The sequence below is a fragment of the Rhinolophus ferrumequinum genome, chromosome 17 (genome assembly GCF_004115265.2).
Source record: "Rhinolophus ferrumequinum isolate MPI-CBG mRhiFer1 chromosome 17, mRhiFer1_v1.p, whole genome shotgun sequence".
Classification (NCBI taxonomy): Eukaryota; Metazoa; Chordata; class Mammalia; order Chiroptera; family Rhinolophidae; genus Rhinolophus; species Rhinolophus ferrumequinum.
In genome coordinates, this window is record NC_046300.1 from 7,791,796 (window position 1) to 8,036,607 (window position 244,812).

At 44.2% G+C, this 244,812-nt stretch overlaps 4 protein-coding genes across 30 annotated transcripts; 2 read left to right on the plus strand and 2 right to left on the minus strand.

Annotated features, from left to right (window-relative positions):
• The first annotated feature begins 1,247 nt into the window (after positions 1-1,247).
• On the plus strand, positions 1,248-26,860 carry CDC25A (cell division cycle 25A). Of its 2 annotated transcripts, XM_033133168.1 has the most exons (15): positions 1,250-2,135; positions 3,149-3,222; positions 3,983-4,025; positions 4,505-4,541; positions 4,989-5,090; positions 7,321-7,440; positions 9,897-10,031; positions 10,541-10,615; positions 15,953-16,126; positions 20,014-20,112; positions 21,510-21,572; positions 21,667-21,765; positions 22,378-22,508; positions 24,690-24,801; positions 25,002-25,693. In XM_033133168.1, exons 1-15 carry the CDS (start codon positions 1,966-1,968, stop codon positions 25,140-25,142), a joined length of 1,575 nt encoding a protein of 524 aa, XP_032989059.1. In that variant the 5' UTR covers positions 1,250-1,965; the 3' UTR covers positions 25,143-25,693. The 2 variants fall into 2 exon arrangements, with proteins under 2 accessions (XP_032989060.1, XP_032989059.1); XM_033133169.1 differs by lacking the exon at positions 7,321-7,440 and having other exon boundaries at positions 1,248-2,135; positions 25,002-26,860.
• A 28,200-nt stretch (positions 26,861-55,060) lies between these two features.
• MAP4 (microtubule associated protein 4) lies at positions 55,061-206,670 on the plus strand. 18 transcript variants are annotated; one of them, XM_033132255.1, is made up of 20 exons: positions 55,061-55,547; positions 105,848-106,089; positions 122,431-122,499; positions 150,358-150,480; positions 153,610-153,723; positions 155,954-156,085; positions 156,644-157,615; positions 158,281-158,403; positions 160,436-163,738; positions 187,651-187,772; positions 188,536-188,751; positions 191,713-191,926; positions 192,509-192,568; positions 192,687-192,979; positions 194,354-194,467; positions 196,270-196,362; positions 200,975-201,056; positions 202,755-202,867; positions 204,111-204,300; positions 204,425-204,667. In XM_033132255.1, exons 2-20 carry the CDS (start codon positions 105,867-105,869, stop codon positions 204,430-204,432), a joined length of 6,564 nt encoding a protein of 2,187 aa, XP_032988146.1. In that variant the 5' UTR covers positions 55,061-55,547; positions 105,848-105,866; the 3' UTR covers positions 204,433-204,667. The 18 variants fall into 18 exon arrangements, with proteins under 18 accessions (XP_032988146.1, XP_032988148.1, XP_032988150.1 ...); XM_033132256.1 differs by lacking the exon at positions 55,061-55,547 and adding an exon at positions 97,278-97,420; XM_033132254.1 differs by lacking the exon at positions 55,061-55,547 and having other exon boundaries at positions 156,644-156,942; positions 156,985-157,615.
• LOC117036869 (protein kish-A-like) lies at positions 87,964-88,347 on the minus strand. Its single transcript, XM_033132270.1, has one exon. It carries the CDS (start codon positions 88,329-88,331, stop codon positions 88,113-88,115), a length of 219 nt encoding a protein of 72 aa, XP_032988161.1. The 5' UTR covers positions 88,332-88,347; the 3' UTR covers positions 87,964-88,112.
• A 553-nt stretch (positions 206,671-207,223) lies between the features above and the next one.
• Positions 207,224-233,543, minus strand: DHX30 (DExH-box helicase 30). 9 transcript variants are annotated; one of them, XM_033131638.1, is made up of 24 exons: positions 233,415-233,543; positions 231,472-231,589; positions 230,676-230,782; positions 229,730-229,784; positions 225,594-225,689; positions 224,567-224,595; positions 218,632-218,762; positions 217,933-218,043; positions 214,789-215,078; positions 214,199-214,319; positions 213,337-213,486; positions 211,476-211,628; positions 210,346-211,182; positions 209,985-210,060; positions 209,796-209,900; positions 209,408-209,583; positions 209,000-209,206; positions 208,830-208,911; positions 208,569-208,762; positions 208,303-208,462; positions 208,060-208,217; positions 207,871-207,974; positions 207,649-207,788; positions 207,224-207,549 (listed from the first exon to the last, which is right to left on the minus strand). In XM_033131638.1, the coding sequence occupies exons 3-24, from the start codon at positions 230,698-230,700 to the stop codon at positions 207,296-207,298; spliced, it is 3,654 nt and encodes a 1,217-aa protein (XP_032987529.1). In that variant the 5' UTR covers positions 230,701-230,782; positions 231,472-231,589; positions 233,415-233,543; the 3' UTR covers positions 207,224-207,295. The 9 variants fall into 9 exon arrangements, with proteins under 9 accessions (XP_032987529.1, XP_032987530.1, XP_032987537.1 ...); XM_033131639.1 differs by having other exon boundaries at positions 231,472-231,777; positions 233,415-233,503; XM_033131646.1 differs by lacking the exon at positions 230,676-230,782.
• Positions 233,544-244,812: the final 11,269 nt, after the last annotated feature.

Here is a 244,812-nt window from a genome sequence, read left to right on the forward strand (position 1 = left end):
AATATTTGGACCTACTGGTGGAAATGCTTTGGTATGTTAATCCCCTTGGGTCATCCCACTCAGGGAATGTCTGCTCAGGCAAGAAGGGAGGACTTTCCATTCCTTTAACCATGACACAAATATTGATTGCATATTTACAATGCATACACATATAAAAAGTTCAAAATGTTGACAGTTTTTTCTTTGAAGATGGTAGAATTACAGATGATTTTTAAAATTATACTTATCTCTAAATGTATATATATACATATGTGTATATATGTATATATATATATGCTTTCTAAGGCTATAATTATTTTGCATTATTTGTATAATACAAACCTTTGAAAGCAAAAGCTTTTGAAAGAAACGTTAAATTTAATGAATTTAATGGTAGCCCCTAAACAGAGGTAGTGGTCATAATCACCAGACACCTAAAGTAAATACACAATCTAGTTTTTTTCTCTAAACATGCTGTCTGAAGACAAGTCCTCTTGCAGCCTGATTGCTGTACCTATACACCTCTTATAAAATCAGTCATTGTAGGAGCCGTCACTGGTACAGGAGATAGAAAAGTAATTATGGTCACTTACAAAATGGGGATAATTCCTCTTTCATAGTAGTTTTAAGGAATAAATGAATAAAGCACTTGGAACAGTGTCTGGCATATAAGCACTATATAAGTCTTCGCTATTATTAAATACATGGTATTGCTATCTAGGAGCTCCTCGGTTAAGAAAAGGGTGGGAGAGAAGGAAATGATTCTCAGAAAATATAGTAAGAGCTAAAATGCAGTTGAGCAAAGAATGCTGAGCCCCACAGCCCAGGCCCGTAGACTTCAAGTCTTGTGCGGTCAGCAGTTCGAGGCCAGCACAGCCCTTAGGGTCTTCAATGGCCGGCTTGACATGAGCGTTAGCGCTTTGGAATTGGGACCTGGCGTTGGGGGCGGGGCAGCGCCCAGTACTCGGGTCATTCAGTTCCCTTCCTCGTTATAAAATTGGGGCGTGGACGCCCAGGGCGGAAGAGAGAGGCCCACAACACTGCAAGGTTATAGGTCGAGCCAAGGCTGGGCTCGGCCTGGCCTCCCTGTGGCCCGACAGCCTTCTCCAGCCTCCACATTCTCTCAGCGTGTGGGGGGGGCCAGGCGGGGTGGGGGTGGGGGTGCGATGCAGCCGTAGCCCAACGAGGGTAGGTGAATGGCTTGCCGCGCGGGGTGGGAACTACGCTTCCCAGCATGCAACCGGTAAGAGCGGCCTTTGGGTCTCGACCCGCGTCTCGCAGGTCCTCCTGGGAGTTTTCATTGACCTCTGAGCCCCATCTCCCTCGGATCAGCTCGGGTCTCCCTTAGTCCCCGCCCCTTTCGGAAAGCGGATGACTTCGCAGAGTCCCACGAGCTGCTTCCTCCTTCCCACTCTTATTGGTCCAGCCTAGCTGCCATTCGGGAGCAAGGAGGAGAAGTTTCTTATTGATTGGTGGATTCCGTTTGGCGCCAACTAGGAAAGGGGGGCGGGGCAGCGGCGGTCTCCAGTGAGCAGCTATTACCGCGAAAGGCCTTCTCCTGGCAGAGACAGCTCAGCCGGGAGGTGAAAGTCGGCTTGGTTCTTTGAGATCCTGGGTTGGGCAAGGGAGTGAGAGAGAAGCGAAGAGAGTGTGAGCCCGGGCCGTTGCCTCTCGGCTCTCCCTTCCCGACCTGCCGCGTTTGTTTGGATTTAATCTTCAGGTTGCGGTCGCCCGCCTGCCCGCTGGCCTCGCGGGGTGAGAGGGAAGCACCCGTGTATGTGGCTGGCGCCTGCCGGGTCCGGACACCCGCCCGTCCGCGCAGCTTGCCCGCGGCAGCCGCGTCCCTGAACCGCGGGGTCGTGTTTGTGTTTGACCCGCGGACGTCGGCGGCGGGGCGCGCGGCCGAGGCCAGTGCCGGCGGGGCGGGGCGGGCGCGGCGGAGGCGGAGAAAGAGAGAGCGGGAGCCCTGGGAGGCCTGGCGCAGCCATGGAACTGGGCCCGGAGCCCCCGCACCGCCGCCGCCTGCTCTTCGCCTGCAGCCCCCCTCCCACGCCACAGCCCGTCGTGAAAGCGCTGTTTGGCGCTACAGCCGCCGGAGGCCTGTCGCCTGTCACCAACCTGACGGTCACCATGGATCAGCTGCAGGGGCTGGGCAGGTGAGGAGGGACAGATGAGCGGTGCCGCAGACCGCTGACCTCCCAGACCGTTCTTGGGGTGATCAGGCCTGGAGAAGGGCCAGACCTCTTCGCCACTTGGGGACGGCCCCGTCTGGCGGGGGCTCACCATGTGCACCCTCCCCCCAGGCGGAATGTTGGGCGGGAGAGGCCGTTCGGACCCTCCAGGGCCATCCTCAGTCCCGAGCCAGGCCTGCTAGGGTATGGGGGCGGCCCCAGCTCCCCACCTTAGCCACCCCTTTCGGATCGCCCTGTACTCTTCTTCTGTCGCTGTCCCAGGAAGCTCTTTGAAATCTACCCCCACGCGGGAAAAGCAGGCCCTCCTAGGCTCTCACTTCCCCCTTTGCTGAATTACTTCGCCCGGATCTTAGTTTCCTGTGAGCTTTGTTCCTTCTCAACAAAGGGACGTGGCATTTTCTATCCTGGGCTTTGTGCAAAATCATCGCAATCCCTCGACCTCCCTGCACCTTCCTGATGTCCACCCCATGCATTCCTAAAGCCAGGCCTTTTTACTCAACTTTCCGTACTCAAAAGCTCTCTGGACTTCTCTTTATAGAAAAAAAAAAAGAAATCCCACAGTGTTTGTGGTGAAGCTGCTTTCTCTTCAATCTTGGACATCTCATATCCTAAGTGAGCACATGTGTGGGTTTTGCAACCTCTTAGAAGCAGGAACTTGTCCTATTTTTCATCCCTTCTCCCAGCACAGTACCTAGAGCACATGCTCTCATTTTAGGAAATACACCAACATTCATCATAGTCATCCTACCCTACAATGTGACCCAGGCCAGGCCTACCCACCCACTCCTTTCTCATCTTTTATGCTTAAGTGCTAGCTACCTGGGTGTTCTGGGTGGCAAAGTGTTGTGTGGTGTGGTCTAGAAGTAATGATAGTTGATGGTAGCCTGGCCACTTGCTAACCTCATGGCCTGTGTCCTGTATGTAACCTTTTAGTTATATCCTAGAAATCCAGAGAGAATTGTTTCTTTTGGTTTTAGTGAGTATGAACAGCCACTGGAGGTGAGAAACAACAGTTTGCAGAGAATGGGCTCCTCTGAGTCAACCGATTCAGGTATTGTTTTAAATCCTCCACATTTATCGTGTGTCTGCTGGGTGGGGAGCAGTCCTTGGCATTGGAGGAAATGTGCTTTCACCTAGGAACTTTATGTGGCATTGTGGCAAGGGAGAACATTAGTCAGGAGTTAACAGCTAACTTCCTCGTCAGGCTATCTAGACATCAGGGAGGAAAGGTGTGCGCTCGTCTGGCTCTGGTGAGTCTGGGTGGCGCTGAGCAGTGTCTCCTCCACCTGCTACCTTTCGGGAGATGGGCACCTCACTTGGTGTTATTTTGTTGAAGGCAACAAATACTTGCCTTGCTTGTCATGACATAATTGTATTTCCTACATCCCCAAGTTATGCATATGATCTGACAAGATAAACTATTTGAAATCAAAACTATTTCAGAAAACTGGCCCTACCAGAATTTTCTTTCCATGGTTGGAACTCAAAGAAAGTTACTGGGTAACCTCTACCTGAATACCCAAACAATCCTGAGAAGGTTCGGATTAATTACTCTCTTCAAATCCTGTTTTCCTTGATGGTATTGGCAAGTAGGAAAGGGGGATTGGTAGCTATACATGAAATATTAAGACTTGTGCAAATATGAAGTTTTTGACGATCAAGTAGAGACTCAGTTTCAATGCTGGCAAACCGTCCAAGCCTTGAGTTTTTGTTGACCGGCTCAGAGAAACAGTGCTAGGAATTTTATTTATTTAAATAGCAAAGTAGTGTTTCATGTAGGACTTCCTGAGAGACATTTTTATTTCCCACAGGTTTCTGTCTGGATTCTCCTGGGCCCTTGGACAGTAAAGAAAAGTATGTACTCACTGCTTTTAAATATGCTTGAAAAAAACTTTTTTAATTTTTTGAATGCAATTTGTTGTGCTCTGGACTGGCGCTCTGGATTTAGCTGTCCCAAGTAAAACTGGATCCTATAAACAGTCTGGTATCTTTCGAGAATCAGTAGTGTGTGTCAGCAGTTTTCAGAACTTCCCTTCCTTTATTACAGCTGTAATTTGAAGTTCTGTTTGAGTCTCACCAAGCCCTGGCCCCACTCTAACAGCCTTAAGAGAATGTGCATATTTTAAGAGAAGACCTGGGTTTGTTTTTTTTCACCTTGAAGCCCAGTGTTAGGTGCGCTTGTGAGAACAGGAGAGCATCAGAAATCTGTTCTTCCATCTTGCCTAAAATGGGAATGTTTGACTACCCTCCAGACTGTAGGTTAGACACTGCATCTTCTGATATGACTACCTCTTTGCTTTATTGTCATCATTTACCTTTTGATTTCATTGCAGCCTTGAAAATCCTATGAGGAGAATAAATTCCCTACCTGTAAGTTATTTCCCTTGTTTAATTTGAAGTAATACCTATTGTTTGCCGATTAGATACCAGCATGACTTTGATGGTAAACCTTAATGTAGACAATGCTTTTCCTTACTCATAAGCACTCAAATACTCCTAAAGCTTCAATAATTGTCTCTTGTGGGCTTTCCCCATCATCTCTAATTATCAGAGTTTTATCAAAGTAGGAGGGGTTCTTTTATGCAAATGATGTTATGTGGGGGTTGGCAACCTTGCAGGGTTAAATTCCCATCTAGTGGGAACTTATATCCTGTGTTCTGACAAGGTAGAGGCCTGGCCACATGTACTGTGGTATGTGAGGAGCTAGGCCTTCCTATAACCGCCATTTTTTTTCTTTTTTTTTTTTTTTTGCTTTTGAGAACTGAGTTGCCATTGGATTTTTATTTATGTACCCTAATTCCTTTTTCACTTTGATAGCAAAAGCTCTTGGGGTGTAGCCCAGCTCTGAAGAGGAGCCATTCTGATTCTCTTGACCATGATGTCTTTCAGTTGATGGACCAGGATGAGAACAAGGAAAACGTGAGTGTAACATGTTTGTACTAACCTAGGGCAGAGGTAAAACCCACAAGTGCCATTGGCTTACAGAGAAGTGTCTGAGCTGCTTTCTGGGAGACTAAACTTTCATCAACGTTGGAGTCAGAGAAACTTGGATTTGAATCCTGCTGCTTTCTAGATGTGTGATCTTGGCGAGTTCTTTTTTCAGGTTTCTTTGTTTCTTTATGAAATAGGAGTAACCCTACTTTGTAGAACTGTTGTGGGAATTAAATGAGATAACGCAGATAAAGCATTTCAAATGGTTCCTGACAGGTAGGAGTTGCACAGGTGGTAGCTCTTAGGAGTAATTATATCCATGAACAGTTTATCTGGAAGGTTCTGCCCAGGTCTTCCTTTCCTTTTTTTCTCCCCGCTTCTTCTCCCCCCCGCCCCCCACACACACACACTCCGGTTCAAGCCGTTGTTTCTCAGTCTAGTTGTGTAGGACACAACTTCCTGGCCCATGCTGGTGTTAGGAGCCTTGTGCTCCCCCCCACCCCCGTCGTCGGTCCGCTCCTCACAGCAGCTCTCGCTGGCTGCTGGCCGCTCTTGGCAGCACACAGCAGCCCACGGCTGCTCATGCTGTCTGCCACTCCTGGCGGCCCACCGCAGCCCATGCCAACCTCCAGCAGCTCACGGCAGCCCAGCTCCAGGGAGAGCTGTTGTTCACAATCTTAGCTGTAGAGGGCGCAGCTCCCTGGCTCAGGTGGGAATCGAACCCGCAACTTCAAAGTTAGGAGCACGGCCACCTGGCGTTAGGAGCATGGTGCTCCAACCACCTGAGCCACCGGGCCGGCCCTCCTTGCCTTGTTACATTGACCCGGGGTGAGTTGTAAGTTAGGAAAGGCTGCTTGACAGTATTTGAAAGAACAGAGCTAACAAGTCTTAGGGAATTTCAAAGTAACTGAAATGGTAGCTTAGAGCGGGAGCTTGTGGTTGTCCACCCAAAAGTCCAAGAATGCCTTGGCCTGGCTTTTCTCTCACACCTGGCAGGGTGCCTTGCACAGAGTAGGCATCAAGATAGTTAAATGAATTAGCTCAACTTTTCCAGTCTTCTTTCTCACTATATTTCCATATCTGTTCTCTCCCCTTTTCCATTCCCTGATAAAATGCTATAGTTCACAATCCTTACAATCTTCCAGACTTAGTATAAAACCTGCTGCCTCCACGAACTCTCCCAAGGATTCCTCTAGCAACTTGTGCAGTGTCCTGAGGAAGGATATAGAAATGAGTGCCTGCCTTGAGTGCTTGGAAGGCTGCATCAGCCTCTGTGTAGCGCTTTCTACCAAATAGTCCAAACCTGTACCCATGCCTGATCCAGCCCCACTCCCACCCCCCCACCCCTCCAAACTTGGCTTGTCTGCTTGGAGCTTTGTTCTGGAGGGGAAACGGCAGAGGTTAACGAGCTTTCACTCTGGAGTCGTCCTGTCTGGCCGTGAAGCCAGATCTTAGGGAAATTACTTAACCTGTAAGGACTAATTTTGTCTTCTGTAAAGTGGGGTTGATCAGGCTGTAGTTGATGGTTAATGAGCCAATACACAGAAAGTGCTGTCCTGTGTTGACATATACAAGCTTTCTGAGCATTTAGTAACGAGTTCTTAAGTGGATATTTTAGGGTAGGGGGATTATGAGTGCTTTTAAACTTTAAGTAAATGGGATCATACGGTGTGTATTCTATCACTCCTCACTTCTTTCACTCAGCGTTATGTGAGATTCGTACATGTTGTAAACCAGTAGTTTTTTGTTCCCTATTGCTTTTAGTATGGAATACAATAATTTTAAGTGGAAAAAAATTATCTATTGGAAGGAAGAAGGTAGAAAATATAAAGTCCTCAAACAAATCTAGAGTGAAAAGTTCTAGCTCCCATTCACAGTCATTGAAAGGACTTTGCTTTAGGTTTTAGAAAGTTGTTGATTCAGCTTATAACTCAGTGTTTTGTGTACTTGGCAGATACTCACGTGTTTGTTAGGAAATAAAGCGTGGTGAGAGAAAAAGTGCCGTATTAGACGTTAGCTGTTGACAGAGTCATTGACATTCTTCGTTACACAGATCCAGTGTTGGAGTTAGATCAGAAGTTGGTAAACCCTTAGTTTGGAGGCAGTGACGAAGGTGCTCAGTGCCCGCTCCCTTGTCTGTCTCGTCTAAGCTATAGCTGAGGCCCCAGCGCTGGTTTCCATGGACAGCGGAAGATGTTTCGACTCTACTGTCTTGCAGGAAGCCTTTGAGTTTAAGAAGCCAATCAGACCTGCGTCTCGTGGCTGCCTGCACTCTCATGGAGTTGAGGAGAGTAAAGATCTCTTCACACAGAGGCAGAACTCTGCCCCAGCGCGGATGGTATGTGCTCCGGCTTTCATAGGGAAGTTCCTGGTGGGAAGAGACTTAAAGCACCCTCTTTAACCTGGAGTTGAAGACACTCTAGTAGCTCTCGCTGTCGTTACCTTGACTTTGTCTTTCGAAACTAGATGGTCACATTTTTGGTGTTTTGCTGCATCTGGAGAACAGAGAGGTAGAAGCAGAGTGAGAGGTGGTATGTTTGAAATAATATTGGACTTGAGCAAGGCTTATTTGACCCGGTTGATTCTGGGGAAATAATCTGCAGGCATTCTGGGTCATTCTTCTGTGTGTATGGTGCGATTATATGTCTTACTTAAAACTTGCTCTTTCACAATGCATCCTAAGTGCTAAGAGGTACTTCCCAGAATGGGAAGAGAGCAGAGAGCGCTTGGCTTTTTCCAAAGGTGATTTATTAAGAACCGTTGTGGATTTCAGTGAACCTAGTGCCGGTAGGCTGCTTGAAAGCATTTGGGTCCACTTGCCCCAGGGTTATTTATTTGCCAGACAAAGACTGTCACTACTTTCAGAGTTTCCTACTGGTGATCTGACAGCTATAGACTAGAGAGGCCCAACTTGAGCAAAATGACCACCTGGTGTCCAGGTTTTCCTGGGAACTTGCATCTGAAAATACAACTTTCCAGACTGACTGGTAGTCTGAGGTGTGGGTTCCTCCAGTATTGCTGTCTAGCGCTTGCACAGAGCACTTTTCTGTTTTCTTGTCTTTAATCTTCATAAGCCTGTGAAGTAGCTGGCACTCCCCCATTTTACAGATTGGGAAAGTGTTGCCAAAGGACACAGATACACAGAAGACCAGTATTTAACAACCTCCTGATTCCCAAGTACACAGTAACCCATTGACAGCTGGGTCGCCAAACTAAGTATGTTTAGTGTACGTGTGCTTGAAGCCAGTGTTTCCTGTGATCTCTTGGCCATCCCTAACTGTAGCTACTGAGGGTACAAACTGAAAGAAAGCGAGTGTTAATCTTACCAGTTTGGCTTTTGATCATGTCAGAGGGTGTTTTGTATCTTTGCTTTTAGTCTCCAAGTGCCATCTATCTTTCCTCATAATGGCTTCTTGGTGTAGGAATCTTGGAGAAAGAATTAGGTCCCGCCCAGAGATTTGTCCGTCATTTTCTATAGCACATCTGCACCTGGGGATCTGAGGCCCTAGGTCACAAAAACTGATGTTCTCACATGGCGTGAGTATTCAGAGGGTGTCGCCCCGCAATAGAGTCACCTACCCCTGGGTTCTGCTGGCTGCAAAGCTGCCAGTGTGCCCAGGGCGTGCCCAGGTGCACTTGGGGAGGATCAGGAACAGCCCGGAACTTGTACCTTGTGATGAGAGTTAGTCTCTGAACCAGAGTAGGCCAGCTGCAGACAGGATTCCTAGGTGAGCGACCCGCCCGCAAAACCAAAGGGCCACTTGAGGAGTAATGCACTCATGCCCCAAGGGGATTTGGATCTGAAGGATGTTTGTACGACTCACGTGGGGACCCCTTGTTACTGTGGGAGAAAAGAAAAATCTACCTCGGAACTTTTTACCTGGCTTTGAAAAAGCATGTGGAAAAGAAATACAGTATCAGCAATGCACATATTAGTAGTGTTTATCTCTAGAGGGTAGATTTATGAGTGGTTTAAATTTTCTATATTAAATACATACTAGTCCTATAATGGGGTTTTTCCCCAGAATCAAGATAGGGTTGCCTAATGTGATACCCCATTTTTACTCCAGGAATGTTCTCTTGTAGAGAGTGTAGTGGGGAGAAAAGCTTGGGCTTTGGAGTCAAACAACTGAGCTGTGTGATCTTGGTAACCTTGATTAAGCATTAGTTTTCTGATTTGTTAAGTAAGAAAAGGATTACCCTTAGTGTACTGTGAAGCTTAAATGAGAATGTACGTGTAAAGATTATATCATAATGTCTGGCACAAGTAATTCCTCAGTTAAAAACTGAGCAGCTGTCATTTAGATTCTAAGTCTAAAGAACTAAGATAGATTTTAGATTTTTGTAGAGCCAGGCCACCCTTTATTTCCCTCTGTCAGAATTGGAGTAACATAAGCATTCTCTAGGCCATTTTGTCATCTCCATGGAGACCGTGTCTTCTCACCCTTCCTCATTTCAGCAGGTTATGTTATCATGGCTTCATATTGTTCTGTGTTCACTGATTACAATCCTCTGATAAAACAAAGCTTGTCTTTCATCAGAGGCTATTCCCAGATCCCACTGTGACACGAATTGCTTCTGGGAAGAGTTCCTTGTAAAGGCTACTTGGCCTGACTCAGGACTTTGTGTGGACTTCACATCATTTATAGCCTTCGGATTCATAGTCCTTTGATGAGTTGCTGCTAAAATTTTACTTATAACAAATGTAGTATGTTTTCCTCATAAAAACTAGTGACCCATCCAAGGAAATCAAAATTGATCATTTATTAACAAGCCATGAATTTTGTCTCGTAGCTTTCCTCAAATGAAAGAGATAATAGCGAACCAGGAAATTTCATTCCTCTTTTTATGCCCCAATCACCTGTGACTGCCACTTTGTCTGATGAGGATGATGGCTTCATGGACCTTCTCGATGGAGAGAATCTGAAGGTACCATGTGTGTTTTCCTATCCATTCCACTAACTACTCCTGGAGAAGTCATGTGAAAAAGTACAGCGATTCCCCAGGGCTTGAGTTGGCTCATATTTTTGTTCATTTGGTGAGAATTTATTGAGCCTGTGCTTCTAGCCCGACTAAATCCTGTGGGGACTTCAAAAGAAGACACTGATACGTCCCTTCTTACCCCGAAGGAGCTCATAGTCTATTTTTGTGCAAGAGACGTGAAACAAGAACAGTAGGCTAACAGCCACACAGCCTAAAGCTGAAGAGCTGAGGATCCCTCCCTCCACACAGGGCCGGGGTACTTTTAGCGATGTTCAGATAACAACTGTAAAGTGTGATTCTCTTCTCACCTTATAATGTTGGGGAGTGGGGGAGAGCGGCAAACAGATGCTTCCTCTCCTCCTGTCTGGTATTCTTCGGGCCAAATCACACCTAAAGCATTGAAACTCATGCTCATCTCTAGTGGATCTTCATAACACGTTTTTCTCTTTCTTTAGAATGATGAAGAGACCCCGTCCTGCATGGCAAGCCTCTGGACAGCTCCCCTTGTCATGAGAAGAACTACAAACCTCGTAAGTAGTTCCAGTGTATGTAGAGGGAGCCTTGAGTGATTGGGCCTCTGGGACAGAGGGGACCAGACTAAACGGAAACTAACCCTTCTGCTCACATCACCCCACGAATCAAACATTGTTTCATTTGAGATTCTGTCTTTCGGTCTCTGGGCCTTGACTGGTCACTAGTGTTTTCTGGTGTTAATGCACACTGTTTTTTCAAGTTTTTTTGTCCTTATTGGTGTGTGAAGAAATCTGGGCCATGTATATGCATGCAGTTTTTGTTTTCACAATTTCTAGTTCATCCCAACCATTCTAGGTCAGTCAATGTCCTTTCTGTACAACCCTGACCTCCGTTAACTTCTGGTTTAAGATCACTGGAGCATATCTGCTAAACTGAATTTAAGAGATTCGGTTATTCTTAAATTATATACGATGTGGTATTGGCTTAGATTTTAAGTGACAGCTTCATGAGTGAACAATCTGTAGCTGACAGGAATGATCTTAGGCAGCTTAAAGAGAAAGACTTCTGCTTCAGGACCATCCACACCCCTCAGCCCAGCTGGTGGCCCCGCCGCAGACACAGCCGCTCTTCCTCAGGGGTGTTCACTGGAGATTCCTGGCCCGGAGCAGAAAAGGAAGATGCTAGTCCTGCCCTGTTCTGAATGGGATGGAGAGAACATGCTGGATCACCACGTTTAATTTTCCACTGTTGAGAGAATGTGGAAAGACTACAGCATGTTCAGAGACCAATTACTAGAATAAGGAGACGCAAAGCCGTGATAGATATTATGGACTGGTTGCCAGGTTGGGACAGTAAAGCTTCATTTGAAGAGGAATTAATTAGTCTTGTTCTTAAATGCAGACAAAGAACACCCTGTTTTGCATTACAGGACTTCAACAGGGCTATGAGATGGCCACTGCAGGAGCTAGCAGGGTTCCTTATAGCTGGTTTTGAGCCAGAAAGATGAGTGAAGGTGCAGAAAGTTGGAGAGTAATACCGGTGTATGGGAAGGGAAGGCCGGGTGGTCACCCAGGAAGGGACGCTGCACAAGGGGAACCAAGAAGCAGCTTGAGGTTCCTCACAAGTGACAGTGATTGATGGCACCTTAGCATTCCAAGCTGTGGCTGCAGGTGCGGATAGCGTGGGCACTGGGTGAGGCAGAGTTCACAAGCTGGGGCCTTGGTTCACCTCAAAACACAGCATCTCCCTCAGAAGCCACTGAGGGGCACACACCCACGTGGGTACCCTGAGAAATTAGGGCTGCGTTTGCAAGTTTGGAGCTGCCTGGCTTCTCTCCCTGGGTCTCTGGCTTTCATCTTTTTCTTTTTTTTTTTTAATTTATAGGGGTGACAGCTCTCATCTTTCTAACTCTTACTTTGTCATTTTGCCCATGTTTTCAGTATTTGAACACAAAGTCTGCCAAACATCTGGAACACCGCTTTATCTGTTTTCCACTCAAAGATCATATTTTCCTTGTAGGTATTCCCCACATGGAGTTTAGGATTATTTTGGAGTTTAAGGGTGCTAAGAGGATTACCTGTCGATAATTGAGGTTTTATAGATTTGTGGGGTTTTTTTTGTTTGTTTTTTAAATAAAGTGGTGAAAGAGTAGTTTATTAGAAGACATAGGACACTCCTATAGACATAGGACAAAGGGATTGGAGTGGGTGCCGAGCAAAGGCCAAGCTCTAGAGGCCTATGTATTTGTTATGTGTTTTTCCGTTTCTCCTGTATAGACTTACCCACGCAGTTCTTACATAGTCCCTTTAAGTTTAGGACAGACATTAGTATTTCTCTTGCTTTATTTAAATTAGAATTGCCCTTGACTCAGCTGTTTGGTTGTAACTGTTAACAGCATAAGCAAAGGCTTGGATGACTCACTTCCGGTTGGTTCCAGGTCCTAACATGGCCAAGGGAAGCTCTGCTTCAACAACACCTTTGCCAAGCAGAGCCCTACTCTGGATTTCAGTTTCACCTGAATGAGAGGTTGTCTCATTTTGAAAAGGGGCAGCCAGCTTGCTGTGGCCACCAACATTCGCTTCCGCCAGGAATTCGTGGGGTTGCTAGATGAACCAACCCTTAGCCTGTGCTTCCACATTGAGACTTTGCTTCTAGTCAGTGGCCTTAATTGGTCATTTTTATAGCCTGTGTGTTGTCTTGCCCTAAATAGGGTTTGTGTCCATTGTCATCCTCCGGTACAGCTTGGTTTAGTTCAGCCCCAGTATTAAAACTTCACACTTAGAGCAGTAAGACAACAGGAAGTGGGTTATTTTTCCATTAAGAAGCTGCCAATGGTGAAGCAGACAGCAGCTTCTTTTGTGAGAGTGGCCTTGTTACACTCAGCATGTAGTCGTGTGTGTCCCATTTTAATAGGTGGGCATTGTAGACATGGCAACGGCAGGAGTGTCCACCTGAGTGCTGTGAGCAAGGTGGGGTGGATCCCCCAAAGAGCGTATGTTCCAGCTGGGACTCAGAGTATGTGGGAGCTTGTTAGGGGGCAGGATGTTCTTTCTCATGAAAGAACAATTCGTTTGAAGACACAGCAGGTAGCCCAGTGAAGCTGGAGGTTGGGGCCTGTGTGGTGGGCGGGAGAGGGGGGCAAGATTATGATGGGTGTGGCTTGTCTGCCAATTGGACTTGATGTCCCGAGAATGTTAGGATTCCTGGAGAATGGTTGTGTTAACTGGAAGGGTGGAGGCATCATAGTCCACTTAGGAGCCTGCTGTGGCCATTCAGAAAAGTGCTGAAGACTCTGAATCATGGGGAGGAGGGAACAGATTGAAGGGTTCTTCATAAATTAGAATTACTGATATCTGGGTGGGATAGAGGTAAAGGAGAAGCCATGAGAATGACACCAAGGTTGTCAGTTTGAGAGATACTCTTAAGGTTGCTTCTTGATTTTGTTGGGTGTTGTATGTGTGTGTGTGTGTGTGTGTCTGTGTTAAGTGCCTGCAGGGTGGAGAGCCTTTCTCCTATCTTCTCCATCACATCTGGTACCATATGGTGTAGGTGTGCCGGCAAAACTGCCACGTTAGCTGGTACAGCCAGCCATAAGTTGAATGGAATGACAGGACCTGGGTTTTAGGGTTTTAGACCCTACCTCAGCTACCTACAAACTGACCTTGTGGGATGCACTTCTTCTGTCTGCAAATTTCCTAATCTATGAAATAAGGAGTGTCGATTAGGAGGGACCAGAGTTGTTTCTAGCTGTAGTGTTCAGCTAGTTTGAAACAAGTCTTTTTAATCTGAAACCTTTAGTCTAAAAACTTTTTTTTTTTAAATCATCCACGTTTATTTATATTCCAGAGCACCTAGCACAACACTTGACAAACAACGGTAACTCACAGAATGTTTATATTTTTTCCGGGAAAATACCCATCCTATCAATATAATATAGACTCATGTTTCCATGAGAGATACTTGCAAATGGAAGGTTAGAAGCAAGTCTGCCTACACAGTTATATCTCATTTATTATGCAAACGCCTAGGGAAAATTCTGTATTGTCACAGTACAAGTTCAGAGTTACACAGCCTTAGCTGTACATTGTAACTATCAGCTATCAGTGCCCCTGAACTACAAATATGGGACAAATGAACTGTAGTCTTAAGGCCGCTTACCAATTATCATAGGTTAATGGGCATAGATTTGAAGAAATAGGCTACCCCAATACGAATGTTATGACTAAATTTACTAGGTCCTTTTGAAAGACAAAATTATACACAGTATGAGAATGCTTGGAAAATGGCTATCAGTTTGATACAGTGGATTTCAAGTCACCTGTAGGGTACTGTGGGCCCTTCCCAGTGGGCATTTTCCTTCCACAAGCAGTTACTCAGGTTCACAGTCGCCGGAGCCTGTGTGGGGGTTGTGGTTTCTGCCCATGAGCAGCTCACAATTCCCTCTGAGACCCTGCTGTTGAAAGCAATGGGCCCTCTTCCAAAAAACGCTTCCAGTTCTTCTAGGTAAAAAGAAAAATCTCTGGTCTTGCTTTTCTGAACAACATTCCATTGAAATAGGGCCGGCCCGGTGGCTCAGGAGGTTGGAGCACTGTGCTGCTAACTCCGAAGGCTGCTGGTTCGATCCCCACATGGGCCAGTGGGCTCTCAACCACAAGGTTGCCATTTCGATTCCTCGAGTCCCGCAAGGGATGGTGGGCAGCGCCCCCTGCAACTAAGATTGAACACGGCACCTTGAGCTGAGCTGCCACTGAGCTCCCAGATGGCTCAGTTGGTTGGAGCGCGTCCTCTCAACCACAAGGTTGCCGGTTCGACTCCCTCAGGGGATGGTGGGCTGTGCCCTCTGCAACTAGCAACGACAACTGGACCTGGAGCTGAGCTGCACCCTCCACAACTAAGACGGAAAGGACAACAACATGAAGCTGAACGGCACCCTCCACAACTAAGATTGAAAGGACAACAACTTGACTTGGAAAAAAGTCCTGGAAGTACACACTGTTCCCCAATAAAGTCCTGTTCCCCTTCCCCAATAAAACCTTAAAAAAAAAAAAACATTCCATTGAAATAAACTTCAGAAAAAGAAGAAAAGCCTTGGTCCCTGGGAGATGCCATGTGGGAGTGACACACTCCACTGGGGACTTTCAGGAACATTTCAGAGAAGAGGCAGCATTGAAGTTGGCCTTGGAAAGGACTGGCTCCCTGGGGTATGAAAGGACATTGTGCATAGGAATGCCTGGCCGAGCGAGGCTCACCAAGTCACGGACAGGCTGAGATGAGTTTAGAGAGCTGAAGTCACATGGTCTCCACCGATCAGATAGGCTGCCCTCAAGGCTCTGGGAAATGAGTCTTAAAAAGACCCAAATAGGGAGGACTTCTGAACACAATTTCGAAAGACTTGCTCCTCTGCGGATCCCCACACTCTCCAAACTTACACTCTTAACTGTTTTAACTACCTCACTAGCTCTGTTGTATAGTATAATCTACCTCACGTCTTTTCTGGGTTATTAAAATGGGGTGGGGTATTAAAATCTGTTTGAGATGCTCAAGCAAGGTGCAAGTAACCACACAGGGGCAGAGGAAGCCAGAGATGTGTTCTGCCTGAGAGGTGACAGTTATTTGATTCTTAAGATCTGTGTGGACAGAAAGCTTTTTCAGGGTGTGGATTGTCTTCCTCACCTCCACAGAATGTCAGCCTAGTACCTGGTCGTGGGGTCCCAGGTACTTAGTCTGCTCGGTGCCAGGCCCTACAAGAGTTGGCGGAACAAGGTGAATGGATAGCATCTGTTTCCTAATTTAGGGTGAATTTAAACCATCCCATGAAGCCCTAGGTCCATTCTCTTTACCATGCAAGTGAGCAGGTCTTAATGAAAGATGGCTCTCTCTTTTTTTCCCCAAAGGGCAATCGATGCAAGCTGTTTGACTCCCCTTCCCCATGTAGCTCCACCCAACGGTCAATGTTGAAAAGACCTGACCGATCTCAAGAGGAGTCCCTGCCTGGAAACACGAAGCGGAGGAAGAGCATGGCTCGGGCCAGTCCCGAAGAGGCAGCCAGTCCAGAGAAGCCTCAGGAGGTGGGTTCTGTGGCTTCCTTTTTGCCCGAGGGGAGTGCTACTGTATGTTTCAGTTCTAAAATTTCCATTGGGTTCTTTGTCTTTGCTGAGACTTGCTTTTTGTTTCTCATTTGTTTCAAGCATGTTTGTGATTGCCTGTTGAAGCGGTTTTGTGAAAACTGCTTTAAAATCCTCTGGTAATTCCGACATCTGTGTGGTGTTGTTGGCTTCTGTTGATTGTCTTTTCCTGTTCAAGTTGAGATGTTGCTAGTTTTTGGTATGACAAGTGATTTTTCAATTCTGTCTGTATATCTTGAGTATCACGAGACTGTGGTCCAGGTAAATCGGTATTATTAGGCCTCAGGGACTGCGGGGCAGGTGGGGATGGAAGTTCTGGTTCCCCAACACAGCCTCCCTTGGCACGATACCTAGAGGAGAGGCAAGCTTCATTGTTGCTGGGCAGGAGGCGAGTTTAAGGCTTCCACTCACACCATCCCCGTGGAGCAGGGATTGGGCCCTTGATTACAGCTGGGCAGGGGCAGACAGCTAAGCTCCCCCCCCTTGCTGATGGGGCCATTATTTTTCTCGTGGTGTTGGCTGGAGTAGAGTGTTGTATTGTCTACAAGTTTTGTCTTGATAGGCTGCCCTTTTCCGAGTCCTCTGGCTCAGGAAAACAGGCTTTTCTTAGGGCTTTTTGTTTCTTTGGGTTTGCTGTGTTGCTATCTCCAGCTTCATGAATCTTAGGCTAAACTCGTTTATTTTTAATCTTCTTTCCCTGATCTATTTAGATCTATAAGTGTCCCATTACTTTAGGTTTGTCTTGCAACTTTGCAGTGTTTTTCATTGTCACTTAGTTTTAGGTATTTTGGTTCCTTTATTTTCATTTATTTAATTCAGACGTCTTGTGTGTAGCCTAATACAATTTTTATAAAGGCTTCACCTGTACTTAAAAAAAATATGTATGCTCTTTGGTGTTAGGTTCAGTATTTCTTTCTAGTCGCCCAAGTTAATGAATGGCATTTCTCATAGTTGTATGTGATTTCCTGTTATTTTGAAACTTTCTCTACTAATAGATCATGAACATCTCTGTAGGTCAGTAGACAATTGTAAATTATTTTTAAAAAGCTGCATGAGAATCTTTATGGCTGTGCTATTTTTCTGTTGATTAACATTTAGATTGTTTCCGATTTTTTAACACTATAAACAGCTACGATAATTACCATCCTTGCAGGTTCATTTTGGGGGGAATAAGTGGGGTTGCTCGGGTAAATGCTATGTACACGCACTATATCTACCTTCTAGAAAGAGTCAGCAATGCATATGTCTACGCGAAACATGAATTGACACATTTCTCCAAAATCTCCCCAGTGTCAAATGTTATCCTTCCTAGAAGGTCTTGGCTATTTTGATGTGTGAAAAGTGGTACCTCGTGTCTGTTTCTTGATTCCAGGGGAAGACCGAGCATCTCTTCATTTCTTATTGACCATTAGCCGTTTCTTTGGATGAGGGATCTATCGTTAAAGAGTCTTGGTTCCCTGGGCTTAAGTCCTCTGCTCTTTTGCATTACTTAATTCTGTTTATTCTATGGACTAAAGCCTTGAAAACATTGTATCCCAGCTGTGATCACTCCATTTTATTAACTAGTTTATATATTGTGGTCTGTTTCCTGATTTTAAAACTAATCTTGCTTCTTGAAATGTCATGTTTGGCTTACTTAGAATTGCTTTTATTTATACCTGTTTTTCCTTCACTGTACAGTTTGGTATTGAGCATTATAAAAGAAACTAGAAAACTGCCCGTGTTTTCTGTGGCATGAAAAGGTTTGAGTAAATACCAGTTGTCTTAAAAGGTTAGCTAGACCCCAGCCAAGAAAACATCTAGGCCTGGTGCCTGACATTGTATAATCTGCTCTAGGTGCCTAATACTTTATAACCATTTTATTTCTTCTAATTACAAGTGGAATTCTAGGTTAAAGAGCAGGAACATTTATGAAACTTTGTGTTGTATACATGTCAATCAATTGCCTTTCAGAAAGCTTCTAGTTTATGTATCTATCTATATTTAAGAATATTCATTTCATTTTCCTCTTGCCATATTTGAGATTTGCCTTTTTATTTTCTTAATATCATCCCCAGTTGTCTCCTAAATACCTATCTGTTTCTTCAAATCTAGATCCAATAAGATCTGTACATTGCAGTGGGTTGATAGGTCTCTTATTATTTGGGTTCCTGTACCCCATCTTTTTGTTTCCCTCTTGCAATTTATTTGTAGAAGAACTCAGGTGATTTGTCCTACACTGGTTTCCACAGTCCTATAGCATCTTCTAACCTTGTCTTCTCTCCCCTATGTTACCCATAAACCTAGACTCTTGAAAGGCTTGATCAAATTCAGGTTCCATTTCTTTGGCCAGAATATTTCATGGGTGATTTCGTTCACTTTGATCAAGAGGTGCAGTGTGCCAGGCAGCCACTGATTGCCTAGATTCATTACTTCATTTAATCAGGGTTTCCAAAGGGGATCTTTGACGTCTGACTCCTCTCAGTTTGGCTCCTGAGGTTTTGTTGTCAAAATAGAACTTTCTGAAGTGTTTTACCATACATACTGAGAAGCATGCGAGTAAATGTATATCTCAGTGAATTTTCACAACGTGAACACACTTCCATCAATACCAGCTGTGATCAAGAAAGAGCGTTAGCGGCCCGGAGCCCCTCCTGTGCCTCCTCCCTCGGTAACGCTGACCTGGCCTCAGACACTGTCACTGAGTTTTGCTTTTTATGTCTGGATATTCCTTCTCAGCATTGTCTTTGTGAGAATCACCTGTCGTGTCCATCCATGGGGTATTTCTTTTTCGTTGCTGTGTCGTATTTCATTGCGTGAACAGACTGTCAATTTTCTGTTTTACTATTGATTGACATTTGGGTCGTTTGTTCATAGGTTTTGGTTACTATGAATAAAGGTGCTTTAAACTGTTTTTTCTTTTTTGTAAACATACACTTTCATTTCTCATGGAAATGCTGGTCCTAGGCTAGTCGTGTGTTTAGCTTTAGAACACGCAGCCCAATAGTTTCCCAAAGTGTTTGTGCTTACAACAGTGTATGCAAGTTCCATTTCTCCCACATCCTTACCAGTCTTTGGTGACTGTCCATCCCATTAAACATTCTGGTGAGTGTATGATGTCTGGTTTTAATTTGCATTCCCCTAATCGTCATTTTTCTTGTGCCGACATTTTCCTTCCTGGGTTACTTGTTCAAGTTTTTTTGCCCATTTTTCTACTGGGTTGTCTCTTTTGTGGGGGTACTGTATATATATTTAGAAATGAATTTTTATTGGATGAATCTTCCCATTTGGCCTTGCCTTTTCTCCTAATATTCTTTTGATGAACAGAATTTCTTGATTTTTAAATGTATTTCAACTTATCAATCTTTTTGTTTATATTTAATGCTGAAGAAATTCTTACCTCCCCACGATTAGCCCTTTTGATATACCGTTAGAGCTCTGATAGCTGTCTTGTTCTAACCTGGAGTCAATCAATTCTTTTAAAAATCCTGGTTTCTCTTAGTGGAAAATAGTATTTAAAGCCCACACTGTCCTCTACGGGTGCTCGTGGCAGTCCTAGAGCTTCTCAGTGAATTGAACTCAGAAATACTTTTTTAGACTTAGCCGTACTTTTAATCCCTCTTTTTTAAAAAAGAAAACAGTTTCAGAGCAATTCAGTTAGACACTGAAATAATAGACCTAGTCAGCAACCCGTTTTTTTCAGTGAAGATTCCATCAAATACAAAAAATCTATATTTGCTAAATAGCGACATTAACATTTTAGTCTCCTCCGTGCGACATGTTCCAGGTGAGTGTTTTCAAAAGTCCGGTTCAGGACCCTGGCCTCATTTTCTCCCTTTGATTTGTTACAGATTCTACATCAGTCTTTATCCCTGGTGTCTTCCCCAAAAGGGACCATTGAGAGCATTTTGGATAATGACCCAAGGGACCTTATAGGAGACTTCTCCAAGGTAATTGCAAACAGATGCAAGCCTCTGGCTGTGATGCACGGTTGGTGGGGTTACCTAGAACCCCTCAGCCTGCCTCCTTTCCTGAGGTGGCTTCTGGGGTTTGAAATTTTTAAAGATAAGGAATCAAACTCATGATCAGATGTAATTTGGTCTCTGGGACTGTAGACCTTACTGGTGCTGATCAGAGGTTTTCAGTAGGAAGCTGCTCGTGGCCACCTTGACTTCAACCCAAAGACCAGGCTTTCTGGGCTGTGTTTCTGATTACAAAAATCATATAGAAAAGTATAAATAAGCAGAATAAGGTGGCTCAGGTGGTTGGAGCGCCGTGCTCCTAACACCGAGTTTGCGGGTTCGATCCCCACATGGGCCAATGAGCTGTGCCCTCTAAGCTAAGATTGTGAACAACAGCTCTCCCTGGAGCTGGGCTGCTGTGAGCAGCCGGAGGTCGGCGTGAGCTGCCGTGAGCTGCCGTGGGCTACCGTGGGCTACCGTGAGCGGCCGGCCAACTGCCTCAGCCTCGGGGAGCGCAAGGCTCATAACACCAGCATGGGCCAGGGAGCTGTGTCCTACACAACTAGACTGAGAAACAACGGCTTGAACCGGAGTGGGGGTGGGGGGAGGCAGAAGAAGGGGGACAATAAAAAAGGTTTTCTGAGACTGAATTCCTCCATTGTCCAGAGGAGCTAGGCCATTAAGGGAAAAGCCCCCGGGGCAGTGCAGAGGGAGATCTACTGATGGCCAGCCAGTGGTTTTGCTGTGGGGCGGAGTGGGCCACCTTTGAGCTATGGTGATTATGAGGGTGGGACAGCAGCTGCTTGTGTAGCCACATATGACTTGATGGTTACCAGACCAATCTTTTATTCATTACTTAGCTAACTTTTTGACCCTGCACGTGGCCATGGGGATGGGTGCGCTCTTGATTCGGGCACTTGCCACAATGAGTAATTGCTGGTGTGCCCATCTTCCCCCTCAACACCTGGCCGGGTCTCATTTTTCCCATCTCCAATCCTAGCACCATTCTGGGCATAGTAGGTGCTCGGTACATGAGTGAAGTGCATTTCTCACTGTGTTTTTAAGTGTTCGTCACAGTTTCGCGACTGAGATAAGGATTTGTAACAAAAAAGCAAGAGGAAAGGAAATGACCGGAGTTCTCTGTATTCAGACCTGGCAGACTAGTGGGCTTTAACATCTGGAAGTGGGAGTAATATGCCTTAGAGGTTTGTGCAAAAATCAAATGCCGGGACATTAATGAAGGGCCTAGACGAGTAACTAGCATGATGTCTTAGATTAAAGCTTATTGTTTTTAATGCTGCCTCTTGCCAAGCAGGTAAGCAGTATAAATGTATTGATATTTATAGGCTTTCAGATTTGCTAAGTGTCTGTCTCTCTTTTTTAAGGGTTATCTCTTCCATACAGTTGCCGGGAAGCATCAGGATTTAAAGTACATCTCTCCAGAAATTGTAAGTCATCCTTTTGGAAGCTTCCTCTCATGGAATATTTGAATCTAGCTGTTCTGGCCACCAAAACTGAATCTCCTGGGCTTTCTCTCCACAGATGGCATCTGTTTTGAATGGCAAGTTTGCCAACCTCATTAAAGAGTTTGTTATCATCGACTGCCGGTACCCATATGAATACGAGGGAGGCCACATCAAGGTATGGGTTCCTGAGGCGTGCTGGTGAGCCCTGCTGTGGTAGGAGGCTTAGGAGGAGCCCCAGACGGCCTCTGTGACTTTTAGAAAGGGGGGTGGTGACACCCGGCTGCTGCTTAGCTCATATGCTGGTTACGAGAAGTGAGCGAGCACTGTGTGAGAGGCTTTTGACTCCCAGTGCCCTGAGGGAATGCCCTGGCCTCCACTACTCTCTTCCACCTCGCACAGCAGACATTCCTGTTCTGGCCCTCACACCATTACAGCAAGGGCACGTGGAGGGGCTTCCATTGATTTCAGCCAGGCCTGAACACCCCAGGGCTCTCTGGCAACGTGGTGGAGTTAAGCTACCTGGTGGAGAAGGGTGTTGGGATACACTTTCCCAGGAAGAAAGTAACTGTGCTTTTTCGTCTTTTCACCAATGAAATAGTGTTCAAATATGGTACGGGAGTACTTTAAATACAATGTTAGTGTTTGCCACTGTCTTATGGCTTTTGAAAGTCCCCAAGTTCACCAAAAGTATTCAGAAAGTCTGCGTCGTGCCCGTTTAAAGATCCCTCTCTGTCATTACTGCGACCGTGAGGCCTGCAGGTGCCAAGTGTCTGTGGTTCCTTCACAGGGTGCGGTGAACTTGCACATGGAAGAGGAGGTTGAAGACTTCTTACTCAAGAAGCCCATCGTGCCCGCGGATGGCAAGCGTGTCATTGTGGTGTTCCACTGCGAGTTTTCTTCTGAGCGAGGCCCTCGCATGTGAGTGCTGCCCAGAACTGGTGCTTCTGTGGGACGTGGTAGCGTGTGGCATGTCCTCGGAGCATCCTGCGGCGTGTCACACGTCATTTCCCTGCCATAGTCTGTACACGTGGCCTGGAAACACACGGTTTTGTTACAGTGAATCGACATGGAATAGATGTCTTCTCAAATTCTTCTCTATTTAGCAGTCGCTTGATGTCACGAACAGCTTCCTAGAGCAGTTTCTCGGCCTGACCTGACAGTTTCCGCTGGGAGGGGCTTGTGGGCTTGTTCCGTCCAGCCTGTCTGTGGAGCTAGAGTTGCCTGTGCACAGTACCCCCCGGGGAGCTGGCCTCTGCGCCATCGCCCCCACTCCTGAGTTAGTCCTTGCCACTGTGGAGCGTGGCTCACTGTTTAACCTTCTTTATATTGAGTTAAACTCTGACTCTTACAGTTTCCCCCACTGTCCTTAGTTCTACCCGTGGGGATGCTGTTCTCAAGTGACAGCCTTCAATACGATGTGGTTGCTGTATGTGCAAATGCCACAAAAGTGTGAACTCGCTGTGAAACTTGATGTTTCAAACACTTGTCAAGCCCATGTTTGCAAAGGGAGTGGGTTGTATACATTCACGTTATTGCCACATTGGGGGTGAGAAGAACTGCCCCCCACACATACCCCTTATTAGCACGAATCTCTGTTCGGGTTTTGGTATCTCACGCCCTGTTATAATTTACTACCTGAAGATCTATTTTATACCAAAATAGGCGGAAGTATAATTACAATAAAACAACACTGACTTAAGATTTAAAGTGATATTCTGAGGCTCCACACTCTCACTAATGGTGACAGGACTGGGGCTGAAAAACGTGCTCAGAAGTGAATGATGATACTGAAAAGCTAGGGGAGAGGCCAGACAGCTGCCCAGCTGTCATCTGTGTCCCTTGAGAAAGGACTGCAAGCCTGGAGTATGTCGGGTACTACTGAGGCAGTGAAGGTACAGCAGTGAGCAGGGCTGGGGCGCCTGCTGCAGGGGTGGGGGGAGGGTCACAGTAGGGGGACAGGTGAGCGTGACAAGTGCTGGCCGATGGTTAGCCAGGTGGGCTGGGAGGAATGCAGCTGCCACTGGCACGGTCCGAGAGAGACTCCCCAGGGCCCTGGTCTTGGGCCACCTTTTTATTTGAACCATTTCAAAGCTCAGAAAGAGGCACGTGCTTGACTTGATTTCATCAGTTGTTAACATTTGCCACATTGCACACACACGACTCCAGCAGGAACGTGGCGTGTGTGGCCGTCTCCCCAGGTCCTTCCTTCGGCAGCTGTCTCCTAAGGATTAGGACTTGCCAGCACTAGTACAAAGCCATGAGCATACAGGAGGTGGGGTTTGAGCAAGACCGGAGGTCCATTCTCGAGTGGAACTATTCACTCTACAGACACTTACCTCTCCTGTGCCAGATACCGTCCCAGGTACTGGGGAGAATAGTGGACAAAACAGATAAATCCCTACCTTCAAGGGGCTTACGTTTCAGAGTAGGCAGGAGGCAGTCCACATCATAAATACGTAAAGCATGCAATATGTTAGAAGGTGCTTCTGAGAAAAAGAAGACAGGGGTGGGAGCTCCCAGGCAGCATGGAGGAACAGCAAGGGGGCCGCAGTGGCTGGAGCGGAGAGTGAGGGAGAATGGGGGTCACAAGGTGTCGGCCACTGTTAAAGACTTTGGCTTTCGTATCAAGCGTTGGGCAGTAAGGAGCCACCAGCCAGGGGAGAATATTCAGTCCAGGCATAGGACGGAGCAGCTGCCCTGAGGCAGGAGCAGGCTCAGCCTGTGGAGAAGCCACAGGAAGAAAGGGGGACACGGCAGAGGAGGTTGGGGACGTGGCCGGGCGGAGATGAGTGGGAAGCTGGCTTAGGCTGTCACTGCAGATGGCATGCGCGTGGTGGCAGGGAGGGTGCCGGGCAGGGCTGTTTAACTTGGAAAAGGGAATTTGGGGAAGAAACCGTTTACCTACTAATACGAGCAGTGACACCGGCTCTGCCACTGTTCTAAAGATCACACTTGGCCGGGAACACACAAGTCAGCCCTGATTGTTTCCATGAATGAATGCAGAGTTGGGAAAGTGTGGAAGGAGTTCTTCCGCCACAGGCACTGCTTTGGCCGCGTCGTCGTCCAGAGGAGCTCACTTTGCTGTGGCCCCCTTTCCAGGTGCCGCTACGTGAGAGAGAGAGACCGGCTTGGTAATGAGTATCCCCGACTCCACTACCCCGAGCTGTATGTCCTGAAGGGCGGATACAAGGAGTTCTTTCTGAAGTGCCAGGTAAGATGGGCTCTCTGGAGAGCCCAGGGTGGACAGGTGTATCTGTCTGGTGGTCGTGATTTTCTGCCAGGGGCCCCGGGGATTTCCCTGCACGAGGCCCTAGAACCCACCGACCAGGTCTGCACCACTGCTCCCAGCCTCGCAGCCCCAGCGGGGAGGGAGGCAGAGGTGCCCTGACCTCACCCGCTCTTGTCCCCCAGTCCCACTGTGAGCCCCCCAGCTACCGGCCCATGCATCACGAGGACTTCAAAGAAGACCTGAAGAAGTTCCGCACCAAGAGCCGGACCTGGGCCGGGGAGAAGAGCAAGAGGGAGATGTACAGCCGCCTGAAGAAGCTCTGAGGACAGCAGTAGCCGGCCCTCCCCCACCCTCCTCTGCTGCAGAGAAAAGAGCGAAGGGGCCAGCTGTGTGACATTTGGAGAGAGGGGCTGGGGCTTCCTGCCTTAAACCCACCTGCCACACTCCCAGGGTTGGAGCCCAGAGCCTCCTGCTGGCTACGCCTCTTCCGTCCCTGCATCAGGACAGTCTGCCAAGGTTGTCACGTGCCACAGCACAGGTCTGAGCACCAAGTCAGGATATTCTGGCAGCTCATCCCACAGCTGGAGGAATCACCCGGGCGCCTTGGGCGCGGCCCCTCAGGAGGGGAGGGGTAGGAGAGTGGGAGTGGAGAAATAACAGACGGAAATGCTGTTGGCCAAATACCAAAGACAGCCTGGGAAGAAGATGGTCTTCGTGGGATAACCCATGTCTTTAATTTATTCAACCTCATCAATCACTTTATTTTATTTTTTTTTTTAACTCCTGGAGACTTAATTTAACTGCTTCATTGATTCACAATACTGCCATTCTAGGTAGGGCTTCATCATCCCAAGGACTACCTCTGCTTTTAATTAAAAATGGGGAGAGGGAGAAGAGGCAAATTTGTCTTCGGACAGAACTAGGAGCTCTGTCACCCCCAGGAGGTGCTGTGGTACTGGGGCTGCTGCTATTTAAAGGACTGAGGTACTGGTGGGAGCAGGCACTGGACTCGGCCTTGGCTCCAGGACATAAGCTACACCTCCCAGACCTACCTCGAAGGCCGTTGAGATTTGTTTGGGGGGTCAGGGGAGTGACCCTGCTCATTTTTGCCCCAGTTCTCTGTGATGTTGGCTGGTAGAGGAGTCACAGGAAAGCACTTCTGGCAGCTTCCATTGGGCCCCCCCAGGTCAGTGTTGGGACATGGTAGGGTAGGTATCCCAGACTAGAGGTGTCGGGTGGGTGGGCTCTGGGATGGGGGAGGGCAGTACACATTGAGTATCTTCCTATTACTCTGATACTCTGATAGCTTTGAATTTTCTAAAAATAGTCATTTTATGAGTCAAGGAGGATCAAATCAGTGTTGGCTGGCCCATCCAAGGATGGGGAGAGAGGCTGGGAGCCCTGAGCATTAAGAGAAGGGAGTGGGTCCTGGCATAGAGATAACTGTGGAATGTGTTTCTCAGGAGGCAGCGTCAGGGAGTTTGAAGGTAAAACTGAGTTTATCATGGTTTAATTTGAGGGACGGAGTGGTGCATCATCACCAATTGGCTGCCTCCTCATCTAACCCCACGGAAGTAGGGGTCTCCCAGGAACACCTGCCGTCCGGGGAGCCGGGGCTGACTTGATTGATTGCGGACAGGCCTGTTTGCTTCCTGCTCGTCCCCACCCTCAGGCGCCGGCCTCCTCACCATCTTTGCTCCATTGAGGGGTCTCCAAGTTTGTCTTCTCCCCTCTTGCCTGGGCTTCCTGTTCTGCGATGGGGAGGGAACCAGTGATACTGGAGATGACTGGTTGTCATGTTAATGGGTTTGAGTTGCATTTGGCTATAAAACAATCTTGTTAGAAAAAGTATGTGGGGAATAGGGGAGAGGGAGGAGACCTTTCTCCACACACATGGAGACACATTTCAATTGGTCTCTAATGTTGTTTGTAGGGATTTTGTTGAATCCCTGAAAAGGGAGGTGGGATGGCCTCAGGTTGTACCAGCTTAGCTAGTATTGCTAACCAACTATTGCAGGCTCTGAAAATAAAAACAATCTTAAACCCATGCTCTCTGCCTAATTCTTGATAGATTCAGAGAATTGCGTTTCCCTTTAAGGTCCTGGGACCGCACTTTCTAAAACCAGTGCCTGTGGCCGCCACGTTTCCTCAAGAGGCCAAAGGGCTGTCACGTGGTCTGGCTTCAGGGATGCCGGAGTGACCTCCAGTTATTACCCTGAGTCCAAAGACAAACTCGTGATTCAGGTTGGTTTGCATGATGAAGTACGTACAGCAGAAGCTTACCTGAACCACTGACATTCCCTTATAAAATCTCTTACTTCGTATGGATTAAGTATCAGCCCTAAAGGACATAGGAGGGTAGGTAGATTGTGTTTTGAAGGAGCCAGACAGGCTGTTACAGAATGAAACAGGACAGTCGGTGGTTAAGTCATGGGCCCACACAGCCAAAGAAACTGGGAAGTGTGGTGCTGGGGTGTTACTGCCCAAATATCCAAACACTGGAGCAAAAGCATTACAAGATACAGCGGCCTCTGGGATCAAAAAGAACTTGTCTTCCTTTCTGTATACATTAAATCCTCCATACACGTAGCAAATGCTAAAATCTAAAACAGTTCACCCGTTGTCCCATCTGAAATCAAGCTGCATTTAGGCATTGTGTTCCCTTCTGATTTGCAACTGTACTCGAGGTATTCCAGCCTTTAAAAAATATGTAAGGAAAGGAAGTCCCCGTAATACCAATCTCCAGTGAGTAGTACTGTTAACGTGTTTCAGTGTTATGAAGACAGACTGCGTCCGCAGTACCAAAGGCCCTCGAGCTCTCCCTGACCCAGCAGCCTGTTTCCGCGGCCAGATGGTTTTTTTTGAGAGTGCATAGAGTATGTTCACAGAGATGACCATATGGCTATACTCTAAGTTTTTAAAAATAATGTCTTTTTCAATTACAATTGACATACATGGCTGTACTCTTATCCCACATTAGAGTACCTTCCCAAAGACATTCCTCATTCCTAATGAGATTAAATGCTTTTGATTAATTTGACTGCATAAACTAGGCTTTACGGTGAAAATAGCTATCTACTTGTAATTGATATCTGTACGTATTGAAGTACATATGTAATATCTATACATATTTAATTTATGCACATATGTAATATCTGTACATAAATTAAAATGTTTAGATACGCTTTTTCTCAACCTTTCAAGATGAGGTTTTACTTAAATTCTTCAACATTATTTCTGCACTGGGAACTCATCTTTTGTCCAAATTATTTAATATGACACCCTTCTAGTTCATGTATGAAAAACTAAGCCAAGACCCAAGTATTCGTTCTTGTAATTAGGATTTTTTTGTCATTTGTCGCGTACATGTATATTTATGATTTCTATTAGGTTGGTGCAAAAGTAACCGGTTTAAAAGGTTAAAAGTAATTGCAATTTTTGCAATTACTTTTGCACCAACGTGATACAAGATAACTAGTATTTTTTAATCATGGAGAACTTCAAACATATTGGGGATGAAAAGGGATACTGTAGTATATCATAAGCTTCTAACGGGACAAGTCATGGTGCATAGTCACGCCCCACACAGGTAGCTTCTTTAGAGGACGGTATTAAGAGCACGCCCTGTCCATTGTTTCTGTGCATCTAGGTTAACACACCTTTGAGATGCCAGAAGTAATCCCCCTGGAAGGGCCAACCACCCTCAAGAGAGCACATAATCTAAACTATTTTGTAATCCAATCCCTGCCTTGCTTACTCCCACTTTTATGTAATTTTCCTTACGTGTCCTCCTTAATTTAAAATGCATAAAAGAAAACTGCAAACTATCATTCTTCGTAGCATTTGAGATCTTCGCAGCAATGTCATCAGTTTTGAGTCATACTCAAATATTCTCTACAAGTTTGGACGTTTCTTATGTCGACATCATATTGGACAAAGAAGGTGAGGGACTGTTCCAGATTAAAGGAGACTCGAGACATGACATCTCAATGAAATATGGGATCCTGGACCAAACAAATAAAAAAGTGCTGTGAAGGACATTTTTGGGGACAATTGGCAAAACTGAAATATGGACTTGATTAGGCTAAAATATTGTTTCAATGTTAAATTTTCTGAATTTGATAATGATATAAGGAAAATATCCTTAGTCTCAGGAAACAATACATTGAAGTTAAGGTTAAGGACTATTTTGTAATGTATTTCCAAATGGTTTAATTACAAAAAAAACCCCACGCTGTAAGTGTGTGTATGTGTAAGAGAGACAAGAACAGAGACAGGTGAAAGCAAATGGGACAAATGTTAAAAATTAATGACTTGATAAAGGGTATAAGGGAGTTCTTTGTACTATCCTTGGGACTCTGTAAGTATGCAATTTGAAAAGAAAATGTTTGAAGAGGACACGGGTTCTGAGCTCCTGCGGTTTTGGGGTGGGTGGACTGGACAGTGATGAACGTGAGGGGTGCTTCAGAGAAATATCCAGGATGGTGGCAGCAACTTATCCCAAGCATCCAAAAGGCAGTTAAAGGGACACCTATAGAAGAGAGGCCCTGGTGGGGGCGGGGACTCGAGGGAAGCAGAGCAAGCGGCGGGAGGACAGCGTGTCAGCACGCAGGACAAGCCCAGGGAGCGGAGCCCCCGGTAGGATTAGTGAGAAGGCAAAGCTCCACCGCCGGCGGCCAGAAAGTCACTGCTGACCTTGGTGAACAAAGGCTGCCCACAGGGGTGGGGTAGGAGGAGCGACAGGGAGCGAGGCTGTAAGAGCCTCTGTGACTGACCTGGCGGTAGGCTCGGGAGTGGGGGTTCCCTAGAGAATTCGAAGCTCCTAAGACTTCAGCCGTTCTGATTCCCAAGTGATGACGCCTAGAAGTCGTGTAAAGCCCAGTCTCGGGCTCCCTGCGTGCCCACTCCCAGCAGAGGGAGCTCACCCCTTTCCAGGAGGCAGCCCCTTCCAGGGATGGGCACAGCGGGTCAGCTCTTCTGCGGGAAAATCGCCCTGCCTGGAGCCTCCAGCCTCAGGCCTCCTTTGTTCTCTCATTCCACGGGGCGGGGCTTGCTGCCGCGACCGCTGCCGTAGTCCGGGCATCCCACCAGATGGCGACGGTGCCTCGGGCTGGCCTTCTCAATCATTTGCCTTCCAGCTTTCCTTTCTCAGAAACATTAACTGGAAGGAGCTGGGGCCTCCGCAAGAGCCCCCCTCCGCCCTGGCTTCCAGCTGCATTGAAGGGCATCCTGCCTGCACTCAGCTGTAGCTGTTCCTTGTTCAGGATGCAGCTCCCAATGGCCTAGACCAAGCATGTGCTTCATTGTCCACAAAGCAGAGGCACCAAAAGGGGAAACAAAAAGGGGGGCCTGGAGGGTGGATTATCAGCGTATATTTTTAATAAATACATGAAAGTAGTCATCGTGGAAAAACATCAGATCTTTTTTTGGGTGTCTTTACATTTCATGCGTGGTTTATTTTGGGTGACACAGGGTGGGATCCATCTCAATCTTTTCAGTGCCTAGCCCCTTCCCCCTTGGGTGGTCCTGACCAATTGCTAGATTCTAATCAAGAAATAAGAAGACGTACATCCCATTTCTGGCTCTGCCACTAACTAGCTGTGTGACCCTAAGCAAAATGTGTAACTTTTCTGGACTCTAGAGGTCTGATCTAGAAAGGATGGGCTTGGACAACACACTTTCCTCACTTTCTCCTCTTGCCTCCAAGCCACCTTCCTGACGCACACTCCTAAGTCTTTCTGGAGGGTGGCTGACTGGTGGAAAGTCAGAAAGGGATGTTACAAGAAGACCTTGGTGAGCTTTGGAGTGAGTGACTGGGACAAAACTTTGTGTCGGCCTTTCCAGGCTTCTCCGGGAACCCCTAAGGCCACCCACACAGGAAAATGAGGGCCTAGCCTCCAACAGTGTCACTTCTGCCCTAGTCCCCACCATCCCATTGCCAAGGCCTGGTCTCTGGCTGCAAGCTGGTGAATGGGACTGACAGGTTACAGGGTAGGTGGAGTTTCCATGGATACCAGCGTGAGAATGCAGGGGAGGAGGGGGGAAGGCCGCACCCCTGAGTGTGCAGAAGGCCAGGAGTAAAGAGGCCCATAGGAAAGGGGCTACAAGAGACAAAGTACCCTGCAGCCTGACCCCTTGTCTCTTTTCTGCAGGATGCTGGGCCTGCCCTACCAAAGAGCACAGGGATCCCTGGAAGGGGGGGAGATAATTTTCAGGGTCCTTTATGCATTCTTTACCTATTTTTTGCCTTCTTTTTGTGTTAGAAGTACTTTCACGTAGGACATTTCCTTCCTCCCACACAAAGTAGCACAGGGCAGTGGGAAAAGCAGCGGCCTCGCGTCTCTGACTTGCTGAGGTCTGGGATAGGCCGCCCCTCTTGGGCCTTCAGTTCCGGATTTGGGCTTCAGCTTCTTGAGCCCAGAAGCCACCTCTGGGTGACTGCAACATTGCTGAATTCCCATGAGACTTCATGTTCTAATTTATGCTGGGAATTTATGTCCTGATTTCCCTCTCTTTCTTGGGCTCATGGTAGGTCCTGAATGAATAGGTCAGAATAAGAGAAGGTGGAACCCCTTGATTTAACTTTGAAGAGTGAGATAAATTGTCCCTGTACCTGGGCAGAGGACAGCTCCAGGTTCCAAGGATGCTATGTCTCTCTCTGGGTCCAGCTGGACAAGCACTGGCATTTTGTTGTCCTGAGCCCCAGTTCTAGATGTGTTAATGCCACGATTCAGCCATAGTCCAGTCTCAGCAATTCTGAGCCGGATGACACCCTTCTGTCCCCTGCTCCCTGCCCACACCTGTACTGCACCTGGAGGGCAAGGGCAATTGGGCCAGTGGAAGCTGCATCGCCTCACTGGCCTGTCATTTACCGGCACCCAAATAGCTGGGCGTGCAGGGAAAGAATGACAAGCCTCAGCAGCTGCTGAGCTACGCAGCCAGGTAGGGAAGGTGGCCAGGCCGGGCTAAACAGGGTGCGGCGACAGGTCTGGAGGCTCTGAGACCTGCCCAGACATCTGGCTGGCTCAGATGTCTAAGCAGGATGATGAGTGTGGGCTGACCCAAGGCCCAGGCTACTGAGCCCCTGGTGAACACAGTATTTGGCAAGCTACTGAGCGGATGAGGGGATGGGTGGACGGAAACCTCAGAGTCATTATCTGCAAAATGCGGATAATAGCAGGGTGGTTTGAGAATGAAATGACTTACCCGTGTAAGGTATTTAGAACAGTTCCGGTAAGTACTCACAAAGCCCAGGTGTGATTATCATGAATCCAGTACATAGGGTACAGCAGGTTCTTTGTCTGGTTCTTCTCTTCTCCTCCACATGAGTACAAAAACAACAGACAAAATCAAATCATGACAAAAGTCATCTCACACCAAGTCCTCAAGAAGCCCTATGAGGTAAATGCCATTCCTGAGCCCATTTCGTAGATGGGTAAACAGGCACAGGCAACCCGCTGAGGCTGATGCATAGCGAGAAGGCACAGAGTGACCGCCCAGCAGAGGACCTGGGCCATCCCCTGGCTCAGGCAGAGCTGCTTCCTTTCCTCTCCCTCCCCTCTCCAGACAGCATCACCTCAGAGAAGACTGCTGAGGCAGCTGTGAGAACCTGCCTGTCATGGATGGGAAAACATGGCGTGAGAGGTGAGGAGGTGACATTCTTTCCTCTGAGTAGCCTCCCCAGGTGGCCTCCCTCCTGCCACCCAGCTCACCTCCCACTCCCACTCCCTAGTTGGGTCACCTAGGCCTCTCTCACTCCAGGAAGTCTTCCCTCCCTGACTCACCTGCTGGGGAAGTCTCTGGTATGTGGATGGAGCCCCTTCCTTTTCTACTTGACTTTGGTGACCCAGAGCGGCTGAAAGTTACGTCCTAAAGGTGTTGGCTGAAGCCAGGAGACAACCAAAAGAATTATTTACAGAAAACTTCATCCAACAGTTACGAGTATCTGCCAAGCACGTGGGCCCTACCTCCAACAAGCTTCAGCCTGGGGATTCCTTAACAGGTGGCGGTGCTGGGTATTGTGACGTTAGGTGGTGCTACGTGACCCAGAGAAGAGAACCAGGTTTTTTTTGTTGTTTTTTTTTTTTTTAAGATTTTATTGGGGTAGGGGAACAGGACTTTATTGGGGAACAGTGTGTACTTCCAGGCCTGTTTTCCAAGTCAAGTTGTTGTCCTTTCAATCTTAGTTATGGAGGGTGCCGTTCAGCTTCAAGTTGTTGTCCTTTCAGTCTTAGTTGTGGAGGGCGCAGCTCAGCTCCAGGTCCAGTTGCCGTTGCTAGTTGCAGGGGGCGCAGCCCACCATCCCTTGCGGGAGTTGAACCGGCAACCTTGTGGTTGAGAGGACGCGCTCCAACCAACTGAGCCATCTGGGAGGCAGCTCAGCTCAAGGTGCTGTGTTCAATCTTAGTTGCAGGGGCGGAGCCCACCATCCCTTGAGGGAGTCGAGGAATTGAACTGGCAACCTTGTGGTTGAGAGCCCACTGTCCCATGTGGGAATCGAACCGGCAGCCTTCGGAGTTAGGAGCATGGAGCTCTAACCGCCTGAGCCACCGGGCCGGCCCGGAACCAGGTTTTAAATCTTAAGATCTTAAGATCAGAAGACAGAACTCTTTCATAAGCTGCAACTTGCTTCCTTTCACATGACGGGGGTCCTCACCCTTAAGGGGCTGGTGTGGCTCTGCCAAGGTCTCTTCTGTCCTGCTCCCTGCTCACCCGGAGTTAGTACCATGGAAAAACCGTGGCTCTGTGACACGTCCCCATCTGCAAAATGTGCACATTGTGTGATGCAGAGAAAATGCCACTGGGCACAGAGCTGACACTCCGTACACAGCTATAATTCTCCGCACATATGCTAATTTCTCTCTCAAATGCAAACCCGCTTACTTCCCAAGCAATTTGGTTTCTGTCTGAAGGTCATAGCAAGGTCTCATGTTCCGTTTAGCTCTGCTGGCCTTTTCTGCCTGCTTCCTGCCCCCGTCCATCATCCAGTCCAGCCAATCTCAGCGTTCCCCAGTGATTTGCCTGTTCACAGCTCTGTGTCCCTGAACTCACTGTTCCCTCATGTGAAACACCTTTCCCCCCTGCTTTGCAAGCAAACTCCTGCCAGTCCTTTTCCATCCTCCTCCTGCAAAGCTTTCTCACACACCCCAGCAGCACCTCCTCCCCACAGGCTTGTCCATGCGGTTATTTTATGTTCATCCTAGCTGCCATTTCTCTCATTCTTTTCATGTTTCTCTGGCTCTCCCTATTCTCTATAGAGTTTGTCTTAGAGAAGCTGAGGTGGGTAGAGGAGTTGTGTACTTTTTAGGGTATCTGAGTATGGGGCGGGGGATTACTCCATGAACCCACAGCTTGGCTGGGCCCTGTTTGTTGGAATGCTCAATGTAGGGCTCAGTGACTCCTCCCCAAGCTGGTGTCCCAGCAGGAGCCACACCCTGCCCCTCAGTATTGAGGCTCCCACTGTACGTGGGGGTGGCCAGACCCCGTGAATCCTGCCCATGCAGCCGGGCAGGGCAAGGCCAGGAGGCTTTTTGTCTCTGCCTGTGCAGGTGAGGCCTTCTGGGCAGGACCAGCTGGATGGCCTCCTTCGCCATAAGAAGTCTTGGATCCTGGCTCTGAGTCCCATCAGGGCACTGAGGGTGTGCCGGAAGGATTCCTTCCTCTGTCATTAGGGCTAAAGGTATATAGGTCTCCTATCCACCCAGATTCAGATTCAGGCCAGGACACAGCACACGTGGCATTCTCTTTGGATTCCCCAAAACTATGAGCACTCTCCTGTGCTTGGGACTCCCCCACTCTGAGTCCCTCTCCTCCAGATAGAAGCCAGACCTTTGCTTTCTCAGTCTCTTTGCAGCTGGCTCACCAGCCGTGACCTTGGCCCTGCTCCACAGTTGGCAACTAAGAACTCAGATGGACATAGGCACCGTCCAGATGCAGTACCTATTCTGGGCAGGCTTCTAGAAAACGGAAGTGAGTTTGAACAATAGGGCACTGAGGAAAGGCGACAATGAGGGGAGGTGTCCCGTGTTCTGGGAGCGTGAGTTATGGAGACTTGCAGAGAGGGTCCCCATCTTACTCACTGATTAATTACCCCGTCCTGGCAGTGAGGTGTCCTGTAAAGTCAACTGGATTTAACACCTGAAGACCTGAGTTTCAGTCTGTGGTGGCACTTTTTAGTTGGTATCTTGGGCAAATAACCACATCTTCAGAGCCTCTGTTTCCTTCGCCTAGCCTTGAAGGATGAGGGAAGGTAAAACAAGGCAATGCATTTAAAAGGGCATTGAAAATAGTCAAGCATTTTATAAATCTTCTTTTTTTTTCTAGCGCATTTCATAGATTCTGGTGCTTGAAAGTTTCTGTTGAATGAACAAAATGAATGCACAAACCAATGCATGATTGAATGGCTAGCAGGCAGTCAGGAAATGCTTTATTCAAAATAAAACATGAACAAGAAAATTGCCAGTTTGGGCACAGTTATTGTCAGCTAATGAGCTAAGAACTTTACATATATTCACTCACTAAATTTTCACAGTAACCTTGTGAGGTGATTCCTCCCATTTTATAGATAAGAAAACTGAGGCCCAGAGATGTTCAGTAATTTGCCTAAGGTCGCACAGCTAGTAGGTGGCAGGGCTGGGAGTCACACGCCAGGCCTTTGTTCTTATTCACTTATTATAATCCTTTCCATGCTATATGCACAAGCATTTCCCAACAGTTTCAACCTAAGTCATTCAACCTCTCAATACTACATTAAAAACACAACTTTAATCCACCGCTTTGATGCACCTCTTTAATTCTTGGCACAGGGCCACTGTTTGACTTGGCAAATCTGAGGAGCAAGTCAAGGATGGCAGTTCCTGAGAGCCTATTTCCCTGAAAGCACCCCTGTTTCCACCCTCAATTGGGCCCAGAGCAAAGTCTTCCCACTCTCTGAATCTTTCTGACCTGGGGCCAACTTAGCCCCTCGGAGCTTCCGCAGAAGGTCCACCCCATCAATTTCTTCCTGTTCCCTCAACTGTCCCTGGAGGCAGGCAGGATGGAAAGCATCACCCTCATTAAAGATAAAGACCCCAAGGTCACTGCTGCCACAAGTCCACACAGAAACACAAACCCAGATCTTTGGGGTCTGAGGCCAGAACCTCCTCTACCAAGTGGCGTGCCCTAAGATTTGAGCCCAGAAACTGCCCAAACCCGGGAGAGGTTTCCTGGAACTGGAGATGGGCACTGGCTCAGGGCACAGGGTCTTAGACAGTCAGCCTTTGCTTTATTGATTCCTTTGGGGCCCTAGCAAGAGACAGTCTATGTTTATAGAATAACAGCGCTGGTGCCTCCCTCGTGTGACAGATGGAAGAGCTCCAAAGTGGAGCAGGAAAAATACTTTCCCGCACAGCAGCTGGGATGTCCCTGACATATAAGGAACAGAGTCTAGGTGTTTTCGACATGAAGCCTACCACGCCAGGGGAGCAGAATAGCAGCAAAGAGTCAGGGGGCTTTGGGGTAGGAGGCCAGTGTCTGGGTCCTCGTTTGGTTCTGACCACTGTGCACATAGAGAGGATGTTCCTTTTGGACCAGACAGTGCCTCATCCATGTGGGGGGACAACCCAGGCCTAGTGATGCTTAGGAAGGATGAGAAGCCCTAGGACTTTCAAGAGATTTGGGTCAATCCTGTTTTCATTCTCTTCCCTGCTGGCTGCTGTGAGCAGTTTAATTTAATTGAAAGGCAAAGTCCTTTAATCACCAGCTCTAAATTAAAGTATAACATTTGGGGTAATGAGAGGAAGGGTGATGACAAGTTGGCAGGGCCTGGGGAGGGGTCTGAGTTTGATCTCAACGGGTTGGCTGCTGGCAGCAGAAGCAGAGGCTGGGGCCCCCCCTTAGCCCTGTGGAGTGGATCTCTTGCTCACACCTCTAACACTGGCCACAGACCCCCTGAAGGGTGGGGGGTACCTGATAAGTTATGGTTTACCTTTAAAAACAGAATTTGAAAACAAAGCATGTCCCCAGAACAGCTTGTACATGAAAGTTCATAGAAGCATTGTTCATGATACCAACACTAGAAACAACTCAAATGTCCACCACTGATGAGTGGATAAACCACCTGTGATACGCCCCACACAATGGCGTAGTAAGCAGTGAAAAGGCCCGAACTCCTAACACATGAACCTCAAAAATGTCACGCTGATTGAAGGAACCAGACACAAATGACTACATATTGTATGAATCCACATATGTGAAATTTCTAGAAAAGACAATCTTAGAGACAGAAAGCAGACCAGTGGTTGCCTGGAGCGGGGAGTGGACATGGGGACTGCCCGCAGATGGGCCCAGGGGAAATTTTGGGGGTGGTGGGAATGTTCTAAAACTGGTTTGTGGCGATGATTACACAATTCTGTAAATATCTTAAAAGTCATCAAACTGTACACTTATAATAGGTGAATTTTACGGTATGTCAATTACATGCCAATAAACACTTGAAGTCCTTCATGTTTGACAAGTCCATCCCAGAGCTGCCCTGTGTGCCAGGCTGAGAGTAGAGGGCACAGTTCCTCATCTTCTCGAAAGGGAGATGAGGGCCGAACACACTTTGTCTAACACAGTGGTGCTCAAAATGTGGCCTCTGGGCCGCCCCTGGGGGGTTGTGAGAACTGCACATCTCAGGATCTGGCTCAGGACTGCTGAATCAGATGCTCCGGTGGTGAGGCTGGGCAATCAGAGCTGGAGCAAGCCCCCAGGGCCTGAGGACTGAGGTTCGACGGAAGGGGAGGGCGAGCAGGAAGGTCATCTATGTTGAGCGTCCCTCCGTGCAGCCATCTGCCAGGCCCTGACTGCCTGACAAGCCCTGAGTCATATCACCCTCACCGCAACTGAGTGGTGTCAATATCATCCACCCTATTTTGTGGACAAAGAAACTAAGGTTCAGAGAGACTGAGAGACTTGCCGGTTAATAAGGGGCCCGAGCTTATACCTGAAACTAACATGTTGTACATATGTCAACTGTAATTGAAAAATTAAAAAAAAAATTTTTTTTAAATAAATTTTATTGGGGAACAGTGTGTTTCTCCAGGGCCCATCAGCTCCAAGTCGTTGTCCTTCAATCTAGTTGTGGAGGGTGCAGCTCAGCTCCAAGTCCAATTGCTATTTTCAATCTTTAGTTGAAGGGGCGCAGCCCACCATCCCATGTGGGAATCAAACCAGCAACCTTGTTGTTCAGAGCTTGCGCTCTAACCAACTGAACCATCCGGCGGCCCCTCCAAAATTTTTTTTTTTTAATAAGAGGGCAGAGCTGGGATCAAAGACACAAGGGGCAGAGCTGGGATCTTAACGCGCACCTGCTCCACTACCCTACTGACCTGGTGAATGTGAGCAACATTCATAGTGCCTGGAAGCCCAGAGAAGGGACAGGAGAATTACAATAAACACAGCCCCCGCAGGTTCTGTCGCGGAGCAAACTGTGGGTATAAAGAAATGAATGGCAAACATAGCACTCAACATGGCCCAGTATTTTCCTCAAGGCTGAGGCCGTGGTCTTTGTTTGAGGTTATATTGTTTACTCCCAAGGGACAAAGGGGTGAGGGAATTTAGAACTAGCTGTTTGGATGGAAGCCCAGGAGGTCCCGACTCAGTTCTTTGGGAGCCTGAAATGTGAAGGGTTGGGGATACAGAGAGAACGGAACTCAGGGATCCTGGCCAGAGAGCAGGAGAGCCTCTGGGGACCCGGGAAGGCGGGTCTGTGGTTTCCAGATGCATGAATGACATAACGTCTGCCTGGCCTGCAGACACCGGTCCTGCTCAGAGTGGCCCTTCCAAGCAGCAGGGACATAGGCCTTGCCCTGGGTTTGGCCTTCTGCTCAGCGGGTACGCTTTGTTCTGGAGCTGCTCAGGAAAGTGAGACTGACTAGTTGGGGCCTCCCCTCTTAAATCCAGCACTGCCAGAAGCTTGGCTCCATGCCATACCTGCATGGGGGTCACTTCCTTTGGTCATTCAACTCTGGTTGCTGCTGTCCGTTTGCCTCTCGTGGCTCTCCCACGCAAGGTTCACATCCCCTGCTTTTCCCCCACAATCACCATTGACCATCAGACTTGATCAAACAGGGAACCTCTTCTAGCCCAACTATTTAAATGGGCAGAGAGGGGAAGGGACTTACCTTGAGTAGGGACAGGGCCAATTGCAGAATGCAGAACACCTGGCTCTAGAGCTACTTAGTAATAGTAACTCCTATCATATGTGTAGAATTCCGTCATCTACAAGGTGCTTTCACGTGTTATCTCCCACGACCCTCTCACTAATCCTGTGAGATGGAGGGTTTATGACTGCTTGATTTATAGATGAGCAACTTGGGCTTTACAGTTTAGCTGACTTGCTGAAGGTCACCCACTAGTATCAGAGCCAGAGCTCATGGCTGGATGCTTTGACCCCAAACTCCTTGCTCAGTGCTTTATTCTTGAGGATATAAACAACATCCCCAGAGCCCAAGGAGAAGTCAGAGGAATCACAGTGAGTGCACCCTCCTGAGATTCTGTCTTGTAACAAAATGTGGGTATTTTTCTTGCCCACTGGCTGAACAGGGTCCTCTCAGTGACTTTCCAGTCTAAATTAGGGAGATGCGTCCCCAGCTTGAGCAAGTGACCTGGGCGAGAGCTGCTTCTGACTGCTGAGAATGGCCCTGGTGACTGTGTTCCTTTCCATGAGTCTTTTCTGTTCTTTTGCATGTTGTAGGTGACAAAAACCACAAGCTTCCGTGGTCGACCTACTGTCGCTGCCGATAGAGCTGAAACGATAACGATAGGATCCTTGATCCCACTTACCACGGGCATACTGGTTTCTGGTACCTTTCATACACCATCTGAAGGCCTCACAGATCATAAGAAGGAGCCAGGACTGGAGCTCAAATGCAGGGTGACTTTGGGGTGTATAATGCCTGGCTTCTCTCCCATGCTTTTCAGGAAGGATTCTGAGCACTCCTGTGGGTCTCAGGCCTGGGACAGGTAGGTACAGAACATGGCTGCCGCATGGCACCTTGTGGGATCTCAGCCAAGTTCTCTGGGACAGGGGCTTCCTTCCATACAGAAATCCTTAACCATGCCCCTGGTCAGTGTTTTTGTCATCTGAGTGCCCCGGAGAGCCAAACCAGGCTGCTTTGTCCCTCTCTGTAGGCTGGGTCCTGCACGTGAGTGCCGATTACCTGGGATTTCCCCACTGACATCAGTGCTGGGTGACATGTACCAAGCGGAATGCCTGGAGGTGGCTTTTACCCAACCGGCTTGAGCAGGCAGGGGAGCGGCCTGTCATGACTCAGGAGTCAGATGTGTCTTCTTGGCGATGACCTCAGACTCCCTGAGTTCATCTCCTTCGATTTACCTGCCCCCACACTTTCTTCTTAATTTTTACGATTTATTTTTCGTTAATAGAACACATTTGATGTGTAACATTGTGTCAGTTTAAGCTGTACAATCTGTTCCTGTGATACATTTATATATTGTTATATGATTGCTGATATAATGATATTTATCACGTTATACAGTTATAGTACAATACTATTGTCTATATTCATCGTGCTGTGCTTATCTGCACCTTATGATGGACTTTCCAGGCCAAGAAAGGGTGTTGTCCAAAGTTTATATCCCTTTTCTGTGTAAAGAAGACATAGTCTATCCACTCTTACCCAAGGAAGAGATGGAGTCAGGTCCCAAGCCTTCAAGGAACGTGTCGTGCGGGGCGGCCTGCGGGGTCTCTAGTCCCGCTCCCCACATAAGAATGCAGGATGTGGCGAGGCCAAAAAGGAACACCCACGGAGCCATAGGTAGGGGAGTTATACCACTATAGTCTCACTGGAGGCTGGAGCCACATGACCTGCAAACTGCCATCCGCTTTTCTGCCTGCCAACCTACCAACTCTTCAACCAACGCAGCCACGGCAGTTATATCAATGGCTAATTGACTAACTGGCTACAACTGACGGCCATTTACTACTCGAGACAGCACCTTTCATGTGAGGCCGAGAGCCTGGAAACTGCTCCCTGGGACTCTGTCCCCACAGAAGGCAAAACCCACAGTCATAGCCATAAAGAAGACTTGAGTGAGCCCTTTCATTGTAGAGAGAAGCTGAGACACTAAGGGAGGGAGAAGGATTCAGAAGGTCAATGCTGAAGTATTAAGAAAAGCTCAAGTTGTGCTCAAGGCAAGGATGCTCACAAAACATTCATTTTTATCAAAAAGTGTTCAATGCAATGGAATAGCATTCAGCCTTAAAAAGAAATGCAATTCTGACACACACTACAACATGGGTAAACCTTGAAGACATCAGGCTAAGAGAAATAAGCTCATCACAAAAAGACAAATACTGTATGATTTGACTTATGTTAGAGACCTAGAGCAGTCAAATTCATAGAGACAGAAAGTAGAACAATGGTTACCAGAGGCTGGAGGAGGGCCGGCAGCAAGAATGGGGAGTTAGTGTCCAGTGGGTACAGTTTTAATATGGATAATGAAAAGTTCTTAAGATGGATAGCTGTGCTGGTTGCACAAAAAATGTGATTGTACTTAATGTCACTGGCCTGTACACTTAAAAATGATTAAAATGGTAATTTTATATTATATGTATTTTATTACAACTTAAAAGAAACTGTTAAGAGTTTAATGCTTGAATCCCCACTCTATCATTGAGGAACGTGCTAAAGAACAAAATTCAGCCAAGTAAATTTGAAGATCTAGTTGGCTTTATTAAGTGGTTCATGAGCCAAGCTGCATCACATTAAGCAACTAGAAGCGCACTCTGATTAGTTGTGGGGACAGAGACCCAGGGAGCAGTTTCCAGGCTCTTGGCCTCACGTGGAAAGGTGCTGGCTCGGTTATTAGATGGCCATCAGCTGTAATCAGATGGTCATCCACTGCGGCTGGGTGGCCATCAGCTGTAATCAGTTAGCCATTAGCCACTAATATAACTGCCATGGCTACGCTAGGGGTTGGTTGGTTGTCAGAGAAGTGGAGTGTGGATTGCAGCTAGCAAGTGCAGTTAGCAAGCAGATTACATTGTGGATCATGTTGATCCTACTTCCTGGGCCTCGATCAGCCGCTATCGAGAATATAACGGTATGACTCCCCTATCTGGGGCTCCGTTGTTTCTTTTGGCCTCACCATATCCTGTGTTCTTATGTGGGGAGCGGGAGCTGAGACCCTGCATGACAGTTGTACAAGGTGGAAAGTTTTTATAGGCAGAAAGAGGGTGAGCCGAAGAAGTTAAGAGTGAATTAGTTCAGCCAAGGACACCTTCCCTTAGGGGAAGGCAGGGGTCTTATCAGGCAGATGACCTCACTTGTGTTGATCAGGAAATTCCAGAGGAATTGGTATAAAATTCCACTCCTGGGAGAGGCTGAAACTGCAATTAGGTTTGTTATTAAGTTTCAGTTTGGTGACATGACTTAGCAAAAGTGACTCCATTTTGGCCTTGTCTTGCTTTCTTCCTTTCTTTCTTAAACAAACCTCAGGAAGATAAGTTTTACTTCGTCCGGTAAGTTTGGCAAGTAAAATGCTGCTCAGTACTTTTTGAAATCCCGTCTCCCACTGAGACTTTCCACTGTGATATTGTGATTTATAATACATATATATTTGGTCTTCTTCCCTGTTCCTGGCACAAAGCTCCTAAAAGCCTTGGAATTTACTATTTACTAAGTGATAAGAGTGATAAAGGCGTCTTGATAGTCTTAACAAATCCCCTTCAACTACACCTGAATTTAGATAATGCAGGAACTTTTGGAAAGCACCTAAGGATGGAAGTTGGTTACCTGGGAAACCAAACTGTTGGATCTTTCAGTCCCACCCCCTGACCTTCAAGGGGAGGGGACAGGGGTGGGAGGTAGAATCAATCACTAGTGGCAAATGATTTAATCAATCATGCCTATAAGGCTGGTTGCATAAAAACCCCAAACCCAGAGAGCTTTGTGGAAATGCCAGGAAAGTAGTGCTCTCATAGAGGCATGGAAGCCCTGAGACCCTTCCCACATACTTTGCCCTGTGCATCTCTTCCATCTGGCAGTTTTGAATTATGCTTGTATATCCTTTTTATTATAAACCAGTGATCTAGTAAGTAAAATGTTTTCCTGAGTTCTGTCAGTTGCTCTAGCAAATTAATTGAACCCAAGGAGGGGACTGTTGGAACCTCTGATCTATAGCTGGTCGGTCAGAAGCACAGATGACAACCTAGACTTGTGACTGGCATCTGAAGAGGGTGGGGGTCAGTCAGTCTTGTAGGATTGAGTCCTTAACCTGTGGGGTCTGATGCTATCTCCAGGTGGATAGTGTCAGAATTGAATTGACTTGTAGGACACTTGCATGGTGGTGTGGGGAAAAAACATGTCGGAATTGGTGTCTGAATAAGAAGGCTAAAACAGGATGAGGTCTATTGGTTGACATGATTTGATTAATTTACTCAGCATGTATGTGTTATGGGTCTCTCCTATGACGGACACCAGGCTGAGCACAAAGTTACTAATGTTTTATTTGTTTTGTTTGATTAAGATATAATTTATATACAGTAAAACACAATATGTGTGCAGCTCAATTAATTTTACCCGTGGATACACCCACTTAACCACAACCCAGATCAAGAAAGTTCAGCATCCCAGGAAATTCCCTCCTGCTCCTTCACCCTAGGCAATACCTTCACCCCAGAGATAATCTTGTTCTAAATTCTATCACCATAGATTCATTCTGCCTGTTTGAATGCTGTATCAATAAAATCGCTTATTTTTATATTTATGAACTCTTTTGCGTCCAGTTTCTTTCCTTTGTGGAGTTTTAAGTTAGTTCTAGTTTTTGCCTGTTATGAGGCTCTGAATATTTTAAGATGCCCTAAACATTTTAGAAGTTTTTTTTTTTTGACACATGCATCTATTTCTGCTAAGTACACGCCTAGGAGAAGAATTGCTGGATCCCAGAGGTGTTGCATGATTAATATTATTAGAATCTATAACAGAGTTTAGTTCATGTATCTTTCTTGCTCTTTCTCCCAGTCGCATGGACTCTCCTCCCTCCCTCTAGCCTTCATAGCTTTGCATTTGTTGTTCTCTGTTGGCATTTAGCTTGTCTTTGTTTCATGAGGATCAAGTCATTCACATGTCCATTTGCATAAGGTACATTTCTGGAATGCAAATTATGCACGGGGCACTTTGTCCACTAGTTCTGTACAAATATGACATCCACTCCAAAGAGCCTACAGCAGCTATTAGGGAGGTTATAAACATAAATAATCATAATACTACAAGGCAGAAGATGTTAAGTGGCCATACTAAGTTGAGATAAAGCATCATAGAGGTTCAGAGATAGAAAGATCATTTCCAGAGGGACAATCAGAAAAGGCCTCACGATGGAGGAGACAACAGTTGGGTTCAGCCCTGAAGAAGAAAGGTCCGTTCAAAAATATTTAGAATGTAGTTATAAGGGGTGGGCGGGGGTGAGCTTTCTGCATGGGGGGCACACTGTGAGCCAAAGCAGGATCTATAAACCTTTGGAGTGCGTGACCCATGAAGACAGAGGCCACACTGGTCTGGCCCGCTCTCTGCCACATCCCCAGTGTGTGGCCTGGGTAGGCACACAGCAGATACTCAGAAAAAATGTGCTGTTTTGAACAGTGCGTGGTTCAGTTTGGCTGGAGCATAGGGAGCCTAGAGAGAGACAGTGGGGAGAAGGATAATGCCTCATTTATCTACTGCTGTGCAACAAATTACCTCAAAACTTAGTAGCTTAGTTCAACAAAAAATGTTTATGATCTCTCATAGTTTCTGTGGATCAGGAATTCGAGACTGGCTTGGCTGGTCTGTGCTGGCGTGGTCTCAAGTGTTGCAGTCATGCGTTGGCCACGGCTCAGTCATCTGAGGGATCCCCCTTCCACAATGGCTCACGCACACGCCTGGCAAGCTGGCCTGGCTTGGGTGGGAGACCTCATTTCCTTCCCAGGGGTTTCTCCACAGCACTATCCTAAGGACGTGATGACTGACTACCCCCAGAGTGAGCAATCTGAGAGAAAGGAGCCACGAGGAAGCTGTAACCTTTTATGGCTTGGCCTTCAAACTCATAGCATTGCTTCTGCCACATTGTATATCTGGCGCACATCCAAGAAGAGAGGAATTCGACCCTACCTTTGAAAGGGAAAAGTGTCAAAGAATTTTCTAACACATTTTAAATCACCACAGACACCGAGGGTGGGAAGGTTGGCCTGATCAGAATTCAAGGGCTCTCAAAGGCCGATTGGGACCCAAGGGACCCAGCCTCCCGTGGGGATCCAGCATCCTGCTCCTGTGTTGCCTGTCCAAGGGACCCAGTGAAGACAGCGCCACATGCTGCAGAGAACTCAGAAGTGGCCCAGACCAGGGCAAGAGGCGCTCACCATCTGGCGAACACATAACCCCAGAACATGAACCCTTTCCCCCAGGAGAGTCAGGGAAGGCCTCCTGGGAGTGGCATCTGTGCTGCATTCTTCCAAAGCTTTTATTGAACCCACAAAGTGTGCTGCTGGGTGTATCCACAGAAGGCTAAAGGTGCAAGGGCTGCCTGCTCAGAGAGCGTTGGAAGCCACGCTTGGGAGCCGAGGCCTGGAGAGATGACCACCGATCATAGCAGCAGACGTTGTCTCTCCCCTACACCTGGTGAGACCTTTTTTATTTTTTTTTAGAAAAAAATTCTCTTTTTTTTTTTTTTTTTTTTTTTTAAGATTTTTATTGGGGAAAGGGAACAGGACTTTATTGGGGAACAGTGTGTACTTCCAGGACTTTTTCCAAGTCAAGTTGTTGTCCTTTCAATCTTAGTTGTGGAGGGCGCAGCTCAGCTCCAGGTCCAGTTGCCATTTCTAGTTGCAGGGGGCGTAGCCCACCATCCCTTGCGGGAGCCCAACTGGTAACCTTGTGGTTGAGAGGATGAGCTCCAACCAACTGAGCCATCCGGGAGCTCAGCAGCAGCTCAGCTCAAGGTGCTGTGTTCAACTGGTGAGACCTTTTGATGCCACTCATTGGTGACACACAGCTTTTCAGATGGCTATGGATTTTCCCATTTTCTTGATATTCCCCACAACCCAGGGAGGTGGGACTTGTTACTCCTTTTACATCTTTAGCCCGAGGCTAGGAGACTCCTGACCTGCCAGCAGGCTCTTTTAAGCCCCAGTCCCGATCAGCCAGGAGCTGGAGCTGGACACTGCAGTGATACCCATGTGGAGGAAAGAGGGAAGACAGGGAAGATCGTGGAGGCTGTGACCAGAAAGACGTCTGCAAGTGAAGGGAAAACCGAGCATTTGAGAGAGAGCCTGGGAGGCTGCTTGCAAGAAGACCAAGTAGAGCAGCCTTGAAACTGGAGAAGCATGGAGGGCAATCAGCCAACACAACCAACTTACAGATGAGGAGTCTGGGGTGCAGAGAGGGAAAGTGGCTAAAGCAGGACTGGAAACTGGGTTTCCCATCTTTCTGGAGGGCCCTGAGGGTGAGTTGCATCTGGCCTGTGGCTGAGGGCCAGAAGGAAGGTCAATGGATGGCCTAGAGCTTCAAAGGCAACAGGAAGTCTTTAGGGAGATCAAAGTTCCCAGAGAGCTGGGAATTAGGACCAAATGAATTAGCTTCCTGACTCATTTAAAGACTTCTCACCTCCGAAAAGGTCATGTCTTGACTATTTTTCTGTCACAAAAATTGCCCGCATTGTCAGCTTGGTAATAAAAACAGTAGAAAATTTTACCACAAGCCTTGTTTTCCCCACAGCTGGTCGCCACATCCTCACCCTCCTCTACTGGATGACAAAGCCTTACACAAACTCACACACACACACACACACGCACATGCACGCACACACACACACGTGCTCAGTGGCTTCCCATTGTTTATTGAGTCAACACCAGATACCCTTGTCTGCCTGTTAAGGGCATCCCATCGTGGGCCCAATTCAGCTCACCGGCTTCCTCTCTTGCCACTTTGCCCCCAAATTCTCTCTGGTCATTTGCAGCTTCCCAAAAGTGCCTTGCATTTTCCCGCTGCCCTGTTTTTTCTACTGGGATGTCCTTTCCCCGCCTCTCCTTTAAAATCTCATGTTTCAGGCCCATTTCCTGGAACTCCTCTCTGAGACTCACCTTGACCCCTGCCCCATTTCTCCCCTTCTGTGCTCACAGAAGAGAAAGCTGATTATTTCTCTGAAGCACCGTTTTATCAAAGTCCAACTTGAACTGTAACATTGTCTTTCTCCCAAGGTTTTATTATGAAACATGTCAAATGTACAGCCAAGTTGGAAGAATTTTACAATTAATAGCCATTTATCTAGCATCTTGGTTCTACCATTCACACTAGATACTTCTTTTATAACATATCTACCCATCTTCCCATAATTCTACTAATCCAAATTATTTCTGATACATTTCAAAGTAAATTATAGGCATTAGTAAGCTTCACCCTAAATACTTTGAGAATGTATGCCATTAATCAGAGTTCAGTCTTTAAAAACTTTTTTCTGTGTTGATGTGAAATTTATATACAATGAAATACACAAATCTGAAGTGTACGTGTGTTGAATTCGGGCAAGCACATACACCTGTGTGATCCAACCCCTAAGAACATATACAACATTGTCTCGTCATTCAGAAAGTTCCCTCCTGTCCTTCCCAGCAACCCCCTCTCCTGTTTCCATCACAGGCAGCCACTCTTCTGATGGTTTTTCCTGTTTTGTCCGCTTCTGAAGTTCTTATAAATGAAGTCATATAGTATGTACTCTTGCGTAAGACTTCTTCCACTCAGCACGTTTTCGAGGTTCAGACGTGTTACATAAAATCAGCAGTTTGTTCCTCTGTAGTGCTCACTAGTATTCTACTGTCTGAATGTACAACTGTTTATCCACTCATCTGTTGATGGATGCCATGCCTATTTCCAGTTTGGGGCTCTTAAGAAGGAAGGTGCCATGAACATTCTTGAACAAATCTTTGTGTGGAATGTACGTTTTCATTTTGTTGCGTAAATATCTGGGAATGGAATTAAATTTGTCTTTTTCTTCCTCTGGATTGTGAGCTTCGTGAGGGCTGATTTATTTAGTCTCTGACTCCAAGCACAGTGCCTTGGTACATGGCAGGTTTTCAGTAGACATTTATTGAGATGAAACAATTCAAACACAACATAATTTCCCCATAGTCTATGTAATACGCACCTCTCAAGATATGAGCATATTGTTTCCTTTAATCTTCCCAATGAGCCTCTAAGGTAAGAATTATTCCACATTACAAGTTAGGAAACAGAGGCCCACGAGAAGTGAGGCAAGCAGCTGGAGGTCACTAGGCAGGTGAGGGGAAGAGACAGAATTGGAAACTGACCCTGTGCAAAGCCCCTGCACGTTCCTCTGTGCACTTTGCTTCTCTGAAGGTCTCTGCTCCTTTATCTGGAACCCTCGGAGTGACTGTCCCAGTTCACCCTTCGTCAGCTCGCAACAACCAGGCAAGGCAGGCTATCTCCTTTCCCTTTACTGCCATGAGCCATAAATGACTGTTTTCGAGTGGAACTCCAGATCTCCTTATCTTGATAGAGATCAAAACTGCACCCTTTGAGAAGTGGGGTACACATGGTTTACAGCAAAATGCTTAGTGTCAACAGGTAAATGTGGAAGGAGAAGTGGAGTGGAAAATCATCACTGTGCAACCATCACAGTAAAGACTGGTTTGGGCAAAAATCATCATGGATGCTAAATCTAGGGAATAATTTGCATGAGGAGCAGAATATAAGCATGTCTAAAGTGTCTCTCCACAGATTGTTTATTAGTTGCAATGGAAAAGATGGTAAGAATACACTGGAGAAATCAGACGATAATCAAAATTAACTGCATGCTTCCTGATACGATGTTCTGAGGACATGCCCTCACTTATGTGGTATTCCAGATTGGGACGCATAACCTGAGTCTAACCATGAGAAAACATCAGACACCTGAAATGAGACGCATTCTAATGAAAAAAAGAGGAGCTGTATTTGTCAGAAATGTTAATGTCCTAAAACACACGTATCACATATACCCCTACACAAAGGCTGTGAAAATGTTTCATTAATGGAAACTACAGAGATGTAACAACCAAATATGGTTTCTGATCCTGGACTGGATCCTGTTTTGGAGGAGAAAAGAAAATGCTCCAAGGGACATTATTGGGTCAATTGACAAAACTGGCATATGGATGGTAGGTAAGATAGAACTCTTGAGTCAGTGCTAAGTTTACTGAGGTAGATAACTGTGTTGTGGTTATAAGAAATGTCCTTATTATTGGAAATACACACGGAGGGGTTAAAAAGCCATAATGTATGAGATCGACACTCAAATGGCTCCAAAAATATTTGTGGGTGGTATGTATATGTAGCATATAAGAAAATGGGCAAAATGTTTAAAAGAGGTGAATCTTGGTAAAGGTTATATGAGAGTTTCTATGTACTATTTTTTATTGTAACTTTTTAATAAGTTTGAAATTATTTCCAAATAAAAAGTTTAGAAAATACTCCCCTGCAAAGTCCCCTGAACCCTCACTCAGTCGGTGTGGATTGTGCCTACAGGAATTCCAAGAACACATGCAGCTCCCTCCTAAATATAAGTTAGTGTGTCCCAACCTGCCAAATGTTTGATTCCAAGCGACGTGAGGGAATGACAAGGAGCTAAGGTGGGCATCTTTTAAAAGAATCCCTTCATCTTTGTCTCCTCTTACATCTTTCCTAGAGCAGGCACTCACTAGAGGCTTGTGGAACAGGTCAAAGTTCCAGCTTCTGAGTGACTGAAGGGGAGCTGTGAATGGAAGTTCTGAGGTTCTTTGGGTCCTCCTCCCTCTCTTCTGCTGATCTGCTGCAGGATGCTGGCCTCTTTATCTGTGGGGTGAAGTGTTTGGACCTTGGCATGCCAAGAGCCACTGGTGTATTCGGCCCTTGCGGTATTTTAAAAAATGTTTAATTAGTGGCTGACACTCAACAACCAGGCTACTGCACATAAAAACGTGGCTCCATCTTCTCTGACCACCCTGGGCCCACATTTCCAGCAACTGGCAACAATTGGCTGGAGTTGTGCCCCCCTGCTCCTCACAGTGCCCACCCCACTCTTTTATATTAGTATGACTCATCAGCTTCCTCATTTACAATTTCTGCTTGGCCTTTGGACTGGAAAATCTCAAAGGCCTTGCAGTTCTCATCTTCTCTGACCGTGTCTCATCACTTTAGGGACTTCAGATGCCGTACGAGAGATTGGATGCAGCACCAAGATGAGAGTTGTCTCAAGCACATGGGCCGGGTTCTGGTTCACAATGTTGAGATCTCCAGTGGAGCTCTAGATGGCATATGATGCTTGGAGTTAGAGTTGAGAAGAAACTAGGAGACTTTATTGGAACGGAGGATGGAAGAAGAACTGGGGCAAAGCCAGGTATCTGCAGAGCCTGCTAAGTGCCTGGAACTAAGGGCATTACGGTGGGCAGTCTTGACGTCACAGCTGAGAGCAGTTATGACTTGTAGCCAGGAAGTGGATTCTGGAGAGAAGAGAGAGAGAGAGAGAGAGAGAGAGAGAGAGAGAGAGAAAGAGCGAGACAGGGAGAGAGAGACAGAGAGAGAGAGAAATATCAAGGTGTAGTGCAAAGAGCACTGAACAAGGAATCAAAAAGATGTGGTTTCCAGTCCCAGATCTACCAATTACTACCGTGTTTCTCTGAAAATAAGACCAGGTCTTATATTAATTTTTGCTCCAAAAGATGCGTTAGGGCTTATGTTCAGGGGATGTCATCCTGAAAAATCATGCTAGGGCTTATTTTCCAGTTAGGTCTTATTTTTGGGGAAACACGGTAGTTGTGTGATTTGGGGCATATTGCTCCACATGCTTGGATCTGTGTCCTTAACTTCAAAACAGGGATGATAATATTAGCCCTGCCTATGTCAGAGTTACAGAAAGCCTAACCTGCAATGCCAGAGAGGAAAGCACTTAAAACCAGGACGCACTATCCCAAAGTAACATGAAATTCAAATGGTGTAACTGAGTCTAGAATGCCCAGGGCGTAAAGGGCCCTTTGAAAGTCTGCAAACCTCTCATTTCACAATAATGGATTTGAGGCCCCTAGAGGAGAAATTACACCGCGGGTTAGGCAGAGGTGGGCACAGAGTTCCATCAATTTTAGAGTAGAACCACTTTGTGCTCTCTCTAAGGGTATGTAAGTGAAACTCACCAAAGGAAGAGAGGACGGGGACTTAGAGAGGGAGACCTCACATTCAGGGAAAGCCCCAAAGGTATGTGTTTTATCATATCCACTCAAAAGGGACAGGCCCTTGTAATTAGTCCTGAGGTCATAGGAACAAGGAAACACTTAGTGAGCTTTGAAAGAAGTAGTCTTGTTTCGAGGGCAAGGAAGTCCCATACTGCATGCTACACAGCGTGCACAGTGAGTGAGAGCACAGAAAGCAAGAGGTGAAGAGACCATCTTGTTCCCTGGGTAGAGATGAGGAACCTGAGGCCCAGGGATGGGAAATGGCTTGCCCAAGGCCACACAACTTGTTCCTGGCAGAGCTGGGATTGTAATGGGTCTCCTCAATTTGTAGTCCAGGGCTTTTACTCCATGTACAAGGTGGGACTGCATTTCGCTGCAAATAACAAAGACTAATGGTGGCTTACACCAATGGAGATTTATTGACTAATGATGGCTTTAAGATACAACGGTTACTTTTCTCACTTTATAGGAAGTCCAAATGTGGGCAGTCAAAGATTAATGCAGCTGCTGGAGGATGTTAAGGACCTAGTCTCAATCTATCTTTCTACTCCTCACCCTCAGCTCATGGCTTTTGTCCTTATTGTCTTAAGATGGCTGCTTCACCTCTAGGCATTGTGTCCATATTCCAGGCAGGTGGAAGAAATGCAGCTGAGGTTTTTTGTTTTCTTTTATAAAAGCTTACCTGCAAGCTTCATCTGGCGAGGCACATAGGCATCCCAACTGCAAAGGAGTCTGGGCAAGTGGGTGTTTTAAATGTCCAGTCAAAGTAGGAGGTAGCAGGGGCTTTTGACTTGTTAGTCTATAGCATTCGCCGCATCACTGTGCTACGCCATTTTAAAGATGAAAGGAGTGGGTGTGACAAACACCCTCCTGAGAGTCAGAATATGGGTTCAAGTATGGCTTCTGCCACTTTTTTGTGGGTCTTCAATGTGTCTCACTTACCTCACTTGAAAAGGTTTGGGCCAAGTGACCCCAAAAAACCCTTCTGACTCAAATTCTATGACCCTACACTATTCAAGTTCTAATCCATGTAATTATATTGTCCTCTCCCCATGGAATTCTAACATAAACATCATATATTATGACAAAAATTGGTATGTAAAAATTGTGTATTTATTTGACAAGCAATTTGTACCAGGTAATTTCAACCAGAGATTCCTACCTTGAAAGCATCAAGATATCTCCCTATATTTTCTTCTCAAAGTTGTAGTTTCATAATTTAAAAAAAAAATTCTATTTTTTTTATAGGAGTCTTACAACCCTATTGTTAGGTTTATTCCTAGGTACCATATTGATTTTACTGTTTCATTGTAGTGAATGAGATTTTTTTTTCTATCACCTTTTGTAATTGATCAGTGGTATACAGGAATGCTTTTCCTTTCTGTATGTTAATTTTGTATCCAGTAATCTAGCTGAACTGTATTATTAATTCCAATAATTTGTAGATCTTCCCAAATTTTGTATGCAGAAAATCGTATTACCTACAAATTAGGATAGGCCGAGGAAATAGCGTGCGGAAGGTCCTGAGAGTGGAAAATTCAAGATACAAAGAAGGCAGACGATGCTGGGCATAGTGAGAAATAAGGCAGATGATGAGGGAAGAGAGAGAGACAGAGAGAGTGGGTCTTGAAAGCCATTCTCAGGATTTTAATGCAATGGAAAGCCACTGAAGAAGTTTATGTTAAAACCAGAGGGAAGTCTCTTATGGTAAGCCACTGGGCTCTGCTCATGTCTGTGTGCTGCCCAACATTTTGGTCAAAATTTGGATGAATAAATAGAAAGCATGCTTTTCATGGATCATAAATATATTGGATAACCTTTTTTTTTTGATAACTCTTAAGATGTCTTATTGTGAGCTTATAGAGCCTCAAGAATATATCCTTACACATGAGACTGGATGTGTGCTAAGATCCTTTCCAACCCTGCGATGCTGGGATTTATGTTTTCCACCCTGGTTACTCTGGAGCTGGAAGGAATGTTCTTTCCTACTGGAGGTAGGGAAACAGAATGAACCTGCATATCAAGAAACAATCTATTAAGGCAGATCCACATTCACACAAATAATTACCATGTAATAGAGGGGTGTATAAGGGGTACAGGAGGATGTGTATGAATTGGAGGGGGTGGTGCTGAAGTTGTGACACTTGGACTGAAGTAGGGGTGGAGGGAGGGCTTGGAGGTAGCTGTGGCAGGATACAGGGAAAAGAGACTGACCCAGAAGAGCATCAGTGCTGGTGGGAACATTTCTGAGGTAGAAGCAGCATCTGGTAGGCCTGAGAGGGGAGAAGGAACGGAATAATAGAGACTGACTCCTGGGTGTCTAGCTTGGGATACATGTAACATGGTGACTCTATTAGCGGGAATGGAGGATTCCAACACTTTTGAATTTCCCTAGTCATATGACTTGTAAGGAGCTCAAAGCCAATTCCATTTATGAAGCCTGGGACAGGCTTTGGGGCAGGCTACTCCAGGCAGCAGGAAGGACCAATGTAACTTTTTGTTTAGCTCCCACCTATGTGTTTTCCTACAATAGTTAAGTTCATGCCTAGACAGAATCTGTGGGTTTTGGTGTGAAGAAATGCTAATTGCACCAGGACAGGAAATCTATTTTATTCATCTTTGTCCAAGTGTTCCCGTGTGGCCCTTTCTGATATGCAGATACTCAGTCAACATCTGTTGGATGAATGAATTCAAGCTTGCAATGGTAGACTCTACTTTGGAGTCTGGGTATTAGTTAATTACTATTATTATTAATATTATTAATAGGCACCAACCTAAGCACTTTACAAATATATTGTTTTAAATTGGGGAGTATGTTTTTCCAGGACCCATCAGCTCCAAGTCAAGTCGTTTTTTTCAGTCTAGTTGTGGAGGGCGCAGCTCACTGCCCCATGTGGGAATCAGACTGGTGACCTGGGTGTTATGAGTACTGCGCTCTAACCAACTGAGCTAACCGGTCGCCCAGCACTTTACATATTTTAACACATTTGATTCACATAACAACCCTAATGAGGTAGGTACCATTATTATCCATTTTACAGTTGAGGAAACTGAGGTACAGAGAGATTAAATATCTCTCATAAGCTCACATAACTTTTAAGTATCAGTGTGCAGATTTGTACAATGGGAGTCTAGGTCCAGAGTCCAAGTTTAACTATCAGTATACTATCTCTAGGTCACCCTAACAGTGACTATGACAGAGGCTTGTGACTGTATTATCTCATTTTTATAAATAAGGGAACTGAAGCTTAACTTCCTAAGGTTACACAGCTAGAAAGCAGCAGAGCCAGACCTCAAACCAGGGCTTTCAACCAAGTCCAGTGTTCTTTCAGGCAATCAGCCTGCTCTAGAGGTTGAATATGTGGCCCTAACACCTGGCTGCCTGATTTAAAGCCACACTCTGCAGATTACTGGCTTTCTGACATTAGGTAAGTTACTAAACTGCTGTGTTTGTTTCCTCGGCTGTAAAATGCGAATGAGGACATCAATACTAACCATATAGGATTGTTGTGACGATTAAATGAGTTATTAGGTGTCACATACTTATAAGAGAGCCTGGAACATAGTAAGCACTCAAGAGGTGTAAGCTATCATTTTTCATTCTGTATCAGTGCCATACAGCAGAAATACAATGTGAACCAAATAGTCATTTTCAGTTTTCTAGTGGCCACATTTTAAAAAGCAAAACGAAATATGAAATTATCTTAAGTATATTTTATTTAACCAAATATATCCAAAACTGTACTCAATTTTGTAATTATCCAACTTATGATCAATATAAAATTATGAATGATATTTTATATATTTTTGGTATTAAGTCTCGGAAATTTGGTATGTATTCTACATTAAGCACATCTCATCTTGCACCAGCCACGTCACTGGTGACTGGTACCAAAGCAGCTCTGGAAAGGCTCCCCCCAGCCACACCCTAGTCCCCCTACGGTTCCTTCCAGCGACCAGCTGGCGGGCGCTGTAGGCCCCGCCCCGCGCCCCGCCCAGGTTACATCACAGAGCTCACAGGCCCGGCTAGCGGGGAGACCCGGCCCTGGCTTCGTGTTCCTGGCCGCTCGCATCCTCCTCGTTGCAGGCACCCAAGTTCTAAGAGGAAGCGACGACTGTCACAGAGCAGCTGGGTGGTGGGTCCGCCCGCCCGCCGCTTCTACATTAGCGGCCGGGGAACAGTACTCAGCCCCCCATGCGTACCTCGCCCCCAACGGCCCTCAGCTCGCGCTGCTACCTCGGCAAGGTCGAGGCGGCGGGGCCGGCGCCCATTGGTCCGCCGCGGCCCTCTGCCCACCCCTCGCCGCGTTTATTGGTCGGAGCAGCGGCGCCCGCGGGATAGGCGGCGGCGGCGCCCCTCCCACGCTCCGGCCCTCAAGAGGGCGACGAGGAAGCGGCCACCTCCCTGCGTCCCGCCCCTCGGGTTCGCTTGCTGGCTCCCGGCTCCTCCCGGCTCCTCCCGGCCCTCTCCAGGCTCCCTCTGGCTCTGGCTCCGGCGCGGCGGCGGCGGGTAAGTGCGGCGGCAGGCGGGGCCCGATCCGAGTGGCGGCCTCCTCACTGTCCCGGGGGCTGCCCGAACCTGGCACCGCGGTCTCCCGGCACCCCTCAGGGGGCCGTCTGAGGCGGGGAAGGGCGGTGGCCACCGGCCTGCGGGGCGCGGGGATGGCCAGGCAGGGGGCCTGCGGACGTGATGTTTCGAGTCTTCAAGGCACAATCTGGGGCCCGCCCGGCCGGGCGGCATGAGGGGTTCATTTTCGGGGGCCTGGAGCGGTGGGGCCGAAAGGCGTGCTTCGGGCTCGTGATGGGGCTGCGCCTGACGAGCGAGGGGTCGGCTGCAGTCTGGGTGGGGCTCGGGGACGTCGGAGAACGCAAAGGTCGTTCTGTGAGGCTTTTGGGGGTCAGTTGAGGTGGGGCTGAGGTGAGCCTTGGAGAGGGTGTCTAGTCAAGGGTTATGGGAGGGGCTGCGGAGTGGTCTGGAGAACCCCGGCCTGACCTGGGCTCTCCTTCTGCCTGCGTCGGCCCCTCGTACTGTTTGGGGACTAAGCATGTGTCTGGCTGCTGGTGTGCGAAGGTGTCGCAGTAAGGGTGGGGATGGGGCCAGGGGCCAGGAGGGGCAGTTGGAAACGTTACTCAGAAGCGAGATTGTGATTTAGCACATGGACCAGCTCGTCCGCTCGTGTGTTGTGTGAACTCTTCTTTCGTGAGATTACCCCGTGGGGGAATGTTGGGGTTTTGCTTCCATCCAGGAACCTGTAAATTACGTGCATTTGCTGCTTTTGGGAGGAAGCAGTGGTTACGCTAAGGTTTGTGTTTTAGGACCCAGACTGAGGGTGAAACGTGCTTCTCGGGAAGATTACTATTACCCAGTTTTCTCCTGGAAACCCCCTTTTCTCCTTCCCCTCCTCTGGTCCAGTTACAGTATTGCTCCCCAGGGCCTCTCGATTCCCTCTGGTTGCATAGCATTGCAGTCTTTCTTGCTCTGTGTGTGTCTCCCGCCCATTTTCCTGCTGCTGCGCTTTTGGCAACTGCTTCTGCTCTTTCCCAGGGATGGTTGTGGCATTGCATCAGGGGATATTTGTGCTTGTGATTTGCTCACTCAGCCCAGGAAGAGGGAGAATAGTACGCTGCAGAGATGGGGGTGGGGGGTGCTGTCTGCTGGGCTGGGTAGGCAGAGAAATGGGTGTGGTGAGGGAATACAGCTGCTGTAGGCCTATAGGGTAACACTGCCCAGTCATCAGCTGAAAGAGATTGAAAGAGCGGCCGCGGCAGCAGCTATTTTTGTAAATCAGCCCTGAATCCAAGCTGAGCACATGGATTTAGAGTGAACAGTTGTCATGCTCTCACTATTACAGGCCGGGTGTTTGGTAGACAACATTCGAGTTGCTAAGCAAGAGACTCCATTCGTACAGTGCAGCAGGTACTTGACTTGGAACTTTTCAACTTTGCTCTTAGCTCTGTAGAGCGGGGCATCTCTCTTCAGGGGTTGTTTTTACTTTGATGTTGTTTGATGGTTCCTACTCCTTCCTTTCAAATAAAATGTTTTAACCTCCATTATACTCTTCTTTTCAAATTTAGCTTAAAAATAATAAAGCTATCCCTTTTTGAGCACTCGCCATCTTCCAAGTACTAGTTGTCTGTATTTATTTACAGATGTGGAAATTGAGACTGACAGGACTTAGAGGTCACTCAGATAGTTAAGTAGCAGAAGTGGCATCCACACCAAGGTGTCTCTGACCCTATGCAGTAATTCAGACACTGGAAAGTTTTGGTTCACCCAGGAGTGATCAAGCTCTTGAGAATTTGTTCATGTAAAGTAACACCCCTCCCTCAGAGACTGATAAACCTGATACCAATTTTATTGACATTGAAAGTATTAAATGCCATGTACACAACTGGAATTAATTATCCACTGGCGAGGCTACCTCCTTTGTTTCTGGGCACCTTTGAAGAGTAGTGATCAGTAATTTGTAGAATGTTCCTGAATTTGGGTTTTCTGATGTTTTCTCATGATTAGCCTGAGGTTCTACATTTTAGGGAAGAACACTGTAGAGATGTTATGTCCTTGACACATCATATCTCATATCAGGGGATACATGATATGAACATATCTTATTACTGGTGTTAACTTGATTTAAGGTAGTGTCTGCCTGGTTTCACTAAAGTGACTATTTTTCTGTTTCCTTATTTTGTTAGAAGCTAGAAATGAGTCACCAAGTCAAGCCCACACTCCAGAGGAAGAGAATTAAGCTTCACTTCTTGAAGGGACAAATATCAAAGAATTTGTGAACATTGTTAAAATCAACCATAGTAATTAATTTATATATATATATATATATACACACACATATATGTGTGTGTGTGTACAAAGATCTGATTTTTCCTTCAAGTCTGCCATTCACTAACTTTAGCATTCATTAGTGAAACCTGTCTGTAGCAACAATTACTAGTGTGTTATTCTAGTGGTGATGTTCTAATTCCCTCATTCCTCCTCCATTTGTTATTTGGAATCCTTCTTCAAGGAAGATTTGTACCTTTCCTCCATTATTTATTCAGTCATTTATATTAGTATGGATTCCTGAATATTTTTTTCTTTGGGTTGTAATTCAATACTATATAATTTGTTGCTCAAATTTTTCCAGCTTTGGTCAATTGCCACCGATGTTCTTTTGACATGTCCTTTTTTTGGGGTGAGAGGGAGCTCTTTTATTTTCTGGTGCTACAAGATGCTTGTCTCATCTTGTATTGTCCCTACCCCAGCCCTAGAATCATCCGTTTCTGCAAGGAGCCCTGGTTTCTTTTATTGGGGAAAAATATTTAGAAACCAAGATCTGGTTTCTGAATGAACTGGGTGTACCCATTGCCGTTGGGGTTTGCTTCTAGGTCCTCTTAGGGAATAGAGCTAGGAGATACACGTATGTATACTGACCCAGGTATACACACACGTCTATGTTTATTTCAGTATCTATCTGTATATAAAAATAAACATGAGTTCATACTGGTCTCTGTGACTCTAATCCAGCACCACAATTCATTCTAGCATTCTTCTCCTTGCTTATTAGTAACTTCTTTCTCTGACAGTGAGAAATGTGACTCTTGTTATTTATAATAGATTTACTTAGCTGTTCAACCCTAGTATATGTGTAAAAAATGGGAGAATGTAGTTTCAATTGCCACATAAATTTCCAAAGCATTTTGGAGATTAGTTGTTAACTAATTTAAATTATACATCTATAACGTTGGTATTTTCAATTTCTATTTTTCACCTCAAGTGGAGAGGTGAAATCATTTGCTCCTGGCCAAACAGGAAGTGACTGTAGCTGGAATTGACCTATTCTCACTCCCAGTGCTATGCTTGATCTCAAGCAAAGCAGCCTCTTCATATCAAATATCATGACTAAAAAGTCAAACTGTCTGTCTCTTCTCAGTGGGATTCCTTGTTTTAATAAAGAAGTTTCTGGTTTTTAGATTTTTTTTTTTAAAACTTTGGCAGTGTTGTGAGCAAGAATAATTCCTTTTCTGGACTTCTTTCTTGTAGAATCATAGAATTGGGAGAGATCTTAGATATAATTTAGTGTATTTTTTCACACAATACAGTGATTACTCCAGCCCTCTGTGCAAGTTTCCCCAAGACAGGGACTTCACAGCTGGTGGCTGTTAATTCCAGGTTTGCGAATTTGTCATTTTAGGAACACTTCCCTGATAATGATCTTGTACCTGCCTCCCTGCAGCTTCTGTTCACTGGTTCTAATTTTGCTGTCTACAATTAATCTCCACTCCACAGCTATTCAATGGCAGTTTTCTCTCCCAACTAAGGTTTTTCTTTTCCAGACTAAACAGTTCTTTTCTCCCAGCTACCTCTTGTGAAATGTGCTTTCCAAACCTTTTACCATGTTTCCCCGAAAAGAAGACCTAGCTGGACAATCAGCTCTAATGCGTCCTTTGGAGCAAAAATTAATATAAGACCTGGTCTTATTTTATATTATGTTAGATAAGACCCGGTCTTATATTATAATGAAATAAGACCGGGTCTTATATTACTTTTTGCTCCAAAAGATGAATTAAAGCTGATTGTCTGGCTATGTCTTATTTTCGGGGAAACAGTACTATGTGGGGCATCATCCTGGAGACATGGTACAGTTTGTCAGATATGGTCTGATTCAGATACTGTGTTAGGCCCTGGAAGTGAAGTGATTAGGAATTTAAATGACGCCTGCCCTTAGGGAGCTTACCACTTAGTCAGTTTTTATCAGTGCTGCTTTAGAATATTTTAGGTTCTTTTTTTTTCAATATCCACTTTTCAGTGTTAGTTTATATTTGTCCTGCATAAGCTCACCTCTAGGTGTTTTCTCTAGAAATGCCATTAACCCAAGTTTTTTTTTTTTTTCTTGAAATCTGATTTATTTACTCTTTTTTTTTGACATTTTAAACCTTTCATTATAAAAAATTTCAATACAAAAGTAGAGAGAATAGAATAAAGAATCTCCACTCAGGTTCAGTGATCAACTCCTGGATAATCTTGTTCAATCTATAGCCTCCTGTTGCCCTTATTTCTTAGGAGCAAATGCCAGACTTCATATGGTTTCACCTATAAATATTTCAATGTATATTTCTAAACCATAGGGACTTTTATTTCTTTTGTTAAAAGTACTTAATGATTATTTTGAAATCAATTCAGGCGTACTGAAGAACATGGTTATCAGACATTTACATAACTCACAAAGGGATCACCCCAACAAGTCTACTACCCACCCAATACTGTACATAGTTATTAGAACATTGTTGACTATATTCCTCATGCTGCACTACACATCCCTATGACTATTTTTTAAAATTATAGTTGACATTCAATATTATTTTATGTTCGTTTCAGGTGTATAGCGTAGTGGTTAGACATTTACATAACTTATGAAGTGATTTCCCCCAATAAGTCTTTACCCACCTGACACCATATACAGTTTTTACAATGCTATTGACTGTATTCCCCATACTGTAATTTGTATCCCTGTGACTCTCCAGTAACTATTAATTTGTACTTTTTAATTTCTTCACCTTATCCAGCCTCCCCCACCAACCTTCCTCCCATCTAGTAACCATCAGTTTGTTTTCTGTGTCTGTGGGTCTGTTTCTGTTTTGTTTGTTCGTTTATTTTGTTCTTTAGATTCCACATATAAGAGAGATCATGTGGTATTTGTCTTTCTTGGTCTGAGTCTTATTTCACTAAGCATAGTAACCTCTAGGTCCATCCGTGTTGTCGCAAGGTCTTTGTCTTTGATTGGTTGGCTTTCTGATCCTGTGTGGTGGACTTTTTTACACTCCTATTTTCTTTCTGTCCATTAGTCCAAAGGGGACTTTTGGAATCCTGATTCTATTACCTTGGCTATCCTTACCACGTCTATAACTTTGATACATATTTTTTTGGTATGTTTTTTCTTTGTTTTTACTTGAATGGTTAAGAAAATATTCACCTAGAAAGTGCCAAGATCAGATCTTAGTAGTATGCAGTTAGAAACAAAACTTTATGCTTTATTTTCTCCTTGTTTCTGACTTTTCTGACTTTAGTATTTCCAAGAGATTTTGGATCTGATTTTCTGCTATAGTTTGTGTGCAAAATTGTAATTAAAATATTTTACCTCTTAAAACTCTGAAGGCACAGCTAGTTTTTTTTCTAGTGGTACTTATTGATTATTGATTGAAGTTAGGTTATATGATTCTTTATTATGACTAAGTATAGGTTCTGACTTAGAAATGATTCACACATAAAATAGTATGGCATCTATCCCATTATTCCACCTCACCCCCATCCCCACCACACACACATTGAGACTGCTGTGGAAAAACTTAAAGCTTTTAGAGAAGATTCATGTTCTAAAGAAGAAAAAAAAAAATTTAGGGGACATTGTGGATAGATGGTGAGTGGGAGTGGAGGAAAAAGACTCTTAAGAAAAAGGTTGCTTCCTGTAGTGACTCCTCTGTGAGCTCTATTTTTGTTAAACTGTCTGAAATTCTCAATCATATTTATTTGGGTTAATCCATTATCTCTTAGGAATAGAAATACACTGGGAGGATTTAAGAGAGCGCTGTCGTTTGCTTATAGGTAGAACATATTTTTATTGAAGTAAATTTTATTGGGGAGTGAGCGTTCCTTTGGTACAGGTAAAGTGATAGATTCTGAGTTTAGGGTGGACTGGGGAGGGGAGGGAGCAGGGAATAAGGCAGACTTGCAGACTAACTTCCCCTCGGATCAGCGCAGATGTCACATGTAGAAAGGCTTGCTGACCACTTTCTACCCTAGTCTTGGTTAAGTAGTACTCTTTGGTGTTTTCACCAATATATATCTTAGGGCATATGTCATTCCATCTTTAAAAAAAAATTAAGATATAATTCACATACAATAAAATCCACCATTTTCAAGCATACAGGTCATTGTGGGTTTTGGTATATTCACAGTGTTTTGCAACCATTGTCACTAATTCCAGAACGTTTTCATCATCCACAAAAGAAATCAAGAAATCCCAAACTCAGTAGCAATCACTTCCCATCCCCACTCCCCGCTCCTTCCCCAGCAGCTGGCAGCCATGAATCTATGGATTTGCCTATTCTGGACTTACATAAATGGAATCATGCAATATATGGCCTTTTGTATCTGGCTTTCTTCACTTAGATAATGTTTTCAAAGTTCATCCATGTTGTTTTCAAAGTTCATCCAATGTGTATCAGTACTTCATTCCTTTTTATGGCTGAATAATACTGTATGGGTATACTACATTTAAAAAATTCTTTCATCACATTTCCACTTTTTAGCTAGTAGGAATAATGTTGCTATGAACATTTGTATACAAATTTTTGTGTGGACATATGTTTTTATTTATCTTGTATATACCTATGACTGGAATTACTGGGTCATATGGTAACTCTATGCTTAACCTTTCGAGGAACTTCCAGACTGTTTTCCAGAGTGGCCACACCATTTTATGTTCCCATTAGCAGTATATGGGAGTTCCAGTTTTTCCACATTCTCGCATATTCCTGCTATTCTGTATTTTTTTGATTCCATCCTGGTGGATGTGAAGTGATACTTACTGTGATTTTGATTTCCCTGATGACTAATGTGCTTATTGGCCATTTGTATGTCTTTGGAGAAATGTATTCAGATCCTTTGCCCATTTTTAATTAGGTTCTTATTGTTGAATTATAAGAGTTCTTTATGTAGTCTATATACACATTCCTTATCAGATATATGATTTGTTAAATGTTTTCTCTATTCTGTGGGTTGTTTTGTATTTTCACTTTCTTGGTAATATCCTTTGAAGCACAAATGTTTCAAATTTTGATAAAATCCTATTTGTTTTTTTCCTTGGTTGCTTGTGCTTTGGGTGTCACATCTAAGAAATTGTTGCCTTTTCCAAGATCACTAAAGATTTCTACCTATGTTTCTTTCAAGAGTTTTATAGTTTTAGTGGATATTTAGGTTTTTGATCCATTTTGAGTTAATTTTTATATACGTATGAGGTAGGAATTCATATTGTTTTCATTTTTTTTGGCATGTGGACGTTTACTTGTTCTTGTGCAATTTGTTGGAAAGACTTTTCTTTTCCCATTGAATTGTCTTGGCATTCATGTTGAAAATCTATTGGCCTTAGATGTATGGGTTTATTTTTGGACTTTCAATTCATTCCATTGACCTAGATGTCTGTCCTTATGCCAGCATCACACTGTCTTGATTACTGTGGCTTTGTAGTATATGTTGACATCGGGACGTGAGATTCCTCTAACTTTGTTCTTTTCAACATTGTTTTGGCTAGTCTGGATCCCATGCATGCCCATATGAATTTTAGGATCAGCTTGTCCATTTCTACAGAAAGATCAGTTGGAATTTTGATAGGGACTGTATTGAATGAGAGTATTGCCATCTTAACAATGTTAAGTCTCCCAATCCATGAACATGGAATGTCTTTCCATTTATTTACGTCTTCCAATTTCTTTCAACAATATTTAATAGTTTTCAATGCACAAGTCTTGCACTTCTTTGGTCACATTTATTTCTAAGCATTGTATTTTCGGTGCTATTTTAAATGGAATTGTTTTCTTAATTTCATTTTCAGATTGTTGATTGCTAGTGCATAGAAATACAACTGATTTTTGTATGTTGATCTGGCGTTCTGCAAACTTGCTGAACTTGTTTATTATTAGCTCTGATAGTTTTATGTGGATTCCTTTGGATTTTCCCATTGTTTTCTTACTTATATACGAGTATGCCTTTACACTGGACTGAGATCCTTTTGAATTCAGACTATGTCTTGTATTTCATTTCTCTTTCCCTATTGCCAAATGTATATTCAGTTAATACTGGAGTAGTGTCCACTACAATGTCATTGCAGTGCAGTTTGATGTAGCTTAATGCCACAGAAAATGGCCCAGAAGGGAAGCACAGACTATTGTAAGACTATTTCTACCTATTATAAAATGTTTCCGGAGGTTTAGGAAAGTTAATTCTTCTCACTTCTATGTCTCCTCTGTATACTTCTTGCCCCTAATTATCCATTGTTTCTGGAATTCAGAATACTTTGGATCATAAATTTCTCTGTGTTAGAATAGGAACCTTAATTTGATCTTATGTATTATTTCTCTGGGGGAAATGTATTTTGTCCTTATTCACAAAACAGTTCTTTTTTTCATGAACCTAGGAGTACTTACGGTAATGTGTTTGGTTATGCTGTTTGTTAAGTCTTCATTCACATTTTTTCTTGAGTAAACTCAAGCTCTCTCATTTTCTTTTCCTCTTGTTTACTAAATCACAGAGAGACAAGGGAAACAAAACATTTGCTGTCAAAGGGCAGTATCTGGCCGGTTCTTTTTTTTTTTTTTTTTTTAATTTTCTGTGCACCTTACGTTATGCGACATGAAGAAATGCTTTTAAAAAGCGTCCTGGGCTGGCCCGGTGGCTCAGGTGGTTTGGAGCACCATGCTCCTAACGCCAAGGTTGCTGGTTCGATTCCCACATGGGCCAGTGAGCTGTGTCCTCTACAGCTAAGATTGTGAACAACAGTTCTCCCTGCAGCTGGGCTGCCGTGAGCAGCCGGAGGTTGGCGTGAGCTGCCATGGGCTGCTGTGTGCTGCCGTGGGCTACCGTGAGAGACCGACCGATTGCTTCAGCCGGGGGGGTAGGGGGGATGCAAGGCTCACAATACCAGCATTGGCAAGGGAGCTGTGTCCTACACAACTAGACTGAGAAACCGGCTTGAACCGGAGTGGGGGGTGGGGAGGCGGAAGAAGAGGGGACAAAAAAGAGCATCCTATTCCTCAAGAAGTGGGAGTAGAGAATTCACATTTCCTTTTTAATTAGTTAAGATGATTTCTTGAAGAATGGATTCTCAATGTAATAGGCTGGCCATTCCATAGGTGGTGGTGAATAATATGTGTAAATCTGGGGTCTCTGAAAATTTTTTTGTTGTAAAAAATTCAGCGTCATCAGCAATCAAGGTAAACTGCTGGCTAGGCCAACTTAGGAACTTCTGAAAGTAGCCATGGGCTGCATGGTTAGGTGGTTGAGGAACTCCAGAGTAATTAATTGTACCCTCTCGAATCCGTTTTTCAGCTCTAGTAGAGAAATATAGGGGCAGGAAGTATACCTGTATTAGTCTGTCCTGTTAAGCTCTAAATGTGATCTGGTAGTGTCCATATATAACTTTGTCTCATCATAGGGCAACTTTTTAGCATGACTTGAAGTTTGTATTTCCCAAAGTTCCACAGTTGCATTGATTTCATAAGTCATTTTTGTGTCCCTCATTCTTTTTTTCTTTTTTTTTAAATTTTATTGGGGGAATATTGGGGCACAGTGTGTTTCTCCAGGGCCCATCAGCTCCAAGTCATTGTCCTTCAATCTAGTTGTGGAGGGTGCAGCTCAGCTTCAATCCAGTCACCGTTTTTAATCTTTAGTTGTAGGGGGTGCAGCCCACCATCCCATGAGGGAATTGAACCGGCAACCTTGTTGTTGAGAGCTCGTGCTCTGACTGAGCCATCCGGCTGCCCTTCGGGAATCTGTGACAGCTCGTTGTCTTCAATATAGTTGTGGAGGGCACAGCCCACTGGCCCATGTGGGAATCGAACCTCAACCCTGTTGTTCAGAGCTCGCGCTCTAACCAACTGAGCCATCCAACTGCCCAGTACTTATGTTTTAAATATAACCACAATATAGAGAACCTCAAAATTTGACAAAATACCCAATTAATATTCAGTTTCCTTGCTATTTCATAAATTTTTTTTTTTTTTTTTTTTTTTTGCAGATGGTCAGTTTGAACAGGATTAAAATACGGTCTTCATTCTGTTGATAATGTCTCTTAAGTTCCCTTTAACAAGATCTCCTTTTTTTTTCCTTGCAATTTGTATATTGAAAAAAACTGGGTTATTTGTCTTGTAGAATTTTTCATATGCTGGATTTTGCTGCTTGCATCTTGCTGATGGTTTGTAACATGTTTCTTGTTCTACCATGTATTTCTTGTAAACTTTTAGTTAGATCTAGAGATTTGATTGATTTTATTTTTTGGCAGGATGCCTGCCTCATTCTTAATTTCCCTTCTAAGAAAATCATTTAATGTTCTGGAGTTCATAGGAGAATGTTTGTGTAAGCTTGTGAGAAAAGATATGCACAACTGTTTTGTAGTATTGATATCAATCTGTTAGAGCATTTTGGGTCTGAAGGAGACTGGGCTCTACTAGTTTTGGACTTTGTTGGCAATGGAAACATGAAGGACATTGCTGAACCATCTTATTTAGCGATTTGTGGTACTCAGGTTGGGGGGTAAGGGAAACTGACAAACCAGCTCGTCAGGAATGCTGATCTGTACAGTAGCAATCTCCAGACATACTGAAGTTCCGTGAGAAGTGGTAGTGAACGTGAGATTAGAAATCCTTCATTTGTTTTCCTTTAAGACTACACGTGGATGTTTTTCTAAATAATCTTTTATTATTAAAAAATACTTGTTCATTGAATATAATGAAAATTGGGAAAATACAGAAAAGTATCAAGGCAAAAATAATCATCTGAACACTTATCTCCCAGAGATGACCACTTTAACAATTGGGCGTATTCCCTTACAGTCTTTCTTCTGTGTGTGTATGTTTTTTTACTTACATGTGTCTGCTAATAATCTTCTCTATTGCTTTTTAAAAACTTAAGATAGCATAATTTCCCATATTATTAAAAGCTATTTGTAAAGATAATCTTTAATGGCTGCATGATGTTGCATGATATGTGGACAGATTTTGATGTTAGCTTTCCCTTGTTACTGCATATAGACAGTTTTTTCCGTTTTGGCTGTTATTTTTATACATAAGGCTCTGTTTATAGTTCAGATTTTTATTATGATAGATTCTCTTTTTATAACAGATTTATTGGGATATAATTTACATACCATAAAATTGACTTTTTCAGTGGTTTTTAATATATTTTCAAAGTTGTTCCATCATCACTGCTATTTAATTTTTGAATATTTCATTACTCCAAAAGACCCTTCGCACCCATTAGCAGTCATTTTCCTACCTCCTTTCTCCCATCCCCTAACACCCACTAATTTCCTTTCTGTCTCTGTGGATTTCCCTATTCTGGGTATTTAATATAAATAGAATTATACAATAGCTGGCCTTTTGTGTCTGATATCTCTCACCGAGCATATTTTCAAGGTTCGTGTTGTAGCATCATCCTTTTTATGAGCGCGTAACATTCCTTTGTATGGAAATACTACATTTTGTTTATAAGTTGATGGACATTGAGTTGTTTCTAGTTTTTAGCTATTACGAATAATGCTACTATGGACATTTGTGTTTAAGTTTTTGTGTGGACATGTGTTTTCATATCTCTTGCTCATATACTTCGGAGTGAAATTGCTGGGTCATATGGTAATTCTGTTTAACTTCTTGAGTAACTACCATACTAAAAGTGTTTCCAAAAGTGGCTGCACCATTTGACTGCTCACCAATAATGCATGAAGGCTCCAATTTTTCTACATTGTGATAGATTCTTAAATATATGTTTAATTACTAGGTTATAAGATGTGTAAATTTAAGGCTTTTGATTCATTTTGCAAAATTGCTTTCTGGGAGATTGTGCGTTCTTACTGAAGCCCATCATCATACCCTTGTTAGTGAGAATTGTCATTAAAAATTGCTAATTTAAATAGGTTAAAAGTGGGAAAATCTCAGTTTTTTTAATTTTTATTTTTTATTGGTGAATATTGGGGAACAGTGTGTTTTTCCAGGACCCATCAGCTCCAAGTCAAGTCGAGTCAGTCGTTGTTTTCAAACTAGTTGTGGAAGGCGCAGCTCACTGGCCCATGTGGGAATCAAACCGGGGACCTTGGTGTTATGCGCACTGCGCTCTAACCATTGAGCAAACTGGCTTCCCGGAAAAATCTCAGTTTTAATCACAACGGATTTTCTTAGACAGTGACATCGGTATAGTCATATTCCAAAAAATCAAAGGTAAGATAGGATCAGTGAGAATGAGGTTTCCTGACAGCCCATTGCCTAGTACTCAATCACTGTCCGTTAAGCATGATTCTCTTGGGCGGGGTATAACTTAAGAGTGAATGTCAGCAGGCTACCCAGGCAGCTGTACCTTAGCAGCCAAAATGGGGTACCGTTAATAATAGGGGCACAATAAATGTTTGAAGGGTATTCTGGCCAGTTTTATATGCTTAGTGTAGCTGAGGCTTACTGAGATGCGTCGGGGCCAAACCAGCCTGTGTAGGGGCAGAGGTGCCTTCCAAACGCAAGTTGGTCTGAGAGTCTGAGGGAGACTAGCCGCAATAAATAAACTGCAATTACCTGTGGTAGAAAACTGTACTATGCCAGTAACAGCACTGGCCCAGGTGTCAAAAAAAGCAGGGTTCAAGTTCCAATTCTACCACTTAACAGCTGAGATCTGGAGCAGATCAGTGAATCTGTTTCTTTATTTACAAAATCAGAGGGCTGATAATACCCACCTCACAGGCTTGTGAGAATTAAGAGATATGTGACTCTTTAAATTGCTGATAAGGTATTGCCTAGTGATCCAAATCAAAGAATAATTTTGCTGTGTATGAAATTAATTGGTGGTGTATTGGTGTTTTCCATAGAAACCGCATTGCCCCTAAGTTTCATTGGACTGTATATGTAGTAAATTGGCTATGAAACATGAAATTCATGGACTCATGAAACCATTTGAGGCCCAGAACAGTTGTCTTCTTTGAGGTCACATACCTAATTTGTAGGTGAGTCAGGAGTCGTTTAACCTCTAGCATTCTTTTTACTATGTCAATTTAATACCACAGATATTTATATATCTTCTAGGTACATAGCACTGTAATAAGTGCTGCAGGTTATTTTTAAAAAGTAAGTTGTAAAATAAAAGAAATGGTGGACTATTGTAATAATAGTGTCGTGATAATACACTATGAATGCTATACAAATTGTGTAGAGATCTGAATGACTAACTGGATTCAAATAAAGGCCCTAAGTCAGGGGTGTCCAAACTTTTTTCAACGTTTTTTACCAAGAGCCATATGCGATAAAATACACAAACAGCTGGGCCACTCAATCGAGGTGAAGTATGTATTGCCTCACCTGGTTTATTTAAGTTAAATATATTTTTGCAATTTGCTGCGGGCCAATTAGCAATGGATTGCGGACCACAGTTGGCCCGTGGGCCGCAGTTTTGACACCCCTGCCCTAAGTAGTTCAAGGATGCTTTGTTGAATTGACTCAGAACCAACAATTCAGATTCTTTTCATTAATTTTTAATTAGTGGAGGTGGATAGTTATTTAAACATTCTTTAAAAAATAATTTAAAAAATACTCTTTAAAAGGTTTTCAAATGCTTTTTGTTGACTTTGATACAGTAATGGGGAGATGGTATTATTCAGGCATTCAGAAGCATAAAGGTAATAGATTCTTAGGATTACAAATTTAAGGATCCTTAGAAGGGAGCATGACATTTCATACCTTAAGTATTGTGTTCAGTTTTAAGGGGCACAATTTCAGAGACATGAGTAATGTAGAGCCTATCCAGAAGAAAGCAGCCTAGCTTGTGATGAAAGTAGAAATGCTGATTATATTATTCAATCTAATTCAAGAAATATTTTTTGAGTACCTAATATGTTATAGGTTTTGGCTTAGATGCTAAGAATATAAGAATATGTAACTCAGCCCTGTCTTAAGAATTCCAAATATTTAGTATATATGTCAGTTTTCAATATAAGATTTCTTTTTTTAAAAATTCTTTTTTTAAAAATTAAGCTTTTAACTTGGATATAATTATACGTTCACATGCAGTTGTAAGAAAATAATAGAGACCCCCTGGGCCCTTCACCCAGTTACCCTGCCATGGTAATATTTTGCAAAACAGTATTACAACTAGGGTCTTGTTGACATGAAACAGTTAACGGTAAATGGTAGAGCCATTCTGGAAAACAGTTTGGCAGCATGCCTCGGAGTGCGATTGCTGGGTCACATGGTAGCTGCATGTTTAGTTTTCAAAGAAATGCCATTTATATTGATATAATACGTTGGAAGTCTAGGCTCCGTAGTGGTCTTCAGTGACACACGGTTGCCCATTTTCACTGGTCTGCTGGCAGGAGAGTCCTGGTTCCCCTCTTGTCCTTCTGACTTCCTCCTGGAGGGGATGTGGGTGCTCCTCCAGAGAGGGGAAGAGGTTGGTTCCCCACTCGGCCTTTGCTGTCTGGGTGGTGTTGGGCCACAGTGTTTTCTGTGGTGTGTTTGGCTGGAGTACAGTGGTTAGTGTCTAAAAGACTTCTGTCTTGCTAAGCTGCCCCACTCCTGGTCCTTTGGCTAAATAAAGAGAACAGGCTTTTATTGGGGTTTTTCTTGTCTGCACTCTTAGCCGTTTCTGGGTTGCCAGCCTCTTCCCTTCTAATTCTGAGATACGTAAGGCAAAAAGAAAACCCAGATAACTTGTCACTGTATTATTTCTCGGTTCCCAAGGTCCCTAGCCTTTTTGCCTTCTTCCACCTTTCAGAGTCTTATATTTGTTTTATGTGTAATGTCCAGGCTTTTTAGTTGTACCTAGTTGGAGGAATAGGGAAAAGTAGGTCTTCTCCGTCTTCCCAGAAGCAAAAGAGTATTTTATGTAGTTGTTTTTAAAATGACATTTACTTTTCTAAGAATATATATTTAATGTAGAAAATTTAGAAAATACAAAAAGTATTAAAAATGACATTTTGCTATATATTCTTCATGAATATGTATTTTTCTTGCTAAAATTAAGAACTGTTGATTCTATTTAAGAACGCTCCACCTAATTATAAGCATCATTCTGTGTTAATAAGTACTTAACGTGTAATAGCAGTTTTGGTGTATCAATTAAGTTGTAATATGTACGTTCAATATGTACGATCATTGGTATGTGTTACTCCCTTAGGTCAAGGGCCTGAAAGATATTTCCTGTTCATATAAAGGATGTACTGTTTCACATGAATCTCAGTGTTTAGACATTGCTTTCCCAGTAAAGGGAATCTGAAGTAAACCAGATTTAGCCATTTGTTTCAGAAACTCTGGATGTTTGGGTAGGTATGTAGACTTTAAAGATTAAAAATAAAATTATCCACATATCTTTACAAGTGCTATTTTGATTAAAATTTTTGTTCAGATTTTCCAGAATATCGTGAGGGCTCATTATATTTTTCAGAAGAAAATCAGAGATAATAATGGCTTTCTTGTTTGTTCTTGGAGGAAATGGGAGATAGTAGCAGTGTTTGTTTCAGTGAACCCTAGCATTAGTTTTCTGCTGGAATTTGCAAAACATAAGCCAGAATGACTTAAATCTTTTTCCATAGTACAACTTTTTCTAATTGGTATGCAGTAATATACTTCCAGATGTTTTGATTTATTGGGAAGTTTAGATTTCATAGACTGGGATTTTTAGCATTAACTATCCAGATTCAGGTAACAGGTCTAATTAAAAATTATTACTCAGTTTCATTTCTCCCCCACTTTGTGTAGTCTTTTCCTTAGTATGATGTGAATAGCAGCAGTGTAAGTCAAATCAAAACCAATACAGAAGTTCCCCCCATGTGCAGTTTTGCTTTCCGTGGTTTCAGATACCTGCTGTCAGCCATGGCCCGGAAATGCTAAATGGGAAATTTCACCTCATCCCATCTCATCATGTAGGCATTGTATCATTTCACATCGTCACCAGAAGGATGAGTACAGTACAGTAAGATATTTTGAGAGGGAGGGAGAGAAAGAGAGAGAGAGAGACAGAGAGACAGAGAAAGAGAGAGAGAGAGAGAAAGACCACATTTATGTAACTTGTTATAGTATATTGCTATAATTGTTACATTTTATTATTATTGTTGTTAATCTCTTACTGTGCCCAATTTATAAATTAAACGTTATCATAGGTATGTATGTGTAGGAACAAACAGTCTATATAGGGTTTGGTACTATCCACGGCGTCAGGCATCCACTGGGGCTCTTGGAATATATCCCCTGTGTATAAGGGAGACAACTGGAATAATAAAATCACTTTACAAAGGAACATAGATGTAGAAGTATTTGGAGTTGTTGTAGTTTCGATGTTTCTATTTCTTTTTTTTTTAATTAAAGTTTATTAGGGTGACAATTGTTAGTAAAGTTACATAGATTTCAGGTATACAATTCTGTAATACATCATCTCTATATATCACATTGTGTGTTCACGTTGTCATTTCTCACCATATATTTATTTGATTCCCTTTACCCTCATCTACCACCCCCCTCCCAGTTTTGATTTCTTGAAACATGAAAGTGGCATATGTCATAATTTGTTTAGGAAGCTATCTTTCAATTTCACATGGAGCCATTAATTAGATATGAAATTGAAATATATTATTGATTATATTTTAAACAATAATTATATATTTTTTCCTTTGCAAAAGTGATAAGTAATGCTGTGAAAAAATTAAATTTAGAAAAATGGAAAACATTACCAACTTACTCAGTTTTCATATACTTTTACAAGCAGTTAACCATTGAGAAGTGCTTCGCAAGCTCTGTTTCCTCTTTGCCAGTTTCTGCAGCTTGTGGTTTGGATGTTTGTCTCTATCTGGCAGTGTAGCACAAATGTCTCAGACAAGCTTCATTTTGGATCATGTGGATGGTCTTTTAAAATAGTTTTGGCTTTCTGCCTTTGATTCTGATTCATTAGATATGAGTGGAGTCCAGAATCTGAATTTTTCAACAGCTTTATTGAGGTATAATTCACATACTGTACAATTCACCCATTGAAAGCATGCATTTTAGTGGTTTTTAGTATTTTCAGAGTTGTGCATCAATCACCACAATCAATTTTAGATAATTTTTATTAGACCCCCCCAAAAAAACCCCTCCCTTCCTTAGCCCCTTTATCTTCCCTCCAAACACCCCCAGCCCTAGACAACAACTAATTTACTTTATCTCTCTATAGATTTGCCTATTCTGGAATCATATACTAGGTGGTCTTTTGTGACTGACTTCTTTGACTTAGCGTAATGTTTTCAAGGTTCATCTGTGTTATAGCATGTTCCTTAATATGGGCATGTAATGGTCTATTGTATGGATAGACCACATTTGGTTTATCTGGTCATAAGTTGATGGACATTTGGGTTTCTCGTTTTTGGCTATTACGAATAATGCTACTATGAACATTCGAGTACATGTTTCTGCGTGGACATTTGTTTTCATTTTTCTTGGATATATGCTTGGGGTGGAATTGCTGAGTCATATGGTAACTGTATATGTAACCTTCTGAGGAATTGCCGTATTGTTTTCCAAAGTGGCCGTACCATTTTCCATTCCCTGTAGGAGCATGTGAGTGTTGTAGTTTCTATACATTATTACTAACACTTGTTATCTGTCTTTTGATTATATCCATCCTATGCGGTGTGAAGTGGCAGAATCTGAATTTTAAAAAAAGTTTCTCACTGGGCAGCGGATGGCTCAGTTGGTTGGAGCGCGAGCTCTGAACAGCAGGGTTGCCGGTTCGATTCCCACATGGGCCAGTGACTGCACCCTCCACAACTAGATTGAAGGACAACGACTTGGAGCTGATGGGCCCTGGAGAAACACACTGTTCCCCAATATTCCCCAATAAAATTTAATAAAAAAAATTTCTCAAATGATTTTGATGATCTATAATAGTGGTTCTCAGTGGAAGTGGGGATGGAGATGTGATTTTACCCCCAACGGGACATTTCACAATGTCTGGAGATGTTGTTCATTGTCACAACTGGGAGGGTGCTATTGGCATCTCGTGGGTGGAGGCCAGGGATGCTGCTAAACATCTTACAATGCACAGGATGTAACCCACCACAAAGAATTATCTGGTCCAAAATGACAGTTGCATAGGGCAAGTTGAGAAACTGTTCTGGCAGAGAATAAGACTAAACAGTTGCAAGATCAAAAGTTTAGCCCTCACATTGGCAGTAGGATATTATTTTGTATGCTAGATTTATAATTTATATCAAATCTTTGAATTCATTGAGGATACACAGATGAATAGAAAAGGGAATCTTAGGGACCTAAGAGACGCAGTTTAGTTTAGTATAAGATGTACTAACTGAAAGCAGTGAGTGAATCGTAGCCCAAAGCTTGATTTGTTGAATGAGCAAGATATATGGTGGTAGTTTGAATTAAAGTGATTCTTTGTTATTGCACAATTGATGAATAAATTGGTGACCCACGTTGCTGTATTGACTGTGGTTCCTCCCTTAACCCTTCTATCCCGCCAAAATCAATGATCACATAAAAGAATGTGCACTGGGGTTTGATTTTATAGTTTGTTTCAAAGGTATTATTTTAGTGGAAATCATTTTAAAAGTCTCAACCAGCTGTAGAAATGAAATTGGAGGCTGGCTGTGGTGTGGCCTTTTGACTTTACTTATGGTATTTTTTTTTAATGAAATTAAAAAAATTTTTTACGTAGTTAAATTTTTCAGTATTTTATTTTGATTTCTGGGGTTGGAACTTAATTATTTAGTATCCTGAGAGTCTTCTTGATAGGAGAATTTGCAATTGAGGACTTTAGTAAGACTTTAATAATTATCCTCTTACAGATAAGGAAACAGCTAGAGATCACCCCACAATAAATGGTAGTCACCTCATGCTTTTCTAGCCACTGTATAATGCTTCTCGGTGGAACTTGAAAGTGAATCCATTAAAAAAAGAATCCATAAAGTCCTTATTTTATTTTTTAACTTTTTATTTGGAAATATTACAGACTGACAGGAAGTTGGAAAGAGTACAGAGTCTGTTGTACCTTCCTCCAGCTACCCCCAAGAGTGACATCTTATATAGTTATAGTATAATATCAAAATCAGGAAATTGACATTATTGTTCACTACAGACCTTACGCAGTTTTCACTGTTTTTTAAACATTCATCTGTGTTTGTGTGTGTGTGTGTGTGTGTGTGTGTGTGTGTGTGTGAATGTAGTTCTTGAAAACCCCTCCCCCCACTTCTCCTTGTCTTGGCAACCACTAATTTGTTCTCTATCTTTATAGTTTTGTCATTTTGACAAAAACGTAAGATTGGAATCATACAGTATGTGACCTTTTGAGATTAGCTTTTTCCACTAAGGATAGTGCCCTTGTGGCCCATCCAAGTTGTTTGTATCAATAGTTTGTTCCTTTTTGTAGCTAAGTAATATTACATATTACATAGTATGGGTGTTGTGTGTTTTGCTTTATACTGTCGAAAGTCATTTGGGTTGGTTCATATTTTGTTGTTAGGAATAAATCTGCTATGAGCATTTATGTAGGGGTTTTTGAGTGAACATAAGTCTTCTTTTCTTTGGGATAAATACCCAAGAGTGTGATTGCTGGGTTGTATGATAAGTGTATGTTTACTTTTTTAAAGAAATTGTCACAATCTTTTCTAGATTGGTTGTGCTCATTTACATTCCCAGCAGTGTATGAGAGATCCAATTTCTCTACATCCTCACCGGCATTTAGTATTGTCACTGTTTTTTATTTTAGTTGACAGAAGTGCCTTTATATTTTTTATAGTTCTTTAAAAAAAACAGAGCAGACAGCTCATTAAATAGTAAAAAACTTCACATACCTTAAATTCATAATTTTCAGTTATTTTGTAGTTTCGGTATTTGCATTTAAATTTTCAATGTTTTATTGAATGTGTAAACACTAAGACTTTCCTGTATGGTCTTACACTTAATTATGTCAAATTGCTTTTAAAATGTGTGTTTTTTTACCCACTGTGTTTTATCCTGGATCAAATCGATAGGGAGATGCAGAGTAACTTGGATTCTTGAGATGGACAAAGCACAAGTTAAACCTATTACTGAGCGAATCCACATGTATTCAGGGATATTTTCTCCACTTTCCCCACCTCATACAATACGGGTTATGACCCTTGCTGTGTTCCTGTTTACAAGAAGGTGCTAATACTGATCTGCCATCGTCAACCCTATTGATTCACCTTTTGTTCCTGTGTAAGTGCAGTTCCACAGCCAGCTGTCTCCATCTCTTCTTAGACTGTGTTCCAGATACGACTTCTGTGCGCTTAGGTCCCCTTTCTTTCCCCAGTTACCCAGTTCTCTATTTTTAAGTATTCCAGTATCCCATGAGAATTTCTTATACTTAAGTTGAATCTATTTTATTAAAATAAATGTAATCTGTGTATACTTGAACTTTGCATAAAAGGAATTCATATTTAGGAAGTGATTATTACATCCCAAATATAATTTTTTCCTGTGACTTGTCATCATTTTGTACAGCAAATATGAGAGACTGTAGTATAGAATCATATCCTTCACATTTGTTGTAGGTTTTATCCCTAAGCTCCTCACATGGCCATGATTTTGTGCTTGCTTTGTACTACTGCTGCCTCTGTACTTTATTCTGTGGGGGGAAAAAATCTTTATTTCTGTTTGCTAATTTTTTTCTTCTAAACTGCTGTGACTTAAGAAACCAGAGATATTAAAATTGAACATAAGCATGTTTAGAAAGTTTTTTTATGACATACTTTTGACCAATCTGAGGCAGGTTTGTACTGGGTGTTTCACAGTCCTTATAATAACCTTTCTGTGTGGACATTTTCCTTATTTGTAAAGTTGAGGATGATAGAGGTCAGAAAAGATAAGGGCCCAAGTTGCACAGCCAATAAAAAGATTCAAATCTGGGTCTGGCCATAGAGTGTGTGTTCTCTGCACAGTGACATGCAGCCTGGCCCCGCGATTCCTTCCAGGCTTTTATTTACTTGGTTCTTAAATACTAGTTGTTGCCATATATGTAATGATACCTGAACTAGGTGTGATTAGGCACAGCATCCAAAGCCAGCGTATGAGATTGTAATACAAAGAAGGTGATGGCTTGGGTCATTATCTCGTGGCTGTCGTATGTTGGTGGAATGGGAGAGTATCTGCGTCCTGATCACGTTGCAGCTTCAGAAGCAGCTCTATTGCCTGTTTTCGTTCTAGAATTAATATTGTCTGCCATGTTCTTTGTTCTTGTCTCTTTCTCTTCGCTCTCATACTATTCTTTTAGCTTTTGTACTTTCCTTTTTCTTTTTCTTTTTCAGGGATGGGGAAACCAGGGATGTGTTGTTGAAGAACCAGCATTTTTTCCAAATACGTAGTATTTGTGTAGTTGATGATTAGGCTTCACCAGAAGTTTCCTTTTGTTAACAAGTTCAGGAGAGACCAACATTCCAGGTACAGTTTTATTTTGTAAGTGCAGTGAAAATTGGCACTGAGAAAATAACAACATGAACAAACATTGAAACACCAGCTTACTTCCAAGGATTCAGGGTTATGTGTGGTGTACTGTCGTTGTGTCTGCTTGCCCCAAAAGTTCAGTTTCCTTTTTAAAGATATGCCTAATTCATCCTTCTTGGACTATTATTTGTGTTTTCTCACTTTGTGAAATTCATTTCATTTTTTAAAATGGTAGCTGTCTTCTGATTCCTTGTAAGTTAAATACACTGGGCCAGGCCATCTTACCACATGAATTCCTTCCTCACCCTGCTTGGTCTTTGACACCCTGCCCTGGGCCACCATGACTCCGTTCTCGCCCTTAAACAAGGACTTGGACTCTTCTCTGTCCTACCTAATGGGTTTAGACTGAATCATTTGGCAAGCGGAAGGGTGTCAGGTTTGATTTTTTTTTTTTTAATTTTGTTGATGGTCTAAAGAGAAGGAAATTATATCTTTTTTTTCCAATTATTTTTCTTTTAATTGGGGAATATTGGGAAACAGTGTGTTTTTCCAGGACCCATCAGCTCCAAGTCGTTGTCCTTCAATCTAGTAGTTGTGGAGGTCGCAGCTCAGCTCCAAGTACAGTTGCTGTTTGCGATCTTTAGTTGCAGGAGTCACAGCCCACCATCCCATGTGGGAATTGAACCAGCAACCTTGTTGTTGAGAGCTTGTGCTCTAACCAACTGAGCCATTCGGCTGCCCCCAGGTTTGAGTTTTAGGGTGATAATTCTGGTGACCATATGGAGGGCTGGGTGAGAAGCTGTCAGAGAGCTCTGTTAGAGTCTAGGCGGGAAAGGGTTTGAACCAAGACACATGCGGAACAATAGGAAGACCAAGCACTCTACAGTCATAATATGGATCTGGTTAATTACAGAGGTTATCATTACTGGACACTTGCTGTGTGCTAGAAATAATAAGTACTCTCTATGGATTTAACCTGTAACACTCTATGAATACAGGTCTTAACATATTTTTTTTTTTTACAGATGAGGAAACTGAGTCATGGAGAGGTTCCATAATTTGCCCAAGTTTACCTAGCTGGACAGAGGGAAAGCAGGATAGGAAGTCCGGCAGTCTTATTCTAGAACCTGTACTCTTGACCATTATGCTAGCTTGGGGTTATATTTTTCTAATTATCAGAGCTGTTCAGCAGTGAAAGCGCCACCCTGAGAAGCAGTGTGCATCACTTGATGGTCACCAGTCACCTACATCAAGGGTCCACTCTGTGGTGAGATTACCCGAAGGAGCTTTCTAAAGTGCCGAGATTCTGTGATTTGATGTACAGGGAGCCCTTGCTTTGCATGGTTCTGATATGCATAAATTTCCCTTACTGTGATTTAGTTAAATGACACTGTCTCCTAATAACACAGTTCAAAATTTACACAGTGTATTAGCTGTAATTGCATCAACTACAAAATTCACTGCTAGCTCTTCTATCTGCGGATTACTATGTAAATAACAGGTGTGCATGAGATCAGTGATCTAGCATCTCACTTCTTTCAAAGCCTATTGGTGACCGGTCACTGCACACCTGTTACTCAGGTCTTGCACAGATAGCGAAGCATGCAGTTGTGTAGCCTCCTTGTCTCCTAGTGATAAACTCATGTGATGTTTTACAAAAATGGGTAATTGAGAAGGAACTGGCCAATAAAGATGAAAGTGCAGCGAAGAACCCAAAAGTGGAGTGAAATTCAAATCGAACATAAATGGAATTAGATCAGTGATGGCTCACTGTGGGAATGGTGACACTGCCGCCATTCTGAAGATTCTCAGCCAGAGGAACTCCATGAAGGTGAGCTCCTCCATGTAAATTAAAGGTGGATCATGATTTGGTGAAAAAGGTGAGCTGACCCAGAGCAAGTGACACTGCAGAGATTTCAGAGTCAAAGAACTCTTGAAGCTACTTTGTGACATTGAAACCACAAAAGATAAAATGCTGGAAGCAAATTGCCAAAGCATTGAAAACTTGCTATTTCATATCATAAGTTGCATGATGAGAAGGCTGGCACTGTTCAAACTACTCTTGATAAGATTTTTCAAAGAAATTATACATTATAATTTCCAATGTTTCTAATATTTTAAAGTGTACTAAATGCATACTAGTTTTCTTGTTTTTTTCATTTTTTTACAAAATTACAACTGACAGAATTTTTAATGTTTCAACAAGAATATTTAAAGATCATAGACCAATCGTAATTTTTGCCATTGATATTACAGTCTTTGTGCATGGTTTCAGCCTGCTTCTTCACTTTTATGGCCTTGTGCTACTCTGCAAAATGAAGACTGCCTATATTTAATTGTTGAAAGTTTTAATTTTTCTCTTCAGCTTCTAGTGGCACTCTCTAGACTTTTCTTGTAGAAATTTGTGTATGCATCTAACAACAAAGCATGTTTTTTTCCCCAGCAGGCTTTGCTTTAAAAAAAAAGGTAGTTTTTGAAAAGAAATATCTGTTTTAGTAACAAGAAAAGAAACATCCTTGAAGAAAAATGTTAGTTTCACGTGTCTGGTGTTCTCTCTCTCTCTCTCTCTCTCTCTCTCTCTCCCCCCTCTCTCTTTGGTAGTAGTTCTATTGAGATATTCACATACCATACTATTCACCCATTTAAAGCGTAGAATTCAGTGGTTTTTAGTGTATCCACTATGTGTGTAACCATTATTACCATGGTCAGTTTTAGAATATTTTCATTACTCCCAGAAGAAACACCCTACTCTTTAGCCATTACTTCCTAATCCTTCATCCTTTTTACCCCGCAACCCCAGCCCTTGGCAACCACTAATCTTTCTATCTCTATAGATTTGCCTGTTCTGAACATTTCATATAAATGGGACAATACAATATATAGTCTTTTGTGATGGGTTTCTTTGATTTAGCATAATGTTTTCAGCGTTCATCCATCTTGTATCTCATATTAGTACTTCATTCCTTTTTATGGACACATAATATTCTGTTGTATGTGTTTACCACATTTTGTTTTTTCATTCATCTGTTGATGGACATTTGGGTTGTTTCTACTTTTTGGTGGTTGTGAATAATGCTGCTATGAACACTTGCTTGGAAGTTTTTGTGTGGACATGTTTTCCTTGGCTACTTGTGTATATATCTAAGAGTGGAATTGCTGAATTATATGGTAACTCTGTTTAACCTATTGAGGAATTGTCATACAGTTTCCAAAATGGCCGCACCTTTTTATATTCCATTAGCTGTATAGGAGGGTTCCAATTTCTCCACATCCTCTCAAGTACTTGTTATTATCTATCCTTTTGATTGTAGTCAGCTAGTGGGTATGAAGTAGTAGCTCATTGTGGTTTTGACTTTCATTTTCCTGATGACTAATATGCGTTTTAGATACTTGTGTATCATCTTTGGAGAAATGTCTGTTCAGATCATTTACCCATCCTTAAATTAGGTTGTCTTGTCTTTTTATTACTGAGTTGTACGAATTTTTTTGTATGTCCTAGATACAAGTCCCTTATCAGAAATGATTTGTAAATACTTTCTCCCATTCTTTGTGGTGTATTTTCACTTACTTGATGGTGTCTTCTGAAGCAGAAAAGATTTTAATTTTGATCAAGTCTAATTATCTACTTTTTAAGTTTGTTTCTTGTACTTTTGGTGCCATGTTTAAGAAACCATTGCTAAATCTCAGGTCATAAAAATTTATTCCTGTATTTATTCCTTATTCCTCTAAGAGTTTTATAGTTTTAGCAGTTACATTTAGGCCTTTGTTCCATTTTAAGTTAATTTTTGTTTATAATGTGAATGGGGGTCCAATTTCACTTTTCTTTGTGTGGATATCCAATTGTCCCAGCACCATTTGTCGAAAAGACTGTTCTTTTCCTATTGAATTCTGTTGGCACCTTTGTTGAAAATTAATTGACTGTAAATGTGAAGATTTATTTTGAACTTTATTTTTTAAGATTTTTTATTTTTATTGTGGTGAAGTATACATAACAAAATTTACTATTTTAACCATTTTTCAGTGTACAATTCAGTGGTATTAAATACATCACATTGTTGTGCAATATTTCTGAACTTTCTATTCTGTTGCATTGATCTTTATGTCATGCTTGTATTAGTACCACATTGTTTTGATTATTGTAGCTTGTAGTATGTTTTGAAATCGGGAAGTGTGAGTCCTCCAACTGTGTGTTCTTCTAATTCAGCGTTTTTTTTGGTTATTCTGGGTACTTTGGATTTCCATGTGAATTTTATTTTATTTTTTTAAAATCCCCTTCCCCCCCATCCCCATCTCCCTCCTCCTCTCCTTGTGAATTTTAGAATTAGCATGTCAGTTTCTACAAAGGAGCCACCTGGGATTCTGATAGGATTGCATTGAATCTGTAGATGAGTTTGGGGAGTATTACCATCTTAACAAGGTTAAGTCTTCCCTCCCATGAACTTGGGATGTCTTTCCATTTGTTGAGATCTTTTTCACCAATGTTTTATATTTTTCAGAGTGTAGGTTTTGTACTTCTTTTGTTAAATTTGTTTCTAAGTATTCTTTTTGATGTTTTTGTAAGTGGAATTGTTCTCTTAATTTCATTTTTGGATTGTTCATTTCAAGTGTTTGGTGCTCTTTTAACACTGACCTTGTTGATTTAAAAATTTTTCAGGAACCAAGGGTCTTCTTACTGGCTTGTAATTACAAGAAGTGGAGGCTTGTATTGTAAGGTGCTCTTACGAAAACTTTATTTCAGCATTGGCTTTCAAGAAGCTTGTGGTCAGACTTTGAGCTATTAGTGATCGCTTTTTAGGTCACTTGTGCTTAGAAGTTCCAAACTGATGACTACATGTGCCACTTGTATGGTCAGTGTGACTGATTTTCAAAAGCCCTTTCAGTTATAAAGCAGATGACTTGGCAACAAAAATGCCTTTCATTCATATCATTCTTTTGTTTTCTTGGTGGGAAGAGTCCCAGTTAAGAGGAACAGTTAGATTTCCGTGGTTTACCAGCTTACATTAGAGGAAGTCTATAAAGGATTGTTGAGCCAAACAGCTTTCAGATTAAAAACCAATCTATTAGGAAGGCAGGAACCTCTTGCAGATATTTTGGTTAACCTGTAGTTTAGTGTAAGAAGAGTTGAGGCTCTCACTTTTGAGATAAAATCTTAAATTATGTAGGCATGCTTCTGATAAGTATAGTTTTATCATCTACATCAGAGCCCTTTGGGCTACTTTGAAATGCAGATTCCTGGGCCTCTACCCAAACTTATCAAATCAGATCCTAGGAATCGGATGCTGTAATCTATTGTAAACCATCTTCCCAGCGGATGTCCACGTTAAAGTTTTAAAACTGCTACTAATTGTGTACCTCCTTCTCTTAAGAGAAGGTTTTTACCAGAATTGAAAATTCCAAATTGTAGGTCACAGACAGCCCTTAAAACAAGAAGGAACAGAAGATTTCAATGTATTTTACATAATAGGGATTATTAGTATTGATTCGTCAAACTTCTAATTCATTTATATGTGTGTGAGTGTGTGTAAGTGTATGTGTGTGAATATGGGTCATTATATAAAATGAATTATTTCCCCATTGGTTGTGATCAAAAGAGAAAAATTAAAGACCTCAGAAGTAGAAAAATCTGCAACATATTTTACTTAACATTAGTTTGTGTCTGCCATGTTCGAATTGGGCTAGGTGCTGGTGAATACCCAAAGATCACTGAAAATCCTTGCTCTTGAGCCCACAGTTTATAAAGGGTAATAGGCACATAAATAGTTTTGTCAGGGATGTGCTAGAAGCACGTCCTATAGAGTGAGTGCTCTGCAAGTCATGGAGACTTTCGTAGAGATGGAGATAGTTGAAGTGGGTCTTGAAAAGGTGGAACAGAAAAATGGCATTTTAGTCTTAAGCGAGAGAATTATTATAGGATTGAAGGGGAAGGGTTGACCTAAATGATTTCTGATTTGGGGTATGGGGCACTTACCACTCGTATTCACGTACCCTCACTCATTCTCATGACGCTCCTGAGTGCATGGGGATCACAGCACGAGATGAGGGGAGGTCCTCTAACCGGTAGCTCTTGTAACAAACAGCTTTTCCTCTTCCTGGAGGCACTCTCTTTCCTTTCCTGGGAACTTTGTTAACTGGAGTTTACTCCTTTTCAGATTTTGTTTCATGTTGGTGATGAATTCCTGTCCTCACTGGATGTATCTGGAGGCACTAGAGTCCTAGACAGGGTGGGGAGGGCATGTGAGATCTGGGGAAAGCCTGATGCATTTCAGGGGGGCACATTCCCTGCCTACTTTTGTCTTCTTCAGAATACTTTTCCGACTCTGCGTCAGTATTCTAACTCTAGTCTTCCTCTCTCACCATTTTTGTGTTTTCTCTTGCTGTAGGACAGCACTCACCTTTAGAATGTCAGACAGCGGGTCCATAACCCAGAAGAGATCGTTCGCTTTTGCTCCTTATCTTTGTCTGGGGTAGAGCCCTTCATCAGTGGATTCTGCACGCACACTGATGCGTGCAAATTTAGGGAGATTCACTCTAAACAGTGTGGATCTCTTTTGTGTTTCCTGAGTGTTTTAAAGCACAGACTGATTTCTAACCACCTAAGACGAAGGAACTGCCTGGACAGGGTGTGGAGGTGCGCTCTCTGCTATGTCAGAGCACTTGGCCGTGGCTCCGTACCTCGCAGTGTGCCCGCTTGGAGCCAGGCAGAGAGGGGGCACATCCCTGTGCTTGACCACCCAGATACATAGTAAATGATGCATAACAACTTTGCTTCTTTTTTCTTCACGAATTAGAAAACATAGGAGTAGTAAGGTTAATAGGCGATGAATGCTAATGCGTGACAGTTTCGTTTTTTCACTAGATGTTGAAAGAGATTCCATGGGGCTGAGGTCCGGAGTGGTTTGGTGGGGAAGCTGACTGGGAACAGGTTCCCACCCTTCAGGAGCTGGGGTTCAGCCTTTACCTTTAGATTCTGACTTTTCAAATGAGACTGCCTTCCACTGATGACAGTGCCACTGTTTCTTGTGGCTGCCCCCACTCCTCACCCGATCTTGACTTGTTCTTAATGGGAACGATGATGGGTGAGCATGGATTCAGAGCAAGAGAATATAGTTTGGGCTATTTCACTTAAGCTTTAGGAGAGCTAGGCAAACTACCTCTTTGCCCAGCAGGGAAGACTTTTCCTTTTTTTTTTTTTTTTTAAAGATTTTATCGGGGAAGGGGAACAGGACTTTATTGGGGAACAGTGTGTGCTTCCAGGCCTGTTTTTCCAAGTCAAGTTGTTGTCCTTTCAGTCTTAGTTGTGGAGGGCGCAGCTCAGCTCCAGGTACAGTTGCCAATGTTAGTTGCAGGGGGCGCAGCCCACCATCCCTTGCGGGAGTTGAACCGGCAACCTTGTGGTTGAGAGGACGCGCTCCAACCAACTGAGCCATCCGGAAGCTCAGCGGTAGCTCAGCTCAAGGTGCCGTGTTCAATCTTAGTTGCAGGGGGCGGAACCGGCAGCCTTCGGAGTTAGGAGCCTGGAGCTCCAACCGCCTGAGCCACCGGGCCGGCCCCAAGGAAGACTTTTTAAGTGACTGGATTGCTTCTGCTGCCCAGATCTTTGGAAAATAGTGCAGCAACACCAAGATTTTGCTTTTCTGAGCACTCCCTTCCCCCACATCTTTTTTTTTTTTTTTTTTTTTTTTGCTGCTAACCCTTCCCCATCTGGAACATGGGATGGCATCGGGCAAGAGAAGTCCTCATATTTACCTGAGTACTCACTAGCCGCTCACTTCCCCGTTCCTGATACCCTCTACCTCTCAGTGTTGGAGATGTAGAGTTATCTGTTTAATGGGCGTTGTAGGTGAAGGTAGGGGGAGAGAGTGTTCATATCGAGTCTGACTTTGCAGTGTATTTAGTGACCTTTTTAGCTCTGCCTTGAGCTTGCTGTAAAAGTTTCTGTGTGAGGCAGTAGGAGGTAGTCATTAAGAGTTGTGGTCCAGCACTTTTCTAGTTGTATAACCTCAGGCCAGTTAATTTCACTTCTTAAGTACCTTGGTGTCCTCATTTAAGTACCTTGGGATAGTAGTGTACTAGAATTGTTCAACATGTTAATTGAATTAATATGTGTAAAGTGATTAATATCTGGAAGACAGTGTTGAGGTGATGCTGGAGAGGAAGCCTTGTTTTTCATACAAATCAGACCCAAAGTATGTTCAATATTGGTCCAAAAATACGACATTTGCTTTTTAATGGTCACAACGATTTTTTAACTGGCATTAAATCATTCTGAAAGTCTTTCTTTCTGTTCATCTGTAGCCAGATACCAAAGAAAGGGGAAAATTCTGTAGAATAAGTGATTTTTAGAAATGGTCAATATGTGAGCTGTTTTTTTCCCCTATGATTTCTTTTATTCCTTTTTATTGCCCGAACAGTAAAAATAGATCTGGTTTCCTAGGTTATCACAGCTTGTAACAAAAAGCTTTTTGATAAAGTTGGCTGTTGGGTCAGTAGGATGAGATCATTCCTTCCTAAGTAGTTTGTAGTGTCCAAAGTATTTGTTGAAACAAAAGCCTGCCGAGTAAGCTAACCACACAATAAGCCTGCCTTTGTGGTTATGGTCAGGGCAGGACTGTGGGTATTCTGTGTGATAGAATGCTGCTGATAGCTAGAAGAGGGTGAAAGGTACTTGGCACAGTACTGGTGCCCTCTGGCTGGCCACGTGTAGGAAGAGATTAGAACGATAAAGGGGCTCAGGATACACTTAAGGTTGGAATCTGGGTTTAGGCCTAACTTCTTTGAGGTGTGATGAATTAATTGAAAACGGAGTAGCTCTTCTACGTTTGGATCAGTGCATTTCTAATTCAAAACATGAAAGATGTTTTTAAAGTAGAGAGAGGTGGATGCCATGGAATTGTATGCTCTAAAATGGTTAATGGTATGTTACATAAATTTCACCTGAATAAAAAAAATACTACCGTGTTTCCCCAAAAGTAAGACCTAGCCGGACAATCAGCTCTAATGTGTCTTTTGGAGCAAAAATTAATATAAGATCCAGTCTTATTTTACTATAATATAACACCGGGTCTTATATAACATAATATAATATAATATAATATAATATAATATAATATAATATAATATAATATAATATAATAATAATAAATATAATATACCAGGTCTTATATTAATTTTTGCTCCAAAAAACGCATTAGAGCTGATTGTCCAGGTAGGTCTTATTTTTGGGGAAACTCGATAAGGACAACTGGGAGGAAAACTTATACTCACTTTTCTGTTTGTACCAAATTAATTTTTTTTTTTAATTGGGGAAGGGGAACAGGACTTTATTGGGGAACAGTGTGTACTTCCAGGACTTTTTTCCAAGTCAAGTTGTTGTCCTCTCAGTCTTAGTTGTGGAGGGCGCAGCTCTGCTCCAGGTCCATTGCCGTTGCTAGTTGCAGGGGGCGGAGCCCACCATCCCTTGCGGGACTCGAGGAATCGAACTGGCAACCTTGTGGTTGAGAGCCCACTGGCCCATGTGGGAATCGAACCGGCATCCCTCGGAGTTAGGAGCATGGAGCTCTAACCGCCTGAGTCAACGGGGCCGGCCCAGCAATTATTTTTAACCTTTTAAACCACAGTTACTTTTGCACCAACCTAATATTTATGCTCTCTTACTAGTTTATTTATTCAGTCATTTACTTATAACAATATGGATTCATGAATATTTATTGTACATTTTGGGTTACACTCCAATACTATATTTTGCTCAAATTGGTTCCAGCTTTAGTCATTGGAAGCTCTTAGTTGACACCTGAGTTCTTTTGACATGCCCCTTTAAAATTAAAAAGGTCATTTCCTAACTTTCTGGCATTACAAGAGGTTCCAGGCTTCGCTTGTGTATTTGTTGCCCCCATCCTAGAATTAGTTATTTCTCCAAGAGGCCCTCGTTCCTTTTTCGGAGAATGGTATTAGGAACCAAGACCTGGTACTAGGGTGCTCATTGCTTATGAGGGTGTCCCCTAAAGATTTTAATTACACTTTATCTGTGTTTGAAAGGAATGGAAACTCTGTATTTAAGGGGAAAAAATTAGGTTTGCTTCTTCTTCTTTTTTTTGGATTATTATTCTGTAATTGTTCTATTTTGCTCTTTTCATTCTAAGAATGCAGTTTTATTTAGAGAATGACAGTTAGTTGGTCAAATTTATGCTTAAGGCATTTATATACCTTAACCAGAGAGGTTGCAGAGGCTGCATCAGTCAGCTATTCTAAACTTTTATGCTAAATATGAACATTTTCCCAATATCACTCTTAAGTCACATCTCATTTATCTTCTCCCTTAAGAACTGCATAGGCTTATTTTAAATAGTTTAAAGACCTGTAATAAACTACAGAGTTTGCTAAGAGTAGAGGTACTCTGGTTAATGCTCAAAATGGTGTGGCCAGAGGAAAAGCATGCATTATTAAATATGAATGCAATCCTTACCAACACAAATTGAACATTTTTTTCAATAAAAAGCTAGTCCAATATAAGGTCTCATTCTATAAAGATATATCATTTCCAAATCACAGTGAAAAGAACCTGAATAATTTACCAATTTTGTTTTCTACTACGTGCCTTACAGACACCTCACTAAAAACAGGCAGCTGACACAACAGAATGACATTTACAGAATGTAATATTGTAGTAACAGTAGTGAGATTGATTGTTACAAACTCTTTGAGTATTAAATGGTTACATCCTAATTATTTATGTAGAATGTTGGTCCAATAACAAAAACAGAGAACAGCAGCTGGAAATTTATCTCATCCAATGTTCAGAGATAAAAGGGTTAACCATTCTTTCCATCATTTTCTGAAGATATTCCCCTTTTCATATTGAAATCTGACAGCAATTAAATTCGGGCATTTTTCCAAGCTACTGCATGAAGAGGATTCTGAAGGCCATCACTATACAGCACCCCGCCACATGAGGACTCTGCCGTTCAGCAATTCTGGCACGCTTTGAAAATATACCCAATAATCCAGTGTTATTTCTGTCCAGGATGCTGGGTGCCAAGGATCGGATATAAGCACAGGTACATATAAGCAGCAAGATTGCAGTCAACAGACTCTGAAAATTGAAAATGGCAGACATAGTGCGGCTGGCGAAGCCTCAGCCACGTCACCCTTCCCGGTTTGCTTCTAATTTAGACTTCTCCCGTGCTTTTCTCTTTTTTGCCTACCTCTTGTTAACTGCACTTTTATTGCAATATACTTGTAGTATTAAATCTTAAAATATGTAAAATGCCATTACATTAGTGGTCTGTAGCTATAAAATAGAGGATTTTAATCGTTGAGATTACTGCTTTAGGAAATATGAATGTGCATTCTTGCTCTTTCCGTAAAGCATTGGTGTCAAGACAGAGAGCTTTTCATCTCATTGACTAACAAATCCTTGAAAGAGGAGGCAGTGGTTATTGCTTCCTAGGAAAGTAAGACCTTTTGGACGAGTGAATCAAGTTCTGACTAAGCTCTAAAGGTATTACCACTGGTTTCATAGTATGTGGGATTTTTTGTTTTTTGTTTTTTTTTCCTCTCTCTCCTATCTTTCCTGTCTGGTGACTTTGTGGTTTAGTTAAACCCAGCCACTAAAACACAGCCCCGATTCTACTACTATTAGGAATTGCTTAGAATTGGTGATGATTTAAATAGCTCTAATGCTGGAATCTCTTACTTCACTCCTACAGCATCCTGGCAGATAAAGTGAATGAGTGAAGCCGGCTGGAGTGAGAGAATGCTGCATACACTGTCTGAGTGGGTGTCACAGAAGGCAGTTCCTTCTCAGCTCCAGTGTGTTATTGCTGAGTGGGAATGCATGCTAGCTGGCTGATCTTGTTTTGAAAGAAACTGTCAGTCTGTATTTTCATGCAAAAATTTCTGATTTTTGCGATGTTGACACAGTTTTTCCAACACCCTCTGTAGTCCACTGAGGGCCCTGCTTGGCCTGGGATTGCTACTTTATGATCTCTACACAAGTGCTTCTCTGGTAGGTTCAGGGAGTACTCAGTTTGGGGAGGGAACTTTGGGCTGGGTGGGAGTTGGGAGACTCGTTCTGATTTTAGCTTTACCACTCGTTAGTTAGTTAGCTGGCTGCCTTTGGGCAAGAGGAAACCTCTTTGGATCTCACTTTATTACTTGTAAAATATGAGAGTAAACTAGATAATTTAAGGTGACCCCTTTCTCTTTATTATTTTATAGTTTTATGCGTGTGGTTTTTAAATATATTGGGGTAACATTGGTTAATAAGACTATATAAGTTTCAAGTGTACAATTCTATATTATATCATCTGTGCATTGCATTGTGTGTTCACTACCAAAGTTAAGTTTCCTCTCTCCATATTTTGAGCCCTTTTACCCTCTTCAACCTCCTTCTACTGCCATTCCCTTCTGATAACCACCTTACTGTTGTCTGTGTCTATGAATTTTTGTTTTGTTTGTTTGTTACTTTCTGTTTTATATCCCACATATGAGTGAAATCATACGATTCTTGTCCTTTTTCATCTGACTTACTTTGCTTAGATATTTTTATGCATGTATTTCACTTGAGCTGTGAAACAATGTCCATTCATGACTCAAGGACATCAGGAAGTTAGCTTTACCAGTCTAAGAGCTTTTGTCACGAAGGAGACCGTTTTGTTTTCTCCAAGTGTAGCTTCATGCGGTCTACAGAGGATTCTTGCCCACTTTCTTGACCTCTCAGCATGCTTGCTGCCTCCAGTCAGTGTCTGGCAGATGTGCACATATTAATTGGTGGTGCATTTTTATATTTCTGTTTCCTCAAGTAAAGGTAAATTGATTTGAATGCGACGAAAGCTGTGTCGTTTAGTGCGTTGATTGGTGGGATTTTGGGGCATAGTTGTGATGAGTAGAAATAGTAAAGCTGACAATGGACAGTATTAGTAATGGAGAATATATTATCATTTTTATAATTTGATTGGTTTCATTGTTTTTAGTTTAAGCTAATCAATCAATGGCAGTTGTGTATGGGTGTAATGATATATTTAGTGTTTTTTGCTTAAAATCAACTAAGATTGTAGGATGACTTGTATGAATCACTCACAGCAAAACTGAAATCTGAAAAACTTACGTTTTGGAATTTCCTCTACAGAGAGATAAGGAAAGATTGTTGTTACCTTCTTTGACTTCAGATTGCTTTTTATCAAGAAGGTGGTTTTATAGGAAGTTTAAGATATTTTTAGAAAAATATTAAAGACAAATTTTTAATGTACTTCAAGAATGCATGTTAGTGGTGCTTTACATGCTTAGATCAGCTGTAGCATTTTTGTAAAAATATGTCCATTTTGTTATTGTCTTTGGAATAAAGTGTCTTGGTATAAGGTGATTTGGTCAGAAACTTATGAGGACCAGTTTAAATTTCTGCTTTGTGTGGATTGACAGAGTTTTCACAGAAATCTTAGTATTTGATTGGGATGTAATATGAGCATTCATGATTTAGTCTTGCATGGGAATGGCTAACTATTTACAAGTAATTGAATCCTCTGTGAGTCTTACAAAGCAAACTTAATCCTAAATCTTTAAGTAGAAATCTAATCTGATAGAATACTAGACAGGTAGGTTTTATGTTTACACAGTAACTGCAGCAATTTTGGCCAAAACACTTGAACTTAGTATTATGATCCAATATATTAACTAACTGTCATTGTGTAGTTTTTTTGTAAATAGCATATAAGTACTCAGAAGATCTGTAAAAGGCTTTTCTCTTCAGTAATACAGACTTTGCTGTTTAGTGCTAATGACAGTAATTTAGGAGCCCCTAGATCAGCATACTAGTTTTTTTTAAAAAGTGTGTGAGTGAGTATATACATGCCTAAAAATTTAGTACTTTTTTAAATGTAGTGTGTGGCACTTAGTCAAGACATACCTAAACAGTTTTTATAGGTCAAAAACAGTCAGATATCAATAATTTTGTATGGTACCACCTAATAAACATTTAATACATTTTATTGATTCGAACAGTCAAATCATAGTCAGAATGGTAGGCTTAAAAAAGGCTTCGTGGATAATTCTTCTCGTTTTACAAATCAAGTGAGGAGACTTGCCCAAGCTCTTATATCCAGGTATGACGGGGTAAAGAAAGGCCAGATGATCAGCCAATGATGAACTGTTTTAAATCTGACTTGAGTTACTGTTAAAAGCTTGGGTGTTTTTTTTTTCCTCTTCTTTTGTAGAAATAAGGGCATAATCAGAAGCTATGTATTTGACCTCTGGCTTATGCCCATAGTACCCTTTATAGAAATAATCACAAATACCATTTTCACATGAGATACTTACATAGTTTATAATACTTTAAATGTACTCCTTAGACAATTAGGAGGGTAATAGAGTAACAAATGAAGTCTCATGTAATTTATTAGTTTATACAAAGTTTCTAATAATTTTAGCTATATGTGATGGAAACAAGTCAGAGTGTCAGATGGATGTGTTTTAGGATGGATGCCTGTGAAATTTTCACAGGCATTTTTATAGAAATGGAAGGTCCTTCAGGTTCATATGAAAACTATCTTGCTGCGTTTTTGTGGTCTTAAAACCAAAGAAACCTGGTTCTTCTACCAACTGGTGTAATTTTTAGAAAGTCTCTTTGTTCATCAGTCTCTTTATTTGTAAAAGGAGGATGTTAGGTACGTGAGATCGCTGTATTAGATGAGCAGTTAATGTTCTCTGCTGTCACGTGCCCAGCAGTTCCGTGGCTTCACACCATTAAGGTTTATTTCTTGGCTTCATGTGATGATTGAAGACTCCCAGCTCCTCACATCTGGTGTCTTGGAGTCTTCCACGGGATCCTTTTTATTTATTTTATCGAGAGCCAAGAGCACGAGCAAGGAGGAGCTTAGTAAATGTTCTGTGGTAAAGCGTATTACTTCATCTTGCATTCCTTTGACAAAACCCACTTACATGGTCTCCACTTTGAACTGCCAGAGGGAGGACATGTTGTCTTCCAGACTTCCCAGGAAGCAGCAGCGGGATCGGTGAGCAGTGAGCACATCTCTCCACACTCTCATTCACCACCAAAATCTTTCTGCTGTTGCATGTTACCTTTTGTACCTTTGCGTACTCAGAATTTACTTCAGAATTTCCTGGAAGAAATTTAGTTTGGAGGTCTTTGTAACTTTAGTTTGTAAACCTTTAGGCTACTTGCTGTATTTAGGAGTTTTCCCCCTCAAGATGGTTGTATCATGTTATTATTGTTATTTTTTGTAATTTCATTTGTGGTTTACACTTCTTTGATCTCATTATGCCTTGCTTATTTTTGAAGGATTAAAAAGGCATTTATGGCAGAACTCTCCCAGTGCTTGTACAAGAAAGACAGTAGCGCACAGCCAGCGTCAGAGCCACCACGTTGGTGTCCGCCCCTGTCGTCTGTCGGCCCACTCGCGGGAGGGAGAGCAGACAGACCGTACACTGTCGTTTAAAGGTCAGCACATGCAGACTTGCAGACCAATGGAGAAGCGCATTCCAGGGAGGAGGCAAAGTTCTTTTCGCCTTCTGCCCACTTAGGAGTAAACTTGGAGAGTCAGCAAAAGCCTTTCAGCTTTGATTTCAGCTGCTGTTTTAGAGTTAGCTCCCCCACCTTCTTTCTGTGATACATTATATATATACCTTTTTGTACCTAAGTACAAAGCAGAATTCTTCATTCCTCACGGACGCATCCTATGTTAGTACATCTGGTGAGAGTGTGCTAAGCCTAAATATGAAATGCCTTCTTTTCGTAAAATATACAAATAGCTCAAAAAGAATGCCACAGTTCAGTTGGCATTGTATTTGAATCACACTTTCCTTGTGTAGTTCCCCTCCAGTAACACCCCCCCGGCCCCCAATTTTTAATTTCCTTTTTTCTCTTATTGGCAGAAAAATACATGCCATCTGTACCACATATCTTAGGAAATTCAGCTTTTAAAAATCATACTGTTTGTAGAAAGGTTAATTTTGGACAGAGTTGTTTCTAGAGCTAAGGCGTTACCATCATCTTGGGATGTTTCATTCCTCTTATAGGTTAATTTTACTATTACTTGGGTACTGTGGCTTTCCTAGGATGCTGTGTTCATTTTGTCATTTTCCTGGAATCTGTGCTGAAATTCAGTTCATTTTCAGAAAGGGTGTCTGGAAAATAAACTTTTTGGACTTATTACATGTTTGAATGGGATCCCACTTTGGTCCTCACTTGATAAATGGGTTGTGTATAGACAGTTAGGTTCAAAATGTCTGTTTTAAAAGGCACCAACCACTCCATGGCTTTCTAGCATTCATTGTCGCTATTAGAAATCAGAAGACAGTCTATTTCTCATAGCTTGGTATAAGCCTTGCTTGGGGACTTTTCTGTTTGTTGTTCTCTTCCCCCTCCCATCCGTCTCTCTGCTCCCGCCATCGTCCTTGTGTCCCCCATCCGCCCTTTTTGCTGTGATATGTCACATGTACCTTTTTGTATATAAAATATATATGCAACATTTAAAAAATAGTAGAGATAAATATCCATGAGTCTACCACTCAGCTTACAAATTTGGATTTTTTGAAGCCCTTTGTTTGTCCCGTCCCTATGACTTTTTGACTTTCAGAGTGTATCACTATCCTGAAGCTTTGCCTTTCCTTGTGTTTAATAGTTTGAATACAAATGTATGATTCCTTTAACACTATGTTACTGAAATTCATCCATGTTGATATGTATATCTGTAGTTAATTTATTTTCAGTGCTGTATTGATTTCATTACATTAATATAAAATTTATTCTTTGTTGATGTACATTTCATTTGGTTTTAGATTCTTGTTATTATGAATAATACTGCTCTGACATTCTTGTACATGGATGCAAGCGTTTATCTAAGGTATCTAGAAATGGAAAGCCGGGGTCTAAGGATATGTAAGATTGGGTCTTATATTAATTTTTGCTCCAAAAGACGCATTAGAGCTGATGGTCCGGCTAAGTCTTATTTTCGGGGAAACATGGAAACATGGTAGCTCTCAATTGTGGGTGTTGTTCAGAATCAACCCTGAATCATTCTGCTCCAGTGGCTTTGCACTTTTAATGTAGATCTTTACTTCTATTTCAGGTACAATGTTAAAAGCTATGTTAATAATTACTTGAAAGATTCCTTTGACTTTTCGCTTTGCTTGTTCAGTTTTCACTTAATAGTATTTTTACTTCTAGGCTTTTTTTCCTTCTCTATTTGAAAGCCTCTGTAAGGTACTTTTTAAAGGTAAAGCATTTATCACCACTAAGACCAGGCCATTCTGCAAAATGCCTCCTAAATACTTGTGTAGAGTTTATGCCTTCCTATTACCTTCTCAGAGGGGCTGAGCTACTCATACCCCAGTGCTGATTCTGTCCTGGGACCAGCAGGGCAGACGTCAACCCCAGCAGGAGAAGGCTGGTGTCATGCTATAGAACAGAGCACAGCTAGCAGTGCGCATGAGCGCTGAATGAGAACCTACAAGGCATCCCTTTATTATACTAGACACCAGGATAAAAGGTGAGAACGACGCTGTCCTTGCCATCTGGGAACTCAGACGCCAAGGGGGGCTCTGGAAGAGACACACGTTGTAAGTAAATCATTCTAGAATTATCAGCACAAATCTCTGCCTCCTCTTAGTTCTGTCTTCCAGTTTCCTTCACTTTCACTGATATCTTATACAATAAAATATGGTGTATACTATATGGCTCTGGACTTCAGAGAGAAACTCACTTTGCTTACAGGAGAGGTTGTCCTTAAATAAAATAGTTCTCAAAAGCTAAGAGTTGATCAAATGTGAATATTCCTCCATTCATCCAATTTCTCCAGCAGTAAGTGATGTTAAAATGACATAATTTATTTCTCCTGGACAGAGATGTGAGCTGATATTATACTTAACATTTGAATAATTATAAAAGTTTTAATATTTATACAGTGATGTTAACATTGATGATCAGTGATCTCTTGAATAAAAACCTGTTTGTTGCTGCCCCATTGCATCATGTTGTTGTGCTTTTCTGAAAGCAGAGAGCTATTTTTATTGCTCTGCCTAATAATGATAAGATGACCAACATGGGTAGCTGGCTTATATGGTTGCTCTGTTGGCTTTCTTTCCATGATGGCTTTGGCACACGCTATGTTTGGAAAGTAGAAGAAATGAGGTGAATATTCTTAATTAGTAATGACCCTTCAGACTTGAATCTGTTTATTCTTTTTCCAGTTCTGAAGAAGTTTTGTAGTTTTGGCATCTCGGATTCATTTCAAATTAGACACTTTTTTTTAAATTAACTTCTGTTTTACCATTTTAGAACTGTTCAGCTCTAGCCCCTTTGTTTTGTTGGCTTTTGTTGTTTTTGCCCATTGTCTGTGTAAAGTAATTCACTAAGAGAAGATAATATGCGTCATTTAGACATGGCCCTTGACCTTTGAGAGCTAGTAGTTTACAGGAGCTGCTGGATATACAACTGATTACAGCATAGATCAGACTGTACTATTACAATAAAAGTATAGATGATGTGTTCTGAATGTCGCTGGGAGAACAGATTCTGAAAAGGAATCACAGAAAAAGAGATAGGATGTGGGCCTTGATTTCAAGACTGACAAACAAGGAGGGAGTGAAGAGAATTTGAGGTGTGGAGAGCAGTATCAGCAAGGTGGCGGGGGAGGAAGAAACTTTCCTCTACCCTCAAGGTTCTTTGGGCTGGTCCAGTCCTCAACTAGACACGAGATAGATTAACAAGAGAAAGTGAGCAAATGTAATTACATACACATGTATGGCAATCCCGCATACGTGAGAGCATGAGAAAGTCAGAGACCCCACATGCAGGAGAGGTTCAGAGACAGAAAGGGAGAATGGGTGTATAAGGCATTCTGAGCTAGGGGTGAGTAATGCGCCTTGAGGCTTCAGAAGGTCATTGCAGGGAGAGCACACGTTCAGTGATTAGTGCTTTACCTGCCATACAGGTAGGTCAAAAGTCATTTCTGATTTTAACTCTTGTCATGGGCCGGCCTCCTAATTTAAATTCTTCTAGATAGTTAAAGGAGGGGGAGCAGAGTTCTTGAGCCTGCAGGGTTTCAGGTGCCTTTAGCTCAGAGTAATTTGCATACCACTGAGGCACATCTTGGGGTGGCTTGTTCTGAACCCCTACAAAGGGTATATATACAGTGATAATGTCAGTGGAATGCTTGTAAAATGGCAGCTGGTCCCATGGGACTAAAATATCGGGTAACCCTACAAGGAAACCTGCTGATGGTTGTGGTAGGTGGTAGGACTGTGTCTTCTGGGATTGTGTGGCCTTGATATCACACTATGGAGGTTTTTGTTTTTGATTTTTCAAATAGGCATTGGGGTCCTTTTAAACCAACTGGGGTGTTTTCTTGGTGTTAGGACTCTTCCCAACTGCCTTCATCCTTTAAGGAGAAAAGGTAGGGCAAAAGAAAAAAAATCAGTTTTGAAGTATAGTGATGTCGTGTCAGATAAAAGCAGAAACTAAAATTCTAAGATTCTGCCAATTTTGCCACACCCTGCTTCTGTTTCTGGTGTTGTCTGGCTCTCCTCTTAGCCTGGTCCTCAGTCCTAGCTTCTTTTATGAGTGACTGTTTATTCTGTTTCCCTTTTTGTCATCTGTTAAAGTGAGCGAATTGGATCCTAGATTATTGGAACTGGTGTTTTTAAACAAGCCTTTGGAGATCTGAAGAGGTTAGAAATAATTTTTGGATTGTTGTAAGCAGACTCTGAAATTTTTTTTGTTTTAATTAGACTGAGGAAGAATACCTGGGATGAATAGTAAAGTTTTTAAAAAATATTTTCTCTTTAATAATTAAAAAAAAAATTGTACACCTGAAACTAATAATACAAAAAAAGAAAAAAGACTTTCTCTTTTTCAAAATTTGGGGGCATCAGGCATTGTTAAGTATCATCTTAAAATTCACTCCCTCTTTTTAAATTGAGATAACATTGAAAATTCACTCTTCAGGATGGTTGTAGCAGAAATGTAAGTGCTGTGTCATTGTCGTCTCTTGTTTTGGCCCAGATAACCAGACTTCGGCAGACATGCTGTCTGTATCACATGGCTAACAGTGGGAGGTATCTAGTGTAGATTCTTCTTCTTTGAGAAACAGATTTAAATTCTCTTCAACAGAAATGGGGCAGGCAGGTGCCTGTTTAGACATCCAAAATGCATTCGGTCAGGACTGAACAAAAGCTGCCGGGATAGTTCCTGTAAGTAAGCAAGCTAGACTTTCAGCCTCGTGCTGCCAGGTTTTATGTATGTGAGTATGTCCGTGTCTGTGTATGCAGTGGTTTTGATACGTAGAGGACAGGTCTCTCAAAAATAGCAGTGGGCAAAGGAACTCTGTTTTGGGGACCACATGGAAGTAGAATGTATCAGCTGGGTGATGGCCTCAGCTATTCTAGTAATTAAGGGCTCTCTCCTGTTGCTAATCCTGACGAACAGGACAAATGGTTGGGAAAGAGCCCGCCGAGCCTGGAAATTCCATCAGTTCCTAATAGTACAGCTGTTGTCCTTGAAGTGTGTAGGGAGGCACCTGGGGGTAGAAAATTAAATCATTCTCCAGGAAGTTTGGAGTTTATTGCTCAGGATAGTCAAGATGTTGCTGAATTGTCTGTTGCCATTTGCCAGTCTGGTTCTGGGAGGTACAGGAGAAATCCCGATCAGCCTAGGGGACCATATGTGCCTGCGAGCTGTATGAGATGGTAGCTCATTCCCCTAGAGGGTCTTCATAAAGATTTAGTTTTTACTTTGAATGAAATACCGTTTTGATATAAATCAAGGTTTTCTAGTTAAATAAATTAAAAACAGAATACAGCCACCAAATAAGGTTCAGCTTGGTGTGCAATAGACCTCTGAAAGAAATTCATTAAAACAAATTTGAGGAATAAAGTCCCTATTTAGTAGCTGAAAGCTTGCTAGGCAAACTGAAAAAGTCTCATATTGAATATGAAATCTTTATGATGCAGGCTATACCTCTAACCTTGTCAGATTATAAATGGTCTATAAATGGACTGGCTGGGACGCTGGGTTTTTTCCAAGCCTCAGAAACAAGCGCTGCATTTTGGCCCCAGCACTTGCACTAATGTCCTGGGATAGCAGCTTGGTGTTGGCTTCAGAATGCTGTCCTTGAAATCAGTCATGCAGAAAGAAGTGAAGAAAGTGTTAACCAGCATATCTTTACAGTTCTGTGTCTTATCCATAACTCACTCCCCCCTGGCCCCCCCAAAAAAGCCCCACACACAACAACAAAACAACAGGATGGAATATCAATCACAGAAGATATAAGTGAGCATTATGAGCTGTTTCCTACCTTTAAAGAGTTATTATTAACCATTTATTTATTAAATTGGTTATTTGGAACTCAGAATGCATTTCCCTTAGATACCATGTTATAAAATGATCATTTTGTTTCTAAACTAGTTGAGGTTATTGAGAAGAAAGTTTCTGCCTTTCTTCTAAAATTGTTGGGAGGCAGTATTTTGAAAGATGTCAAGCTTGTCCTTGGAGTTGTGACTTCCCTTTCTTTGCCCTGCTAGGGCTGCTGGGCCCACAAATGGGACCTTATTCAGATCCGCTTTGTTCTTTGAAATATTCCATGCTGCTAAATTCTTTTTCTCCTTTTTCACACTAAAAACAAAAACTCAGACTCTTTCAATGGACTTTATCTGTCAGATTAGGAGGAAAGCTACTTGATAAGAAATAAAATCACACTAAGGTGGTCTTTCTGTGGGGTTTATGTAACCCTTACCCCCTTTTAAACTGTGAAATAGGATTCTATACTTTTCTTTTTTTTTTAAAGATTTTATTGGGGAAGGGGAACAGGACTTTATTGGGGAACAGTGTGTACTTCCAGGACTTTTTCCAAGTCAATTTGTTGTCCTTTCAGTCTTAGTTGTGGAGGGCACAGCTCAGCTCCAGGTCCAGTTGCCGTTGCTAGTTGCAGGGGGCATAGCCCACCATCCCTTGCGTGAGTCTAACCGGCAACCTTGTGGTTGAAAGGACGTACTCCAACCAATTGAGCCATCCGGGAGCTCAGTGGCAGCTCAGCTCAAGGTGCCGTGTTCAATCTTAGTTGCAGGGGGCACAGCCCACCATCCCTTGCGGGACTGGAGGAATTGAACTGGCAACGTTGTGATTGAGAGCCCACTGGCCCCTGTGGGAATCGAACTGGCAGCCCTCGGAGTTAGGAGCACAGAGCCACCTGGGCCAGTCTGGATTTTATACTTTTTAAAAGAGAATGCTATCGCAAGTGAATCTTGGTAGAAGTGGCTAATGTGACAGAGTAAAATAAAAATATTACAGTGGTTATGAACAGTGACTGAGTATGTTGGTGGGAATTAGGCTTCTATTCTTCCTTTTCATGAGTGTTTTCTTCCACTTTAGCTCCAAAGCAGCAGCTGGGCGGTGGGACTAGGTAGATAGGGGCCACAGTGGCAGCAACCAGGCCATTTGCAAACCAGATTGCTCATTTCTCATCAGACAGAATGAGCACAGATCCCAAGTGAGTGACTATAGATAAGACTGACCTAAAAATTTCAAGAGGACTTTTGGGAGCTTAAAAAGTTGCCCATATGTCTGTGTATTTAAATTAGTTATGAACACTACTTAATCTCTATAGAAGTAGAAAATATTTTTAGTTCAGTAATTAGTTCCAGCGTTTGTGATCCAAAGTAAACCACACAACAGAGGAACTGCTTGTGACCTCATCATATATTCTTACTTACTCTTTATGAGTACATAGCTATTAATAGTGAGAGGGAAGTCAAGAGACCAAAATTCTGTTCTGTGCTTCATCATCATGTCGTATCGTTTCCACTTGCTCTGGTTTACCTGTTTTCAAACCCTTCTTACCAGACAGTTTCACTTCAGGCATGTTGTCAGAATGAATGATCAGCTGTCAAGTGCTGTGCTTGAAAACCGTGTGTTCTCTTGGTGCCTGGTTGAATAATTGGGGCCCATTTTCTGGTAGTGCTGTCAAGTCTCCTTTGATGTTAGCCAGAACTGGGCGGAGTTTCTTAAACTCTAGTCAGATTTGCTCAAATGGGGCACAGTGTACTGATGAGTTTGTTTTCAGTCTCTCCCTGTGCCAAAAAACTTTTAATAAACCTGAACCCAGTTATAATTGAGCGTACTTGATATATAAAATAATTCACTAATGGGAACTCACATTCACATTGAGGATCTGTATGACGTTTGTCTATTTCTAACTTAAGTGATGAAACTGATTTGTAAGTAGCTTACAGAATATTCAAGCTCAAGAATCATTTAACATACCATTCTCCTTTTACAGATTAGGGAACTCAGCCCCGGAAGGTGACTCACTCAAAGCCACAGGGAGGGTTAAACTAGTGCCTCCCCGAAGCATGGGAACTTCTATACCCAGCTTTCTTTTCTTGCCTCTTAGTAACAAATCCATTGAAAATCAACTTCCTTATCTACGTGAATAAAAGACAAATAGTATAAATAGCGAGAGTTAATTTTTGAAAGTAGATACTTTTCATTCACAGGGATTCATTTGGGGATCTTCCTGAATATCCAGATTTGAGCGTAACACTGTGTCATGTCCTTTTCTCCATAAACTACATAACTAAACGTTTTAAGACATAAATGAAGTGACTTTAAATGAGTCTGTAAGTGTAGGAAGAAATTTATTCATGAATTTATTAAAATCAATTCTGGAATACTTGCAGAACCCGTTCGACAAATCTGTAGAGCACTTAAGGAATTTATTGAAGATATGTTAGAATAGACTATATAATTGGGTAATCTCTTTAATTTATTGAAAACTGGGGCCTTCTGGCTAAAAGCCCGTGCTTTCACTTCCAGTCAACACTAGCATTGCCTTACAGTGTCATTTTCCATAAGGAGATTGTGTGTGTGTGTGTGTGTGTGTGTGTATGTGTGTGTGTTCGCGCGCGAGCGAGAGTGTGTGTTTAAATCATACTTCTATTTATATGTGGTGACAAGACAAGAATAGCTAAATTGTGTTGAGATGCAGATGCTGGCTGGTTGGCTGGATGCACACAGAGCCAAGTGACCTTCCCATATTCCGATTCATTTTCTATCAATTTTACCTTCTTAGGCTGAATTGAAGCTGCTGTTCATATTCTATGAACCACACGTCAGCTCAGGAAGTGGTTTGGGAGGCGGGAGGGGGGGAAATTACAGTGGATAAAAAGCTGCCCTTTCAGAATCTGCACTCAGATAAATGAAGTTTAAATGTATTGCTGGTTTTTCTGTGTTTTTACCTGTGTCCTAAATTAGAAAAAGTTTGAGTAGATTGCATGAAATATTGTAAGTGCCATAATTATATATTGCCGGGAAAAATAAATCTATTGGGTTTTTATTGTATATTGTTAAGGATGGTACAGATATCCTTTCAAATGCTTTTTGATTATAAAACTGTTTAATTATAAACAGCCTTTATTGCTTTTGGTTCATAACAGCTTTCAAAGGCTAACTGGTAATAATAGTTATCGTAAGTAGGAAAGGGAAAACAATTACTTTTTGTGGAACCATTTGACGTTAGAATTTGTCAGGCTTTAAAAATGTTCTTTAGTGAGTCCTTTTTTTAGCATTTTCCCTGGCAGGATCTGGAGTGACAATAATACTATATATGTAAAGTAGCCTGGACGGTGCATAGAACAGGACTTCCCACCCATATTCCTGTGTTGTCAATGGGTTATAAGCGTGCCACTCAGTACTGATGACTGCGATGGGAGTTTTTAACTAACCATTCAGATTTTTGTAACAGTTGAAATGATGCTTGGACTCCTATTTGTATGGTTCCCTCAGGAGAGCCCCTGCGCTCACTCAGAATTCAGTCATGGTTATTTAGGTTTGCAAGATGGCATTTGCTGCTGGATAACAGCTCTGTCATGCTACAGGATTTCTACTCCCCCCCGCCCCCTCAAATCAGGTTTACCCCCTTTGGCAGCAAAGTCACCAGTTTTTGTCACCAGCCTGACATTGGTAAAACTGTAATTCTTGGTGATCAAGCTGGGTGCAGGGTGTGATGGAGATGGAGCAGTTCTGGACAGGGCCGTGTTTAAAGTGATAAACGAATAATTCAAAACAAGATATTACAGACATTTAAGTTTGTGTTTTGATGGTCATGTGATAGCTGCTATGACAAGAAGGTATAAAGACTCGAGCATCAAAGAGTTCATGCTCAAAAACGTGAGATTTAAGTCATCCTTTGTTTTATTTACAGAGAAGCTCTCTTATGAAAGTTGTATTGTGGATCTGTACTGCACATTAAATAAAGAATGTTATCAAAATGGTCAGTTCAATTAAAATCAAAGCCGCTCTAGTCCTTTTGGTTTCAACTTTACATGTGACACAGTGGGATTAGAATACTGTCATGCTCTTTGAAACTGAAGTGCATTCGCTGTCCAGAGCAAAACTTTAATAGTTTATGAACTTAAAAAGAGAATTCGAAATTCATGTAGGAATTTCTTCATACACCATTGAAAGATAATTATTGACTTTTAAAAATGGCTTTACTTAATTGACATTTTAAAGACAGAAGTGAACTTAATCAAATTACTGGGACTACAATGACCAAGTTTATAGCTTCAAAGCAGAAATTCAGCTTTGAAAAAGTCAAGTTGGGGCTGGTCCTGTGGCTCATCCAGGTGGTTGGAGCCCCGTGCTCCTAATGCTGAGGTCGTAGGTTCGATTCCCACATGGGCCATGAGCTGCGCCCTCTACAGCTAAGATTGTGAACAATCGCTCTCCCTTGAGCTGGGCTGCTGTGGGCTGCCGGAAGTGGCCGGCAGTGGCTGGCAGCCATCGTGAGCGGCCCACTGACGACCAGTGACCCACTGCCTCAGCCCCGGGGGAGCGCAAGGCTCATAACACCAGCATGGGCCAGGGAGCTGTGTCCTCCACAACTAGACTGAGAAACAACGGCTTGAACCGAGTGGGGGAGTGGGGGGGTGGGGGGTGGGGGGGTGGGGGGGTGGGGGGGTGCGGGGGTGGGGGGGGGAGAGAGGGAAAAAAAAGAAAAAAGTCAAGTGAGAAATGAATCACAAGGGATACTTAGCCCTTCTTTCTTCTTTAGAAATCAAATTTTATTAAAATTAGTAGTGTAACATCTGTGTGTGCTTGAAGCAAGCTTCATTGTTTTGAAATACTAGATAAGAAAAATATGATTTAGGAACTCGTTAGCATAATCATGCAAAATTTAAACATCACATTTGTTTTAGGAATAGGAATCAGAGTAAAAGCTCTTTCTACTGCCCTTTCAGAATTTGAAAAGATCATTTAAAAATCTTGATCAGGAATTACGGTAGGCATTTAAAATAGGAAACCTGATTGATGTAAAAAGTTAGGCACATGGAAAGTTATTAAAATTTTTGAGAAGTTTTTATTTAGAAGCCTATGCAAATTCAATATTTAATATCTTTCCAAATCTTGGCATTTTATTTTAACTTTTGATTATATATACAAAGAATCTGTAGTGAATGTTTTCACCAAGCTTTATATAGATACGGAACACCCCCCAGCATTACCTGCGCTGGACAAATGTTATTATTTTTTTTCTGGACACTTGCCTAGAAGTAGGTCTTGCTCTTGGGCTTATCTCCTCTGTACTTTGTTTTGTGTAGTAGAACTGAGTTTACACTGTGTTCATCTGGTTTACTATCGTCTCGCTCTAAGGCTCTATGTTGCTGGTCTTATATACTTTCCATCACATTGACATATACAGCAGAGCCTTTTAGGTGTGGGATTTGGGAACTGGGAGTGGGATGGCTTCTGGTTTCTCAAGGTTCTACATGTATTCGCTTTGTGTATATTTTGTAACTGGTAGCTTCACAGCTTGGTCTTATGGGGGAAATTAAAAAGAAATAATGATTGAAAAAGGTCTGTGACTGTCATGTTTGTAGCACAGGATAGAAAAAGGGAGAGAAAGAGAGTGTGTGGGTCAAAGATGAAGAGAGAAATGCTCTATTCCTTGTGTATTTTGTTTCTTAGTAAATGTGGTGGAGAGGTGAACAGTGGAGGAGAGTTTGAATGGAGAGCCTGACCATTAAGTGGCTTTCATCGTCGTAAATTTTGTGGGTTTTTTTTTTAAAATTTGGGTAGGGGAAGCCTGTGTGTATTAGTTAAGATTCTTTGGTTGCAAGCAACAGAAACAGATTGACAAAATTAGGCAAGAGAAAGATTGGAAGGTCGCTCACTTATACTTGAGAAAGAAGACAACCAGGGCAACCCAACAATTTCCACTCGTGGGCCTTCCTTCCAGGATTTAGTCATGAAATGGTCCTTTCCCAAACATTCTCTTCCTGTCTTCTGATTGGCCAAAATCCAGTCACGTCTAAGCCTATGGTGGTAGGCATTGGTGTGAATGACGGAGGATAAGGAAGAACAGACTTTTGGGCAGACAGAAGCAGTAGCCATTACACCATGCGACTGAAGGTTGCTTTTGATTTACATTTACCTCTTCGTGCCCATATCTGTGCTTATCCTTATGAGTCCCTTGAAGACTCTATTAAAATAGACTGTTTGAAAGCAGAAACAGAAAAGTATACCCTGCATACTTTTTTATTTTCTACTGTGCTGCGTGTTACTCGTAACTCAATTTATTGCAGGTCCTTTGTCTTTTTCTAGTACGTTATTTCTGTATTTTCTTGGGCTATTCATTTACAGTTTCGCCTATTATAGATTATACTTGTTAATTTCAGGTTACGTTTGAAAATTGAGAACCTGGTGTCCTCTAGAGGTGCACATGACCACAGAGAGGAACTGCCTCCCCTGGCTAATTCAGGAAACGTCTGTATTTTTCATGCCAGCAGGGCTAGGTAGTTTGGTTGGCATAGCTATCCACAGGTGACCCATAAAGAAGCAGCATTTACCCCAAGATGAAGCCCACACTCACAGTCTTTGGTCAAGAAAGGTGCTTCATTTCCCTGGTAGTAATGTAATTTTTTTTATGGGAATCTAATCTGACCTCTTCTCGTTTAGTCTTGTAAGAATTATTCTGGTACGTGATTTGGAAATGAAGGTATATGGATGGAATAGTTGAAAGGGTTATAAGACTTGAAATCTGAAAACCTGATTTGAGTCTTACTGACTGTAACCTTGGATAAATTGATTTTTTAAAAAATACTTCAGGGCCAGCCCAGTGGCTCAGGCGGTTGGAACTCCGTGGTCCTAACTTCGAAGGTTGCCGGTTCGATTCCCACATGGGCCAGTGGGCTCTCAACCACAAGGTTGCCAGTTCTATTCCTTGACTCCCGCAAGGGATGGTGGGCTCCGCCCCCTGCAACTAAGATTGAACACGGCACCTTGAGCTGAGCTGCTGCTGAGCTCCCAGATGGCTCAGTTGGTTGGAGCGCATCCTCTCAAAAAAAACCCCAAAAAAACCACTTCATTTTTCTTACTAATGGAAAAGACAAAACGGCACTTGCTCTGTTACCTCCCAGAGATGTGAGGAAAAAAGTGTTTACCTTGGGTAAGACCGTTACTGAGCTTTAATTTTCTAATCTGTAAACTGAGGGAGGAGCCTTTTACCTCTAAATTTTTAGATTTTAATTTTCATTGTTTTTGCTTAGAACCACTGATGAGAGTTTGTAGGAATGTTTTCCCCTTTGCAGTGCTCATGATATGACACATTTCCCCCTAACCAGGCAGTTGCAGTGGTGCGGAATGGCTGACCTCAGTCTTGCAGACGCGTTAACAGAACCGCCTCCAGAAATTGAGGGAGAGATTAAACGCGACTTCATTGCCACACTGGAGGCAGAGGCCTATGATGACGTTGTGGGAGAAACTGTTGGAAAAACAGACTACATTCCTCTCCTGGATGTTGATGAGAAGACTGGGAATTCGGAGTCAAAGAAGAAACCATGCCCAGATACTAGCCAGGGTGAAGGTAAGTGACTAAACCAAACTGGATATATAGATTCAGAAAGTAGGTTAGGAATTGTGCTCAGAAACCTTGAGGAAACCCTACTGGGTGTTTTAATATAAGCTAGTAACGTTCTCTTTGTCTAGATTTCTTTATTCAAAACCAAGGAGGTAGGTTAACATTACTCTTTAGTTGAGTGTGTACATGAAAGCTGTAGATTCCTTTTAACCCCAAGGTTCATTTTGTAATGTCTCAACTTTAATCTATCTATGAATTTCCTAAATTAAACTGTCTGCTGTGCTTTTTCTTTGAAAGTAGGTTTGGAAAGTTAAATACATAAAATTCTGTGTTGACATCAAGACTTAATTTAGATTGGAATCAGATGCCACTTGTTGTCTTTGAGAGTAATCCCAGGTCAGGGTTAAAAACATGATTAAACCCATTAAAAGAGATTTGCTGCTTTTATATATTGTTGGATCAGATTTGCTACTATTTGAGGATTTTTGCATTTATGTTCATGTGGGATATTGGTCTCTTGTTTTCTTGTGATGCTTTAGTCAGATTTTAGAATTGAGGTCATGCTGACGTCATAAAATGAGTTGGAAAGTTTTCTAGAATAGTTTGTGTAGAATTAATATTTTTTATGTAATGTTTCTTTGACAGACTTCATCAGTGAAGCCATCTGGGCCTGGAGATTTTTTTGTCAGCTTTTTAACTAGGAATTAAATTTAAGAGATACAGAACTAGTTAGGTTATCTCTTTCTTCTCAAGTGAGCTTTGGTAGTTTGTATTTTTTAAGGAATTGGTCTATTTCCTCTAAATTTGTCAAATTAATGGAGATAAAAATGTAATATTACCTTATTCTTTTAATGTTTATAGGATCTGTTGTCAGGTCCCCTCTTCCATTCATTATATTGGTAGTTTGTGTCCTCTCTTTTTCTTGATGACTCTGGATAGAGGTTTATCAAATATTGATCTAAAAGATCCAGCTTTTGGTTTCATAGATTATTTTTCTGTTTTCAATTTTTGCTCATATCTTTAACATTCCCTTTCTTTTGCTTACTTTGAATTGATTTGCTCTTCTAGTTTTTTAAACTGGGTGCTTAGATGATTGATTTGAAACTTTTTTTCTAAAATAAGCACTTAAAAAAATAGAGATATAATTGACACAAAACATTATATTAATTTCAGATGTACAGCATAATGATTCAGTATTTGTATATATTGCAAAACAATCAGCACCCATCGCTAGTTAGCACCCATCACTACAGTTACAATTTTTTTGCCTTGTGATGAGAACTTTTAAGATTTACCCTCTTAGCTTTCAAATATACAATACAGTGTTATTAACTATAGTCACCATGCTGTATGTTACATCCTCATAACTCATTTATTTTATAGCTGGAAGTTGTACCTTTTGGCCACCTTCACCCATTTTGCCCATTCCCCACCTCTGGCAACCACCTAAAATAAGCTTTTACTGTTAAAAATTTTCGTCTAATCATGGTTTTCGATGTGTTCCATAGATTTTGATATGCTGTGTTTTTTATTTTCATTCAGTTTAGAATATTTTTCCAATGAAATCTTTAAAAAAATTTTTTTTCAGTTACAATTTACATTCTGTATTATTTTGTATTAGTTTCAAGTGTATAGCATAGTGGCTAGACATTTGTATAATTCATGCAGTGATTCCCCGATTAGTCTAGTACCCACCTGGCACTATACATAGTTGTTACAATATTATTGACAATGTTCTCTATGCTGTACTTTACATCCCCAGTGACTGTTGTGTAACTGCCAATTTGTATTTCTGAATCCCTTCACCTTTTTCATCCAGCTCCCCAATCCCCCTCCCCTCTGGCAACCATAAGTTTGTTCTTCGTATCTATGAGTCTGTTTCTGTTTTGTTTATTTTGTTATTATTATTTTTTAATTGGGGCATGTTGGGGAACTGTGTTTTTCCAGGACCCATCAGCTCCAAGTCAAGTTTTTTTGTTGTTGTTTTTTTCTTTCAATCTAGTTGTGGGGGCCACTGCTCAGCTCCAAGTCAAGTCGTTGTTTTCAGTCTAGTTGTGGAGGGCGCAGCTCACTGCCCACGTGGGAATCGAACCTGCGACCTGGGTGTTAGGAGCACTGTGCTCTAACCAACTGAGTCAACTGGCTGCCCTATTTTGTTCTTTAGGTTCCACATATAAGTGTGATCATCTGGTATTTGTCTTTCTTAGTCTGACTTATTTCACTTAGCATAATACCCTCTTGGTCCATCTATGTTGTCACATAATTCAAAATATTTTCTGATTTTCCTTGAGAATTCCTCTTTGACCCATGGGGCTAGTTAGAAGTATGTTAATTTCTCATATTTAAGGATTTTTCAGATATCTTTCTGTAGTTGATTTTAGTTTAGTTCTGTTGTAGTCAGAAGACATCCTTTGAAATTTCAATTAATTTTAATTTGTCAGGGTTTGTTTTATGGTCCAGAATTTGGCTCGTCATGGTCAGTGTTCTGTGAGCATTTGAACTACTGTGTCTGATGCTGTTGGTGTGTGGAATACTCAGGAATGTCAGGCGAGTCTGCTTCGTGGGCAGTGCTGTTTAGGTTTGCAGTATTCTTGTACTTTGTACCTACTTGTTCTGACCATTTCTGAGAGATGTTGAAGTCTCCATGTAATTTTGTGAATTTGTTTCTTTTTCCATTTAGTTCTATCAGTTTTTATTTAATGTATTTTGAAGCTCTGTTGTTATACGCATATACATTTAGATTGTGTGTCTCTTGATGAATCGACCCTCTTATGATCCCTCTTTCTTCCTGGTAACATTGTCTGTTCGGAAGTCTCATTCTTGTCTTATATTAGTATAAGCTACCCTCGTTTCCTTTTGTTAGTGTTTACATGGTATATCTCCATCCTTTTAAAACACATTTCTTGTTAAATATTTAATAAAAGTGGGTTTCTTATAGACAAAATATAGGTGGGTCTTGCTTTTTTATCCAATCTAAAGACTTCTGTCTTTTAATTGATGTGTTTAGACTATTTATATTTAATGTGTTTATTGATATGGTTGGATTTAAATCTGTCATTTTACTAGTTGCTCTCTATTTCTTCCATCTGTTCTTAATTCTGTTTACTTTTGAATTAATTGAATATTTTTTATATTTCTGTTTTTTACTCCAATATTGGCTTATATATATATTTCTCTTTAAAATTGTTTTATATTTGACCTAGAGTTTACAGTACACCTTTAAGTTGTTCCAATTTGCTTTCCAGTAATATACCACTTCATGTTTAGTGTAAAATTCCATGCAAAACAGTAATGTCGTTTTTCTTTCATCTTTTGCATTATTGTCACACACTTAGTGTTAGTAACCTACATTGTTACTATTTTTGCTTTAGATTGTCATTATCTTTTAGAATGCATAAAAATATGGAAAAAGACCTTTTACATTTATTCTAATTTTTACCATTTTGGGCACACTTCATTTCTTTGTATAGACCCAAGTTATTACCTAGCATGTGCTCTTTGTACCTGAAAACCTCCTTTAACATTTCTTACAGCACAGGACTGCTTAACAGTGAATTATCAGCTTTGGTTTATTTGAAAAACAAACCTTCACTTTTGGAAGATACTTGTGCAGGGTGTCATAGTCTGTGTTACTTTTTTCTTTCAGTAATTTAAAGAAAAATTAGTCTTCCTACTTGCATAGTTTCTGGTAAGAAGTCTGTTACACTCTTGATCTTTGTTTCTTTTTTTCCCTTATGGTTCATTAAGTTTGGAAATTTTTTGGCTGTTATCTTTAAAAATATTTCTTTGCATCCTACTTTTTCTCTTCTCCTTCTGGGGTTCCAGTTACATTTTTATTAGATTGTTGGGTAGTGTCCCACAGGTCTTGGGTGCTGTTTCTTTCTCCCTCTTTTTCTTCTCTTTGTGTTTCATTTTGTTTACTTTCTTTTGACCTATCTTAGGATCCCTGATTTTTCCCTGGTGCGTTGAGTCTACTTGAGTCAGCGACATTCTTTATCTTTAATATCTTTTGTTTTTAATTTCTATCCTTTCTACTTGACTCTTATAGTTTCCATATTTCTGCTGGAATTCCTTACCTGGCCATGCATATTTCTGTCTTTTCCACTATTGATGTTAATGTATTAATCATAATTATTTTTAATCTCTGGTAATTAGCATCTGGGTCATTTTTCAGTCTGATTGTTTTGTCTCTTGATGGTGGTTTTTTCTGGCATTTTTCTGAGTGAATTCACTTAATTTTTGAGTGAATGCTGGAACTCACATGTAAAACAGTAGAGACAGATGAAAAGAATTTTTGCCTGGAAATGGGCATGTTTCTTCTTTTACTAGGTAATCAGTATAAAGGGTTGAGTTAGTTGAGGCAGGAGCTGAGCTAGGTTTGGGTTTTGTTGTCACTATGATTGTCGTCAGTGCACTGCTGGCTTCAGGATCCTGTGTTCCTTGTGCTTAGCGTGGAGCCTGAGGTGCTGGAAGGTTGTTCTCAGTGTTTGTGATCCACTCGTAGCTTTTGGCCTTCCTGTGTGCCGGTGCCTGAGATGCTGTGTCTCCACGCTCTTGCCCCTCCCTTCTCAGAAGAGTGCTCGCCTGGTAGAGGGCAGGAGTTCTTTAATTCTTATGTCTTGGTCCTAGTTTAAGCTTAGTTCTTTGTGCATGCCTCTCATGGTGTACCTTTCTCAGTAACATTATCGTCTTAGAGTGACAGGGTCTTCTCATGGTATTGGTGGAGAATCCTGCTCCTCCCCTAGCCTGAGAGGGCGTTTCCTTACTACTCCTTCTCCAGCTGCAGTGGGTCTTCATCTGGGCCCTGGGGCTGACAGACCTTGATACTCTTCCCCTAGCAGCTGAAAGCTTTTGTTTGCTTATGGGAGAAGGACCCTAGGGGACAGAGCTTCATGGCTTTCCTTTAGTTGCAGCTTTTTCTGGGTCTGTACCACCGAGAGGCTCTCTCTGGTTCCCCCCCACCACCTCCAGTCTTTCTTGGGAGCACCCCTCTGGTGGATATCTGTGGAGACAGACCTGCAAGTGGGTGTGAGCTCCCTTTGTGTCTGTTGATCCCATGCCCTTGACTGTCGTGCTAGCCTTGACTTAGCCTTTAGCAAATCATTAAACTTTTTAGTTGAATTCCTACCTGCTTCTGTGGCACCCAGCATCCCTTTGTCACATGCCTGACACAGGAGAGCCAGTGCTTACTTTCTGTATCTCCTTGAGGGCATGATCTTCCTTTGGATTTCATACTAAATGGCTCTAAAACCTCACCTCTCTGGTGAGTTCTCTGGTGATGTCGTAGTCGGTCTGGCTTTTGTTGTTGTTGTTGACAGGATGGGACTGACATTTCTTCTGGCTTCCTATAGCCCACGTGCCAGAGGAACTCCTGCTGCCTTTGTATGTGCTTTATTTGGGGGTTGGGAGGGTAACCACAAATTATCAGAACAACTATTGAGAGTATACAACCAAATTATATCCACAGAAGTATTTGCTGCAAGAAAATATCAGATTCCTTAATGGAAAATGGGAATGTCTCTTCTCTTTTAATACATAATGGTCAGTGGAGTTATTTGTCTTTCGACTAACCGAAAAATAAGAAAAACTCAGTGGAAAGAAAGGAAATGATAAGCAGTGAATGCTGTAACATCTTCAGTTATGGCGAAGATGCTCATCCCACCCCATGAACCCACCCTCAGCAGTCACGGGTGGAAGAAGCTCGCTGCTGTTCATTTTCTACTTGCCTTTGGCCGTGCGCTGCTCCCACTACCTGGGACTCCGCTGGGGTGGGGGACTGAGGATAGCAAGGTGGTAGCAGCCGATTTTCTTGTGCTTCGTCTCGGGGGACTTGATCTGTGTACCATTAACTTGACCCAAGAGAAGGAAAGTTTTTTAGAAATGATTTTGCTGATAAAAAAATTATTAAATTTTCTCTCGTAATAGTGAATCACCTGAAGTTAAGAGTTCATGCACTCAGGAAGGCTGCTTTAGAAATGAATACCTGTGGTTACTCCAAGAACTGGCTGCCTAGGGTGTGGGGGTGGCAGGGAGACTCGTTTTTATTTTACATCTCTTTGGAGCAATTGGATTTTGTACACATGCATTTATTAACTTGTTCTAAAAGAACAGTAACATGAAGTTGATAATTACAACATAGCTAAACTATAAGTTGCTAATTTTTTTCATACCACCTTATTTGTAGAAGGCTTGGCTTAGGATAATGGGAGAAGGAGAGGTAGCTGTTTGGAGACATGGGAGGAGAAAGGAAAAGCGCTTCCTTATTTGGTCTTACAGAAATCTGGTACACTGACTGAGTTTTCTGTGAATGGGGACTGCTCTGCTGTGGGTCTGCTTTTTATAGGTTTTTGTCAAAATGATAGGTTTTATATTTTGCCAGGAGAACGTTATTTTTAAGTTTTATTAGACATCCATGTTTAATTTTGATTTTGTTCTTGGATGAGACTCACTAAGTTATCACTGTTGCTCTTTGATAAGATTTTGCAGCAGGCTCACTGAGGCTAACTCGTGGAAATTTACCACCCAGTTTCCGGCATGTCGATATAGAAAGGGCAGTTAAATGGGTTACGCACATAATAGAACTCTTTGGACAATGGTGTTTTATTTCTTTTAATTCTCATACGCCCACCCTAATTGCCAGCAACTTAAAAATGAGGGGTAAGAAAGCAGGGTGGGCTGCCTTTACGGCTCTTAACACAAAGAAGGAAAGGTTACTCCCTCTGCCCCCCAAGAAGACTTCCTGGAGAAACAGTGATTTGTCCAGGAAGCCCTATTTTTCTTTTTTGTTTTGTTTTGTTCTACTGTGAAATGGTGTTTCAAATTCACAGTGTGGATGCGAGGGATGCTCGTTGCTACTGGGTTTATTATTGTTTTTCGGCCTTTTCTGTGGATATACTGAACTGTTTCCCATTTCACCCCCATTTAGTTTTGCTTCTACAAGTATGTTGTCTTAGCATTGCTTCCATAAAACATCTACATAGCCAAACACATGGAAGTAAAACTGGTGTCAAACTACTTCTAAAATGTCTATCACCTTGGGAAACAATTTTCAAAATACTTTTTCAGAACATATGTGCTAGTACTGGATTTATTTTCTTCATAAATTTATCTTTGTAATTGTTCATTATCGGCTTTATATCCCTCTATTTTCTAGGCTAGGGACAAAAGACAGAAGCTATAGGTGTGAATAACAAAGCAATAATGCTTCTGTGACTCCCATTCATTCACGACATTGTGATAGATGTTTGAACATCTAACATTGTTGACCCTTAGACACAAATAGTTGGCAAATTTGTGGACACATCACTTAATTTTCCTGTACTCTGTCTGTGTGCTTAGATATTTCTACTTGTGAGATTGAGAGAATATGTTCTCCCCAACATTCCAGGAAGTTTTTGAGGCTAAGAACTTGTTTCTGTAGAACGTTTTAAGCTGAGACAGTGGCTCTCAAAGTGTGGGTCTTGGACCCGCAGTGTCAGTTATCTCGGGGGAGCTGGTTCAAAACGCAGTTCTTAGGCCAGGAACTCAGCATGGGGCTCAGCAATCTGTGTTTAACAAGCCATTGCGGGTGACTTGGATGCATGTCCAAGATGGAGAAACGCTGATCCAGGAGAAGGCCTGCGTCGATTCTAGAAAGGATGTTGACGAGATCCTGCGGAATTTCTCCTTGTTCAGCCGACTTGCTCAGCAGCCCGACCAACATGTTGGCCACCGGAGGGCGGTGTTGGCGCAGCCTGCCTGGCACAGGAAGGTGCCGCCCTGCACCGAGACCATGCGGAAACCTCCCCGTTTCGGCCAAAGCCATCCTCACGGCCCAGGCCCTCTCAGTGTCTCGCTACTTCTCTGCCAGACTGATTTGCCAGCTGTGGGACTCTGAAATCTTTTGTGAAAGAAGAGATCAAAAAAACCGAAGTAAATTTGAATGTCCTTAGAGCTCAGAGCATGTGATGAGGTTTTTTGTTTGTTTGTTTTTTAAGATTTGTGTTTGTTTTCAGTGCTAAATGTGTTTAGCTGAGAAAATTCTCATTTCATGAACGGGAGTCTCTCGGGAAATCAGTCAGTGAAGAAGGCAATATAACATCATTTGAAGGAGGGCTTCTCTTCTCCTGTAATGTGCAGCGCTCTGGGGATTAGAGTCCATCAAGCTTTATCTGCAGAGCAGTGTGCACGCCTTTTCCCTAGACTAAAACCTGATGCTTTTATGGTGTAGGGTTGTTTTTATTCTTCTCTCCTGAGCTTAGATTTTTAGATTCTTAGGTATTGTGTGTATAGTAGAATCCATCTCATTTTTTTCTTCTAACCTCCTTGTTTTACTTTTATTTTATTCTGGTTAGTTGCTTATATCTTAGTCTCACAATTACTGCATAGTCTAGTAATGTCATTTAAGCTAGATTTTTAAATAAGGCAAAAGAAAAATTAATTTCAGTGTTCTCGTAGTTTAGTTATCAATCTAAAGTTAATCTATAGGTGGTCAATAGATTAACCAATCTAGAGTTGATCAGTCTACAGTTAACAACAATGAGAATAATAATAGTTGTTAACATGACTTAACACTGTACAATTGACACAGTACTGCCTCCAATATCATTGCATTTAGCCCTCATGATAATCATAGAGGTAGATATTGTCCCATTTTCCAGGTGAGGCTTAAAAAGCATGAGGGAATTGCATTTGATCATTTAGTTAATAGTGACAGAACCATAACTTGTACCCAGATCTTCTGATTTTAAACCCATGTTCTTTCTGTGAAACCATACCATTTTCACGAATACATACTTTGCTTAATTTAATGTCTCACAGATACTATTTTTCAAAACTAAAGATTTACATATTTCACTCAAAAGGCAGGATTATTAGACACATAAATATTATGTTCAGGAAATATAAATGAGAATCTTATTTGCATAAAGAGCATGAACTTTAGGACTCTGATATTAATTCATGTGAATTTGTAAAGTCCTCCACTTTCCTAGACAACTATTTCACAACTTCTCCTCTCTGTTCAAATGTCTAGCACTTGCTCTCCTGTTCATATTCTCAGTCGATGACTTTTAGAACAGAGAATCGATAGACCCAGTCAGAAGAGAACTGCGCAGGCGCCCCCCCCCCCCCCCCCGCGCTCCCCAGGGGTCTTAGCTCTGCTCTTACACTTGTTATGGGTGAACTCACTCTCTCACTCAGGAGCACTACTTACAGCATTGACCCGTCTGTCCTCTGCAACGTCAGCTCCTCTCTTTCCCTGGGTCATTCGTCAGCACCAAACACACCATCGTTTCCTCTTTCATTAAAAAAAACATCCTACCTCAACCCCCTGTCCGTCTCATCTACTTTTTATTCTGTTCCTTCTTTGAAAAAGATGTACGTACTTCTGTCTCTACTTCCTTTCCTCTCCTTCTCTCCTGAACCCTCTCATTTGACTTTAACTGATCCCACGCCACCCAAACTGCCCCTTTCCAGGTACAAGACCTCTGCAAGGGTGAAGCCAGGATGAAGCCAAGGGTCTTGGCCTGAGCAACTGAAAGGAAGGACTTACTATTATCCGAGATGGGGAAGCCTGTAGAAGGAGTGGATTTTGAGGGGGAGATAAATTCAGCTTGGGGTCTATTGAGTGTGGTTACCTGAGAGTGGAGAAGAGCAGTGGGCAGCTACATGCGAGTCTGGAGTTCAGAGCAGAGTTGTGGGCTGGAGAATCAATCAGTCTGGAGGTTGGTGATCTGTAAAGCTTTGGCTAAAGGCGGTGTTCTGCAAACCTTTAAGACTGGCTTTAGATATCATGTTCCAAGAACATTTCCTGACTTCTGTCCCCGCTCCCTCCCCACCCGACCCCCCCTTCCTAGGCCTCTATCTTTTCATTTTCCTCTTGGTTAAGTGCCTTTCTTCCCTGAACCTTTTCTCGAGGCACTTTCATGGTCATAATGAAGCTATTTGTTCACACTCTAACGTAGGGATACTGTTTTGTTTATTTTTATATTCCATGCAAAATGACACAACTAGCAAAAGCAGAGAGGCACAGACTAGTTCAAAGTGTACCAGCAGCCTCAAGTCCTCCTGTGGTAAACCAGAGGTTAAAGTGACATGTGAGACAAGTGACAGGAGAGAACCATGGAGAAGCATGTCAAGTGAGATCCTGCGGAATCTCACAGTCTATGGGGAACTAAGGGGGGACTGGGAAACGTGGTCAGATGTGCCTCACAGAGAGATGGTGCTCTTGGCACGTGGTTGATGTACAATCATTGCTCGTTAAACTGAATAGAAACCGTTTTGTTATTAAACTAAACTGAACTCGTTTTGTTCAGGTTTGGGTTACGTTAATGTGCAGACTAAACAAGTAATTATGCCTACAAAACTAAAGTGGTAGGTTTTTATTTAGGTAGACCTAAGTGTCTAATCCTAAACTCTTTTAAAACTCTCATTGATCATATTTGGGGAAGTTTGTATCTTTGCAAAAAAATGTTTTCTGACTTTGATTTGAAAATATACCGTGTAACTAAGTTTCTTTTTGGAAAAGAAAAGAAAAATAGTACTAACCATTGTAGGTCATAATAATGGTACCCTAGTATAAAAGAAAAGCAGAGATCTCCTAAGAAGAGGGTAAATTTTCAGGTTCTTTCTGTAGCTGAGAAATTCTGAGAGCTGCACAGGGCAACGATACCGAAGAAATAACCATCCTAACTGTAAACTACCATCCTAACCCAACTATCTTCTATGTCCCTCCCTCCCGAGCCTTCTTCCCTCTACATAAAAACTTCCATTGTACTTAGGCACAGACTCCAAGTGGGTTGGGAGAACATTTGTTTCTGACAGTCAGATTTCTTACTCTGGAAATGGTGCAGACATCTTTATGTCAAGATGGCTCCGTGAAACCACAGCAATAGTCCTACCTCCCCCTGTGTAGGTTACATGTCTGGTGCTGAAAACAAATAGTGTGTGACACGTGGTCTTTTGGTGTTGATCTGGTGTCTTCTGTTAATAGCTTTGTTCCCCTGATTATAAAAACAAAATGTCACTGTTTGTGAAGAAAATTAGAAAGTTAAAGTATTTTAAAAATACAGTCTCTGACACTTCATTTTTAGAAATTTCAGGTTAACTTAGGAGTTCCTTGACTTGCTCTTTCCCTCCTTATGTCCCATTCTGCCCCCTCATACACACACTGGAATCACATTTATTCCAACCACTTATTCATTCTTTAAGCAAATATTTTTTGAGAACACTACGTCACTCAGGAGGGAATAGAGGAACCCAAAACTCAAGACTTCAAGGAGTTTACAGATCATCAGGGAAGATAGTCAAGTGCCAAAAGAAAGGAGCAAATAAAGAATGGTGAGATTTGAGAGGCGTGAGATAATGTCTGATTTCAGGACTAGAGGGAGAACAGAATCTTGTCTTTGGAAGAAAGGAAGGCATGGGATCCAACACACAGGTGTAGAGTCCAGGAGTCTCAATGCAGGTGTTTTCGGTCTATGTATGTGGGGGGAGAAAAGGGGGGAAGTCTTTTCCGACAGCAGTTCATATTTTCTTTGAAAGAAGTGAGGTCATATGCCAAGAAATGGAGATGGAAGGGGTTGGAGGTGTGAAGAGAACAGATGGTTTAGAATAGACATTATAGAACGTGGAAGAATGAGTCGATAGGAAATGTTTGGGCCAAGTAAAGGTTAGGAATGATGAGTTTATGGTGGTGGATCAATCTGCCTTTGTTTTGGAAACAACCCAGCCTTTTTTTTCTAAAAGGCGGAAATGGGTATGGATCTGTGGGAATCTCTGTATCAGCATTGCAGTTTTTTTGTTAAATTTAAAAATATTCTAAAATAAAAATTTTGTTTAAAATTTTAGTTTGTTCAAATAAGTGAAAATCTCTCTTAATTCCCTCTTAATCCTTATTTATTTCTCAACAGGAGTAGATCTTCTTAATTCCCTCTTAATTTTTATTTATTTCTCAACAGGAGTAGATCTTTTAAGATTATGTTTTTACATAATCTTATAGACAGGCAGAAAATTATTGCCCTTTTATACAAATGGGATCAAACCATATGCTTTGGTTTTGATAATTTGCTCTTTTTACTTTACATCTTGGAGATTTTTTTGTCAGTACATATAAATCATTCTTTGTAACTTCTTTGTGCTTTTGTAACTTCTTTATCCATCTAAAGTAGCAATCTTGAAACTTTTAAATCACATACCCATGTGAGAATTCTGAAAAGTTTTGTACCTTTTGTACATTTTTAAATTGACATCTAAATGTTTTAGCAAAAGTTTAAATAGTTGTAAAGCATGTAATTTTCAGAGTGTTTTACTTTTGTCACATAAAAATAACAATTACATCACTCTTTAAAACGTATCTAAGAGCTTCTAAATATACAGAATTTTGATTCTGTATATTAGATTCATGTATTTTAAAAATACATGAGCAAGCTGTTCTTTTGGAAATATAAATCCTTCTTTTAATTTCTTGAATTCTTATTTCCATTCCTGTCATAGACTTTTATCCTAATGTAATATATTTTTATATTTGAAACTTTTGGTTTGAAAGTTTTTTTATGTTTCTGTAAATATGTATGTACACTTCAATTTTAATTTGATGTTTCTGTAACGGTAAGGCTCCGAGTATTAACTTGCTCCAGAAGAAATTTATCATCACAGTTACTAGTAGTACACAGTTGACCTATAATGATTTTTGATAAATTATTACTAACCATAAAAGTTGAATTTAATTGGAAACGTTTTTCTTAATGAGATGATGAGGTCTATTATTTTTCCCAATTAGATCATGAATCTGTGGATAACTATTCTTTTGCTAGGATGAAACAGGATTTAGCAAGTTTTGTTTCTATTTTTATAGACAGTAGCTGAGAAATCTTATTCACATAGTTAAGAATGTGGGAATGGAAGCTTTATTATGGCAGTGTTCTCAATTCTTTGAGTCATATGCTAAGAATTCCATAATTCAGTATTATTAAAAATTATTTTCCATGTCCTATCGGATGACAACTCCATTATGACTCCTTTTAATTTTGATGAAAGCAAAGAATTGGAAACTCTCCAACCTGGAAAACGATTTATTACTCAGCCATTAGATAAGTCGCTTTGTTTAAGTGCTTGCTCTGGTTTCACTGATTTGTGATATTTTCTTCTTTCCTTCTGAGAGAACATGATATCTTTCTTTTTTTCAAGTTTCCTATTTACTGCTTCAACATTGTTTTCCTGAGTGATGCATATTCTCTTTGAATGTGGTGCCTTTCTTCTGTGGTAGTAGCTTTCCCCAGTTAGTTGGCGATACTGTCTTATTTGAGGTCCCCTGTGATGTATGACTACCACCTGTGTCTGGCAGGGATGTGACAGTGCTGCCAGGTGGGTGGGGTGTGGGGCCTCCCACTCCTGGGTATCACCAGTCACCCAGTGATTTGGCTTCCTGCTGTGCCAAAGCATTCAATCTCTGCTCCCATCTGGAGGCTGGCACAGCTGACTTGTGGAGTGAGGGAAGGACAGCGTGGGGAGGTGGGGCCTGGCCTGGCAGCTTGGAAGAGTCCCATCATCGCTGCTGTCCCTAAGCTTAGAGTACCCTGGAGTCCTGCTTTCCTGCCGCCTTTGGGCTGTGGTTTCTTCTTCAGTGTGGTCCTACTTGTTTTCATTTTCTTGGATATGTCTCATAATTTCTGGTCTACTGGAGGTTACCCTCGTTGCTTTCTACATCTTTTCTGACTTCATGCTTTTAGGCGATCTCTGCTGTTTCGAAGTGCTTGTGGTAGCACGTTGAGGCTGGCCATGCGCTTCAGTTAGCCACTGTGATCCACTCTTCAGTTCTTTAATGTGCTTAATTAAAACAGGACATTATGGTGGTGAAAGTTTCCCTTTTAATTCCCGTCTCTGGTTCCCCATTCTCCGTTCCTTGGCAGCTACTAATGGCGTGTATTATGTATTCTTTTGTCTTTTTTCTGATTATTTGTATGTTGTTTTTATAATGCTATTATGCCATATTTTCTTTCATTTTTTTTCTTAATATGTCCTGGCATATTCCCACATCAGTACATGAAGCGCTACCTCATTTCTTTTAATAGTTGCATATCATTTCACAGTTTAGTGAATATATTTGTGAGCATTTGTTACTTTTTAAACAAGGCCGTAATAAGCATCCTGTTTCATTCATTTTTGTGTACTTTTACGTCTTTTTGTGAACTAAATCCTTAACATGGATTGTTGAGTTAAACAGGTATTTCAAAATTTGATGGACTGCCAAGTTGTCTTATAAAAAGGTTGTTCTAATTTTTATTCCCCCAGTGGTGTTACTTGTTTTCCTACCTTTTGCCAACACTGGCTACTATCAAATTTTAAAAAGATTTTATTACCCTCATGGCCAAAAGATGGCATCATTTTTTGTAATTTGCATTTCCCTGTAATCTGCATTTTATTTCAATTTTTTAAAATCGGTCTTTTAAAGTGAGGCAGACTTTTAAAAATACGTATTTTTTTCTTGAGCTAGAAAGAATAAATTTTATGAGCTTTACTGTGTGAGGGTAAAGGAGAATTTATTTATTTTGGCCTAAATATGGGATAGAGCATATTGGCATGTCTTTGGATAAGAAAAACGTAATACGTGAAGCTGTAGCATGGTGTGTGGTGCATATTAAGTCTTCTATTCCTGTATTTCCCATTTCATTTTCCAGTTAATTTATATTCTCTTTTTGGTCTGCCTTGTTATTTTAGGTGGTTCTCTTTAGTTATTCCTCTATTATTTGAGATAACAGAATGAATGATCTTTTCATTGAGTTTATTTGAAAGATTTCTGCCTTGGATTTGTGGAAGCCAGAAAGTTGGACAGGATAGTTTCTTGTCTTCCTGAGTAAAATCTTGTGTTTTATATTTTCATAGCATACATTCTAGATTTTCACTTGTCTTATGAGAAATATCTCTGTGAGGTTCTTGAGAGTGATTCATAGGAAACTCTTGGGCTGGCAGATTGACTCCAGAGCTACACAGGTTGCTGAAATATTAGATGTAGCCAGAGCCTTTCAGAAAAGGTATATCCTCAAATGGATCTATATAGTCAATGCAATTGCAATCAAGATTCCATCAGGATTTTTAGTATACATCAACATCTGATTCTAAAATTTATATGGAAAAGCAAAGTAATTAGAATACTCAAAACAATTTTGGAAAAGACCCATTTTGGAGGACTCACATTAACCTCATTTCAAATCTCTGTACAAATATAGTAATCAAGACAGTGTGTAGTATTGGCAAAACGGGTAGACTTTTGTCCGTGGTCAGTGGAACAGGAGAGTCCAGAAATATATCCACACGTCATATTATGATCATTGCTTCTCAGCAGAGGTGCAGTCATTTCAGTGGGATAAGGATAGCCTTGTCAACAAATGCTATCGGAGTAATTAGATGCCCATATGCAAAAATATGAACCTAGACCCACATCTTACACCACATACAAAATTTAACTCCAAAGGTATCATAAGCCTTAACTCGAAAACTATAAAACTTCTAGAAGAAAACAGGGGAGAAAAATCCTGTGACCTTGAGTTAGGTGAAGATTTCTTAGATACCTCACTGAAAGCATGACAGCTGAAAGAAAAGATAAATTAGAGTTCATCAAAATTTAAAACTTTTGCTCTTCAAAAGACAGTTAAAATGAAATACAAGTTATTATAGACTGGGAGAAAATACTTGCAAAACTCATCTGATAAAGGGTTGGTGTTCAGAATATATACAGAATCCTCAAAGCTCAATGATAAGAAACAACAGTTAAAAAATAGTAAACAAATTTGACCATTCAAAGAAAATAAAGGGATGGCACATAAACATGAAAAGATGCTTGCCATCCTTACTTATTAGTGAATGAGACGCCACTAGATTAGAATAGCTCACGTTAAAAACAAAAGTCCTCTGCTTCCAGAAGTGCTGCTGCTGACCTCTACGCCGTCCTCAGGTCCAGGAGCAGTGAAGGTGCCCTCACTTTGTGTTACTCTGGGGGGCTTGTGTGAAGTGGTCTGTGTCCTTGGAGCGTCTAATTTGAATCAAGTACTAAACCTGCGATGCTTCATGATGGTTTGATTGACATCAGGTTGACAATTGACAGAACGGAAAAGACTTGGGCTTGCTGTTAGGAAGGGCTCTCCTGGGGCGCTGGGGCTTCACAGAGTTTGGGTGCCGTAGAAATGAATGACCCAGTTCTCTCCTGTTTCTGAGTTTCCTTTTATTGGGTCTTTAAAGTTTGGACCAATTTTTATCTGCTGTAAGCTAATGCTATGAAGAGTGACAGAAATCCTACTCGTGAGACAGTAGTTGGACCTGTGTATCATTTTTCTGTCTGTCACAATGGACAATTCTTTTTGGTTGTTGCAGGTACCCCATCTTCTAAACCAGCAGCGCTAGCCAATGGTGATCATGGAATAAAAGGGAATGACACGCCAGGTAAGAGGTTCCCTGCATCCCCCAAATGTGTGGGTGAAACGCTCCCAGTAAACACCTGGATACGCTCCTTTGAGGAGGCTGTTAGTGGAGCCAATGGATTATTTCTAAGGATATTGTTGATCTTGTTGGATGTACTTAAACCCAGGGCATCTGCCACATCACATCTCCAACAACGGAAAGAAAAGAGTGAATTTCCTTTGATATTCTTTGAATATTTGTTGTAGTTGTACCACACCAGAGCTGGATCAATCTTAACAATCTACTTACAGAGGCAGAATAATCGTCATGAAAATACGTTATATTGGAGGCCTTTGGCCCCCGCAGCGCTTCGGGCAGCGCTTGTCCCTGAGTCCACACTGCTTAGTTTTGCTTTCCACTGCTCAGTGGTAGGAAACCTGTCAGCCATAGATGGAATGTTCTTTCTTTTCTTGTTTGCCCTCAGTCTGTTTTTCCTTGAGTTTTCCCTTAGTTGTTACTTTTGAAATCTGTCTCTAACTTGAACTCCCAGCCTATTATTAGGGCTTTGATATTCTGTCAGCTTGTACTGAGTCCCCTGGGGGTTCCCATCTCATAATTAGCACCAACCCCTACCCCCCCAGTGTATTTGTAGTGAGCAGAGTTCTCGAAGCAGTAGCACGGCCCACAGCGATGTCCTGTGTTTCTTAGGTAGCCGATAGCAGAGTCATGTGGAATTTTTATAAATAACAGCACATATGTGCCATTGTGATCAGACTGATGCTGTTGAACCAAATGAATGGACTTCTGATGATCAAGCACACTGTTCTCTGCGGCCCCGTGTGCTCTTCTTCACTGGGGCCTAACAGCTGATTTACGTGACTGTAGTGGAGGCGAGCACTGGACATGGGCCGTGTCTGTGTTTTCCCTCTTGTACACATACCTCAGCTTTGAGAAGCCTTTCCTTGAGCCACCACAGGATTTTTCAGTTTCTAAGGCTTCCAGAGGGCTTTGTTAGCAATAGCAGTTATGCCTGGATTTATTCTGTATTCTGTGACCTTTAGAAATGTTGTCTATATCTTTGTACCTCAGATTTATTGATGACTAGGTTCTATTTGTTGTGACTGTTAGTTTTACCCAGTGACATTAACATCCCTATTTGCAACTCATGAATTAGGAACTCTGTATGTTAAAAGCTAGAAACAACCAGAAGTACCACCGTATCCCCCAGTATTGTGAAATGAAGGTTTTGTGCTTTTTTGATAATCGGAATTGTGTGTGGTATTGGCTGTTTCTGTGCCTGCTTGGAAAGCAAAGTCCTCTATGTAATTTGGTTTTAAGAAAACATTTATGGAACTATCCCTGTGATTAAAGGAAACTTGAACATGAACTTTAAAAATGAGTAAATGCAGGTTTCTTTAACCAGGAGGCAAGGCGAGGGGAAGCAAAGGCTGGGAGGGGGTGATTTGATTAGTTTTAAAAGAGTAGATGCCATTTTCATCCATGAAGGAAACAGCTATCAAAACTAGAGTAGGTTTGGGGTGGCTGGTTAGCTCAGTTGCTTAGAGCATGGTGCCGGTAGCACCAAGGTTGCCGGTTCGATTCCCACATGGGCCACTGTGAGCTGCACCCTCCTTAAAAACAAAACAAAACAAAACAAAAAAAACTAGAGTAGGTTTCTTACCCAGCAAGATGTGTCAAGTATGACCACAAGAGACTCAAACTTTATGTAGCAGTTGCTTCCCACTGCCAAATCTTAATACTTCAGGAAAAACTAACAGGAAAAACATGCAGTCTAGCCCTTACTGTTGCAAGACTTTCAGTTCCCTGGAGGCAAAAAAGGACCCAGCTGGTTATGAACTTCTCAGTGACTTTATGAGAGCAGGTCTTCTGCTCTTGGACACCTTTCCACCCTTGGGGAGGAAGACCTGGGAACATGTTTATGTTCTGAATTTGCCATCTTGATTGTATTTAAGCAGATGCTTTACTGAAAATATGTATGTTTCATTGGGAGTGGGAAGGAGTAGGGAGGGGACGAAGAGTGCATGTTTTGGGAGCATGTTGTGACTTCGCTCTAATTTGGCCATCATTAACTGGAGCATTCAGCTCCGTGCCGTTGGAAAATTCCCGTTTCTGTTTCCTTCAGAATGATGTCTAGCCCCAAGAGCAGATCGGCCCCACTGATAGCGTATAAAGGGTTTAGGAGCGAGCACCTTGCTATGTTGAACTTGCTGTTTACTAATGACCTGTGCTTTTCCGCCCCTTCCTTCCCCTTCCTATTTCTTCCTCCCTTTCTATTTTTCTCCTCCTAGAAGCCTAGAGTGTCTCTCACCACTGGGGCTGCTGCAACACCAGACCAGTGATCTTTCCTAAGCACCGTTACACTTCTAAAACCTTCAGCATTTTGCAGAGCTTTGCTTTTCTTCCCTGGACACGAGATAGAAGAAGCTGAGGGTAGTTCTTCGGGGCCTCTTTCTGCTGATGCCTGAGCAAACCACCTGCTTCTTCTTGTACTCTGCAGGGCTTGATGGAACCTCCTTTCCCTTTGTGAGCACAAAGTACAAGGAAAAGTCTTGAATTTTAGTATCTTTATAAAGGTCGTCTAATGGTTTTTATTTCTTGTTCTCTTTTAAAACTCATTTTATCATTTAATTCGATCTCACACTTTTCTTTTCTTTAAACATTTTTGGTTGGTGTTTTTCATTTGGTTTTCAGTCTTCCACACGAATTAGAATATGGTGACACCAGATGAGAACATGTGCTTTCATAAAGGGATTGAGTCCACCAGTACTGCAGTGAACCCCCTTTCCTCTCCCTCCTCTCTCCCTCTGTGAGCTTGCTTTTAGGGAAGGGTAATCTTTTAGGCTACCTATGTTTCTCTCCACCTTACTAAAATCTGAGTAATGATCAATATTTGAATTTAAAAATTTCTAAATTTAAGGTAGCTCTGACAAAACTTTGAAAAGTATTTCCTCAAATTAAATCATCCTTTGTTAATTGCAAGTTGGGCTGAAATGGTTTCTATTATGAAATTATTATTTATTTTGTCTAGGCTTAGATTCTCCTGAAAATTTAACTACCTTATTATTGTGTGTGGAATTTTATAACCAAAATTACTTTCTTAACATGATCAGGAACTAGCAAAATAAGAATCGAGAAGTTAAATGGAATCCAGTATTGTTAGAATACTGGGATGTTGATATAGATGGAAAATAACTTTTTGTATAATAACATGAGAATGAAACTAAATGGCAACACATTGAAGAATCAGAATTTATTAAGTTTCTAATGAAATGATCACCTGATTGGATTCCATCTCTGTTCAGGGTTAGTATCCCTTTGAACCCTGGAGGTGTCTTTATACAGCATGCTAGGGGGGTAGTGGGTCACCCATGACGACCTTTGTGTCTAGTCTTTCACCACGAACATTAGCATCGATAGTCACACGTTCTGACGATTGTTTCAGTGCGACTTTCTGATTTTCGTTCCTTAGTTTTCCAAACTAATAGCTAAAAAAACTGGAGCCATTTGGGATAAGTACTGCGGAACTATTCAAATGATAAGCTGTGATTGGATTTTTAGAAATAGAATTTAAAACATGGGCCATGTTTTGAAATCTTAGAGGAGTTCTGGTTTAAGGTCTGGAATGTGAAATATTCTCTTAAATGTTCTATCTTCTGACTGACTGTACAGGTTTTTATAATCGCCAAGCTACTGATTGTTTCAGATTAAAATAAATGGCACCATGTTCTAAGGAGGAGTTCGAGATGAGATGTACATGGTTTTAGATCCTCTCATACACAACTGCTTTTGGGATGGTAAAATCAGAATATTACGCAAGTTTAAACTGAGTGCCTTCAGTGACTTCTGGAATGTAGGAAGCATTCCCGCTTCTGGTCACGAGGATCTGGTCACATGGGTTGGTTTCTCTGCCAAGAAGTCCTTCTGTGGGTTCTGGAGAGAAGACACTTAAGGAAGGCACATTTTAGAGGGAGGAGCTTTATGCTTACGTTCTAAGCAGTTGATCAAATATGGAAACAGTTACTGTAGGAGACCACACTACCAAGTATGTGTAAAACACAGCTCTTCCCCTTAGGTGTGTGGCTGTTTAATACATTTTCTTGTGCCCCTTTTTTTGATCAGGGTACTTTTCACCACTGTAGTGCTAGCTTTTTAAAATCACGTTTGACATCTATCACTTCTAACCAATCTCTCTGCAGCTTGTCCAGGTGACAGGTAGGGGGAGGAACCTGGGTAGGACCCTGCTGTGTTTGTGGTCAAAGGCACATACTTGCACTGCATTATTGACATTGATTTATTCCACTTTCATTTCCATTGTGTTACGTTTTTGTTTGAAGTTTGTTTTTTTCCAAATATATATATTTTTTCATTTATGAAATTGAAGTTTTCTACTAACAGCCAGCTAAAATTTGGTATGTATTGTTAGCTCACTCTGTTTCACTTGGATGTTTCATTTTGAAAGAAATTTAATGTTTCACATGTAGCTTCATGTGAAGGAGCGAGTCCTGTAATGAAATGCTGTGTTGCCGTGATGGTCACACGTGAATGGCCCAGTATCTCACCGGTGAGATGTCCAGACTTGTCAGGGTTGCCCTCTTGAAATGTGATGTTTCTTTTATGTGATCTCTCTCAATCTCTCTCTCTCTCTCTCTCTCTCTCTCTCTCTCTCTCTCTCTCTCTCTCTTTCTCTCTCCCCCCAATGTTGAAGATGTAGAACTTTGTTTTTAAATATTTTTATAACTTTGTTCATGCACCTAAGTTTATATTTTTTGTGATTTTAGACTTTAGCAGTTTGTATATTTGGGACATTTTAATGTGATCATTGTGCTTACTAAAATTACACTAATAAACATCTTACATTAACATCTTATGGACTGGATTTTGGTTGGGGTGTTTAATTATTGAAGTATAATCTGACTAAGATGTGAGTTTGGTAAATAAAGACACGCTTGAGGCATGAGTTCTCCATCTAACAAAGCTTCTAATCCTATCCCATAATTCATAATTGTGTGGGCCTTTTACTTTTTTGCCAGGCAGTTTCACTTATGTTGTTGTTTTTGATTCTCAGAGTAACTGTCTTTTATCTAGAATCTTTAAGAGTTCAGAAGCCCAAATGACTATTTGATATTTTATAACATCTGGTGAGAAAGACAGTTGGCAGAGTGGCAATGTGCAGTTACTCCAAAAGACAGTTTCATAGCATATCAATTATTGTCAGATACCTTCTAATATACATGCATGTTCAGTGTAGTCCAATTTAAATTCACGTTTACAGTCTTCCCGAAACGCCTTCTGAATTAGTAAATAAAACTGTTACATTCAATAGCATTTTCATTTTGATGCACGTGAGATGAAGCCTGGTTACAGTTGGATTCTTCCCCTTTGTTGACCTGATAACATGTTGGATGGAGCTGGGAGGCAAGAGAGGGTTCTGGATAGAGACAGACAGGGCTGGGGGGACAGGCCCAGGGTGTTATTTTCATTTCTAAGTCATGTGTCAAACTGGATTATCCTCCATTTTATATTGGTGCTGTTTCCATTACAGTGAAGGCTTACCAAGACTTAACCACAAATTATTTGTGGAATAAACCTCTGTGCTACCATGGAGGCAAATGACTGTTATTTACACTGTTTGGGGCTAGCTATGCAGCACACTAAGCACTCCGCAAATGGCAGTGTTACTGGTAGTTTCCATTGTAATCAGAGTAGGTGGCTTATTATTGTGATAACTGTTCTGGATATGACGTGGTATTGGGCCCTCAGGTCACAACAGCAGTGAAACGGTAAAACTGCTTCGTTAGAGTATCCTGACACAGGAGATACCCTAGGGATTTCAGACTGTCTCTTGTGTCATCAGATAAAATGCATTACATTTAGTGTTAGAAAATTTAAGGCACCAAAAGTGTGAAATCTTAACAGAAAATAAATCTGTAATGTTAGTGTCTGAGCAGCTATTACAACCAACCCACAAGTTGGCATTATAACCATCAGTGAAGTCCAATCATCAAGCTGCAGGCTGTCTGTGTTCCTGCATGTGGACCTGGCAAGACGTCCTTTTCCTTGCCTCCTCCTCAAATCCTAGTAACAAAGCTTTTGTTTTTTTCTTTCACTTTCCAGCTATGAGTTGGATGTTGGAAACACATCAGTAAAATACCAACCTGTTATATATGTTTCGTAAAGTTTTTTTGGTTCGTGGTTGTCTGGTAAAAATGTGGAACGTCTCAGCCAAACACACATGTACCAATTAATACAGCATGTTACATTTTTAGGACTCCCTTGAAACCAGCACATGAACTGGGGCTTAAGAATCTTTTATCTAAGCAAAACATTTGATGATACTGTGAGCCATTTGATTTCAATTTCTGTTGGGGTTTTGTATTGAGTAAGACAAAATATCCTCTTCCTTTGAGTGAGTCCATAATTCTGATACAATTTTTAAATCATAACTTTGTTTATGTGATTTGCTTCTCTTTGTGGAATAAAACTCCACACTATGCCAAAGGCATGTGTAGATAGACATAAAATATTTTATTTGTAATTCTATAATAATGTATGAATACATTCTCTTTTCTAAGAAAAACCAAAGCATTATATATACAGACACACTCTATCAGAGATAAGAGGAGTTTTACTCATAAAACTACTAACATTCACAAACGGCTGCTGTTAATTGATCCTGTTTTTTTTTACCTGAATCTAGACTTGAACAGATTGTTCTATCTGATATGTGTCATTAATAATGATAAGTGTCATTTTATAAAACAGTTTTATAAAGCTCTTTTGAATGTGTAACAGCATATCCATTTTTCATTGGAAGAAGTTGAAGTTAGGTTAATGATAGAGCTCAAAACCTCATCTGATAAGAAGCCCTATGCTCTTTCTACCACAATATGTCGTATCACAGTGGATCTTCTTAAGTGCAAACTAAGCATCAGAAAGACCTTTCAGTGGGAAGGAACGGACTTTGAAAGGCCTGTTTTAAGGCTTTTCTTAGGTACTACTTTCTGGAAGAAAATTCAGGCTGAGGCAAGGGCTTTGCATGTAGGGGGTTTATTTTGAGCAGAATGGGAGACGGGGAAAAATGAAATTGGGAAGAGAAAAAGCCAATACAGTGAGGTATTACTAACTTAGTCACTGCTGTGGACACAGGGGGCTTAACCCTGCTGGGATTTTTTGAGGAACTGTGTCTCAGGATTTTCCACCTGAGTTCTAGTCATCACTGGCCATCTCTCAGTGGTTAACACCTGTACGTCTGGGTCTGCACTTGTGCAGTTCCAGACTACACATGTCTTGTCTCTGGCGTCAGAGGTGCTGTAGGGCAGAAAACTCTGGTTTGATTGAAATAAAGTACCGTATTTTGCCGTGTATAATGTGCACTTCTTTGCCCAAATTTATGAGGGAAAAATAAGGATGCATATTATATATAGGTAGTACTAATTCCATATCTATATGAAATGTTTTTATTTTATTTATGCTTATGAGTTAAAAGTATAACTCTAGAAATCAATAACGATATCTGTATGCAAAATAATACCCTGGAATACGATTGTCGGTTTTGTTGAACTTAGGACGAACTTGCAACAACGAAGGCTTCTTGGCCTTCTGTGATGTGTAGATATTGTAAATTTTTTACCGGTACATAACATTTCTTGTATCTGTTCTTGTGTTTTTAATTATTTATTACATAAAATTTCTTGTACCATAACATGTTAAAAAAAAATTTCTTTATAATACAAAAAGCAAGTACCTAAACGTAAAAAAATAAAAATTTGAATTAAAAAATTAAAATAAAAGATTTTTTCCCTTAAAGTTTGGGCCAAAAACATGGTGCGCATTATACACAGCAGCACCTTATACACGGCAAAATACGGAGCTTCAAATCACACCTACACGCTGCTGCATGCTGCAGCTATAGCAGGGGTACAAGACAGGCTTTAAAGGAGGATTGGGCACAAGGGTGACCAGTAAACCAGGAGGTTAACTCAATAAGAGTTGCCTGCTTCTATGTTATAAAGAGTAAAAATCCTTGAATTCATGGAACTAATACCCAACCCTAATTGTTAGAAACAGTAGAACTACCCAGAAAAATTAGTTTTGGAATTTCCCATCCTAATATTTTCTTCTTGAATAAATTTCAGTAGTTCTTTCTTTTTAGGAATTTGTCCATTTCATGTAGGTTATGTAATTTGTTGACATACCATTGTTCTTAGTATTCCCTTAAAAACCGTTTTATTTCTGCAAGATTGGTATTGATGTTTCCTCTTTCATTCCTGAATTTAGTAATTTGAGTCATCTCTTTTTGTTAATCAGTCTCATAAAATTTGTCAATATTGTTGATCTTTGCAAAGAATGAACTTTGTTTGAGTTTTCTCTATTTCACTCTAATCTGCATTATTTCCTTCCTTCTGCTTCTTTTGGGTTTAGTTTGTTCTTTTTCTAGTTTCTTAAGGTTATGTTATTGATTTGTGATCCCTTTTACTGGTTTTTTCAGCTGTAAATTTCCCTTTAAGCACTATTTGCTGTGTCTCATAAGTTTTGGTGTGTTGTGTTTTCGTTTTCGTTCATCTCAAAGTATTTTCTAATTTCCTCTGTGATTTCTTTGACTTACTGGTAGTTTAGGAGTATGTTGTTAATTTCCATATACTTGTGAATTTCCCAAACTACTTTCTGTTGTCATTCTCTGTTTTAATTAGATTGTGGTTGGAGAACATATTTTGTATGATTTCAATCCTTTTAAATATATTCAGGCTTGTTTTAGGTCTTAACATATGGCCTGTCTTGGAGAATGTTTCATGTGTACTTTAGAAAAATGTGTCTTCTGCTGTCGTTGGGTGGAGTGTTCTTTAAAATGTCTGTTAGGTCTATTTGGTTTATAGTGTGTTGTTTAGGTGTTCTATTCCTTGTTGGTATTCTGTCTAGTTCTATTTATTATTGAAAATGAGGTATTGCAGTCTCCAACAATCATTGTTGAATTGCCTGTTTTTGCTTCATATATTTTAGGGCTCTCATCCTAATGTTTTAAAGGAGAGATTTGAGTAATTAACTTTTATATGCTTTTTACATTGTTCAAGGATTAATTCCTTGTGAAAAATTCTGGGGTGTGTATAAGACGATGTATACAAATGATTACTACAACTGTGAGCTTCCAGGAGCTTTCAAAATAGCAGTGAAATACTGTTCTGGTAGGAAGATTTAAAGTGCTTTATCAAGAGATGATTTTCTTTTCCTCAAAATCTCAACCACTGTTTTTTTGTAGAAATAAAAAAATCTATCCTAAAATTCATATGGAATCTTAAGGATCCCAAATAACTAAAACAATCTTGAAAAAGAGTAAAGTTGGAGGTCTCACACTTCCTGATTTCAAAACTTACTGTGGTGCTACAGTAATCAAAACAGTGTGGCCCTGACATAAAGACAGACATGTAGACCCAGGAATAGAATAGAGAGCCTAGAAATGAACCCTTGCAAATATGGTGAAATGATTTTACACAAGGGTGCCAAGACCATTTAATAGGAAAAAGATAGTCTTTTCAACAAATGGTGTTAGGAAAACTGGATATTCACATGCAAAAGAATGAACCCTTACTTTACACCTTACACAAGAATTAACTCAAATGGATCAAAGACCTAAATGTAAGAGCTGAAACTATAAAACTCTTAGGAGAAAATATGGAGCATAAGCTTCATGACACTGGATCTGGCAATGATTTCTTGGGTATGACATCAAAAAGCACAGGAAACAAAAGTAAAAATAGAAAAATTGGACTACATGAAAATTAAAACTTTTGTGCATCAAAGGACACTTATCAATACAGCAAAAGGGCAGTCCACGAAATCGGAGAAAATATTTGCAAAACATATCTGATAAGGAATTAGTATCCAAAATATATAAAGCATTCCTACAACTCAACAACATAAAAACAACTTGATTAAAAATGAGCAAGAGACTTGAATAGACATTTCTTCAAAGAAGAATATACAAATAACCAATAAGCACATGAAAAGAAGCTTAACAGCACTAATCATTAGGAAAATGCAAATGAAAACCACAGTGAGATACCACTTCACACCTGTAAAGATGGCTATTATTAAAGAACAAGCAAACAGACAGTAAGTGTTGGTGAGGATGTGGTGAAATTGGAACCTTGGTGCAATTGGTGCAATTGGTGGGATTGTAAAATAATGCAGCTACTGTGAGAAACAGTATGGCAACTCCAGAGAAAGTTAAAACAAGAATTACTTGTATGATCTAGCATTCCCACTTTTGGGTATAGACCCAAAAGAATTAAAAACAGGGACTCGAATATATTTCTACATACATGTTCATCGCAGCATTATTCACAATAGCCAAAAGGTGGGAGCAACCCAGGTGCCCATTGACGGATGGGTGGATAAAACAAAATGTGGTCTACACACATCATGGAGTGATATTCAGCCTAAGAAAGGAAGGAAATTCAAACACACACTCCAACATGGGTGAGCCTTAAAGACATTATACTAAGTGAAATAAAAGGACGATCCTGATTCGACTTCTATGAGGTACAGTATGTAAGTAGTCAGATTCATAGAGAGAGAACGTAGAGTGGTGGCTGCCGAGAGTTGGGAGGAATGGGGTTGAGGAGTTCCTTTTTCAGAGTTTCAGTTTTGCAAGATGAAAAATGTTCTGGAGATGTTTGGCAGTGATATTTGTATAACAGTGTGAATGTACTTAATGCCACGAAACTGTACACTTAAAAATGATAAAAATAAATAAAGCCAGCTTATTTGAAAAAAGGTGATTTTCAGATTAACCACTTTGTACACTACAGACCTCTTCAGGATTAAAGTAATGCTTTATATGTTGGCAGTTTTGTGGATTTGTTCTAGTTTGTTGTCCATTTGTAGAGAGAAATCTACAAATATGTAAAAATTACGTAAATGCTAAATAGTTACAAGGAACATTTTGTAAGAACAGATGTAATATTGGTTAAATTCCATGAGGAGGTTGGATGAGAACTAAGGAAATTTGAAGTTCCTTGGATGTAGAGCTGACATCTTAAATTTGTAATGTCCTAAACTGTCTCCCCGATATATCTCCTCATCTCCCCCTTACCGACCAAAACAGAACAAAAAACAAAATCTGCTTCTCTCATTAAATGGAGGTAGAATGTCCTTTTAGTTGCTCAGGCTAACCGTTCGGCTTCCCCATCCTCTCTTTGTCTCACACACCACGTTTAATTTGTCAGAAAAACAGACCTGGCACCTGACCACTTCTCGCCACTCCCACTGTTCTCTCCCCAACTGGAGCCTCGGCCTCTCCACTGGGACTCCTGTGATAACCTTCCAAATTCGTCTCTCCCCTTTCATGTGTTTGCTCCCTCCAGAATATTCTCAAAAGCATCTGGAGTGGTCCTGGATGTGGATCAGATTACTCTTTTGCTCCAAGCCCCACCGTGGTTTCCCATCTCAAAGTAAAAGCCAAAATCCTTCCCAGACACCACGAGGCCATGTGATACCCTTGTCGTCTCTGACCGTATCTTCTCCTAATTCTCCCCTTGGCTAACTTCGCTTCTCTGGTGTTCTTGCTACTGTCCCTGAACCAGCCTGGTGGGCTGCTGCCTTGGGCTCCACGCACTAGCTGTTTTCTCTGGAATGCTCTTCCCTCGGATGTACTCGTAGTTTACTCTCTCCCTTTTCTGCGAGGACTTCCCTACCTTATCTAAAATTGCACCCCTTCCATTTTTCTCTCCTACTTCTTCGCTTTAATTTTCTCCATGGTACTTGTCACTTTATAATCCGTACAGTTTATTTATCTTGTTTATTGTCTGACTTTCCCCACTAGAAGATAAATACTATGAGACGGACAGGGTGTTCATTTTGGTCCGTGCTGTGGCCTGGCACTTAGAACAATGTCTGGCATGTGGTACGTGCTCAGTAAAACCCAAACACTCTGAAGGGAAGAAATGTGGTTCTGAGCAAGGAGTCGGCAGTGAGGTCTGTGCTACGACGGGAGGGTGGAGAGGAAGGTAAGTCAGCGCAGGGGTGGAGGCTGGAGGATGTGCTCGGAGGCGCTGACTGAAGCAGAGCTCTGCAGAAGCTGCACCTTCCCTGGGGCACGGGAGGGGACTCCTGCCATTGCATTTTCTGCTCCTTCTAAAGCCCATCAGGACTGGTGCCCACAGGTCCCGGGCTGGGCTTCTGCAGCGTGTAAGAGATGTGGCAGCAGCTTTTAATGGACCCACGGTGCATACATACTACCCCCCCTTCCGTGGCAAAGCCTGAGATGTGCCATTTAGCCCATTTGCTCTGGTGTTGGTCCCCTGTCCCCAACAGTGTTAGCTTTACAGTGACTTTCCATGTCCCTCCTTACCCATGTTTTCATGGCTAAAGCATGTCACTGAGGTTGAAAAAAAAAATTTTTTTAAACAACCAAGCATTGTGCTATGATCTTTCTGTGCTGTTGAAAAAATTACAAACTCTTATCAAGACCATATGGCTGTGGTGTTTAATGCTGAAAAAAAGCAACGTGCCCTGGCTGTTTTGTATATGGACAGAAAGATTACCTGACTGAAATTTTTGTACATTGGGAAGTTACATAAGCAGTTTGAGTATGCTTCTTTCCTTTCTCTTCCTTTCCTTTCTCTGAGTAGGTGTTTCTTTCTGTTTGATTCAGGCCTCGTGTGGGAAAAGCAAGTTAGCAAGGTCAGCTATAATTGCAAGGATTTTTGCCAGGTATTGGCATGTGTCTTTCTAGAAATAAGTTGCCCTTAGTGATTTTTTTAAATTCGAGAAAACTGTGTGAAGAGCAGGCCTGGATCTTCACCTGCCAGCTTTGGCCTCTTAGGCAAGTTATTTGCCCTCTTTGAACTGAAGGTTCCTCCTCTATTAAAGGTGAACTAGTAATAAAAGAATTGTTTGGGTTAAGGGGCAGAAAATACTTGCAGTGCTTTGTAACTTGGATGAAGGGGTTAATATATGTAAAATGATATTAGGATGATGATTAACGTCCACATAGAAAGACCTCACAGTAAATACTTTTGCCAATAAATCATTCTTTGTTTGGCCATCAGCCCCTTTTCCTGTTTCAATGATTATATAACAGTGTTTGAATTGGATGTAACTAGGACATGTCTGCAGTCCATTGTGTCTTCGGAGATGCTCTGTTTCTAGAAGACAAAACTGAAGGTGAAGCTTTAAAAGAACTCCAGGCAAACTGAAGGAAGAGCTTTTATTTTGTTAATTGTGAGGAAATTAATTTAGGACTTTGTCACTGCAAAAACCTGGCACGGCTGGTTCTCCAGTAGATTTTCAGTCATTGAAAATGTGATGAGAAGATGCAAAGCAGTGTAAATTTAAGTATTACCTTTAGACTCCTTGGAGGTCTTCATTGTAGAGTTCTGCTTCCTGATTAATAAAAGCCAGTATTTTGGGTCTTCAGTTTCTCGGTGTAAAACAGAGGTATTCTGCTGTTGGGGCTGCTGCCTCTGCTCCTGGAGCTGAGCAGCAAAAATGCAGTCTGTTCTCTCATGCACATGACAGCTTTCGAATTAGAGATTAACAGGCACCTTCTGATTTATTTTCTTTGGTTTAAACATCTCTTGTTCTCCCCCCCCCCCTTTTTTATTATGTGGATTTAAGCCATTGCACTGTTTTTAATTCTCAGTGTCTGTATTGGTCAAAGTCTAATCAGGAGACAGAAACGACATGGTAATTTGAACAGGAAATTAATTTTGAGGGGGGAAGAGAACTCTGAAGTATCCAGGAGGGCAGATACAGGGAGCAGTTACCACCTGTAGGACTCACGAAGAGTACACAAGGAGAGAACAATTTGGAAGACTGCCCTTCTCCCCCAAAGCTAGTTTCTTAGCTTGGGTGTCTTCCTCGGGTGCCGAAGATTTTTGCTGAGGTGCTGCTGTAGGCAAGGTTGGCAGACGGGAAGCTTCCCGTATCCCGGGAAGCCAGCCTGGGGTACGGGCAGAACTTGCCTGGGAAGACGCTGCCGGAATGCCCACTAAAACATGTTGGAGTTCTGCACGTGATCAGAGCACCATGGGAGCAAGAAGAGGGAGAAGTGCACAGGAAGCAGGAAGAGAAGCCGCTTCCTCCAGCACGCCTGCCAACTGGCAAAGTGCCATCATCGCGAGCAAAGCGGTGAAGGGGAACGTGGGGCTGAGAGGCAGTCACCCTTTGGCTACTGTTCCCAAGAGACTGACTATGAAGTTAACCCTTGACAACTTGTAGTAATGGGAAGAAGGAAGAGAAGAAGAAGATGATTCAAATATGCAAATAAACAAACAAACAAATATAACGAAGAGAAAATAGAGCCATCACAGTTCTCATTTCTGTAATTAGTCACGAGACCATAGTTGATACCTAGGCCTTCTTTCTTCAACTACCCGGTTGAGATTTCCTTTGCCCTCAGCCAGAACCTCAGCTGGTTGAAGTTCTTTACCTGGTAAAATGACCCAGACTTTCAAACTTTCATTTTCTCAGTAGTCTGGTCCTTTTTGGGTAGTTCCAGTTTTCCATTAACCTTCCTTATTCGTGTGGAAGTAGAGGCATCGCAGCGAATCCCCTGGCTCCAGACATAGCCCTCCTTGCTTGCATTGTGTGGCCGCGGCCCATTTCCCCTTGACAGTCAGGCCCCATCATTCCAGCCAGTAGAGTGACCCCCTTTGCCGCCTGTTGGTTCAGTTGAACCATTGTCGTGTATGCTGGTAGATATAGTCCCCCCTTGGGGACTAAGCCCTTCACACTAGCAGAACTCAAAGTAGTCAGGAGTGGAAGCAAAAATTTTATGAGTGGGTTATTGGATATAGAAGTGATTCCCAGATGCACACACTCTGGCTGTGGGGGCAGCAGCGCCTTATAAGGATCTCTCATTCAAAGTGTTACCCCATTCTTCGACGACGCTTCTTCCAACTGAAAACGTAACTGAGTCTTCAGTAAGTGATTCTACTGTTCACTCAGGCCAGCCACTTTGGGAGATGGGGTGCGATATAATACCGGTTAATTCCATGAGCATGAGCCCATTTGTTCGCGCTGCTGTGAAATGACTTTCTTGATCAGAAGCAATGCAGTGAGGAGTGTCAAGATGGTGGATCAGGCGTTTTGTGAGAACTTGGGTGCCGGTGCTGACAGAAGTGTTATAGGCAGAGAAGGCAAATCTGTATCTAGAATACATGTCTATTCCATCAAGGACAAATCTCTGCCCCTGTCCTACACCCCCACCCCCATGATGAAATCAGTTTAGTGTAATAACTTGCCACTGGGTGGGTAATTAGTCTCCCCGGGAATGTGCCATGTTGGGGGGCTCAGTGCTGGCCCGTGCTATTGGCACATTAGACACTTGGCAGTAGCTTTAGCCAGGTCAGCCTTGTTTAGGGGGAGTCCATGTCGTTGTGCTCGTGCAGAGCCTCCGTCCCTGCCACCATGGCCACTTATCATGGGTTCATGGAGGAAGCACTCCTGGGGAAGGAGGCTGATGGCCACAGATAGGTCATTTTTTTTGGACCTAGTTATTAACAGCTTCATCTACAGTGACTGCCCTTTAATAATTATTCACGTGGGACACAAATATCTTAGTCTGTGCCCATTGTGAGACTTTTATCCACGTATATTTTCCCCAAATTTCCTTGTCACCATTTCTTTCCAAGTCCCTAACCAACCAGCAAAATCCTTAATAATTGTTCATAATCAGATCCAATCTGTGCTCTGTCTCACTCTAGGCAGAGGGGACAGCCAAATGTGCAACCCGAAGTTGCACCCACTGAGAGGGTTTTCCTTCACTGTTGTCCTTCAGGGTGACTTTTAGTTGCTGCATCTGTAGCAGCGTATTTGCAGACTGTGTAAACCAGATTAGGCTTGTGTCTTCCCCGTTCAGCTGGTCATATGGAACTCGCGTGGCCATTGGCGTGGGCTCAGAGAGAAGGTGGTGCGGCAGGAGGCGGTGCGGGAGGAACCTGAGCCACCTGCTCACGTAACTTGCTCATGTCTTTGCACCTGCTTGAATCGGGCCTCTTATACCTCATTTCTGCTTGATAACAGATTGGTGCTGTGTATGCCCAACTAGCTGGGTTAGTTAGACAATGTGCAGTTCATGATGAGACGCGCAGGCTACGTGGTTACGTTATGCCCATGTTTAGGCATTTAACCTCTACCAACACCCGATAACAAGCCTGAAGGTAGTCCTCAAAAGGTGAATAGTTGTCTGCAGGAGACTATAGGTTTTCTCTAAAATTCTAGAAGTTTGGGCTGTCATTTTCTTACTCTTGCTTGCTCGAGGCCCCACTCAGCATCCCTATTTGCCATAGACACTTCAGATATCACTGCATCTGTTGGATCATAAGGCCCAAATGGCAAAGCAGCTTGAATGGTGGTGTAAACTTGCTGCAGAACCTTGTCTGGCTCTGGTCCCCACTCTGTCAGCCTTACAGGTGACTTGGTCATGGGTTAAAGAAGTCCACGCAGATGTGGTATGTGTTACCTACCAAATCCAAAAGGGTCTACTAAGCATTGCACCTCTTTTACATTGTTGATTATGTGACTTGTAATAACTTACTCACCTTGGAAGGGAAATCTTGACGTCCTTTGGGCCATTGGTTCCAAACACTTAGTTGATGTGAAGGGCCCTTGAATTTTTGTGGTTTAACTCCTATGCTCTTACTAAAGTATCTATGCTTGCTACTTTCTACTCATCAAACCCGGTTAGCCTAATGTCAGCATAGTGGGCGAATGGGATATTTTTTGGAATGTCATGATGTTCAATGTTTCTGAACTTTATCCTGGTAGAATTGGTGGAGCCCTGAGGCAAGACTCACAGGCATGTAACAAAAGGCGGGTAAAAACAAAGTGCTTCTGGTTGGTCCTTGCAAATTGGTGTGGAAAAAAGACATTCGACAGGACGATATCAGTATACGGAGTGCAATACAGATGCCACATCTGGGGCATCAGCTGCCAGATGGAATAATCTCCTGATTAAGTTAGGATAGTTCACAGCCATTCGCCAACACCCATCGGACTTCTGCACAACCCCAAAGGGATGAGATAGGATAGGTATCACCACCTTTGTTTATTTCACGTCTTTGATAATGGCATCAGTCTCTTTAATTCTAGGGATGTCGTATTGCCTCTGATTTAATATCTTGGTAAGGAGGGGAAGTTCTAAGGGATTCCCATTAGCCCTTCCTGTTATAATGGCCCTTGTCAATTGGGCCAGCTAGCTGGTAGTGGAGAGCCAAGGTGGGACTTCGGCTAATTGCCAAGTATGTCTGTTCCCAATTCATCCAGGAACTAAGGAAATAGCCACAATGTAGGTCCATGGAACAACTGGTCCACTGTGAGTTGGACTTGAGCTAAGCACGCTATCTGTTACCTGACTCCCATGAGCCGTCACTTTGACTGGTAAGCCACAGTGGCACTTTGGGTCCCCAGGAATTAGGTCTGGGTATTTCCTTTAATCCATAGTCACTCTAGGAAATGGCCTTAGGGAAGCTTGGAGTTGGATTCATAGTACGTACTTGTGGAAGCGATGTAGGATCTTTCCTGAACAGGTTCTGGGTTTGTGAATTGACGTCGGTCTGGAAACTGGATGATAGGCTGTGACTTTTTAAGGACGGTTTTTACTACCAGGGGGAGTGTTTTTTCCTGTTATGTAGATCAATCCATGTTTTAGTTGGTTGGCTACCTGTGGAACACTGAGATCAGTGAATTACCGTGAAAGATCCTGGTGGGCCAAGGCCTTCTGATTACCCAGACAGCCCTGCTGCCTTTTATGGTAGATGCACCCACCTTGTCTTTGATGAGTAAGTGCTTCCGCTTGGCCTCTGCTATCCCCGGGTCCCGTCATCCCAACTGAAATCAGGGAACTCACTTCAGGGATGATATCCCCCGTGCTCATACCTGGGCGTTGTGACAGAGTCTGTGTGGCCTGCAAAGCATGAAGTATTTACGTCTGACCCTTTATAGATAAAGTTTGCTGACCCACTTCTAGGGGGACAGGTATGTGCTACAAAGGAGAACAACCACAGAGCTTTTCACGGGTGCAGGTGCTTCCCCACTAATGTGTTTCTCGATGCCTTAGTTAAAGGAGTGTCTTCTGGGTTTTCTTGTGCAATGTAGGCCACACGTAAAAAATCAATTCCAACGTTTGTCTCCTTTGAGTCCTTCCTTTACGCCTTGCCAGCAAAGCTTTGGCATCTCTACCTCATTAAACGTAGGTAGGTCACTCACTGGTAAGTCCAAATTTCAGTCAACCAACTGAGTAAATTGTTAGAGCCACTTCTAGCCACAGAGGCCAACACATTAAATTGGGAAGCTCTAGTAAGTGAACCTGTATCAATAAATTACACCCAATATAGAACTATATTCTACGCTCCTTGGTCAAACATAATCTAATTCTGCATGTGCTACCCAGCTTCTGCCAATTTCTTATTACCACAGTGTTGCAGTTTTTTGAGTGTGCAAGTTTTCTTCAGGATCATAGCATGCACCTGTCCCCCTAGACATGTCCCCCTAGACCTAAGCTGGCAAACATGTATCTGTAAAGGACCATATTGTAGGCGTGGCATGCCATTGGTCTCTGTCACAAATAACCCTTGAATAACATGATTTTCTACTGTGCAGGTCCACTTATGCACAGATTATTTTCAATAAACACTGTAAAAGTATTTTCTCTTCCATATGATTTTTCTTAATATTTTCCTTTTTCTAGCTTACTTTATTGTAAGAATACAGTATATAATGCATAACATACAAAATATGTGTTAATTGATTGTTTATGTTATTGGTAAGACATCTGGTCAACAGCAGGCTATTAGTAGTTAAGTTTTTGGGGGGTCACTTATATGTGGATTGTTGACTGAGCGGGGGGGTTGGTGCCCCTAACCCCCCGTGTTATTCAAGGGGGGTTACTCAACTCTGCCATTGTAGCACAAAAGCAGCCATAGACAATACATGGACAAATGAGCCTGGCTGTGTTCCAATAAAACTTTATATATAGACACATGTAAATTTCACATATTTTTCAAATGTCACAAAATAATCTTTTCATTTTTAAAAACCATTTAAAAATGTAAAAGCCCTATGAACTTTGGGTGATAATGATATGTCAAATGAGGTTCACTGATTGTAACAAATGTGCCCTGCTGGTGAGGGACGTTAATGGGAGAGGCTGTGGGCGCACCGGGGGCTTTGGGGAAGTTCCTGTACCTTCTCTTCAGTTTTGCTGTGAACCTGAAACTACTCTAAAAATCAAATTCTGGTTTTTAAAAATGTACAAATCACTGTTAGGTTGGGGCCTCTGTAGAAACGGGAGCCAGGGCAGATCTGGCCCGTGGACTGTAGCTTATGTGCTTTGCCCTAGAGTGTTCTAAGGTTTGACCCTAGTTGTAGGTCTGGGGGGCAACAAAGGGTGGTTGGGAGACGCCATGAGGAAATGAGCATGCGCTTTCAGGGTATCTGCCCGGGTGACACTTTCCTCAGGGTTTTGCGTCAGGATGGCTAGTATCCTCAGACACCAGAGGGGGCTCAGGATTGTCAGTTTCAGCTGCATGTAACCAGATGTCTCCATTCCAAGTGTCATTATTCCATTCTTTCCCAGTCAGTGTTCTGACTTCACCTGAAGAACGTGGTGAGATTGTGAGTTCAACAGTCTTTGTAATGAAAGTTTTTGTTTGATTTTTTCCAACACTCTTAGCCCTGGGGCTGCAGGATATGAGCCCCTTTGGGACTGTGATGTAAACTCTGGTTCTCAGACTAACTCTCAGAGCTCGAGAGACCTGAGTTTGTGGTTCTCTTTCTGTGAGCCCTCCGTGTATCCCGCCGAATCACTCCATCCTACCGTTACTGTGGTCACTGGTACTGCCGTGACCAGTGCTGCAGCTGCTTGTGCTCCCACGGTGCTTGCTGCAGTTTGCATTCAACACCGTCACAGATGACAGCTCAATTAATTGTGTCGCCTGCATGCCACGGATTCGCAGCATTGGCAAGGTGCTGCTTAGCAGCGCACTGAGACCCAAAGGCCTGACCAAACGATCCCCACATCCCGCGTTTGTAAGTCTATGTTCTGGGGTCACCGTCCTTTGGGTAGCAATACTGTGTTGGGTTCCAGTCAGGAAACAGACACATAGTGATTTCAACAAGGGGAAGTTAACATAAAGAAGTACTGACAAATGAGATTAACCACTGAGGGGGAAAGAGAACTCTGAAGAATATAGGAAGGACAGATACAGGGACGAATTACTCCTTCTGTGCCTGAGGTGGCATACACCAGAAACGGACAGGACAGTCTTGCAGGAGAGCCCGCCCAAGGCTGAGATTCAGCCCTCTGGAGGGTAAAGCTGTGGCCCGCTGGTGTGGGTGTGGAGAAGTTCCTGAGATGGCACAGGCTGAGGCTGGCATAGGGGCACCACTTGCAGGGATACCAAGACAGCTCGGGAAAGCCGCCCTGGGCCATGCAAACTCACTAGGAAACTGGCGGGGGTGACAGCAGAACCCACATAAAGCCACTGAAGGGTCTGCTGAAACTTATGGGGGTGAGCACCATGGGGTGTCCCACACACCTGCATGGCACCCCACGAACAGGAAGAGAAGAAAACGCACTGGAACCAGGCACATTTTATTCACTGCTTTATCCCTGGAACCGGGCCCATAGTTTAGGTACTTACATGATTGTTGAATGAGTGAGTGCAGCTCAAGATAGCATTAAATGGTTGGTATTTTGTTATATTTGATTCATTCAATTTAAAGAAAAACTGTGAATGACCTGGTCAACCAGCTGAAGTATATAAATGCGAAATTTTGAATGGTTGAGTTAAAGGATACCTTACTTAATTTGGTTTAAATAAAACTGGTCACCTGCTAGGGCACCAGTGGACCCCCTTCCGAAGACTTGGTATGTGTTTGTGTGCACTGTTAACACACTTTCTAAAGAACTGGCCATGGTTATGACCAGTGGATGTGAAAGATACAACATTGTGGTTTTAAAGGTTTTTATTAAAATATAGCTAACAAACATTGTGTTTTTATTGCATTTTTTTCAGAGCAGAGAGAAAGCTACTGCACCAAGAATGTTTTGTTTTTCATTAGGCATTAGTAAACCAAAGAAGCAGAGGTTTGTCAGATCGAGGATTCTGGCAGAATTTTGGTCTTGCCTCCCTGGTAATAGGATGTGAGGCAGAGGTGGGAGGCAAGGTGTGTGTTGAGTGAGAGGACCAGGGATTGAAACCTGACCCTCTCCCGACTCAGTGCCTCTCTGTGCTGCCTCAGGGTGGAGGACCTTGCTCCATGTCCAGCTCTGTGCCAGGAGGAGGAAGGTCCGAAAGTAACGGGAAACCAAACCCTGCCAGGGGCCGACAGACTTCTTATCAGAGTGTGAAAAAATCCTTCAGAATCTGAGGGAACCAGAAACAGGAAAAGAATAAAATGTTTGGACATTAATTTCCTTCTTGATTCATATGTGTTTCAGTGTTCCAGATTATATTCCATAATGAGAATATTAAATATCCACAAATAGTTTGCCCAGCTTGGGAAAGTGGTTTTTCATCTTCACTTTAGAGTGGGAATGTCAATTATCCATAGTTGTCTGGAATAAATTGGCAGAATGAGTAGAAGTCATTGAAATATGGGCAGTGGACATGAATACAGCTTAATATCCACATGTGATTACTTTCATATATATATAAGCTGTTTAACAGAATATGAAAATAGAAATGGGGTTCGTTATGCATTATTGACATTTTTAGGGAATATTTTAATTTCTTTTTTGTCTGAAGAAAGAGCCTGGTTTTTATATCCCTCTAATTAGGGTAGCTAGATACCATGTCATAGGTGCATACCGTCTTGGTTTGTCATGGATGCTGTCCTGACCTAATTATTAATAATTGTTCCTTTTACTCTCGAGTATCATGGCCTATTCTGACCAGGCAGACTTAAGTATTTGAATGAGCTGATTTAGTTTAACATAAATTTCTATTTAATAACTCTGAACATTTACAAAAAGTAAATTATACACTGATTATAATATTTTAATAGGCAGCAAAAATATAATGTGAATAAAATTAAATGGAACAAAGCTGTTGTAAAAAGTAGAATCTTAATTTGTAAATTGTATCATTAAGAAGAAAACACCAGAGCACAGGTGAATGCACTGGTTGCCATGAGAACACTGAGGGAAGAAGTCCCTGTGTTTAAGAGGAGTGGTCCATGCAAATACTCGTATTTCCTAGGAGGGTGACCCCGAAAGGAAGAGTAAGCCTTGGGTTGGCAAACAGTGTGGGGAGAGCTAAGTCAGGTATCCTACGTGGATAGAGCAGCTTCGGTAAAAGAATAGAGGATGTGGGTACCGGATAGTGGGGTGAGCTGGGGTTTGGGGGGGTGGAATGGATGACTGGTTATGCTGAAACATTATGTAAGACGGGCTTGTACAGAATCTCGAGTGATGTAAATTTGTCCTGTAACCTGTAGGTTACAGGGAAGCATTGAAGGGTTTTAAACCAGGGAGTAATCTGAACGTGTTTTATGTTAAGAAGAGGAGAGTCGGATGGAGGCAGAGACTCTTTAGTATTAGAGCTTTCTGATTTCATATATCCCTATTCCCTCCCTCCACACAACCGTAGGTGGTTTTTTGAAGCAAATCCTAGACATCATGTAATTCTTTTGTTATATCAGTCTGTATCTCTAGAAAGCAATTCCTTTTTAAAACACAATTAGGGTACTATTAACACACATCTCAATTTATAATACTAATATCCAGCCAGTATTCGGTTTACCAGCATCTCATCCAGTTATCTCATTTGTTTGGTTTTAATAACTGCTTTGTTAAAATTAGAATCTAAGTTTCTTTTAATACATAGATTTTTTTATAGGGGATTTTTTTCTTTAATACAGTATGGATTTTGTGTGTTTTTTAAAGATGCTAGAGATATAATTGTGTTTTAACTAGAGGAGGAGAAGTGCGGAGAGAAGGGATACAAAGTAAGTCTGGGAGGTTCAGGGCTGGATTGCCGGGGAGCTGATGAACGGCGTGCCTGCATGCGTGCTGTCCCGGAAGGCAGAGTGAAGTGTGTTTCTCGTAGTCTCTAGTTTAGCTTTGTTTTCAAATTAAAAAAAATAAAGGTGGAGGATTATTTTTCAGTTATATAAGCAGGAAGGAAGGAAGGAATGATGGACTCACATAGTTAAATTTGCGGTAGAGGAAAGGCAGTCGAAGAATGTTATTTTCTGTAAAGTGATAGTTTGTATGTTGGGACGGAGGATGCTGGAGAGGAGAGTATATGGAAGAACCTCTTTGGAGAATGAGAAAGGAAGTTGTGTACAGACACATGCTTTTATAGGAACAGTGTCCATTCAGTACGATAATAAGCTGAGGGTCGTGGAGGCAGAAGGAACACCTGAAAACAGTGTGGTGCTCACAGATAAGTTATTGCCAGCTATTGCCATCCTGTACGTGTGCCCACTCGAGGAAGCAGCCTGCCGGATTTCTGGTTGAAGCAAAACAAGCTCACTGTGTAGTCTTTTAGGATGTTTTCAAGAAGCGTGCTGGTTTGTTTTTCAGTGAACCAGAGAAACTATTAACCCAAAGCGTCATCTCTGTCCTTCAGTGCTTCACTGTTTTCAAATATTGTTAGAATTCTGAACTCTTAAAAAAAGAGTCTCCCAGATATTTTAGGGATGTCAGATATTGTTCATTTCAAACCAGGAAGGTTGGTGGGCTTTTTTGACTGTTTAGTATAGAGGAGAAGGACACTCTAATATAGTTAGATATGAACATTTAAATCTAGTTTGTTCTAAAAAGTGGAGTTGGCTGAAAATTTGAGGAGTTAACTTTTTTCTGTCACTTTTTTCTGATTTTAGAAAATAGAAATGCTTAAATTCTTATTTTGAATTAATTCCAAATGTACAAAAAAGTTGAAAGAATAGAATAAAACAAAGAACTTTTGTATGTTTTTCCAGATTTACCAATAAGTAACATTTTCCCACAATTGCTTTATCATTCTATAATATGCATATATGTAGGGATGTATATATACTGTTTTCTTGGTCAGTTTTGTTTTTTCTTGGTAGCAATAATCTGATGTTCTCGCATGTGTTACTTACAGTGTCACCAGTAATCGAAAATATCGTTTTCTGAGATTGCCCCCGTCTTTTCTGTGAAGCCTGCTTGCTAGCATTAATTTTCTTCTCTTTCCATATAATTTAAACATCATCATACAGTTTAGCCCTTAGTGAAATACTGTGTTATGTGTTTCCTCATTTCTCAGATGGCTAAGTTTCTATCACAAAAACATAGCGAAGCCTGAACTTTGTCTTGGACATCTTGACTCTGTTTGGGGTGGGGGGGGCAGATGTGCAGGGAAAGAGCTAGAAGAGTGATAGTTATACATGAGCCCACAGTGCAGTATATGGGGACGTGGACTGATAGACTTTTAGAGCTTAGAGCTTGGAGACCAGATACTGATACAGTCCTTTCATGATATTGGTGGGAATATTGAGGTTCAAAGGAATTAAATGAGTTAACTAAGGTCTCTTCAAAGAGCTGAGACTACGACTTGAGTCTTCAGCCTCAAACTGTGTTCTTTCTCTGCTGCTTTATCTTTATACTTGACTCTATAGGTAAATAGCAGTATGCTGAAGGATGAGAATGTCTCTAAATACTCTTAAGTCATCAGTTCTCAAACTTTTTAGTATCAAGACAATTTTCGTGCTTAAAAATTAGGAAACTTTTGAGGATGGTGAATATGTTTGCTGTCTTGTGGCGATGGCATACATGTGTCACAATTTCTCAAATTGTACACTTTAAATACATGCAGCTTATTGTATGTCAGTTGTACCTCAATAAAACTGTTCATAAAATTTAGGACCCCCAAAGAGCTTTTGTTTATGTGGATTATATCTATCAGTATTTCTTAAATATTAAAATTGAGAGACTTTCAAACTGTTGTTTTCAAATAACAATAATAAAGTCATGAATGTTAACGTTAACATTTTAAAATAAGTGGTTTCCCAAAAAAAGTTTAGTAAGAACACTTGTGTTGTTTTACATTTTTCTAAATTCGTTAATGTCTGCTCTAATAGACATTCTGTCACAATATGTTGTTTGGGTTGAAGTATATGAAGAAACTCTTTTACATACATATGTATGTATTTAAGAGAAGGACTATTTTGATAGTTTTTTTTTTTCAGAACTGTGGATATTCTCCTTTGATTTCACATTAAAACTCGACAAGTGATGGTTTCTTAAAGGTTTTTTGCAGTGTAGAACCTGACACAGTGAACTTTTTGTGTTCTGTTATATTAAAAGCCACTGGTTTATCTTGCACTTAGAAAGGATCTTCTCTGATAGGATTACTCTGGCTTAGATTTAGAGATACAACTACTTGATTAATTGGTACTTTTAATATTTAGTCACTTGCCTTTTCTGTTAAATGACCCAATTTCACAAAAATAGAAACTGGCCCCTATCTTTCCCTATTCTACTTCTAGAAGAGAACCAAGGTATCTAGGGTTGTTTCTGTTGCATCATGTAAATTGCTTTTTGTTTAAAATTTCATTTTTCATTCTTTTACTGAAATAGACTTTTTGAGTAGACTGCAGTTATGCTAAAAAAAAAAAATAAAAATAGATAACCACCCACATTTATCCTGAAGGCTGTTGTTTCTGCAAAGGAGTTTGCCTACTTTTGCTGCCGAGTTTTAAGAAGGAAATCTGGGTCAACAGCATTGTACGAAGATATGGGGGCGGCTTCTCAGACGTGCTCATTAATGACACTGTTTCCGGCGGCTGGCTATTCTGGCAGCACCGCTGTGAAGGGGGATAACCCGTGCCATCTGCGTCTAAAACCAGACGCATATTCCTTCTCCAGGATGCAAGAGAAATGTACCCACTTCTAACAATTGTGGGTTTTTACCAAGGGTAAGAAGTAGAAACAGAATCACTAGCCTTTTAAAGCTTGTTTTGGAAATAGGCTATTGTTTAAATTCTTTGGGGGTTCTTTATGCTTTACATATTACCGGTGAATGTAAATCATTTTCCAAGAAGTTCGGTGTATAGTGTGAATTTATTAACGTGAATCATCCAGTCTAGAATAATGACCTTGGAGTAATTTTGATTAAAATTAAAAACAAACAAAAAAACCCCCTCAGATATCTAAGATCATCTCAGTCAATGTTCCTGAAGGAACATCTCAGGGAATGCAAATCTAAGATAAATTATTTCATTTCATTCCTCTTCTCTTTCCCTAAACCATTTGATGTAGATGAAATCAGATTTACATGATTCCATGAAACATGAAAATAAAGGGCAACCTTAAAGGGGAAAATTTGCACCAGAGGCGGCCTGATGTTGGCTAGTGGTAAAGGAGGGACAGTCCTGCCACTTACCCGCCCAGTTTGCCCTGACTTTAGCAGTAGTGGTTATGTAGTGGCATCTCATAGAGATTTTAATGATGGTGAGCTTCTTTTCATGTGGATATTATCCGTTTGTTTATTTTCTTCTGCCCATTTTAAAATTGAGGTGTCTTATAATTGTGTTGTAAGAGATTTCTTTTTTCCAAGTCTCACTGTTTTATGCTAGCTTCAACATACAGAGTAACATTCTAATAAAGATAATCAGAACAAACAAAATGTAGGGAAACTGAAAATAAGAACTGTATGGGCACTGCTCATTGCAAGTATAAACAAAACTGAACAAAAAGAGCTCATTGGGGGAAATAGTTATTTCCCCCATGTTAAATGCATAAGCGCAATTTTGAACAAATACTATATGTACCAGTATTTAAGTAATGTATACATCTTTCGTTTTTAATGTGATAAATGAACTTGTTTCTCTAGTTAAAACTTATCTAATGTAGATTTTAATTTAAAATGTGTTGTGAGATTTTTAACTGCTTCTGCATACATATCCTTTATTAGATTTATGATTTGCAAATATTTTCTCCCAGTCCGTGGCTTCTCTTCTCATTTTCTTAACGGTATCTTTGGAAAGCAAAAGTTGTAAATTTGGTTCATGTCCAATTCATCAGTTTTTTTCTTTTATGGATAGTGTTTTTGATGACATGTCTAAGATATCTTTGCCTAATCCAAGGTCACAGATTTTTCCCCTATGTTTTATTCTATAAGTTTTTTAGTTTTAGCTCCTTACATTTAGGTCTTTAATTCATTTGGAGTTAGTTTTTGCTTAAGGTATGAGGTAAGTGCCCAGTTGAGTTTATCATTTGTTGAAAAAAAAGTATCCTTTCCCCCATTGAATTATGTCGGCATATTTGTTAAAAACCAGTTGACCACACCTGTGTAGGTTTCTTTCTGAACTCTGTTCTGTTCCATTTATCTAATGTGTGGTCTATACCACACTGACTTGGTTATTATACATTTATAATAGCTTTTGATATTAGGTCATTGTAACTCCTCCAACTTGCTTTTCTTTGAATTTGTTTTGGCTTTTCTATGTTTTTTGTATTTCCATGTAAATTACGGGATGATCTTGTTGGTATCTTAAAAAAATTCTGCTAGGAATTGCCTTGAATCTATTGGTCAGTTGAGAATTGCCATCTTAACAATATTGAGTTCCATTCATGAACATGGTATATCTCTTCATTTATTTAGAGCTGGCTTTAAAAACAAAAATGATTTTGACAGTTTTGTTCAATTTTATATTTGTTCTTTTGTGGATACAAATCACTAACCTTTCACGCATCCATAACCAGAAGTGCTCCTGCAGTATTTTTAACCTTATAACAACCATATGCCTCCAGTACTTAATTTACTTAATTTAAAAAAAAGTTTTTGTCAAATGCACTAGCTAGGTATGATTGTTTTATATTGTACTAGCTGTAATACTGAAATGCTACTCTAGTGGAGGAGAAAACAGTGGTATCTTGCAACTTTTGTTTTATGTTTCTATTTGAAGGGTTTCCGACTGAATTCCTTGAAGAGAAAGTGGCCTACCAGGGATATCACAACAGCCAGAACTGGCCAGAAAATACAAACTTTTGCTTCGAACCCGAGCAAGTAGTGAATCCTGTGCAGACTGGTAAGTGCTGGCTTGCCTGTGACTGCTGAATGTGAACTGTGACATAAACATGACAGAGCCACAACCACCACTCATAAAACATTTCAGACTAAATATCGCTTCTAAAGCACAACCAAGGTATAATTATTTCCCCTGAACATTTGGTTGACCCTTTCTCCTCTCTGTCTATCTCTTCTTCTGGGGAACATTCTGATGTTGAGAGCTCAGGTTATTTGTTTACACTAATAGGTGGTTTGTTTTTTTCCATCTAACTTATATGGTGCTCATAGTTGGTTCCAGAGAATATAGTACTTGATGTTATGTACCATTCTCCAATTATTGGCTATCCTGGATATATGGTAATTTTTAGAAAGAGCTTTATTGAGATATAATTCACATACCATACAATTTACCCACTTCAAGTGTACAATTCAGTGGATTTTAGTATATTCACATGTATAGCCATCACCAGAGTCAAATTTCGAACATTTTCATAACCTCAAAAAGAAACCTGGTACTCTTTAGATAGCCATAACTCCCTGTCTCCTTATCCACCCTAGCCTTAAGGAACCAGGACTCTACTTCCCGTCTCTGTAAATTTACTTGTCCTGGTCATCTCGTATACATGGACTCATGTAACGTGTGGTCTTTTGTGACTGGCTTTTTCCACTGAGCACACGTTTTTAAGGTGCACGCATTTTTGTGGCATGGATCAGAACTTCATTCTTTTATATGACGCATAATCCAGGGTATGGGAAAACCACGTTTTGTTTAATCTCTTCATCAGTTGAAGGATTTTTTTTTTTTTTTTTTACTATTGTGAATAACATTGTTGTAAACATTCATGTACAAGCTTTTGTGTAGACATGTGTTTTCATTTCTCTCGGGTATATACCTATTTGGAATTGCTGATCATATAGTAATTCTATGTTTGTCATTTGATGAATTACCAAGCTGTTTTCCAAAACAGCTGCACCATTTTACATTCCCCACCAGTAATGTATGAGGTTTACAATTCTTCCACATCCTTGACAGCTCTTATTTCCCCTTTTTTGGAAATTATAGGTAACCTAATGGTTGTGAAATGGTATGTCATTGTGATTTTGATTTGCATTTTCCTAGTGACTAATGATGTTTATTGTCTTTTTATCTTTTCATGGGCTAATTGGTCATTTGTATATCTTCCTTGGAGAAATATGTATTCAGATCCTTTGCTCAATTTTTAATTGGTTTGTCATTTTGTTGGTGTATTATTTATATATTCTGTATACGAGACCTTTATCAGATTTATGATTTACAAATATTTCCCCACATTTTGTGGAATGTCTTCTAATTTTCTTGATAGTATTTTTTTGATGCATAAACGTTTTTAGTTTTGATGAAGTCAAACGTCATTTTTGTTTTGTTGCTCATGCTTTGGTATCATATCTAAGAATCCATTGCCAAATCTGAGGTTGTGAAGATTTATTCTTGTATTTTCTACTAAAAATTTTATAATTTTAGCTCTTGTATTGAAGTCTTTGATCCACTGTGAGTTAATTTTTTTTTTTAAATATGGGGAGAGGTAGAAGAATGAATTCTTTTGCATGTGGATATCCAGTTGTCCCACCTCAACTTTTTAAAAAAAGACAGTTCTTACCCCATTGAATGGTTTTGGCATCCTTGTTGAAAATCTGTTGACCATAGACATATGGTTTTATTTCTCAACTCTTAGTTTTAGTCCATTGATCTGTGTTTCCGTCCTTATGCCAGTACTATACTGTCATGATTGCTGTTGCTTTTTGGTAAGTTTTGCTGTTGGGTAGTGTGAGTCTTCCTACTTTGTTCTTCATTTTCGTGATTGTTTTGGCTACTTTGCATCTTTTGTAATTCCATATGAATTTTAGAATCAGCTTGTCAGTTTCTATAATGAAATCAGCTGGGGTTCTGATAAAAATTGCATTGAATCTGTAGATCATTTTGGGGAGTTTTGCCATCTTAAGTCTGCCAGTCTATAAACATGGAATATTTTTCCATTTATTTATATCTTATTTCTTTCAACAATATTTTTGTAGTTTTCAGAGTATAAATTTTATACTCCCTTTGTAAAATTTGTTCCTACTATTTTATTCTTTTTTCATGCTGTGAATGGAATTTTCTTAGTCTCATTTTTAGATTGTTCATTGCAAGGGTATAGATATACAATTGATTTTAATATATTGTTCTTGTATCTTCCAACCTGGCTGACCAGGTTGGTAGTTTTTTTTAGTGGATTCCTTAGGATTTTCCATTAGGTTGGTGCAAAAGTAATTGCGGTTTTTGCAATTATTTTCAACCTTTTAAACCGCAATTACTTTCGTACCAACCTAATATATATAAGATCATATCGTCTACAAATATAGTTTTACTTCATCTACAAATAGTTTTACTTCTTCCTTTCCTAATTGTCCTGGTTAGAATTTTCAGTACAATGTTAAATAGAAGACGAGAAGCAGACATTCTTCTTTTGTTCCTGGTCTTGTGGGGAAAGCATCCAGTCTTTCATCATTAAGTATGGTGTTAGCTGTGGGTTTTTTTTACAGATGCCATTTATCAGATTAAGGGAAATACCTTCTATTCCTAATTTGTTAAGTGTTTATGAGTGTCTACTCATGCCAACTCCTGAGTTTATTTCTCCTCTCGAGATGCCAGCTCATTCAGGTAGCTTTTGAAATGCAGTTTTCTTCATTATGTCCACATAAGATGGAAATGTCTTTTTTTTCCCTCACTTGTTCTGCGTGTCTTTTTTTTTTTTTTTTTTTTTTTAAAGTAAAGTGAATGTCTACTGTGTAAATATCTATTGAAAGTTTAATTATACCTGTGCATTCACCTCTTGGTAGACTGTAGAGTTGAGCGTTTGTTGTGTTTTTTCTTTTATGTATTTGTTGGCTGTCTGATTTAGATAATTAAATCTTAGAGAATATGAGGTTACGACGTATTTTTAACTCGTAACAAATGAATTAGTGAATATTTACTGATTTCTTACCATGTTTAGTCACATATTATCTCAGTTTATTTAACGAACTGTTAATGACACATGTATAACTAATCAGTATTCATGGGATAATAAGGAATGCTACCTCTATAGTTGTATTCACTGGGAATGAGTTTTAAATTCCTTCTTTATTCCAGATCCCTTTAAGATGCACCACAGTGACGGCCTGGAAGATTTGCTCTTTTTCCCCAGTGGAACAGCCAATGCTTCAGCATTTACAGAGCAGAGTGATCCCCTGAAAGACAGTTATGGTATGACTTCGCCAGTTGGACTTCTTACCCTAGACAATTTTATGTGGCCTTCACCCCTTACCTTTGAAGTTAACCACTAGGCAAAGTCACATTGAGGAGCTCTGGCTGGGACAAGGCACTTTCTAGATCAGTCCCAGGAGAGAATTCATAGTTAGGCTCTCTGCTGCTCCGGTCCTCTCATGAGATCTTGAGTCCTATATCCTAGGGCCAAATTCTGTCTCCACATTTTACTACCTCATGCCCTTGGGCAAATTATATCCTCCCTAAACTTCGGTTTCTTTGTCTATAAAATGGGGTTAACACTAACTACTTTCTAGCTTTAAAGATGTGATAACTACGTGAAATTATGTAAAAGAACTTCTATAGTGTTCATTACATAGTAAACATTAAATGGATCTTTGTTACCAATATGTAGTATCCTCATTTCTGGTTTTGTATAACTTTTAACTTTTAACATGAATGTGCCTGGGTACTGTAGGGCAAGCAAAACTTCTACCCATCGTAGGTTTTCAGCTGGGACTAACGAAAAGATTAATAAGAGAAGAACAGTTTATTAACACCTGCAGTATATATCACACAGGAGAAAAGTAACTGAAGATCGTTGCTTAGAATTTCTGTTTCTGTAGCATCTTCAACAAAAAACAATAAACTTGAGAGAAATGACAGGACAAAGGACAGCAATATTAGGCTTCTAAGAGTGGCAAACAGGCAAGGTAATGGGAGGGAACTAATGGAGTAAGGTTTGTTTGCAGATTTCGTTGGTGCTTCTCTGGGCTGGTAAGAGTTTATCTCCAGTAAAAGGAGAATTTATATCCTGCCTTTAGGTAGAAAGGGAGGAACTTTTTTGTGGGTTTGCTGCTTTTAATTGCCTTCAGGTCAAAATTATTTTTCAGTCAGAGGCATGTTTTGAGGTGACATATTCTGGTTTCCTTCAGTACCCATCATCATCAAGTCCCACTTCAAACAATGCTACAATTCTGTATTTGTAAAGATCCTGACCAATAATATATTCCACGTAGGCTTTTTGAACTCTTGGGAGAAGGATGTTAAATGACTTTGATGTTATCTATCTCGTCTCCTGATACTTTGATTTTGGCTTTGACTCCTGTTTTTTTCAGCTCACTAACTAGCGAGTCATTTAGTTGCATTGACTTCTTTCTTCTTTACAGCATCTTTCTTCTCTTCCTTTATGCTCCCTCTGCTTTTCCCAGGTAAACCCCTATCACTTCACACCTAGACCACCTCAGTAGTCTCCTGACAGGCTTCCTGCTCCCTTTTAAAATTCATTCTGAATAGACCTGCTGTATTGATTACCTTGAGTCCCTGTTCTGTATTCATCATCTCATTTTCATAATTAAGATGTTAAGGCACCCTCCCCTTCTTTTTTCTCTTCAAGTCTAAATTTCTCTGCTTTCCAGATCCTTTTTCCATTGTTCTAATCTTATTTTTCCTCGCTGGTATGCAAGATCTAGTTGAATCAAACTAATCTTACAGTCCTGGAAACATTCTTGTCCTGTTGGCATCTTCATACTTTTTTTTTCTTTCTCTCTATCCTTGAAATTGACTATTCTCTCCTCTCTTCCTGCTCCTGCTTCTGCTTCTCTGGAGCTTTCTACGACCACTCTAGTCCTCTGGTGTGTTTTAAAACTCGTATAGCACCTAGATCTGTGTATTTTGCATTATTTGATATATGTCGATTTTGTCGCTCTAGCTAAATTGTAATAACCTTGATGGCAAGAACCCTCCAGGGGTTATTAAATCCCCTCTTAAGTCTGGCAGTGGACAGAATAATAATAATCCTTTACGTTGTGTAGTTCTTAATAATTTACAAAGCATTTTCACAAAATTGTCCTCTAATGTTGGAAAGGATGGTGTTAATTTCATTTTACAGATGAGGAAGTCACAATTCCTTACTAAATGTTATGTTATATCAATTGTGATGTTGGAGCTAGAGCTCAGTCTTTGGTATTTTGAACTTTTATAATCCACTCTAGAAGGCAGCCAATCAGTGTTGACTCATGGGTGACAGGCATATAGTTATATTATACAGCCTATGAACACATAGCCCAAACCTGAAAAATATCAGCAGTTTCTTGCTTTGTTTTTCATTGGTTCTTAGGTCTGCATCTTTATGGCAGTATGTAAAGCTGATTTTAAATGCCAGATGTCTTTTTTCCCCCCCAATGTTAATCAAGTTTCAAAAATGTGTTTGTTTGTGTTTCAATATTAGGTCTGTTTTCTTGTGACACATTTGCTCCTGCAGCTGTTGTACCTCAGGGGTGGCCTGTGGAAGCCCCAAACTCTCCGCACGCAGGAGTCTTCATTTCCCCAGAGGCCACACAACCTGTACAGCCCACAGCAGGTAAATTATTAGAACTTCTCTTTATCAGTTAATGATTACAGTATCAATAATCAATATAAGTCATCAGACTTCTTTTTTAGCAGTGTACAGCAGTATAGATATACATCTCAGAACCATCACAAATGTTTTTAAACTTGTATTACCTATTTCACATTTAGAGGAAGTAAGTTGCAGTAGAAATACAAGACTTTGGGTTAACGGGCACAGAAAATCACTTTTTAATTCAGTGCAGATTTAGGATTCTAGGGTTTTTTCTTGATGTCCCATAGGTGCCCTTTCTGACACTAATTGTGTACCTGTGTTGTTTTATTAAGCCTTTGATTTTTTTCTATTCTTTGCCTTTTCTCTTCCACTATTTGTTCTCCCAACATCCTATTCTTCTAAGTATTGGGAGTGTCAGAGTACGCACAAATACGTTAACTGGACAGCTTCTTAGTTATGTTTAGGGTGTTATGGTCACAAAAACCAGATGCTCCTGTGCTCTAAGAAAGTGGATTTTGAATGCAGAGCTACAAGCAGTCAATGATGGATGCTAAATTTCCAACTTATTTCCCTTAGAGCCAGCCGAGGTGGTAGAAATGGCATCATCAGAAGAAAGGGCACCAGCAAAAGCATTGGAAATAACGATGGGACTGAAGGCTGATGACATGGCACCGTTTAAAGAGACAGAGATGGCCGTGGCCAAGGACATGGCACCTGCCACAAACACAGAGGTGGCATTGGCTAAAGACGTGGAACTATCTACCAAAGAAGATGTGGCACTTGCCAAGGACGTGGAATCATCCATCGAATCAGATATGGCCATAGTCAAGGATGTGGTATTACCCATGGCAACAGAGGAAGCCCCAGCTAAGGACATCATGTCACCCCCAGAAACAGAGGAAGCCCCAGCTAAGGACATCATGTCACCCCCAGAAACAGAGGAAGCCCCAGCTAAGGATGGAATGCTATTCAAAGAAACAGAGAGGGCACCACCTATACAAATGGATTTGGCCCCAGCAAAGGGCTTGGTAACACCCACAGACAGAGAGATGGCCCCTGCCAGGGGTGTGGTATCACTCTCAGAAATAGAGACGGCACTGGCTAAGGACATTGGATCATCCACAGAAATATCCTCAGCCAAGGAGTTGGCCTTGGTCTCAGAAACAGAGGTGGCCCCAGTCAAGGACATGGCTCTATCTCCAGGCCCAGAAGTGGCCCTGATCAAAGACACGGCTCCAGCCCCAGACATAGAGATGGCTCTGGGCAAGGATGTGGCTCCACCTCAAGAAAAAGAGGTGGTGCTGGGCAAGGACATGGCTTCACCCCCAGAACCAGAGATGGCCCTGGGCACGGATGTGCCTCTGTCTCCAGACACAGAAATTGCGCTGGCTAAGGAGGTTATACCACCCTCAGAAAGAGAGGTGGCACCCGTTCCGGTTAAGGACGTGAAAGCTGGACGGACACAGGAAGAAATAAGTGAGGATTCACGGTTAGAATCTCTGCAGAATGAGGGGCATTCAGCTGCACCTACTTCCATGATTTCGCCAGGTATGGACTTATTCTTACTCTCAGGATTTCTGTCTACCAGGGTGTAGTCTCCAGAAGGGTAAGGGACAAACATCATGAATAAAAACTTTGCAAATCCATAGACGTTCCTACTCTCCTAGACAATTACTTCTCATCTTCGCCCCCTCCAACCTCCAACACCTTCCCCATCCTTATTCTGCTGATCTTCCTGTTTTTCTCATAGATAATTGAGGTAGTAAGAGAATATTCACAACCTTCTACTACCTCATCTTGTGTCTGTATCCATAGACTCTGCCTTCCCTCCTGTCACTAGAAGTAGTCGTCCTGTTTCTCGATAAGGCCAACCTCTCTGTCTTGCACTAGGCCCCATCTCTTCTTGCCTACTTAGGCGTATTGCCCAGTCCGTTCTCTCCTTTTCTTCCCTCTCACCAGCTTTTGACCCTTTCCATCGAATCCTTCCTACCATACACAAATAACATCTGTGGTTTTTCCATCTTAAAAAACACAGAAGCCCTCCCAACTCCACCTTCCCTTCCCCTTCCAACTGCAACTCCATTTTTCTGCTGCCCTAACCGGAGCATCCCTCATTCCTCAAAAACTATTCCCATTTCCGATTTCTGGAAGGTGGAAGAATAGCTGAAATCATGCTGCTCTGAAACCTGTGTGCTTTTTACTATTACCTTTAGAAGCGGTCTCAGCCACGGGCCAGAAGTACAACTTGCCAACAGATGAAGTGTCTGTGTTAGAGAAACTAGAGCAAAAGAAACCATTCAGCAGTCAACCTTCTGAGCTTTCTCCTGAGACCACAGGTAAGTTAGGAAAACCAAGTGGACTCTTAGAAACCACTAAAGCTGGGAGTGGGGGTGGTGGGACAGACATTGTCCCTGGTTGGATGGTAGAGTCAGCGGTGCCGTTACGAGGTCATTTCTCTTTCTTAGATAGAATTTGTGTTGTTCAGGCAGAAAGTTAGCTTGTTCCGTACTTTTAAATTATCACTACATCAACTAAGGACACCTAAACTTGAATGCAGGTCAGCTGTTCACTCTTCTATCCTGAGGGGTTTTAGGCAGTTATTCAGCTTTCCCACATCTCAGTCTCCTCAGCTTTAAGAGACTACGTTGGTCCAGTGGTCTGTAAACCCTTGCTGGTTACTGTGTGTTTCACAGCCTACCAGCATCTGCATTGCCTGGGACCGTGTTAGAAATACATCATTTGGGGCTCCTCCCCAGACCTTCAGACTCGTAATACGCATTTTCTCAAGTTCTCCAGATAATTCTTATATACGTTAAACTTTGAGAGGCACTGCTGTAAGATACTTTCTAACTCAAAGTTCGATTCTTCAATGAACTCTAAGATTACCCGTTTTTATTATAAGCCAGAAACATGCATATAACCGACAGCTGAATTCTCTGCCGACTTTCCTGTGACTGTGATTCAAATGTGAACCGGAGGCCAGGGACCGTGACTTATTTCACTTACGATCTCTAGTGCTTTGCACACTGCCTGGCAACAAGAAGGAACAAAATGAACGTTTGGGTTTTTTAAAATGATGTTTTAGTGACTCAACATACCAATACAGATTTATCAGGTTCTTTCTGTGTAGAAAATACACCATGCGAAGGCACACAGATATTTAAGGCCGGGTCCTTGCTCTTGTGTTGTTATTATTATATTATAGCCTGGATGGCAAGACAAGTTCGCAGGCATGAACTCTGAAACCAAAGATTTATATAATAATTGAATAAAATAGTATAAGAGATGGCACCAAATAGCTGCTGATTAATTGCCAAATTAAATGTTTTAAATGCTGTGCGGTGCTAAGGCCTAGCAATTTTTTGAGAGAAGCAGAAATTGACCTGAGGTGTTAAATAAAGGGCAGGATTTGGAAGGACTTTGGAGGGATAACGACAGAAACAAAAAGTACTGTTTCAGTGTTTCAGTACTCTCTCACGTCATTCCATTGGGTCAGACTTGACAAACGCTGTCCTTGACCTGCTCCTAATGGACTCTTCCTGGGACCTCGGATCCATGCTGTGTCGGCTTGGAGGAAGGAGGTTGGACCAGCAGACTTCCTGACACTTTCCCAAGGGGTGCTTATCCCAATTGTTTTCATTCATTGCCCTACTTGGCATTATGTATATTTCTCTGGCTTTGGGAAAGTACATTTAGGAACAGAACATTGAAATCTAACATGTGTCTTAATGTAGGAGGCTCAGTTCTGGAATGATGAGAATTTTTCTCTGGCCAAAATACTAAGTCAGTATCTTTTTTCTTTTTTTCTTCTTATTTTTTTTCCTGGTAGCATAAGTCTGGCCTTCTAGAAGGTCTGTTTCCCAGAATTGATCTGGTTAATTTGGCAAGTAATTAGTATAATATTGGTGACAGACTCTTAGAATTACAAATTCTGTCCAAGATCATATGTATTTTATTCAATTAAATGTCACCAAAAAGAGACAGGAACTTACCATTTTATTGCAGAATCAGGAATTATATACCTAGTAAAAATAATGACAAATAAAAATAAGTGTCAGATGAGATTTATAGGCAATAAGTGCTTATGATAGAGGTTAGGAAATCTCTGAATTTATTTTCTCCAGTCTTAGTATTTTGTAAGTATGTTTGAAAAAAATCTTAACCTGAAATGATGATCTTTATTAAATATTTGCTAATCCCAGTTAAGGGTGAGAAATGTTTTGGAAAAAGCTGTGTTCCTAAACAAATTAGTATGTGGGTTGGTGAAAATAGACTACTTAAATGCGACATTAAATGGACTTTTTTTTTTTAAGAAACAATAACAAGGAGTTTTCTGTTTGGAATTTTGGCCACTTTCATGTATTGCAGGTACCTCTCCCACACAAGTCAAACAAGTGTGCAGACCCAGTGATCGCAGGGCCGCCCGGCCCAGGCCTGCTAGGGTCCCTCCTGAGCTGCTGGGAGGCTCTTCTTCACGGATTACTCTCGATCCCGGGCTGGGCCCCTGCCCTTTATCAGAGTCGGGTTGGGTCTCTGGTTCACCTTCCTGTGGTGAGCCTGGGAACCAAAGGAAAACTATTCATGGCGACTTCCTGGAGTCCCAGAGGGATCTTGGCAGGGAGGCCTGGGCTCTAGAAAGCACAGCAATGATGATGAAGAAAAAAAAGAAGAAACCCAAACAAAAAAGATATTCTCAACCCCGGGCTGGGGGACCTTGGGATGATGACAATGCAAAAGAGCCTAAAGGTCACCCCTTTGCAGCTGACACACAAAAATCAGATGTTCTCCCCAGCCAGTCTACCCCTATGGGCATGGAGTATGGACTGGCATCCAGAGAAAACCTGAAAAAGGGATGTGAAGTTGACTCCAGAACAGCCACACCGGTGGCCGAGAACTTTGCCTCAGAAAGTCTTAGTGTTCCTTTGTGTCCTTTGGAAGAACCCCTGAAAACTGCAATACGTTCTCAGCCCAAGCTGACAGTAGAGGCAGAGGACAGAGGTCACAAGACAGGACCGCAGAGCCAAGATAGGAAATTGATGCAGCAAGGTGAATACGCTCCTGCAGAGAAAGGCCAGGCCAGAGGCTCTCTCAAACTGAAAGGGCCCCTGACGGAAGTTTCTGCACACGGAGTAGAAAGCCCTTTGGAGATCAGACCCAAAGAGGGTTGCGTTCCTGTCTTGGACCAAGAGGCTGTGGCAGGAGTTTCAAAACCCAGAGCAGCAAAAGAACTGTCTAATTCGATACCCACTTTGACAGCAAGTAATCCGTTAGAAAGTAGTCTGAAAGAAGGGAATGATGAAAGGAAAATGACTAACCTGCAGCATGAACGTGCTGGAGAGGTTAAAGAACTGAAAAAGGAAGACTTTCCCAAACCAAGACAAGAGCTGAGGATCTCAGCTTCCCAGCAGCTGCAGGACAAGGAGGTAGCTCCGATTCCTGGGCCGGGAAATGAACCATTTAAGAGAATGGCAAGTGATGGCAAAAGCAGGAAGGGAGGGGGAAGTTCTGGGAAAGTGAGAGCAAGTTCTGGGAAGGTAAGAGCCAGGCCTGAGCAGCTGTTCCTTCCAGACAACCAGGAGGATGGCAGGGCTGTCTTTGGGCCTAGTGAGCCAGCCACTACCACCGGAATAATGAATGCCGGGGGTACGAGTGAGGAGCTGAGGCTGGATCCTTCAAAGCAACCGGGGAGCACGGCTGATCTCCCTAAGGCAGTGGTGAGGGGGGAGCCTAAGGGGATGACTGACCCTAGTGTGGTGAGCACCTTGCAGGCATTGATTCCTCTGGGGAATGAGTCGGGCGTGGCTCAGACTTCCAGTAGTAGAACAGAAAGAGGAGCCGTGGCCATAGATCTGGGTGTCAGTAACCAGGGCAAGGAAGGAAGGTGTCCTTGGATGGATCGTGAGGCAGCTCCCTGGATTTCTGAAAAGCCTAAAAAAAGAGGTAATGAAGGCAAAAACAAAAAGGTTAAAAATGATTATTCCACACAGCCAGCTAGGATGGAGAGCAAGGAAGAAACCCTCAGCCCGCCCTTTGTAGGGAAGGGTGGAGGGGCTGGTGGCACTCCCCATCAAAACAAGGAGTTAGGGCTCACGTTCCCCGTTAATCATGAGCCTGTGTTCTCACATACATCAGATACCCCCACAGTGGAAATAGTTGACCGAAAGGGTAAAAATGTTGAGGTTAATTCTTTTGAACTTGGGGCTCTTGGTGAAAACAAAAACACAGTCAAGGATTCTGCTGTTACTGGAACAGCTACCAAGGTGACAGATGTGAGCTGCCAAGACCAAACCCAGGGGCCAGGATTTGTTCCTTCAGTACTGCCTGAGGAGTGTAAGACAGATGCAGCCAAGGGACTCACTGCAGTGGCTGACAAACCAAACAAAAGGAGTAAGGATGGCAAAAGTAAAAAGGTTAAAAGTAGTTTTCCTGAGAAGCACATTCTGGAGAGTAAGACAGATGCAACAAAAACACATGTTGCCCTGGAAGCCACAGGGGTCCACAAAGTTGAAGGCATGGGCTATATGGATGAAAACAGAAACATTACCTGCCGCAGAACGCCGTCAGGGGGGATAAATAAGTCAGCCCCTCTAGAGGCCCTGGATTCAGCAGCCTCTGAAAAACCACCCACTCCTACCCCTCAGGTAGCAAAGGAAAGTGATTCGTTTCCAGACACTTTGGCAGAAAGAAGGCAAGAGACAGCTCCGGTCCAGACTTCCAAATTATTAGCAGTAGATAATTGCAGCAAAGATGGAGTCCCAGATCAAGAAAGACCCTGGGCTCCCTCTGCTATTACGCCCTCGACAAGCACAGGCGGAAGTGCCCTGACTTTTCCAGCATCCGTAGAAACAATTAGTAGTCCTGGAGATAACCGTGTTAAGAATAAAGGCGAGCTTGCTGGTCCCATGAAAAATGGAGCAGGGGTAGATGGAGGGCACGTGACAGGGGAACCCGAGTTGGTGCCCAGCGGTGCATCTAAGCATTCAGTAGAGAAAAAAGCAGAACTAGCGAAGGGGCACCTTTCTGGAGTGCTGGTAGAAGAGCAGAGCCCACCAAGTGAGGTCAGAGGCCGAGAAGCATGTGCAGAGAGGAGTCATCTTACAGCACAGCCAGTAAACAAAAAGGAAGAGTGTGAGGAGGGGTCTGCTGCAGTGCAAGCGCCCAGTGTACTGGGAGGCGAAGCGCAAAAGCCCCGTTTCTGTGAGGACCAAAATGCTGAGGGTGGGGCGTCCGGGGGCCCAGCTAGTGTGAAGGACGAGGTGGACAGGACTCTCTTGCCTCCAAAAAGTGAAAAGGACAAGTTGGAAGTAACTCATCCGTCTTCAGAAATCACAGAGTTGGAAGATGTTTCCTTGCCAACAGCAGAACTCCGGTCAGAGTTGTTAGGTGGCGAAGTTGCAGCTACCCCTTCGAGGGTGGTAGATAAGTTAGTAGCGACAGCCTCCAAGGTTCTTCAACTCCCAGACCCCAAAGAAAGGCTCTCTGAGGCCCCTGAGAACATGACGGAAAAACTTGAACCAAAGGCCCCGGGAGAAGGAAAGAAGGAAGACAAAAACAGAATGGCAGAAGTGATGAAAGGCTACATGAGACCCACCAAGTCCCGAGGACTTCCTCCATCTTTGCCAAAACCTGCGCCCCAGGACCGAGAGAGATCCACGCCCCCCAAGCGCAGCGGTATGAGCCTGCCATGCGGCGGTGTGTGCGCGTGTGGCTTGAGTCAGCATCCGAGAGGCCAAGAGCTTGTGCTTTGGTCCTGTTCAGACTCTAATCCTTGTTAATCATTGATTTGTCGGCATGGAAACGTATAACTGCTAATGACGTGTGTTCTGCAGCCCAGGTGTGTCCAGCTTGAGGCAGGTGACCTGGTTGCATGCCTGTTTACCCAGCACTGAACCTTGAGTGTTACGGGAGGTTGAATTGCAGACAATGAGTTGTCGAGCACCAGGCCTGTCATTATTCACTAGCCTTAATTTTTTTTCAAAGTGTGCCTCTGTGCCTCCTATGTGTGAAGTTTACAGCCAAATTTTAATCATCATTTTGTATAAGGAGGAGAAAAAACGTTTCACATCCAGCTGAGTGCGTGGGATTTTTTTTGTCGGTATATAGGAGCATATCCGTATCTTGTGCTGGTGGGACTACATATGCAAATTGCTTTTAGATAAAGGAGGGTGGTCTCCCTTTGATAGGAAACGGTGGCCTCTGGCCCGCGTTGGCTGGCCCAGACTTTGTGTTTCTAGTAGTGGGACGTGCTCTTTCAGTGATGCAGCTGCAGTTGCACTGGCTTCTTGCTCACAGCCGTTGGCCCACAGTTGCATGTGGGTGGAGTCTGTGTTCATGAAACACAGTCTACATCAGGGCCAGTCTGTAAAGCTTGCCCATGTGGGACCCTCATAAGTTTGCCTTTTTTGGCTTTAATCAGTCAAGTAATCGGAATGAGATTGAAAAGATTTAGAAATGTTAGCTTTCCTTCCCCCTGAAAAGTATGCATGTAATCATGACTTGCCTGAGCCTAACCTTCAAAAAATGGTTCCTGGCCTTGGAGATTTTCCCACAGCCTACAAATGATATTGTCGCTTAATCACTGTTGCCCAGCTTGCATGATGCAGCTACTAACTCCAGAAATCGAAAACCACCAACTGGCCTTAGTAGCTAGTGAGGCTCTTGGAGACGCTTTCCCCTGGGATGGTGTTGTGCATGAGCTGGACTTGCTGTCTGGGGCAAAGCCTGCGCTGGGCATGGGTGTGCCCGGCGAGAACACGTGCTGTGGGAGCAGAGAATGCTGAAGCCGTTATCTGCATAAGATATTCTCATCTTTTCTGTTTTTATCTTCCTTCTGTTAGCTCCCCTGTTGCCAAGGCAGAAAATGAAGTCGTATGTGGGGGGCTTTCTAGCTTCCCCTTAAGATTTCCAGTGTTCTATCCTGTTCTTTGATTTTAGTTTCCGGATTGGTTCTTTAGTTTCAGCGGTGATACAAAGAGTAACGTGTGAATTTTCTGAACTCTACCCATTTCTTTGCTCAGTATTTCCAAAGAAATGTATAAAGAGGATTTGTGCTGATTCTTGAGGAAGCAAGGTAGATGCTGCAGAGCTTCTGGGGCCCTGCTTTGGCCAGGCCAGGCTCAGAGACTGTGTCAGGAGTAGCCTCGCAGAGTGGCTGGGGAGAAGGTGATGGATTTGGGGCAGTGTTCTTCTCTGAATTCTAGCACACCTTTCCCCTAAGGGTAATCTGGACTTTTTTTTTAAAGATTTTATTGGGGAAGGGGAACAGGAATTTATTGTGGAACAGTGTGTACTTCCAAGACTTTTTTTCCAAGTCAAGTTGTTGTCCTCTCAATCTTAGTTGTGGAGGGTGCTATTCAGCTTCAAGTTGTTGTCCTTTCAGTCTTAGTTGTGGAGGGCGCAGCTCAGCTCCAGGGCCAGTTGCCGTTGCTAGTTGCAGGGGGCACAGCCCACCATCCCTTGCGGGAGTCGAACCGGCAACCTTGTGGTGGAGAGGACGCGCTCCAACCAACTGAGCCATCCGGGAGCTCAGCGGCAGCCCAGCTCAAGGTGCCATGTTCAATCTTAGTTGCAGGGGGCGGAGCCCACCATCCCTTGTGGGACTCGAGGAGTTGAACCGGCAACCTTGTGGTTGAGAGCCCACTGGCCCATGTGGGAATCGAACCGGCAGCCTTCGGAGTTAGGAGCATGGAGCTGTAACCGCCTGAGCCACTGGGCCGGCCCCTGGACGTTTTTTTAATAGTCAAAGGAGTTTTTTTTTTTTTTTACTCATTTTTAAATAGGTAATACGTTCACATGGTACAAAGGGGTACTCAGTAAAACGTTAAATTTACCTCCCTCCATTAACCCCCATCCAAGTTTCCTTCAGAGGCAACCAGTGTTAGCAGTGTCTTACACATCCTTCCAGACAATTTATGCATAAAGAAGCGGTGACATACATATTCCTTGATTTTATATAAATGAGACATGGCTATCACACATTCTGCTATGTGCCTTGCTTTATAAACTTAATTATTTTAGAGAGCTTTTCAAATCAGTACAAAGAAAGGGGCCTCAGTCCTTTTTCTTTTTTTTTAAATATATATATATATATATATATATATATATTTTTTTTTTTTTTTAATATTTTATTGGAGAATGGGAACAGGACTTTATTGGGGAACAGTGTGTACTTCCAGGACTTTTTCCAAGTCAAGTTGTTGTCCTTTCAGTCTTAGTTGTGGAGGGCGCAGCTCAGCTCCAGGTCCAGTTGCCATTGTTAGTTGCAGGGGGCGCAGCCCACCATCCCTTGCGGGAGTCGAGGAATCAAACTGGCAACCTTGTGGTTGAGAGCCCACTGGCCCATGTGGGAATCAAACCGGCAGCCTTTGGAGTTAGGAGCATGGAGCTCCAACCGCCTGAGCCACCGGGCTGGCCCCTCAGTCCTTTTTAACAGCTGTGTAGTATTTCATTGTAAGGCTATGCCCTAATCTAATTTACCGCTTCTTTACTGATGGACCTATAGGTGTTTTCCAATTTTTCTCTATTAGAAACAAGGTGAATGCTATACTTGTGCAAGTACGTCTGTATAATCAAAAAGGCTCTGGAGCAGACTCTCAGGTTTGAGGACTTTGTCTTCATAATTTTGACCAGTGTTGCCAAACTGTTCCCCCTCGGGCAGAGATGTACCGGGCTGTGCCCCCACCCTCAGCACAGACCAGTATCTGTCCCCTGCACTTGTTCCACTAGTGTGACTTCTTTTTTGTTACATGTGCCGATCTAATAGGTGAAAAATTACATCTTGGCGTAGGTTTATTTTGTTTTACTTATTTAATGTGACTTCCTTATTTATTGTCAAGTTTATAAAAGCCCTACTCTGGAGTTTATGAAAATATTTTCTGTTTAATTTTTAAGTTTTTACATTTTGAATCTTTGATCAATCTAGAAACTGAATATTTGTTTCTGTGTGTGTGTGTGTTTTGTTTATGAGGTGGGAGGTAGGATTACTTGGTTGTCCCACTATTACTTGTATAATCTATCTCCCACAGAAATGCCACCTTTGCGTGCTTTAAATTCCTATATGTGTTTGGTCTGTTTCTGATCCATTGGTTTTTCCATTCAGGCTTTACCACAGTGTGGCTTAATAATATATTTAGTATCTAAATATTAGATATATTTAATATCTAATGTCCCATGTCTCACCCTATTATTCTTTTTCAGAGTTTTCCTGACTATTCTTGCTTATTTATTACTACATATAAACTTGAGAATTGGCTGTTATAGTTTTGGGAGGGAAAATCCAATCAATCATATTAAATGTATAGATTACCCTAAGGAAAGTCAATGTTGAGTTTTTTTGTCCCATGACATAATAATATGCCATGTTCAGTAATACCGTATGTTCAAGTTTATGTGTCCTAGTCCATCACTGGTATTTTGATGGTTTTTTCATATAGAATTTGTGTATTTCTAGGGGCTGTGAGTCAGGGGACTGAGTGGATTGGGGAGTGTCTGGACGTGATAGGGGACGAGGCAGAGTGGCCCCTCATGCCCAACCGCCCTTGGTTCATGTGGGCTCTGATGTTTCACACAACTGATTCTATCCCTGGCCTTATTTAATTTTATCTTTGCTCTGCACTTCGGATCATTCATCTTAACTGCCCTGCCCCCAGTTTGCCAGTGATTCTCACACATGTTGTCCTCATTTGTCCTGTGGTCAGACGGTATTAACCCATGGTTTTCAGGGTTTGGACAGCAAGGATAGTAGGGTTAATATTATAAAAAGAATAGCAACTACCACCTATTGCTTGAAGATTGTATGCCTAGTTATCTGTAGCTAGATAGTAGGTAGACAGACAGACACACACACACACACACACCAGTATTATGAAGGATTCTGTCCATATTACAGGTGTGGAAATGGAGGCTGTTCAGGTCACACAGATAGTAAAGTGGCAGAGGGAGAATTTAAACCCAAGTCTTTTCTGATTGTGAGGCCCATGCTTTCCTCCTTCTTGCCTCAAAGGAACCTTCCAGAAGGTTTTAGGTTCTTAAAAAGAAAACTAAAGCACTTTTTTAGGTAGAGAAGTGGAGACATATCATGAGGACATAAATTGTGAACCAGAAGCTTTTGGGATTAGAATCTAGGTCTTTTGACTCTGTCTAGCATTTTATTCTCCAGGCAGAGACTGCTTGATTTATTCATGTGTTCTCTCCTGAACACCCAGCATAGAGCGTTACATACATATGATGCCTAATGACATTTTTTGAATTATAAATGAATTATGTTTTGCTAGTCTTATCCTCTTTGGAAGTAGGGAAAGTGAATATACTGCTAAAGGCTCTTCCAGCTTAACGGTTCCTCTCCTCTTATTTATTCATGCTGCGTTCGAATTTAGGGAAACTTCAGCAGAAGGTTTCTTCACATATTATGCATGTTGTTCCAAACAGGGAACATTGAGATACTTTGGGAAATCTGAGCTCAACTTGTCAGAAGAGGGCTTCTTGTGGGATTGTGGGATTTGTGAAGGGAAGAGCAAGTTTGGACGGAAGCGAACGCTGCTGTTCCACATTGGTTGCTCCCCTGGAAGCCAAGGAGAGCTGTGAGTGACAGTGAACGTGGCACATTGTGCTGTTATTGGGACAGTTATGGATCTCTGTGAATAGGCCCTTTTCTTTGCCATAGTGACAGCCTAGTCTTCTATAGTGACAGCTTCATTTCATTTTCTTTAGTTTGCTTGAGCCCATCAGCTGTCTTCCATAAGCTGGGAGTATCAGTTTATGGTGGGAAATTCTCTTGGTGTGAAACTTGAAGTAATTTATAAAGCCAAAATCCTAAGTTTCGAGGCCCTTGTACATAAATAAAATATGCTCAGCAGATGAAAAAACCATTTGTAATTTTAGAACTTGCTATGAATTTACAACTGGAGAAGGACCCATTTGGCAATGTCTTTTCTTAACAGTAGTGCCGTTGGTGAAATTCCTTTCTTCCCACTTACCCTCTCATTCTCTGGCTTTTTTCCTTCTTACTGGTTGTATATTAATGAAATTTCTTGGGGAATTCTATATATACCACACAACTGAAAAGAGCTACCATTTAGTGAAACGTACTATACGTTCAGCACTCTTAAATTATTTTAAACCTCAAACAATCCTGTGTTACTATTTGCCTTGTTTCAATAAGAGCCATCTAAATATTCTTTGAGCAGAATTTAGCAAATACCAGTTATTCCACTTTAAAAGAAGAGTGTTCTTTACACTCACTCCTGCTCACTTTTTCCGTCTGGCTCAGTAGCATTGGAGGATTCAGAAAACCAATGAACAACTTAGCTTCTGATTTTTGGTGGTGTAGACATATCTACTTCCTTTTAAGGGGAGCAGGTCCTATTTTCTAGAGTAAGGTGAGCCAGCTAAGGCTGAGTTGGAGGGTTGTGATGGGTTCCTGTTACGTTTCCTTGACAGGGGGCGTTTCCCATAAGTGCAGACTGACGTAGGTTTAGATTTCTGATGTGCGTCGGGCCCCCGGGATGGCCCCCATTTTTGTGGGTCCTGATATATGAATTACCTTGATTAAAGATCACATAAATCAGGTTACTAGCTTCAATTTTTTTCTTTCTGTTTGCTTCCCAACTTTTGAAAGTTAATCAGGGAGAATCATGATTTTCTTGAGTTAAACATGTACTAAGAAATGTTTCCAAAATTTAGTTAGAATATGGCTTTGAAATCATTTTGCGTGTATGTTTGAATATCTAAACAAAAACACCATTTACTTCCAGGTAAGTATCTAGATTGCAATTTCACAACCGTCAGCTTTTATTAGAAACGAGTGTCATCAGTTATTGTAATCAGTAGAATTATTGACTTTCATGGTAACGGTAACTTATTAGAAATTGTTTCCTGGAGACAGTAACAGGGAACATTTGGTCAATCTGGAATGTAGGTTTGTTGCCTTGGTAACTGATAAGAAGGAATGCCGAGCAACCAGTTGTGGAGCATATCGGAACCAAGGCCCTGAGCAGGTTGAGGACTTGCTCAAGCCACAGGGCAAAAGCAGAAACAGCTGTCAGCTGTCTGCTGAGCTCAGACCTGCAGGCTGTGCCATCACACTTGGAGGCTTGACATGTATGTCGTCTGATAAAAAGGCCCGAGAAACCACCTTCTGACCACATGCATGGGAAGCCACGCACTCGGGTAAAATGGAACTTAAAACTATAGCCCAGGGGACATTTCAGATCCCCTGCCGAGATGAGTTTAATGATGGTGGGGTTTTTTTTTTTTTTTTTGGTATCACTTTTACAAGTGATACAGTCATTGTAAAAGGAATTCACCCGTCCTTCCCCGAGCAGAACTTTTTTGAGAGCCTACTTAATGTGTGTCAAGCACTGTGGTAGGTCAAGCACTGTGGCAGAGATGGACAGGTCATATTCCTGCCCTCTGGAAGCTTCCAGGAAAGGCACATAAGTAAAAGATTATGGTAATTTCTGAATCCTAAGAAAGGGTACTGACATGGAGGAGTCAGATTGGGGGTGGGGTTGTTAAAAAAAAAAAACCTTTCAAGGCGGAAAGTTTTCCTGAAAGAAAGGATTTATTGAGCCAGATGCTAGCCAAAACAGGACCAGGTCCTGGAACATGCAGTCTGAGCCAGCAGCAGCGCTGGGTGGAAAAGACAAGCATGTCTGCCATCCTGGAGTTGACAGGCGCTTTTATACATTAGGTTTGGGGCAAGAAAGATGTTAGGTTGTTGTGAAAGGATTTACATTGGCTACAGATAAGGGGGTGGAAAAGGTGAAGCGGGGCAAGTTCCGGGGTAGGTGCCCAGCCTGTAAGGAAGACATATTTACCACCTTTGATTGGTTACAGGCCACAATACTGAAAGCTCATGCGCGTGCGGGCTGCGGTGGCATCTAGTGGTCCAGCTACCAGATGCCGTTCAAAGCTCCAGTGTACACTCAGGAATGTGAGCAGTCTTTTGTGTTGGTCCACAGCTATTACCTGGTTAACTGCTCCTTCTTTCACTCTTTGCCCGCTGTAATTTAATTTAGAACAGCACAGAATTTTGCTTTTGTCGGGGTCTAGGAGACTTCACAGAGTAGGTGACATTTAAGTGAGTTCAGAATGAGTAGGGGTAAAACGTAGAGGCAAGGAATTCCAGTGGCAACTGAGTCTAGAATGGAAGTCTTCTGGTTTATAAGTACATTTCTCCTTACCTGGCTGTGCTCAACCTGGGAAGACTTGGTGTAAGCTCCTCACCCACCAACTTGATATAGTATGGGGGTTGGGGGGGAGTTTGAGTTCCTTGCTGCAGTGTCTCCTGGGGGCAAACTGTGTCCCCGAGTGAGACGATGTCTGTAGTTCTGAATCGGACTAGAGCACTGGCAGAGCCATCCTAGATCTCAGTAACTTTTCTGTACTATGTTTGCCCCATTGTTTGCCATCTATGTAACTTTCACCTCGTTTGGAGGGAAACAAACCCATTAATTCTTGTTCCATGTGATCTCTTCCTTGGTATGTGTTGCAGAAGCAATAGTGTAATCAAACTGTAAGTTACTCTGTCCCCTCCCCTCTGTAAAAGCCTCTGCGTCTGATTTTTCTTCGTGAAGGCAGAGGGCCTGCCTGCCTGCCTACTCGGATGCATCACTAAGGTAGCTAACAGAGCTGAGGTCTGTGAAAAGCCATTGACTTACCTGTAAATTCTCTTGAGAATGGAAATTAGTAATGGAAGGTTGCTGAGGAATAAGCCACTCCTACCTCCATCATTCTTTGCATAATTAAGACCACGATTAAGGTATAAGGTAAACACTAAAAGTAAATGTTTTGCTTCTTTTTCCCCTTTATTTCGAGGTTGCTTTTGTCCCCCAAACACACATACACTTATACTCACATGTATACATACTGTGTATTAATTTGGGAGTTTTGAATTGATTACAAAAAGACAAGTTATAATGTCAAATTAAAGTACTTTTCTTCATTGAGCAAAAATAAAATAAAATAAAATAAACGAACGTTAAAAAGGAGAGGGCATCCAGTGACTAAGATTAACTTTTGCTCAGTGGTGTGGGAGACGGCAGTCAGAGACCAGGCATCTTCTGTGTGGCTTTTCCATGAACTCACCACTTGGTCTTGGACAAACCATTTTATTCTTTTCTCTCTGGATCCCATTTTTCTCTGTAAAATGAGCGGGTGAAGTCAGAGGAGCGCCAGCATTCCAATTCTGTGCCGTCGCACATACTTCGGTGTCCTTGGCCGTGCTGTTTTTATGGAATCACCCTTGACCTAAAAGAAATTTGGAAAAGGGGCTATTATTTCCTTTAGGTAATTCCTCAGATTTCGACAGTTACCTTCTTTTCTCTTGTCTGTTAATTTGTTATTGAAATTAGGGTTTGTATAGTGTTTGTTGTAGTTGATGGTTTGGTTTGTTTCTGTTAACCTTCTTCAGCAGAGAGATCCCATGTACTAATTCTGCAGTCCAGCTTGATCATTTCACAATCAAATTCCCTATTGGGAGAGAGAAAACCTACTTTATGCCTAAATACATTTTGTTAGCTTTTTATTTTTTTAAGCTGGCCTTAGTGGGTACGTTCCGTGTGTTAGCTACCTTGTGAAATGCTTTTTCTGGATACGACCTCACACCTCCACGAGGGGTGTATTCTGTGGGTGTCTCCATATTACTCCTATGTTGTCCTGTTGTACCCGAGCGTAGTGCCTCCCTGAGCGTCTAGCTGACATGCTGTCTCGGGCACTCGCCACTAGTCTGGGCTTCTTGTCTGGGCTTAGACCTCTTGGCCACGGACCTTCCCGATGGCCTCTCCCGACTCTTGAGCTCTGTGACTCTGAGGCTTCAGTGACCGGATGCAGTGACCGGAGACAGACCTCGCCATGATCTCCCTTCAGGCTGCCCACATTCTGACCCCAAATAACGCGCTCCTTTGTCACTGGCCAGCCTCGTTGTCCTGGATCCTGCTCCTGGTCTTCTGGCTGACTCACATTTTGCTGTTTGCTATTGATGGATCGATCGCTGAGGCAGGACACGTGAGATTGCAGGTAGCAGGGCCTTGCAGTTCTAGTTACTGCCTTAGCTTTTTTTTTTTCCTTTTTGATACTAGTGGGGAGGGTCTGGGTAGGCTGGCTTGCTCTTCGCTGAGGCTCTTTTCTGCCCATCAGAATATGGCGGCCAACTGAGATCGCCGCCGTTTTCTTCAGACGTGCTCCGGCACCCCCTAGTCATGCAACCTGCATGGGGAAGGGGGGCGTTTATTGGCCTCTGGTGCCACCAATTAAAGTCACGCTATGAGTTGGACATAGCAGCAGACCTGTGATTCCTTGAGCGTGTGTTTCAACGCTTTTTATTGAGGTGTAAGAGTGTTAAAAATGTGAAACTGGAAGGCACCTTAAAGATGCCCCTCATTTTATGGATGAAGAGACTGAAGCTGGGAGCCATTATGTGAATTGCTCAGTCAGAACTATTAAGAGGCACAGAAAGACTTTAAAACCTGGTCTTCTAACTCCAAGCCAAATTATTTTCCCCCACAAACCAATAGAAGGTGTCAGTACATTGAGGGTGTGTGTGTTTGTGTGTGTGTGTGTGTGTGTGTGTGTGTGTGTTTGGGGGAGTGACTAGTTTTTGAGCAGGTGGGTCTGTTGAAACATGTCTGCTTTCTAAGTATTTTCTGAATCTTTGTCGCTGGCATGTTTGGACCGCATTGCAACGACACCCTCCTCACCAGACTGTCAGAACTTACTTCCATCAGCTATTGCACATACTTAATTGTATTATTCAGTTATAAGATACATATTTAAAAGGGAAGAAAGCCAGAATTGACTCGGACTGATTTCATCACTAAGCCTTTCTGTACCCAAGACTCCTCTCATTTTTTCCCTGTTGCTGATTAGAATCATGACCTTGCTGGCACTGCCCTCATCTCATCTTACGTCCTCACTTCCTGTCTCTTAGTGAGAGTTTTGTCATAGAGTAAGGTGACCCTGGTTCCTCACCAGTGAACCTTTCTTGTGCTTTGACATGTACAGCTACTGAACTGCTGAAGGGCAGGAGGACGGAGGGGTGTTTGTGAGACTCGGTTTATGTTCAGGACAGAGATCAAATGGACATTCATAGTTTTCTCAGCATTGCATCACTGCCAGTTATGACCATGAACGTAGCCCGGTGTTAGGTACTGAAGTTGATGCAAAGGACATACAGGGTGTGTCCTGCACGCTCGTTGAGGTCTTGAGTAAATTGCCTGAGTGGTGTGAATAGTAGAGAAGGTGAGAACTTAGGGACAGAGTTAGGGAAACTGTCCTGTGCTGTGCCTTGGTAATCTCTTCACACTTTCTAGACCAAAAATGGAACATTTTAAACTAGCCCTTGTTTTTCTAAAAGCATTATTTAAAAACTGTAACCAAATCATTGCAGCTGATTGCAAATGGCTTTTTAAAAAACCAAGCTCACTTTTCTTCCTCTTGGTAAAAGACATACCATGTATTCTGGTTTTTTTCCTCTTTCACAGAATTTATTTTATACCTATTATACCAAATAGCATTTTAAACACAGACATATAAACTCCCTAGTAAGAAAAAGCAAAGGCAAAAGTATTTATCTTGAGAAACAAGATACACCAGCACTTATATAGTCTGCATATGTTATTGCACTTTAACTTTCATAATTTGACAAAACATTCATGAAACAGTCTGCAGACAACTAGTTTTAACAAAGAATACTTTTAAGCAGACGTGACTGTCCTAAATTGTGTGTTAGGTAAGAATTTTACAAACATTACTCACATCAGCAGTAACGGTGGAGCTGGAGAGCATTGCGCCCTCCCCAGGCTGCAGGGAGGGAACCACCACTTGCAGGGTGGGGCCTGTGGCCCTTTCCAAGGCCACGGCTCTTGCGGCCTGCAGATGTCAGCCCTCGCATCTCCCTGTGCGTGTGGACTGGTTTGCTGAGCCACTGGGTGTCAGGATTCCCGTCTGATAGCTTTGTGGAATGGATCAGGGAGGACAACCTCAAAGGATGTGTACGTGGACTCTCTAACCCAGTAAGAAGTCAGGACTCTCAGAGCCCCACGGTGGCGTCCAGCTCGCTCCTCGGCAGCAGACTGATGGCTTCCAGCAAACTAGCTGGTTGACACCGTGATGGACAGGCTTGCCGTAGGTCGCACCCTTAGGAACTGGGCGTTTACGGCCACCACAGCGCATACGAATCTGATATATGACGTAACCGTGCTTGGCCTTGTGTCCCAGCCTGCGTGTTGTATCGGGCCTGGTGGGGCAGGGGCGCCGTGGAGCGCAGGGCGCTGGCGGTACTGCCTGCAGTGCACACCGAGAAGAAACCGATTACGTTGGACTGCTGCTTCCTCTATGGCTCCTGGATGTACCTGTAAGCGCCCATCTTGGCTTACCTGACGGCTGTGGCCAGATGGAAAGGTCGTGCATTCTTGATGGAATATTTCACAGTTCCTATGTTAGTACAGGATAGTGACTTACAGGCAGGGCAACAAAGGTCAGCTTTGTTCAAGGTAGAGTATAGCCTATCCTTCCAGTGTAACTTTTTTTTGCCCCCAAGAATTTTCTTTTATGGATTCCTCAGTCCTGAATGTACAGTTTGTAAGCGCAAAGGCCAGGGCAGTAAAGGACCATGCTGAATTAAATAGGGGCAGTGGGCTCTGGTGGGCAGGTGAAACCCCAGGCACAGACTGCAGAGTCTTACGTTCCAGACGTCAGAGCGGATGAGTTGACCCTGTGAGCTCACAGGGCAGCTGAGGGCTCAGTAGGCTGGAAAGGACAGGGCTGGTGCAGGAGGGACACCCAGCTGGTCCAGGGAACCAAGGGGGAGCGGGGCAAGAGTAAAAATGCCGGGGATGTATTGTCTTGTAGCTGGGATACATGTCCCCAAGCCTTGAAATTGTTGCTCTTTAAATGAACCCTTTATTAAACTGGCACGATGCGGAACTACAGAAGCCCTCACTGGGCTTCCGGCACTCCACTCAGATCGGTTTTCAAGAATTTGATAAGTTGCTATGACAGCAAACCCACTCTTCCTCTGAGAAATGAATGCCTCCAGTTTTGATATTACATGAAAGGGTGTTTTTTTTAAATGTAATTTTGAGCAATTTTCTGGAATCATTGTTCTTTAAGGGTGATGATGGTTTGAGATTGGCAAATGAGTCTTGCTTATTTTTAAACCAGTGTTTTGAGTGGGTGAATGTGGAAGTGTGGGCAGTGTCAGATAAGTGAATGTGTGGGTATACATGGATCTACACTGGTGAAAGCCAGAATTACTACCCTCGTGCCCACATTGGCACCGTACCGTATTTGAAATTGCAGATCTAAACAGAGTGCTAGTTAACAGGAAAGTACACTTTCTGTTTAACTGGCCTTTGAATGTGCAAAGGGTAGCAGGTTTCTTCCTTTCTCTTTCATTCATTCTTTCTTCCTTTCTTTCATACTAGTAAATACATTTAGCACCCAGCTGCTTGAGCTGAGAGGGGCATTGGGGGAAAGATGGGTTTTGTCATGAGTACTGGGGACGTGGTGTGATGTCACTGCCAGCTCTGTGCGATCGTAGGTGGTGTTAGAGCTCCAGTAGCGAGAGGGGGAAGAGCTGTGGAGGAGACAATGTCGCTCTCAGACAGGCAGCCGGCCTCTCACGCTGTCGTGCATGGCCAGCTCTGTCAGGGGGGGCCTGCAGAGTGCCGAATGGACTCCCCGAAAGAAATCAGCCCGGCTGGATTCGAGTGGCAGCGAACAGAAGGCAAACTGAATGAAATCGGGCTGAATGTCAGCGTGGACGGGCAGCTGAAAGACGGGTTTGTGAAGAATGCCCGCTTCCTGGAGCCGAATAAGCTCTGCTGCTTTGAGGGGAAGCTAGACAAAGAACTCGGCATTGAAGTGCAGGACCAGGAGCAGCAAGCAAGTCGGGGTCCCCTGGAGAGCAGGTATGTGATTTCAGACCCCTGCCTTTCCTCGGAGGGGCACTTGCTCCACCAGAAGACAGCCGTGTTCCAGCTGGGATCCAGAGAGGGGCCAGACAAAAACAAAGCCACTACAGTTCAGGGGATGGTGGCAGGGAACAATGGGCCGGAGACCAAGAACCAGCCAGACCTGGATCTCCCTGGTGCTGCTGACATCCCTGTTAAGGGACAGGAAACCAGTGTTTGGAACCCCAACTTTCATTCAGTGGCTCCAGGCTGTCAGGGCCCAAGGGAAGCAAGTCCAGGAAAGGAGAATTGCATCACTCCTGGCTGCCGGGTGATTGGGGTGGGGAGTGACGGTGGGTCCTCACTACCTGTGGCTGTGGCCCACCCAGCCCCCACTACTGAGCTTTTACCCGCTGCCACTCCACCCGTCACTATGGTGGAGTTCACGCAGGAATACTCGAATGCCAGCTCTCACGTCAGAGACCACAATAAAGAGTTGGAGAAAGTGAGTTCTACTGAGGAGGGGGCTTTGCTCGACCAAGCCCCCCCGCAGAAAAAGGCGATGCGCCGGGCCCTGTCTGAATGCTGCCACCTCTCAGTTCCCCCAGCTGTCAACCTTGCAGATAAGTATCCTGAACTGCCTGCCCGAGAAGAGCTTTCTTCTGGCCTGCTGCCTCTCCCCAGCAGCCCAGCGCCCATTCCTACGCCCAGGAAACTGGGGGCTCCTGCCGTAAGGCGCTCCATGACGGTGGCCGAGGAACAGACAGCTAGCTACAGATTGAGCCCTGGAGAACTGCCCGTCCTGTCTACTGAAGAGACACCCCCTTCCGTCTGCGAGGATCCAGTGGCCAAGAAGAGAGAAGAATCGACCCACTTCAGCACCAGCAGCAGCTCAGGGAAGAAGGAGCTGGGCACTGCGGGGCTGTGTCTCCATGGGAAGCTGGAGCAGATTCCTGAAGTCAGCAGCAAGGAGAAAGGACAAGATGTCAGTGGGCCAAGGACAGAGTCGTGCTCCCAAGTCTGCCAGGGAGGTGAGAAACTGCCAGGACAGGAGGCTCTGGCGGGGGAGAAGGAAATCCAGGTCACCGCAACCCAGAGCTCTCCATCGTTCCTGTGTGAAGACACCCCACGTGACGGTATGTTTCTAAATTTTGCCTCCATGGGGAACAAGCAGACAGCAAGCAAGGAACCAAAGTGACAGATTCCCAGCAGGAGGTTAGGCGGCCTGCTACTGCTGCAGCATGTGACCGCCTGGGGAAAGCTTAGTTCCATGGCTTTGCAAGGAGGCTAGGAGTGAGGCGAGAAAGAGGACGAAGTGAAGGTGGCTGCGTCAACCTGAATGTCTGCTGGCAGGACAGATAGTGTGGCTCGCATGTGCGCCGATAGGGTGGGCATAAGGAATAGAGCCCTTTCCTTGACCTCCTGTCACCGTGCCCACCCCCCCACCCCCCAGCTTCCCACCCCTCAGCTCCCTGTTGGTTTGGTCAGATGGTTCCTGGGCCCTAAATTGTCCAGTGGCAGCTGATTGATTTCCTTGCTGGAAAATCTGTCGCTGTGTATTCACAATGGGTTTATCAGCAGTGACCTCCTGTCATTAAGTAGCACAGTCTGGGTGTAAGCTCTGTTTTCCGTTTTGCTTTTGAGAACGTTTTACTTTTGTTCAAGCTGAAAAAGAGCCTATTAAAGCTGGCTATTTAAATTCTTTTCCTGCTCTTCATGTTTGACCCAGTCTTGCTTCTAGTTTCCTCGTTCTGTATGCGTGTTGGGAGGATGTGGGGGGGGAAAGGGAGAGAGAGGAGGAGAGACTTGCACTTAATAAACAGCTAAATGTTGGTCTTTTGTGGCCGCCTTCTGGGTCTTTCTTCTTGGCCCTTTCTTCTCTTCCCCATCCCCCTCCCCCATGGGTCTTATTGTTGGTGGTCTAAAAAAGCTTGTTTTCCTGAGTTCTGTTTGAGCACAAAGGGCCATGATTCACAAGGTTGTTAATGGAGATTTGAAACATGGCTTTTGTTTGTGAAAAATAGCCTTTTCTTAAAAACTGTTTTCTCTAATATTTCTTTCAGTACATTTTTAATGAAAATTTTTACTTTTTGTCTTAAAATTAGAGGTGGTATTTTCTAAGGGGGTGGAATTGGAACAGGACTTTGAAAATTGACTGTTTTTTTTTTTTTTTTTTTTTAACGGAGATGGTCAAAGAAGCTTCCTATTTCTCCTATGATTTCTTATGGCTCCAAGGTGACAAGAATTAAGGTGTTTAACTCTGTGGCTTCTAGTTTTGACAGAACTGTAAGTGCCTCATGGGCAGGATTCTGTCATCTTTTCATTGATCCCCAACTGCCCAGTTCAGTGCCACATACCTTCTAGGTGGTGATGAGTGAAGATATTTGTTTCTTTCAGAACAAGCTCATCCTAGTTTGTGCTAACAGAAGTCATACTGATAGAAAAAATTTTCAAATGATTGACAAACCCCGCTGATCCATTCACCGGGTAAATGTTTGAAGGCTGGCTCTGCTAGATGCTATTTAGATAAAACTATATAAAGATTCATTTATTCAACATGCCTACCAGATGCCATCACTATCTAGGTGCTGGCAATTGGCCTTAAGCTCAAGCAGCTTATGGTCTAGTTGGGGTGGGAGTGTGGGTGAGAAGGTTGTGGAGCAGGTGGTCTTGGAAGCCGAGGATGCCTAACGATGCCAAGGAAAGCCATCCCGGCAGAGGGATCGTAGAAACAAAGGTACGAAGCCTGGACAGCTTGCATTAGGTGAAAGAACAATGGCGAGGGTATAGGGAGCACTCTCTTAAGGATTATTTGACTGCAAAGGATGGAAACACACTCAGACAACGTCATATTTATAAAAAGTTATTTATTGACAGGCTCTAGAAGACTCTGTGGGAATCCAGTTGGAGCAGCGTACCAGGCAGCGTTCACTGTGTGGCACTTGCGGAACCTGTGCACCCCCCTCCGTATGAGCTCTGTGCTCTTCCCTCCTGGAAACTGTTTCTTCTCGGCCATCTCTTACTTTGTGCTTTCTTTGTGACTCTGGTCTGCATAGATCATTGGTTTGACATCGTTGGGGGGCTCTCTGCCCCATTTTATGCTACCTTATATCTCAGACCCAAGGTTGCTTGGCTGCAGTTTTTTTTCTTTTAGAGAAAGAGCGAGTAAATGTGTCTTATTGGGTCAGTTTGGGCCAGTCAGCTGTGTGCCAGGCTTCTTCACCAATCTTAGCCATGTAGACCTGCCCACTTCATGTACCTGGAGACTCCTCTGGAGACGGGGATGGGTTGAGCAAACATGCCAAAGCTACCTGTAATGTGGCGAGGAATAATGGGAGAAAAAAATCTGGAAAGTGGTTTAGAACCCACGCTTCAAATGCCCCCTAAGATGTTTGAATATTACTCTTGTGTTTAAAACACTGTGGTGACTGCCTGCGGCAATAAATAAAGTGGCCCAAAGTCTGCTTTGGGGAGACTCACCTCTCCTCAGTAGATTACGTGAACTGGAAGACAGAAGATTGAAGGTGAAAAATTCTGTTATGACCATTTGATTCAGGTAGTAGTCGCAGGTGAAATTCTGAGGACATGATAGTGGAAATACAACAGAGGTGAAATCAACTGGACTTGAAAACTGGATGAGGTATGAGGCGGGGAGAGGAGAGGAGGGGAGGGAGGGAACAGAGAGGGAGAAAGAGGTGTTGAAGGTGATACTGTGATTTTGAGCCTGCGTTTCCCAGTTGGTGGTAGTTGTGCAGCAGTTAGTGAGTTCTGTTTTGAACAGTTTTTTGTTTTTGCAAAACTGTGAAGACATTTGGGTAGTGTTCGCCAGCAATTGGCTGGTATATACCCCTGAGGCAAAGGCGGTGGGTCATGGCAAGAAGCACCGTCTGGGATGGGGAGAGCATTTCTGCGTGTGCACAGGTCAGATGTTTTTCGCTGGGTACCGTTCACTTGTATAGGTTGAGGTGTTGCCAGGGTATATGACAGGCAGTGAGACTTACGAAGACTTCGTGTTGTGTATGGAAAACCTTGTGCCTATTGAGAACTGCTCCTAGTGGTCCGGGGCCGGTGTCAGCAAGTCACACATGTGGTAAGATATTCTTTCGGCGTGCTATAGAACAAAGGCGTTACCAACCTGGTGTGGTGGGTTTTTTGTTTGTTTGTTTTTTCCACATTTAAAAAACTAACAAAATTCAATTTTTGACTAAAAATACATGTGGTTTCAAACATCAGAAAGTATAAAATTCTATACATCAGAAAGCCTCCTAGCAAGATGACATTGCTTCACTTTTTATTGCTAAGTAGAGCTAAATACTCTGAAATAATTCTACAGATTCCCTGAATGGAATCTGAAGGGTGGAAAGCAGAGGGCAGACTGAGTAGAGACCTCAGGACTGGAGGAAGAACAATGCAGTGAATTCCCTGGGGTTTTTTTCTTTTTAATTGTTCATATATCCTGGTTTGGGCACTGGAGAATGCCTCCAATCTGGAATCACCAGCAAGCATAGAGAAAAAAAGAAAAGAAGGAAAAAAAGAGGAAAGCCTGCTCTTTTTTGCCAGAAGCCCAGGAAAGTAGAAGACCTATGATGAGCCCTGTTTGCCTGCCCATATCCAACAGCAGTGGTGGGCTGTGTCCTCCTGCAGGGACAGTGTCAGCAGAGCTCAGGAGGGCCTGCCTGTTGTTCACGTCACTTCTGGCGGCAGCTGCAGCCCTGGTCCACTGGCAGCACTGCAGGATGATCCCCTCACATGGGAAGGGAGACCCATCCCCTATCCCTTACCAGCTGACAGCACCTACAGTGGCGCCTACAGGCCTGGTGTCTTCCAGCCTTCCACCTACTAGCAGAAGGGGAACTAGGTATGTGTCCTCCCCTGCCTTTCCCTCCAGTAGCAGAAGGCAGCCTAGGTAGGTACTTCCTACTCCCAGCAGCACCTGCTGGCCTGGTGTCTTCCAGCCCTCTACCCCAGGGCAAAAAGAGACTTAGATAGGGTTCTTCCTGCACCCTTCCCTCCAGCAGCAGAAGGCCAGATAGTTGCTTTCCACTCCCAGAAGCACCAGCAGAGTTCTAACTAGGCAGCCAGAGAATAGACCAGGAGAAACTCTGCATTCCATGTTCTGGCATCACTCAACCCCCATGCCACCCAGGGAAGTAACTTCAGCCCTTGCAGGCAGTACCAGTGGGTGGAGTAAGAGCTTCCCGGAGCTAGAAGAACACAGCAGGCCAGAATTGCACTGCATGGGCTCTGGAAACTAAATTGTTGTTGACGCTATAGGTAGAAACAAGTGATTGATTACCTTCTAAAGTACAAAATGGATTTTAAAGCACCATCATAAAATTGCTTCTCTTAAAATAAATGAAAAACTAGAAAACCTCAGCAAAGAAATAGATGTTATAAAAAAGTATCAAATGGAAATTATAGATGGAAAAAATACAATAATCAAAATAAAAAAACGTGTCTGATGGACTCAATAATGGACTCAAGATGTCAGGGAACAGAACCAGTGAACTTGAGGACAGATCAATAGAATCTATTCAGTCTGAACAGCAGAGAAAATAGACTGAAAAAAAAAAAAAGGACAGCTCTTCAGAGACCTTTGGGACAATAACAAAATATCTAACATTTGTATCATCAGAATCCCAGAAGTGAGAAGGATTGTGAGGCTGAACAACTATTCAAAGGAATAATGACTGAAAACTTACCAAATTTATCAAAAGGCATAAACCTACAGATTCAAGAGCGTGAACAAACTTCAAATGGAAAACCCAAAGAAATCTGCACCAAGGCATATCAATAAACTTTGGTGCACTAAAAACAAAAAATCTTAAAAACAACCACAGAGAAAATGATGCATAATCTATTGAGGAACAGCGGTTCAAATGACAGCATGTGTCTTGTCAGAAACCATGGAGGGGCAGAGGAGGTAGCCCAACATTTTTCAAGTGCTAAAAGAAAAGAACAGCCAAGTGCAAATTCTATATCTGGTAAAACTATCCTTTGGGAATAAAGGGAAAATAAGGACATCATTCTTAGATAGAGGAAAACTAAGACAATTTGTTGCTAGTAGATATACCCTTAGAGAATGGCTAAAGGAAGCTCTCCAAAAAGATAAGATACGGTAACAGAAGGAGGCTTGGAATTTCAGAAATTAAAGAACAATGGAATGGGTGAAAATAGGTGTAAATGTAATAGAAAAGGAAATATTTAAGACATCCTATTTTTTAACTGGGGAGGGTAAAAGATGCTAAATGGAAGTATGTTTTTAGTAATTCACTTCAAAGTAGTAAAATGATACCAGTAGGCTGTACATACACATATGTTGCAATAACTAAAGCAACCACTAAGAAAACTATGCAAAACAATATACACAAAAACATACAAACATCAAAGTAGAATTCTAATAAATGTTCAAATAACCCAAAGGAAGGTGAGAGAAACAGAGGGAACCAAATACAAGTAAAAAACAAAATGGCAGATAGAGCTCTAACATATCAACAATTACTTTAAATGCAACTAGTCTAAATATTACAATTAAATGATGGATTGTGAGAATAGATTTTTAAAAATATCATCCAAGTATGCTAGCTTCAACAAATGCATGTCAAACAAAAGGACCTAGGTAGGTTAAAAGTAAAAAGATAAAAATACATATATCATGTTAACATTACTTTTTTTAAAAAGTGGTTCCCTGTATTAATATTAGACAAAGTAGACTTCATAGCAAAGAATAAAGGATCAATCCACCAAGAAGATATAGCAATTCTAAAGGTATATGTGCCACAAAACAGTTTCAGCATACACGAAATAAAAACTGATAGAGCTGTAAGGAGAATAGCCAAATCCACATTTATAGTTGGGGACTTATTATATATCTCACTCTAAGCAATTGGTAGAACTACTGAATGGAATATTCATAGAGAGATATTTAACAATATCATCAAACAACAGGATCCAATTGACATTTACAGAAATTCCACCCACCAACAACAGGCTATCCCTTTTCAAGCACCCATAGATCACTCACCAAGATGGATCCTGGGTCATAAACTTAAATACATTTAAAAGATTGAAATCATACCGAATATATTTTCTGACCATAATGGGATTAACTTAGAAACTAGTAACAGAAAGACCACAGGAAAATCATCACACATGTGGAAATTAAACAGTACACTTCGAAATAATCCATTGATCAGGGAAGAAGTTTTCAAAAGAAATTTCATAAAAACAACTGAATGAAATTGAAAATGTAACACATCAAAATTTGTGGAATGCAGCTATAGCAGAGCTGAGAGGGGACTTTATGGCACTAAGTACTTACATTAGAAAAGAGATCAATAACATAAATTGCTACATCAAGAAACTAGAAAAAGAACAAAATAAATCCAAAGGAAGCAGAAATAGTGAAATTGTAAACAAGAAAACAAAGAAAATCAAACCAAAAGTTGGTTCTTAAAAAAATGAATACAGTTGATAACCTTTAACAAAACTGACAAGGAAGAGAGAAGACAAAACACCAGTAACAGAAACGGGAGATGTCACTGTTGCATTAAAAAGATAATAAGGGAATACTAGGAGCACCTTTACACTCACAGATTTGACAACCTAGAAGAAAAGGACTAATTCCTTGAAAACCACAAATTGCCACAACTCAACCAAGGTGAAGTAGATAACTTGAATAACCATTAAAGATATTGAATTTTTAATTAAAAATCCTCTGATTGTTTCACGAAATAATTTTGCTATACATTTAAAGAATAACACTAATTTTACACATCAAAATATAAGAGGGAGTACTTTGTAACTCGTTTCGTAGTCAGTATTATCCTGATACCCCAAACAGACAAATACAGTACAAAACAAACTACAGACCCATATCTCTTATGAACTTAAATGTAAAAATTCTTAACAAAATATTAACAAATCACATCAAGCAGTGTACTATGAAAGTAATTGTACCCGACAGCTAAGTGGAATTTATTTCAGATACTCAAGGCTAGTTCAGCAATCAAAAACCAGTCAATGTAATCCTCCATACCAACAGTCCAAAGAAGAAAAATCATAAAGAAGAAAATGAGTTCAACAGAATCCAACACTCAGTTGTGATAAAACTCTGATCAAAAAATCGCGGGAGAACAGTTAATAATGGAAGACGATGCTTCTACCCAAAAGTCGGGTGCGAGGCAAAGATGCTTTACTGTCATCACCCTTACTTAAGATTGTACCGGAAGTTCTGGTTGGTGCAGTAAAGCAAAGGAAGTAAAAGGCATATAGATTAGAAAGGAAGAAATAAGTCTGTTTCTATTTGCAGATGACATGATCCATTGTCTGTGTAGAAAATTCCAAGGAATCTACCCAAAAAACTCCTAGAACTAATAAGCAAGTTCAGCAAGGTCCCAGGATACACTATCAACATGTAAGAGTCAACTGCATTTCCATACACTAACAATGAGCCTATTTTACTCAAAATCCTTTACATGAATGTTCGTAGCAGCTTTGGTCATAACAGCCAACAACCGGAAACAACCAGAATGCTGTCCAGAAGGTGACTGGTTAAACTGTGGTGCAACCAGACCGTGGAATACTCCTCAGCAGTAGGAAGGGACTTAATAATGCATCTCCCAGTGTTGTGCTCCGTGAGAGAAGCCAGAAACAAAAGGTTGCATCCTGTACGATTCCATGTGGCTAATAGTTTTGAAATAATATAGAGAGGGAGAACAGATTAGTAGTTGCCAGAAATTTAGGGTATGGAAAGGGAGGGGGAAGGGTGGGGTGGTTATAAAGGGAACATGAGGGAGCCCTGTGGTGTTGGAACAGTTACGTCTTGTTAGTAGTGGTTACGTAAAATTGATAAAATTGCACAGAACTGCAGATATGTGCAGGCATGCGTGCACACATATGAGTCCTTATAAAACGAAATATCTGAATAAGCTCTCTGGATTGTACCAATATCGGTTTCCTGGGTTTCATGGTGTACTGTAATTACACAGGATATCAACACTGCGGGGAAGCCAGGTGAAGGGTACGTGGGACCTCCCGGTACATTTCCTTGCAAGTTCCTGTGAATATAATGATTTTAGAACAAAAGGTTTTAAAATAAAGTCTCCTCCCTCCCTAGTTTAGTGCGCCATCCCCCTTCAAATTTAAGTTACCATTGGTTTTTGTTTTGTGATTCTTTTGAATGCATGTATAAGTGTATTTGCAATAGAAATGTATTTCCACCCCCCCATTCCTTTTCTAGACACATGGTTTCATGTTATACAGACTGTTCTGCACCTTGCTTTTTTTTTCCCACTTAAAGATTATTTCCTATTGGTCATAAAATAATTGTTTTGTGTTTTTATTTTTTCAGATTCAGAGATTACATTGATATTTCTGCCATAATACTTTAAGCAGACTCCTATTAACAGACTTTTGGTTATTTCAGTCTTTTGCTTTCATAACAGTGCTCTGATGAAGGACCTTGCACTTGCTGTTTTGCAGGTGTATGAATGTATCTCTAATATAAATTGCTAGAAATGGGATTTCTGGATTAGAATTGATTTACACTTATAATTTTCTGAGATACTGCCAGACTCTGCATATGAGTACACTTCACACTTGCCAACAGTATATGCCCTCATATTGTCCCCAACAGTTACTTTCAAATTGTAGGGCTTTTGACAGTGTGCTGCTAGGTTAAAAATGGCATCTCAGTGTAGTTTTAATTTTCATTTTTCCTTAAAGACTGGACGTCTTTTCTTATATTCAAAAGTGATTTGTATTTCTGTAAACTGTATGCATATTCTTTTGACCATTTCTCTGGTGGGTTGTTGGCCTATATAGGAGTTATCGATTTGTAGGAGTAATTTATAATAATAAACTCTTTGTCTTTGATGTGAGGTTCAGATTCTTTTTTTTCCTGTTTATCATTTGCTTTTTGATGTTCACGATTTTTTTGGCCACGTTGAAGGTTTTTCATTTTCTTTAGTCAAACTTACCTTTTGTGGCTTCAGGATTTTGCACGAATTAGAAAGATTTTCCCTGTACCCAGGTTATAAATTTTGTGCATTTTAATACTTTCAGGTATAGCCTTATATCTGAAGTAACCTCCTCATAATGGTGCTGCTGGGTATGGCCTTAGGCAGTAGACTTTATTTCTGGCCCTGGGTCTGATTTCATGGGTCTTCTCTGCCTTGTTGGAAATGTGGGTCACTGCTAGAATTAGATCGAGTTAATCTCACATCCTCCATAAAGCGGTGCTTTACAGGGAAAGGAAGTAAGAGGAGGACATTGGATGATCTTCTGGCTCTTATCCCATCTCTTTGCAACCTTTATTCCAAGAGATAAACTCTAGTAGAAGAGGTTTTTGTCCCCTGTGTGCTCCGGGAGTTAGTGGTTGGGTGACAGAAGCCCTTTGCCCGTCTCCAGGGAAGGGAAACCAAACTTGAAGGGCCATTTCCTTCCATTGATCATTTGTGCAAATCCCACTTAGGTTGCTTCTCCTCAGGGACAGGCTGCCTGAATCTCTGGAATCTAAAACTGTCCTCCGTCACAATGAGGGGAGCTTAGGAGTCTTGTCCACATTTCAGCAACACAGCCCTGTGGACTTTTTCAGAATGAAGTGCTAGTTGGTTGTCTGTCTCTGCTAAGGCTTGCGTTTTTGAACTGAGTGTGAAAAACATTTGCTTAGCTTAACTTTCGTCCGCTTAGGAATAGCCAAGCCAGAAGAAGGACGGCCTCCTGTGAGCGTGACCGGAAATGACATCACCACCCCTCCAAACAAGGAGCTCCCACCAAGCCCAGAGAAGAAAACGAAGGTAGTTGCCAGAATGGTGGGTTATCTTTTACCTCTGTGGTTGTTTTTAGACAGTTATCTTCAGCTATTATTGCTTGAATCATGAATGAAATTTCTTTTTTCTGAGCTGTTATTAGTCCTTTCTCAAGTTCAGACATACTTAAAAAATATTTTCTATTTCCATTTTACCCTAGTGGCCTAACTCAAACCTTAATTGTCTGCCGTTGACGCTGTTATGTTGAATATCTGTAGAAACATTCTGTAGTGGTTGTTCCTGCTTCCCTTCACAGCAGCAAAAGGATTGACAGAACTGTTCTGAAATCGATTCTGAAAATCTGCATTCATGAAAAGGAAACACAGACACTTATTGGTACTTATTGCAGAGTTCAAATGCCACACTTGAGTGTGAGCTTAAAACAGGATGCGATGTTGCCTCCTGGAGGTGCAGGTACCGAGTCGCCTGCTGATGACTTTCTGGGTGGCATTATTCAGCCACCACAAGTTAGGTCATTGTTTAAGGCTGTTACTGAGTTTCAATCTTCAGGTGTCAAACGGCTGGAATTTGTGACACTGTCACCAAGGAACAATTCCTAATTTTCTTTTTCTCCATCCTGGTGTCTTTCTACTATTTGCTGAGCTCAGAAAAAAGGAATGCTAATTTTCAGTTGCAGCTCTCCTCATTGCTTATAATTTATTTTGAATTGTGCAATTTATACTTTTTTTTTAATTTGTTTTTATTTTTGTCTGTGTGTTTGATGTTGGCCTTTAAAAAAACAAAAAAACAACAAATCAACTTAAAGCCTTTGGCCACAACTCAGCCTGCAAAGACTTCAACATCGAAAGCCAAAACACAGCCCACTTCTCTCCCTAAGCAGCCAGCTCCCACCACTTTTGGTGGGTCGACTAAAAAACCCATGAGCCTTGCTTCAGGCTCGGTACCAGCTGCCCCGCCCAAACGCCCTGCTGCCGCCACTGCCCGGCCCTCCATCTCACCTTCAAAAGATGTGAAGTCCAAGGTAAGTAGTCACCTAAGCACTGTGCAGGGAAAGGTTTTCCTCTCGGAGTGTCAGGTAGACAGCTGTGGAATCAGGCTGGTGGCACTGGGGAAAGGCCAGGGAAAGGGGGAGGGTGACATGACACTCAGATTGGCGGCCCATGATGCAGTGGCACCATTTGAAGGCCTTTGATACCTTTCCCTGTCCTGGCTGAAGGCAGTTTTACAGCTACCCTGGTTCCTCTTCCTTTCGCCCAACTTCCCTTACTCTCCACCTATTTATGTGTTTGCTAACCAGTTTCTCCTTCTTCACATACTAATCAGATATTCATTTTGGGTATAATTCCCACGTCAAATTCCCAAACTCTTTTTTTGTCCTTCTCTCTAATCATCCTGCAGAAGTGAATTTGACCCATTACTTGTATGATAAGGTCGTCCAGTTTATCTCAGCAGGTTCCAGCATCGTGTGATAACTTACTTGGCTTTTGGCATCAGGCCACCTCTGCCTGGGCTGCTTCTGAAGTTTTCCCGTTTTCTAGGTCACCCACACATTATTGCCTCGAAACTGGTCACTTTGGAACAGTGTTAGATCGTTCTTGGAGGAGAGGGCGAGTGGAGTCTGTGGCTGCTTTAACGTCTTGTTTTATTTGAGAAGGGCCTTTAGGTCCGCCTGAGTTATTCTTTAAGTTCATGTGGGGAAGTAGTTTCCCACGTTAAAATGTCAGTGTTTTAATCTAATCTTGTAAAGAAAACTGGTGGAACCTAGGAATTATATGTAGTCTAGGTTGAAATTCTGGCCAAGAAACTGAGAAATCCTGTCATAGACTAAGAATGATAAAATCTCACAAAGCTGTCTGATCCTCATTTACTCAGTCGACTGCTTTTCTGGATTTTTTTAAAGAAAACAGTATGTTTGAATAGGAGGGCAGAGGGAAGGTGACAGCACCTCCCTGATACTTACCTAGCAGCGAACCCTAAGGGAGACAGAGGAGGCTGTGGGGGGAGGGCGGTGTCTAGTGAAATGGCCCTCGATGGTGATGATGATGTGTGCCGTACAGGTTCCTTTATATACATTAACTCCTTTAGTTCTCTCTCTCACCAACCCAGGATATAGATATTAGTACCCTCATTTTAGAACTCAGTTAAACAACCTTCCAAGTCTAGTGCTAGTATGTGGCAGAGGCAGAATTTGAACTTGAGTCTAACGCCAACCTCGATGCTTGGGGCCCCTGTCAATATGTTCTTTCCTGGCTTGTTGCCGTGCAGCTTTTAGATAGCAGTCCAGTTACAGCTGACCTGAAGAGGTGATCTGTGACAGTGAATACTGTTCTCTGTCTTTTAGATAAGAAATATGGAAATGTTTTGAGAGATGGAGAAAAACTAAAGTGTAGTGAAATTTATTTTTATCTTTTTACCCTTATTTTGATAGAAAGATTTAAGATGCAAAGGGAAAAAAATCATATTCAAAAATAAGTAGATCAGTGGTTCTGGCAGAAGAGAAAATATAAATTGAGCAACAGCAGAGTGTCTCCAGTTTAGAAAGCAGGCTGGGTCTGCAGCTTGCCGAGGCGAAGAGCCTAATATGTAAAGAATATCTCATCCTTTAGAGAGTTCTATCCCAAGTGCCTTTTTTCTAACTTCTTATATCATTATTATTCTTGCTAGCAATATATTGAGACCCCACTAGATTATTCTGAATCATAGTCATAGTATTGAAAATTTGAAGGAGCCCGCAGGAAGCATCTGGTTTAGTCCCCAAATTCTAGAGCAAACAGAGGGCGGTCCCTCTGCACGAACTTCTGTGACATCTTCCGGACAGAGCTGGTAGCAGAACCTAAGGGTTCTTTGTGCTTATTGGGGACTTCATTTGTGGAAATGGACATGACCCTGCATTTGCTGGGTTAGATTTTATTTAATCAGATACCAGCCCTGAATTTCTGAGCATATTTTTAGCTGATTTTCCATTTAAGCAATATTCTGTTTGTCTCTGCCAACATACCTTTGTGTGGCCATTTCTCTTGGTAAAAGAGCTGGATCCATGGTGTCTGTCTGGTGTGGCTTACTCTTGAGTAATGTGCTCTGTTTGCTTATCACAATAGTATGTTCATCCCCTATTCCTGAGTAACCAGGCTAAATTGATTCCTTCACTTCCTTGCTGGTGACAACACGCCCAGGCTCCATGGAAGAGGAACTAGAATGTGTCTATACTTGAGACTTTCCCCTTTGCTTGCAGTCATAGCTGTGACAGCTGTGCTCTCATTCCCTCTGTTGGTCAGGCCTGCACCCTGCGCCTGCCCCCTGCCATCCTCTCTGTGCTGTCAGACTTCTCATCCTTGAGTCCCTAATATCACGTTATCACAGCTGGTCCTTAGAGATCCTCTGTTCCAGCGTCCTTTATCAGACGACGAACGGAAGCCCAGAAAGGCTCAGTGATTTGCCCAAGAACACAGTGTGAGTGGGGGCCAGACGGGCTGGAGCCCAGGCACTGACCTGACCGATTTGGCCAGTGTTCTCCCTGTCTGCAGCCCCAGGCTGGTCACCCACAGGGTGCATCTAAGCCAGATGAATAGCTAGGTTTGGCTGGTCATCATTTTTAATTTCTGTTTTGTTTACATATTGATTAATCTTTGGTCAAGTATTCAGTACACAGCATACATCAGTATTCAATGCAGTAGAGCTTGACGAAAACGTGGTTTGTCGTGTGGTGCCCTCTCAGGGCCGTCATCCTCATTAGTTCAGGTTGGCTTGACGTCATTTGGCTCCCTGTTTCCTGACCCCAGATCACACAGGACCCTACAGGGCCAATTTCTCACATTGTCTGGAGGACTCGACTCTTAGGGTCACATATGTATTTTCCTGTCAGTAGCTGCCAGACCCACACTGCCCTGTTTTCTGGTGAATGTGTCTGTGGAACCATCCTTTGGCAGGACTCCCTGGGGCTATTGCTGACCTATAGCTCTTCTTCCCACTTTCCTGTTACCAGCCTATTGCAGAGGCAAAGATTCCTGAGAAGAAGGCCACGCCCACCAAGCCGGCCACGCCCTCCAAGCTGTCGGCCTCTGCCCCGGCCTTCAGGCCTGGCTCCAAGAGCACCCAGACTGTTCCAAAAGCCACAAAAGCGACAGCAGCTGCCTCTCTTGCCTCAGCTGGACCAAGCAGTAGGAGCAGCTCCATGGCTCTGCCGAAGAAGCCCGCAGGTCAGTGTTGTCACCCTTCCCTCCTGTGGGAACCCGCGGGGAGGAGAGTGGGGCTGTGCCCCAGCTGTCACTCCAGCCAGCCTCACGTAGAGCTGTCAGAGCTGCTTATGCATCTGTCCTCCACGGGGTACGCTGGAACGGGGAGTCTTGATCTCCATGCAAGGTTAGCAGATAGGCGTATTCAGAAAAATCTTGAGTGAAGGGGACTCTTGGGAATTCTCAGGTCGAATTTACTTTTTAGTGTTGCCACAGCACCCAGTACATTGTGGCCATGGACCTACGGGATAAGAAATAGGCCACTCAGTTCCATAGGTGTGTGTTGATATCCCCTTCTATGCCACATGGAAGGTATTATCAAGACTGCAAAAGAAGATGCATGCCTGACCTTAGACCCTGCAGCGGGCCCAGTCCGTCTACATAGGCATCTAATGTGCTGCTCTATCCCCAGAGGCCAGCACAGCCCCAGCTCAGAGGGGACATTCAGCAACTGTTGAATGAATAAATGAATCTCAGTATTGGATGAGCTGTTCACTAGGTCCGCTTGTTAAACGTTGTGTCAAAAAGTGTATGTTTGTGGTGCAGGGGTCAAGACTGAGGGAAAACCTACAGACGTCAAGAAGACAGTTACAAAGTCTGCGTCAGGTAATACCCACCCCCACTTTGTGGAACCCTAACCTACACCCCCACCTCTTCTGTGCCTTGCAGGCTCCTTTCTGCTCTCCCCATGAATGCTTGTTGTCTCTCACTCCTACCTTTGCAGCTGACTTGAGTCGCTCAAAGAGCACCTCCAGCAATGCCATGAAGAAAAACGCCCCTGTCCCTGGGGCAGCCCCCCCAGCAGGCACGGTGCCCAGTCGAGTGAAGCCCACACCCACGTCTCCCCGGCCCTCCGGGACTTCTGCCGTGGACAAGAAGGCCACGTCAGCCAGGCCCACCTCCTCGGCCCCCAGGCTGAGCCGCCCACCTACCAGCACTTCTGCCCCTGATCTGAAGAACGTTCGCGCCAAGGTTGGCTCCACGGAAAACATCAAGCATCAGCCTGGAGGAGGCCGGGTGCGTCCAGGGAGCTTGGGGTCCTTGGCATGCTGGCCCCTGCTTCTTTCCCTGCCTCATCCCACTTCTGTTCCCCAGGCGTGTCCTCAGCTCACCTCCATGAGCGCAGCAGAGCGCGGCAGGCAGGACGTGGCCTCAGTGTCAGGGAGTTTGAGCCTGGGCTCCGTGCCCTGGCAGCTGGGAAGGGGTGGCCGAGTGCTGGGCTTTCTCTTCCCATCCAAGTCAGAGGACTCCTGTTTGTATGTTGGGGTTTAGGCTTATATTTTTGTTTCGAGACAAAAGCGTTCTTCTACTTTACAAAACAAACGGAGAAGGCCTCTGAGACTGAAGGAGAGACACTGGCCATGAACCCAGTGTGTCATGGTTCTCACCCCTGCACTTGGGCAACAGGAGAGGCAGCTGGGTGGAGAGTCTGAGAGAGGTGAGGGTGTCCCCTGGTGGCCAGGATGACTTGCTGCTGTGATTCCCGGCTGTCCTAAACCAAAGGACTGCTCTAGAGTGTTGTGATGGAGAAAGGCCTGGCGGGCCTTTGTGGTTGCATTCATCCCGGAATTGTTTAATTGTTAGCAACCATGGGGACTTGCTGTGTGGAAAAGGTGGTGGCAAAAGTCCGAGTTCCAGTCCCCGAGCAATGCCCTTCGTGTCTCCTATGTCATCTTGAGCACTTAAACAACGACTCCCCACTCAGGGCCGGGCCCTTCAGTTGCTTCAGTCCAGAGCTGTTAAAAGAGGGCCCGAAATGAAACAGGATCCTCGTACTGTTGGAAGACACTGATGGCAAACTGGGAGTAGTCTGAGTGAGGGCCTGAGACTGGCCGTGGTGCCCCAGCCAGACCTTGGGGGCTGCAGGGAGGCCGGCCGGCCCACCTCCCCATCTGCATTCCTCTTAGGTTTCATGGTGCCAAAGTCGCCAAAGGAGGGCTTGGTGGGGAGTTGATTAACTCGGTCTGGTGATCAGATGATTTTCTGTTGTTACATACCTGAAGGGTGTGACACTTCTGTCTTCAGTGGTGGCTCCCTGTGATCATGGCAGTTTGCTTGGGGGCAGATGGAACATTTAAATGGGAGGGCGTTGTGGCTGCTATATGTAACTGCAGCCCACACTCGGGAGAATCGCTAGTCCAGCCCTCCTTCCTGCCTTTTCTTCGTGAATGGTGTCTTGATCTCTTCCCCACGTCCCAAGACTTTGGTCTGCAGCTCCTCCCTCTGGCTTGGTCTACCCTGGGAAATGGGTGTTTTTTCCCTAGGAGCAAGAGTGGCCTGCTTCTGCCTGGTGGCCTGGCCTGGATTTGAGTTCCCAGCCTTCATTCCCATTTGGCATTTGGGCTCTTATCCTCTTGGTTTGAAATTTGCCCTCCCTTTATCTTCATCTAGGCCAAAGTAGAGGAAAAAACAGAGGCAGCTGCTGCAGCTCGAAAGCCTGAACCCAGTGCAGTCACTAAAACACCTGGCCCAGGTGCGAATGTGCAGAAACCGCCTGCGGGGAAAGTGAGTTTTACTTAGATTTTTACCTCTTGAAGGTAAAAGATCGTCAACTGTTCTTCTAGCCTGAGTCACTTTCCCTTCTAATTGCCCTTTATTTTCCTGTACTTGAACTGGTTTCTCCTCTCTCCCATGTTCCCTCCTCTGTTTTCGATGACTCAGACAGCAGAAAAAGTTTTGTAGTAACCCTGAAAGTTAACAGAGTTTGGAGCCCTTTAGCCCTTTGGGGAATATTTATTCAGCTGGATGAGATGGATCCAAAACTTTTAGCCACTTCCTTCACACTGACCTTGATCTGAAAGCCACCCATTATACGTGCGCGCGCGTGCGCACACAGGGCACCCAGTTTCCTCCTCAGTAAGACACGCACGGGTACCCTTCCAGCACCTGGCACCCCGGAGCTCCTGTGCTTTCAGCTGAGGGCCCCTTTTGTAACACTGCTTGGTACGGGGATGACTTCATTTGTCCTGGTTCCCTACGTCACCTCTTAACTACAAGTTAGGGTGCTCATTGTAACAGAATCCATCAGCAGAAGGGGTGCAGCATCAGCTGGAGGGCAGAGGTAAGCTAAACCTCTAGGTTAGCTTCTAGGTTAGCTTCTAGAATTAGCTGCGGGAACCTTCTTCCCTTAGCTGTGCCAGGAAGGGGCTGCCAGAGAGGCCTGAGCTCCAGCCCTTAGGAACCAGGATGGATCTCAGCCCAAGGGATTGGTATAGGCAGCGAGGTGAGGAGGGCTGCGCCATGGCTCCGGGCTGACTCCGGGAGCTCCTGCAGGTCTCTGGCTCAGACCAGGGTTCAGTTGAGAGTGTTTTTCTAACCAGCCATTCACCAGTGAAGGTGTAAAGAAGGCGAGAAACGGCGAGGTATTTGGGTCTGAGTTTCTCCGGGTGGATTTCTCTGTTGTGCGGAGAACGCTTCAGTTTGGGAGCTGCGTCATTTGCAGAGGGCTCTGAAGGAAAGGAAGGAAGGAAGGAAGCTGGCAACTGTTCCTTCTGGAGAAGGCTCCAGAGGAATTCTTTGTTCCAGCCCTTAGAGCCTGAGCCTTGTGTGGCTCCGCTCCAGGGGAGCCCTTTGCGTGCTGCGCCCCCGTGTGCATCGTTGCAGCCCTGTCTGTCTCTGCACACCAAACTCACAAGGCACCAGGTGGCATCTGGAGGGTTGCGTCAAAACGAAGTCTCCACCTGAACCCCAGTTGTGCTGTGCTCTCTGGAGCCGGGAGGACGCGGCTGCGCCTTCTCCTGCGCCCCCCCTGGTGCCCAGGATTGTGTTCACAGCCGAGCGTTGTCCCTTCTTGCTGTTAGCGTTAGTCCTGTGCCCTGTTAGCCAGCTGCCCAGGCCTTTTCCCAGCAGCCTTTGCCTCCCAGAGTGGGGAGCAGCTGTTCAGGCCCTAGATTTCAGGGAAGTGCATCCTTGGGTGAGGACTGGTCCGGATGAGCAGGACCTTTGCAGAGAGGAGCCATGGGACACTGTGCGGCCCCAGCTCTGGGGAGGAGAGCAGGCAGGGGGCAGCGGGGCCAGCTGCTGTCATGGCAGCCTTGTGAACCCCAAGGAGCAGTGATGAGAACCCTGTCGTACTTACAACATCTGCTTCTGTCTTTGTGTTGTCTGTTCATGTTTTCACTCCTTTTCCTGCTCCTTCACATTCCTTCCTCTGCTTTCCACAGCTGTTCTGCTGAAGGTGGGGGCGGAGTTGTAACAACACTCTTTGTTGGTCACCGTGATCACATGCAGACTCACTGCCTGCCCTGTGTCTGTTCTAACCAGCCCTCTCCCTTTGTGTTGTTTTTTTCTGTTCTCTAACACTCCAGGTCCAGATAGTCTCCAAAAAACTGAACTACAGCCATATTCAGTCCAAGTGTGGTTCCAAGGACAATATTAAGCATGTCCCTGGAGGTGGTAATGTAAGTATCAGCTCTGGATACCTGGCGTCTGAGGCATAGTCCCCTGTGGGGCACACGGGGGAGAGGGCCCCCTGCCCGAGCTGGCAGGACCTGGCCCAGGGCTTTCCTCAGGAAGCAGACCCACGAGTGAGGGGAGACCTGGCTGCTCCCAGAGGCTGGTGAGCCTCCCCACAACACCCCGCTGGCACCCACTCGGCGTCTCCTCAGCCCTGTGGGTGGGAGGCCCTGGATTTCCCCCAGCTGCGTCAGACCTGGTCTGAGGGTGGCGGTCAGCGGTGAGCCTGTCGCCTGTCCTGAGTCTGCTCCCGTGGTGCACACCTCTGCGCCCCCCCCGAGCATGGCGGGGTCCACATTTCTCCAAAGCCCAGCCTGGAATCCTCGTTAGTGTAGAACCAGGGTGTTAAACATATCCTCCTCCCCCCACCCGCTTTTCTCTCCTTTGTTACTCTCCTGCTCTGTCTCTCTTCTACTACTCCCTCTCCTCTTCCGATCTTCACGTCCCTCTTTCCTGTCTACTCTGTTTCTGCCATTTTTTTCTTTTTCTGGTCCCTCCTTTATTCCCTTTTCCCTCCTTTTCTTTTTGTCCCCTTCCCTCTTGCATCTAGACATCCTTTCTATCCTGCCTCTCCAGTGCTAGCCCTAAGATCTGTGTTGGGGACACAGGGAGGTCCTGGTCGAGGGAGAGATGGGGCCACGTGTCATTGTCAGTGTGTAAGGAGCACCCCGTTTTCCATGTGCCCTGTGACTGCGCAGGTGTGCGGGGCTCTGCAGCGCGCACGGGCGTGTTGGGAGCTGTCGTGTGCAGCCCCTGCCCTTCGCTGCTTCCCACCTGTTTCTCCCCCTCCCCGGAGTGAGAGAGCTGTCCTGTCTCCGACTCTGGGTTCGTCCGGCTCTTCCTCCCTCCTGTCCTGAACTGGACTATGTCCTGCTCTGCTCACCCTTCTGGCTGTGGGGCTGTGTCCCCTGCCCCTGGGTGGTCCTGCCATCCCGCCCATGGCCTACAAGCCCCCAGCCCCGCAGTTCTCCCGTGAGGAATGGAGCATCGCACACCCCTTTCTTGCCCACTCAGCTCCCCCTTACCGGACCTCCTTCCCAGTCATCTCCCTGCCAACGGCTCCTCCTGATGTGGGCAGAAACGGTGTCCTTTGCACGCAGGTGCGCGTGTTTGGCCAGCTTGGTGGTTGGTCAGACATAAGCCAGCCTTGAGCGGGATCACCTGAAGTGGGTGGAACTTTTAAAGGCAGAATCTGGTTAAGGTGACAAAGGTCCAGCCTGTGGGCGCCCAGGTAGGCAGTGGCTCTAGCTTTTTGTCTCAGGCTTTTGTCCTAGATGAAGATAGAAGGAGAACAGGGACTCTGAGGGGATTGGGTCATGTGTGCGTGTGCACGTGTCACACAGAAATGCCTTCATGTACGTTGTGCGGTGTATATATAAGAGTTCTGGAAATAATCTTTGTCTGCACTTGCTGTGGTCTTCACACCACATACACATAGCATCAATACGATAATTTGTGGAGGAGTGTATATTTTTTAGAGCATTTCCAGTTCTGGAGGCTCCTGCAAACAGCAGAGCTTTCAGATTCCGCCTGTGAGTAGTGTTTCCCGGTGGGATGAGGAGGATAAAGAGCCCGGGTGTGGTAAAGCCACGTGAATACACGCACCGTGGAGGGCGAGTGTCCCTGGTCTGTGGGCCGTGCAGCACCGAGCGGGCGGCGCAGCCCCGTCCCCGCCACAGCCCCTGCTGTGCAGAGATGCTGGAGTTACTGCCGGGGTGAGGCTTGCAGCAGGGTCCTGGCTGGTGCGCCACACACCCGCACACACGCAGACACAGCCCTTCTCGAGAGCCAGGGGGCAGCAGGAGGGAAGAGAGCGGCTCCTCCTGGGGCTGCCGATTTTAAATTTTGCAGCAGTTTTAAGTCCATTTCATCTTGGGGATGGGGGACATGTGTGTGTAATAGGTTCCCAGACCTGTTGGCAGTGTCACGTCAGTAGCTGATTTCTGCAGTGGGCCCGTGGGTGTCACAGACCAGTGGTGACAGAACACAGCTATACCAGGTACAGTGGGTACAGACTTGGTCGTGTACCAAGTAGCTTCTGTTGGCTGGGGACAAGGGGGCCAGCTCTGGAAACACATGTCCTAGGCCAGAGAAGCAGCATAAGACTCCCTAAAGCTGGAACGTCGAGGGGCAGCGAATAGCCAGGGGACGAAGCGGGGCCTCTTGGAAGCTGATGGTGGGTCCTCCTCATCCCAGCTTGAGGAGGCAAAGCGCGTCTCGGAGGGTGTCAGCCTTGGAGTGGGACACAGTAAAGTTTTTTAAAACTTTCATTATAGGAATTTTCAAACATGCAAAAGCAGAAAAAGTAGTGAAATGGACCGGATGTACCTTTTACCCAGCTTCATTTATTATCTTTGTGGCCAATCTTATCTCCGTGTGCCCGCCCTAATTATTTTGAAGCCAGTCCTAGATATATCATTCATCTGCACATTATCTAGTATATAACTTTAAAAGGGAACTCTTTAGTATGCATGTGTGTATATACATTAAAAAAACCCACCAACATGTAAGACAGCTTTGCTTATTTGAGTCAGGATATAGTAGGGTCCAAATCGATTGATGTGTCTCTTATCTCTTATAATCTGAGCTTTCACGTACTCTACAAGTTACATGTCTAGTTTTTTCCCCACAGTCATGTTTTTCATAAGTAAACTAAATGGTTTGTGCTAGCCTCTGGATTCTGCTGATTATGTCCCTATGGTTTCATTTCACATATTCCTTTATCCCTCAATTTTCTTTACATTGATTGAGGTTTGATTTCCCCCCGTACATTTTTAGACTTTCATAGGGATTGATAATGTTTCTGCCAAGAGACCCATCATGTGTCACTCTTCTGGTCATTTCTGTCTTTGTGATGCTGTCAGTTCCTGGTGCCCAGACCCACGAGTTCAGGCAGGTGCTTTTCTTCTGCATTTATTGGCTGGAATACACCTATAAAGTGAAACGGCCCCTCATCAACTGTTCTTTAATTGAGGACTAGGCACAAGGGCAAGAAGTGGAGGCTTCAAGGGCACACACGCCACTGTCAAGGAACATGTGGGCTCCGTACCTTGGTGAGGGCCCGGCCGTGGCGACAGACCGGTGTGAACGCAGCTCCTCACAGATGGTCTCTGGGGGCAGTGTGAGCTGAGCTTGCCACGATTGCTGCAGGGAACATTCGTTTAAGCAGCCGCCACATGTTTGGCTGGGAAAAGTACGCTTCCCTATGGCCCTGTGTAGGGTTAGCCTCATCGGCACGATGAGACGAAGTGCAGGCTGTTGTTTTGATGGTCACAGGTGCTCTGTGAATAATTATTGAATCCGTAAAGCAACTGGTGTCTGGTTGTTGCTGCTGTCCATTCAGGAGATGAGGTGAAGGAGAGAAGGGGTGAGACTACAGCCAGGGGGGCGTTGGGGAGGGCCGCCTGCGAGCTGGGCCTTGAAGGATGGCAGGAGGATGGCTCATGACAGTCAGTCTCCCATTAAGATGGCCGAGGCGAGGGTCCTTTGATACTTCGCAATTCATTTTTGCACACACAGAAAAAGTCACTATACAATCAGGCTGAATGAATGGAAAGAAAAGCATTAGAGACTGTCTCAGAACTTAAAAAGGCCTTCTCCCCTAAGCTAAACTGAAACTATGTAAAAGGATTTATTAAAAAAAATAATAAGTGAGGATGGCTCAGGCAAGATGATGGTTATGGGAGATTAGTCTGCCAGTTGCTGGGCTGTGGGTAGGAATACAGAAAGAGGACACCACATCTGTCCTCTTGGAACACAGTGGACACTGTATTTCCTGACACTGGCAAAGGGAAGACAAGGTCCTACAAGGTCACTGCTTAATCACATTGTGACGAAGCCCACCAGAAGGTGTGACACCTGCTGGCAGTGCTCTGGGGGCCACTGCATGAAGGAGTCGATGGAGGTGGACAGCCAGGCTCTTCCACACTTGCATGCCACTGGGTCACTCTCAGGGGCCCTGGAGTCCCCATCCAGGGTCCCAGCAGGAACTCCTGTCTGTAGATGTCATTTCGCGATTGAAAGACATCCATCCCATCAGGCCTGGCAGTGAGATGGTTTTCCGTGGCTCCTGCAGCGCAGACATTGATGAGGGTCTCTTGGCTGGTTTAACATACATAAGTTTATCTATAGATAGGTAGATAGCTGCTGTCAGCCATGAGGGGAAAAGAAATGGAAGGAAATTGTCCAGTTTATCTCGGGGCCAAGGAGTTGGTGGGTAAGATTCGAGGTGGCACAGAATAGACATTTCAGGAGATTTGCATCCAGAAATCTGGGAGAGTTGCTGTCTGGCCGACGCACGGATTGGGTCTGGAAGGGAAGGCCTGCGAGTGTGTGAAAACTCTGGGAGTGGGGTCAGAGCCACAAGCAGGGTCAGGATGGATCAAAGGGTCTTTTAAGCACTTGGGAGGTGACCGTGACCTTGAGCGGACTGAGATAGGAGCTTACAAAGGGAGAGAAACAACTTGAACGTGGAGAAGATTATAAAAGGAACGTGGGTTTGGCTCTGACAACATCCCCTCTCTCTGAGGCAATAAGATTTTTGTGCTTTCTTCTCAGGTTCAGATTCAGAACAAGAAAGTGGATATCTCGAAGGTCTCCGCCAAGTGTGGGTCTAAGGCTAACATCAAGCACAAGCCTGGTGAGTGGTGTCTCCCTTGCCCCAGGACGCCTGGCCATGGCCCTGCCATGGGCCGGCAGGGTCTCACCCCTTACGCCCATGTCATTCCATAAAGATCCCTGGAGCCACCCCTCACAGGACACAGCGGTGGAACAGTGCTGTCGTCAGCCCATCAGGGAGGGGGAATGGGGATGTTGACCTCTTAGTGGGAGGGGGAAGTGGGAAAGGCTGCCATTTGCATATGCATCGTCTTGACCTGCTGTGCATGGCACTGCTGACCAGCCCTAGGGGAGCTGAGCGCACACTCCAGGAGCTGATGCGAAAGGTCCAGAGAGCAGGCGGCCTCACCTGTCAGACTCTGGAGCAGAGGTGTTCCCACAGTGCAGTATCCTCCACCAGCCCTGGCAGGATGGAGCCGCTCAGTGAGGCCGCCTCGGCCGCGGGCATGGATCTTATAGCCGCAGTGTGCGGTTTCCTTCCAGCCTCGCATCTGGGCTCTTGTCTGAGCAGAACCTGGGCTCTGGCCTCGGCTGTCACCCTGACAGCCTCTCATGCCCTGGTTCGCGGATCCACAACAGATTTGGGGCGGGAGGTACCGTCGCGGCCTTAGCCTCAGGCCCTGGCTGGTAGGTGTGGTGTCTCAGAGGTCAGTCACCACGGCCTGGTTAGGGGAAGGCCAAGAAAACTCCCTTCTCTCTTAGCAAACCTGGCATCCGTTTTACAACGTGTTCTGTTTAAAAGGATGGAAACAATTCAGCCCTTAACTAACCTTCCTTTTCCCCCTTTTATCTGGAAAATCCACTCTTGGGCAATCTCTCCATCCTTAGTGACACTGAGTGACCTGACGTCGTTTTTGGTGGGGGGCTGTTACTCCAGTGTGCAGGACACCTGGAGATTGGGCAAGAAGCCTGCTGTTGATGGGAGCCGAAAGGAGATGGGAGCGTGAGAGACTGTCTCAGAGGGAGCCGACGGGCTGGTCGGCGGTGAGGATGGCTGGCCCTGAGCCCACGGCCACACTGGCCTGTGATCCCCATGTACAGGCTGCTCCCCACACACCTCCGCCAGGGCGCTGGGTCCTGGGGCTGGCCTGGCCCTTTCACAACTCGGGCCCCACGCCCTTTGCCTTCCCTTCTTTTACCACAGTGTGATTCGGTTTAATGGTTCAGACAGCCCGCATTTCCGTCCTGTCTCGGTCAGCCACTAGCTTGGCAGTGACTTTGGGGAAGTCACTTCTTTCCAGCATCAGTGCTAGCAGCTGGAGAACAAAGGTCCCGACCTTGACGGACAGGGCGTTCATGGGACTGAAAGGAGGCTGGTCAGTTAGACCGCCGTGTCACGCGGCCCGAGAACCAGAAGCAGACGTGCACTTGGCACTTTGGGAGGCTCGCCCTGCCCTCCACGCCCTCCCAGCCTGGTCAGCAGCTGCATGGGCTGCGGGCGGCCGTGGTGAAAGGGTGCCTCCTGTTCTGTGGAGCTGTTCCCTCTGGCTGGATGGAGACATGGTCTCAGCCTGTCTGAGAAGAGCAGCCCTGTTTTGACAAGTGTGTTCCTTGTGCCTCGTCTGTCCTCAGAGCCACAGGGAGCAGCTCACATTTTCCTGGTTTGTGTTGGGCACTTAGCTCATCCTTGGCCGCGCTCGGATTCCTGTGCAGGCGCCTGGCTCTGCCTGCAGAGGGATTGCTCTGCGACCCTTAGGGACTGATGCCCTTTTGGTTGCAGGTGGAGGAGACGTCAAGATTGAAAGTCAGAAGTTGAACTTCAAAGAGAAGGCCCAGGCGAAGGTCGGGTCCCTGGATAACGTGGGCCACCTGCCTGCGGGAGGCGCCGTGAAGGTAGTGAGTGGGCATGACAGGGATGCCCAGGGCGGGGGGTGTGCGGTGGAGTCGGGGTCCCAGCAGGTGGGTGCTGTCACCGCCCCTCGGTCTCCTCAGGAGTCATGTTTCCTCCTCACCGTGGCTGTTTCTCATCGTCTGTCATTAGTCGTGGGCGAGGCAGGAGAGGCGGAGACCCCAGCTGGAGACAGCCTTCTCCTGAGACCATGGCCTGCCTTACGTTTTGAGCTCATCTCAGCCATTTGCAGAGGAATTGTGGGCTGGGGCGCAGGTCACCACAGGGTGGGTGATCTGCATGGTACAGCTGCCCCCACCCATCCACTCCCTGAAAGAGGGGAGTGTGGGTACATGCCTCACGTCCGTTGCAGGCCTGGGAGCAGGAGAGCACATTTTCAGCTGCCCGTGGCCTGTCCCAGAGGCTTCCTCGAGTGGCAGGGCCCACCCTTGGGACTGGCTAGGCCTCTCCTCCCTGCCCCCTCTCTCCTCCCTCCCTCCTTCCACGCTCCTGCAAGACCCTTTGTGTGCCAAGATGCTGTCTATCCTTTGTTCCATGTTGTCGGTGGGTTTGAGGCCATGGGGCAGCCTCTGGCAGGCTTCCATGCTGAGCGAGGAGAGGGGACAGGAGCGCCCCCCGCTGGGCCACCCCAGCCTCCCTCAGTGCTGATTCAAGCCCTCAGTAGCCTCCTTGAACACTTGGGGTCCTGACTTCACAGGCTCATGTCCCCACCCTTCTCTAGTCTGTCTCTGAGGGGTGCGGGCTCAGGTGTAGTCACCTGTCCAAGGCCACACTGCAAATGTGTGCACACCTGGCCTTTCGGACCCCAAGTCTTGTGTTCTTTTCTTTATTCACTTTATCTCCCTTTCTTTATTATTTCTGGAATCATCTTTCTAATACTGCCTGGCCTGCGGCATCGCTGAGATGGTTCCTCAGCCTGTTGCTAACCATCTGCGATCTCATTTTTAGTGGGTGTCAGCCTGGTTGAGAAGCCTGGCACCTCCCACCTCGGAGGCTTCCCGAAGCCTCGCACTTCACAGCCGAAGCTCCCAGTGTTACTAGCCAGGCTGTGCTCTTCCTGCCAGGAGTGATTCTCATGGGTGGGCGGGGGGAGCACCTGTCCAGAGTCTCCAGGTGACTGCCCCTTAACCAAGGGGGCGGGGGCTGCGTGTACGACCCCCCACCATCACCCCATCCCATTCCCTCTCGGACTGACCCTACACTGTCTCCCCCACTGTTTCATTGTAGACCGAGGGCGGTGGCAGTGAAGTCCCTGCGTGTCCGGGCCCCCCTGCTGGGGAGGAGCCGGCCATCCCTGAGGCAGCGCCTGAAGCTGGCGCCCCCACTTCAGCCAGTGGCCTCAGTGGCCACACCACCCTGGCAGGGGGTGGTGACCAAAGGGAGGCCCAGACCTTGGACTGCCAGATCCAGGAGACAAGTAAGTGGCTGGGCTTGGCCTGAGGGCCAGCCAGGGGCCCTGCCACTGGCTGCAAATTGAAACTCCTTTGTTTGTTGACTAGAGTGTGGCCTAAATTTTAATGGCGCAACCTTTTATTTTCCAGGCATCTAATGATGACATTCTGGTCTCGTCTTCCGTCCCCGTTTGTCCCCCTCTTGTCTCCGTCGTTTCCCTCTCCTTTCCCTCCTCCCGTGTCACTGCAGATTGAGACCTACAGGCTGACGTTCCGGGCAAATGCCAGGGCCCGCACCGACCACGGGGCCGACATTGTCTCCCGCCCCCCCTACTTCCCTGGTGGCCCCAGCTCGGGCCCCCGGGCCCTTGGGCTGCTCATTAGACCTGTGACCGCTGGGGTGTTGGGCAGCCCTCTGGGGCCCTCCCTCTAGGGCCCGCGCAACCCCCCTCCCTCGCCCCCCCGCCCATGTCGCTTGCCCAGGGCAGCAGCAGTCGTCCCCACACCTTTCACTCCCTGCCCCAAGCCCAGTCCTTGCGTTGCTCCTGTCCCATCGTCGCATCCCTGCTCCAGGGAAGGGTCTGGGGGGTGTGGGGTGGGAGAAGGGGGGAGGCTAACCTGGGGTCTGGGGCGTCTGAGCGAGGGGACTAGATTCTAACTTCCTCTTTGTTTGGGTATTTTTGGACCAAGCCCAAGAGAAACTGACATACCCCCCCTCCTTGCTGGGTCCACCTGGAGGGCAGAGTGGGACGTCCACGTGATGGCCTGGCCCTGACTGCGTCCCCTGGAGCCGCTAAGCCACTGCCTCTCCCTTTAACCCCACAATGGTGCCCACCATGTGGGTGGTGCCAGATGCCTCTTGCCACCCTGCCCCACATTAGTTAGGGGTCAGTGCTGCCTATCCCCGCTGCTTGCCATACCTGCCTAGCTGCTGTCATACTTTTCTTGTTTTATCCCTTTCTTTTTAATAACCTAAAAACTGGTGGAGTAGTTTTGCAGGTTGAAGTCATGTCTAAATGAAAGTCCTCGGCAGGTGTTGAAGGAAACGGGGGGGGGGTGGGGGCAGAGATCCTTAAGCTCCAGCCTGGAGCTCAGGCACTGGGGGCTGCCCCGGAGGGGTTAGCTCGGGCCCTGGAGGTGGCGTGGGCAGGGCAGTGATGTGTGGGGACAGGCCTGGTGAGCAGGCCGGGCACGCTAGGGGCTGCTCAGTGTGGACTGGTGGTTCTGGCATTTGGTGTGTATGCTGCTTTTCTTTTCTAACCAAGAGGCTGGTTTTGGCATCTCTGTCTCATTCCTGGGATCTGGTGGAAGATACAAGGTCAGGGCTGGGAAGGGCCACGGAGGTCCAAATCCTGCATGCTTGCAGGCCTAGAGCACTTTGCCCTTCGCTGCCAGGGAGCCTGAGAGGTCCAGAAGTCATGCGGAGAGTGGGGAATCAGGTCCGGAGATTGAAAATAAAGGCATGAGACTGAGGCCATCCCATGTCCCTGAGAGCCTGACTGGGGAGCGGGAGGGGAGGCGAGGCCGGCCTATGGAGGGGTGTCCCAGTTAGTTAGGCCCGCTCTTGGGGTTGCTGCCATGAGAAATCCCGGGAATCGTATTGGCATGAAGATCTTACTGCACTTGTATTTTTTGTATTAAAGTTTGCATGGTTTCTAATAAAGGATTAAAACCTACCGGTTTGTAGTGACGTGGCCTGAGTGGAGGCCCCTCTGGAAGCACTTTCTGCAGTGTGGACATTGCCCCTCACCCTCTGCTCCTGTCCCCACAGCTGAGAAGGTAGGGGCTGGTGACATAGGTTCAGGTTTGATCTCCATGCAGATGGGAGCAACTGGGGGGGGGCAGGTCTCCCCATTTCTGAGGTAGCATTTCAATGCTGGGGAGGTTTGCCACAACCCCAGCTCCGAGCACACACCAGGAAGTTGCAGGTCTCATGGAGAAAGTGCTTCCGGCGCAAGACTGTCTTCAGGATGGGAGCTCAGGGCACCCTTGTCCTGTCAGCAAGAGGGGCGAGATGAAGCTGTGGGGGTGGGGCGCGAGGCACCACGGGTGACGTGCAGCGGTACCTGTGCCCTCCCTGTCACCCTGGGCCAGAAGGATGCTGTGGCTGACAGGCTCCTGGTCCTGTCACTCCTGCAGCCAGCGGTTGGGGTGGGCGTGAGCCAAGCAGAGCTAGCTCTCTGGTGGCCTGGTCACAGCTCCCTCGATCTGGAGGCTGAGGCGGCTGCCCTGTCAGATGAGGCCCGGAGGCCCATGTGCTGTGTCCACTCTGTGGCCACCTGGGGATGGGACATGGATTTCTGTACTGCCCGATTCGCTTCCGGTTCAGCCACTACCCGTGTCAGTCTGATTCTGTTGTAACGATTTCAAGAGTAAATAAAGCTCGTGCCCTCCCAGCTCGCAGGCCCTGTCTCCTGTATGTCCTGCCTTCTCTCCACTCCAGCATCCACGCCCCTGCCCCCGGCTCGTACCCTTGCACTGAGGGACTGGTGTGCGCTGTGCAGTCCTGATGACCGCAGCCCTTTCTCTGTGAACACGTGGGTATGACCTAGGAGATGGCCAGCTGTGGCTGGGCCGCCGCACAACCTGAGGCCCTTTGAGGGTTAAGGTCCAACCCTGTGGTTGCCTGTGGGTGGCAGCCGGGCTGAATGAACACACACACTGGACCAGGGAGACCCAGGAAGGGGCTGCTCAACATTTGCTGTCCCAACCTGCAGGGACAGTGAGTTGTGACGGCTGCCAGTGGTGCGGGTACCGACAGGAGCAGCTGTGAGACGGGGCTGGCCCGGGGCGGCAAGCTGGTGAAGGCCATTGGGGTTCAAGCTGAAAGGCAGGTCTAAGCTGCTTCCTCCCCAAAGACAGCGCTTCCACTTTCTCTCCGTTTGGGGACCTTGGCCCACAGCTCAGTGTGCTGAGGCCCCAAGAGGAGCCCCCAGAGGAGAGCAATGCTCACAAGGGATAAATAGAACTTTATTTTAAATAAACATTTGCACTCTGTACACAGCCCCAGCGCCCTGGGGCTCAGTCGTCAGCCGACTTGCGCACATCAAAGCTGCCACAGGGTCCCCGCAGCAGCTCGGCCAGCAGGGCCAGCAGCCGCCCGTGCTCCTGCTGCACGGGCAGCGGCAGTGCGGCCAGCTCGCTGCGCAGGCTGCGCTCCACCATGCGGCCCAGGGCCCGGCGCAGCTCCCGCAGCAGCCGCACTGTGCGTGAGTCGCCCTCCAGCCTCAGCAGGTCACTGTCGCTCAGTGATATGGTGGCCCGGCGCCCATCATCTGCAGGAAAGGGGAAGATGGTGGGGAGCCACGGTGAGGCCAGGCCCTGGAGACAGCCAGCCGGGCGCAGCCGTGGGGTGGGAGACATGCAGCACCCACCACGGACGTGGACGTCCCCGTCAGTCAGTAGCAGCACAGCCAGCGGGTGCACCTGGGAGGAGTCCCGCACGAAGACGCTGCCATTGGACTTGACAGCCATGAAATACGTCAGCCAGCGGCTCCGTAGCCGGGTGGCCTCCCTGGGGAATAGAGGGCTGGGTGAGGCCCCCCCTTCTGGCCCATCCCAGCTGCCCTGCCCTGCCCAGCCCGCCTGCACCCCACCTGTTAATGGTCGACTTGTGCAGCAAGATGTTGCCTGATTTGGTCCTGTACGTGACACTGTTGGGCTTGAACTTGCCCTGCCGGGTCACCTTGCCCTGCCTCACCTTGAAGGACAAGATGGGTGGGCTGAGCAAGGCGCTGCGGACGGGAGAGGAGGCTGGGGCCCGGTCGCCCCTCCCAAGGCAGTACCTGGATGAGGTTGGGGTAGAGACCCGCCATCAGCACGCCCTTCACCAGCTCCTCTTCCTCACTGTACTCATTGCATTGGGCTGAGGCCAGAGTGCAGTCCGAGGGCTTCCCCACCAGGAAAGCCTCATAAATGTTCTCGGAGAACTGCTTGATGAGTCCTGGGAAGGCAAAGTCGGGGTGAACCCGGGGCACCAGGGTGTCTGGGAGGGCGAGGGGCTCGAGACGTGTGTGCGACGTGCTGACCATGGATGAAGCGCAGGCTGGGCGCGTAGAGCAGGTTCTCCTCCAGGTAGTTCTCCCGGGAGCTGCGGTCCTGCCAGCGCAGCACCTCCTCCCAGCCGGCCACGGCCCGCACGAAGGCCAGGTGGTCACTGCCACTGTCGTGGCTCAACAGTGCCTTCACCTGGGGGAGGAGGTTGGGGACGGGCTAGAGTTGGCCACCTCAGGACAGGAGGTGGTGCAGGGCTGCAGGGGAGCGCCAACGGGCCACAGGCAGGGACTGGTCTGACCTTATCCACCTCCGCTCGGTTCTGCAGGCTGCTGCTGAAGGGGTCCCGGGTGAGGCAGGAGACGACCACCAGCAGCGGGTGCAGGCAACGGAAGATGGCGGCCAGCACTATGGCCTTGGCCAGCCGGGGGTCAGTGGAGATATGGGCCAGGCGCTGCCCCAGGGTGGTCAGGTACTCCCGCTGGTCCAGCACCCCTGCAACAGGCCAGCAGTCAGGCACGTCCTGGGAGCCACTCCAGCCAGGCCCGGCCCCGCCACTCACCGATCTCCTGGAGCAAGATCACAGCCTCATCCACGGCCTTAATGTTCGGACTGTCCACGGCTTTGGAGAGGAACTCCACCGCCTACAGTGAAACAGTCCTGTGAGCCTGCGTTCCCACCGTCCACCCAAGGCCGGCCAGCCCGCCCGCCCGCCCGCCGTGCGCGCCGCACCGTCTTCTCCGGCATGTGGATCTTGGCCTGCAGCACCAGGTTCTCCAGGGGGGTGCGAAGGATCTCCGGCACTTGGAAAGGGACCATTTTCTCCAGCCGGCTCCGTGGGAACAGGTGGTAGGCAAAGCCTGACTGGCAGCGGCCCGCCCGGCCCCGGCGTTGGATCACATTGGCTCGTGACACCCACACTGTCTCCAGACAGGACACCTGGGGAGGGGACAGGTGAGCAGTGACCCAGATGCCACAGGACTTCCTCAGTGCCCCATGCCTGGCCGTCACCTCACTTAACCCAACAGCCCCACCCCAACAGGGACAATGAGACCCCACGAGTGTGGCCTTCTCCAGACACACAAGGCCGATTTGGGAGCTGGGAGTTCTTTCCCTGGGGACCCAGGAGATGGGGGCTACCTTGGTCTTCAGGTCGTAGCGCTCCTCCTTGTGCAGGCCACTGTCCACCACGTGCACGATGTCGTTCACTGTGATGGACGTCTCGGCGATGTTGGTGGCCAACACGATCTTGCGCACGCCGGCTGGCGGCTGCTGGAATATGGCCTTCTGGTCCATCATGGGGACGTTGGAGTGCACTGGAAGGCAGCAAGCGCGGTTATTTACGGGCATGCACCGGCCAGAGCCTCCGTGATGATGGCAGGGCAACGATTTTCACCCCATTCTCCGAAAGTGAGGCCCTGGTCAATATGCCCAGGCAAGGCTGCAAAACCAGCACCCAGGGTGCTGGGTCCCGCTGGGTCGGCCCCAGGACAAGTCGCGCGGAGAGAGTGAGTGCACACGGGCTCACCTGGCAGGATGAGGTACTTGCTCTCGTGAACGCCGAGGGCCTCCTGCAGCCGCTGCTGTACTCCTTTGATCTCCTGCCATCCAGGTAGGAAGCAGAGGATCCCACCTGTAGAGGGAGCTGCAGGTATGAGCGTGGCTCCGGGTACCTGGGGTCGGGGTCAGGGTGGGCACGAGCAGGGAAGGCACCCACCTGGCTCCCCGCGGGCATCGATGTGCAGAACCAGGTCAGTGACAAGGTCCAAATCCAGTGCACATTCGTCCTCAGACTGGAGTGGGGGCAGAGAGGCCAGTCACAGCCCCAGGCAGGGCCAGAGGTCGTGTACAGGACACAGCCACCGGGGACGCACGCAGTGAGGCTGACACCTAACATGTCCCCTGCAACCCTCACCACACCCCTGCCACAGCCCCCATCATTCCTGTTTCTATGAAAACAGGAAAACCAGAGCTTGGGGAGGGTACCTCGCGCCAGGCCCCCAGCCACAGGGACGGGCAGGGGCAGCCACCAAGCCAAGACGGGGAGCCCTGGGTGGGAAGGGGCAGCGCGCCCTCACCTCGTGGTGCCGGTGCCGGTGTGGGTACTGGTGCTTGCCCAGCTTGGCCAGGATGTCCTCCAGGTAGTGCTCCCTGACAGGGTACATGAAGCCGGGCACCTTGATGACGGGGCAGCCACCAAAGTAGCGGGAGAAGCGCTCGTTGTCGCCGGTGGCACTCATGAGCACCAGCCGCAGGGCGGGGTTGAGCCGCTGCAGGCCCTTGAGCAGGATCAGCAGGAAGTCCGTGTTCACGTCCCGCTCATGCACCTCATCCACGACCACGTGGCTCACGCCCTCCAGGCTGGGGTTGCCCTGCAGCTTGCGCAGCAGGATGCCCACGGTGCAGAAGAGCAGGGCCCCACCCCGGGCCGGGGGCTTGCTCTCTAGGCGCACCTGGAAGCCCACGTTCCGGCGCAGGGAGGGGCCCAGCTCGTGGCTGACCCGCTGGGCCACGGACACGGCCGAGATGCGACGCGGCTGTGTGATGATGACGTTGCAGCTAGCACCTCGGCCCTCGGTCACGTAGCGCTCCAGCAGCAGCTGGGGGATGCGCGTGGTCTTCCCACAGCCCGTGTCCCCAGAGATGACCACTACTGGGTGCTGCTCGATGGCATTCAGGATGGTGTCCCGATGCGGGTCCACAGGCAGCTGCGGCACCTCCTGCCAGACAGGCCCTCGCCGCCGCCACATCTCCAGCAGGCTCTGGCTCAGACGTACCTCCTCTGCCTCTGACAGGGGCACATAGGGCTTGCCTGTGATGGGGTCACTCAGGGGCCCGGAGTCCTTGCCCAAGGGCAAGATGTCATCACTCTGCAGCCGGAGCTCTGGGGAGATCCAGGAACTGTCCACGGGGTACTGGGTGGGGGACAGGAGAAACAAGTGAAACGGTGAAAGGGACGCCTTCCTCCTCACTCGCACCCAGCCCCTTCCACGTGACTCTCTGGGTCGCCCGCTGTGGCCCAACCCCCCTGGGCAGATGCCAGTCCAGGACTGCCCTGGGACCCTTGTGGGCAAAGCTGGGCTGCTAGGGTAAGGGCCCCCCCAGGCTCCATCCTCAATGGGGAAATAGGGATTACTAAGGCCTGTTGTGGGTAGAGAAGCTCTTAGTCTGGAGAAGATGGAGGTAGGGATGGAAGGGGTCCTCTTACCTGGTTCAGAAAGGTCTCTATCTTGCGGAGGATGGGCTCAGGCAGCTGGATGGTACACGGCCGGCGCTGGGTCTCACCCAGCTCGCGCAGGGAGGCCAGGTTGTACATGGCGTGCGTGAGCGGCTCGTTGTTCCGGTCCACCAGGCCCAGGCTCTGTGGGGGACACACAAGTCTCGCTCTGCCTGCCTCCCCAGAAGTGGCCCAGTGGGTCGGGGCTCTAGTGGGAAGTCATGCAAAGCAACTGCTTTTCTTTTCTAAGATTTTGGTTTCTGGCTGACATGACATAAGAGGGAGAAATGAGGAACCAGGAAAATGTAAATCTCCACCAAAGGAAATTAACTAGTTAAAACGAATGCAAGAAAAGCAAGCCCTGACACGTCCAAGCAGACAGTCTCACACTTGATGGGGGGTGGGTGTGCTCCTGAGAAACCTCCCACAGCAGCTGGAGCCCCCACCACTGGCCCATCTCACCTCCACAAATTGCCAACACGGACTCCCTGACACACCACACAGGCTTCCTCCGCCTCCGCGGCCTCCCCAAAGCCCACCTGCCTCCTATCTGCATGGCGCCCGTTCCATCTGTGACCCCATCATACAAACGGACATGGCATTCCTATTTATGTGGTTTGATAAAATAAGCCACTGGAAGGGAACCATTGCATCCTATGTCCCTACGCCCAAAGCCATCTTACCAGAGATAACACCTCAGGCAAGTGTGTAAAACCAATCATTTTTCTAGTGTTGTGTCCCCGTCACCTGTAATGTCTGGATGCTGCTCTCCCTCTGAAGGCCAGGTCAAACACTCCCTCCTCCAAGTTCGCCCTCACAGGAACCAGCATCCTTCCTACTTTGGTCTCCTGGTTGACCTCAAGGACAGGGATCTAGTCCGTGCACCACAGGAGGTACCAACACAGCCACGTCGCTGCAGGAGAGGCTTCCACCTTTTCCAGGATGGCAAGAGTTTACCGGCAGCTGCTCTGCTGGGCTGGGCCGGCCCATCGTTCCCTGAACATTGCTCCGGCAAGGGGCTGCTTCCTGAAATAGGACTCCAGCAGCTGCGAGGCTTCTGGTGCTTGTATCTGTCAAGCTAAATTCAGACCTCCTCCAAGTTCTCTCACTGAGCCCTAGTTCTGCTCTTGAGCCAGGGGTAACATCCATTTCCTTTTCTGTCACCATTTACCCCCGTCCCTGTCTCTCTTCTGTTCTCCAGGCTCTCGTTACCTCTCACCATCAGCTATATCTAAGATGCACTTCACAAAGCCAAACATGCACCATTCAGAGTAAAGCAGGGCCTCGATCCTCTACCAACTGAACCTCTAAACATGGGTCCAAATCACTAACTTCTCGGACAATCACGACACAAGGCTAACTCCCAGTGTTGGGGCATCTGCTGACCGCCAAAGCCCCTTCGAGGAAACTGCCAGCTGGAGGTCACCGCCTTTTCCTTGCCACAGTTTGCTTCATCAGTCTTCATCCCGGATAAACATCTTATTACTCGTTTTGGCCACAAAGCCCAGGTTCTCAGGATCTTTCTAGACACTGAGCTTGCCACTCAAGACAGGCACCATGTCTCCGCTTTTCACCATCCACAACGCAGGTCTCCTGCTAGCTTCACCCGAGTTCTGCCCACAGCGCTGAAAAGGCTGGGCTCACAGGCCAAGCCCTTCTAGAGGGACTGTGGCAAGTCCTGGGGACAGCAGCCACAGCCTGACAAACAAGGCTTGGACACCAGATACTTCCATGGCCAGGCCAAAGCCTGGTACGGTGGATTTCACTTCCTAAAACGTGGACCTGTTTGCCCAGGGCAGTGGGGAGCACGAAGACATCTCACGCTTCGGATCAGGGCCCCTCCTGAACTCACCTTCAGTTTCTTGCAGGCCAAGGCTGCCGCCTTATTCTCAGCCTCTGCTTTGCGACGCCCTTTGGCAACAAAGGTCATGGGACAGGGCCAGAGCAGAGTGAGGGTGGACAGCTTGGTCTTGGTGCCCACAGTATGGAACTGCATGAGGTTCTACAGGGAAGGTGACAGAGGTGGCTGTGAGAAGGCGGAGATTGAAAACATCTGCTGCATTCTCAGAACACCAAGGAACCCAGAGATGGAATTAACCGCCAGCTAGCACATGCCAAACACGAGCCACACGACAAGTGCCACCATACAGACAGACAGAAGAGACGCAAGCCCCCACGCCCAGCGCCTGGACTTGCTTCTCCTGTGCTGTGGATCACAGGTGAAGATGGTGTCCAGGCAATGGCACTACCTGCCCTCCTAACTCACTGTCCTCTCAGCATCTTCAAGGCAAACAGCTGTGCTGGCAGCTGTGTGCTAAAAACCAGGCACATCCTGGGGGAGCCAAGGCCCACGCCCGGAGAGGTCTGCTTCACCAGAGCCCCTGGGTGGGCAGCAAAGATGCAATTCACACCTCAGCGACACAGCTGCCACACCCCGACCCCTCCTTTCCTGTCCGCCACACCTGACAGATATGGCTCTCCCACAGTCCCCAGCCCACTCCCTGTGCTCCGGTGTTTTTACTTCCATTCTGTCCTCACTCTTCCACCCTCTTTGCTCTCCAAGGACCCCCCCGCTGGCCTAGGTGTGGGCTGGGCGAACAGATGGCTCAGCCCTTCCACACACCTGTAGTTTCCCTCCTACCTGGTCTTGGGGAAAACTAGGCACAACCAAGCCAGCTTCCCACGCCCATGCATTTTCAGGAGATCCAACTCACCTTAGCTGTGGAGGACGACGTTGCAATCTGAATCACCTTGGCCAGAAGGTTCTTGGGAAGCGGAAACTGGGTCAGAGCCCTAACAGCACTGTCATCGTCTGTCATTTCAAGGGAACCCCCCCTGGGAAGACCAAAAGTTTAGGTGAAAAAGCTCTATCTTTTTCCGGGCCAATTTCACCCCGGGCTCTGAGACCCCGGAGGCAGGACACTGAGTAGTTCCAGCAGGCAGCACGAAAAAGGTGACAGACTGGGCATCTCTGCTTGGCCGGTGACATTCAGACACACAGCATGGCCGACGCTCCCTCAGTTCCCCCAAACACATAAGAGGGCAGGGGAAGGCAGAGTGGTTGCTGGGCCTCTGAGGGACCCAAATGTCCTGAGGAAAGGGCCACGCTGCTGTTTTGCCAAAGCCCAGCCCCACGTACAAGACCACAGCTGGCTCTCCCCTGAGAACAGGCCAACGGACCAGTAAGTAACGGGGCACACAGGTGGGGACGTGGGGCAGGGGCCCTCCTGTCTCAGAGAACGCATCGCCCCACTCCCATGTCACAGTGCGGCCAGCTTCCCCTGCACCCCGCCTCCAGCAGTACCTGAGTGGGGTGTGGGGGTCCTGCTGGGTCATGGACAGGAAGTCGGTCACATCGATGGTCCCCTCTTCTAGCTCTTCCTCATCTTCCTCTTCCTCTCGGCCCAAGGAGCGGGATAGGCCCCCAGGGCCCCCTGGCCTGATGCTCTCGGGATTCAGCTGCCGCCAGGAAGTGGGTGGCATGGTGGGTTCCGGGCGCCACCAGCTGTCAGCCGGAGAGCCAAAGCGGTCGGCTAGCACGCGGTATTTGGCTGCATCAAACAGCTCATTCCGGGGACCCAGCAGACCCCAGCCCTGGGGGGAAAGGGGCGTTGTGAGGGTCTACACCCCCCTCACTCCTCAGCCTGCCTGAATGTGCCCAGTTACACTGTAAGTCCCTCGTGTGGGAGCCATGCTTTTTCACCTGTCTACCCACCTCAGCCCCTAGTCAGAACTGGGCACAGAGAAGACACTAAAAATGTCTAGCTTTGGCAGATGAAAATGACAAGGTAAATTCTTACACTTCTTAGACAAAAGACAACAAACAAACAAAAAAAACAAAACCCCAACGGGAGGCAGACACATTTTCCAAGTGAGCTAAGAAGCCTCAGCGAGTATAGCAATTAAGACACATGTAGCTCACCCTACAAAACAGGTACACCTTGTGACACAAGCACGCTATGCTCCACGGGAAGGCTCAGAGGATACTGCTCAGAGCAGTAAGGATGGTGAGAGGGGCGCCAGCATCACCAAACAGGACCGAAACTAGGGTGAAGTGAGTGAGGTACTTCCCTCAGGAAAAAAAAAAGAATCCGATGCTGGGAACATATTCTAGAAATAACCTGCAGTGTTTTTAAAGCCACTTATACAAAAACATTAGTTTAAAACGTATTGTAGTTTCATTGTTTTCTAGAGAGTATCAAATAGAACATCTGCCGAGTCTCTGCATGTGCAAAAACCACCTGGAGCATCAGCAGGACAGACGACTCCTGGTCTCTGCCCTCAGGAAGCTCAGAACCTAAGAAGGGGAACCGAGCTGCAGACGACTGGTCTCAGGAACAAGAAAGTGAGAAGCTACAAGAACAAGGAGCAGAGTATGAATAAAGAATCGGTTCAGGAAATTCAAGTTGGGAGTGGTAAAGGCAACACAGCGAGACATGGCCATATGACAGTGGACATGGACGTGTCAAGCAGGTTTCTGACGTTAGGGCCATGTGACAGTGGTCACAGCACGCTTGTTCACAAACAGCCAAAAGGCAGAAGTAACCCAAGTGTCCATCAGTGGAAGAATGGATAAACAAAATGTGGTCCACGCACTCAGTGGAATATTATTCAGCCTTAAAAGGAGTGAAATCCTGACACATTACAACATGGATGAACCCTGAAGACATTATGCTGCGTGCAACAGCCAGTCACAAGAAGGCAAGTATTGTATGATTCTACTTAATGTGAGTTTCTTAGTCAAATACACAGAAGCAGGAAGTAAAATAGTGGTTGTCAGGGGCTCGGGTGAGGAAAACTGGGGAGTTAGTGTTTAATGGGGACAGAGTTCCAGTTTTGCAAAGATGAAAAAGTCCTGGAGATGGGTTTGCACAACAACGTGACTGTGCGTAATATTACTGAACTGTACACTTCAAAGTGGGTAAGATGATAAAGTCTGTCTTTTGTGTCTTTTGCCACAAGTAAACATACAAACAAAAAAAGGCTTTGAGCACAGACAGGGAAAGAGGAAGGGCTGGGGAGCAATGTGCTCGTGACTTGTGCACAGGCTGGGTTTAAAAGGTCTTCCAAGGTCCAGGGAGGGACCAATTTCTCCCCCTCGGCACTACTGACATTTGGGCCAGCTCATTCTTTCCTATGCCTTGTAGGATATTTAGAAGCATCCCTGGCTTTGCACCAGTACCATTCCTCCAGTTGTGGCCACCAAAAATGTCTCCAGACATTGCTAAATGTCCACTGGGGTCCACCTCCCCCTAGTTGAGAACCCTTGAACTCTATGGGAGACAGAGACTTCTTAGACATTAAACACAGACAGGGTGGTTGAACCTCTAAGTCAAGATTTCTCTAGGGAAAAGGGGTAGAGAAAAAGAGATGTTTACAAAGGGTGGGAGAGGAAAAGGGCCTTGGGGAGACCCAGAGGGAAGGAGGAGCAGGTTGTCATCCAGAGGCTGAGGAAGGGACGCCTGGCAGTGCCAAAGCTACAGAGCATTCGAGCAGAGCAAGGACCAGTGGCTAAGGGCTTGGTCAAGCATTGTTCCTGTCAGTCAACAGTCAGCTGCTACACGTCCCACTGTGTGGATGTGAAGGTAAGCCAGCGACCGCAACACTGGAGTAGAGAACACGCAAAGCACAGCACGGAAGCTGTGTGCGGTGGACGCAGGGCCAAGGGAAGGGATCAGAGAGTACACTGAAGTATTTCTGAAGTGTACAGAAAAGAATCAGAAGAAGAATCTGAGAAGTAAGTAAAAGGGTGGGAGAGGTGGGGAGGGGACACAGAGAGGGGACAGAGAAAAGAGCGGAGTGGTTGGGGACGCCGGACAGCAGAGGAACTTTCCTCCTCCAACGTAGGAAGGAGCAGACACAGTGAAGGCCGGGAGCCCATGAGCGGAGAGAAGCCAAAGAACAACGCTGACAGTTTTGCCTTGTCAGAGCAGAGATGAAGACCTAGGACCCTGAGTAAGATTCAAGGTTGGCACAATCAATGAGGAATGGAGAGAAAGGTTGGAGAGAAGGTCTACAAATGCTTGGAAACCAAAAACCTGAAAGCAACTATGTGCGACCACTGGGAAGTGAGAAAAACCAGTATCATGCTTCCATTACAAGTAAGAGAGGACATCTGGCTCCAGGGAAAAACCCCCATTAATAACGGGAAAAAACAGACAGAAACCCAAATAGACGTACATCCACGGTGCTGTATGTAGGGAGTGTGCTTCACGAAGGGGTTCCTTTCTGTGGTTTCTGAAACCTCAGAAAGTAGGTAACTACAGTAGCAGGAAAAAATGCTATTCCCTTGTTGGCTGAACAGCAAGAAAGGAACCACGAGGCGGGAAGGGCTCAGGACAGGTGAGTGGTTGAACCCTGTCAACCTCCACCTGAAAGGACATTAGAGCAAGGGGCAAGGAGTGTCCCAGGAGAGAGGTCTGCATGGCTTTTGCTAGGGGAGGGTCACCTTGAACAGCTGGCAGGCCGCAGCTGCAGCCTGGCGCTCAGCGTCAATCTTCTTGCTGCCATAGCCTTCGACCTCCACACTCTTGGGCCACTTTATGTGGAGGGTGACTTTCTGGGGAAGAGAAGACAGAATCAGGACCCTTGCCCCTCCAGACTACAAAGCTGTTGCACAGCCCGCGGAGACTCAGCAGCAAAGCCACGGACCTCACGGCAGCCGTGCAGTACAGACCCGCCTGCATCACTGACTCCTTGTAAGGCTCTAGTTTTCCCATCCTCAAGCCATTCGTCCCACCTAGTTGTCCTGCTTCTTCGAAGTGCCATGTTCTGGCCAGGGGGCAAGGTGGAACCCATCTTTAATGTTAAAAATCTTCCTTCAGAATGGTTTGCCTGCAGGCTTCAGTGGGTCCCAGGACAGACAAGGCTGTTGGAGCAGGAATTCCCATCGTCACCTCTAACCCTCTGCAGTGCCAGTTAGTTGACTGGGGGGCTGTGTTAAACAAGATGAGAAGCCCTCACGTCACCTGCCCTGGGCTCCCTTTCCCTAAACCAGGCTCTTCTTCAAACCCAGATTTGCTCTGAGAGTCTCTGCTGTTTTCAATTCAGAAATGGCCTCCTTGACAAAGAAGTCTGAAGGAGAAAAGGGCAGCCAGTCTTCTTCCTGAGAGTCAGACTGACACGTCCCCGCCAGCAGTGGAGTTACCTTTTTCTTCGGTCCATTTGTATGCACGTAGACCAGTTTGTCTTTTGCATGTGAGATGCCCAGGGCTCTTCCAATCACACTGTTGAGAAGGTTTTTGGGCTGTGGGAATTCTTTTAATAGGTCCCTAGAAGCTAAGAAAATAAGAACAAAAGCATTATAGTTCTTTTTCTTTTAAAAACTCCACGGGATGTGTATCAGGGCATCCCTGGGCTGGATACAGAGGGTGTTGGCTCATGACCCCAAACCACCCAGGAGCATCATGGAAAAGGAGAGCAGAACGGCTTCGGAGTTTACAAGGGAGAGTGGGGCTAGACCCACTTGCACCACCATCTCTTGAAGGAGAATGGCCAATGACCTACACATCACAGAGGGAACCAGCCAAGGAACCATCCTTTTCCCCACCAAGCTCCTGATTTAATACGCCAGCTATAAAAGCTGAGATGGCAACAAACCCCCTATTCTAATGTCTGGAAGAAAGCAATGAACAAAGAAAATAAAAATCCACCACACACACAAACTGGAGATTAAGACAATGCAAGACCCCTCCTAAAATCAAAGACACAAAAGGGAGGATTCGCCCTAGTCTAAAATACCAGGTTCCAGCTCTCAACTGTCCTCAGCACCCTACAATAGGTCTCCCTAGAGTCAGACTACATGTAGGGACACTGATTAGAGACCGCCATAGCTGAGACACAGGTGTGAGCTATTCCTTCCCCGAGTTCACTGGAGTCACATGGTGGCAGGAGGCAGCAGAAACCCTGAGAGGTACCTCACTTTTTTACTTGGACCAATCCCAGAGCACAAATGAGTGAGATGTCCACCTAGAGCCAGCTTGTGCCAGGCACAGGGCTTAGCCAGACCATGAAGAAGCCTCCTGGGAGCATCTAAAAACAGAAGGAAGGGCCCCAAAGCACCAGAGTAGCCCTTCAAGAAATTCATGGTCAGAGACCGACAGAGGAGAGAGGAAGCCTTTTCATTCGCCACTCAGTCTCTGGCATAGTCAACTTCAAACCAGCTCCAAAAAGGAACTTTGTAGGGGGTACATACGCACACACATGCACCTGCACAAATCAATCCTAAATCACCCGGGGAGCTTGTTCACAGCACTGGACACCAGATCCCTGGGTTCTGATATAGGGAAAAGCTCCTCCAGGAGTTCTGATGGAACCCTGCTGCCTGGGCTGAGGCTGCTTCCTTGGGGCAGACTCCTGTGCAACTAGCCAAGAGCGACGATCCTGTCTGGCTCTGGCTCCCTCTAAATGATAACTTGCAAAGCAACTAAGAATCAAGCAGTCAAGAAAGAGTACTATCTAAGTTGACTCAAAAGAGTTTGATTCCCAAGGACCCAACTTTAAATAGCCCACTAGACCCACAGGTATAAACAGACCTGTGCTGGTGCCCCCTCCAGCTCTATGGGGCAGGCAGGCAGAGGCCAGCGCTCTCCATCCATCCCTGATGGGCAAGGATGCTCTCACCAGTTTCTTTCCCTTCACTTTTCAGGAGGCACAGCGCTGCGATCCACCACAGCCATCATTCCATCTCTATTTGAGACCTTGACGTCTCAGGTGTATTTGGGGCTTTCCCCCACACTGGTACGTATGTGCTTTACCCTTGATGCTCTAACGCTTGACCACCCATCCGGGCGACGTTTACCCGTTTTCTCCCCCTCTCTCCAGGTCCCGCACCTCTCACCTGTTCTTGCCGGGTGCAGGCGCTGCAGTCCCAGAACCTCTGCGCTCGGGGTCCATGGGCGCCTGTGCTACACTGAGCTTTAGAACAGCAGGGCTGCGACCCGCCAGCGAATAGCGGTCTCGATCGGACAGTGGGCCCAGCCCGCCGGCCCGACCCCGGCCCGCGCCCCTAGCTCTGCCATCCCCAGGAGTCAAGGGCGTCGCGCGACCCGGCCACTGCCCTCACCGTTCACCACGCTTCCGTCGCCTTCCTCGGGCCCGCAGGGAGCCACCCCCGCCTCGGCCTCGGTGGCCTCCTTGTTGCGGTCGGGGCGGGCGCAGTCTGATGAGAAGCCGCGCGAGCGTCCCTGTCGCCCGGCAGCGCGGGGACCAGGCTGCCGCAGGCGCGGAGAGACGCCGGCGGCCAGGGCCATGAACCTCCTGGCGGCCGCCATCGCGCTCCCGCCGGCCCCCGCGGTCCCGGAGCCAGGCAGGGACAGCGCGGAAGGGCGGGACCGGGCGGCCCGCGCGCCCCCTGCGGGACGGGCGGACCCGGGGGCCGAGCCGAGGCGGCCCCAGCCGCCAGGCTCCATCCAGCCTCACACAGCACAGGGCCTCCGGCGCCCAGGCTCTAGTCAACCCGTGAGCACGCCGGCCCTGGGCCGGACCCTGCCGAAATCACTCCCCGGTAAATCTAAACCCACCGACTCGTCACCTGAATCTGAGGGAGGAAGAGGGAATGAGATATTTTGGGAAACAGTGCAGACCTTAGATCAACATCCATCCGTAAATACCTCACGAGCCCTGACAAATGGGCTTGCACTCCAAGCCACGGTGTTAAGAGAACTGCACTGCAGGCCACCCAGTTTTAAGAGAACTGCTAAACGAGGGCACCCCATCTCCCTGAATGGCTTACAGAGAAACCCGGGGAAGCATCTGGAGCCAGGACAGGGAAGACCTCTTGACCGTAACCAGACCTGATTTACTCCCCAGCGCTGGCGTCGGAGGTCAAAGGCCTGGACACTGCACCCAAGAACCAAGCTGGTCCAGCAGTGAGAGCCTGAGCTGCCGTTCTTCACCTGTTTAAAAACCAGGTGGGATTGGACCAAAACTACTCCGCCTATGCTCTAGCCAGGCTCGTTCCTCTTCTGCCTGTTATGGCCCTGAGGAGCAGGGCCTCGGGTCAGCTGCGAATCAGACTGAACCCGCATTTTGAGGCAGTGACAATGACAGCAAGGGGGCTTCAAAGTCTCATTTGCTTGGAAGGAGGCCTTGGTCAGAGGTTGGCAGTGCAGTTGGGGGGGTAAGCTGGGAGGGTTTTGTTTGTAAACTCTAAATCTGACACCGGTGATCCCCTGGAGAGCTTATTAAAACATGGCTAGGAGCCACCGCCAAGAGTTTCTTAGTCATTAGGTCTGGTGTGGGGGCCCGAGAACCTGCAGTTTTGACAAGTTCCCAGATTTAACAAATTCCCAACACTGTGGGAACCACTGGCCAATGGCAAGAACATGGGGTTTGAGTACTAATATTGGGCTTACTTAGTCCCAACTTCATCACTTACCAGCTGTGAACCTTGGACAATGGCATCAACTGGGAAAATTAGGGCAAACTCGCTCTCCTCATTTGGCATGGCTGTGCTTAGGGTAAGATGGGAACGTTTGGAAGGCAGCTTTGCTGAGTGCTCTGTTAGAGAAGACCCTGCCCTCTGAGGTCTGCGGTAACAGGGACAGGTGCCTGAGAGACAGACCCAGGGCAAGATGGGGCAGCTTCGACTCTCGCTCTTGTATTCCTTCCTCAGTTGGTTTTTATCAAGAAAGGGGCTAAAGTAAAAGCGGCCTTGGCAGCCATGATCTGACCTCACCAGGAGACACCACCATCTGTACCAAACGCTCCCACCCAGCTCATCCACATTGGGATGGCAAGACCCTTGGGGCAGAACGTGATTCTCCAAGGGCTTTGAATTTGGACAAATGGCACTTTAATTGGCCAAAAGCTCAGGCATCCACCCAGCTTCAGGAGTATTCAAGGGCTCTTAGCAGCTCAAATTCCCTCAAAAGAATCCAGAAGCTTACAAAGTCTGGTAGTGGCAGCAGGGGCTGAGGCCAAATTTTGAAAACTGGGGTGTCTGAAAGCTGGAAAACAGCCTAGACAGAAAGACCCGGAGGCTGAGCCCATCACGGTGCTTCAGGAAGCCCTCAGTACAGCACTCTGCCTTGAGAGCCAGCAGACTCAGGCCAAGGTGGAAGCGATGGTTTCATGGTTCTGCTTCCAAGAGGCCAACGTGGAGGGATTGGCCAGGAGTTAATTGTTCAAGCTGAGTGACAGGGATGTGGGGGTTCATTATACTACTTTCTTGATTTTAGAAAATTTATTTCAAAAACATTTGAAATTTTATGTGAAAAATAAGTAAGTAAATAAATAAATAAATAAAGCACCAGGGGACACCAACCAACTAGTTGGTTCTCAGGGAGCACCTTGTCCCCTTTTCCTATTTCATTTACTTCATTTGGGCTCTAAGAGCTGGTGTCACCTTGAGTAAATATTTCATCTCTACAGACCTCATTGCCTCTTGTAAAATGAGGATAACTCTTAGACCAGCTCTTGAAACCCTTCTGGTTCTGTAATCTTCTCTCCCTTGGTCTAGAGCAGGGATTGCCAAACTATAGCCTGCAGACCCAATCTGCCCACTGCCTGTATTTACAAATAAAGTTTTATTGGAATATAGCCATGCTCATTTCTTTATGTATCATCTATTACTGCTTTCATGCTATAATGGCAGAGTTAAGTAACTGCAAGAGAAACTGCATGGTCCACAAAGCCCATTTACTCTCTGATCCTTAAAGAAAGTTTGCTGACTCCTGCTTTAGGGGACCTTGAAGAAAGTTACAGGGGCTCAGGCATGCACCCCTTCCTTTCCACCAACATTAAGCCTTCTCCTCCACTCTCTATTCTTTAGGGAGGGAGTGTTGACTCGTCTGCCTGTAAAAAAGAAGGGAAGTTCTGAGAAAAGAAAATGGTTACTGGCTCAGAGGTTTGTCCGCTTATTTCTGGATCAAGCACACCATCTGGTATCAAACGTGCTAAACAACATCTAGCAGCATGGAATTACAGTGTAAAAGACCCCAAAACTTTGGAGGCCCCAGGAAAAAGCAACAGGAGGAAGCCCAAGAGAGTCCAGACTTTGGGCAGAGCAGAGAACTTCTGGAAGGAAAGAGAGAGGGACCACCGACACCTGAAGATACCAGGGGTCTCAGCCAACGTCCTCAACCATAGTTACTTTATGGATGGTCCAAACGGCAAGAAATGGTCCACTTGATCGGGAACAAGAAAGGTAAGGAGGTACAGGGGCTGGGTGGCCACCCTGACCACCCCACCTGTCCTCACGGCTTTCCCACTCATACACGTGAGCCACAGGGCCCTTAAGGTAAACCACCACACCAAGAGGAAGGGACACATCTGTCTGAGAGAATGGACAGGAAAGACCAGTTCCAGGCCCCCAGGGTCCTGCCGGGAATGTTAGCCATGTTGCTTTCCGGTGCTCTGCGCCTCCGATCTGGGTGAGTGGGCAAAATTCACAGGGGAGGCTTAGAGGTGTTTCTTAGTTTATTCACCGTTTACCTTAAAAAGAGGCTTTGGTCAGAAGTTGGCAGTGGGGTGGGGATGGGGGTGGGAGGGTGTAGCTTAGGAAAGAAGGTGATAGTATTTCCCAATTCCACATCTGACTCTGATGGGCACTATAACCTATTCAAGTGGCCACAGTTTTTCTGAGCGCTGTTTTCCTGTTTGAACGCCAGAAGACTGTTTCTGCCACATCCTTCCTTCCTGCCTGCCACCAAAGCCCCTAGAGAATCAGAAAACATGGCAGAAAGGTCCCAGTGTCATATGTGGACTAAGAGGTCTGTTACTTCTGTGATGAAGAAACAAAGGCAAGAACGCTTTCTAGAGAGAGAAAGAGAGAGAGAGAGAGAGAGAGAGAGAGAGAGAGAGAGAGAGAGAGAGAGAAGGCAGAGATGCATACACCCATGGGTGCCTTCTGGAGGCACAGCTGTGAGGAGACAATCATGCTCAAGGTCTGTACCCCTCAGGGGAAGACAGGGTGGGGCCTGACGGCCGCCCCACAGGGAGGAACTGCCCCTCCCTAAGGCTGCGACCTTCTCCTCTGCATGTGCTCAAGGAGGCACTGCCTACCCGTACTGCCTGCGCCATCCCAACTAACCATCTTTAAGCTTAGCCAAAGCACATCTGACACTCTCAGAGCCACTCACCTGCCATGTTGGAAATGTTAACGTTCAGCCTTTTCGAGTTACAGGGCATTTTAAGAAAGAAGAAAAAAAGGGCAATCAACTCTTGTTTTGGCAATGGTAGGGGGCAGCATTTCTTTAACACCTAAGTGGGTGTGCAAACTGCATGGGAACATGGCAGCCGCGCGTGCTGCAGAAACCGAGGTGCTCTGTGCTCCCTGCACCCTTCCCGAGTGCTTACCTTCAAAGCACTTTACAGACAGAGTCTAAAGGGGACATGCTATCTGTCTCCACATGAGACAAAGACTCTATGACCTAAAACAGCGTCTGTCTGCTAGGCTACTGGGGGAAGGGTGTGCACAGGCAGCCAGTGGGGCAGAGAGAGGCAGCGTCAGGACAAGAAAGAGACCACAGGAGCACTGGTCTTAGCAGACCTGGAAGAGATCTAACTCTGAAGGAAGAGAAGAGACGCTCACGGGCAGAAATGCTTCCCTGGGTCCTATTACTGGGCCCTTCCCTGGATATCAGTGGGACCTGAGCTGAGCCGTCCCGAGAGCTCTGACATTCTCCCTGACCAAAAGGGAGCCAGATGGACTGAGAGGCAGATTTTAATGTCAGTAAAGTGCTTTGAGGTGCTGGGGGAGACAGGAAGTGATTGACCAGGCATCCCCAAAGCCTCCAAGATGGAGGGCGCTGGGATGAGTCTGGCCCTGCTACAAGTGCCCTGTACTTTTTAAACCACCTGAGCCATCAGCCTAGAGGAGCCAAACCCTGCAGATGCTCCATGCTGGTGCCGAACAGCCAGACTGAGCCTAGGCTTCATTCCTGGTCACATGAGAAGGCCCAAGAGACCACAGGGTCTAAGCCATGTAGCCAACGACCATGACATATAGCCCAGACCTTTCCATGTGATCGCACCCTGAGGGCTCCAACTGCTCTGCTAACCCCACTCCTCCTCACTTTCCAGAGGCCTGGCACCCGGGCTCCCGCTGCTGCCCACCTCCCCAGACCCTGGACCAAACTGGTGCTGGAGGCAAGGCTCCTCCCTTACCTCGCGAGATGGTCCCTCCAGGGGCAGGGTTGACACACATGGGTGGAAGGCGGGGTGGGGGAAGTTTGCACTGACGCTGCCTGTGCTGGGCCCGATCTGGGGAAAGAGAGAGGGCGTCAGGGCGGTATCTTCTCACCCCTCACAGTTACAGACCCCTGGACTGACTCACCCCAGGCCATCTGTGAGGGGCTCTGGGCAGCACGCTTGCTGGGCGGTATCTGGAGCCAGTCACAGGTTCTGAGCAAGTGTCACCAATGCCACACAGAAAGAAGGCAGTTGTCTTTTAGAGATGTGATGATACATGATAGCCTTGTAGAGTTCCCTCCTTGGCTCTCAAAAAAGCCCTCAAACTCTTCCTGTTCCATTAGCCACCTTCTACGAGTTTAACACCCACCCCATGTACTTCTCTATAGTCTTGAGTTGTGAGGCTGAGACAGGAGAAGAGTTGAAAACTGAAAAGCCATAGTACCGTGTAAACCCCTGGGGTTCTTCCACTTGTGCCTTCCACTTTTGGTAGCTGTCCTTGTATGGGTTCCCCAGAGGGCCATTCAGCCACCAGGCCTCAACTCTATTTCTCCCATAAGCCCCCGCACAATATTAAAGTTGTGTGGTTTTGCAGAAAACACATATAGTGTCAGAATAGAAATGCCTGTAGGGTCTTCTGGAACACAGTACTTAGGACCAAGGTTTATTTTATCTTGGAACTCACTCCAGCTCTGTCTGGAAGCTAAGGCTGGAAATGACCAGCTTCACCTCTCTGTTCCTGTTTGAGAAGGATTCATACCCAGGGATGCTGGATTTGAAAAAAGAAAAGAAGAATGATTTGATTACTGATTATCTCATTGAGCATTTTTAGTAATTGGGGCAAAGCTGTTATAATCCCACATCCCTGAGCCCGCTTCTGACCATGGAGCTTGAAAAAATTGCACGTCCTTGCTGTTGATCCAGTGCTTTTCAGTTTTGTGCTCCCTGTAAAAGACTCAGTTTGCTCTTTGTGGCCTGATTCTGATGGCATTACAGCTGAGAGACAAGAAACTTATGTTAAGTTGCTGACAAAGGCAACAACAGGTCACTTACCAGGCACATAAGTATTCTAATTGGGGGGTGTTGGCAGCTCTGTTGAATTACATAATGGGAAAGATGGTTGCCACAGGGAATTGCTGTAGCCATCACCATCAGAACCATCAAATGGCCCCTGCCACTGAGACTGGTAGCCCCTGAGTACAGGAAGCCTCTCTGAGACGCAGCTGTCGCCACCCTGGTGTCCCCTGTGCAGCAGTTGCCCAGTCATGCAGCCACACAGCACACTGCATGCTGAAGCCAGGCTGTCACTCTCCAGCAAAACATCAGCTCTGATCTGCACCCCAGATAAATCAAGCTACTCACATTTATCAAAGACCTTCCAACCCAAGACTAGGTGCTGGGGACAGACCCAGTGCTTTTCTACATCACCTCAAATCTTCACTATATTCCTGAAGATAAGGGCTGGGAAACAGGATCAGGTAAGTTAACACCTTGCTAATGTTGGTGGGGACCAGATTTGAACCCCAGCCAGTCTGACTCGGGAGCCCCAAGACTCACACCACATGACATTTCCTGTCAAGAGTCATGACACCTTAGGGAACTCATGATCTCATCATGAGGAACAAAGGAACATGTAAAAACTCTGTAAGAGGTAAATAACAGTCTTATAGAACAATATAAAAGTGTCACAAGGCCACACATGACCAATTGGCAAGATCATGATGTAAACCACAAGTGACATCAACATTCAGAAGACAGGAGAGGGCATTCGGCCTTAGAGTCAAGAAACTGAAAAGACAGGTTTGCCTGAAGGACAATATTCAAAACAGTGACTTTCTGATTGACGGTTTTCCCTGAGACTTCCAAGCATGAACTGGCTGTTGGTGAGAACACAACACTTACCTGTGTGGAAGGCAAGGCCCCAAACAAGACTATTAGTCCCGAGGCTACTTAATTACTAACGCAGATGGTGAGTTTACCAGGTGTCAGGCCCTGTTCTAAGCTCTTTATGTGTATTAGGCCATCTGATCCTATGAGGCAGGTACTATGATCTGGCCCACTCAACTTGTGAGGAAATCGCAGCAGAGGGGCTCTGTCACCTGCTCAGGCCTCCTGAGCGAGGGGCAGAACGGTGACATGAACCCACTGGGTACCTGGGTCTGGAGCTTTTGCTCAGAGAGGTTGCACTGCCTCCTGCTAAACTGAGTGCTAATGATGTCACCATTGATGGACAATCTCTCAAACAAATCCATCCCAGCCTAGGAAGTAAAATCACAAATGCTATGAAGGAATGTTGCCCCCAAACTCTCTCACCTGGTACCATCTCCCTATCACGTCCGAGTTAAATGGAAAAAGGAGGATCGTGACTTTATTGGGCCTCCATCTCTTCACAGAATCACTGCTCTTAAGTCAGAGACGCTCCCACGATAAGAAAGCCCATTTCCATCCAACTTCTACAAAGTGGACCACAAAGCCCACTGATTAGCAGGGAGACATAAAGCAATTAAATGTACTTCATTTCCAGCCCCAAATGTGCTGTCCACACTAATCTCAAGTTCAATATTGCTTTTTTCAGACACAGTTAACCCACAACCAAACCAGGATGACAGAGATTAATTTTTTTCATGTAATATGGAAACAGAGGGGGCGGCTTAAGACAAACAAGGAGGCAGGAAGAGACTGCTGTGCCCTGGTACATCCAGCCCTCCTTCTGGCCCCATTCGGTGGTGACACAGGGTACCAACCAGCCAAGATTTCCCAGGCCTCTAGGAGCATAACTTGGAGAGGAGACACAACGGAAAGATCTCTTTAATCAGCGGTTAGGGAAGGCCTCTTACGGTTCTCATTTATTTGGAAGATGCTTAGACAGGAGCCTCGCGGTCAGCCTCAATACAGGCGACAGGCCTTTTACTCTATTCCCTTAAGGAGAAAAGTCACGGTGTGGGGACAGAGCCAGGAATGCAGTTTCCAGGCTCTCGGCCTCACGTGGAAAGGTGCTGGCTCAGGTAGTAAATGGCCATCAACTGTGATTGGATGGCCATCAGCTGTGGCTAGTTGGCCGTCAGCTGTAACCAGTGAGCCATTGGCCACTAATATAACTGCTGTGGCTAAGCTAGCAGCAAATGGGGGCTAGCAAGAAGATGGTGGCTGAGCTAGCAAGTGGCAGAGTGTGGATTGAGGATTGCAGAGAGGCGGATTGCAGCTAGCAAATGGGGAATCGGTCGGTTGACAGAAAAGCGGACAGCAGGTCGCACGTCGTGTGAATCCAGCCTCCAGTGAGACTATAGTGGTATGACTCCCCTACTTATGGCTCCGTGGGTCTTCCTTTTTGGCCTCACCGTGTCCTGGGTTCTTGTGTGGGGAGCAGGAGCTGAGACCCCACCGGACACCCGTGTGACACAGGCCTGTCTACAGCACACAAAGCCCTCGGGGCCCTTGAAGTCCTTATCAGCTACTTCACTTCCTGTAAGCAGCTCCTAACGCTACCCTCCCGCCCTGCCAGAGCTCAATTCTGCCACTGCTGATGCAACTCTCTCACCCCATCTGCTGGAGGGCACTGATTTCAAGACTTGCCACAGCTTCCATGACCAGCAATATAACAATGACTCCCTCCACTGCCAGCAGCGTTTATGGAGACCAAGCACGTGCAATTGCTGTGCTAGTTACCATGGATGATAAAAGAGCACAACAGGCCCTGGCTGCAGGGAGCCTCCAATCTAGTGGTGCAATATTTCATTTAATTCAGAATAGATGAAGCACCAGGTATGGTGCTGAGGCAAGTTGGACAGAAAAGATTGCCTTTGGTTGACGGAATTGAAAACGGTTCATGGAGGAAGGAAATGGTATAAAACACTGGCCTGGAAAAATTCGTAGGATTTCAATAAGTAGTGACTACGTGGGAGAGGGCATTTCAGGGGGAGGGGTGGCAAATGTACACCAAGGCCTGGGCGAGGGGTGGCATGGGTTATGAGGATCACGTGTGATGGAGGACTCTGGAAAGTCACCCAAAGAAAGGGTCCAAGAACAACATACTGGTGAGGGGTTTTCACAGCCTTCACAGCTACCCGTCACAGGGAAGGGCACGAGGTCAGAAGCACAGTTAACGTTCTTACCTTTTCTGAATGAGTCCAGGCTGAACATTTCTGGCCAGGAGGGAAAGCTGGAATCCTAAAAAGGATGGCCGAGAGGCAATGGTGAATATTCCCAGTCCAGGAACCCAAAGGGAAGACTTCAATAACACAGAGAACACTGTCCAGAAGACGAGAGAAATGAAGCTCTTTGCTAATGAGCCCCAACTGCTTCTCCCAGTCTTAAGGACGGAAGGGCCATCTCCACTCTAGAGTAATTACATGTCTCTGTTTCTAATTGAGAGCTTTCTTCTGTGTCCTAATCTCCCTGGACCCTGCTAAACCGAAGGCGATGCATTTCATCATGAGACATATACTTCCATCTCATCAGAATACTTGCAGTTTTCCTGAGACTTCTAGGAAGAAGCGAAATTCTACATGGACCCCTTTTCTCATGTGGCATCAGGAAATGGGACTGATGACAGCTTTAAGGATACACTGGCTTACTGGGCTTTCACGAAACTGAGTGAAGCCCCTGAGAATGGGACGTGACTGACAGTATCAAACAGTATCTATAGTGATTCAAAATAAAACGCTTTTCATGGCCGAGTTTCTAATGTTAATAACAAATATGAAATTGATAGTTCAACTGTTGGCCAAAAATTTTGGTGCATTTTGCTCATTAGTACATTTAACTGAGGAATCTACCTAGAGACTTAAAAAAAAAACCCCAAAAAACCACAAACAAGTAATGCCTCTGGTTTAACAATTTTGTTTTCGAAAAACACGCAGACTCATAGATGTTTTTAACAATGCAGTCCTCCTGGGTTGGTGCAGGAACACTATGTGGCCTTAGTTTAAAAACATCTACACAATGCTTTAGCAAATCAGGGTAATGTTCAACATTCCCAGGAGTCTACTGGGGCCTATACGCCTGCTCCTGACTGTTATTCCCTCTTAATCGGGGGATGGTGGGGGGTGGAGGGCTGACCTGGGGCCGAATCTTTCAGGTCCATAGCAGGTCTGCCCTGATGGCCTCCTCTCCCCCAGGGATGCCGGAAATTTCAGCCGATAGGATATGGTAGCTCAGAGAGAAAACTTCAATACAATATCAACAATGATTCAATTTACTTTAAGAAATTACATTCTGTAGACGCCTTCTATCCAAAATAAAAGAAGAAAGGTGTAATTTGAGATTCTAATTTTAAAGAAAACCTGATTATAAAATCTAAAACATCTAAGTGATTATTTAAGAAACAATACTTTCTTGCTACGAAATTATAAGTTAATTTGCTTGTAAATAGGCTTTTGGTTTTGCTTTTAAAAAGTCCCCAATCCTCTCCATGCCAACACTATCTCATGTAACATATCATATAACACTCTCTTTTCCTGTATCAGTCTAAAAAATATAGTATGATATTCAAGATAGGATCTTTTAAAGATATTTCAGAGCTCTAGAACATTTCACTGAGATCCAAAAGAATGCTGCCTTCCTTGTCATACAGTATTACGTCGGAAACCTTCACAGTTCTGAGTTTCTCTTAAATAATTCAGCGATAAGTAAAATAATATTATGTCAAGATTTCTTGCATAATGAAACACCATTTAACTCCAAGTAGAGTCACTATGAGATGATTCAAGGACAGAGAGCTTCCATAATGACTAATTAAAAATGATACCCGTCATCTAAGATTGTCACAAACGAACTGAATATATGCCTTTTGCTTCACAGTGGGGCTGAGCAGCACAGCCAGCATGGCTTTGTGTGCGTGGCTAAGCCAACTTACCTTACAAGAGCAGTGGAAGTCTCCGATTTTGTAGGCTTTTGAACTGGAGCTGAATTCTCTGCTTGCTATTCCTCATCACGAGGCTGGGCCTCCTCCTGGGAAGTACAACCCTGGGTCCCTAAAGAGATGGCCCCCACAGGGAAAGAAAGTTGCTCCGGGTCATAGAAATTCATTTACTAACTTTGACAACAAGGACAAGTGTTGTTAGTGGTGTGAAACACACACACTGGACCCACTGGCCTCACTTCAGGACCTGCCGTGACCCACTCTAGACCCATCAAATTGTGAGCTGCCCTTCATCAGCACCTGTAAGATACCAAGAAAGAGACCTCGTGGTAGAGGGGTTTGTAGGTCTGAGAGCATTTTCTCCAAGCCCAGAGCACCGCCTACTGCATTCTGAATTCTGCTCCCACCATGACTACAGAATGAACCCATCTAAGGGAGATAAAGCAGCTCTTCCAGAGTGGGGAAATAACTAGATGTTGAATGGCATTTTTAGTTTACAAAGTACTTCCTTAAACATTATCTCACTTAGTCGATGTAACTACCCGATGAGGTAGGAATTCTCTTTCCCAGAGAAGGTTACACAACTGGCCCATGATCCCACAGCTGCCTCAGGGCAGAATGGAAATCTGCTGGGTTGCAAAGCTTTCCTTCCTTATGCTACACTACTTTTCTAATTCCCATGATATCATGTCATTACCTAGATGTGCCATGGGTCAGTCTTTGCAATAACACTTTATAGTGACACCTTCAAAAGTTGAAAGGGGCAAGAAGTGCCCAACTGATAAACTTAGGACCACAGCCACATAAGTTAAAACACATGGAGAGTAAATATCTTTTGGAGGTAAAGGGATACTCTACACAGGTTTTTAAAAAATGCAGCAAAGGATGTATTTCTTGTTCCTTAAACAGCTACACAAATAAAGAACACTATCCTCAACCCCAAAAACGGTATCAGGAAAAGAGTCCTTTCTCCAGAAAACTCCAAACCTCCAAGAGTTAATGTAAATTACAAGATGTGGTCAGCACGCACGATGACTGTGGGATGACTGCCTTCAGAGAATATGCACAGGAAACCATCAGACAACGTCTCTTTTCACTCTGGCCAGTAAGTTGCAACCAAAAACAGGTTGAGGGGCTGCAAGTGGCCGTCTGCAAGTGGCCATCTGCGGTACACCTGCTACAGTGTGTGGCAAGCCCCTGTGGACTGGGGGTGCAAAGTGGGACAACCTGTGTCTTGCAAAATCACAATTAAGGTGACCAATGTTGCCACAAGAGGACTAGCTAGACAGCATGCTGAAGCCATACTCCTGGCTTGGGGGTTCTGAGGACCCCTGGGACTCCAGTTCACTGCAAACAAAGAACCCAACATGCGTTAGGTCTTCCCTGCGAAATGGGACAAGGCACCACCAGCAAACAAAGAACACCTCACCCCTTGGCCTCCCCCAGTGACAAGGTCGGTGCAAAAGGGGGCAAACCAGGGCGGACAGATTGCACCAGGCCTCCCTTTGGACGAACGGTCCAGGCCACACGGGGGGCAGACAAAGGTCCCAGGGCACTCCGGGAGCTTTCTCCAGGCCCTGCTCGGGAAACCGAGCATCCCCTAAGGCGGAGGCGTTGTTGCGCCAATGAAGCTGCCTCTCCCGCGGCCCCCGTGGAGCCCCTGGCTACCAAGACGGCCCCAGCGGACCTGTTTGCCCCCCGCCCCCGCCCCAGCTCCATGGCAACGGCAGGCCGAGGCCTGGCTGCCCACGATCGGCCCGGCCGGCTTCTCCCGCAGGCCTAGGATGCCCGGCCTGCTCCTCGGGCCCGCCCGCTCCTCCGCCCCACTCTCCGCCAAGACGGCGGTCGGACCCGGGCCCCTCCTCGCGCTGACCACCCCTGGCCGCGGCAAGCTCCTCAGGGGGGCACGAAAGGGGAGAATAAAAAGCCCAATTCACCTGTTGTTACAGATGTGAAACAAGCCTCGGTGCACCGCGCATGAGCCGCGGGCCCCCCCAACCACGGCCAGACTACAACTCCCACCAGCGTTGGCGCGGCCTTTTCCGGGTCCCGGGGCGGAAGTCCCGCCCGCCGCCTGGGCGCTCTCCGCCCAGCCTATCTGGCCCCGCCTCCCGCTCTCAACCCTGCGTTTCTGCAGGTCTCGAGCGGGTTCCCCTTCAGGGACTCATAGCGGCCGCTCGAGGCTCACGCGGGCGGTCGGCGAACCCGCGGCGAGACCCCGGTGCAGGGCCCAATGGGGGACGACCGCAGCGGGCGCAGGCGGGACTTCCGGCAGAGTCGCGAACGTGTGGGCGCGCGTGTAGCTCTGGGGTCGCCGAGGAAGCTGGCTTGGGCCGCCGGGGGTCTGCATACGGCCGAGCCTCTCGCAGCGCCTCAGCATCCGGCAGTATGAGAACCGGAGGGCTTAGGTGTCCTTTGCGCGCCCGCCCCGCGCTTCCCTGTGCGAGTAAGGAAACAGGCCGGGTCAGGGCTGAACCGGGAACGAAATCCAGCTTGGGCTCCGGGCTTCCACCCGCCCACCCCGCCACAGCTTGTTGCCACGCCTCTTCTCTTCGCCATCTCCCTTCCGATCTTCTGTTTCTTTAGGGAGGTGAGAATTTCTGCGTCAAGACATTGTTAGGAGGATGAAATCAACGTGATCGCGCGTTGTAAATATATTATGCAACGCTAGGGAAAGGCCTAGGTGGCACTTGCTGGTCGCGGGGAGACCCGCCCTCCCTCTGTCCTCCTCCCTCCTCCCCACCCCCCCATCCCATCGCTTCAGAAGTGAGAAAGTGCATTGTCCCTGTTGTATGTACGGTGCAGTCCTTTGGATGAGGCTTCTGTGTGACTTCGGTGGAATCCAACTTCAAAAGGAGACAACTCAGTATGGGAAACTCGGAAGCTGGGTCAGGATTTTACAGCTGGAAAAACCTAGAATATGGTTTTAAGATGTGGCCATTCAGGATATATGAAGAATCAGTACCAAATCCCGTCATTTTTGTCCAAACAAGTTCAACAAGTATTTATTATTTTCTTTCTACTTTGGACAGAATGGTGGGGAGTTGGGCGTGGGACACCATTCGTTCATTCAAATAATTATCTATTCTGAGCAGGACATGGCTCTGGTGTGTGAGGAATGATCTCTGGACAGATGCTTGAGTGAACTACATAGCAGTTGCTAAGCAGGTGTGGAGGACCTTGTCCTCAATGGGCTTTAGGGCCTATTAGAGAAGATGAAAACGTGTGAAGCAAATCCAAAATGATAAATGCTGGAGAAGAAGTATAAAGTATTACAGGGGTTCAGAGAAAGGCCTTTACTCCTGAATGGCAACATCCGGGAGAAAACTATGTGAGCCAAGAAATCCAGGTGGGACAAGGGGCAAATGCCTAGGTTATACAGTAGTTCAGTATGGCCAAAGGGTTGGATATGTGTACAGGTTTTAGAGGAGATAGAAAAAATAGAGTGGGGAATGTTGCGCTAAGGAATTTTGACTTTATTTGTAATCTTTGTTTTTTTACAGTTCTAAGGAGAGTAAAGGAACTACGTTTAGGAAGCAAAATAATTTTAGGAAAATTGGCTGGAAAAGCAGAAGCTAGGATGTATAATTAGAGGAGTGGTAATGAGGACTTCAAAACTACCTTTGCTTGGCTGTGAAAAAGGCAGAAAAGAAGGGCACCAGAGGACGAATGAAGAGCTCTAGGCTGCTTGGTGACCCCAGGTGTGTGGAGTGATGACTTTGCTGTCCAGCGTGACCTGGAGGATTATGCTCTTAAATTAAGGGATCCAAGAGTTGGAGATGATGGATTCAGCCTCATACAGACTGTGTTTGAAAGTTTTTGAGTATTAAGTTATAAATATGTGATCTCCACTCCAAAGGAAATTCTAATGTGGTAGAGGGGATGAGAAAAGCATGTAAATAAGTCTCAAAAACCTAGAGTAAGCACTGCAAAAGAATGCTCTGCAAGTGGAGCATTTTAAATACTTCAGCTTTTTGCACATTTTATATTTTTAGTTTTCTCTGAAGATCTCTTATTCTTGAGCCTTGAACTACTCTTAATGAACAGTTGTGTCCGGGGAGGCTGAGAAAATGATCCACTTTATGTAAAGGTGAGTGCTGGTTGGTGTCTAGCTTTTTCCTTCCCTCCCACATATTACACCTCTTGTTTCCTGGTCATTTCCTTATCATTGCCTTATTTTCCTGTGTCCAGTCTCTAAACTTCATGCTTTGCTAACATCTCTATCTAGAAATTTCTCTACTTCAGACAGGCTCCTCCTCATTCTGCAGAAATAGGAGGATTTGGGTATCCGAGTATCACTTTTTTTGGTATGCATTAAACACTGTTATAAAATCAGTTATTTCTGACAGAAACTCTAGTTTATGTCATTGGCCAAATTATACAAGTCACCTATTCTCGATATTATAAAGTATTTATTGGTATAACTGGGAAGAAAATATATAGCTCCCAGGCTGCTTTTTAGCCAACACTGTTAACCGTGGTACTGCCAAAGGACCAACTTTTTAAAAAACATGAATGAAACTGACTTCTGGTCAAGATAGCATTGTGTACACACTTTGAGGCCACTCCCTTTGTTCCAAACACGTGGTAGAATTCATAAGAAAAGATTAAAATTACCCATATTTGGAAACAAGTAAAACTTTTATGTGGACCAGAAAGAAAGACCTGGAAACTTGCTGGGCTACGGATCCCAAAACAGATAGAGGCAGTCTGGAGATTATACCCTATAATGTAATATGATTGAGGTGGTGCCTCATGTAATATGGATAACGGGGGCCAGGATTGCTGTTTGCAGTAAGGACTTTTGATGGGGCTCCCTAAATTTAATAGATATTGAATTAAAAAAAGAAAACTACAGGCCATCCATTCATTGTGCCTGTTGATACAAGCAAAGTTGTATCTGCTCCCTAAGTATACAATTTCATTTAACTACATATCTTAACTACTTAGGGAGCAGATACAACTTTGAATCCAGACCTAAATCCAGCTACCTTCTCACTTGGTTCCTGTGTCTCCTATCTCCCAAATTTCATGTTGGAAACAAAGTCTCAAGTTACTAATGTAAGATTTATTTCTGGTTTCCTGGAGGATTGAGTAGAGATTACCACAAAACCATCAGGGAGGAAGAGATATGGGAGAAAAAAATTGCCATTCACAAGGAACTCATAAGGTAAGCTTCAAAACATACAAGAAAACCTAACCAAAGGAAAGACAAAATCAGCATCAAGAGATGAATTCACTGCAATTGAAATGAAAATAATAGAGCGACTTGATTATAACTAGAATAAGTATGTTTAGAATATTCAAAGACATGAAGGATACCTATTTATAAAGAATAGAAATTATGAAATAAAAGTGGTCAGAAATAAAAACAGCTAAGTATTTAAAGAACTGGTTAGAAATCCTAGAAATTAAACGTACAATTATTGAATAAACACTCCATAGACATCATGAACTCTAGACAGGTCTTAGTGGAAAGGGAGTTAGTGAATCGGAAAGATGTTGTATTCTGGGTGAATAACTCATTACTAAGACAAAAATAGGAAAAAAAGAACATTTTGAAAAATGTTCACATGGAGAACAAACGTGGAGAATAGCTGGAAGGGCTTCAGCATAAATGTATGGTAACAGGAGTTGCAAAAGATTATAATGTAGGGACTGCAGAGAATTAATATTGCATTTAACACAGTGTTTGAAAATGTTCCAGAATTGAAGAAAGATGCAAATCCTTAGAACAAATGTACACCCCGAATGCCGTGCAGGATAAGTAAAAACAGTCACTTGGACACAGTGCAGTGAAACTGCAGAATATCAAAGATAAATCTTACAAGCTACAAGAGAGAAAGGCACAAAACCTACAATGGGAAGCAATTTGACAACATTCTTCCTAACAGTTATAGACAGCAGGACACCATGGAGTAATTTTCAATTTGCTGAGCAATAAGTGTCAACTTAGAATTGTATATCCAGGTAAACTGTCTAAAATGAGGAAAAGGTAGACTTTAAGTTATATAATAAATAAGAGATGGTCAGAACTAACAAAAGAATGTACTTTGCAAAAAGAAAAATTATCCCAGTGGAAAGGAATGGGATAGAATAATGAGAAAATATACTGGTAAATTTTAATTTACCACTATTTACTACTGACTATTAAAACAAGTTTTTGTGCAGAAATACAAGAAAAATGTAGGTAAAAATAAAAGGGAGTATAAGGGTACGTGTCATTTGGGATGTTTTAGGCAACGAGGAACAGAAACCCTGACTCAAAACTGGCTTAAAGTATACAGAAGTGTCTTGTCTCAAGTAGGGCAGACCTCATAGTTGATTAATTCAGACTCAATAGTGTCATCAAGGACCCAGGTTCTTAACATTTCTCTGTTTTCCGTTTTCAAAGTAGTCCTATCCTCAGGTTTCTAGCAAGATGGCTTTAGCAGTTCTCACAAAGTCTTAAAAGACTGCTTTTCACATTTCACTGACCACAACTGGACCCCATTTTGTGACTTGGCAATGGGAAAAGAACCCTCAGGGCAATCATGCCCACCCCCAATTCAGAAGGAGTAAGGTCTTACTCAGGAGGAAGATTAAAAACAGTAATCACTTAGGATTTTGTTAGAAAATTGTATTTAGAATGCGTAGAAGCAATGTAAGTATAACTAGTAAACAAATGGAAATATAATTTATAGCTTCCAAGCCAGGCAAGGGGAAATAAAACAATATTACTTGAACAGAACAAAGCAGGAGAAAAGAGAAGCAAAGAAAACACATGATAAACGGAAAATAAACATAAGATGATAGCAATACATCAAAACATAACAGAGATCACAATGAATGTAAAAGGTTTAAACTTGCCTGCTCATTCCCCTCACACCAAGGAAATCAGTGACCAGCCAGCCAGCCATTGGTTTTTGGTGCCAGCCCTCTGCTTGGGGCCTTTTGAGAGGAAATGTAATTCTTCTATTGGGCACTAGAGGTCAGCACCGTTCATTACTATTCTTTTCCCTACAGGATTTGGCTGTACTGTCAGATTCTCAAGAATTAGGAACGTGTTTCTTTTAGAGCTGACATGATTTTTCACCTAAGCCTCATTCCCAATTTTTAAAAAACAATTTTACAGCACTTAGAATTTCAGCTACTCAAAACAGTTGCCAGGGATGTATTGAACTGCCTGGTAGATCTAGGAAGTGGACTTCGAGACCAGATTTCTTACAGATTACACTTCTTAATCAATGGGAATCGTTTGGCTGTTCTATGAACATGGCAGCTATAGCTACAGAATGAGGATTTAAGCAGGACTAACGCAGCTAGAGAGCCTTCAGGGGATCCAAGGACACAATCTGTACAAGTTAATGTCTACTGTTGAAACACTTTTGAATCTGGCTAACAGTTAACCTCGGAAAATCATACGGCTTCTTCATATCTTGGAGGTGTGCTACCAGGTAGGATTTTTTTTCAGATCTCCACCTTTTTCTCAAAAGCTCATTGGACTTTGTCTTAGCCCCTGCTACTAGAAGAAGCAGAGAATGAGAGGAATTCATAAATGGGGGCACCCTTCTGCTCTGACCAGTTGTAAAATTTTTCCATTTCATCTTTACTGCATCTTTACTACGTTAATTCCAGTAGTAATGGTTATTAGTCAAGAGCCACTGGCTGCAAGTAATATTTGGTTACTCAGGCCGAGTTTGAAACTAGGAATTATGTTTAACTTGTGTTTAAGTACACAGTGGCTCATTTTTTTTTTTTTTCGACAGTGGCTCATTTAAACTTCACTTATCTGATGTCATCATGTGGGCACATAATAATTTTGTTATGCTACCAAGACATTATTAGCACATGAGGTAAGACAATTAAGTTTGCAAGAGCTATGAACTGTTGGTGAAACGTTCAGGTTGTCTTAACTTTTTCACGCAGCCTTTTCACCATTTCCAAATAGTAAACTTGGGTTAATTGTTTGTCCAGTTGGTACAAATTCATAATGAATAATCCCTCTGGTATCAAAAAAGGTTAGCAACATCTTTGCAACAAGTTCACGAACTTAATTGTCCTATCTCATATTGCTATGGCCCATCATATGTGTCTAATAACTTTATGGACTCAATATGAATTAGCTAATGGACACTTCTCTTTCTAGCTTGAGTATCAAAGGATAGCACTTTTAAAGTTGAGCTCCTTGTTAAATTCACCATTTGTTAAATAGCTTTTCCTGAAGTGAACTATGCCATTTGTTAAAGTTTTCAACCCAGTAGTGAACTCTTAAGAATTTCTGCCTTGGGTATGAATTATTCATATGCAGAATAACAAAAGAAAAAAAAGCAAGTCTGATTTTAAAAGCAAAATTCAATGTTAAAATCTTTGAGCAATTTACAGTATTGTTTGAAATGGTAAAACTAATCTCTGGTGCAGGAAGTCAAGAGAATGGTAATCTCTGGGATAGGAATCGGTGGTGACTGGAGAAGGCAATGGAGAGGAGCTTTGGGGGTGCTTCCAGGGTTCCAGTTCATAAGCGGGATGGTGGTTTCACAAGTGTGTCCATTTTGTCATAATCTGTCAAGCCCTACACTTACGATCTACATGCATTCCTGCAAGCACATCACACTCCAGTATGTTTTTTCTGAATTTCACCTTAATCCAGAGAGCATCCTAAAGTTCCTCCAGGTAAAGGAAAATTTTCAAGGGTCCCTAGTCTTTACCTTGCCTTTTTAAGACCCTGGTTTCGTTGTGTTCCAGGAGGCCCACTGAGTAATGGGTCTCCCCCAGTTTCTTCCAACTTAGACTCATAGGGGATCTAGTAGTGATGTCACCAACTATCCTTCTGAATGTATGGTAGTGTGTGTTTTATGTTTGAATGTCAGTGTCATCTATGCTTCTGTTAGATCCCCAGGCCTTGTAGGCTTAGAGAATGGGACTGGAAGTGGCGTTGGAGCCATAACTCTAGCAAATTATTAAACCAGGTTAGACCTTTATAAAGATATTGTCCCTACTATTATATCAAAAACTTGTCACAAGGCTTGGACTATAGTGTGAACTATGTCTATAGTGTTTATTTTCATTTTTAAAATAATTTTATTAACAGAAAATTTTAAAGAATAATGCAAAGAACTCCTGTTTCCGCTTTACCAAATTCTCCTGTTGTTGACACTTTGCCACATTTACTTTCTATTCTCTTTCTCTTTTGGAAGTAGGTTGCAGGCATGATACCCAATTACCCCTAAATACCTTGGTGCATATTTCCTAAAAATAAGGACACTTTGCTACATATAACCATCAAAATCAAGAATGTAACATTAACATATTAATAACACTACCATCTAATATACAAACCCTGTTCAAATTTTGCCAGTTGTTCCAATATGCAGGATCATGTGTTACATATATTTGTCATGTCTTTTTCATGTTAAATCTTGAACAGTTCCTAAGTATTTCCTTATCTGTCACAACCAGAACAATATTTAAAAGCACAGGCCAGAAACAGTAGACTGCTTCTCAGTTTGGATTTTTGTCTGATGTCTCCTCGTGATTAGATTTAGGTCAAGCCTTTTTGGCAGGAATGTCACATAAGTGAATGGTGTTCCATCGTGTGGCATCATTACTGGCATTTGTTGACTACTCACTTGGTTAAGGTGGTATCTGGCAGTTTGCTTCATTGTGTAATTAGAATCTCATGAGCAGATACTTTGAAACCAGGTAAATATCTCCTTCCTCTGCAAAATTTCACTACTTTTAGCATCTATTAATGATTCTTCTCTGAATCAGTTGTTACTATGATTGTTGCCAAAACGTCATTTTCTAATGTCATCATTCTTTCCACATTTATAGTTGGCATTCTACCATAGGTACGCGCTTCCTCTTTTCTCCATTAATTCATTTATTTTGTTCATATCATTATGCATGCATGGATTCCTATTTTACTCAATGGGTTATGATCCATTACCATCGTAAGATGTACCATACGCATACGTGTACTTTCCATGCCCTAGCCCTGGAACCAGCGATTTTTCCAAGGAGCTCTGGTTCCTTTTAGTGGAATGCAGTGTTTAGAAACCAAGATCTGGACACTAGGTGTGTTCATCACTAATGAGCTGTCACTGTGTACTTACACACAAATATAAATGTACACACTTACAACTGTATTTCTCTAATTTTCCATCTATTGAAAACATGTTCACACCTATACCTCCAGTGCCTGTCAGACACCACAGGCGTTCATTCAGTCTTCCCCGTCGCCATGTGTGTAACTTCTCTAACAGTGAGAAACCTGGTTCTTACTACCATCAGTATATTTAGTTATTTGCTCATCTCCCCCCCCCCCCCCCGAATAACCAATCTTAGGGCATCTGACCTTTCCCTGACCGTGACTACCTCTTCACTTGACCCTGACACTGCTGGGTGCCTCTAGTAAATATTGGGGAAAGAGAGAGAGTCATCTAAGTTTCCATGAATTGGGTCCTGTCACCTCCCTCTCCTCATTTCCTCATGCTGGCTGCTCTAACATATTGGCCTCCATTCTGTTCTTGCACATATGATGGGTTCTCTCATTGCCTTGGCACTTGCTTTGCAGTTGGTGTGGAATGGTCTTCCTCAGAGCTGTGGCTTGCTTTCCCCCCTTTCTCAAGATTTTCTTCAAAAGCCTTAATGTAAAATGTGTACCCGCCCTCAACATCTCATCCCTCCTCCATGCTTTATATTCTCCCCAATACCACTGACATACTGTGTATATATCTTACTACTACACTCTGCCTTGCTTCATGGGGCAGGGATTTTGATCTGTGTTGTTCACTACTTTATTCCTATCACCTGACAGTGTCTAGGACATAATAAGCTTTCAAGAGATTTTCGGTGTTCTTCTGTTAATAATTTATCACAGGAAAAGAAAGTCCAATTTACTATGGCTCTTCCATAAAGCAGACAGCTGAAACTAGAATTGACAGTGGTGAGCAACTTTGAACTCAGTGTCTCCGACACTTACGTAATCAGTGTGCATTATTTCCTCTGAGTCCATCTGTGTCAAGCAGAACGCTTTTCAAAAAACCGTGTAGAAATGGCAACCTCAGGATACTTGTCAGAGTCACTCCTGTACTTAACTGGAGGCATGAGCTTCCTAAGTATACAGCAAGGATATATTATATCACGAATGTCATTCCTGTTGTGTGTAGTATTGCCAAAAGTCCTGGTTGTTGGCAGGAAGGTTGGAGGGTGAACACTTCCATGTGGATTACAGTTCCTAAACATTTTGTTTGTGGAAGATACTGTCACAGCCCATCACAGAGGAAATGGAGTCACATAAAGTTTCTACTATGATGTATTTAAGTATGGCTTTTTTTTTTTCCTTCTTGAGGTTTGTGGTCTTCTTGACTCTGAGGATTATTGTTGGAAATAAAGTGTTTGAAAATTATCAGCCATTATTTCTTCAAATATTCTGTTAGTCTCTAACAGAATCTAAGTATGGGTTATGACTTTATCCTCTATGTATCTTTATCTTTTTTTTTCTAAAGAGAGAAAGAGAGAGAGAGGGAGTTTTTTTTGTTGTTTTGTTTTCGTTTTAAGATTTTACTGGGGAAGAGGACTTTATTTGGGAACATTGTGCGCTTCCAGGACATTTTCCAAGTGAAGTTGGTGTCCGTTCAATCTTAGTTGTGGAGGGCACAGCTCAGCTCCAGGTCCAGGTCCAGTTGCCGTTGTTTGTTGCCATTGTTAGTGGTGGAGAGCCAACTGGCCCATGTGGGAATCGAACCCGCAGCCTTCGGAGTTAGGAGCACAGAGCTCCAACCGCCTGAGCCACCGGGCTGGCCCGAGAGGGAGATTTTGAGATTTTTAAAGATTTTATTGGGGAAGGGGAACAGGACTTTATTGGGGAACAATGTGTACTTCCAGGCCTTTTTTTTCCCAAGTCAAGTTGTTGTCCTTTCAGTCCTAGTTGTGGAGGGCGCAGCTCAGCTCCAGGTCCAGTTGCCGTTGCTAGTTGCAGGGGGCGCAGCCCACCATCCCTTGTGGGAGTCAAACCGGCAACCTTGTGGTTGAGAGGATGCGCTCCAACCAACTGAGCCATTCTGGAGCTCAGCGGCAGCTCAGCTCAAGGTGCCGTGTTCAATCTTAGTTGCAGGGGGCGGAGCCCACCATCCCTTGCGGGACTGGAGGAGTTGAACTGGCAACCTTGTGGTTGAGAGCCCAGTGGCCCAAGGGGGAATGGAACCAGCAGCCTTCGGAGGGGAGTTAGGAGCATGGAGCTGTAACCGCCTGAGCCACCGGGCGGCTCTATCTTTATCTTTTTTTATTTGTCCATGCTTCTTTCTGCTTCTGTTTTTGCACTTCATAGAGCTGTGTTTAATTTGCTATTAAAACCATCGTTATCAATTTCGATTACTGTTTATTTCAATTTTAGAATTTCTATTTGCTTCCTTTCAAATCTGTTATGCCCTTTTTTAATAGTTTCTAGTTCTTTCCTGAAATTTAAATCTTGTCTTTTATCTGTTTAAACTAGTTAGATAATTTTAATCTGCGATAATCACATTATCTATAGCCCCTGGAAGTCTATTTAAAAATCCCTCTGGCTCTGACATCCCATGTCAGGCTGTTCTCTCTGTGTGGAGGCTTTCCTTACCTTGCTTAGGCTCTGAAAAAGCCAAAGGTGGCTCTCCCAGGTGAAAAACCCTTCTCACTCTGCCTAGGCTCACCATGCCAGGTTGCCCCTCGGCATCCTGAGCACCCACCTCACTGCATTTGGGACCAGACACCGTGTGCTGGGTTGCCCCCACATGGATGCCCTCCTAACTGCTCTTGGACTGTGAAACTCCACAAGGGACAGCCACTCAACCATTATGTGGATGCCCTTATCATCTGGCCTAGACTGTGACATCGCACCTGGGCTACCACAACCCCGTTCCCTGTGTGGACAGATGCCTCACCTGATAGCTTTTGGAACAAATTGTTCAGGACAGTAAGGGAAGGGGAAGAAGAGAAAGAAACGTAGTTAAAAAACAAGTCCAATGTGAAGTGTTTGTCTTTTAAGTGAAGGCTTTTGGTTCTAATAAGTTTAATGCAATTACTAATACATTTTGGGCTGAAGCTACCATCCAGTTTTGTATTTTCTGTTTCCTATAGTCCATTCCACTCATTTGTTGCCTATTTTTTTTTCCCACTGTACTACTATGAGTGATATGCAATGTTTCTACTCTTCTAATGGTTCACTAGAAATTAAATACATCATTAATTTATCAAATATTAATGGTAATATCATTACCTTCCTTCTTAGAATACTACCATTTCTCCACTCACAACTTACACATTATTTTGTTAAACATTTCAGTTCTCTATTTTTAAACCACAAAGACGTTCTTCTTG

What these genes read in the sequence shown, in the direction of transcription:
- CDC25A (XM_033133168.1), top strand. Translation starts at nt 1,966, where the DNA reads ATGGAACTGGGCCCGGAGCCCCCGCACCGCCGCCGCCTGCTCTTCGCC. An exon ending in ACTCTGCCCCAGCGCGGATG is followed by an intron (nt 7,441 to 9,896) that starts GTATGTGCTCCG and finishes TTTGTCTCGTAG; the next exon opens with CTTTCCTCAAATGAAAGAGA. An exon ending in AGTACATCTCTCCAGAAATT is followed by an intron (nt 21,573 to 21,666) that starts GTAAGTCATCCT and finishes TTCTCTCCACAG; the next exon opens with ATGGCATCTGTTTTGAATGG.
- LOC117036869 (XM_033132270.1), bottom strand. Translation starts at nt 88,331, where the DNA reads ATGTCTGCCATTTTCAATTTTCAGAGTCTGTTGACTGCAATCTTGCTG.
- MAP4 (XM_033132255.1), top strand. Translation starts at nt 105,867, where the DNA reads ATGGCTGACCTCAGTCTTGCAGACGCGTTAACAGAACCGCCTCCAGAA. An exon ending in AGTGAATCCTGTGCAGACTG is followed by an intron (nt 150,481 to 153,609) that starts GTAAGTGCTGGC and finishes TCTTTATTCCAG; the next exon opens with ATCCCTTTAAGATGCACCAC. An exon ending in ACCTGTACAGCCCACAGCAG is followed by an intron (nt 156,086 to 156,643) that starts GTAAATTATTAG and finishes TATTTCCCTTAG; the next exon opens with AGCCAGCCGAGGTGGTAGAA.
- DHX30 (XM_033131637.1), bottom strand. Translation starts at nt 220,756, where the DNA reads ATGGCGGCCGCCAGGAGGTTCATGGCCCTGGCCGCCGGCGTCTCTCCG. An exon ending in TCCACATGCCGGAGAAGACG is followed by an intron (nt 208,912 to 208,999) that starts GTGCGGCGCGCA and finishes GTTTCACTGTAG; the next exon opens with GCGGTGGAGTTCCTCTCCAA. An exon ending in CAGCCTGCGCTTCATCCATG is followed by an intron (nt 208,218 to 208,302) that starts GTCAGCACGTCG and finishes TTGCCTTCCCAG; the next exon opens with GACTCATCAAGCAGTTCTCC.